The 233,805-nt window shown below is 39.7% G+C and overlaps 22 protein-coding genes, 1 long non-coding RNA gene and 1 other non-coding gene across 34 annotated transcripts; 16 read left to right on the top strand and 8 right to left on the bottom strand.

The window, feature by feature from the left end:
- Positions 1–6,019: 6,019 nt before the first annotated feature.
- sqor (sulfide quinone oxidoreductase) lies at positions 6,020–15,734 on the top strand. 2 transcript variants are annotated; one of them, XM_034204973.1, is made up of 10 exons: positions 6,020–6,195; positions 11,778–11,982; positions 12,161–12,261; positions 12,447–12,519; positions 12,722–12,916; positions 13,005–13,214; positions 13,320–13,503; positions 14,417–14,484; positions 14,590–14,768; positions 14,859–15,734. In XM_034204973.1, exons 2-10 carry the CDS (start codon positions 11,785–11,787, stop codon positions 14,914–14,916), a joined length of 1,266 nt encoding a protein of 421 aa, XP_034060864.1. In that variant the 5' UTR covers positions 6,020–6,195; positions 11,778–11,784; the 3' UTR covers positions 14,917–15,734. The 2 variants fall into 2 exon arrangements, with proteins under 2 accessions (XP_034060864.1, XP_034060863.1); XM_034204972.1 differs by having other exon boundaries at positions 12,161–12,331; positions 12,466–12,519.
- Positions 15,735–16,457: 723 nt separating this feature from the next.
- Positions 16,458–27,025, top strand: ctdspl2a (CTD (carboxy-terminal domain, RNA polymerase II, polypeptide A) small phosphatase like 2a). Of its 4 annotated transcripts, none has more exons than XM_034204935.1 (14): positions 16,459–16,756; positions 18,717–18,928; positions 19,619–19,754; positions 19,862–20,008; positions 20,098–20,310; positions 20,501–20,542; positions 21,292–21,385; positions 22,050–22,161; positions 22,248–22,334; positions 22,427–22,489; positions 22,585–22,664; positions 24,100–24,226; positions 24,322–24,417; positions 25,813–27,025. In XM_034204935.1, the coding sequence occupies exons 2-14, from the start codon at positions 18,740–18,742 to the stop codon at positions 25,876–25,878; spliced, it is 1,452 nt and encodes a 483-aa protein (XP_034060826.1). In that variant the 5' UTR covers positions 16,459–16,756; positions 18,717–18,739; the 3' UTR covers positions 25,879–27,025. The 4 variants fall into 4 exon arrangements, with proteins under 4 accessions (XP_034060829.1, XP_034060826.1, XP_034060828.1 ...); XM_034204934.1 differs by having other exon boundaries at positions 16,461–16,756; positions 20,083–20,310; XM_034204938.1 differs by lacking the exon at positions 20,501–20,542 and having other exon boundaries at positions 16,458–16,756.
- A 3,406-nt stretch (positions 27,026–30,431) lies between these two features.
- LOC117538863 lies at positions 30,432–31,668 on the top strand. Its single transcript, XR_004567913.1, has 3 exons — positions 30,432–30,561; positions 31,295–31,382; positions 31,473–31,668. It is a non-coding gene; the product is annotated as an uncharacterized LOC117538863 (long non-coding RNA).
- Positions 31,669–33,885: 2,217 nt separating this feature from the next.
- parp16 (poly (ADP-ribose) polymerase family, member 16) lies at positions 33,886–38,648 on the bottom strand. Its single transcript, XM_034204740.1, has 7 exons — positions 38,514–38,648; positions 37,119–37,315; positions 36,273–36,410; positions 35,985–36,191; positions 35,642–35,813; positions 35,393–35,537; positions 33,886–34,827 (listed from the first exon to the last, which is right to left on the bottom strand). The coding sequence occupies exons 2-7, from the start codon at positions 37,305–37,307 to the stop codon at positions 34,692–34,694; spliced, it is 987 nt and encodes a 328-aa protein (XP_034060631.1). The 5' UTR covers positions 37,308–37,315; positions 38,514–38,648; the 3' UTR covers positions 33,886–34,691.
- Positions 38,649–39,690: 1,042 nt separating this feature from the next.
- On the top strand, positions 39,691–47,911 carry scamp5a (secretory carrier membrane protein 5a). The gene is made up of 7 exons (XM_034204950.1): positions 39,691–39,963; positions 40,843–40,923; positions 41,010–41,129; positions 42,449–42,605; positions 42,700–42,801; positions 43,200–43,317; positions 45,271–47,911. The coding sequence occupies exons 2-7, from the start codon at positions 40,917–40,919 to the stop codon at positions 45,517–45,519; spliced, it is 753 nt and encodes a 250-aa protein (XP_034060841.1). The 5' UTR covers positions 39,691–39,963; positions 40,843–40,916; the 3' UTR covers positions 45,520–47,911.
- An 842-nt stretch (positions 47,912–48,753) lies between these two features.
- Positions 48,754–59,188, bottom strand: LOC117538895 (ubiquitin-conjugating enzyme E2 Q2-like). Of its 2 annotated transcripts, none has more exons than XM_034204851.1 (13): positions 58,877–59,188; positions 56,091–56,195; positions 55,841–55,963; positions 55,691–55,747; positions 55,439–55,588; positions 52,802–52,886; positions 52,656–52,716; positions 52,480–52,570; positions 52,334–52,392; positions 52,071–52,119; positions 51,890–51,985; positions 51,133–51,199; positions 48,754–51,042 (listed from the first exon to the last, which is right to left on the bottom strand). In XM_034204851.1, the coding sequence occupies exons 1-13, from the start codon at positions 59,033–59,035 to the stop codon at positions 51,011–51,013; spliced, it is 1,134 nt and encodes a 377-aa protein (XP_034060742.1). In that variant the 5' UTR covers positions 59,036–59,188; the 3' UTR covers positions 48,754–51,010. The 2 variants fall into 2 exon arrangements, with proteins under 2 accessions (XP_034060742.1, XP_034060741.1); XM_034204850.1 differs by having other exon boundaries at positions 55,439–55,591; positions 58,877–59,184.
- Positions 59,189–59,623: 435 nt separating this feature from the next.
- LOC117538897 lies at positions 59,624–63,225 on the bottom strand. Its single transcript, XM_034204854.1, has 2 exons — positions 62,801–63,225; positions 59,624–61,217 (listed from the first exon to the last, which is right to left on the bottom strand). Exon 2 carries the CDS (start codon positions 60,851–60,853, stop codon positions 60,227–60,229), a length of 627 nt encoding a protein of 208 aa, XP_034060745.1. The 5' UTR covers positions 60,854–61,217; positions 62,801–63,225; the 3' UTR covers positions 59,624–60,226.
- A 734-nt stretch (positions 63,226–63,959) lies between these two features.
- On the top strand, positions 63,960–67,277 carry LOC117538893 (UDP-glucuronosyltransferase 2C1-like). Its single transcript, XM_034204846.1, has 2 exons — positions 63,960–64,250; positions 65,055–67,277. Exon 2 carries the CDS (start codon positions 65,082–65,084, stop codon positions 66,681–66,683), a length of 1,602 nt encoding a protein of 533 aa, XP_034060737.1. The 5' UTR covers positions 63,960–64,250; positions 65,055–65,081; the 3' UTR covers positions 66,684–67,277.
- Positions 67,278–68,571: 1,294 nt separating this feature from the next.
- nptna (neuroplastin a) lies at positions 68,572–83,390 on the top strand. 2 transcript variants are annotated; one of them, XM_034204852.1, is made up of 8 exons: positions 68,572–68,876; positions 76,176–76,344; positions 76,431–76,525; positions 77,318–77,451; positions 78,327–78,600; positions 80,507–80,528; positions 82,208–82,284; positions 82,440–83,390. In XM_034204852.1, the coding sequence occupies exons 1-7, from the start codon at positions 68,786–68,788 to the stop codon at positions 82,266–82,268; spliced, it is 846 nt and encodes a 281-aa protein (XP_034060743.1). In that variant the 5' UTR covers positions 68,572–68,785; the 3' UTR covers positions 82,269–82,284; positions 82,440–83,390. The 2 variants fall into 2 exon arrangements, with proteins under 2 accessions (XP_034060743.1, XP_034060744.1); XM_034204853.1 differs by having other exon boundaries at positions 68,573–68,876; positions 80,522–80,528.
- Positions 83,391–85,778: 2,388 nt separating this feature from the next.
- trnap-agg lies at positions 85,779–85,850 on the bottom strand. The gene has a single exon. It is a non-coding gene; the product is annotated as a tRNA-Pro (tRNA).
- A 708-nt stretch (positions 85,851–86,558) lies between these two features.
- On the top strand, positions 86,559–103,411 carry LOC117538898 (potassium/sodium hyperpolarization-activated cyclic nucleotide-gated channel 3-like). The gene is given in 9 exon segments (XM_034204855.1): positions 86,559–87,516; positions 91,424–91,847; positions 92,722–92,883; positions 93,879–94,097; positions 95,239–95,385; positions 97,321–97,582; positions 98,525–98,689; positions 99,397–99,560; positions 99,562–103,411. Coding segments are annotated over 9 exon segments (3,573 nt in total). The 5' UTR covers positions 86,559–86,872; the 3' UTR covers positions 100,948–103,411.
- A 103-nt stretch (positions 103,412–103,514) lies between these two features.
- On the bottom strand, positions 103,515–111,220 carry pkmb (pyruvate kinase M1/2b). Of its 2 annotated transcripts, none has more exons than XM_034204847.1 (11): positions 111,193–111,220; positions 109,601–109,775; positions 109,385–109,476; positions 108,123–108,254; positions 107,808–107,994; positions 107,419–107,689; positions 107,181–107,331; positions 106,946–107,098; positions 105,113–105,279; positions 104,217–104,398; positions 103,515–104,096 (listed from the first exon to the last, which is right to left on the bottom strand). In XM_034204847.1, the coding sequence occupies exons 2-11, from the start codon at positions 109,749–109,751 to the stop codon at positions 103,990–103,992; spliced, it is 1,593 nt and encodes a 530-aa protein (XP_034060738.1). In that variant the 5' UTR covers positions 109,752–109,775; positions 111,193–111,220; the 3' UTR covers positions 103,515–103,989. The 2 variants fall into 2 exon arrangements, with proteins under 2 accessions (XP_034060738.1, XP_034060739.1); XM_034204848.1 differs by having other exon boundaries at positions 111,197–111,204.
- A 16,534-nt stretch (positions 111,221–127,754) lies between these two features.
- Positions 127,755–133,589, top strand: parp6b (poly (ADP-ribose) polymerase family, member 6b). Its single transcript, XM_034205003.1, has 22 exons — positions 127,755–127,787; positions 128,089–128,148; positions 128,930–129,024; positions 129,115–129,175; positions 129,280–129,370; positions 129,452–129,518; positions 130,007–130,156; positions 130,244–130,373; positions 130,519–130,650; positions 131,002–131,097; positions 131,196–131,288; positions 131,399–131,524; positions 131,637–131,702; positions 131,842–131,909; positions 132,017–132,065; positions 132,191–132,303; positions 132,412–132,484; positions 132,598–132,667; positions 132,797–132,876; positions 132,971–133,034; positions 133,124–133,208; positions 133,324–133,589. Exons 1-22 carry the CDS (start codon positions 127,755–127,757, stop codon positions 133,418–133,420), a joined length of 1,899 nt encoding a protein of 632 aa, XP_034060894.1. The 3' UTR covers positions 133,421–133,589.
- A 1,837-nt stretch (positions 133,590–135,426) lies between these two features.
- On the top strand, positions 135,427–136,086 carry rpp25a (ribonuclease P and MRP subunit p25, a). Its single transcript, XM_034205002.1, has one exon. The coding sequence runs from the start codon at positions 135,427–135,429 to the stop codon at positions 136,084–136,086; it is 660 nt and encodes a 219-aa protein (XP_034060893.1).
- A 1,364-nt stretch (positions 136,087–137,450) lies between these two features.
- Positions 137,451–139,524, top strand: LOC117538909 (cytochrome c oxidase subunit 5A, mitochondrial). 2 transcript variants are annotated; one of them, XM_034204879.1, is made up of 5 exons: positions 137,451–137,612; positions 138,365–138,481; positions 138,674–138,795; positions 138,907–139,024; positions 139,116–139,524. In XM_034204879.1, exons 1-4 carry the CDS (start codon positions 137,540–137,542, stop codon positions 139,018–139,020), a joined length of 426 nt encoding a protein of 141 aa, XP_034060770.1. In that variant the 5' UTR covers positions 137,451–137,539; the 3' UTR covers positions 139,021–139,024; positions 139,116–139,524. The 2 variants fall into 2 exon arrangements, with proteins under 2 accessions (XP_034060770.1, XP_034060771.1); XM_034204880.1 differs by having other exon boundaries at positions 138,907–139,028.
- A 2,076-nt stretch (positions 139,525–141,600) lies between these two features.
- Positions 141,601–154,523, top strand: arid3b (AT rich interactive domain 3B (BRIGHT-like)). The gene is made up of 9 exons (XM_034204949.1): positions 141,601–141,908; positions 142,590–143,195; positions 148,208–148,282; positions 148,367–148,439; positions 149,506–149,689; positions 150,171–150,409; positions 152,294–152,569; positions 152,677–152,766; positions 153,153–154,523. The coding sequence occupies exons 1-9, from the start codon at positions 141,882–141,884 to the stop codon at positions 153,290–153,292; spliced, it is 1,710 nt and encodes a 569-aa protein (XP_034060840.1). The 5' UTR covers positions 141,601–141,881; the 3' UTR covers positions 153,293–154,523.
- Positions 154,524–157,138: 2,615 nt separating this feature from the next.
- On the top strand, positions 157,139–159,920 carry LOC117538986. The gene is made up of 4 exons (XM_034205001.1): positions 157,139–157,507; positions 157,937–158,093; positions 158,935–159,095; positions 159,201–159,920. Exons 1-4 carry the CDS (start codon positions 157,139–157,141, stop codon positions 159,345–159,347), a joined length of 834 nt encoding a protein of 277 aa, XP_034060892.1. The 3' UTR covers positions 159,348–159,920.
- An 82-nt stretch (positions 159,921–160,002) lies between these two features.
- On the bottom strand, positions 160,003–164,971 carry LOC117538985 (myosin-14). Its single transcript, XM_034205000.1, has 14 exons — positions 164,897–164,971; positions 164,712–164,801; positions 164,408–164,631; positions 164,049–164,310; positions 163,815–163,911; positions 163,656–163,701; positions 163,474–163,543; positions 162,723–162,795; positions 162,538–162,620; positions 162,355–162,453; positions 161,683–161,805; positions 161,449–161,583; positions 160,558–160,618; positions 160,003–160,275 (listed from the first exon to the last, which is right to left on the bottom strand). Exons 1-14 carry the CDS (start codon positions 164,969–164,971, stop codon positions 160,088–160,090), a joined length of 1,626 nt encoding a protein of 541 aa, XP_034060891.1. The 3' UTR covers positions 160,003–160,087.
- A 2,921-nt stretch (positions 164,972–167,892) lies between these two features.
- On the top strand, positions 167,893–173,509 carry edc3 (enhancer of mRNA decapping 3 homolog (S. cerevisiae)). The gene is made up of 7 exons (XM_034205015.1): positions 167,893–168,051; positions 168,290–168,455; positions 169,075–169,301; positions 169,413–169,751; positions 169,852–170,005; positions 170,271–170,488; positions 170,809–173,509. Exons 2-7 carry the CDS (start codon positions 168,292–168,294, stop codon positions 171,141–171,143), a joined length of 1,437 nt encoding a protein of 478 aa, XP_034060906.1. The 5' UTR covers positions 167,893–168,051; positions 168,290–168,291; the 3' UTR covers positions 171,144–173,509.
- Positions 173,510–173,648: 139 nt separating this feature from the next.
- Positions 173,649–186,469, top strand: LOC117538832 (tyrosine-protein kinase CSK-like). The gene is made up of 13 exons (XM_034204746.1): positions 173,649–174,130; positions 179,510–179,609; positions 179,724–179,837; positions 179,935–180,047; positions 181,721–181,940; positions 183,213–183,306; positions 183,422–183,487; positions 183,890–183,989; positions 184,091–184,181; positions 184,266–184,339; positions 184,663–184,858; positions 184,970–185,056; positions 185,459–186,469. The coding sequence occupies exons 2-13, from the start codon at positions 179,595–179,597 to the stop codon at positions 185,642–185,644; spliced, it is 1,356 nt and encodes a 451-aa protein (XP_034060637.1). The 5' UTR covers positions 173,649–174,130; positions 179,510–179,594; the 3' UTR covers positions 185,645–186,469.
- Positions 186,470–187,350: 881 nt separating this feature from the next.
- On the top strand, positions 187,351–196,069 carry adal (adenosine deaminase-like). 2 transcript variants are annotated; one of them, XM_034204747.1, is made up of 10 exons: positions 187,351–187,492; positions 187,603–187,733; positions 189,433–189,493; positions 190,309–190,396; positions 190,809–190,890; positions 191,062–191,188; positions 191,874–191,954; positions 192,040–192,178; positions 192,259–192,359; positions 195,718–196,069. In XM_034204747.1, the coding sequence occupies exons 1-10, from the start codon at positions 187,445–187,447 to the stop codon at positions 195,928–195,930; spliced, it is 1,071 nt and encodes a 356-aa protein (XP_034060638.1). In that variant the 5' UTR covers positions 187,351–187,444; the 3' UTR covers positions 195,931–196,069. The 2 variants fall into 2 exon arrangements, with proteins under 2 accessions (XP_034060638.1, XP_034060639.1); XM_034204748.1 differs by lacking the exon at positions 192,259–192,359.
- On the bottom strand, positions 195,681–209,684 carry nat10 (N-acetyltransferase 10). The gene is made up of 29 exons (XM_034204745.1): positions 209,435–209,684; positions 208,556–208,676; positions 208,018–208,109; positions 207,760–207,931; positions 207,475–207,597; positions 207,328–207,389; positions 207,125–207,239; positions 206,786–206,893; positions 202,496–202,629; positions 202,311–202,404; positions 202,132–202,230; positions 201,903–202,039; positions 201,339–201,463; positions 201,100–201,250; positions 200,514–200,610; positions 200,314–200,430; positions 199,715–199,816; positions 199,560–199,634; positions 199,355–199,471; positions 199,122–199,255; positions 198,980–199,028; positions 198,801–198,897; positions 198,602–198,709; positions 198,009–198,181; positions 197,799–197,918; positions 196,956–197,054; positions 196,703–196,776; positions 196,509–196,589; positions 195,681–196,422 (listed from the first exon to the last, which is right to left on the bottom strand). Exons 2-29 carry the CDS (start codon positions 208,667–208,669, stop codon positions 196,278–196,280), a joined length of 3,114 nt encoding a protein of 1,037 aa, XP_034060636.1. The 5' UTR covers positions 208,670–208,676; positions 209,435–209,684; the 3' UTR covers positions 195,681–196,277.
- An 863-nt stretch (positions 209,685–210,547) lies between these two features.
- On the bottom strand, positions 210,548–219,218 carry caprin1b (cell cycle associated protein 1b). Of its 2 annotated transcripts, XM_034204910.1 has the most exons (18): positions 219,044–219,218; positions 217,863–218,021; positions 217,586–217,648; positions 217,411–217,497; positions 217,071–217,306; positions 216,893–216,975; positions 215,116–215,295; positions 214,950–215,002; positions 214,778–214,861; positions 214,063–214,242; positions 213,878–213,986; positions 213,703–213,764; positions 213,522–213,614; positions 212,936–213,082; positions 212,406–212,559; positions 211,844–212,008; positions 211,200–211,306; positions 210,548–211,105 (listed from the first exon to the last, which is right to left on the bottom strand). In XM_034204910.1, exons 2-18 carry the CDS (start codon positions 218,019–218,021, stop codon positions 211,019–211,021), a joined length of 2,049 nt encoding a protein of 682 aa, XP_034060801.1. In that variant the 5' UTR covers positions 219,044–219,218; the 3' UTR covers positions 210,548–211,018. The 2 variants fall into 2 exon arrangements, with proteins under 2 accessions (XP_034060801.1, XP_034060802.1); XM_034204911.1 differs by lacking the exons at positions 213,522–213,614; positions 219,044–219,218.
- Positions 219,219–224,473: 5,255 nt separating this feature from the next.
- Positions 224,474–228,871, top strand: lmo2 (LIM domain only 2 (rhombotin-like 1)). The gene is made up of 3 exons (XM_034204963.1): positions 224,474–225,015; positions 226,333–226,548; positions 227,201–228,871. The coding sequence occupies exons 1-3, from the start codon at positions 224,975–224,977 to the stop codon at positions 227,424–227,426; spliced, it is 483 nt and encodes a 160-aa protein (XP_034060854.1). The 5' UTR covers positions 224,474–224,974; the 3' UTR covers positions 227,427–228,871.
- Positions 228,872–233,805: the final 4,934 nt, after the last annotated feature.

The raw sequence follows: 233,805 nt of genomic DNA, 5'->3' as shown, positions 1-233,805 counted from the left end.
GATCGCTGTTGTCATTGAGGGTAACGGAGTTATGGAACTCCCCACACTGGCTGACGCATTCATCCTGCTTTTTGCACTGACCTTTGCCCTGCATCTGAGCTACACAAAAGACTTGGCCAACACTTTCGACTTCACCCAGAAAGTGTTGATGGGCCTGGATGAGGGGACCTTGAAGCCCAGGGTGTTGAGCCTGAAAAAGCTTTTGGCAGTTTAATCCTACCAACAAAGTTGCACTTTAAAAATCACACACACACTAGGGCTGCACGATTTTGGGAAAAAATCTAATTGCCATTTTTCTAACAAATATTGCGATTGCGATTTGCGATATTTGTTTTTAAGCGACCCAATGGAAGTGTATTGTAAAATGCGGCCATAACTCCGGCTAGGAAGGTCGTATCAACGTACTCCCGTCTCTAGCACCCCCGCAGCCCGAGCTACGAGTGAAAGAACTAAACTTACATGAAACTTCCGTTGGGTTGCTTTAAAGTCAAGCTTCAGTTTGAGATTCACCCTGTAATAGAAACATGTGATGGAGCATTACTAACCTGACTCAGATGGTTTGTTTCACCAAACCATCTAAAGCTCCATTGGAAGCCATTTGGAAAGGGCAGGCACTTTCAGAAGCACTTGGCAGGTGATTGGATCAATCTGTCCATCACCTTCTATCATGGGCTACTTCTGATTGATTAACAATGGCTGGTACATGTGGAGCACAGCACTTCTGATTGGTGTGGATGACTGACACACAAGAAAGAAAAAAAAAATTGTAAAAAAAATAAAAATGTTAACAAAAATCGCAGGCTTTGCGATTTGATAATCGCATCATTTCAAATCGCGATTTCGATTTAAAATCGATTAATCGTTCAGCCCTAACACACACACTGTTCTCCTCTGTTTACATCCTGCTGCTTTACATCTGTGTTCTGTTGTGTTCATTGACAGATTTGTTACTGTTCAGCTTCAAGTTGAAGGACTGTTCGTAGATGTTGTTTTATACTTTTATATGTATTGGGTCTTTATGGTCCATGTGTTAAATTAATATGCAGAACTGTTCCTGAAAATTGTGTTCACTCATAAGTGATGGTTAAAATACACACAGATATTTCTCAAGGCCCTCGCACTGTTTTTAAGGTGTTTTTTTATTTATTTAAGAGTTAAATATATTGAATTTGTATTGTGCTAAAATGCATTGTTCTTTTATAGTGGAAATGGAATGTTGACGATTTGCCAAAGCTGTTCAAATTATCAATAAATGCATTTTTTTATATATATATACGCGGTGTGTTTGGAGATAATTCATTACACTATTATACATTATTATTATTGTGAAGTAAAACTTCTTTGCAGCAATGTTGAGCCAATCATGAAATGAGGGAAACTGGATTCGCCTTAGTCAATACACTGATATTTATTGAGAGACAAAACGGCCGGAGGATTAACAAAGCAACTCGCACTGTTTAATGCAAGCTGCCAAATTAACTCTGCCCACACAAAGACGGAACCGCTCGAACCTGGTCTCTGAGAAGGGGCGGAGCCTAGAAACGCGGGCCTTTACCCCAATCGATTCCAGATGAACAAACAAAGATGCTCTGTCTGAGCGGGCAGTAAACCCTTCCCCCACACAGGAAAAGAGTAAGGCAAGGCAAGGCAAGGCAAGTTTATTTATATAGCACTTTTCAACACAAGGCAATTCAAAGTGCTTTACAAAAAATGAAAGAGATTAAGAAAATGGCATTTAAAATCAGTCATTAAAAAGAAAAGCTAATAAAATAAACATTAAAAGAAAAAATACATGGATAAAAGTTACAGTGCAATTAAACATTAAAAGAAAAAAAAAGAAAAAAAGTACATGGATAAAAGTTACAGTGCAGTCTAAGATATGAATAGTTCAATTAAAAGCAGCGACAAAAAGAAAAGTCTTCAGCCTGTATTTAAAAGTAGTCAGAGTTGCAGCGGACCTGCAGGTTTCTGGGAGTTTGTTCCAGAGATTTGGAGCATAATAACTGAACGCTGCTTTACCATGTTTAGTTCTGACTCTGGGGACAGAAAGCTGACCAGTCCCTGAAGACCTGAGAGATCTGGATGGTTCATAATTTAGCAGGAGGTCAGAAATGTATTTTGGGCCTAAACCATTCAGTGCTTTATAAACCAGCAGCAGTATTTTGAAATCTATTCTTTGACACACAGGAAGCCAGTGTAAAGACTTCAGAACAGGAGTGATGTGATCCACTTTCTTAGTGTTAGTGAGGACTCGAGCAGCAGCGTTCTGAATTAGCTGCAGCTTTCTAATAGATTTTTTAGTGAGACCTGTGAAGACACCATTACAGTAGTCCAGTCTACTGAAGATAAAAGCAGTCACTCATGTGAAGTTTCTCAGGACAGCTAAGCACACAAAGACATCAGACTAAAATATTCCTTTACAATTATATTCTATTTAGCCCAACAATATAGTTAATTTCAATCACTAGATTGGGTCAAATGAACAACCCAATGTATGGTTTATATTTAACCCAGTGATATAGTTAATTTCAATCACTAGCTTGGGTCAAATAAACAACTCAGCACATGGGTTACAATTATCCAGCCCAGCACATGGGTTAAGACAACCCAGCACGTGTTCTGTCCTATAGTGACTCAGCAGCTGGGTTATGATTGGGTTATTTTTTAACCCAGTAGTTTTAAGAGTGTACAGGCCTATTGCCCTGACATCTCATTTATGCAAAAATCATGGAGAGAATGGTTACAGAAAGGTTGACATATATCTTAGAAAGTAAAGCTCTTGTCCCCATATCAAAGTGGGTTCCGTAGGGGTCGGAATACAATGGATTCTATATTGTGCTTATAATCAGACATCAGGAAAGCACAGACCAATAAGGAAGTAGTGATTGCAGTCTTCTTTGATATTGAAAAGGCATGACATGCTCTGGAACGAAGGACTAATCAAGTTAAAATCATTGGGAATTGGTGGTAAAGCATATAATTGGGTTATGAATTTTTTACTGGACAGAAAAATACAAGTAGGTGCAGAATATTCAAGTGTTTATGCTGTGGAAAATGGTACTCGGTAGTGTATGTAGTCCGTTGCTGTTCAATATAATCAGGGTTGGGTTGTAACGGAATACATGTAACGGCGTTACGTAATCAGAATACAAAAATAAAGTAGCCTAACTGTATTCAGCTCGCGTTACATTTGAAAAACGAGTAATCTGATTACAGTTACTTTCGTAAACCTGAAGTGAATACATTTTGGATTACTTATTGGAATTATTGGTGGAAAGATTTCCTCACAACATTTAATATTCATTACTAAAGGTACAGCCGAATCATCACAGCGCAAACTTTTACCGCCGCAGATGGACCAAAAAAGGGAGCGTTTGAAAAAAAAAGGGGCGGGTCCGCTCAGTGAAACAATAACAACGAAACATGGAGGAACAAAAGTCTGCGTTTAAGTCGTGTGTGTGTGTAGAGGTGTGTGTGGTTAAAACACATCAGCCTGCGGTCGCTCTTTAGCCTTTCTAATTATTCTGAAGGTAAACACAGCGAAGGCGGTGCGTGAAAGGCACTGCGCGCTCGTCTTCTCAGAGGCTGAGTTAACCCTCCCGCTGCCTCCTGGCGCTGCAGAGATTTCATGAAGTGAAGGAGGTTTTCCTTCTATAAAACAGCTGTGGGCAGCAGATACTGTGAGTGTCACGGACATGAATTCATAGATCAAGACTGGTGCACAGTCTCCTGTTTTGCCAATCCGGTGCTTAAACAAGCTCTACACTCTTGGCCGAAATGTCCTTAAAATGAAGTCCGAGTTCGACATTTTAATTCATGTCCTGCCGTGTCCCTCACTCCTCACATCCCAAGCTGCATCCCCAGAAAGTGTATTATGTTGTCACATCGTTTCAGATGTTATGTTTCAGTTGTGCTCTTGATAAGCCATTAAAACAGTAAAAACACGTTCAGTTTCCTTTAGCTTTTTGTGTCTCCTGTTCACCAAAACATACCCATGTGATGGAAAAAGAAAGTAATCCAAAAGTAATCTGATTACGTTACTTTTTTTAAACACGTAACTGTAACTGTATTCGGATTACTTTCAGAGCCATGTATTCAGTAATCAGTAACTGATTACATTTACAAAGTAACCCTCCCAACCCTGAATATAATGATACATGACATCTTTAATCAAGTTCATCCAAGTATGGGAAAATCTTTGTATGCAGATGATGGGGCTTTGTGGGCAAAAGGCCGCAATGTAGCACATGTTGGAAAGAAAATACAAGCTGCAATAGTTGAAGTGGAGAAATGGACAAATAAATGGGGATTCAAACCGTCAGTAGCTAAGACGCAGGTCATTTGTTTTACAAAACGGCATAACATTGCTCCTATATCGTTAAAATTGTATGAGCAACCTCTTGAACAGGTTAATACAATAAGATTTCTTGGTGTTTGGTTTGACGGAAAGTTAACATGGAGCAATCATATAGGAAAAGTTCAAAATAAATGTAAAAAGGTCAACAATGTACTTCGGTGTTTGGCGGGACAGGAGTGGGGAGCGAGTAGGTCATCACTTCTGAATATATATTGGGCACTCATGAGACCTGTATTTGATTATGGGTGTATAGCGTTCATGGCAGCAGCAGCATCAAACCTTAAAAAGCTGGATGTCCTACAAGCTCAGGCCCTGAGAATATGTAGTGGAGCTTTTAAAACATCTCCAGTATCAGCAATACAGGTGGAAATGGGAGAAATGCCTTTAAGGATAAGAAGAGTGAAGTTAATGTTGGCCTACTGGGTAAACCTTCAGGGGCATAGTGATAGTCATCCTGCAAAAAGTATCTTGAAAGATTGCTGGGAGCACAATGAGTCACATTTAACAAGTTTTGGATGGATTGGCGATGTTAAAGCAGCAAGTATACTGTAGGTTTGAATTAAATACAGTATAGCCCCACAGTTCCAATCTCGTCCATTCCACCCTGGTTGTTCCCATTGCCAAGTGTAGACCTCAATATACGAGAGGAGTTAAAGGAAAAGAAAGAACTACCAGTATGGCGCATAGTCCAGAATTATTTTGCAAGATATCACTCAGACTCAACAATCATATTTACAGATGGTTCCAAAGATCCAGAGACAGGGCGTACATACACATAATAAAGAAAAGGGTAACAGACCATGTGTCAGTATACACCACAGAGTTGTTGGCATTGGTGTTGTCATTGAAATGGATAGAGGAGAAAGAAATACATAATAGTATAACTATAATTGCATCTGACAGCTTTTCTGCATTATCAAGTATACGATCAGGCAGATCTTCATTTAGAATGGACATAATAAATGAAATATTTCTAATTTTATATAAAATGCAAAACAAAGGCATAGCAACTCGTTTCATCTGGGTTCCTGCTCATGTTGGTGTGGAGGGTAATGAACAGGTGGATATTCTGGCCAAACAAACACTCAGAATTATGAACATAGACATATAAGTTCCACTCAGCAAAGCGGAAGTTAAAACATTCATACAGAAATATGCACAAACAACATGGCAAGAACATTGGGATCTTAGTGATACAGGAAGACATATTTATAAAATTCAAAGGTATGGAAGGATGGAAGGAAGGTAGGGTTTAAAAGAAGGGAGGAAAATGTCATTTCTCGGATGAGAATAGGTCATACAGGTCTCAATCATACATTAAGTATAATAGGAAAGCATCCAACTGGAAAGTGTATACACTGTAGCCAGCCAGAAACTGTTGAGCATGTTTTACTGCTTTGCAGGAAATATAGTACTCAGAGAAATGTGCTTTTCCAGACACTCAAGAAAGCTAAATTCGATGACTTGTCGCTATCAGGGCTGTTAGGGAAAAAATCAGGCAATATGAGATTATTACGTTTCTAAGAGAAATTGATACATTTAAAATAATCTAGAGTTTTGGTTCTTTGTTTTGTTTTTTGTTTATTGTTTTCTGCATAGTCTCTTGTCCACACTCCAGTCCAGTTGGTGGCGGTAATGCACCTAAAAGTTGTTTTGCCAACCGCCAATAAACACTAAAGAAGAAGAAGAGTTCACTTTGCTTCATTCAGGTTGAGTAAATCCTGCCTTATTTGCAGAGCTGAGAAAGGTCTAAGGATTTAATTCTCCCGGATTTTGTCCAGAATTGACGGTCAGACAGAGGACTAAACGGTCGGTGAACAGTGGTGCTGCTGTTAAAGGCAAGTCTCTTGAAAGAGTTGTATTTTTCGACGTTACAGTACTGACCCAATGATTACGCAGTATGCAGCAACGCTTAAACTCAGGTTAGGCTTCACTAAAGAGGATGTCAACACCCCAAATTAATGCAACCCATACCAGTTACTTTTTCTACTTTTATAAGGGTTTCTGCCTTCTGGTAAACCAAGGCATAGACTGGAAAGTACGTATCGAGGGGTGAGAACCAGAGGGGCGTAAGTGACATTTTGGTCAAAAATGAGTTTTATATATCAAATGAAAGCTCTCGATGAGCTCTTTCTACTGCCAAAAGGGTGCATGTGAAGTCTAAACCAATCCAGAGTTATTCATCAAAAACCAAAAGACCTAACACAGAACACACTGAACTATTTGGGGCCAAAAGGACGTAAGTGCACTTACGCCCTTTTGGCCCTGAGAAATTTATTATGGGTCAAGCCTTTGTATTGCACTTGAGTCAAAATGGCTGACACCATATGTAAGCACGCTAGGTCAACCATGAGAAGAAAGCTTTTCACTGCTGAAGAAGTGTTACTAATCTTATTTCAAGATGCAGAAGAGCTTGATGAAGAGAATGAAATAATCCAGGATTCAAAGTCAATGCTGAGTGACGAAGGAAACTTAGTTTCTACAGATCCATCTTCAACAGAGAATTCAACTCATCAGAGATCAGCACATGCGTGTTCCAGTATCTGTCAACTCTTTCAGGTACTGAGCATGTGGTGCTGTACTCTGACACATGTGGTGGGCAGAACAGGAATGCTGGTTTTAGTGCCATGTGTCTCCATGCAGTCAACACCTTGCCCATCTCCAGTGCTTGAATTGGAATGAAAAATGTGCCAGTACTCTAAAATCAGCAACTTTTTCAAGTCAATTTTATATATACAGCCCACAAACAAGAATTTGGCTACTATAATGCTGGTGGGTTTGTCTCTTTACTACTGTATATTTTAGAAAGGTTCACTGTACTTAACATTTTTTATGATAGGCAGCGGATATGGCTAAAGCTCAGTAAGGTCAATATTAACTGAAAATATAGCAATCAAAGTCTAGATCTTCTGCTGAAGACACATGAAGCAGAGACCTTTCAGGTGAGAGCCCCTCTGGTGGTGTTCAACATTAATGACAAGGAAACAAAGCTCTGGTCAGAAGCATTTTTTATAAAAAGCTTTAACAAAATTAAGTATTTCTGTACATTTTGAATGCAATCTAACTTTCCAACTCAGAAAATGAAAAACGAAAAAGTGCCAAAAGTCTTCTCACATGGCTGAGCTGCTTTGCAATATACTTCACCACTGAAGAATACAAATATGTATAAAGTAAACTATGATGCAATCTAACTTTCCAACTCAGAAAAATGATAAAGAGCATGAACAAAGAACATGTAAAAACAAATGCAACATTTGCACAATCTAAAATGAGAAACTGTAACTGCAAGTAACAAAGTCTGAGCCATGGTAAAGAGTTACATTGAACACCAAGCTGATCAGATAACTCCCTGGTTGGTCTGAAGTCCTTCTATCTCCAGGATCTGTACAAATCGGCACATTATGCCAAAAGTCTTCTCACTGGGTGAGCTGCTTTGCAATATACTTCACATTGTTAGAAAAGGCTCCAGAAGGCCTTGGGGACATCAGTATCAGGGGCTGGAGCTGGACAGGCTCTTTCATCAGCACTTCTCCTTCCCTTTGCCAGCCAGGACCTCACATACTGTTCCGGATTGAACTGTCCTAGTGATGGTCCATTACATTTAATGAAAACCAGGCTGGACAGTCGGCTGACAGAGAGAGCATTCCTTTTTGCAGTAAGGATATCGTTCATGCAGCTGAATGCCCGCTCACACTTACTAGTGGAGACAGCGATGGTTCGGACTGCTTTCAGTAGAGGCTCCATGGCAGCAGGTGTACGGGATGCCCTGGTTTCCTTGTATTCGCGAAAGCCCTGAACAGTCTCTCTTCTGTCCACTTTCAGCACTTCGCACAAACGTAGCACCTCTACGTCCCCATACTGTAGGTCTAACTCCTCTTCAGGCCAACTTCCAGGATGGATAACTTTCATGTCCTGGATTAGCTGATTGTCCCGGGCCTCCCGGCCATGTAATGGGATTTCTCTTGTGCTGACATGAGAGGAGGTTGTGGAAGTCATTCTGTGTCTCAGATTCTCTACCATACTGCGGAAAAACTGACCTGCATGAATCTGTACAAGCCTGCCATTCTCACGCAGGGCAACACCCTTGAAGGACTTCTCAGCTAGAGCTGTATGAACTGTAGTCATGTGTGGGCCAGGCATGGTGACCATGGATTCAAAAACTCGTATTTCTCGAGTTAAGAGCCTATCTGCTGTAGGCAGTGTCATCTCTCTTTTTTGGAGTTGCCGAGAGAGGTCGCTGAGCTCTGTGAGCGCATCGTACATCAGTCCCAGATTGCTGACAAACGTTGCAGATGTGAGCACATCATCCAGGCCCTTGTACTTTGCTCTGTCTCTGGAATCCCTGCTCGTGTCGTTTGCAGCATTTGTGAAGTGATCATGAAGCACTCGGTAGTTTTCCCAGACTGCTCTGACGCTCCTTTCACTTGAAGCCACCCAGCGGATGGACAAAACACGCCCTATCACCAGGAGACGCTGTCCGACTGCTTGCGCATACTGCGCTAACGGCCTCTGATTTTTGGGGGAGGCATGGAACAAGGAATAGAGTTTGTCAAAAAAGATCTGGAAATGATTGAGTCCAGTGTGTATTCCCAAAGATTTGACATCTCTGCATATCCGACATCCTAGCTTCTTATCTTTAAGAAGGAGCCATGCATTGGTCTTGCAAACATATTGCACCTGGTCCGTTGTCCAGCAGTCAGGTGCATCGCTTTGCCCGGTGTTGGTGGTGGCAGTTGCGCCAGCAGCAGCTAACGTTAGAGGCTCTGGAGGAGGCGGCGGAGCTAGTGCTAATGCTAATGCACTAGAACTTGGAGCAGGAGGATCAACCAAAGAAAGCTCCCCATCAGACACAATTTCCAACACAGGCACAGCATTCTCTGTATTTGAAGTTTCTTCCGGCGACAACCGCTGTCTTTTTGCACTTTTATTAATCCACGCTAACATTTTAGAAATGCTAATTTGTGACGTGACTTGCTTTCCTTCTCTCTGGGGCGTGCCTGCTCTGTTCTATCACTCTACATAGCCACCCACTGGGTGGGAGTTGCACTGCATAAACACAACACACGTGCATCTAGGTATGTAAATTGTAAAGCATTAAAACATGGTTTTACTAACAGTTTTCAGTATGTTGTTACTTCGGCATTATTATTATTATTATTATTTTGAAACGTGTATTACTATTAAATCACGGTCAAATAGGTTAATTTTGACATAGTCGTTTCCACCACAGTATTTACATGGAGAAGATAAGCCCCGCCCCCTCTCCAGCACGTTCTGTTTGAATGACAGGAGTAAACAGCTGACAGCCGCTGTGAAACTCCAGCGGTTAGAGCGATGAGAATGTCCGTTCGGCACCTCATGACGCATCTACTGAGTACCGGGCGGCTGTATATATATATATGGATGTATAATAAGAACGGCGGGAGAGTGTTGAGTACTGGCACGGTGCATGAGTACCGGAGTACCGCCAGCATGCCGGTACTGAGCAAGAAGTGCCGGTACTCCATGGGTCAGAACCAGAAGTGCCGGTACTGCGTACCGGTGAGTACCGGCCCAATTCCAGCACTGCCCATCTCCATTATTGACCATACATTCATGGAGTCTGGACAGAGCAAGATGGAATTTGACAGTGTTCATGCAGCCATTGAGACGACAGAAAAAAAGGGCCTTTGTACAGTTCGGAGGGGTACTACACTCTTGTGGGGATGGCAAGGAGGAACAGGCCACAGAAGGTGATTGAGCTTGGGCACAGTGACTTTCTGGATTTCAAGTCCTTCTCACAACACTAGGGCTGCTCGATTATGGCAAAAATCATAATCACGATTATTTTGGTCAATATCGATATCGATTATTCATTGACTTTGAAAACATTCATTTATTGAACTTAAAAAAAGAAATAATAATAATTTGAACAGTATCTTTTTAACAGTTGATTACCCTGAACTTTAAGTATAACTCAACTGCAAAGTATTCAGCTGAAGCCACATCTTTTTTAAATTCCCCACGGCATTTGTCATATAGGGCAGGCAGTGCAGATCTGGTGAAATGATGCCGAGATGGCATCGCTTAACGCTTGTCCATAGTGTTAGCCAGTTGCTTAAACCCCTGGTTGCTAACCGTGCTAACTGGGCACATGCCTTTAGCTATGTAGAATGTGATGGCATGTGTTGTATCTTGTGTCTTTGCGAGCTGGTTGAGTAGGCCTTTGCACTGTAAAGCACATCCTTAATTGATGACTGTGATGATGGATGAAGTCGAGGGGGCACGCTCGTGAACTGTCAACAGGGGGGCGGGGGGGGGGGGGGGGGGCTCGCTGCGGGGAAACTATGGACCTCGTTGCAAGCCAAAATCGTAATCGAGATTAAAATACGATTAATTGCACAGCCCTACAACACACGGTCCGAAACAGAACCAAAGACATAGAGGGACAAACAGTTCGTTGGCAGAAAATGAAATGGCTGCGCTACACAATACTCAAATATGAGCTGTCTGACCAAGCTGCAAGTTGGAAAGCAGGAGACCAGAGGTGCTCCTGCAATTGAACCAAAGAAGATGCACACAGGTCCACCTGGGATCACTGCTGTGAAAAAGAAAGACGTACTCACACAAATGGGAGTATCCCTCACTCCTACTTCTACCAGTCTTTGCAAGTCATTCAGGCAGAGTAGGCTAGTATGTCGTTTCAAATCAATCTGAAACGTACATGATCTGCATGAACTATGCTGTTGTCGTATATAATTATATTGCTATATTTGACATATGTATGGTTGTTTTTTTTGTTTTGGCTCTCCTGTAAAGTTGGTCAAATGTCACTTACGCCCCTCTGGTTCTCACCCCTCGGTATTATGTCAAAGTCAGAATATCTAATGAAACCAGGTGTTCAATTTATGCTGTATAACTTTTACACTAAAATGGGTCAAATCCTCTTAAAGATGTGCTGCGTAGTTTGCTGCTGCTGATTTTCTGTTGTGTGTGTTTTGTCAAGCTATGCTAATAGCTGGGATGGTCCCTTTTATGATTAGCTACAGTATGTCTATGAGTGGTTCAGTTCCAGTCTTATCTAATCACATGTTTGTCATTACTCTATGTATGTCAGAACATTCAATATTAAAGATATCTAAAATGTGCTCTCCAACCAACCTCAATTGGATTATTAACAGTACTTCTAATTACTCTTATAACAAGTATCGTTTATGTTTATATGTCTTGTCCTTGTATGTTTCTTTATAAAGCGACCTTGAGGTTATGAAAAGCGCTATATAAATTCAAGTTATTATTATTGATTTCTACCCTTCTATTTGTCAACATGTAAACATGAACCACCCAACTGAAGTGCAGGTTGTTCAAAGATACAGTTTGTTTGAGTTACAGATAGCATAACTGAATTGTTGCCAACTAAAATGACTTGTTGTTCTTTCAGAGACAGAATGGCTGCACTGCGTCGTCTGAGGCAGTGCCACCCCACAATCATTGCTCTCTCCCAATTTCACACGAGCAGCCATGCTTCTGCTAAACAGCATTACAAAATGCTTGTGCTCGGAGGAGGAAGTGGAGGCATTTCAATGAGTGCACGAATGAAGAGGATGTTTGGAGCTGGAAATGTGGCTGTTGTGGAGCCCAGTGAGGTAAGGATCCTGTACTAATAGGATTTGTATTAGCCTCACCTCTCTTTGTGTATCACTAAAAGACAATTCTACAGATCATGTGGTGTAGTGGCTTTCATTCATTCAGGTGTAAACTCATGATATCACTATTTTATTGTCTTTTAAAGCTGGTTGTCTAAGAACCTTTCTCTTTTTCCAGATGCACTACTATCAGCCTATATGGACCCTGGTTGGTGCTGGTGCAAAAACGTTGACCTCATCAGGTCGGTCCACTGCGAGTGTTATGCCGTCTGGTGTGAAGTGGGTGAAATCTAAAGTTCAGGAAATAAACCCAGACAAAAATACTGTCCTCACAGACGATGGGACTGAAGTATGTTTACTTAGTAAACTTTTATTTATATATAATAAAATAGTGTAATATAAAAATATAATTGCTTAATACTGTGCAAAATAAAGATTATTGATGTGCATCTAACCTTACATAGACTTTATTTCACATTTCAGATCTCTTATGAGTATTTGATTGTGGCGCTTGGCTTACAACTCCATTTTGAGAAGGTGAAGTATCCCTTTGTTCATTTATAGTAAACGTATGCCCTTTTATATAAATTAGATTAACATTAATTAGTCGCCTAATTGATTTGTTGACTGACAGAAAAATCTCAGCCAGTTTTTTGATAATGTATTAATCATTGAGGTATTTATTTTCATCTAAAAATACCTTAAAAAAACAATTTCAGCATTCTCTTCTTATATTTAGATCAAAGGACTGCCAGAAGGATTTGATCACCCAAAGATTGGATCAAACTACTCAGTCGAAACTGTGGGGAAAACTTGGAAAGCTCTGCAAGACTTCAAAGAGGGAAACGCTGTGTTCACTTTCCCAAACACTCCTGTGAAATGTGCAGGAGCCCCACAGAAGATAATGTATCTAACAGATGCCTATCTCAGAAAGGTATTTCAGAATGTAATGTTGTACATTTTGAAACTATCATGTTTGGTTCTCCAAATTAAATGAAGAAATGTTTTTGTTTCTTTCCAAGACGGGTAAAAGAGCAAAGGCCAACATCATATACAACACATCGCTCCCTGTGCTCTTTGGGATCAAGAAATATGCTGACTCATTGTGGGAAATTGTGAAACAGCGTGACCTACAAATTAATATGAGGCAAAACCTGATCGAAGTGAGGGCAGATAAGCAAGAAGCTGTGTTTGAAAATCTTGACAAACCAGGTGAAACCAAAGTGTTTCAGGTAACTATCACTGACTGTACCTCAACAGAAGCTTTTCCTTCCTCTTCATTTTAGTGGGAAAAGAAACTCCAGGGAATAACCCTTAAAACTGATTCTCTGTATTAGTATGAAATGCTTCATGTCACACCACCAATGGGACCCAATCTGGTGGTTAAAGGCAGTCAGCTGGCAGATGAAGTTGGCTGGTTGGACATCAGCAAAGATAACCTTCAACATAATAGATATCCAAATGTGTTTGGGATTGGAGACTGTACAAACCTTCCCACGGCCAAAACAGGAGCTGCTGTCGGTGAGTGATTATTGTGTCATTAGTTCAACATTGCATTAACGCAACTCTAGAATTCACTCAATATCGGCTTACAATTCATGCAGTCATATCCCTTTTGAACTGCTTGTGTTTTTTGTAATTTGAGAGGGACTTTCAGTTAGTGTATTGCACAATTGCCCATTGTATTTACTGGCGACTATAAAAACATAAACCACACCCTAAAAAGCTTGTAGTGAAGGGACACTTCTCAGTATCTGCTGGATTGTATCATTATCAGTTCATCTGTGCTTTAGCTCACTTTTACTATTACATTTTCCAAATAAATGTTTTGCACATGATACAAATGCATAGTAAAGTTTAACCCTTGGATCCTTGCCAGCTGAAACTGTCTGTGTTTATACCAGTTCCTGTCTGGTAACTGGATTAAATGATGGGAAGTTCTTGGCAACTGTAGATCACTGATGAGGACATTGGGGTTGTAAAACATTCCTTATCACTTCCTGTACAACTTCAACGTGACTACAGTAAAGAATTAGTCTAATCATGCCCACCATGTTTACATTCCAGGGTGAATTCACAAAGAAACGATTACAGCAACTTGCTATTCTACCTGGTCCAATTCACATAAGATATTTACATTGCAACTCACGATTACATGGCAAGTTTTGAACACACCTGACACTTCATGAAGGCTCAACAAAGAGAACATGTGGGAGGCCCAGATATTTGTGCTATGCCAGGCTGATGTTAAGTTTCCATGTCCTTATTCTGGGCCCACTATAATTAACCCCACATGCAAGTGGATTATTAGCATGCATAGATGGATGGTACAGGATGTATGTGTAGGAGGAATTTGGAAAACTTGTTAGTCTTTTCAATTCCTAATAAGAGAATACATAAAAATAAAATCTTACCCTTGTTTTCAAATATGCAGCTGCACAGTCTGCTATTTTGAACAGAACCATCAGCCGAGTAGTGAAAAATGAGAAGCCAGACAGAACGGTAAAACCTCCTTTCTTTTTGATTTTGAAACATGGTCTAACTTCTCTGAAGTACTTCTGTTGTAAAAATCTGCAAATACATAAACATTGGTCTCCTTGTTTACAGTATGATGGCTACACCTCGTGCCCATTGGTCACAAGCTACAACACAGTGATTCTGGCAGAGTTTGATTACAACGGACAACCACTGGAAACATTCCCTGTGAACCAAGCCAAAGAGAGCAGAATCATGTACCACATGAAAGCTGATGTGATGCCTCACCTCTACTGGCACGGGCTACTACGGTATGTATAACGTTGATTAACAAAATTGTAATAGTTGTTAGTATGAATCATACCAAATGTTATTATTTGTATTTATTTCTCTTATGTCAGGGGCCTGTGGGGTGGACCAGCACCATACAGGAAAATCCTTCATCTCGGGATGAAATGATACCATCCATTTGCAAGTTGATACTTACATTTCCACTTCTTTTAGGGAAAGAAGTAGCACATTATCTCCATTATCTGAAAGGGTGGACACTTGCAGGCTAATACAGTGGTGGCCTCGGCCTCGTGACTAATCATAACAAATGTTTGCATATTTTTGAACATGCAGCAAGTAACTTCCAGTAATAAGAATTGTATCTGAATCTATGTAGCTTTTAGCTGCTAATTGGTATTTGTTTGGTTCATTTGGCTGCACATTGAATGTAAGGATGGCTGCATTGATAACCCCAATTATCCAACCAACAATGGCGCGATATTGGAGGTATACTCAACTCTACAGCTGCAATCATTGTTGACCCGTTATAAGGACTGTTGTGTTGACAGCAATCAAATCTCACATCATGGATTGTTGAACAAAGTTTGCTGAAAAAAAATGTGTGTATTGGTGAAAGTCTGTTATTGTGTTTGTAGTGTCGCAATTTTTCCATTTCATACAGTCTTCAGGTTTGTTGCCAGTGTGTGCGGTTCTATATTTAGTTCGTTTTTTGTGCTTCCAACATCAGGGATTTTTTTTCTTGGGGAATGGCCATGAAAATGACTAGTGCTTTTCTTACACATGTCAGAAAAATATTGTAAATGATTATGCGAGTGCTTAAATAAATTGTAATCCAGTTGGTGGTTATACAGTCAGTGCTAACTTCATTATTGTATTATGATTTGTTCATCTATAATCATTCAAATGAATTTGTATACTTATAAACCCATTTTAATTGCTATAACAGAAAAAATAAAACCGTAAATATTTCGTTAGTAAAATTCCTACCCTGCTGTCTTTGTTATTTTTCATCCAAATAATGTGCATGAAATATTGGATGTTTTATTTGACTTACAGTAGTTTTAGTGTGATAGTTGTGTCTACTATTCTTGAGTCCCTGATTAATATTATCACTTAAGACTATAGACTTTATAGGTAAAGAAACAATCATCTCTGTCATATTCAAATGTAAGGTAGACTGTGCTAAATGTGCTGTACATGCAGACCATGTTTATTCTGATAGGTGTTGTAGCAGAAGTAGGCTACTTAAGTGATTTTCAAGTTTTGCCAATTTACTCATCAATTAGATGTTGTTGAAACAATAGATGAAAAAAAAGGTATTTTAATAATGAAAACTTTTGGAACTCCTTAAGGTAAAAGAACAAACATAACTCTGGTCCTATGTGGCCCCTACATGGAATAATGTAAAGAAGAACCTACAATTGTCATGGCTGAAATTAGTCAATTTGAAAGGATCGTGAGAATGTGGTTACTCTTAAAAATACACTGAAATCGTAAAAAATAAGATACCTGCTAATGCATTATAACTGTGTATTGCATATTAACAGGATATTAAGATCCTTTAACTGTAGTGTGGATCTGTATTTTTATGTAATTCAAGTCTATTTCAACCATGGCAGCCCGCGTCACTCTAGAAAAACGTTTTAAATCTCAATTTAACGCATTCTTCACATCTACTTGTAGTCGCACAGAAGCACCGGCAGGGATGAACATTGGTAGTGAGCCTCGGTCCAGCTGCACACACAACAACCATTTTTCTTCTGTTGACTCCGCTCTCCGCCACGTTGGTTCCCCGTTACGTATGTGTCGCATTCCGCTGCGCACCACCAGCGTTATGTTTGTGATGAGGCGGGAAATGGCGTCCGCAGACATGTTTGGTCTGTGAATACCGAGCGACAGGCACCGCTGGCAGCAACAACACGGCCCGACCTCTACCGGTGGCCCGCCACGGTCGCGGCCGATAGCTGCCAACACTGCGGCAAGTTTTGAAGAGCTTCCTCGATCATCTGTAAGTAAACAACAACGTCAACATGTAAACAAAAAGGTTTGTCCCTGATAGCCTGACTGCTAGCGGCTAGCGTTAGCCCGCGAAGGGGGCGTAGTCTAAAGGCTGAAAATAATAATTATGGACGCGTTAGCTAGAGCTTAGCTATGTGATAAATGGCTTTATTTAACCGATGAATTAAAGGGCATTTTGTATGTGAACGACACGCATGTTTACGGCGACAAGTGTGAGAAGTGCTGTGGGAACTGTCGTGAATAATGTCACGGCCTTGCTTTGCTGCCATTGGCGTTTTGTTAGCCTGAAAGCTAATTGTAGCTGCTTGTGTTAGCCAAGCACTCAGGAAGTGCGCCGGCCGTTGAAGCTGAATTAGGAATGGCCTTAGTGGCCAAACGGTGGCACTACAGCTTCCGTGATGTCATTTTGCCCAAAAATACTTTCCCCCATTGATTTACATTGGGAAAGACAGATGTCTAATTCAGCGTATATATATTTGAATAAGCTCAATAAACTAACCAGCACGAACACGTGTATAGCCCGTATTTAAATCACTAGGGGATAACAGTTGTAATAGGCGTTGAACCCCGTATCCAGAGTAATGTTCTCTCTCCATTCATTTGACACGAGGCGGGGCTTAAGGAAAACTGAATTGCGCATGCTCCATAATTAAAAGGCCCCGGATGATCCGGGTACTTTCTGAATCTTCAGTCGCTCTGTTTTGAGCTTCATGCGCCACTGAGCAAATCTCATAGGAATGAACGGGGTCCCGCCTCTGTATTCAGTTTTCTTTATACATTCACCTTGTTAACTAGCCCTATACCCACCGACAGCATATTTGTAAATACATTCTGATTGATGCAGATATATTCAGCTGACAAGTGGCAGTAGTGGCTAAATAAACCATTGGCTTGTCCTACCATAGAAGGCATTTTGGTTTATTAATCAAACCGGAATGTAATGCTAAAAACCAGCAGCTAGCTAACGTTAGCGCTAACTGACGTTGTTGGCGTTAACAGAGCCTGATGTTACATAACGACAGTGAGGGATGCAGTTATGCTATCTGATAAAGCAACAAGTAGGTTACAAAGCTGAGATACTGTCCACTAAATATGCGTTTGTACCACCCCCAGCTCGATATGAACATAATGAAGGCCTCGCATCCGTTTATGATTCAGTGTTTATCGGGTAGCGTTACACCGCCCACTCCACTGACATTTGTCGCTAAAATCAACCTCTGCTCTCAATTTAGTTTATAATCCCGTTACATGACTACACCACAACATCCGATGTGGTAATATGACTATAGTAAACCTCTGAAATCAACAGTTCAGTCTATCTACTAAATAATATTTGCTGTTGATTTATTTATTAGGTTTTGTCATTTGTACTCCTGTCTTAACACTGCAAACTCCCCCGCTGTAGCACTAATAAAGCATTATCTTACATCTTATCAGTATCTTCAGCTGACTTGCTCCATATTAGTTATTATTATGTAACAGTTTGAATAATTTGGTATCATCTAGCACACCTATGTGTATTGCTTGTATGTCATTTTTAAATTGTACACAAATATTTAGTTATATAAATTACATGAAATTGTATGTCGTTTTTCTTTTTTAATAAATACACAACCTTTTCAATAATCAATAGTTTAGCAAGAATACAAAAGTCACAATGTCTTTACAAGCATAGACATAAACAATGTTTATTATGCTGACAATATTTTTAATGTAATGTATAGGGCAGGATATCAAGGCTTGAACTCAAGTGTACGGTCAGATGCATGTTATTTACCAAATATCAATTTTTATCAAAGTTCTTGTAAAGCTGCGTGTGGTTTGACAAACTGTTACGTTGAACAACTTCGTTCTTATGATCATTTTGAAAAAACATTTTGATATTTAAGAGAAAGTTATTATCCTCATTTTTAAAGCAATATTTAAAACCCTTTTTTTTCTGTTGTCAGATTTTTCTATGTGACGGTGGAGCATGATGAAGCTGAGAGTGCGTAAAGCTCCTCAGCAGCCACCCTTAGGCCGTCGAACCCACCCGTCCCCGGCCAAACGGAAACACCGTGAAGTGGAGCCATCCCCCGTGAGAGGTCGAGGCAAAATGCAGAAGAATGAAACTGGCCTGTTCTCCACTATAAAGAAATTCATCCGTGGAAATGCTGTCAAGGTGAGCTTTCGTCTGGATTCACAGTTTTGTTTTTTCATTCTGTAACAAGAAATTCACAGTTTTGTTACGCTGGAGGCCTTGGCTGCATTTTGTGATGATAATTTTAACCGGTGACTCACACTTAATAGCTAGGAGTGTTTTTAGATGCTTGATATACATTCTAAACACACCCAACATTCTTTCGTACTTCTGGCTTTTGTAAGCTTGTTCTGGTAGTTCATATTATAATTATAAACGATCAGTTAATTGCCATCTGTAAAACCACGTACGTTTTGTTAACAGAGTAGGTCATGAGCATTTTTTCAACAAAGCATCTACACAATTTGCTTTGCTTTACCTTTAGCCCCTTTCAGACATGCAGCTTCATACTATTAGGAGTTTGAGAAAGGATCAAAGACACTAGATTCATATAAGATAGGATCTAGCTATATTTCTGAAACTCTACAGTCAACACAGTCTCAATTTAGTGTAGTCCCATTTAATGTAAAAGGTGAAGCAGCACAAGTTAAAAGATGCACAGTGAAATAAAATGCACTCTATACATTCTGAAAATAACTATAATAATCACTAATTGAGTCTCTTATTATAATAATTTGAAGTTTTTCTTATTTGCAAGAGAGAAAAAGCCGACAAAAGCTGAAATAATGTGAGCGATTAATAACTGTTCTGAATCCCTGTTTTTTCTCTTAGGTGGAGCAGGATATCCCCGCAAAGAGGAGTCGCATTGAATGTAATTCTGAGAGCGATCTCATTACTTCAACACCACAGACAAGAGGCCTTTCCAATAAAGCAGTCCCCAGAGTTTGCCGCAAAAGTCCAAATAAAGGTAAAGACAAAAGAAATGTCTCACTTTGACTACAGCCTAACGGAACATATAGCTCTTCCAAGTTTAACAACAAAAAAAGCAGTAATATTTTCTTTTTTTCTTTTTAGATACAATGACCTGCAATAGTAAACCCCTGAAACCTAACGGTAAACTAGAGGTCCCCGTGGAGGTGGTGAACAGCCCGCCCCGCACCACCCTGCTGGGAACCATCTTCTCTCCAGTCTTTAACTTTTTCTCACCAGCAACTAAAACTGGTAAGAATCCTTAGACATCACTGTAAAAAAAACGACTTGTGTTACCAAACTATGACCGCTCATTTCATGTTCAGCCACTCCTGGTTCAGACTCTCCTGGCCAAGCGATAGAGGCTGAGGAGATCATGAAGCAGCTGGACATCGAGCCGGCAGAAGAGATGCCCAGCAGCACCCTCACGTCCACAGAGGGCATCACTCCCTGTCACCCTGCACCCGTGTTACCGCAGAGGCTTCAGATGAACTCTGATACAACCATAGAACAAGGAGAAATAGTAACAGAAACGGACATGCCACCTTTAACAGGTAAAGACTTCATTCTCATCGTTTGTGAATGGCTAGACAGGTGGCTTTACAGTAGGATCTACTTTTGGCCACATAGATTTCCAAAGATGTCCCTGCTCTTTGGAAAGCTGTGTCGAGTCAGTTCTCAATGTCTGTGTCTTTAACAAACTGTTAACATGGTTGTAACCTCTGCTTTATGATTGGACGATAGAAAACCGATCTGAAACTGGAACTTTCAGGTTCTATGTCAGAAGTAAGAAAACTTCATTCAAAATCACATTGACAAACAAAAAACACAAAAGCTTTTGTCAACAATGTGTCATTTGTTTCACTCCATACATTTAGATAAGGGTGGTAATGGTTAAAAGATTGATAACATACTTAAGTTGTTTGCCAGCCTTTAACAAACAATATTTCCTAAGCCCTTGAACATTATGGGTAAAAAAGTAAAAACATTTTCTTTTATCTTTTGTTTTAAGTTCTGATATCATGAACTGTAGTGGATGAGGATTTGTGTAAGCATATAAACAGTAAACCTCAATTACAGCTTTAGGTTTAAGATTATAAATGTTAAATGAGTGATTGACTTACAGAAGATAGAGGAAGAGAGAGATCACAAACGTGACATCATGACTTTGGCTCTTCTCTTTTCTAGAACATTTAATTTAACAGCTTTCCCACCTCTCTCTCTGTCTCTCTCATTCTCTGTCTCTCTGTCTGTCTCTCTCTGTCTCTCTCTGTCTGTCTCTCTCTGTCTCTCTCTCTCTCTCTCTCTGTCTCTCTCTGTCTGTCTCTCTCTCTGTCTCTCTCATTCTCTGTCTCTCTCTCTGTCTGTCTGTCTGTCTCTCTCTCTCTCTCTCTCTGTCTCTCTCTGTCTGTCTCTCTCTCTGTCTCTCTCATTCTCTGTCTCTCTCTCTGTCTGTCTGTCTGTCTCTCTCATTCTCTGTCTCTCTCTCTCTGTCTGTCTGTCTGTCTCTCTCTCTCTCTCTCTGTCTCCATCAGCTCCTGGCTGTATGCCGGGCGGTGTTTACCCTCACACGTTACCTGCAGCTCCTCCCGAAACCTCATACGAAGAGGAATGGGAAGTTTTTGATCCGTAAGTTGATTGACATTGATTTTTCTTTACAACAGCCTTTACAAATAAGGAGATTTAAATTGACACTTATTAAAAAAACTTATTTAAGAACTTTTTTAAAAACATTCTGTGTTCAGATGTACAGTCTCACTCCCAAGGTGACATTGCCCGCTGCATGTATAATTTCAAACCTCTAGATGGCAGCAGAAACAAGACTTTTATCCTTTGTCTGACCACTGTGTTGATACATGATGCCATGTTGAAGACCAATGCTGTGCTTCATTTGAGCAAAGATTTATTTCTAACAGTTGATTCACGTAAACGTCATCTTTAAATCATTGCAGACCCCTGTAGTATTGAAGTTAAAGTAGACATTTTCTTTAAGTGGTGAAAAGACAAATGTGTTGCCAAAATATTGTAATTTTAAGAGTGTCTATTACCATCTGGCCGGGACAACAGCTGGAAATTAGCCATGTCGGCTAAAGCTGCACCATTTACTGTTTTTGTGACAGTTCATCGATGGGGACTGTCCACGACACTATAAATAAATAAACTAAACTAAATGACTTCCTTTTTTTCGTCACAATGCCCAACCCAATATTTAAAATGTTTCTTTTAAATGTAGTTCTTTGTTGACACATCCTGTGTTTGTTTTGTTACTGAGGGTCTTTTTATTTGCTTTAAGGTACTTCTTCATCAAACACGTGCCTCCGCTGACAGAAGAGCAGTTAACACGCAAACCAGCGCTACCTTTGAAAACACGCAGCACTCCAGAGTTCTCTCTCGTCTTGGATCTGGTAAACAGTCTCAAGTACCTTGTGGTGTATATTCAAATCAGAAATAATGTTTTTTGTACTGATTATTTCTTTGTTTCTGTTGTCAGGACGAGACTCTGGTCCACTGTAGTTTGAATGAGCTCGAAGACGCAGCCCTGACATTCCCTGTGCTCTTTCAAGATGTAATATACCAGGTAACAACTGTTAACTGTCATTCTTTAATCAAATGATTTACCTCATGTATCGGTTGCATTGTTAACATTTATTCTGCTCCTTTTATGTAAAGGTGTATGTTCGGTTGAGGCCCTTCTTCCGTGAGTTTCTTGAGCGCATGTCTCAAATGTATGAGGTCAGTTGCATCTTTTATTGCCAAAATAACAGTTCATATACCTGCTCTAAATGTACGTTTTATTCAATTATTGATGCCGACCATTACAATTTCAGATTATTCTCTTCACGGCTTCAAAGAAGGTGTACGCCGACAAGTTGCTCAACATCTTGGATCCGAAGAAACAGTTGGTCAGGTCAGTGACGACACAAGACTGACGCAGCTTTTAAAATAAATTATTAGCTTTTACTGAATTAAATCTAGAAGAAATGTTATCCAAGTTTCACCCAGGAAAGTAAACTAGCTTTATCTTAACTCGACCTTGAAAATTAATAAGGATATCAGGGTTCTTGCGGTCATTAAAAACCTGGAAAAGTCATGGAAATTCAAAATGCTAATTCCAGGCCCTGGAAAAGTTATGGAAAACAATATTTTTCTTAATGTTTTGTAAAAGTCATGGAAATGTAACTAAAGTTGCATCAAATATAATTTATATTTTATCAAATCGCCGAAATAGTAATACTATAATGATAATAAATACTGTATAGTAATGAAACGTAAAATGGCATTTAACTGACGAGGTTGCTTCATCCTGTAGAAGCTAGTAAGCCTACTATTTGATTTGTTTTAGATAGGCACAACTGTTTGCCATGTATATAAATGTTATGTTCATAAATGTTGTATGTGACGGGACTACGGATAGAAATCAGATCAAAGCTAAAATCCGGCTCATTTACATTTTAAAAGCATTATTTTGTTTAAAATGTTCATTAATGTGCACTGTCCCGGTTCAAATAAACGATTAAATGAAACATGTTTCATATGCAGACCTTATTTTCCTGTTCCATGTTAAAATAAACCATTTTCAGTGGTACGCTGAGAAAGAGTAATTTTTTTTGGTCATGGAAAGTTAGGTAAAGGTCATTGAAAATCATTGGTGAAAAAGTGTATGAACCCTGGGATATACATTCAGCTTTAAAAAAATCGCTATCTATTCAAATGTTTTTAACAGTCTCAACAATGAGTAATGCTGCGTAACACCAAAAGTACTTCCTCATTGGTGTTCTTTTTAATAGATGTCTGCATATTGCTGTTGCTGGTTTTCAAGTTGATCAAGTTTGCTTGTTGTAGACGGCTAGCAACATTTTAAACCAGCATCAATAGTTTGTTGACGTCCGTGTTTTCTGATGTGCTCCTCCACACCTCTGACTTGAATTCATATTTAGCCATGAATATGAAATGCCTGGATGGACGCTGCAGTAGCTTCCTCTTCCTTTGTCCGATGAACAAATGAGAAGAACTGGTTATGCAACGGAAAGCAAACAATCACTGTTCAAATAAGGCGCTAATCCTTTAGCTGCTTTATACTTTCTATGAAGTCTTGTCCCCGTAAGTAGAAGTGTACATTCTAGTCACTTAACTTTAAAGCAACAGGGCAAAATGATGATACTGTTTTTAAAACAAGTGAGGATAATCACCACATTTAATACGCAATGCTTTTATCCAGAATAGACTTTTTAAATATTCGACACCAAGGAGATCATGCTATCACTTCCTTTTTGTTTGATCTAAAGAACTTGTTGAAAATGTATTAACTGAGAATTGTGTTTATTTGTTTTTGTTGTTTTTAGACATAGGCTATTTCGTGAGCACTGTGTGTGTGTTCAAGGGAACTACATTAAAGACCTAAACATTCTGGGACGGGATCTTTCCAAGACGATAATAATCGACAACTCACCCCAAGCCTTCGCCTATCAGGTAACAAGTCTTTATTTACTTTGATTAAACCTTTTGAAATATAAGTTGACTTTTGACTCAGTGATGCTACAGCACAGATATTGTGTCTTTTGCAGCTTTCCAATGGAATCCCTATAGAGAGCTGGTTTGTGGATAGAAATGACAACGAGCTTCTGAAGCTGGTCCCTTTCCTGGAGAAGCTGGTGGAGCTGGTATGTATCTAGCCCTTTATCACCATAAGCTGACAAAAACACTATTAACCCCTTCAGGGCTCGACATTATAAATGGCCCGCTGGCCCGTCAGCACTGTTTAGACACCCCGGGCCAGCATAACGTACTTTCCACTTGCCCGCTCGGGCCACTAAAAATATTGCTTAAAACAAAAAAATGGTGCTGTGTTCTAGGTATTTTGACAAGCAATTTTGTTAAATTGTTTAGTTTATTAATGCGACAACATAGCGTTTTGCGGTTGTCGTTGTTGGGTGAAAAGCAAACAGCTGTTTTTGCTTCGGAGCAGTGCAGCGCGAGCAGGCTTCCGTGTGGGAGCGCGCTCCTTCACTACAGACTTTAGGGCCACCTAACCATTCACCAAAATGTTTTTAATACCACCGGTAACCGGCCAAGTGAAGAGTAGAACATATATAAAGGTATATTGGCTATAGGGAAATGTGCCAGAAGTTTAGGAGAATGAAGGTTCTAATCTAGGCTATTACATAGCCATTACATGTCTAACTCCTAATGACAGGAAGGCAGAAAGCACATTATACAAATAATAATACTCCCAATAATGATAACAATGACCACAATATAATTATTTTAATAAACCAAATATGAACAATTGAGGAAAATGAGGAAGAACTGATGATTCAAATGTTGTAGTACAAGTAGTAATGTAGTTTGTACATAAATTACTATTGCAACAAATGTGTTAATTTTCTTCATTATTAGTCGATTCTTTTGGACGAATGCTCTTGGGCCAGTGGTTACGATGGTGGGGCCAGTGATAATGTTACCCTTAATGTCTACCCCTGCCCTTGGTCGTGTGTTATGTTATATTTCATATTCCACAGAATCAGCCCCTTGTGGTTATTCCCACGATAGTATTTAATATATAATTTTACGCAGGAACTTAATTCCATTTACTTATTAGCCGCTTAATTAAATAAGTGCAAACTGGTATCCATGCCGTGTTGTGAGATAAAACATCTGACTTGGCACCCAAAATGCTGTCATGACTTTAGTGTATAAAGGCCATGCAACGTCCATTATTATGACCCGTAAAGGGGAGAAGGAAAAAAAGGCCCAGAGAAAACCAATAATCTTCCCTGGAGATCTGAGTTGGTGCCATACAAATATTATTCCAAGTCTTCTGGTTGGCCAATATGGCAGGTCATTTGTAGTTAGAATTTCTATGCGACAAATGAAAGACTTGACAGATTGGCACCTAATTCAGACCACAGGCGGCCCCTGCAGGGAGTTCATGTCATAATATAGGTCCTCTGCAAACCAGCATCTCTGTGACATCTGGTTTTATTTGTCTGCCTCTCCCGTTGAGAACCATAAAACTCATACGATATTTTTTTAATCCGTTTCCCTCTTTATCACAGAATGAAGATGTCAGGCCGCACATCCGAGAGCAGTTTCGTTTGCACAACCTCCTTCCTCCAGACTGATGACCTCATGTTCGTCTCTCAGTTCAACATGGTATCAACATTGGAAACAAACAAAAAACAGACTCCTAGAAGAATATATTAAATGGATTTCTCTTTGCAAACATTGCTATTATTATACATTTTTAAATCATGCAAACAATTGAAAGATTTGTTGAGTCAAAAAGAGCCCTGGATGTTTTTATACAAACACAATCAGACCAGATTCAGAACAAACTGCTCGCAGCGGCAGACTTTCCCTTTTCGCTTGCTTGTTTTTAGTGCACCTTTCTGGAAGGCGGCTTCCTGGAAGGTATTTTGTCTTTTAAGAACCATTTTGGATTGACTAAACTGAATGTCACGCAGTGTTGGATTTTATGGACCCTGGTGGCTTCGGCCTCACCTTGAACGGCCAGTCAAACCTGTAAAATATTCACTCTATTTACCTGTAAATATATGTACATATTTTTTTTTTCTTCAAGGTTTTTAAGTCCTTTTATTTTCACTTCGGATTTTAGTATGTATTCTACGATTCGGTTGCTTTTATAAACAAACAAAAGGTTAGTGTGTTTTGTTTGAAGTTGTTGATAAACGGCTGCATTTCTGTTGTATGCCTGCATTATTCCTGTGATGCTTTAGTCCATTACAAGCAGTTGTCTGTAATAAGGTGCAGTTTAAAAAAAAAAAAGTCTCTTTGGGAGGAAAGTGTTTCTGAAACAATATTGTAATGTAAGCTAGACTTGGGTCTCAACTGAATACAAAGCCATAATGGCAGAATGATAATTTTGGAGATTTGTATTTGACAGTCCATTTCTGATTTCGACACCTCGATCGTCCTCTTTAACGAGGGCTGGGGGGGGGGGGGGGGGGGGGGGGGGGGTTCAGGCATCTTGCACTTTGACATCCAGCCCTTTGTAAGTTGATGTAAAAATCTTGTCACTTTTCTATACAGGTGTGTATCACCTCAATTTGTTATGTGGGTGAGAGATAAAATTGTAGCACCAGCAAATTGCCAACATGTTTGCTTTGAAATCTTGTTTTCCAAGACGTCTTGTATGTGGGATCTTTACGATGTGGGAGTCACAAGTTTTATTCACTATTGAATGATCACTCCTGTTGTATTCAGTGTTACTCAATGGTTTCCTTGAAAATAAATAAATTTTTATACGACTGAGAGCCTCCTAGTAATTATTAAAATGCATGTTTTAATTTGGCAATGTGGATTTTTGCCCCAGGTAGATGGTATGTTATTGTAGTTTAGCAATACTGCAATAAAAGCATACATGATAATAGAGCTTGTCATGAACCTTGGAAACAAAATATCAACTAAAAGGATTCTTATTTGTTTTGTTACTGCATGGAAATACTCAAGTACATACAAGGACCTCAATATTGTACTGAAATACATTATTTAGTAAATCAAAGGTTTTTAATAATAACCCTAGTTATATTTCACCACTGCATTTGTGTTTTTAAAAGATCCTGCAATACTTTCACACTACAGAAGAGTGACTGCATAACTTCATTCATCAGATTACTTGGAATAGAGAAAGTGATATGCTGACAGAATACTTTAGAGACACTTAAATTGTTAAATGTGTTTTTGTGAAACATTTTTAATATAATGTAACCTGTGGGGTAAACACTGGCTCTTTTTTCATCAAGCTTTGAATACTAATTGGATGAGCTGAGATGGGGTAACTATTCCCACAAACTAATTATTTAAATGTCAAATGTGTTACATCATTTCAGAATGTTGGCTTAACTTAAAAATAAATGAAAAAAGATGATATGAATATAAGGTAATAGTAATACAATATTAATAATAATCATAACTTATCATAAAATCATCATGTCTTGTTATGTGAACATTGACTTGTAGGAATTTTTTTGTTTGCTTTATTTTCTTTTCACCCTGGAAATGGGTGTATCGTATATATGTACATTATGTTTGTGTATATATATATATGTTTAATTTGTATATATATATATGTTTAATTTGTATGTATTTAATTGTGTATTTCTCTTTTTCTCTTTATTCTGCAACTGGATGACTAACGGGTGGGCTACCTCTGTATAAGCTATGCTTTCTGCCCTCCCGCTATACTAATTTAGTTGGAATGCTGTTAACATTGCTGTTAACAGCATTCCAACTAACTGTTATTCTACGCACGAAAAGTTTATTATTATTATTCCGCCGACTTATTTTGCCGCGCTTCTTCTCCCGCATTGAACATCGCAGAAACTCCGTTCAAACATCAAAACGTTCAGCTCGGTCGGGAATCGATGGCTATTACTTTTCTCATTCATAACTTTCCTAATTCCACAGATACATCCCATAATACATCACATTTTTAACCATTGAAGTCAATGGAGAAATTCTTCAGACTTCAACAAATCTTCATGCGACTTCAACTGCTAACTGTTCATTCATACTTTCACTCAGAAACCTCATTCCAACTTTAAAATGTTACACATCTTTCTGACATTATTCGTGTAAAATAACTTTTAAATTAAATTAAACTTTTAAATTAAATTAAACATTGTTCAGACCTTGTTAAAGAGGTTTTCTTCGGATTTTAACATTAACTAGAGTGCGTGATGTCACAGAGGGTAGAACATCTTGAAATTTGCCTTCATATTTTTTTTTTAAACTGCCATAATTCCCAAACCCTACATTGCTGAGACATAATTGTTCATGACAAACTTAAGAAAACATCTCGTAGCTTGAAAAATGACATTAAGCAAAACAATAATTAAACAAAATGCCTCTTGAGGGCATAAAGTGACAAAAACTTTCAACATGCCTCCATTAAAGCCCATTGTAATTTCAGGCTGATATTTCCTCACAGCAGCAGCCACAAACCTTTAATTAAACTGCCAAAAAGGCCACATTATTAACCCGAAAGTACACAAAAATTATTACACTTCAGATACTCAACTTCCTTGACATGCTTCACGTTTTGAAATTTCACAGATATCTGTTACGGTTCTTCCACAAAACGTTCACATGTAAGAGGTTCATCTCTCATTCAGAACAATGGAAACCTGTGATCTCTGCACACCTCGTTAGCTCAAATATAAACACCTGTGTAATGGAACACGATGATGTCCTCACTCCAACTGACATGCTCAGAGCAGCAGACTTCAGATAGCAGTGTGCTAACAGTCCAACCGTGAAGACATCTACGGGACAGTTTTGAGATTTCTTCAAATGTCGTTGCCATGGCAACACAATGCTCGCCATGAACCACGGCTTTCTCATAACTTCAGTGAAAATACTCCAAACGCCCCAAAACTTCACAGGTTTGGTAACGATGCAGCCATCAACGCATCTAAGCGTATTATGGGGTGTCATCAAATGCCGTTGGCATGGCGACAGATCATTCGCCATCAAGTTAGTTCAGAAGTTTGCAGTTCAAATATTCTGCTGCTTTTCCAAGCCTTTTTACTTTCTTTTCTTCTCTCATCACACATTCAAGCCCCCAGTGTTCATGTATCATTTTTTCAATCTAAATTCTTCACTTTCTTCTTACACATTACATTTCAGCATAGCAGTTTAGCGTCAGCTTTTCAGCATAAAGCATTCATTTCCCACTAGTAATTTCTTCAGGAATTGCATTCTCTAGTTCTGTTTGTTGCTCGGGTGTATAAATTGTCAAATTGTTGAAATAATAGAATAAATAAATAATAATGGTAAATTAAGTATGAGGCAATTTGCAATACATTTAGTTTTAGCTTTTAAACTTCAAAAATTATTAAAAGCCCTTTTGAAGTTCAATAAGGTGGTAAATATTTGGCCATCTAACAATCCCCTTGTGTCTGAAATACTGAAGTGGGATTTATGAATGAACTTATTGTGTTCTGCAGCTTCTTGGCACCCTGTAAAAAGGAAGCCAGATAAAAAGAATAAGGCATTTATACTGACACATCCAGTGTAATTTAATAGATATCCAGTGACAGTAGTCTCCTTTTATTATTATGTACACACCTGTCTGAGTTTTTATTCAGAGATACGGCGCTGCGAGATGTCCTGATCAGATAACATGCTGATGTCTTGATCCTTTTGTTCTTTTAACAAATAGGTCATTACCTGATTGTAGGTGTGCACTGAATTGCCCCTTCCAGAGGTCATGTGACTCCAAACACAATGGGGGCCAGTCTTCATTAGACTTATCTAACAAAATCACACTGTTGATAAGATAAGACTGTGTATTTAGAGTGGAAACCCCTCTGCCCTCGTCTATTGGCTGCTGGGTGGGGGGTGGAGGTTGTGGCTCCTAAACTATGAAGCTAGTGTGTTATCCCGGGGGCCCACGTGTATATAAATGGTGCAGACAGGTGTTCTCCCCTCAGAATAATCAGGTTGATGAATAATGTGGATGCTCTTCTTTCTGAGTGCCTTGTTGGGGGTCGTGGGGTCACAGGAAACGCCCTCTGCTGCAGCTCAGCAGCTCCAGACCCTTCACTGCCCGCCCTGCGAGCGCATACACTGCTCCACCCGCCGGGCGCTGAAGCTCCAGTGTAAAGGGGGCATCACGACAGGTGTGTGTGGCTGCTGCCCCGTCTGTGCCCGGGCGGAGGGGGACACTTGCGGGGGGACGTGGGACTATCTGGGCAAGTGTGACGAGGGCCTGCTGTGTGTTTACCAGGAGTCAGGAGCAGAGGACAAACCAGACGCAGAGCGCAGAGGCGTCTGTAAAGCAGGTGAGATTAAAGTTTATAACCTCAATTAGTGTCAGGCAGGTAATGTGATGACATTTGAATGACTGATTATTTGGAATATGCCACGGTGGGCCAAATGTTTTCATACAGATTCATTCAAATATAAGCTGCATTTTGTCACATGACTTTATTGAAACAACTAATTCTTAAGGCTGTCGACTGGATGACCCTGTTATAGAAACTAAAATAAATATTAAAAAAGTAAAGAAGAAACAAATATATATAGTATTTGCTGCATATTTAAGTTGTTAATGGTTGAGGGAGAGATATTTCAATATGTATATACTGTTAGATGGTTCGACTTTAACCTAAGGTATCATATATATTTAAAAAAAAGTCATAATATTTATTTTAAATGTTAATTTAGCCATGAAATACATGTAAATAAAAAGGTTTTCCTCTAAAATCCAACATCAGTCACTATTGTGGTGGGAATGGCGCCAAAATGGTGGATGTAGTTTATGAGGTGTGATAGTGTGTCAAGGCTTCCTTTGATTCAAAGGGTTCTTCTATCAGTTAAACCATAATGACGCCTCTTATCGAAAAGAGTTGTCACCGTTATTGATACGATATCAGACGTAGCACAAGATAAGACTTTTTATATTTTGTTGCTGCACAGTAAAATATGTAAATATGAAAATGTATATATCTAATCGGCCATGTGAGTTGCAAGTCCTAGACTTTCTTATTCCGTTTTTAATGTTGTTTTGTGCAGTGATTGAATCATTGGATCCAGAGGGCTGTCACCCAGAGTGCACCAGGGAGTACTGTCAGGCAAACCGCACGGAAATCTGCTCTGCCAGGTAACAAAAAATAACCAAAGAAAGACGATTTCCCTATGATATCTTCCCCTTATGCATTGTTAACAGGAATCTAAATGTCCTGCACTGTAGGCTTGTCTCTCTGGAGAAGACAGCATGCCAGGGCTCCTGCCAACACACCTCCTGTTCAAGCTGTCTGCTCCTGAAACCCCCATCATGCACTCAGACCTGCACCCCCGCTGACTCATCCTGCCTGCGCCAGTTTGGGAAGTGTGTGCACAATCACCTGACAGCCACTCATAACACTGTATGCAACAACAACAACAACCTGCAGGTAAGAATACATCACATCAAAAAGCCTTCATTAAAAGTATTTCTGCATCATGTTGTGCACTTTACTCATTAATCAAACACTGTGTCTTTCTTGTGTTTCTTTGTAGAGTCATCCTGAGGGGCATTTTCTGTGTCTGGTCCCCAACTGTCCAAACACAGTGAAGGTGTAAAAAGAGTATTTTCATTGGTTGATGTAGCAAAATGGAAAAAGACAGCTATATATAAACTTTGTGTATAACTTCAATATTTTTTTATCAAACAATCCCATTTGTAAGCAATGTTAACTGAATAAAACCTGTGAAATGTATAAATGTATAAATCATTGAAAAATAAAATGATGTGTCCTGTCACTTGATATCATTCAATTCAAATTCAATTTATTATCGGTTTGCTTGTGTGCTTATGGTTTATATCATATATTCTTACATAGATTATTGTATGTAAGAAGAGTGACTGTGTATTATGTACAGTGTGTATTGAGTTTGAGATTGTGTGTGTGCTCCATGTTCTTACATTGCTGCACAACACATTTCATCTAGTGGACACAAAGTTGAAGATTCATAAGATTTAAGATCTTTAGTACAAAATCAACCTGCCTAGTTAATTTCTCTTTAAACAATTATTCTACTCCGTATATTTGGACTCGATTAATAGTACAGCGCAATAGTATTATTAGAGTTTTACAGCCTTTGGTACAGACCAAAATATCTCAACTTGGAAATATTAAAAAAGTAGTACTTTGGATAAAGTGCTAATTAGCGAATTTTAGCATGCTAATTGTGCTAAGCTAAGATAATGATAAGGTCAACAAAACCTGCTTAACTTCAGCATGTTAACGTTGTGAGCATGTTAGCATACTGATATTAGCATTTAAGTTTAGTATAAGAAGTTTGACAATCATGAACTAAGACATGTGCAATTGAATAAGTAGAAGCAATGCAGAAATATTTATATTTCAAAAGAAAGAAAAATAATCTTGAGGCAGAGAAATTAAGTGGAATAATTTGGTTTCAACAATTTAAATGGAACCATGAAATCAGTCTGGCACTGTTTCCATTTTGGGAGTTTTGTCTGGGTCACAGGGGAAATTAAGTGTCTGGAGTCCCCTCTGCCATCACTGGCCCCCTGACAGATGATGGTTATTGAATAACATACAGTTTATGAGGCAGCTATAATGAAGCTTGCACAGAAAGGGAATAACATTTGGACTAACAATGGACAGTGGTCTTCATCCTTCAAATGTGAGCCGATCCTGAAGAGGAGAAACGTGTCTGAAAGATTTTCCTACAAGAAATATATTTTTTATACCAAAACAAAGACCGGTATTTTCTGTCATCTCCGTTTAACTTTGTCAGTCAGGTGAATCGTTAAATAAATAATATGCAGCGTTAAATCAGACGGCGAGGAGTGGGCAGCTACTTGTCTTGTATGTACTTTCAGTATTATACAAGCAATTATGCACAAATGAAAAAGGTAGTCTAATTGTTAATAAGGCTGGCTTTATTAGCAAAAAATATTACATGTAATGCTTAAACTTCACAAACGTTTCTCTTTGTGAAGTATGCAAGTATTGTTAAACGAATAATTTCACTTTTTCAGTTATAAAATGGTCCACTTACATGTTTATGGCAAACTATAAAACACCACCAACGTTCTCTTCTTTTGTATATTTTCCTCTGCAAACACATTGTGACATCAGGTATTAGTAGGACTGTCTGTCACCAAAGCAGGCCGCCTGTGTTATCAATCCCATATAGCTGTCTCTTTTTTCTTTTACTGATAAAAACATTGGATAACAAAGGACTGTCTGCATGCCAGCGGTAATAAATGTGCCCCTGTCTGAGGAAACCCATGTTAAAGACACAAAACAATAGAAAAGTACAATAGATGATTATGAAAGAGTGACCTTCAAGTATGTTTTATGTACGGGAAGCAGCTCAAACACGATTATTCTCACCATGCCTGAATAATGAGTGGTACTCATTTTAAGTCAAGCCACCATTTTGAAGATGTATTTAAAAAGGTATAATAAGGAACTTCTCCGCATCAATAAGTATAATAACAAAATAAAAATAAATGTTCTCGAGTTGTGTGTACTTACATAATCCAACAAGTTTCCAAAAGTTTTAGAACTTAGAGAAATGTGTAATTTAAATCAGGTAAAGACCAACTAAGTCAACTTTGAAACAAAATAAAATCACTCAAACCTGTGAAACTTTAATCAAAAGTATAGCTTTATTAGTGTCCAAAATCGTAACAAAATTTCAGAACATTTAGGCTATAAGCCGATATACAGTTTACCTTCTTCACTATTATAAAGATATAGAAGAATATCTGAAGATTTGATAAATGAGGCTTTAGGTGGCCTTTCTGTGATCCGTCATTATAAATACAGCATGTCAGCACAACTACAATAGCTGTCTCATATAGCTTTAATAAACCTAACCATTCTATTTAATACCTTAAAATTAGACAAATCATGACAAATTAAAAAGGTACCCATAACTGAGCAATACAAAATTAAAAGAGAAAATGTGGACATTGTCATTAGTGCCGTATCATCGGATCCCAGACACCGATGAGTCAATGCAATCAGTAAATGTGCCAATAACTCTCAGTAGGTTTACTTAAGACTTAATCAATCAAAACGAGATGTTAACGCTTGGCTCTTTGCTGTGCAGTTATTTAAACAATATGTTTTTTTTGGTTAGTAAGACTAAAACCACACAGCAACATTTCTGCTCTAAGAACAATCAAACCAAACAAATTACAGATGGAAAATTGCATAACATTTTCAAAATGCAGAATGGTTTTGATTCCCTGTTTAAATTCGATTCAAACATAATGTGATCCCAACAGCTACACTGAAAAGATCATGGGAATACAGTTATTATGGTTTTGTGAACAATGGAGGGAATGATTGTAGAGAGAAAACAGTATAAAGGTGCATAAAACGTTATCTTTGCTCAGGCCTCCAGTCAGTCTGTGATCAGGAAGGCACTTCAGTCGGTTGTCTTGTCACCTGAACAGTCGGCTCCAAAAGGAAATGAAGGTGGTGGAGTTAAAGGCACCGATGAATATGAGAAGCAGGATGTAGAGACTCATCATGATGGCAAAATGGTGTCTAAGGAGCCAGGAGGTGCTGCGGGAACGCCTGGGGAGAGAAACAAAAAGGACATCCTGTTTACCATAAAACCAAAAACGATGTATTTCTTTTATTTTGTTTCCAGAAACACAAGGCAAATACTGCTCTGTTTTTTTTCAGCAATCAATTTCTCAAGTATATTCTTTTTTGTTGTTACTTTTTGTTTAGGCAATAACAAACATTGCAGAGGTTTTTTTTCTGCCAAACTGCTTTAAGGACAGTACCAAATAGTTATAAGCAAAGATGCATCATTCATTTTGTTTACAATCAACTTATAAAGCAACATTCTAATTAAGTTATAAAATTAGTGAATTATGAACCATACTGCCAAAAATAAGAAGCATTCCCCGTTTTTCTTATTTAATAACATATTCTTTGAATGACATTTGCGTTGTGGAGTGCAGTAGAAAGACAATGTTTCTGTTCAACGGGAATGATAACAAGGAGAGCGGTTTTCGATCCTGCTTGCTAAGAGGAAATGAATATTAAGTTAAACTTTTTTCCCACTTTCCCCATTGTGTGGCAGCACTAGCAATTTCAGCATTTACATCATACACCCACAAGGGACTCTTACCTGGACAGGTGTCTCCTCTGAGAGTAAACTAGCAGGTACTTGACTCGCAGAAGCTGGTTGTTAGTGACCACAAAGTACTTCTGCGGTACGTCCCCTCCTTCGCTGTTCTTCGCTCTTGAGCGCTGGCGGTCGATGATTTCAGAATCTGAAAAGAAAAATGTGCGGGGAAATGTAATATCAAGCAATTAAAAAGTCTGTCTCATTGGAATTCACATGTGTTTGATTCTGCGTGATACATGATTTACACACCTTTTTTCTTCACTTGGCACTTAACATCTGGGTGATCAATGACTTCACACAAAGCGACACAGCTGAGCAGCGGACCCAGCAGACTCTCTCTCCAGCCGCTGCTGTGTGGACTGTAGAGGACGGCCATGCTGAGGTCACTGGTGAGGTAGGTCCCCTCGCCAAACACCGAGTTCTGCACACAGCGGCCACAAAATAAAACAACAGAATATAAACCCTCCCTTATGTCATTTGTATTATATTGCATTATAACAGTCCAAAAAGGAACCATTTTAGTATATTCCTCCATAACAAAACAGACGATTTTTGGGCAGAGGAGAAATGAACCAGTGATGACTTCACCAACCTTGTTGAGGTGACAGTGCAGCCCATTGTGAATGATAGAGTGAAAGTTTTCCAGACGGCTCCCGTGGAATGCATAGAAGAGGTCTCTGCCCTCCCTCATCTTCTCAAACCTAGCGTTCACCTGATCACAGTACTCCAGCTCAAACAGGAAGTCAGGCACTGGCCCTGAAGTTCCTTCATTTTGTGTGAGGTCACACAGTTTGGCATACTGGAAGAGATTCAAGAAACACACTATGAACATAAAAGCCATAACAAAGAAATGTCTGTATTTGTACTACTAGAGGCGTACCTCGTCTTTTTGTAGGGTCTTCACAGCAAAGCTCTTTGAGGAGAGGATCCAGTGTGTCAGAGCCAGATGATGATCTCCCTCTCTGGGTCGCAGTCTCACCAACTCTCTCACACCAGGCAAAGACTGCACATCTGCCAACTAGAAAAGCCCATTTTTTTGATGAACTGTATGTTTGTGATGTTTTCATAAACATTTGTCTGAAATGAAATTTAATCCATTTTATATCATAACCATGCGCACAGAAACCAGTAAATAAATCTGTGATATACAGCATAAACTGTATATTTACCGTCACTCAAACTATTCTGAACGGTTTTGGCATTTTTGATCAAATGTTAGAGACCTGCTCATTCAAAATGCCCTAAAGTTGACACAGATACAGCCTTTCATTCCTGAGAGCAATAACAGCTTCCTTTTGATCAGTATGATATATGCATCACATAACAAAACTTAGGATGGCACACCTTTCACTAACCATTGTTTTTAAGTATTGCTTCACTGAAAGATCTCAGATCGTTATGACTCATATGCTTTATAAAAGAGTCCATACAGTTTTAATAGGAAATAAATATGGTTTTGTTTGACATACTTTCCTAGCAACATGCATTGTTTCTATCTAAGAAGAATCTGCAAATCCACTTAATTGTTTTGAATATGTGTCATTGTCATGTTCTTCCACTTCTTTACTGACACACTGCTGCCTCTAACAGCACATGACTGCCACCAGGAATGTGTATCACACCAACACTATACGCATTGGGTATAGGCAACTTGTGTTTTTAAGCATAAAGGTACAATAATGTTAATGTTTGTTCAAATGCTATTGAGTGGCACTATATATCTTACCAGCTCCTCAAAATCCTTATTGTCACTACTTATGTATCTCGGGGGGAACGGTCTGAGCAAAGAGTCTCTCTTGTAGTTCTGTGCAGAGGCAACAAACAGGCTGCAGCGGAGGTCGGCTGCGACGGGGTCTCTGTGCAGACAGGAGCGCACCAGCTCTCTGACGGCCTCCGGGGGGAGCGGCGGCTGCATTCCCAGCACTTCAGAGAGAGGCGATAAGACAGCACATAGGTCAGCACAGCCAAAACAAGTTAGGTGTTAACAGCACAGCTCATATGGCATGGCAGCATAAGCAAGAGTTACGAGAAATAGATCAGTATTTTCATTGATAATTTATCTTTAAACTTTTCTCAAATAATGTATTAATCGCTCAGTATTTATTAAATAGTGATAAATGTCAATTTAAATAACAATTTCCCAAACTGCCAAAGATATTCAGTTACATATCGTTATAGGCAAGTTAACACAAACAAACTTCAAACAAAGAAGCATGATATATGTGTTGCAATATATGACATCACAACTTATTGATTTTCTGTCAACCAAATAATCAATTATTTGTTTCAGCCCTTTCTTTAAAAAGCCCAACATGTGCGCAGGGGGGGGGGGGGGTGCATATTTGTCCTGAGGGAGGCATGTAAAGAATTGCAGTAACACGTAGCAATATTATAAGATTGTTTTACAAAATGCAAGTAAAACCGGTGCACATTATGGTGACACAGTATGACTAACTAGAAAACAACTGTATACACTGTTATAATAATATTAATTATGGCAAACTTAGTTCAATAAACCTATATTGCAGTATGGGTGGATATATCTATTATATATCGGTTAATGGTAATTTGATGAACATAGATAGATTTTCCAATCTTCTCTGACTTTGAAGAAAATACATTTTCTTGTAGTAAAACAACATGTTGGCATTGCACATACTGTAGCTTAGCTCGTTTCGAGGCTTTAGTGAACTGGCAAAGATAAGCTTATCTACTTATAACGGTTTAAAACCCATGTATATCACTTTTGTCAACATTTAACGTCTACTGTAACTTTTACGGTCAAAACCAACACGAAAACCGACACAAAAATTACAATGTATTATTTTACATATAGTTGTTTTCTGAGCTGACGACTCAGGAAAGAAAGAACACTAGTTCCGGTTTCAGTGCCTGTGTTGTGAATGCTCTTCCCTTTACTAGCTTGGGAGATGGAAGCTAACGTTAGCTAAAATTAGCTTACCTACAACAAGTGAACATCTGCTAATTTAAACTAACTCATGATAACGCAGCATTGTCCAAATACTTTGAGATTCCAAACATATCGAAAATACATTCCTGTTGAATACATACATATTTTACATGATACAAAAACTATTTTTATATCATTAAATGCCGTTACCTTCAGTGTGGCTCAACTCATAGCACTGCAGGAAGAGCTAACGTTAGCTTAAGGAAATGCTGCGTTCAAGTACCTCAGAAATGTCGAACATGGACGAAATGTGTTAACACAAACGTGGCAGAATGGACATGCTTGTGTCTCCACGTCAGTAAATGAATGCAGGGGAAACGCCCACAAATACTGTTGGAAAATAAATAAAAACACAATATAAATACCATCGATACATGTGTGTCATGTGTTTTTAATATCTATATATTATTTGATTACACTAATATATAATTTTACGAGGATACCTGAAAGCAGCATTTATGACAGTGGACTGATGTGCAGAGAGTCGCTTCCACAACAGAATTAAAGATCCTGCCCCAACAGCTGCTCAGAGCCATACATAAATAAATACTAACAGATATAAATACAGTTTATAATTATTATTATTATTATGAAAAGCAAAAAGCCTGACATTGTGATCTCTGGAAAAAAAACACAATCATGTTAAGACTTGCTTTCATAATGTATTTTAGGCTAAATCTGTAATACAGGTTTTGATGCCATTGGGTAAATACATGCAGTATGTTTGTGTGTCTTTTTTATTTTTCAGTCCTTTAAAAGCTACCTTGATACTTTCTCCTTCACAATGTTTTTGTAATAACCCTAACCCTGGATAAACCAAACTTATTCTTACATTTCAATTAACCTGCACAGACACATTTATTAAAACCTTCCAACGTGATTTGTCCAATATTTAATTGCGGATTAATTATATCCAGTCTTGAATTGGACATATCCATGCCACCATTTCTGTCAGGATGGATAACAACTTTCTATTCTCAGTTCTTGCTAAAGACTATATGGGCCTTACATTTGTTAAATTTGTATATTTGACTCTGTTTTATGTATGCAGCATATACACCATGGCCCATTTCTCGTATGTGTTAACCTACCTAGCAATACATCTGTTTCTGATTATAATATTGTTTGTAGATGTAGGACTGTCATGCATCTTCAAATTTTTTGTTGTGTTGTTTGTAAAGCACTTTATTTAATGATGTGATAACAGGCAGCCAACCAGATGAGACTGAGTAATACCTCCTCTGACTTTCAGCACTGTGGACAGCATCATGAAGGGGCGGGGCTTGATGAAACATTCCTGCTTTCTGATTGGTCGGTTGAGGCCAGCAACAAATCCCATTGTTTTGTGCCTGGGGCCCTGATGCTGTGAAGGCGGGTAAAGCAGCGGATAGGGGGGGTGTATATGCGTAAAGAAAAGACCTCGCGTCACGTGACCGCCTCTTACACCCTAACCCGTCATTTCAGGAATAACGTAACATCTTTCTATTTTAGCAGCGCCAGATGCAATCGTTTTCTTCAGTCTGGTTTCATGCAGATTAACAATAGCATGCTATTTAAACGAACGGAGGGAATTTAGCCACATTCTCGCACTGAGCTGGAGGTAAGGCGTTTTAATCAATGCATTTTCATTCATAACAGGAGGAGGAGATACGATGTATTAAAATTAATTGTAGCTTTTGTAACGCATATAAAATGTTTATCCATGGTGGTATATTGAGAGGACTTTGACCTGCTCGGTGTCCGGATGAAGAGGAAGCACCGATGCACCGTGTCGCACAGGCTGAAGGACGCTTCTCCATCGCCTGTGGTGGGATCACGATGCACTGTGCCCCTCTGCAGCATCACTGCCATCCGCCGACAGAAACACACATAGGACACCGTTTAAGCATCAAATGCATGAAAATAAACGATGATCAGTCTGTTTTTCTAGGCAGAGATTGCAATACTTTGTGGCAGAAAGATGCCCTTCAAAGCTCTACCTACATCCCCCATCATATGCATTGAAATATGGCTTACAAACACAGCCACATACAGTGGAAGTGGGTTGATTATAGCCTTTTGGAAGGTTTTAGAGCTAAACAAATACATATCCATCATCCTGTAGGTCTATAGTCCAATTTGTGAAGTGTGTAGGCCTGTAATGCCTGTTTTGCACACATAGGTTATGAATACATTTTGGGAATCACGACAAGGCCACCCTGTTTCACACGGCGCAGATTACACAGATGTAGTATGTGGGCCAGAAACATGTCTGTCATTGTCGATTGTAATGAATCGCGCAACAATAAGGGTGGATGCTCTATAAGGGATGGGGGTACCACATTTAATCAAATCATGTAAGGATTTAAGGTATTTTATTCGAGGGAAGTGTGTGCATGCATCCACAGGAAGGCCTATGGAGGACTGTGGCCCTGCTGTCTTCAAGGAGAGCAGTGAGTGATATTGCACTTAATAAAACAGCTCTGTTCCCTCTCTGCAGTTTGGTTTGCAAGGAAGCTGAGATTGAAGTTTTTTTGCCTGTTTGGAAGTGGAGGAAAATACTGAACGGTCATCATGGCAGGTAATCTCTCTGTTCAACTGCATAGTGTGCATGTGAGTCTAAAAACATCAGCCAACTTAATTTAATCTTTGAACTGTGTGTCCTAGAAAACAACTTCCCTCCCCTGCCTCGATTCATCCCTCTCAGGCCGTGTTTTTACCAAGACTTCAATGAGATCCCAGACCAGCATCGCACCATGTGCAAGCGGCTCTACTACCTATGGATCTGTGAGTGTACCTGCAGTATAAAATGGTGTATTGAGCTGCAGGACAGTATTACATGCACATTGTTTACTACAGCTCAAGTTTAAGTATGTTGTATGCATCATAGTACAAACTGTTAACCTGCCCACTGCTCCTGTGTTCTCATGCCGTGTCACTTTGTTTTACCCAAAACATCATGAGAACTAAACTAAACATCAGAGACACTCAAACGTGGCTGTGAGACCAGATGGACCGGTCTCATTGTCCGGCACAGAGCCATTTTAATATATTAACTAGGCTCTTTGGGGATTTTTGTGCCAAGTCTGAAAAATGGTGTCCAAGTTTGTTTGCTTAGGTTGATTTTAATCAGGTTGGTCAGCAGAAAATGACTGATTTAAAATGTTACGGGTTATTTTAAGCCAATTTCTCTGGCTCCAGCTCCTTAAATGTTACATTTCTTCGGATTTCTTTTGTTACAAATTATTAAAGATCAAATATATTGAGTCTTGGTTAAAAAACAAACAAGAAATGTTAGGACATCTCAGTCATACATAGACTCGTTACATATACCAAACTATGTATCTATTAAACAAGGAAATAACTGGTAGCTTAAAGGGACCCTATCATTTGCAGGTTTATAGCGCAGTCTGCTCTGATTGGTTAGCTGGCCGGCTCTGTTGTGATTGGCCAACCACTTAGAGATGTCCCGCCCCTTAGCCTAACACAAACGTGTTGGAGCACTAGCCATTAGAAGTCCAAGTGGTACATGGTGATGTCACTATGTTACAGAAGTAAACAAGGACTACTATTGAGGTGCTTCAGTCGGGGGGGTGTTTGGGGGTGGGGGTGTGTGGTAGAGAAACTCCCTCTGGCAGGACGTTTGGGATTATAGCCTTTGCAGACCATTTACTTTAACAAAAAACGATATAACACTACTACAGGAAAGGGAAAACACCAAAAAGCATAAAAGCTTGATCTTTTAAGAAAAAAGTTGCAGCCTTTAGTGGTCACATTACATAATAATAATAATGTGTCGATTTGTAATATTCACATGAGCCTCATGGTATCTCTTTCATTGCCACATAGGTTCTGCCATTTGAAAACAAGAATGTAAGTCTGCTGGAATAAGTAGATTAGTTTGGTACTTGTAGAAACTGTGTGCTGCTTCATTATAGCGTTAATATAGAACTGAAAGTGTGGTGTTTAGTATTTACTGAGATTGGTAGTGATTCACTCCTTCTGAATTATGAGTAATGCAGCCTGTGTGATATTCACTGAAGAGGCTTTTGTCTTCAGTCTGCCATGTTATGGTCATCATCGCTCCTTCTCTGTGATGTTGACAGTGAATAGCGCCACACTGGCTATTAATCTGATTGGCTGTCTGGCGTGGATGTGTGGAGGTGGCGGAGCAACCAATTTCGGGATGGCCATCCTGTGGCTCATCCTCTTCACCCCCTGCTCCTACGTGTGCTGGTTCAGGCCCATCTACAAGGCCTTCAAGTAAGCTATTCCCGCTCTGACCCTACTCATCACTCTGCACCTGCTGTTCTGCTGAATCACATCATTTCTGATGATCGTTATTCTCCCTGTGCAGAACCGACAGCTCCTTCAACTTTATGGCTTTCTTCTTCGTCTTCATGGCCCAGGTGGTGATCAGTATCATCCAGACTGTTGGCATACCAGGCTGGGGAGTGTGGTAAGAGCTTTGACTAATACAGATATGTAATGTGTTTGATATGAAGCGTAAATAAAGATGGGTTAACGAGTTAAAGAAAGTAAACACCCTTTTCTAGAGTTTATTCACCCATCTGCACGTTTGATTAACATTTTATAGTAACCATCATTCATTAATTGTAAATGATAGTTTATAAATGTTTAGTTAAAAGATCCTTACTTATATCAAACAATACAATTAGAATTAATGATATTTAAGTTTATTTAGGAATGGTATCATTTTGTTAATGTACTATTAAGTATTTCTTAAAGATTACTAAATTGATAATACATTTTATTTTTTAATCAGGTTTTAAATATTCCTAGTTTCATGAGTGCCTTGCCTTAACATTTTACTGACTCTTCTTTTGCTCCCATCAGTGGCTGGCTGGCTACCATCACGTTCTTCAGCACCAACGTAGGCTCAGCTGTGGTCATGCTGATTCCCACCATCATGTTCACTGCCGTGGCTGTTCTGTCCTTCATCGCCCTCACAAAGGTAACCTTTCCTACCTAACCTAAGTCATTTAACCTCCTGAGACCCGAGGAAAAAAGTGTCTTCCAATTTCCTTTTTTTGTGATTTCCTACCTATTTAGGGTTAAAAAAACATCTTGCAATTTAGACTTTTTTAATTTAATTTTTAAATGTTACAGTAGAGGACGTCGGGATCATTTTAGTTTGAAAAGACAGCCAAAATTAACAGATAGACTATGTAACGTATTATGGTTATAGAGTGATATTAATACAATAATACATTCACCTTTATTTAAAACATAAATAAGTAATTGATCTGAACATTGCTGTTTATTTGGTGACTAAAAAACTAGTTTGGTTTTTGGTGAATCTTTCCAGATCTTCAAAGACTTTGTAGTCAACGTAGTGGGAAAAGTACCTCATTGACTCCAGTCGGCACGGGCAGTAGGGTCATCTTGACTAGTTTTATGGATGTGGTCTCCATTTGACCATGCTCATAGAAACAAAGCTTGCATTCCTGAGGCAATTCTCATTTTTCATGGCTCCACTTAAAATAAAAACAACAATAAGACATACGTGCTACTCTTGGCCCACAGAGGGCCATGTCTTTCCAGCTCGTCCCTATCTGTCTCTCTGTCTGTGCGCTCATGGAGCCTCCTGCATCTTTCCCCCCCTTCTTCTTGACCCTCTTCTATCCCAGGTGTGAAATCCTCATCTCTCTCATCATCTGAGAGCTCAAAATCTGAATCTCCCTGAACTATCTGGTACAGAAAATGTCTGCTTCAGTTCCGTCTCCTGCAACAATATTGAGTCATAAAGTCCATGAAGATGGTCCTGACGTCCACTAGGATGGACATTTATAAAAGAGCTGTTATTTGAAAACTTGAATTATTTAATTGCTTTCAGAACTAATTATATAGTTCCTCACATGTTAATAAACAAGAACATATATGATTTTCATGGTAAACATTACAATTATTCAACAATATTTGACTTCTCCTCCTGCTTCTATACAATTTTGTTTTTGGTATGCCAGCCATTTTGGATGAAAAGAAAGAGGAACTTCCCAGCATGCAATTTTAATCAATGACATAATCACTGGAAAGACCAGGATGTCCTCTGTACAGTACATCAGGGATTGATAGAGTAGCTCAAAAGAGTAAAAGGAGATGCAAGTTAACAAAATGTCCACTACAGTGGACATTTTCAATGGGCTGGAGGTTTTAATCTTCTTCTTCTACTTTTCTAAAAACATAAATGCTTTCATTGGCTAAAAGTCTCTTTAATATATAATCATACTATTATTCTACATTTTTCAAAGAGGTTAAGACCGTTTTTGATGTTTGTGGAAACCGCTTCATGCCTAAGGGTGGGCTTGAAGAAATAGTTAACTTTTTAGGTCCAGTGTTGCGAGGAGACGTTATTCCACTTAGATTTAGCCAACTAGGCTACCTAGCTTTGAGTGGAAACTTTTTTATCTAGCTTGCTAGTTTTAGTACTGACTTTTCTTGTTTGTTATTTCAACACCTGCTCAATCATTGGAAGCTCCCACACACTCAGTCTGCAGTGCTGAGCCACATTCGGTGAAGCTAGTGATAGCTAATTCTATCTTTCATTGATCTGACTTTCTTATGGCAAATCTCAAAGTAAAATATTAAACTCTGATATACATATGACTTGCCAGTTAATGTTGCCAAAGTGCTTGTAAACCTGACCAATATTGAAGCCTCATATCAGCCAAATAGTTAGTTTAATTGCAATTAAACACAAAATGAATGGAGTGGTACCACCCTCTTAAATTATAATTGCCCCTAATAGGAGCCCCACCAACACATTGTGCTAGAGCACCAGCTGTGATTCCAGGTCTTGCTCAGTGCCATGTATCATGAAATAATACCAAGGTTTTTTCAAAACCAATTTTTAACACTGTTTTGTAAAGATGGTAAAATACCTTTTGAAACACAATTTTTCTTGCAGGTTCATAACCTCTATCGAGGCAGTGGCGGCAGCATGGGTAAGGCCCAGGAGGAGTGGGCCACTGGGGCCTGGAAGAACCCCCACGTCCAGGAAGCAGCTCAGCAGGCGGCTATGGGAGCTGCGCAGGGGGCCATGCAGCAGGGGGGCATGCAGCAGGGGGGCATGCAGCAGGGGGGCATGCAGCAGGGGGGCATGCAGCAGAACCAGTACTCAGCAGCTCCCACCTACAACTACGACGAACCGATGTAGGGCGGAGGAGGGGGCCATGCTGCCGAGTGGGAGAGATAAAAAGGGATCAATTAAGAACACAATTCAGAATTAGGTGCCCTTCATTATAACACTGTACAAGCTGAATTCAACCAGAACAAGGTAGAGAAAAGTCATGTTTTTAGTTGAAGTGTACTTTTATTAAATTCTGATAGACTTGGGATTTAATGAAATAAGTCAGTAAAACTATTCTCTGAGCTTCATCAGTTTATTGTGGTAGGTTCATCTGTTGTCATCACAGAGTGACCTCTCTTCCTCTGCCTGTGTCACACTTTTAAAACATCCTTTAATTCATTTTAATGTGTTTTTTTCAAATGTACTTAAGTAGCTATTAAAGTTAAGAGTGTTTAATTTCATTAGTCTTGAAAGACACCAAATGCTAAAAATTGGCCAATGTGATAACTATACGTAAATGTTTGTTGTTGAATTTGGCCTAAATCTGGACAATAGAATCAGAATTTCAAAATATAAAAAAATAAGAATTAATCGGAAGATGAATTAAAGCGATACCAACATTTTTCTCGATTTCCATCAGGAATATTTGCTGAAAAAAATATCTATTACCAAATGCATCAGGCAATTATTTTCCTAACTCAAGAACTTTCAAATCCCAGAATTTGTTTTTTTTTACATGTTTTGGTGTCCTGATTGTGTTTTTCTTTACTCTGTGTCAGCGAAGCTTTCATTTTAATTCTCAGGAAAGGTTTAATAGCTGGGTTTAAATTCTACCTGTAAAGCCCTAAGAAGGTGTCAGCTTTTAGTACCCATATGGTTATGTGTGGAGTGGATTTCAGTCAAATAAATGATTATTATACATGTTAAAGTGAAGCACATGCAGCATTTAGGATTGCGGTTCATTGGATAAAACATTCCAAATCAACAGTGTACAGATTAAAAGAGAAAGAAAACCAAAACACGAGCAGGTTGGACTTACACTAAATATTATATTGATAATCATTGTTGTAGGTGGTCATAGCATTGTATGAAGTGATGGATGTTTTCACCCCTTTGGCAAATTCTCCCACTTATCCCTTCATGTAAATGCTTCAATAACTACTTGTTTCTAAGCTCTGGATTTCAGGCCTTAGTGTGTCATTCCGTGGCTGTCGGTGTTATTCTATGAGTAGGTGTAATATGACATTTATATAAAAGAAAAAATGAAGACAATTATTTCTTTATGAGGTGAAACTGAAGGAGAGAATATTTATGTGTTGCTGTTTAGTCCGAAACTCAAGTCCAGACTCAGTAGTGGGTTATTACAGTAAAACAGTGTTAGAGTTGAAAACAGATGTGAAGATTTGTGACTGAATGCTCGTTATTTCAATCCAGTGAGTCGTCTCGTCTGATTGTGATGGTGTGGTATTCAATAGGCTGTTTGTTGTTTTACTTTTCAGTTGTTGTCTTTTTGTACCAACCTGTTATTATTTCATGCATTTTGGATGATTTGTGGATGAGTTTGAAGCACATGTTCTTTGTGTCTTTCCATGGCTGTGGGTAACAGATTTTGAGTTTTTTTTATTATGATTTTTTTAAACGCTAGACGTTTTGCACCTGTTGACATCAGTGCAACTTAAATACATAGTGGATCACAGTCGAGCAATACTAACAGGAATATAGTAAGCAGTAGAATGAATAAGATCAAGTGGCATCCTTTGCAGGCTTCAAATATAGACATTTAGAGTAACAACCATAACATAAACTGTTATGGATTGAAAATGGACCTGTTTTCAAGCTGGACACTACAAGTATAATTTTACACCTGCAAAACATTGTCACCAGCAGATGCACATACAGTAGTTATGAAGTGTAACCCTGTAGACAGTACCATCCACACGCTCATCTGTTAGCAACTGCACAACGTTTAGCTGATCAGTTCTATAAATTAAGTGTGAAGTCTGCACAAAGATGAACAAAACAAGTCCTTTTCCTTTGTGTAGTAAGTGGTCAAGGTGAATTTTGGATCTGCCATATGTACATACTGCACAGTTAATGTGAATATGGAAACGACAGCTGTATAGTTATTGTGCAGCAGGAACTGCAGTGCATTTGATATACTACTGATACTCTGCATTTTATGTATCAAAGCTTCTTTAAAGCCATTTCCCATTAAGTCCACCATGTTCCCACATGTACTGTATGTTGTTTGATATGTATTATCATGTACTATACCATAGCTAGATATAACTATATAATGACTGGGGTAAGTACTTGCCATGGATAAACACATTCAATAGAAATATGCTCTTATTAGCTGAATGAAACATTTGAGGAGGCTGTGTCTCCATGAGTGACGTAAATGAGGAATACATTTTTGTGTATTACTTTTTGTATTATTTGGTCTTACCCTAATAGATATTAAACAGTTATTGTTGCATCCGGTTTTGTTATTTCATGCATGCAATGTTGTAGATGAAACATGGATCTAATTGGGTTATTTGTTGGACAACACACACAATCTAAAAACCATTTACCACAAAACCTAAAACACATTTTTTATTTGATGAATTAAAGCAGGATGGAAGGGTGTTAAAAAAATAAAGGTTTCTTATACTCACCCATCCAACCACATGTGAATGAATCATTGTTCCATGGGTTAAAATCAACTTCAGTGTGAGCTCCTCTGAACAGTGCGACTCCTATTCTTGATGAATACTGATGTGTTGTTTAGTCACATCAACAAGAACAACAACTCTTCTCAGTAGGTTCAATGTATCCAGTTCATTTATTTCAAACAAGCTGTGGATAGACATGACTTCGGCTTCACAACATTTAGGTGTATATTGAACCAATGCTCCATAATGTTTTCAGGCGATTAATTGTAGCAAAGTACTTTACTTGAGTTAGTTGTTGCAGATTATTTTTCACAATTAAAAAAGGACAAGCTTTTAAGACACAATGAAGGAATTTTAGCCTGGACTTAAGTTCTAAATCTTAATTTCTTAAAGTAAAAAATGAACTAAATGCAACAACCCTCCTCGTCCTTGTCTCAATGAAGCAATGTTCAAGTGTTATGATACCATGTTGATTTGTTGGTTGAAAGGTAGGAATAAGGGTATAATGCCTTTTTATTTTCAAGTCACTCAACAGATTGAGTGTTTTCTTTTTTTGTTGTCAATGTTAATACCAAAGCTGAGTGAAAACCGAAGTTTTTGATGTGAATTTGCAGAGCGGCAAGACAGGAAACAACGCTTATACAAAATCATTATGAGAGTTGTGTCAGGAGTAAATCATTTTATTCATTTATTAAAATACCAGCCCAATACATCTGCAATCAATTGAGTACAGTGAAAATAATACACAGGGACCCCAGTAAAACAGCAATAATCTTAAAATTCTTTATTCATAAACTTGATGCAAGTTTACAAATGACTGTACATGGTCAAAATGTCTTCAAATGGAAAATGAAAAATAAAACCAAAGCGAGCCGACGGTGCCAGGCTTGATCAAGTTTAGTCCGTGCCAGAAAATGAATCGACAGCTGGGACAAAACTATCTTTTTAACACAGTCCAGTTAAAGAAGCGTGCAGGTCTATTTACCACGGCATGACTATCAAACTCCAGTCGTCTCTGAATCTCGACACAAGCCCTTCAGACGAGGTCGTAATGAGACCCGATGATGCCTCCCCTCAGCGATTTCAGACATGTAACAAGATGTGTGCTTTCTTTCTTCCTGATTTTTAAATATTTAGCTCGCAATGTGTTAGTTGTTATAATTGACCTCTCCAGGCACATTGTTGCCAGTTGTGCAAACATTTGTATCAGGAATATGTAAAGATCACACACCGAAATCAAATCTATTTCAGTATTAGTTTGGGATTTAAAAATAAGAACAAGATAGTAAAGTGTGTACTGATGAGCCATTACATGGGATGGTCATCATGCAACTGCAATCCTGTTAAAATGGCATCTTACTGCAAATGCCATTCATACATTGCTTTAATTAATAGAAACAAGCGGGACATATTATCGTTTACATTTCAGTTTTCAACATCAGATGTGCGAGTAAGCCTTAATGTGAGCTGTACAGAGCAATAATTAAACCAAGAAAATAACTCAAACCATGTACAGATTCCCCTCTTAAGTATTGTTTGTTACCTGAGTTGCCATTAAAATATACTTTTGCAGACAGTGTTAACAAATAAACTGCAAAAGAGCAGACCGATTGATAGATACAGTGTGTGTCCTGTAGTATGGGGAACAGCAGTAGTGATGACGTACTGCGGTATATTGCATGGTTAAAGTTTCATACAGAGTTTCAGGTCAGTTCAGAAGGATCCTTCTTGTTACAAATCAAAAGTGACATATTATGGTACATTGTTGTGGAAAATGGTGGATTTTAAGCTGCTGACAGCAGAGAGGAGATGTAACAAGGAAGCAAATCTAACCTGGGCAGGGGCAAACCTCTACAATCGATGTATGTCAGGAAGATGACACACAAGATGCTAAACTGGGCAGAATTATGGGAGAAAAAAAATCACATTCAAACACCCTTCATTTACACCCTATGTGAAGCTATCCCTGTGTGATTCTGCTCAACAAACTGATTGTATTTCCAGCATCAAACCAACCACACGGACCAGAGGCCAGACCGAGGGTTGCAGGGTCATTGTGTTAAAAAAACAAATGAGGCAAAAAGAAGAGCTCTTTAGCTTCAGTACTAGATCTGTCAAAAGTTCATATCATCTTCTAGTGGTAATATATCCTCTTCCAAAGGTATGCAAAGTGCAGACTTTTCATGTCCGCCTGCCTTGTTTTAAATCAACCACTGCTGGATTTGTTCGCAGACAACAGCTCATCTTAGTCGGACAACATTGCAGCATTTCATTCTGCTTTGTCAGACACTTAACATATTTGTGAAAGAGTTCAAATATACCGGGTGGTAGGTTGCCTCAATTGAAGATAACAAATGAAATGTATTTATTTATTTATTGTCTAGGATGCTCAAATAATAAAAACAATCGCTGAATAATATTTCTAAAATGTTTGCAGTTAGGTACCAGTAAACACCAAAGAAAGAGAAGGGGAAGAAGTTGTGACCAATAAAAACAGGTGCAGTGAGGGGCCGCATCCAGAGCTTCAGTTTCAATCTCCTGTTAAAGTTCCCAGTTGAAGGAAGGCTAACTGACTGATGGTGAAGCCCATTTTGTCAAAGCAGCTAAAGTAAAAGCATTTTCCCTCATCTAAAGGGAGAAAAGTTTTGTTTTTTAAAGACAAATGAGCATATTTAGAAAACAGGACTAGTGATACCCTCACATCCTCCTCACTCAAACAGAGAGGGGAGATGTGAGGTGATACCAGGATAAAGTCTTTACGGGAGCGAGGCGAAGGAATACATGTCAAATGAGCCAACGAGATGGTGTCCGCGAGAAAGATGATATATCCCCAGTAGAGTCAGAGAGGGGGGAAATATTCGGAAGAAAACAAGATACTTTGACCCAAAGACATGTTCCCAGTGCATAGCGGTCGTAGCTCCTTATCCATCCTCTTTAGGGGGTGTGTACCAGCCTGTGAAGACAGAGAGAAAAACCTCTTTGCAAATGGCACCAAACCACTGTGTGTCTACTGAGGCTCAGACATTTAGGAATAGTTACTCACCATTCTTTTCATGTATCTGCACAAGGGACTTGTACGACTGTTGTGCTCTGGCAAGATTGTACTGGTTCTGAAATAAACAAATAGTGTTCTGTAAGATTCACAGAAATTGTTCTCCATGCAGTAGGGAAAATGTAAATTGCCATCTTTCTTTCCCATAAGTCTTTCTCAGTTTGTTCTTACTAAAACACACTTCTTCTCTCTGGCCTTCTAGTCAGAGCGGAGCACGACTCCTGACATTTCCCTGTGTTTTTTATATTATTGTCTTTTATTGTCATTGTAGTAATGTGTTTTTATTACATGTACAGCACTTTGGCTCGACCAAAAATCGCTTTTAAATGTGCTATATAAATAAAACTTGATTTGATCAGCTCCAATAGAAGCATACAAGTTTTCCTTTGTCAGAAAACAATCTGAAGGAACAACTCATTTCTCTGAATGCAAGACACTTGAAATTAAGTGTAAATAGAACCTAGGATATAACTAGAGACACTTCTCTTGCATTCTCTACTGAAACCCAACTGCTTCATACAATAAGGCCTCTTAGGGCCCCAGTATGCTTCATAAGCATAGTTTAACCAATTATTGAAAAAGGTATTTATTTAACCCTCTCCCACTACTCTGTTGTCTGTTCTATCAACTAATCGTCATGTGAAGTGTGGGGCTACATCGCCTCTTTGACAGCAGTTTTTTGCAATGTGTTGCTTTTAGATATGGTCGGATGGTCTGACACTGAGACCAGATTAATGACATCATTTACCTTATTGGCTCCAAACTGCACCCTGGCTTTTCCTTTAACCAGTGTGGCATTTATCTGCATGATGACAGATTCTATGGAATAGGCACTGCTCCAGCCCTGAAAACACACACAAAATACACATTAACTGTGCTGTTCAAGGTGAGGGAAAACATGTCATACAAGGCATCACACTTTAACAAACCTGTTTTGTGAGAAGCTCCATGCACAAGGCCCCTCCTCCAAGAACATAACTGAAATCGAGAACAAAAAGAAATTCAGTATAAAATATGAAGAACTTCACAGTCTTGTTACTTCAATCATGAAGCGACAATTTTGTATTTTGAGTGAAATCTTTCATACAGAAGTCAAAATCCACTGATAAAATTGGGCACAACAATTGTGGACAAACTGAGTGAATACTGTCTTCAGAGGATTTTATATGACAACTTGGCACTTCACACTCACCCTCCGGAGAGCACGGGTGAAATAACCCGTACAAATGGGGGGTCAAAAGGAAAATTATCCTGAAAAAAACAAACAAAAAGCTTGAGTCTACAGAAAATTCTTTAAATCAAATAAAACAATTGACTAATATTATTAGGAGGACTCACTTTATAAGAGAAATTGAGGAAAATGTAGTCCATTCCTTCCTTTTCTTTTAGGACCTGCAGGTCACTATGTAAAGGACTATCTGGGTCTACCCTGTAATAAAGAACAAGTTAAATATAACCGAAAACACTACACAATATTTGAAAATGTTAAAAACAAACTGAATATGTGAACTTACGTCCTCAACTTGACATGCCAATCATAAAGGCTGTCGCCGAATAGCTCGACTGAATAAATACCTGTGAGAAACGTGACACAAACACAGAGCATTACTTCAATCTGCTGCTGACACTGTCACTGTGGGGAATGTGTCAATGCAGTCACCTGTCTTGTAACTCTGTGATCTGTAGATCTCCCTGAGTTCCTTCATTAGGCGGTCCGAGGCCTGCACGGAGCCAGACACTGCGCCCTGCAACACAAAGGTTAATCACACAGATGGTCGGACACCTGGGGGAACAGGAAGACGCTTCACCTCCACTGTAAGGTTGAGCAGGGGAACATCAGGGCCATCAGACTGTACAGCACTTTGGTCAACTGCCCTGTACATTAATATCAATCAATAGCAGCACAAATTGAGCGTTTTCTACACTTAACAGGACAACCAACTCTGAGTGATAAAAGGTACTAGGCCTTTTTACCATAAGCCCACAAAAAAAACATTTGATCATAAGCAGGCCCATGCAGTAATGATACAATCTCAATCTTTATTTATATAGCACATTTAAAACAACCTTCAGTTGACCATAGTGCTGTACAGGCAGTAACTACAATATTAAATAACACAATGGGAGAATTAAAAACATAATAAAAAGCACAATAACTAGAAACATATAAAAAATAAATAAATAAAAAACACATACAAATATAAAAATGTAATGTTCAACTAGTATTAAAAGCCAGTGCAAAGAGGTGAGTTTTTAGCTGAGATTTAAAAAGTTCAATAGACCCAGCAGTCCGGATATGTGCTGGGAGGCTGTTCCACAGTCTGGGAGCTGCAACACTGAAGGCCCTGTCACCTCGGGTTTTTTTCCTGCTCCGAGGAACCACCAACATATTCTGCTGAGCTGAGCGCAATGCTCTAGCTGGAGCATGGCGGTGCAACAACTCAGACAGGTAATGTGGTGCCAGTCCATGCAATGATTTAAAAACAACAAGTAAGTACTTGAACTGGATCCTGTAACTGTCAGGAAGCCAATGAAGGTCTGCCAAAACAGGTGTGATGTGGTCATAACGTCTCTTCCCAGTAAGAAGGCGTGCAGCCGCATTTTGGACCAGCTGCAGGCGACGGATCAAACACTTGTCAACACCAATATAGAGGGAGTTACAATAGTCTAAACTAGACATTATAAATAAGTGGATTAGCTTTTCAAATTCCTTACTAGGAAGATAGGCTTTTACCTTCCCCAGAAGCCGCAGCTGGAAGAAGCTTGTCTTGACAACTGAGCTTATCTGTTTATCAAATTTAAAACAGTTGTCAAAGATGACTCCAAGATTTCTGACAGAGGGACGGCTGTAGGAGGCTAAGGGGCCGAGTACACTATTAAAGCCATCCAGGAGTTCAGACTGTCCAAATATGATAATCTCTGTCTTGTTTTCGTTAAGAGTCAAGAAGTTAATTTCCATCCATGATTTTATGTTTTTCAGACAGCTAAGCAAGGCAATCCTAGATTCTTTATTTGCTTTTATCGGCAGGTATACCTGCAGATCATCTGCAAAGCAATGGTAAGAAATGTTATGCTTTTTAAAAATTGACCCCAGAGGTAGTAAATACAGACTGAACAAAATGGGGCCTAGGATAGAGCCTTGTGGGACCCCATATGCTAGTGGGGCTGCAGCTGAAGAATACTGGCCAAGATGCACAGAAAAGGTCCTTTCTGACAGATAGGATTGAAACCATTTTAGGACGTTACCTTTAATACCAACACACAGTTCAAGGCGTGATAAAATAATTTGGTGGTCAATGGTGTCAAAAGCAGCAGACAAATCTAAAAGCACAAGCACAGCAGAATTCCCAGAATCAGCAGTTAAAAGAAGATCATTCAAAACTCTTAGAAGAGCAGTTTCCGTGCTGTGGCATGATTTAAAACCAGACTGAAACTTCTCTGATATGCAGTTTAAAACAAGGTGTGACTGCAGTTGTGCTAAAACCACTTTCTCTAGGACTTTAGACAGGAAGGGAAGCTTAGAAATAGGTCTAAAGTTGGAGAGAACAGATTGATCAAGGTTCTGTTTTTTACAACTTATTTTAGGATATTTTACAATATTACCTTTTTGAAATCTGAATAAATTCAGCAATTTAATTCAGTTTAATTTAGGATAATCTCTCCTGCTACAGTGTGGTGTACTGTTCCTATTTTAAGCAGGAATCTTTTGTCCTCTGCATTGTTGGACGATGTTGGGACCCAACTGAACTGTCAGCACTGAGAGGAACGATGAGTCGGCATTTAGGACGCAGCGCTAATGCTGAACTAAACATGGTGAAACTGACAGAAGGACTAAGAAAACAAATTTAAAAGTATTTTTTATGGCTATGATACTGTGAAACTATCCAGGAGAAGTGGTAATCAATTTTATTTTTCCGAAAGCTTCCTGGTTGACAAAATATTGAGATTTGCTTAACTCCAGCGCTAACAAATGTTTCATTGAAAGTTTTACCTCATCGTATAAAAACATTTGATACAGAAAGCATGAATTTGACCAACATTCAATATTTTATTCTTCTTATCCCATTTCCATATCTAATAAGGTTGGTAAGGTATTTGAAAGGATTTAGATTCAGTACTTGATTAAGATTGAATGAAACACTTTCCAGGAGACTCCAGTGTCTTCGTGATGAGTGATTCGGAGGTGGCTGCCAAAAGTTAGCATCCAAAATATGATTTATAGGGGAAAAAAGCTCCTCTACTCAGTTAAAGTCACCAAAACGTAATAAAGAAAAACATGACCTGAATGAGAACTTACATTCAAGTGATCCTGTCTCTGGTTTTTACGGATCTTCTCCAAGACGGCCAGATTTTCTTTTTCTATCCCGTCATCTTCTGACTTCTTTCCATCAACTGGCTCCTCTTCCTTCATGTCGTAATGGTCCAGGTCTTGGTCCAGGTCAATGTCCTGCTGTAAGTGTATCAATTATATTCAGAAATATGGAACGAAATGGACAAGTAAGCTATAATACCATGAATGTACTAAGTTGTCATTAATACACATAGATACCTCTCCCATTTCTTCCTCCTCTTCCTCTTCAGAGGTCACCTCATCTGACGGCCCATGCTGCAATGTGGTAAAACATTGTGAGTTGACATGCAGTGAGTTTTCAAATGCAACAAAGAGACATTGAATTTAAATCTTGCTTTACGTGATTACCTTTCGCTCTTGGGTAATGGGGCCAGCAGGCAGAGGCTGGTCGAGCATTTCTACATCTGGATGCTGTGGCAGGTTGTACAGCCGACAGAGATCACAGATGAGGCGCTTCAACTGCTGAAGGAGCTGCGAGAACAATGAGCAAGATAAGATATCAATCATTGAAGAGACTCTGCAATTGAACAATACTATAAAGGTTGCAGTGTTATAGCAGTAAACAAACGTAAAGCTGGATCCACATCCTCAATCTTACCAATGTGCTTCCTTTTCTCACATCCTCTAATCGCTCCAACACTTCAGCCAGACTGGGATCATCAGAGTCAACAAACCATATTGGTGCCGTTGAGGGATAGGATTCCTGCAACAGAAGGATATGAAAATGAAGCTGGTCATGCTTGGATGATAATGGCTACAACGTATGTTAGGGTTGCACCAAATGTCTTTTTTTTGTATTCAAAGTTTCTAAAGAGGATGTTAAATGGAGCGAACCGCTTCAACACGTGTATTTCGGTTTACTCACAGCATTAATTTTGTTATTCTACAGTATTGTTGTTTTATAGTTATTTGTTAATGTATTTAACCCAATTTGTGTTCTTTGAAATTGAAAAGGATATTGCATTGTGTTTCTTTCGTTGCAGTTGTATGTCTTCAGTGTAATTTGGCTTGGCTTCCTATTTTGAAGGAGAGTTAGCGCTGTTGACAGGAAGTTGTTGTTTGCTATGGAAACAACGTGACGGAGATTAACGGAGAAAAGTCATATCTACATATAAAGATGGAGAAAGTAAACGATAAAGTGTATGGTTAAGTGTTAGCACCCCCCGAAGAGGCACAAGCTCTTACGTTGATATTGGAGATTTCAATAAATTCTATTTGGCAGCCGCAGTGCAGCTGCCAAAAAAACCGAATAACGAAATTGGAACCCGAATAGTACTCCAACGAACGAATATTCGGATACCGCCCTAGAAAAGTGTAACATTACTTTTAAGTCATGGCCCAGGAAACAACCCTGTCACATTCTGAATGACCATATACCCGTATATTTGCACATATTTATACAGCAAGGGTGATGACTTGATATTAAGTAACAGATGGGTATCATGACTCAGGGAGTGTATCATGTAATATAATGGGATGATGCCAAAGATGGGAAAGATTCCTGGCTTTAACAGACAGATATCATTGGACAAATCAAGCCTTAGAGTACTGTGCATTAGGAGTATGGGTCTATAAATCGCCAGTCAGGATATATCGGAGCTTGAATGTTTAAGTGAATGCTATTCAACACTTAAGCGAACTCTGGAGATTTAGCAATTAGTAAACCAAATTCAAAAGGAGACACTCGCATAATAATCTTGCCCAATACAACCTGTTCAAATAACGAAGGCAGTGGTTTTCAATGCAACTCCCAGGTATTAAAATCCCTGCATGTTTCCCATCTCATGCTCTTCTTATAACAGATGCATCAGGTGTGTCCTACCAATAAAGAGCAGGTGATCACATATAATCCAGCTAATCAGATGTGTTAAATGTGCATATTCTAGATTCAGATTTTGATGCTGAATGCACTCTTGAGATTCTGAGATCGAGCCGACACAAAGAGGGTGAATCAATTTGAGTCTCGACATGACATGGCTATTAATTTTTTTTTAACAAGCCATGCCTGTGTCACCCAGAATCAAGCAAAAGTGCAAGTGCGTGTGAGAGGAGGATGTGGTCGGGGTGCTGTTCGTAAGAGATCTGCACCACCGGAAAAATACAAATACAGGTGCCATGACAAGAGTGAGATGTTTGTGATATCGCCTAGTATATTTTCAGATTATTTACATTGCTCATAATGTATAAAGGAATTTGTATTGAACATTTATAAAAAATACCAGAACTATTTTGTTATCTAAGGTTGACAAAATATAGTTTCAGCCAACCTCACACATTTAGTTGGTAACAGTATAATTCAGACTCCTTCATATCGACATTTAATCTTTTGCTAAATCATTTGGTGTCCTGATAAAAGACAGTAATGTCAGTTTTATTATAAATTCGCCACAGGGATCCGTCTATTTACTGAAAAAGGAGTTCACTAAACCCCTGTATTTAAGATAAAATATATTAACATTACAATCAGTGGTATTGATATTCAGATAAATAAAATATGCCTTATTGATCCCAATTCGGGAATGTTTCGTCACAGACGCATGTAGATAAGCCTATCAAACTCAAAGAATGTAAGCATTGCATTTCTTTTACATTTGAGTTAGCAGAATAATTTGTTTTAAATTCAAATAAAATCCTCAAGGAACCACCTGAGAACCAAATATACAATCTTTCCTTTGATATATACATATATTTATTTTTAAATAAATGTTTTTATTGATTAAAGCTTTGGGACAGTGTCCAAACTTTCCTTTTAAAAGAACATATGGTTAAAATTGGTTTAGGATTACCCTATCTTTGTCCCGCATGTCATTGTTTTTATTGTCTTTTCGCTCCTACTCTATCTCTGTTCATTTGTATTATTTGTATTTGACATTTATCTTGTGTTTTTATTATTTTCATGTAATTGTATTTATCTTTTAGCACGGTCATTCATGTTTGTTGAGCTGTAAAGCCCACTGAGATATACGTGTTTTTGTAATATTGGGCTATAAGAATAATCTTTATTCGATGTGTGAAAGTCTAAGTAAGACTTAGCTAAATGCCGTGAAATGTAACTAAATACAGTTCAGTAGTTATAAAGTTAACGGCCGTAGTTGCTAGCAGTAACGCAGTTAATTTGGCTAACGAATCAACGACACAAGCTAGCACTACTTCCAGTGAGCAGCTAGCATTAAGCTACCGCAGCGTCGTTACTATACGATGGTTGATGGTTCACTCTTTCAAAGTGAATTAAACACTGGGTGCTGTGTTCTGTTTATCTTTTACCAACGGGACGACTAAAATCTTGGCGGATAAATAAACTAAAACACTTGAATCGTAGTTAGTAAACACGGATCGCTCCCTGGTTTCAGTCGGTAGTGGCTGGTTATCTTGGCCTGGACTCACCGTGATGTTGCAGTGGATGATCAGCAGCTTCTCTCCGGTAACGTTGAATTGGCAACTGAGTTCATCGGGTTTCCAGTCTATTATTCTAAATCGTTCGTGGTTTGGGTCAAAAATGGACTCCAAAAACTTCAATTCGGCCTTCAGACCCGACACCGACATCTTCTACTCATCTCAAACCACCAGGCCGCTGGCAGAGGGGGAAGTCTGGGCGGAATGTGACCGCGCAGTTGAGTCAGTTCTACGGATCTCGCACATTAGCGTGAGAACAACAACAAAGGGCTGGAGGGTGAGGGCTATGGTGCACACTGTCACCGGTTTCTGGCAGTTATGACCCTGCACGACCTCCATTTACTCTATCTCTTTATTATATTGTGTTTTAAGGTGTACTTTTTTTAAATATTATATAACATTATTTAATTTGGCAGTAGTGCTCACGACCAGCAGGAGCCTAGAAACACAAGATCCAAACATTCTCAAATGATATTTAATACAAATTAAATATATAATAGGCTATACAAGCAAACAAAAGCTTGGGCATTAATAAAAAAAGGTTAGCAACAAAGGAGCCCAAAAACTAGAAAGATACTACTACTAATAATAATAATGATAATAATAATACCTCTATTTGTATAGCACACCGGTTTCTGACAATTATGACACTGCACAACATTTAATATATTATGTTTTATTGTTTTAAAGTGTAATTTTGTTTATATTACATAACATGATTTTATTTGGCTGATAACCTGCAGGAGCCTCCAAAAAAACCTTTTCACTTTATACTTAATACAAATGCAATATATATAATAGGCTATACAAGCAAACAAAAGCATTGAAGTTTAAAAAAAGCAAGTCTGGGACACTAACATAGGAGTCCAAATACTATAATTAAACTAATTATAATAATAATAATGATAATAACAATACCTTTTATTTGTATAGTACTTTTCTCTCAATAGAGGTCCACTTTAGTATCTAAAGAATCCACAATAAAATATACAAAATAAGTTAGCAAACCAACGACTGTTTGTCAATTGCCTATCCTACATCACAATCAGAAACGGGTTTATTGCCAGGTACTGTAGGTTCACATATACGAGGAATTTGACTCGATGTCATGGTGCATACATAAAATACAAAACAAAAAATCTAATATAAAACAAAAAATCTGTAAGGACACTGTAATCAAATATAGTTAGATAGCAATAAAATAAAGCAGTAATTTACAGCTAAATAGAATGCAGTGAATTATAACATATGAAATAAGAAATATGTGCAGTAAGCAGTATTTGAACATTGTGTGCATTAATGTAATGCATATAGAGTCTACGTTGTGGCTGAGATAAAGCGTCAGTGGGGGGTCCGGGCCTTGTTTAAGAGGCCGGTAGCGGAGGGGAAGAAACTGTTCTGGTGGCGAGAGGTTTTGGTCCTGAAGGAGCGCAGCCTCCTGCCAGAGGGGAGGGGGCTGAACAGTTTGTGTCCAGGGTGGGAGGGGTCGGCCACTATCTTCCCTGCCCGCCTCAGGGTTCTGGAGGCGTGCAGGTCGTGGAGGGATGGCAGATTACAGCCGATCACCTTCTCTGCAGAGCGGATGACACGCTGCAGCCTGCCCTTTTCCTTGGCTGTGGTTGCAGTGTACCAGATGGTGATGGAGGAGGTGAGGATGGACTCCATGATGGAGGTGTAGAAGTTCACCATCGTCGTATTTGGCAGGTTGAATTTCTTCAGCTGCCTCAGGAAGAACATCCTCTGCTGTGCTTTTTTGATGAGGGAGCAGATGTTCTGCTCCCATTTGAGGTCCTGGGCGATGATGGTGCCCAGGAAGCGGAAAGACTTCACAGCAGTTACTGGGGAGTCACACAGAGTGATGGGGGCGGGTGGGGCTGCGTTCTTCCTGAAGTCCACAACCATCTCCACTGTCTTGAGAGCGTTGAGATCCAGGTGGTTGTCCCTACACCAGGTCACCAGATGGTCCATCTCCCACCTGTAGGCAGACTCGTCCCCACCAGAGATGAGTCCGATGAGGGTGGTGTCCTCTGCGAACTTCAGGAGCTTGACAGACTGGTGACTGGAGGTGCAGCTGTTGGTGTACTGTACAGGGAGAAGAGCAGAGGGGAGAAGAGCAGAGGGGAAAGAACGCAGCCTTGAGGGGAACCGGTGCTGATGGTCCGGGGGTCAGAGACGTGTTTCCCCAGCCTCACGTGCTGCTTCCTGTCAGACAGGAAGTCTGTGATCCACCTGCAGGTGGAGTCGGGCACGTGCAGCTGCATGGGAGAGTTTGTCCTGCAGCAGAGCCGGGATGATGGTATTGAAGGCAGAGCTGAAGTCCACAAACAGGATCCTGGCATAGGCAAGGCAAGGCAAGGCAATTTATTTGTATAGCACAATTCATACAGTAATGCAATTCAAAGTGCTTTACAGGATCAAACAGAGAAAACACAATACATTGAGAAGAAATACAAAACACACAAAATAATTAATTAAAATAAAGAAAACCATGTTTAACAGTTCGAAAATTTGAAAATTTAAATTTGAAAAGCCACATTAAAAATAAATGTTTTTAGACCTGATTTAAATTATTCTAAAGTGCTAGCCATTCTCAGATGTTCTGGGAGTTTGTTCCATGCAATAGGAGCATAGATGCAGAAGGCTGCTTTCCCACGCTTTGATCTCACAAATGGAACAGTGAGCTGGCCTGCGCCTGAAGACCTAAGGGGTCTGCTGGGTTCGTACCACTGAAGGAGGTCCTTGATATATTTGGGTCCTAGCCCGTTTAGTGCTTTATATGTGTGCATTAAAATCTTAAAATCAATTCTCTCACTAACTGGAAGCCAATGCAGCGATCTCAGCACTGGAGTGATGTGATCTGTTTTCTTTGTCCGGGTTAAGATTCTGGCAGCAGCATTTTGAATTAGTTGGAGTTTACGGAGTGATTTTTTTGTGAGGCCTGTGAAGATGCTGTTGCAGTAGTCAAGCTTGCTAAAAACAAATGCATGGACAAGTTTTTCAAGGTCTTGCTTGGACATAAGGTCTAATAAGCGAGATATTTTTTAGATGGTAGTAGGCTGATCTGTTGATTGCCCTGATGTGGCTGTTAAAATTGAGGTCAGAGTCTAAAATTATACCTAAGTTTCTTGCTTGACTTTTCGGTTCGAGTAATAGTGATTCCAGGTGTGCAGAGACTTTAATTCTTTCTTCTTTGGTTCCAAAAACAATTACTTCGTTTTTTTTTGTGTTGAGCTGTAAGAAATTACGGCACATCCAGTCATGTATTTGTTTTAGACATGTGATCAATAAATCAGTAGGACCGTATTCATCTATGGAAAGTGATATGTAGATTTGGGTGTCATCCACGTAATTATGATAAGAAATGTTGTTATTTCTAATTATTTGAGCAAGTGGCAGCATGTACACATTGAATAGAAGGGGCCCGAGGATCGACCCCTGGGGAACTCCACAAGTCATTTTGGTTCTGTCCGATGTACAGCTACCAATTGAAACAAAATACTCTCGGTTTTCAACATAGGATGTAAACCATTTTAGGACAGTGCCAGACAGACCCACCCATTTCTCTAGTCTTTCTATTAAAATGTTGTGATCTACGGTGTCAAACGCCGCACTGAGGTCTAATAGAACTAAAACTGTGGATTTCCCACAGTCGGTATTACAATGAATGTCATTTAAAATCTTTAATAAAACCGTCTCTGTGCTATGACGAGACCTAAAACCAGATTGGAAGGTGTCTAAAATGTTATTGGAGGTCAAAAACCTGTTAAGTTGAAGGTAGACAACCTTTTAAATTATTTTGCTTAAAAATGGTAAATTTGAAATTGGCCTGTAATTACTGATTGTCAGTGTATCGAGGGTGTTCTTTTTTTAGCAGTGGCTTAATAACTGCAGTTTTCAAGCACTTAGGGAAGTCACCTGAATGGAGCGACATGTTCACAATCTACATAGGTTCCTGCTGTGTCCAGGTGCTGGAGGAGAAAGTGAAGGGCCATGTTGACAGCGTTGTCCACAGACCTGTTGGCTCTGTAGGCGAACTGCAGGGGGTCCAGGAGGGGGTCTGTGATGGATTTTATGTGGGACAGGACAAGGCGCTCAAAGGACTTCATAACCACAGAGGTCAGGGCGTCTGTAGTCATTTAATCCTGTGATCCTTGTTTTCTTGGGAACCGGGATGATGGTGGAGGTTTTGAAGCATGCTGGAATGTGGCATGTCTCCAGCGAGGTGTTGAAGATGTCTGTAAACACTGGTGACAGCTGATCAGCACAGAGCTTCAGGGTGGAGGGGGAAACATGAAAAAAATCATCAATAAAATCCCAATTTACTTTTATTTTTTATGCAGATGCTGATTCTATAAACATGATAATCCTAAAATGATGGGGCCTTAAGGCTAATGGTGACTGCACCCAACGTTCCTGCAGTAGTGTACAGTTTGTTTGTCAATTATTTACAGTAGATTGTGGTTTTTCAACCTTGGGTTCATTACCCCAAGGTTAGTAACCCTGAACATATTAAATATGAAGGGTCATGAATTGATTAACATGACAATAAAGTACTAAATAATATTTTGCTTGTGCTTTCTAGTCTTTATTTTTTAGTTAGATTAATGTATAATTGTACATCTTCAAGTCTTTGAAAAGTATTCGGATAAAACAGTCGGGAGGGAAAAATCTCTCCTTGATCTGGCCACCGAATGTACCTGCATGCAACCTGTAACTAGGGGTAGAAAGTAACTTGGTCTTAAGGCGATAGAGGCAAAAAAGTTGGTAAACACTAGATGAGAGTATCATGTGAAAGCATAATGCTAAATATATAAAGTTTTCCATGAAAAAATTAAATAGTAACTTATATAATCAACAACCTTTATATCGCAGTGTTTCTTTACTCCCATCATTGTGTATTATTGAATATTTAACAATGCATGGCATGTATATATGTGACATGTCTTTATTAATCAAACTTCAAATATGGTTAAATGGCAGAATGCTTTCTAGCACATTTTTTGTTTAAGAACATGGGGGCAGCATCTGTGAAAAAATGGTCTGCTCTGTTCAGGTAAAAACAATATGAGTATTTGAAGTTAAATACAATGACTTGACACTAGATGGCACAGCAGATACATGTTGAACCTGTGTTCTTGCACAACTCTATGCACACTAAACAACAGGGCAATTATCGGCAGCAGAAACACACCTTCTTATACAACCTCACCGTTACATAGCATGTGACTACATGCCAGTCAGTCATAACTTTGAAAGACTGGACGTGCAGTCACACCAATCTTACCGTCACCATCTTATTGAACAACTAATACTGTTGAACTGACATTTTGAAGTTGGATTGTCTTTACTGTTGCTGTTGATTTCGGTAAGTGTTAAAATAAATCTCTTTTATGCAGTAAAAACAGCCATGGAATGTGTGCTTCGTGGAAATGTGGTCTGTACATGTCCTAGTAATGTACTGCATGTGTAAAGTTGAACAGAAGGTCATGCTGGTAAACAGTTACTGCTATCAACTTGTGTTTTAAAATATTTTGTATTAATGCCTCAAACTGGTAATTTAATTGAGACAATTGGGAGTGAAAACATTTCCCTATAAGATAATGTATCTTATCTCATGTATGTAAGGGGAAAAAAAACTATTAGTTTAAGACAAACATCTGATAAAAGCATTTGGACATTGAAAAGCATCCATGCTTACAAATACTAAATTGAGGTTCAAGTTCAAGTCTAACACACTAACTATAGTGTAACTATGTTATTTTGGAGCTTAAACATGTTATTGACTGTAAAACTTAGATCACAGCAATAGGAATGGAACCTGATAAACAGTTGCTGGTAAACAGTTACTGCTATCAACCATGCTATCAACTTGTGTTTATATATTTTGTGTTAATGCCTCAAACTGGTATTTAATTGAGACAATTGAGAGTGAAAACATTTCCCTCTAAAACGTAACAGAGAATAAGTGTAAAGTCAAATTTCAGACCTTGAAATTGTACTTAAGTTCCATAGTACTTGATTAATTTAGGCTTCTGAAGTACTTTAGTAGGCTACTTTAGTAATTTACTTATTTTCTGCTTCTGCTTTTCATATTAGTATGAATGTCAACACAAAATATGTTATATTGATGTATAGATGTCTATTGACTGGTTTTTGTGCCCTTTTATAGGTTTCAGTGGGACGTCGCGTCAATTGGATGTTGCCTCACTCGTCTCTGTTCACTTTTGCTCTACTGTTCATTCAACTATCCAGTGCATCTGGGGGTAAAATCCTGGTGTTCCCATTGGATGGAAGCCATTGGGTAAACATGAAAGTACTCATAGAGGAACTGCATGCCAAAGGCCACGAGGTCACTGTGGTTCGGGCGTCCGATAGCTGGTACATCACTGAAAACTCTCCTCTCTACACCAGTGTCACTGTTCCCAGCACTGGTGGATTTAATCAAAAACACTTTGAAGCCTTTTTTGTTCGACACCTTGAAATGCGGTTTCAGGGTAGGCATGCATCTTCATGGTATAAAACCTGGAATCGTATTAGGATGGAGCGGCAGTCTGTGGATCAGTTTTCTCAGCTTCATAAGGGGTTGAGTGAAATGGCTGATAAGATGTTTGGGGATAAAAACTTGATGCAGTCCTTCAAGGAAACCAAATTTGATTTGGTTTTGACAGACCCCGGCATCGGTGGAGGAACAATGCTTGGGCGTTGGCTTCAACTTCCTCTTGTTTTTAACGTCAGATGGACCATTCAAGGAGAAGCACATCTCCTTATTGCCCCTTCACCTCTGTCTTACGTTCCTTTCACTGCAACAGAGCTAACAGATAAGATGAGCTTCCCTCAAAGAATTAAGAATATGCTAAGTTATATTATTGGAATGTACACCATGTCACAAGTCACAGAACCTCATTACAAACCATTAGTTGAGAAGTATTTTGGCCCTGATGTGGATTACTCAACATTTTTCCTGGATGCAGACATATGGCTTATGAGGAATGATTTTGTCTTTGATTTTCCACGTCCAACAATGCCAAATGTAGTATACATGGCTGGATTTCAGTGCAAGCCCCCAAAACCGCTCCCTGTAGACCTGGAGGACTTTGTCCAGAGCTCTGGAGAACATGGGGTCATTATGATGACCTTAGGAACTTTGCTCTCGAATCTTCCTCAAGATGTCGCTGAGGAGATTGCTGCGGCCTTTGCCCAGCTGCCTCAAAAGGTTATATGGCGGTATATGGGACAAAGGCCTGCTAATCTCGGTAACAACACATTAATGGTCGACTGGATGCCACAGAATGACCTTTTAGGACATCCCAAAACTAGAGTCTTTGTGACCCACGGAGGCACTAACAGCGTTCAGGAGGCGATTTACCATGGAGTATCTGTAGTTGGACTTCCCTTAAGCTTTGATCAGCCTGATAACCTCAACCGACTCAGAGCAAAGGGGGGAGCTGTGATTATGGATATCGCCGAGCTTGACAGACACAACTTTGCAGATGCTCTAAAGACAACTATTTACGATCCCTCTTACAGGGAGAACATGCAGAGGCTGTCAAGGCTGCATAGAGATCAGCCCGTGAAACCACTCGACCTGGCAGTGTTTTGGATAGAATACGTCATCAGGCATAAAGGAGCCCGTCATCTGCAAACACACTCGTACAAAATGTCCTGGTTTGTTTACAACTCTATTGATGTTATGGCTGCTTTGTTGGCAGTTGTTTTACTTGTAGCTTTCAGCTGCATTGGAATTGTAAGGTTACTATGGAGAATTATTTTTGTTGGGAGAAAAATTAAACCTGAATGATGCAAAAATAAAATATTTTGTTTGTTTGTCAAAACCAACCAAACATTAGAATTTTTATTTATTTAAACATTTTAAATGAATAAAAGTCTGTCAACGTGAGGATCATAACCCCAATCTACGAGCAGTATTTTACATATCAAAACCCTAGAATGAAGATTGAATGTGTGCTGTAGCAAATATTCAAGTGCGATCAGTCATTGTTTGCAGGTCTGATTTATTGCACATCATGATGGTCTCATAAAACAAATACATTTGATAGTGTTCGGCAGTGATTAAAAATGCATTTGGAGTGCTACCTTTTACTACCCCATTTTGATTAAATATGTTTTCGGACTCAATAAATGTTATCACCAAGTGTTGTGGTATGAAAAAATATTCATAAAGCCTTTTTAAAATATAACTGACATAAAGTGCAACTATCAGCCTAACTTCAATGTCACTTCGTTTATAATTTGTATATGGCTTTCGGGTGTGGATATTAATCCAAACATTAGCTGAATATGATAATTAAGTATTTTAAAAATGTCTAAGGACCCCCGTTTATATAAATAAACATTGATTGATTGATGTCAATTGCTGGTGAGAACAAAATAAGATATTGGAGAAAAAAAATTCAGTTATTAAAGACAACTCAATATTTGTAACTTAACAGATGTTTTTTATATATATGATACAATAAATGCATGCATGACAATTAGCTTTGCACCCCTTTTTCAATTGTTGGAGTTAACTTCTGTGACCTTTTTTAACTTCACATCATAACTGTCCTCAAACTGATTCTATACCTTATGGTATTATCCAAATCCCTTTGAGATAATGTATCAAGGGAAAAAAAACTATTAGTTTAAGACAACAATCTGATAAAAGCATTTGGACATTGAAAAGCATCCATGCTTACAAATACTAAATTGAGGCTACATGGAGGTTAAAGTTAAAGTCTAACACACTAACTATAGTGTAACTATGTTATTTTGGAGCTTACACATGTTATTGACTGTAAAACGTAGACCACAGCAATAGGAATGGAACCTGATCCCCTAATCCAACTATGTTCCTACAATCATTGTTGGATTTATATTGCAGGTGAGCAATGCTCTATAGACTTTTGTTCATACTATAAACTATTAGACTAGTATGAGCAATTTAAGAGACAATATACCAGTAAAGTATGATAAGGCAACAAAGTTACACAGTGTGTTGAAGACATGAGGTTGCCACTACCCTTCATTAGTTCAAATAGAAATAGGATTAAAGGTCTACTTAAAGTCCCTGGTGCCATAGAGGTCAGGGCTTAGTCAGCCTGAGAGTATTCTTGACCCATGGCACAGTTTCAGGCCTTTAGCGATTTGTTAAGCACTACACTCAACCACTGACGTGAAAAAGGTAGAATATTAACTAAACTAATAGATATCGCCATGAAACTTTCCCACTGAATTTACATCAAAACAATCTAATTTAACTGTGCTAATTTGCATACATTTATATAACAATCTGAACATTGGATAAAGTCAGGTTAAAAAGTATTGTTTCATTTAGATGACATCGAGTCAAAGTAGGCTATTTAAAGAGGTAATTTATGATAACTTAACAACAACAAAATAAAAATGGCCATGTGTTTGGGATATTTTGGGAAATCAGCCATGCAAGCCAATAGTACAATTAAAGTAAAATGGGGCATGAAAACGTACATTCAAACCCTCAAATTGACCATTGCATGAAACATAAAAAAAACATTAAAGATTGGGTTTATATTGTGTATTTTTAAAACTTGCCTGAGAAACAAAAGCGTCCATCTTGTCTATTATGATCATATAATTGAATTCTGCTCTAATTTATAAGATTCCTCCAAGATCTCGCGGGATTTCAGATGAGACGGGTGGGTAAAAAAAGGTGGTTTCTTCCCTGCATCGGGCTGACACACAGCAGAGAGCCGCACAGGTAGCTAGCAGCAGTGCCGTAGTCTCCCGCTAGTCTACCTAGCAACACTTCCCATTACCCAGCTTTAGTGTGTGTGGAGCCTCGGTGAATCCAGCTCACATCCTCATATTCTGCTCAGGTCACCTTTAGCGCGCGCCTACCGGCATTTTCTCCTGTCTCCGAAGATGATACCTGGCAAACGAAGAGCTGCAGTCATGTCCTTCTCGCTGGCGATTATCGGAGCCCTGCTGCTGCAGACCGTGTCTTCTCAGAATGGTAAGAAAAACGAGAAAATGCGGGGGTTTTTTAGGGACGGATTTCGCATGCATTTCTGCAGTGGGACACTTTTTAATGAAGGATTTTCTGAAGAACACTGTCCATCATGGATATCTCACCACCACCAGCAGCAGTCAGGTTAATTACATAATCCCTCAACGGGAAAGAAACTAATATCAGTCGACGTTGTTTTGGTCTTTGGCGTTTGTAATGAAAGGGTCAATAAATCATTAATGGGATGCAATGTGTATTGGTTGGGCTGAAGTGGGCCATACGCAGGCCCGTGTCCCTAAAATGTCCTTTGAAGTGTGCAGCTGAATACATTCAACCTGCAAGGACAAGTTCTGCTCATTAAGAAGGTGGAAAAGGAAATGGTGTCACTCTGAAGTTCACAATCTGTCATGGCCTCCTTAGAGACACACACACACACACACACACACACACACACACACACACACACACACACACACACACACACACACACACACACACACACACACACACACACACACACACACACACACACACACACACACACACACACTCAACATGCTGTCACTATGGGTCTGCTCAGGTATGCTAGGATTCATTATCCAGCAGTGTATCACTCTCCTACAGGGTGAGAGCACCACTTGCATCAGCTCCTTGTAACAGAGCATAACACGCATGTAATTAGCTGCAGGACTTCAGAAGTGCTGTAAATAGCACCAGTTCATTTTGCTGCATGCTTCTATTTTTAGAGCAAAGATGCTGCACTGGGAAGCATGGCTTTAATGTCCTCTTGCAACAGTGGATCTGTTAACTCTTTGCTGAGATGTGCTGCACTGCAGAAAGGCATTGATTTCTCTGAGCGATTCTACTCGCTGAGAAATTGCCCCCTCCCTGGTCATAAATCTCACCCCCCACCAGCAAACAGTTTAGGGTAGTGTAAATCCGTCTCAGCTGAGTATTTGGAGGTGGATACTGTAATTATGCACAGTGTCGATTTGCCGGCATCGTGTGAGAAGGAGAGTGAGAATTTATTCAGCTCCGGCCTTCCCTGGAGTTGACCATGTAGGAATGCATCTCCTCCTATACTGCACACACCCACTCATTTAATCTCTTCTTTGATCAGCACACCAGCGGATAAAGATCTGCTCAAATGTAATGGGTTTTTATGAGGCAGACTGCTAGAAAGTGATATTTTCTCACCTTCTTCACCTGTTTTCATATAATCCACAGAAGCAATATGATACCGCAAATGACACAGTGCATTAATAATCGTATAAGTATATATCAGAGTATAAGGTGAGTCTGGTTCGACAAGATATTAAGGCGTACAGCAGCCAGCCTCATCACAGAAGCCATTTGTATCTGCTAATCGCTTCTGAAGCTATTCCTGCCGATGTTCCCTAAGGATGTGTGTTTCATCTGAAGTAGAGTAGCTTTTACCAAGGACGCTGTACTAGTATCAAACCATTTCCTTGTTGTAATTTATCATACAGAAGTAACAAAAACTGCTTGAAGTGTAGATCTCAGTTAAAGTTAACCACAATTGATAAATTGCTGGGCAATAACTAGTTATTGCCCAGCAATTTATCAATTGTGGTGATATTTTAGAGTTATATATACATTTTGGAGGTAATAAATATTGTCATATTGGATTTGATGCATATTGCTCACCATGCGATCAATGCAAGCATAGGATTTTGTTGCTCCAGTAATTAATAGATTGATAATCCCAAAAAATATTCATTGATTTCAGTTTTAGGTTTATATTATAAACTGAGGACATTTATCAGTACAAAGGCCAGAGTTCAGTTATCCTGACAAACTCCTTTTTTCAATTCAAACATTAAACACATATATAATTCAATCATAGAGAATGATAATAAATTGTAATGATTAGTCCCAGATTTGCCCTTTGTTAGTACAGTTTACCAAAATGTAGTTTTGTCAGCGGATTGGACACACTGTATAGTAGAGAATGTTTTAAGATGGACTGTGAGTGGAGTGTCTAAAATAAATGATCGTCTTTTGTACATTTTTAAATAACAAACATACAGCTCATCCACTGAAAAATATAACGTATCATTGGGCTGAAATGTAAAAGGTCCTATTTGTGTATTTTGCAGTAGGGCTACACATATGTATTACATCGGTTATTGATTAATCCAAATGATTGATCCAATTGACTTATTGTGTTGGTCATCACAATGTCAGAAAATAGTGAACAAATGACTTAAACAATGAATAGATTAACAAAATCGCAGCAGACCCTATTTATAATTTATGAACTAATCGATTAATTGACTGATTTTGTTTTCAATTCTTATTTGCATTTTTATGATTTTATTAACATGTTTAAATCATTTCAATATCTACAATATTATTGACCAGCATTTAAACAATGAATATGTAAGCCATCGCTTTCTGTTGCTTTTCTAATCCCAAGGTGTCTCTGTCCATCAGGGCTCAATGCTGTTCTCACATTTAGCATTCAATTAGCTACTAAATATGAGTTGCACACTTCTTGATGCATGAACTGGGACAGTGTCCGGAAATACTTCATATTACACTGTTTTTTAATGAATTCTTCGGGAGAAACAGAAAATATCTGACTCATTGCTGTTTGCTGGCAGGATGTGGCTCACAGGCTGATTTTGATTGGTCCAGGTGTTACATGAGAGTCTGATTGGATAGAAGTACATACGAGGTTATAAATGATAATACAATGGTTTCCTCTCTAGAGCTTTCTGAAAGGCTAAATACAGTATGTGACTATAAACAACTTGTATGAGATTAACCTTATTCTACAAACTTAATAACGTCATATAAAGAGCTGTTACCATTATACGAATAATTGATTAAACTAATTGAAAACTATTTTGAGAATTGGTTGATCATCAGTTAGTTATCAAGATCTTAATTCTTTGCTGTTTTTACCAATTTTTTATTCTTGTTAACTGAATTATTTTTGTCTTTCACACAAAATGAGACATTTCAAGATGTCACGTATGTCACTCTGGGGAATTGATTGTTATAGAAAACAAGGCAAAGACACATTTATTCTTATGTCAGAATTGACTAAACGCACACATTTCCATATGTTCACCTTTAATGTTCACCTTTAAAACAAACCTATGAACACACTTAAGCATTAGACACAAGAAGAGCATCAGATGAAACTAACAAGTTCTTAACACGTTTTGTTAACAATTGAAAATGAATTTGAAACAAAGTTCTGACCATGTGAACACATTTGGCAATACTGAACATGAGAATAATGAAAAGAAAAGAGAAATAACTTTAATAACTTTTAATTTTGGCACTGTTTTTTAAAGGCAGTCAGAGCTGTAGCAATAAGAATAATCATTAGCCGCAGAGCTAAAGCTAAATATATTTTGTCTGGAACAAATAATAGTTACAAATATAAATAACTAACAATTAAAATGATCAATTGGTTGCAAAACATTCAGGGGTTAAGAATATGTGGTCAATGCAAGATAAATGAAGGATTTAGAAAAAAAACACAAAGTAGCGCTCATATTTTATATATACACATAACCTCGTGCCAAAACTAATCCAACATCAACTCGACATGAGTGACGTCACTCATACATGTGCACGACTACTGGCTCAGCACTTTTACACATCCTCACTAGCTGTGGCAGGATCTGTCCCTCAGCAGTTCTGTGTTGACAGCTGAGGTGTTAGTTTTCAGTTTTCAAATAGTTTGTTGTTGTATTTTTATTGTTTACATAAACACTTTGAAGCCAGTTTATGAGCTATATCCATCAAAAATGAATGCATTGTAACACAATAAGCAATACATCCTCCCTATAACAAGGTGAACATCTTGAAACTGTTGGAGAGTTATTGATTCAACTGTATGTTTATTTTTGATGCCGCAGTTTGTGGTGTTATTAAATCTCTTCAGGTGCTTTTCTTATGTTGTCAACCCCATGTATTTCTATAACGGCAGTGTAATTAAGAAACCGAAACACCTATCACTGTAATGCAATTCATTTCAACATTATAAACCTTCGTGAATGTAGGACTTATTGCTAGACTGCACTCATTTTTAGCTAGGAGTACGTAATAAACCAACAGCCGAGTCCATTTTGGATACATTTTTATTAATATTGAGTCATGCATTAATAACTTGCCCAGCCTGAACACCATTCTTTTTTGGGAAAAAATGACCAGAAAACATGGAACCAACGTAATATCGTATAAAAAGCATTTAAAATGTACGTCAGTCATTGTCAGCAAAACAAAAAAATCTGGATTTAAAACAAAAATGTAATTTTATATATTTATTCTGAACTAATGATAATAATAAGGACACAGAGGAAAATGTGATTAATTTGAACTTCGCCTAATTCGCATAACCCATTCAACCTGTTGTCCTCTTTGAATATTACTTTTCTCAGATGGTCAACAAAAAACCTCTGATGCCATGATAACGTTACTATAACATAGATATAGTGGCATAACTGTGCTCCATTTGAATGTATTTGGCCTTGACAATATATCTTTTGTTAAGACATACATTTTTTCATTCAAATCTATCCATGCTACATGATGAATCTTTACTTTACATACATTGTTATTCAGCCCCTCCCCCCCAAAAAAATAATAGTTTGTCGGTATCCATTTGTGCCTACAGCAACTGTGCTGCTCTCGTGGGCTGTACAACAGGGTTATGATGTCAGCTGGAGGAAAAACAACATGTCTGTCTGTCTTGCGATGTCCTTGGTCTGGTTCGCCGTCTCTTCCTCTTCCTGCTTTGTTGCCGTAGAGTGCTTCTATGGAAACCGAGGGGGTCTATCACCATGCGCCCACACGCTCCCGTGAGACCCAGAGCCGCAGTTTCTATAAATCTCCTCTCAATGTGCTCTCCACGGTGCCATAGACCATGCTTATGATTACACCCCCCCCCCCTCCCCCCCCGCCTCCTCCTCCTCCTCCTCCAATCTGTGCAGCCATGATCAATTGTTGCACTTTTAATGCTTTCCGTGCAAATACCGAGACATCATATCAATCCAGTAAAATGAACAGTATACAGTCAGCCCGGCTGACAGACACCGTCTGTGTCCCATTATTGAAAATCCCCTTTAATTATGTTTTGATTAAACAGACTAGATTTACTAAAAAGGACAAGGTCACTTGGAGGACTTTCGGGTGTGAGCGCTGCTTGAGTCTGGAACAAATTAATATGATGGCATTAATTGGACAAATCAAGTGAGAGCAGCCTCACAAAGACGTCCCAGCAGAATAAAATGAAATCTTCCTTGAAATAGGCACAATAATCTCTCTCTCTCTCTCTCTCTCTCTCTCTCTCTCTCTCTCTCTCTCTCTCTCTCTCTCTCTCTCTCTCTCTCTCTCTCTCTCTCTCTACATTGTGATAGACATTTTCTAATGACCAAACAAAGAATAGGGATACTGTTTGAAAGATTAGGTAGCTGCACCTCTATTATTTTCTACATTTTATATTTCTTTTTTATTCATCAACCTTTCTTCCATTTTAAAATAATCTATCAGTGTCTTTCTTATTATTTCACATTATCTTTTTTTCAGTTTTTTCATTTATTTTCTGCTTCCACTTTAATTTACCCTGTTATTTTCTTGCCTCTCCATCCTCCACCTGTTCCCCTTTTTCTGTCCATGCTGCCCCTCCACCACCAGCGGGCTTTGTGAAATCACCTTTTTCTGAGACTAAGCTCACGGGCGACGCCTTTGAGCTGTACTGTGACGTGGTGGGAAACCCCACCCCCGAAATCCAGTGGTGGTACTCTGAGATCAACCGGGCCGATTCCTTCAGGCAGCTTTGGGACGGCGCCCGTAAGCGGCGAGTCTCCATCAACACGGCCTACGGCTCCAACGCCGTGAGCTTGTTGGGGGTCTCGCGTCTCACGGTGGACGATGTTGGGACCTATGAGTGCAGAGCCAGCAATGACCCGCGCCGTAATGACCTGCACCAAAATCCAGCCACCACCTGGATCCGTGCGCAGGCCTCTATAACGGTGCTGCAGAGTGAGTGGTCACTGTAGAGGAAACCCCCGCTCCCACCCCTCGCTATAGCCTCCCTCAGACCTCTAGCTGCCTCCATAGGTGCCATCCTCCCCTACAGACACCACCAACTAGTCTATATGTGCTCTTACCTGAGGAGTAGTGTTTTACATCGTGCTCATCCCTCGGTGACAGTAGATCCTTTAACCTGCAGCCACATCTCCTCCGTCTCTATTTTCTCTCTTCTTCGTTTTTCTCTCCCTATAGCTCTCATCTTCTCGTTTCCTTTTCTGACTATTATTTTAATAGTCTCAATCTGATTTGTCCGAATGTCCGGTCCTATATTCCTATCAGATTTACTTATTCTATGATCAGTTTATTGCAGAATTCTAGTAAAAATATGTGCAACATTTTAGATCAATGTATCTGGGCAGTAGTTTTACAGCTTAGAAACTGTATTGTGTTTAGTTGGAGACAACATTTACATCAAAACCATGCCAAGCTGTATTGTATATACAAGTGTTGTGATTACTCACCAGGGGCCTATACGTGCAAACATGCTTAACGTAATGTAGATCATCACGTTAAGCAGCATGCAACACAGTTTAAAGGTTATCTGAGCAACTATTTTCCACAAGTTGAATTTCAATCAGATGCAAATTTATGTTAGTGTGGACTTATGTTATTGGCCATTGTGTAATTGATATCGTATTCCTTCAAAGGTATTTAATCTCTTCATTTAAGATAAGAGAGTTCAATTCACCTTCACCATGTTCCCCAACATGGGTACTACTCATAAAAGGTCAATATGTTGTGGTAGAGCTGCAGACTGTAGAAGAAGCGCTTTACTTCTTGCTTATTGTTGCTTATGGTTAGTGGCATATTTAACAATAATTTAAGTTCGTTTTGGGATTATTTGAACAGAAATGCACCTTGGGAGCTGTAGTTTGCTTCATTACTTACGTTTATATGCAGACAGACTTGAACCTTACCTTTTTTACCTCAAGGAAAATACATTTTCAAATGCAGACATCTTTGTACTGATGATTCAACCGTGGGCCTTGGAAGAGCTCCCACTTCTCAGTCACCTAAGGATGCATTAAACTCTGCTTAAGGAACTCTGTATGCCTGAAATAATTCCTCCTACTTCACAACTCTATTCCTGTGCTATGTTGTGAATGTGTGGGTAAAGTGTCTTTAGCTGTGTGTCTTTCTGCGTTGTTGTTTATATCCTCCAACACACCCTCACCCACGAGTTCCATCAAGCTTCCCTTCTGTCGTAGCTGACCCTTGTCTTTCCTACAGAGCCGTCGATCGCCTCCTCTGATCACACCTCACTTCCTGTGGAAGGTGACTCTTACCTGCTGCAGTGTAACCTGACCAGCGCTCACAGCGTCCACCAGGAGAGCTACTGGATGAAGAACGGGGAGGAGATCGCAGAAACACGCAGCCCCAATAGGAACACTGAATATTTGTAAGGGAAAACGGTATACTACTGTTGTGTGTCAGAGTGTTAAACAGATAAGCAGGGTTCATGTGAGCTGTGTTTCTGATCTGCAGCCTGAAGAAGCCGAGAGGAGACGCCGCAGGAGTGTACATGTGTGTCTACACCTTCGAGACGGCTCCTCCAGCAAACGCCACCATAGAAGTAAAATGTAGGTGTTGATTTGTGATCTGCAGGCGTTTTTGTCAGTTTCAAGGCCAGCATTAGAGGTGTCACCATTAAAAATGGCCCGGATGGCCTTGAGCCTCAGCAGCTCGGTCATGTGAGGACCTGTGATTTCAAACGACCCTGCTGGCTGCTCGCGGGGCAGCAGGCGCCCTTGACACCTCCATCTAACCAGGGCCCGGCTCAGTGGCAGCAGATGGTGTCTTGTGTGTCCGATGGTGAGGGATTATGTCCCAACGTTAAAATCTGGTCAGCCTTTTCTGCTGTCACACGCATCGTTATAGAGGCAAATTGGATTTTTTAGTTTTCCTTTATTTTACAGAGAATTTATTTTCCTGTGGGCAGAAAAATGATGAACAGGCCAGGCTGATGACAAATAATAGGATTTCTCCGAATACAATTATGTTGCAATGGATCACTTGAATGGAATGCAGCAATACTGTTTGCTGCAAAGCTTCCCTCGTGCAGCTTTTTGCCAATGCCAAATACAATTTGTGTTATCTCTCTCTGAAGTGCTTTGTCTCTTGCTTGAATATTGCATAAAACATTTGGCAGTTTTCCATAATCATTATTTAGGTTACGAGTATTTAAAAAAAACTGAGGCAATTAAAATAACTTACTGTATTCAGTCTCTACTTTGAAAAAGGAAGTAGGAAATCCTAAATAAGTGACCCATTGACTGGATCCCTGCACCCACAGTAAGACTGTAACATTTATGTGAATTTATTTAATGTATTGTAACAATTAATCTATGTTTCTTTTGCTATTCTTGTTTTAGCTGCTCCTGACATTATAGGCCACAAGCGTAGTGAGAATAAGAACGAGGGCCAGGTCGCTGTGCTCTACTGTAAGTCTACCGGATATCCTTATCCTATCTGGAACTGGCGCAAATTCGACAATGGCTTTCCCAGGGTATGTGGTATACATAAACTCTTCCTAAACACCTGTTTACAATGTCAGTCCGATAGAAGTACCACATTTAAGAAGGTTATAATGTTCAGTTTATTTTGACACTGTCATTTAACTGAGTTTATAATTGAAGTGTTGTACTGTAATGCATTAGATGAAAGGAACACATAATGATACTATGTAATTGTTCAAAGGGTAGCGATTGGTTGGTACTGTATGTAATTGTTTTTTGTAGCATTTCATTCTAGTGTTTCTGTGTCTACACAATCCTGCATTAGAAGAAATCCTCTGCTAGCAACCCAAGCATAAGGGACACTGAGGTTAAAATGTTAAACCTGCTTATCTAATCTACTTTAGCTTAAGCTAACATTTTCTACAAATGCATTAATATCTGCTTGTTTCAAGGATTCTTTGCAAAGCTGTACTTATTAGGAGTTACTGTAAATATTCAGGCAATACACAATTCACAAAGTGATTTATTTATGCCAAGAAGATTACATCAAATAGAAAATCATGTATTGTACATCATTTTTTTATATTAACAAATATATAAAAAGTTGATGCCTTTTTTATATTGGATAAAATAAAATAAAATCAAGGCAAAAAAGTCGAGATTTAAATGAAATAGAATACTATCAATTATAACAAGATAATAATAGTTACATTAACAAATAAAACAAAAATAGTTAAAATAAGTCACATTTGGGAGCCAGTTAAAGAAAGTGGCACTTTTATAACATGGAGCTGTAATACAGTATATAATTCAATGTTGTGAAATCGTTTCAAAACCTGGACTTTACTTGAATATAAAAGCATGTAAAAGAATACAATTAAAAAAACACTCTAAACATTATTAAGTATTTATTTCTTCTTGACAGGAAATTGACAACTCAAGCGGGCGCTTCACCATCAGCAGCAGAGACAACTACACCGAGCTCCACATCGCCAACCTGGACATTAACTTGGATCCGGGCGAGTATCACTGCAACGCCACCAACATGCTGGGCACCCGCGACGAGAAGATCGTGCTGAGGGTCCGCAGCAACCTGGCCCCCTTATGGCCTCTCCTGGGGGTTTTGGCCGAGATCATCATCCTGATCGTCATCATCGTCGTTTATGAGAAGCGCAAGAAGCCCGATGATTTACAAGACGGTGAGTCACCCATGGTGGTGCTAAGGTGTTTTATAATTCCACTTTTTTTAATATATCTGAGGATAACTGGTTATAATGTCCATCGTTGACATCAATCTCTCTCCTGTGAGTTTTTTTTGCAAAGCCTTAATGCATCGCTAATGACGTGCCTAGGAAAGGAGGCATACTGTGTTTTGGTGTCTGGTGCTGAAGTTATCCCTTTGCCAGGGACTCCAACTTCTTCACCTGACACTGTGCTCTGCCTGCATTCAATAATTTAGTTTGCCGAGGCTGACCCGACAGGCAGACAATGTTAGAAGAGGTCGCACCTTGTCAGGACAATTTCATGTATTTAATATTCATGAGAAATATGATACTGCAGTGTTGCGGACAGTTTCAATTATTAACGGCTTTCCAGGGACCTTGGGCTGTCCCCAAGCTGCTGCAAGCTTCACCACGAGTCACTTCATTTAGGTATATAATCTACCAATGCCAGTGGGGAATCTTCTAATTGTACCGAGTACATCATTTATAATAGTCCGACTATATCATAAATAATGCAATATTGTTATTTGGGTGACTTTTTGTCTCAAATTAAAATGTTGACGTTAATTAGATGCACCGTTCAGCTCAAAGCTTTAACAGTCAGTCAGTGGCGCTGTGCAGGAACATTTTATCATTACATGATGTTTTAATCACCTTGAGAATCTGCACAAAATAGACGAGATCGTGTGAATCACAAAGCGAATTCTTGCTTGAAATCCTTAACTCCATATTTTATACAGGTAAGCTGTGGCTGTTGACTTTTTTTTAACAGATTGTTTAAATATTTCCCATCCTCCCCAAATTGCAAAACCTAAATCCTGTTTGTGGTAAGTGTGAGAGTTTGCATGCTTTATGAATATCAATAAGCATCAGGGCTGTACGGTATTGGAAAAAACTGACATTGCGATATGTTCTTATCGTTCACATGATATATGAAAAAATACAGGAATTAAAGAAAAGACAGTTTTTTTGGTCCGCAAACCATCCTTTCTTGAACTTTAATGCTATACAATTGGTATTTTCTTTAACAATATTTAACCGGATGAAGGATTTTAGTCACGGACTTCTGGATCTTAAGTTATCAGAGCAACAAGCTGAGCTAGCTCGGTTATCCTGCTGTGTTTGCTGTGCATGCAGAGCCTGCATGTCACTTACTCAAGTACCCCTGACATGAGAGCCGCGCGAGTTTTCCTTTTGTAGCAAGCAGCAAAATAATTGTAACATGACGTGTTTGAGTTCATTTGCCTACGTCATTATTTTTTTTAAATCGCACGTCGCACATAACACGATTATCGTCACGACATGATATATCGTGCAGCCCTAATAAGCATTCAGCCTCATCTTTTCCCAGCTCACAGCACAGTTCACCGTTCTGTTGAGCATCAACATTGAGTGCCGTGCAAATCTTAATTTTTAAAGATTTTATTTAAGTGGTAACTTAAGTTTTGCTTCAAACTGCAGCACTGAAATGGCAAAATATGAATACTGTTTTAGGCAGCTTCCATGACTTTATTGCCCTCAGTAGAGGGCTGATATTAATGGCTATGCTCCTCACTTATCTCTCTGAGTGAACATCTGTTCTCTGTGAGCTCTGCCTGTCTGCATGGCAACAGTATTGTTTTACTTTTTACGTTATAATTGTTTTAATGTGGTGTTGTGGATTTAAATGCATTCAGTCTGTTTGTGAGTGACCATAACAGTCTGCACATGCATTATAGTTGAAACATGAACATCTTAGAGTGTGTCATTCACAGCTGCTGTTTTTAATGCTTTATGGTTTTTGTAAAAAACTAAAAATGTCTCTTCATCAATGTGTGTAACTACTTTGCGATTATTTTATTTGATGGTTCTCATTTCTCCATATTTTCCCTTGTTGCTTCAGATGATGACCATGCAGGTCCAGTGTGAGTATAAACATTTTACCTTCAATACATGTATCTGTTTAGCTTGATGTGTGTTTTGTTGTAGCTATTATGATGCATCCAGAGTAGACTTCCTTTACAGTACACAGCAAAACTTAGAGCATCATGAAACGGTTGCTAAGCTGCCTATACATATATAAATCACAGGAAAATAAAACGAGTCAGTTAGGGACATGTGTTTTCTGTTGATAAGAACAAATTAGCATGAGAATAATCCTCATTAGGAAAGCCCTGCATGATGCTCTAGAGTCTAGAGTAAAAAAGGCCCCTGTTTTCAGTCGGAAGCAGTGTGCGAACATTTTAGACATGCAATGCCGTTGTAAGCAGTTATGGGTAGTAAATACTTTATTAATAAACAGCTTAACTCCTCCCCTGTAAACAATCATAGTGGGGTGGTGTATGCATTTAACATAATGAAAATAAAAACAACACAGTAATAAGTCTTTATAGAGTTTCTTTAGAAATACTTTAGATTAACAATCATTTAGAAATGTCATTATGGCTGCTTACAACTACATTAGAGTGTGTTTTAAACCATTTAATATATGTTTTCTTATAAGTGGGGATAGTTAATGTAAAGAGGTACTATTAAAGGATTAAAATAGTGTTATGAATTGTTTAAATCTGTAACTTGAGATAGGTCTGGTAGACTCAGTGAAAAGTATAGTTTGTGTTCATGACATTAGCTGTTTAGTACACACTAGAGCACATGTGTCAAACTCAAGGCCCGGGGGCCAAATCAGGCCCTTGGTGGATTTAATTTCGGCCCGCAGGATAATTTCTAATTACTGTTAGATCTGGCCCGCCGGTATATTGCACGCACACCTTCATTCAATCCTGAGGATTTCCTCAGCTCAGAGCCTAACCCCAAACATTTATGAACTTGCACCCAAGTTGAGATGCCAAGTATCTGCTTGAACTAGCATCACAGCAGCAAACTGAGTTTCAATGGATGTTTCCTTTTGCACTTTTTTCTTGCAACAACAGGGCATGTTTGGTTTTTTCTTTTAGGGAAATCGTTTTTTTGAAGCTGTTGTTGGCCTGTGGAAAAATGTAATCATAAGAAATGACTGAGGAAAAGCTGCAGATAGAGCCATAAGAAATGAATGCTGCTGATTATTTAATATTTAATGTTGTTTTTATAGGCAATAATTTAAGCTTTGTTAGTTCCAGGTTTAATATGTGCAATAAGTTCATTTCAATAAGTTTTACAATAAACATTGAACCAGTCCGGCCCTCGACTAGTAACGATTTTTTTTTTTGTTGGCCCACTGTGTATTTGAGTTTGACCCCCCTGCACTAGAGTAAGGACAAGCATACAGTGTACTCTGCTGTGAGTGTTGTTTTCATTATTGATTAAAGGGTCATTTTACCGATTTACTTTCTCACACTAAAAAAAGCTCTCTTCAGAGCCACAGAAGACATACAACTGAATAATTGTGTGTACAATTAATTTATTTTTAGTATAGTATTAGTTGTAAGTATTTCATCTGAGAAGCCATAAACAATGCAAATTGTCTATCATAAATTGGCAGAGCCCAAAAAGATGACATTTTGTATTTATATTAATTGAATGTGCATTAATTTCCCTTAATGTTTTTAGTAAACACGTTTGATCTGAGTTTTCACCGACTGATTTTTTTGTTTGCTTTCTCCTACAGGAAAACGAATTCGACCAACAACCACAAAGACAAGAATCTCCGCCAGAGGAATACAAACTGAGCAGCCTGTCTGCTGAGTAAGTATTACATTATTAAAAGCCTAGTGGTTAATATGTATTACAAGCCTGTGGTCACAAGTTACAAGATGATCCACCGTATGATTGTATCAATGAAGGCTCTTGTTAACCATGGGCAGACTGGGCTAATCGCTTTATTTTCTCTTTATTTGCAGGTTTCATTTCACAAATGTATTGACCATATGAAAGTAAACAAGAAGGGTATCCATACCAGTTGTTAATAAGATGTATCTGCCATTACAAGTATGGAGAGTTCAATGAGGCATGCCTTATGATTTTATTGTGTGAGGATGCGAAAATTGAATTATTAACAATATAACCATTGTTGCTGCATGCAGTTGTTGACGTTTATGATTTGTTTCCCCCTCCTATCCACTAATTTTACATTTTTAATACTTCTAAAATAATGCATGCAAGATGTTGACCTTCTGTTTGATACAGAAATGGCTTTTTTTTTTGCTCTTTTCTCTGAGAGTGGCTTCATTTAGATGATCTGTACTGTGTGTTGTAGAGGAAAACAAAACTTGACAATGTAAAAGAAAATGCCACCATATTCTGGTATGACAGTTGTGTACAGTTTTATCATTCCACTGCATACCGTTTTACCTGAAGATATCTATTGCATTTTAAGGGCTTTGCAATGTCCCTCTAAATGTTATTAAGAGTTACTTTACTGTACTGTATGTATTAAATCACTATAACTATGTATCAAAATACCATTTAATATATAAAGACTATTCATATGATATGATGCACTTAAATGTTGAGGATAATGAAAAACTGTATAAACAACCTTTAGGAAATCTGTACTAATCATCCTAACATTGTTTTATAATTATGTGTATTGTACAGCATGGCTATTATCCTATGCAATTATTATCCATATCAATACCTATTGAAAAATCATTGCAGCTTTTGATTTCTCTGTGACAAAGCTTTAAACTAGTAGGATCACCTTAGAGCGCTGAAGGCAAACCGCACAGCAGCATGAATACTTTACAGCTGACGTGGGAGGAGGCGGAGAAAGAAACATGCGTCAGCACCGACACGTGAAAAATCCCAAGGTCCCCAACTCATTTTTAAGAATAAATATCTCAAAAAACAAAGTGTGTCTGTTGAATCTCTTTCTTCTAAAAACACATTTAGATTCAGATTCAAAATACTTCATCATCCATTAAATGTATATATAATGGACATTTTTCAGTGCAAAAGTAGTAATGATTCGCACAGGCCGTCCTATAGAGATGCAGAAATATTAAAGCATGTTGAGAACAGCACCATCGTGTGGGGTTTTAAATGACTGAGCAATCATGTGTCATCAATATCAGAAACAAGGACAAACAAACATTTATTAAGAAATACTCACTTGTTGCACAAAAATCCCAAACCTGTCTAATACATGGTTAAAGACTACAATTCTGTCAACAATACATACTTCATATGTCGGTTTATTCTTCTTTTTCAGTTGTATTTTAGGCAGCATCAAAAGATGAAAACAGACTTTGGTCAAAGAATGTCTAGTACCCTCCTAAATAAAATCATAGGTGTGGTTGGAAATAAATGACTTGCATCTGACTATAGTTTAAGTCATTCCTACCTAACATTATGAGAACTTGAGTGTTTTTTTCTCCTGTGTTTGTCATGAATTGTTGTGAGCATGATGTTCAACACATTTAGTGTGAAGTGCAGCAGCCCAGCAGAGGGGGGCGCTGGTGGATCATGGCTGCTGCCTCCTGGTAGCACAGTTGGTCACAGGGCTGATTGTTAAGCTTTCTGCAGATTTTCTATTACCAGCTGGAGAGTAAACATTGTTATGTGTTTCAAAAGTATTTTAATTGTCTTGACTTGATTCCCAGGATCTTACCGCGTCCTGGATTATTATGTCAGTGGGATCAGACAGTAATATAAAGAATTGTACATCTGCAGAGTAGGCTACATGAGAGTAGCTACAGAGGACATGTGTGCATTTCTGAACCATGAAAAAAAACACGGAAGCAAAACCTTTGACAACAACTGATTTGTAGTTATGTCTGTGTGGGTTGACGTATCATTCAAGTAAAGAGATGTTAGGTAAAAAAAAAAAAAAGCCTTACGGATTTGTTCCTAAACATTGGTAGATTTAAAGTTTGGTGGCTTTGTTTATTGTTTTCTTTTTAATTCACACATAGCCTTTCTTTTAGACTTGCTATACTACTTGCGTTCTCTGAGAAACTTCAAAAATCATCCCTCTAGACACGATTTAGATCATAAAACATTGCACACACAAAATAATCTGCTTTGAATTGCATTTTCTATATGATATGGGTCCCCCCACATTTTTCTCTCTGTTCATAATGTGTTGGGCACAACATGTATCTCAGTGTACACTGGAGGCTAATAATCTGATGTTGACGGATCACATCTTTGCGACCTGCTACACAACATTGTGAGGACTACTGGTTCACCACCCAGGTGCAGCGACTCAATACAGTTTGTTTCCCATTTGAATTGTATGTAAATATTTAGAGAATGTGTGTGTCAAAGGGGCCCTATTATGCTCATTTCTGTATTTTGTGCCTCTACTGACATCTCTCCATGCTTTAATTTCATGAAGGTCTTTTCTCCTGTGATGCAGCTCCTCTTTCCCCCCTCTGTCTAAAACCAGAGCCCAGTCTGATTCGGTTCAAACGCAATACAAAATACACCCTCCAAAATGACTCAAAACACCTCTTCAAAACTAAACAAAAACGGAACGTGGGAATTGTGTTTCACTGCATTGCTTTTAGTTAGCAGTATAGGCTACATAAACTGGCTGTGCAAATCAGCCATGTGATATTGAGATGACCTCACGTGGTGATAATCGTGCCTGCAAACATTATGGAAGGTGATGAATGCAGTCTACTTAATACAGCATCAAGTGTGAACTTCTAATATGGGAAGTTTGAGATCAGGAGACTGCAATCTTACAGTGTTGAGGCCGAGGCACACTTGAGTTTGGTTGAATGATAACTGGAAAGAAGAGGAAGAAAACAGTACAGCCTGCAGACAGTAACATGCACTTTGTTGATAAAGAAATATCCATTCCTTCCATTTACATGTTATGAAACCACTGATGTGAAAAAAAGTGATGGGAAAGTAGCAGAGTCTTGAAATCTTATATTAAAGTATATCATTTAATATTGTAATCTTTATTTTATCTTTCTATATTCATAAATGTGCTTTCAAAAACCTTCTACCAGATTAATTTCCCATGTTGGACTTTGCTTTCAGAAAGCAAATCAGAAAATCTCATACATTTTTGTATGATTAAAATGTCTTCTTCAGAGAGTAAAACTGCAGCGTAAAGAGTAAATGCTTCATAGTTATAGCCAAACACCACCTCAATCTCAAGGTTGAAAGGAATTCCACCATTATAACTAGTCGTCCAAAGGCACTCCACTTACTTATTGTATGGATAGTTTCCGGCCTTAAGCGCATTGCGTTGTACACACATTACAACTTCTAACTAAACGGTAGGGCTCGTCCGGGATTTGAACCCGGGACCTCTCGCACCCTAAGCGAGAATCATACCCCTAGACCAACGAACCACACAACTATATATGTCAACTCAGAATTTTTGTTTGGCAGTTGTGAGCTGTTGCTTTTAAAACCATTTTGTTATAGGCTACATAGCCTACCTCTTAATGTATTTATATCATCATTTTGTTATGACGCCTCTAATGTAAAGTCATAGCCTTTGCAGCAAATGCACCTTAAGAATGAGGACAAAAACACTAGCACTGCTCTCTAACAGTGGTTATTACATGACCACGTGTCTCAAAAGCGGAAAACAACTCTTATAATCCATTATGATTTAATCCATTATAGCCTACAGGTAGGCATATATCTAAAACGGCTCAATTCATTTGGCTGGCAGAAATGATTTATTCCGTGTGCAGGGCAAACATAGACAAACATTTCTGACCATAAAGACTTGACTTTATTCCTTTGACCTCCCATGGTTTTCTCTCAACTATTGAACAAGCTTTAAACTCCCAGGCTGGATTCTCGAGTCCTGCTCTCAGCTGTCCTTGCTGGGTGGGGTGAGCACCAGTGCCATTCTGATAGATTAGCTCCATCGATATTCACGTTATTAGAAAGCGCTGATGGATCATGGGTCAGCGCTGTTTGGATGCCGGTGTTAGCTGCGTGCATGTGTGCATGCGTGTCGCCACCTTGCACTGACAGAGAGCTCAGATATTTTGGGGAGGTGGAGATCATGCTTTGTCATTGAGCAGCTCAGCACTGTGGCACGTCCGACGCTCAGCATGCTGCATCCAGATGCGCGCTCATCTGCACGCTGTGGGGTTACCTGGATTTACATGCATTTCCCGTACACCGCTTTTGCATGACCGTCGAACCGATTGAAGGGAGCAAGGTATTGCTGACGCATCTCAATGTTTGAACCGGGGGAGAGAGGCACGTCCCAAGTGTCAAATGAGATATAACCTGTCCTGCAGATGCGCCGTCACTGTTTTGCCTCCAGTGGCACCCCAAGTGAATGAGATTCATGATTCATTCCTCTGTTTTCACGGGCTATCCTTGATCACAGCTCCTCTTCTTGTTCAAAATGGAAAGATTTCAGTCTAACATGCGCAAACGGTTGTACAGCCTGCCGCAAAACATTGGGCAAAAACCCTTCGTGATTGACGAAGGAGACAACGGCGACAAGGACACTAAGAGGAAAAGTATTCGGCTAAAACATTTGCCCTCCCCGTCTCCTGCAAGCAGTTGCAAGAGCATTGAGGAGGCCAGGAGCGAAGACTTGGGAAGGGACGTTACTGTGAAGACTAACTTGAACGGGGACTGTCGCTTATTCCGGGGCAGCATCTCCTCCATCACCGGGCGGCATCATCCCGGGTCAGATCCCGCGGAGCAGCGGCGACTCATCCCTGGAGCCAGCGAGAGTTTCCCCGGTGAGCTGAGCCCCGGGGCCCAGCAGCGGGCAGCGGGAGGTCTGAGTGTCACGGCCGGGCAAGAATCAACGTTTGACCAGTCAAGTTTCATCAAGTTAGAAGGAACCGATCAAATCATACCTGAGGATGACCGGCTGTACCAAGCCGGCTTCATGCACCGGCAGTTTGGGGCGATGCTCCAACCAGGAGTCAACAAGTTCTCCCTGCGGATGTTGGGGAGTGAGAGGGCCGTGGAGCACGAGAGGGAGCGAGTGAAGTCTGCTGGCTTCTGGATAATCCACCCGTACAGTGATTTTAGGTAATGTGTGTGCAGAAAACCTTTCTTCTGTTCTTTCAAAACAGTGGTGTCTTTACAAAAAAGTGCAACAGTGATCCTGTCACACAGTTGTTTGGCATACAAATGTAAACATCATATTAGAATAGCATAATCTTGATTTAAAATGCCGTCAAAGTCACTGTAAACTTAATAGACACACTAATCCCCCATGTGCCAAGTGTTTTTTCTTTAATCACTGTGATGATGTTATGATAACATGATAATCAGGAGTGTGAGCCTGCGCAGAATAGAGGAATTAAAACGGAATGTGCCGCTGTAATCCTTACACATTGAAAAGGTAAATGGCTTCATTTCTGAAAATGATCCTTTATAACACTCAGACTGTACAGGCAATTTCTACAGGCAACCATTTGATCCATCTTGGATGAATTGACAGGCATTCAAAATCCTCTTAGAAGCACAATGACAGCCAAATTATATCATACATATAAGATATTAAGTCCCTTTTTTGTTTGGCATAGAGAAGTGTTGTGTGTATGGCTTTGTTTACACAAGAATATATCATATTGTATTCTAACTAACCTTTTATCCACCTTTTTCCCCTGTGTAAGCCAACCTGTAACTCCCTGATTTACCACCTACGTTTGCATGCATTCATGCACGCTCTACATTTCATTGCACAATGCATGCAAAGCAGCATTCTGTTCATCACCGCCATCAAGGGATTTTCACGACATTTAACCTTGAGGCTCACTGTCATCATACTTTCAGCGGCCAGTTGTGCCGATGTGTGTCAGAGCAGTTTTTTTCCACTCATCTGAATTACACTTTTTTTTATCATTCAGCCAGGGCAATGGATTACAGAGAGTGCAGCAGGGGCTTGGAAAAGGGGTAATCAAAATAGGGTAACATGACCATTGGAGATATTAGAAGCACACATCAGTGGAGATTATTACAGTACAATTAGTCTAATGGAGCAGAGATGGTGTGGTCAGGGAGGGGACACACCACAAAACAGAGAAAACAGAGAGGGACTGAGAGATTGAAATGAAAATGATGTTGTGAGGAATCAGGACTCCCAGCTGTTAACTCTGTGTATGAGGTACAAGGTGTCATTACTTTATACTGGGTTTGGATCACACTCTCGGCTCTTCAAGTGTACACTTTATCCTGCACATCCCATCCTAATTTACAGGTGTAAATCTCAACGATTTTCCGGGTCTTTTGGTTTACGAGAAACTGCTGAATCCAATTCTAAAACTGTCACTCACTTCAAATCCTATATGTTTCCACAACCACTGTTCTTCAGCACAGCATAGTATGTGTCCCCTTTATATATCTTTTATAAACATATGTGTGTGTTGGTTAGAGCATACATAACTGCTGTTTTTGTATTAAAGCTGCCGTGGTTACAGCAGCAGACATACTGAACTGGCACGGTTTCGTAAATATGTTTAATATGATTGCTGGTGGGCCTGAGCCACAGTACAGGTGTGTGTTAAGCCACTGAGCTGCATGCAGGCTGTTGTGCTTCAGCTGCGCTCTGGCAGCAAGAGATAAGTATCTCTAGTACAAATGTGATCCCTTTTTCAGCTGTCCTGATTGATCTAAGCTCCTTTCACAATTTTAAGCCTTTTTGTGTTCACTTTGCTCGTAACTCCGCTCTCTTTGTGCTGTCATGCTTTTTAACGCAGTTGCACTCTGACCTAAATAGCACAAGATTCCTTTCTGGACCGGGAGAGGTCCAGAGACCCCACCACTGTCAGCTTTATGTTGATGGTAGCAACAGATTACACCAGCAAGTTGTCTGATCTGTGTGGCCCTGAATGCTGCTTGCATGGTCAGCTGATGATCAAACTGGATGGTCTGCAGGGGCAGTAATGCACTGTCCCCTGTAGACCAGTTTTTCTTTGGTCCAGCTGTTCCAGGGTTCTGCAGCACAGTGCAGAGCAGTAATGCTAACTACTCAACATCTGGCTGATGGGAGCTGACTTCTGGAGATGACATGGATTCCCAGGAGAACGGTGGATTTAGCGAGAGAGGGGAAGTGCAATTAGGACCAGTGTGTCAGCGCAGAGACAAACAGGCAGATGAAGAGAGGAATGCAAATGCTTTGTTTGGCAGGGAACAACAGAAAGCTGATTAGAATGGACACCCTGTCCTTTACTGGTTCCCTATTTACATGATGTTCTCCTGTGAAGGTTGGGTGTGAGCAACTAGCATAGGTAAATTACGTGGGTCACATTCCCACTGTTATTGCCTCTTTCCTTGACCATCATTTGAGCACAGAACATGTCAAATGGAAGGAAAACAGTTTAGCTGCCTACTTGCAAAATCCAAAGACATATCACATCATGTCTACTTTTAATAAAATACTTCTATCTTGGTCAATCAGTGACTGAAGGTTTGAACTATACCTGATGACAAAATATAGAGGCATTTGTCAAATAAGCGCTTTTGAAAGCATTCCCTCTACATTTACTCTCCCTTCTCTTGAGTGTTTGGCTCATACATTGTGGTTACTGCATGCTGCCTCACATGTCACTTAAGTAACCTTAGTGGTGTAATGCATGCACCCTCGCAGGTCTGCCCCCCCCACACAGCATTCGGCTGGCCCTGCGGGTGTGTCAGGCTCCTGTTGGATCGATCAGTGGTTGATTAGGTCTCTGAAATGGATCCGACATGCAATCACATGCATGCATACTTTCTCATCTCATACACACTGAAGATGGACATTGGGGAATACATCTTGGCTGGTTGTTATGTGTTAGAGCTCTTCATTGCTGTGTGTTTCCTGTGATTGTTGGGTATTCTGATATCCATACAGGTCTGTACAATCAGGGGAAAAAACCCACTGACAATGTAAAATGTCAATATAGTAAACAGTTATTAAAAACAGCTTTTGGGTCAGATACATGACCATTTTATATTTAGCTGTTGGCTGCAACTTGCCAGATTTTTTAATTAAACTATGAATTTGTATGAAAATGTTTTGCCAACTTTGAAACTCAAATTGCCTTTTCAATGCAATTATAAATTGAGTTTATCACTCTGCTGTTGATACTTGAGGATTAAGTTAGTTGTGAAAAATCTATATTTCCTCATAAGCAATTCAGATGAGTTTCAATAACCCATTTTCCTCTCCATCCCTGTGAACAGAAGCCCACTTTTTGAAGATAATTAGTTTCTAAAGTAAATTAATGTCTTGCTTTGGTAATGTTTATGCTCAATCTGTTTGTTTTAATGATTTATTAGCCTTTGAACACAGATTTACTGGATTTGCAGTTCCAGTGTGAGACTGCAAATTGCACAGGGATTCATTTATTTTTGAAGTTCCTACATGTCCAGAATATATCTGAATATTATGAAGCATATATTCAGTATGCACGTAGACACAAACACTCTGGCTTAAAGTCTCCTGTGTAAACTGAACAGCAACCATTGTTAAACTTTCTTTTAAGTTTGTCCTGTGTCTCTCTAAATCTTTCTAAATAAAACCGTGCAAACAAATTAACAATATTCAACAAAAATATAACAATAAGTACTCTTAAATGCACTGCAATTATTTTCATTTTTTATCCATAATTGATTCTTACCTCAGATTGATTTTGTTGTCGGTAAAATACACAACAAATTTGAAAAATCCCAGAGACCAATGTTAGAGCAACAATATTAAGTTTAATATAAATATGACAAAGAAAATCTTCATGTTTAAGAAATTGGAACCAGCAAATGTTGCCCTAATAACTCATAAAGGAATAAAAAGCCCCTCTAAAAAAATCACTTACAGTATGTATCCTCAAATCAAACAATCATCTCAGTTATGGATACCATGTTAAAGATACATTTGTAGTTCCTGACGATTCATCTAAATACCTAAAAGACTCTGGCCCGCTGTTATCTACAACATGAGTTATGTGTGTTTCAGGTTTTACTGGGATCTGACCATGCTGCTGCTGATGGTGGGAAACCTCATCATCATCCCTGTGGGCATCACCTTCTTCAAGGACGAACACACGCCGCCCTGGATCGTCTTCAACGTGGTCTCGGACACCTTCTTCCTCATGGACCTGGTCCTCAACTTCCGCACAGGTATCGTGAAGGAGGACAACACGGAGATCATCCTGGACCCGCAGAAGATCAAGATCAAGTACCTGAAGACCTGGTTCGTGGTGGACTTCATCTCCTCCATACCCGTGGACTACATCTTTCTCATCGTGGAGACGCGCATTGACTCAGACTTTTACAAGACGGCCCGAGCCCTGAGGATCGTCCGCTTCACGAAGATCCTCAGTCTGCTGCGGCTGCTGCGCCTCTCCAGACTCATCCGCTACATCCACCAGTGGGAAGAGGTAGATCCTGCAGACACGACTCTTCGGATCTTCAGATCTGACTTCACATTAACTAATAAAGCTGCAACAATTTGTCAGTTACTTGCCAATTACTCAAGAGAAAATTAATCAGCTGCAATTGTATTAATCATTTTACTCATTTCAAAAACAAAAGACAGAAATCCTCCATTTCCGTCATTTGAAATTGTGAATATGTTATGTTTATTACAATATTTAATTGAATATCTTTGGGTTTTTAAACGCTGGTTGTGCAAAACAAGTGATTTAAAGACACTCTGCTCATGTTCAGAGAACAAGTGATGGCCATTTCTGAGATTTCACAGAACAAACAGATAATCATTTATGAAAGTAATCATTATTTGCAGCTTTAATCTCAAATGTTCCCCTGACAGAAGTGCTTTTCACGGGGAGATCCCCTCGCATTAGCAGATTTCTGCTAACTTGTAGCCTTGTCTGGATTACCACATATTTTTTCTGTCATGGAAAATCATGATACTGCGTATTTTAAAAACAAAAGTACACATTCTTAATGCTCTAGAGTACATTTGTTGGTTCCCCTCTAAGGCTCACACACAATCAAATGACGTAATCTATTTCCCTGCATTATTTTATTTTTATAATTCCAACTGAGGCTGCATTCCCCAGAGCCCATTAATGTTGCTTGCAGATGATTACGCAACAGGGAAACAGCCTAATGTGGAATATAGAAGATTAAGAACAGTGTGGCCTGGTAAAGGACCCCCGTGTCCATTGGCTCACAGAACATCTATTGTATATTTTAAATCCTCTGATTGCATGATGAGAGAATTGAAATTTCATAGATTTATCTGTTTCACTGTTTTAGTTTTATTAATGCTGATAATCTCTGTAACAGGTTTTCCATATGACCTATGACCTGGCCAGTGCCATGGTGCGCATCATGAACCTGATCGGTATGATGCTGCTGCTGTGCCACTGGGATGGCTGTCTGCAGTTCCTGGTCCCCATGCTGCAGGACTTCCCCCACGACTGCTGGGTCACCAGGAACAAGATGGTGGTAGGTGCATTATGACTGATGGGCTCCTGCATGAACACAGGCTCTTCTGACAAAGTTAGAACAGTTTTAGTTGATAATTTACAATATTTTTTACTTTTACCTTGGTCTTTTTCCTGATAGCAAGTCGGTGTGTTTCAGCTGAAAAAATATGATCTCAGATATTTCCATGCACCGATCAGGATTTATCAAGATTTAAATCTTTTGGAGGACAGTTATTGTGGTTATTTGGTCAGTGGCAATCGAATCCGTTCAACACCCACTTTGTGATGATGAAGCAGAATAACTGAGGTTTTGAACATTAAAATCCCCCCAAATTTCATTTTAACTTTCCAATTTAGTCATGGATATTTGATATATAGAAATGCTTAACCATTAAAGCCCCATTTGTATTGCCTTTAAAACCACACAATCATATTTAGGCTGCCACAGTTCGATCAACTGATAGACAACAAATTAAGTGGCAACAATTGTATAAATATTAATTATTATTTCTTAATGAAATTTGCCAACAGTCCTTGGTTTAAGGCTCTCAAAAGTACACATTTGAATATTTTCGTTAAATAAGATATTAGAAGAAACATTTTTCAGAATTGTCTGACACTTAGACCCAACAAATGAATACTAGAGTTAAAATTGGCAGAATAAACTATTTTGAAAATAATCTTCTGTTGCAGCCATAATTATTCATGGTTTCAAATATTTAGACATAAACTATATTAACATTCCCTCTGAGTACAGAATATAATAATAGATATACTGATAACTGAAGTAGGCATCAGAGAATAATCTAGGGCAGGTGTGCAAGTGGATAAATCAGCATGCATATTACAAGGTGATATTTTCTTAGCTCCTCAGCAGGCTTCACCGCCAACAAACCTGGAAAATAAATGAGTCATCACCGCTGGTCTTCATCTTAAACTGTGGATCGGTTCACAAAGTTGTGCTGCAGCGTTTATGTTGAGGTGATACACTTTCCTCCTCTTTGTCTCCTACAGAATGACACCTGGGGTCAGCAGTACTCCTACGCCCTGTTCAAGGCCATGAGCCACATGCTGTGCATCGGGTACGGCCTGTACCCCCCCATCGGCATGGCTGACGTGTGGCTCACCATCCTCAGCATGATCGTGGGCGCGACCTGCTTCGCCATGTTCGTGGGCCACGCCACTGCCCTCATCCAGTCCCTGGACTCCTCACGGAGGCAGTACCAGGAGAAGGTGGGTGTTTGTTCTCTGCATGGCTGATCCAATCTACTTTCTTCAGGTCTACAATGGTCAAATTAAGTAGTGGAAGGATATTTACAGAAATACCAAACTCAAGTACTTTGAGGTACTTACTTTTCAGGAGTATTTAGTAATGTAGTACATTTTTAAAATAGCTTACCTCACTTTTGAGATTGCATTTTTTATACAGAACATATCATACATTTATATAATCTGATAATCAGATTAAACTACTTACCAGTACACATTTGTGAAAATTGGCTCCTGCATCAGTACATTGCTGTACAGTACAGTACATTGTGTACTATTAGTACACATTATCAAATGAGTACTAATAGTACAATTGTATACATTACAACAGTCACATGGGCAATTGTTCTGCATAATTAGTACTTCTTATAGTATAATTAGCTGAAGTACTTTTTTACTTTGCCTTGAGTCACATTTTGAATGTAGGATTTTAACTCGAGTAACTCTACGTGTAAATGTACGTGCAGCTTGTAAAGCGTCTCAATACTTATTCCAGACTGATGAAAAAACTAATGTGATGAGGATGTCATTTGTGTGAACACTTGTTCTGCATCTTTAGACATTTAAGTGAGAAATGCCCCACAGAGGGAGATTACAAATAAATGAGAAGGGATACAACACATATGAGAGTGTTTAGGGAAGGATTTCTGAGCTGCCATTATGGATTCTTAACAGAGATAAAGGGGAAATATAGGGAGAGAGTTAAAGAGCTGGTTGATAAAAGCAAAACAGGGACTTACAGCAGGACACAGACTAGTGCTTTGCTGCTGGAGAACACGGCTGAAGGACACAGCAGTTAATGTTATTAGCTGCAGCCTGCAGAGCACCACTGTATTTGTCAGATGGGACAGAGGCACAGCATCGCTCTGTGGGCAGGTTTCACAGATGGCCTGACAGTTGACTGTTAACATAATTAGACACATTATACTCCTCCTCTGAGCCAACACATCAATCACTCTAATACCCTCATTTTGACATGATTTAGCGTTTTTTCTTGCACCTACATTACAGTTACGTGCATTTCTGGGAGGGTTGTTCACTTAAATACTTTGAATATACACTTATTATATTTCAATAACTGTGATAATCTGACTTGTTTTTGCAGTATAAGCAAGTGGAGCAGTACATGTCCTTCCACAAGCTCCCTGCCGACATGCGCCAGAGGATCCACGAGTATTACGAACACCGATACCAGGGCAAGATGTTTGACGAGGAGAGCATCATGGAGGAGCTGAACGAGCCACTAAGAGAGGTCAGAATCATCTGCCTGGTGGTTGTCTTGATGAAAAGACTGCTGAGTCTATGAAGGGGGAACAATAAGGGATTATATTGTTGATCTAAAAAAAAGGAATCCCTAATATTAGGATAATCATGAATATCCTCAGAGGGGTCTTACCCAAGCACACTTTACGGTAAGGGTACATGAATCATCATGAATTCATGCATTACTTAATGCATGAAAAAGCATGAATTCATTCATGTAGTACTCATGAACTATCAGTAATGTACAGGTATTAATGGTATCTCATGCATGACTTAATGCAGGAACAATACCTTAATGAATGCATCAACTAAGGTATCTCAATCATCATGACTTCTGAGTTATTAATGATGTTCATGTCTTTTTCATATAGATCTGCAATTAAAGTGTCAGGCCAAAAAACTTACCAGTCACAGCAATTCCAAGTGTTGTAATCATGATTAACTAAGCATGACTTTGTCATCACTTCATCATGTTTGTGCCCCTTCAAATAAAGTGGTGACCCGGTCGGTCGGTCATAGCAGTGCATGTATTCTGTTGAATTCAAAGTGTTGACCCCAACCCTGTTCAGTGTGTTGACGTTTATCAATGTAAACGATGGAACAGGTCACCACTTTATTTGAAGGGGCACAAACATGATGAAGTGATGACAAAGTCATGCTTAGTTAATCATGATTACAACACTTGGAATTGCTGTGACTGGTCAGTTTTTTGGCCTGACCCTTTAACTGCAGATCTATATGAAGAAGACATGAACATCATTAATAACTCAGAAGTCATGATGATTGAGATACCTTAGTTGATGCATTCATTAAGGTATTGTTCCTGCATTAAGTCATGCATGAGATACCATTAATACCTGTACATTACTGATAGTTCATGAAGTACTACATGAATGAATTCATGCTTTTTCATGCATGAAGTCATTCATGAATTCATGATGATTCATGTTCCCTTACCGTAAAGTGTTACCAAACAAGCTATGTAGCTCTCCATCATGGCGGAGAAAGAAATTATAATTTCTCATTCAAAACATACATGAATTAAACTGTAAAAAAGAACAAACTCACACAATGCTGCTATTTTGATTTATTCAGTAATTAATACTGGAAAACTTATATTTTTTATATTTGTCTTTATAAAATTGGAGGTAAAATGATGCAGTTACTGGATGATTCCAGTATGTTTTAGTGCAATTTTAAGGCCAAGATAATTATGACAACATTTGTTCATACAGTATATCCCATCACGCTAAGCTGAGTCATCATAACGTTGGCGTTAACACGTTTCACAACTAAAATAAAAATACGTGACAAATTATAAGCAATATATGTATATAAATGAATTGTTTATAACACACATTAGTGTAGATATCAGCAGATAAAAGTATTCATGAATGTTTTTCTTGACAAATAAAACTCCTGTGTGCAGCATTAAAAGTAGGCTAGTCTTTTAACAGATAGTTGTAATGGTACTGTATATGATTTTTTTTTTAAATCCTTATACTTGCTTACAACTACAATATCGTCCATTATAAACCATTTATTAAATGTTTCTACAATGCTACAATGTCTATTAAATAGAAGAGCCATTCCTCCTTTTTATTTTTTTATTTCTTCAGTTATTTTTTAAAGGTTTTCTCAACTGCAATTAATTGAATTAATGAAGTGAGCATCCTTGCTCTAAACGGTTTACAGTTAATTATTTATGCAACCTAATATGGCTCCCTTACTTAGCACGATAATGTTAGCAGTCATGTAATCTGATTAGTAATGGCTGGAGCCTTTTATGAGGACAGAGAACCTCATTAACGGAGCACTAAGCCGTAAACTGCTCTGCTTTTATAATGATTGAAACGTACACATGTAGTCACAATGACAGTTGTGTTATGAAAGCTGAAATCTTTAATTTTGTTGTCTTCTGCAGGAGATTATCAACTTCAACTGTCGTAAACTGGTGGCCTCCATGCCTCTGTTTGCCAACGCTGATCCTAATTTTGTCACCTCCATGCTGACAAAGCTGCACTTTGAGGTCTTCCAGCCGAGCGACTACATCATCAGAGAGGGAACCATCGGAAAGAAGATGTACTTCATCCAGCACGGCGTGGTCAGCGTCCTCACCACGAGCAGCATCATCTGCGGGGTCCAGCCCTCAGACACCAAGCTGTCCGACGGCTCCTATTTTGGAGGTAATGTCTGCACACTGTGTGGACTGCATGCTGATATGTTCTGCAGCTGGCACTGAGTCCGTTCAAATGTATGTGAGCGCTGATAGTATGATTTGTTTTGATTTATTTGGCTCTGGCACTCAGCAGATTAAGTTCTCTGACTATTACAGCTGGTAAAAATTGTCCACATCATCTCCTTAAAAGGGCTCTAAGAGGAGCAGAGCTTTAGGATCTTTGATTCCATCGGTGGGGGTTTCCCCTTTTTGTTTCCGCCATATTTAAAACTGAAATCCTGAATATCTAATTTATGAATGCCCTTGATACGACGTCTTGGAAATATGAATGTGTAACTCACTCTACCGCAATCTTATTGGGATTGAATGCAGTGTAATCTGACAATTATTTCTAAGAATTTTTTATTAAATGTTTATCCCAGAATACATTTTATATTTCGGCTTGAAGCTACTCCACAGAGCTGAACACAGACAGATGTGAAAATAATAAATTAAAGAGTGCAGGAAATGTGTTTAAGAGAGAGAGCATGTGAGTCTGTGTGTGTGTGTGTGTTTGTGTCTATATCCTCAATATGTCTGTCCTGAATAATATGTCTACTTTTTTTTTTTTTTAAATGTCGCATTATTTTATTTTTCTGATCTGGCACGACAGATAAGGTCAGGACAAACTGTAAGCTGCAGAAATTGCATTAAGTGCTCCATCTGTGGGGTTCAGAGACATCAGTCCTTTCATGTTTTATCATCTCACACTAATAATACAGATCGAGCCTTTCCTTTTTTTGATCTAAATAATATTCATTTGTTTTTAATGTTTCACACAACTTGTATAAGGATATTATCATACAACATTGATATGTATTATTAAATTGTTGATCTTTTTTTCTGACATGCATTTGAATGTGAGTGAAATTGTACAATTAATTAATCTTCTTTCCCCCCCTCCCTGCAGAGATCTGCCTGCTGACCCGAGGTCGGAGGACGGCCAGCGTGCGAGCGAATAACTACTGCCGGCTGTACTCTCTGTCGGTGGATAACTTCGACGAGGTGCTGGAGGAGTACCCCATGATGAGGAGGGCCTTCGAGACCGTGGCCCTCGACCGCCTGGACCGCATCGGTGAGTCAAGAGAGAAAAGCTGTGTATAGGAGCCAATTTAATGTTATACATTTAAATATTTTATATTAAATGTTGATATTTCACTTTATATTATTTGTAATGCTTATGTAGTTTTAACAATAATAAAATGTTTCTATACATTTGATTTGGGTTGTACAAAGCTGCAGTGATGGCGCTGGCATCTTCTGACAGAACATGTGATGTAGGGTCTTCAATTAAAAAACAGGATCCAACATTTATTAATAATAATAATCTTTATTTATCTAGCTCTTTTTTAGCATCTACATTACAAAGTGCTTTACTAAAGCAGCAAAATAAAACGGACAAGTTTCTACAAATATTAATATTTAAAAAACAATCTTAGTGGCCTGGTGTTACATAATTCTATAATTAATTAATAATTGGCCGATTCTGATTATCTGAAAATGGCATTATTTTAAACGACAGATTAATCCTCTGTACTAAGGATGGATTACACTGTCTTTACAGTTTCAGCTACATTGTTCTTTAATGTTGACATACGAACTGAACATCCATGTAAGATGGTTGCTGATATATAGATATGTCCCAAATTGTTCTTGAAAATACAGTAACGCAGTTTATCGTAATTATTTCTGGGACAAAATATCATCCAACAGAAGTAGGCTTAAATGTGTGCTTATCCATGAAATACAAATTGCATGACATTATTTATATTTTCTAAACAGGTAAGAGGAACTCTATTCTTCAGAGTAAAGTCCAGCATCACCAATCTGCTGGCGCACTAAACTTCCAGGAAACGGAGATCATCCAAAGAATCGTGCAGCACGACCGCGACATGGCCCAATGCACACAGCTGATCCAGGGCAGCCTACAGAGCCAACACACTCTGCCCGCCCCCCCCCTCGCCCACCCCGGTCATCTGGGCCCCGCTGATCCAGGCCCCGCTCCAGGCTGCTGCCACCACCACCCCTCTGGCCCTGGCCTTGGCCCACCACTCCCAGCTGCCCCCCATCCTCTTCCACCATCCTCTGACCCCCGCTCCCCTGAAGGACCCGTCGTTCCATCAGAAGATAGTCCACATCGGAGCCAACACGTCCAGTAGCTATGTCCCTGGTTCTCCTTCCAGCTCCATCAATTACAGATCTGGGATTGAGACTCCCCCTCTGGCGTCCCTCAGGCCGCAGCACCTCATCGCGGGGTCCGTGACCCCCACCCTGACGTCCCAGCCCATCTTCACCAGCAGCCTGCAGCCTCTGGCCCCCCCGCCCTCACACCAGCTCCCGCTCCATCCTCCCCACTCTGGCATAGCCTCAGTGTTCCCCATGAGCCAGACCACCGTCTCCTACACCTGCTCTGCTCAGCTCCACCCTCAGCCCTTCCACGGGGTCATGACCACCTCACCACACCCCATAGGTTTACTCCAGCAGGGGGCACCAGGGAGGTTTTCAGGGAGGTTCGCAGCCCCCTCTGCCTCCACCATAAGCCCTCTCATCTGCAGCTCAGTGGGCCCATTAATCAGCCAGCTGCAGCCGCCCTCACACGGCACGCAGCAGATGGGGTTCGCTCACGACAGAGCGTTCAGGATGTCCAGCGGTCCGTACCTCTCACATCTCCCTTTCATCCCCAGCACTCAGTCCTTCGCTGGATTTATGCATCCAGTGTCAGCAGTCGGAGGGGGGGCCGCAGCCTCCCTGGCGCATCAGAGCCTCGCAGGCCTGCAGTCTGTTTTCCTCCCCCAGTTTCTCCCCGAGCATTCGGCCCTGGCCTCCCTGGCTCAGTACGGCTCTGGTGAAGTCTCGCCCTGCTACACGCCTCCGGTCCACAGCCCCAGCATACAGAGCCCCGCCATGGGACGGACATTTTACAACATTGAGCTCCCCAGCGCTGTGGGGGCTCGCAGCCCTCTGACCCCTCAGACCTCCTGTCCTGCCCGGGTGGCCTACACCATCACAGACGGGGCCGAGTACTCGGGGAATGTCTTCACCCAGGAAATAAAGACTATCTCAGGCTCTCACAGCTCCACACACCAGGAAAGACCTTTGGCCATGAGCTGCTCCCCAGAGGCGGTGGTGGGGGTCTCCAGCCCCTTCTCCTCCCCCATGGCTGTCAGTAAACCATACAGCCCGATCCCGGGTCAAGCTGCTCCTGTCATTCGGACACATTCAGGGCCCGAACCTCAGATCCAGCCTCCTGCTGTTCTTTCTCCCCATGCTAGATCCCCTGCTAAAATGATGGAGACCGAACACAAACAGTCCACACTTCCATCCAACTTGTGAGGTTCGGACACACCCTCCTTTAATGCCCGGACACAATGAAGGTCACCTCCTTAAGGCATTGATTTATCCACTACTTTAAAGAAGGAGGGTGTGTTATTCTTATCAAATTGGAGGCCGGTGGTTACATTTGTAATCAGACTGAATGGACAATTATGGGTATTTTTTCTACAGGATATCTTTGAATATAGTAATAAAATACAAAACCTATTGATAGGTATATATAGCAGCTCATGAAAATATCAATTGTTATATGTATTGTATAATAACCACACTCTGTGTTTTAAGTATTTAGTTTTTAACCCACTGTCCAGAACATTTTGTGTTACCTTTTAGCAACACCTGTTTAGTTGGAAATTTGTCCAAAACTTTATCCTGTTATGGTTGAAAATCAAAAATGATTGTCCTTTTTTATGTCTTTTCCACCAACGAGTGTGTTGTGTGAATGCAAAGTTTCCAAGAGGTTCGAGGAGAGACAGACTGTGCACTTTGCTCGTTTCAGAGATCACCTAACGTGATGACAGCATGTCTTCCAAGATAGCGTTTCAGCAATATTGCACACCCAAAATGGGTCATAAACAAATCAGATCACACTCTCAAAAACTGAAGTAATGAATGCATGTAATGTTTGTCTGTCTGAGTGCAAGAAGCGGTTCACATTTTTGAATGTGTTGAACTCGAGGGCGATGATGGTTTTTCTGTACAGTCCTGGAAAGTGTCACCCGTTTTAGACAATTTCCAAATACACTGATGCCAACTCATTCCTGCCAGACAATAACTTCAGTAGAGAACAGTTGTTTGAGTGTCATCAGCATAGTATGCAATAATCTGTGTTTTTCTATGGGTATACAAAGGTACTGTGAATCGAAGCACTTGAGTGAGGTTCTGTTTTTAGTATGAAAACAGATTAAAAAAGGGAATTACATGGAATCAAAGCAATTGTGGATAATCAAACATCCTGAAACCAGCAATGCACTAAGACTGATCCGAGTGTTTCTTGCACCAGTCAAAGGGCTAAAAAGCAGTTACTTGGACACGTGGTTGACAAGAAACCCTGATGGGTCATATTGCTGCATATTTACCGCTTTCATTTTACTTTTAATTGATTGTAAGGTTTGTTGTTGAACAATTGCTCTGTGATGCTATGCTGCATCAACAAGACGTGTATCACTGACTGATTTTTTTTAAATCGGACTCTTGAATCCTTCTACTTGTTAATCATTTCATGTGTTTAGATGATACGTTCTCTTTCTCTGTGTGGAGCTGTGAGCAGGTCAAAGCATCAGAGGATCGTGCCGAGTGGCTTCAGCTGCCTGGTTACTGACCCTGAGGTTTGCAGTGACTCTGACCCCCCCACTCCTCGAGGGAGAAGAGATACTATCCGTCACTAACCACTCACTGCCAATGGGCTCGATCAATCCCTCATCACTATTCTCCTCCACGCCCACACCACCTGAGTGTAGGGTTGCAACCGACCTAAAGGTGTGTGTAGGAAAGAAGGTGTCAGTCATTCATCTATTTATATATTTATTTCTCATTTTGATGCCTTTTAACCAACAAATCTGAGGATTCCACCACCTATGTATGTTAGGTATATATTTTATTTTAGTTACTGAATTCAATGCAATAAAATACCATATGGTCAACGATGCTCGTCCTAGCTGTTGATTTATTTTTCAAGAGCAGAGCGTGGGATGTGAGGAGAATCTGATAAAACACTGGGGAAGTTTCAGACTTTAAGCCGGATTATAAATGGACAACTGCACGGTGTTGTTCAGTGCTAACAGTCAAAATAACCCGGATTGTAATCTGCCAGATATTTTTCTTGCCAGAACAAGGAAAAGTATCTGCCATGTTCATCAAGTTGGTAAATGCTGGATTAGTGATTAAATATAAATTTGACCCCATTCTTCTGGAGGTTTTATTAAAATGAGATCCAGACAAATGTTTTTTTTTTAATGACATTCAAGAAAAGGACAGACCCGATGTTAAATGTCCTGTTACAACTTCACAAGATGGCGTCATTTTGTAGTACGCAGTTAGTGTGCACATTTTGAGTTACTTTAATTTAGTATATTCATTTTCCGATTCTTTATACTTCTACTTCACTACTTCAGAGGGACATATTAACCTCACTACAAATAGTTGATAATGTTAATTACTGGTATTTTGCAGATTGAGATGTATTATACTAAATATAATCAACAAATAATTAATGATGATTTATAAAAGAAAGTATAATTTATAGCTTTACCCAATTTACTAGCTTCACCATTGCCAGTGTGATGCTTATTTAAAAATACAGTCCATATAGCACTGACTTGTCCTTTAGGTATTTATTTATGCTAATGTTCACTACAATAGAGTTTTTCTTGTATTCCTCCTTTTTATTCCTCTGAAATAATTTCCCTCGTTTTAGTATCCGTCCCGTGATTCCTGTCATCTCCCCACTGGCGCCATCTAATGTTTAAGGCATACAATTGCCCACCTTAGAAAAAGAAAAATCTTTATCACTGAAACATTTGTTTCAGTTTGGTGTGAGACCTATTATGAGAGGAAAACAAACACAGTTGACCCAATAATTCATTTTAATGGAAAGGAACCTGGTCATGCCTGATCACAATGGCACTTTTTACCAACAAGCATGATACACTGGAGAAGACAATAGCAGTACATAACCTTGGATAATTAAAGAATGAAAAACCAAGGAAATTACTAAAAGTTTAGCCTACTTTACAGTGCATGCAGAGGAACGCTTATTTCCACTCTGTTCAACATGCAGGCACACGCTTGACAGAAGAGTTTCCACTATAATGGTTTAGAGTTTGGTCTCCGGCAGCAGGGTTTGGACAATAAATTACACAAAAGGATGACTGGAATCTGGGAGTTAATGTCTGTAATCAAGAGTCCTTTTTTTTTGGAGCGGCCTTGTTTTGCATTTCTGTTAGTGATGAAGACCAACAGAAACGAAAAGTCCGACACAGGGGGGAGGCAGGTTACAGAAGAGGGGATGGGGAGCGGTTACTAATGTCTGTTGATGAAGTTTCAAGGCACCAGCACGATTCTCATGGTGTTGGTGTAACCGGTACCTGGGCGCCAGCCAGTCACAACAATGGCGACATCACCGGCCTTGAAGAACTTCTGGTGCTTGCCTACAGAAAGAGAAAAGAGGAGCATTAATGGAAAAATAAGGATTCAGTTGGTTAAATATAAAGCCCTGCTCTGCCCTTTTTAATCGTTTACCTAACTGCAAAATAAACATCACTACTCACCAACTTCCAGGGCAAAGTTCACACGCAGGTCAACATCCTCGGCCCAGACGTCGTTGGCGGGCTTGGTGTAGAGCAGGGGGTAGATACCGCGGTACAGGTGGGCCTGGCGGGCGGTTGTGCCACAGCGGGTCACGGCCAGGATGGGGGCACGGGGCCTGTACCTCGACAGCATTTGAGCGGACCTGAAAATAAATGAATACAAAATGTATAACTGCAGATTTAGACATTTCAACCCCAATAAGAAATGCGAAAAAACCTAGACCTGCAATATATTTTGCTCTGGCCACAAGGTGAGTGGAAACAAGAAAGAACTTCACCATTGACATATTTTAATGGTTTTGGTTGATATGGTGAACTTGAAACTAGAAAACTGTCGGCATTTCACATCCAGCAGCTTACTAGCTAACATTATTATTTGCTTATAGTATTTTTCCTCTCCTACTGTCCAAAAATAATTATCTTTCAGCTCCTGAGAAGCGAAGCAGAACAGGCTTGCTAAAAACAATAAGCTGAAATTAGTCCTGTGATCCATTGTTGTCATGGAAATATTAATTATAAACCCTTATAATGAATAAATCCACCCAGCTGTCAGTAATACGCCTTCTGCATCATGTGTTGGGGGGATGAACTCCCGTTTGGACAGGAATGTTGAGGGAGTTAAAATTAGCTTTATGAATGTCAGGGTTCGTAACTCAGAAGGTCAAAAGTGGAGCACAGATTGTGCATGCCGTGATATTTGGCACACTTCATATGAGCAGAGGGCTTCTGTTCGGGAGGGAGGCGGGAGATATGTTACAATGCACCTCTTCCTTTGCTCTCAGTGAGCGCCGTGTATGAATATGAGTCTGAGCCTTACAGAGGAGATTTACAGGAGGGACTTTTTCTTTGCGTCTCACCTGCCAGACTTGGTGAGCACGATGATGGCGCTGGCACAGCACTTGAAGGAGGCCTCGACGGCACCGATGGCGACGGTCTCTGTGGGGTCACGGGTCAGATGAGTGGTGCGACGCAGCTCCTCAAACATCTGTCTGTGGAACATGGCTGCCTCGGCTTCACGGGCAATCTTAACACGTGAAAATAAACTGTCAGGCTGCAGTCAAACAGCCGGTTTACGCTGCAGGAGTTAGTTTGTACTTTAAAGCAAAACAAAACAAAGGGGTATTCAACTACAGTGCAGAGGTATTCATACCTGAAAGCACACTGAGACATGAAGCTAAACAACAGCGACGGCCATGATGTCCAGGGACTGCTGTGCATTGCAGATCTTCAGACACATGCTAATTGAGTAATATGAACACACACAGAAAGCAGATGGACAGAGGGAGGGGAGGTGCAACAGGGAAACACAAAGCAAGTTGAACAAATACTAAACAAGCTGTTAGTCAAATCCAAGCTGGTGCCAATGATGTGCTCACAATCTGAAAGCTACTTGTCTCTTAATTCTTCATCTTTTAGAAAATAATACTCTCACCACAAAGAAAATGTTATCTTCACTTTCTTTACATTTACTGTTGCAAGAAGTACATTTCGTTAACAGTTTTTATCAATGTGTTGTTAAATTGTTACTTCTTCATGACTTTGATCATGCACATTTGGGGAACCTTGAGCAAATAAGACCAATTTGATATTACAATAGGCGCGTTCACACCGGAGTACTTTTCCCCGTACTTTTCCCGTTTAGTTCCGTTAGTACCCCTTATGTCGCGTTCACACCAAAAAGAGTACTTAGTGCCGGGAACTTTTACCCCCATTTTTAGTTCCTGCTGAGAGGTGGTACTCTCCTGGGGGGAAAAAGTGGCTCAGTTCTGATTGGCTGGGCGAATTACAAACCACGCCCCGTAAAACTCTGAAATGTTTTGGAGAGCCGCCATTTTATTATCCTCGCATTAGCATTATTAGCATTCGCCCAGCGCACAAACGCAGAGAGAATAACTTATGGCCCATTGTATTCGCTGGCATTAGCATTAGCATTAGCCCGCGCAAAAATGGAGAAAGAATAACTTATGGCAACACAACAAAAAAACATGGGAGCGGTGGAGTGATGAGGAGGTGTAGGTGTTCTGGCGATTTACTCGGAAGGCTTCAGTAGACCCAGCAGCTTCTGCTGAAGCCAGTCCCCAACTCTGGGGACTTCCGGCCGGGGACTTCGGGTGGCAGTATACGCCGTGAAGTTGTTTGCGGCCAGAAGAAGACGAAGTGACGTCAGCGGCTCATTTGCGTAATCTTCTCTCAGGGAAAAGTACTCCGGTGTGAACGCGATTGGTACTAAGTGCCGGCACTAAGTACGGCAAAGTACTTGGTGTGAAAGCGGCTAAGGGCAAAATTCCTCTTAAGAAGAATTCCTCATTGTTATATTTTCTCTGTTAAACACAAGAAGAAAACTTCAGGTCAAAGAGTGATAAGCTATACATTATTATATATTGCTTGATCTTGTGTATTTGGTAGTTTAGTCATTGTACTACATTATGGTTTGGCAGCTATACTCTCAACACCAAGATGTCAGAGTTTTCCCAATGAACCGTGATGTACCACATGCCACACAGTGAAGAGAGCTTTTAATGGAGGCCTTCTAACAGCCTCAATCACATGAACAGATCAACACTCTGCAAGTGCAGTTACAACAGCTGAACAAAACGTGCAGAAGCACTGTTAACAATACTATGACATATGCTGCTATTTAACACACAATACAACACTAACGAAATAGGACCAATCAATGGCTCTCTTACCCTGTGCTGCATGCGGACGGCATCCAGGGGATATTCTCCCTTGGCGGTCTCACCGCTCAGCATGATGCAGTCGTTGCCGTCCAGGACAGCATTGGCGACATCACTGGCCTCAGCGCGAGTGGGGCGGGGTTTCTTGGTCATGCTCTCCAGCATCTGATCAGAAAAAAGACTCATTGATACACTTTTCTTTTTAATTTGATTTCCAAAGAACAGTTGTCCTACTGATGTCACAGACCTGTGTGGCACAGGTGATGGGCTTTCCGACTCTCATGCACCTGCCAGTCATCATCTTCTGGGCGAGGAAGACTTTTTCTGTTGGGATTTCAATGCCCAGGTCACCACGGGCAACCATGATGCCATCGCTAGCCTCCAGGATCTCATCGAATCTATCAGACAAAAAGCAAAACAAATCAGCTTAAAAGTTCTCCAAAGTTTCAGATTGGGGAAATTGAGACTGCTTGCATCCTGCCCACCTGCGCACACCCTCGTGGTTCTCCAGCTTGCTGATGATCTTGATGTCCTTACCCTTCTCACCAAGAGCTTTCCTGACGGCTTGAACATCAGCAGCCTTGCGGATGAAAGAGGCGAACACCATGTCCACACCCTGCTCCACGCCAAACTGCAGGTCCTGAAGGTCCTTCTCAGACAGAGCAGGCAGGTCGACGGCAGCTCCAGGCAGGTTGATGCCCTTCTTGCTTCCAAGAGTACCGCCATTCTCAATGCTGCACATCAGGAAGTCGGCGCCTTAGGACACACAGAGTGAAGTGTATTTTATTTTCCACCATTAAGCAGAAAGGTGAATGCAAAATCTGCATAAAAGACAGACAATATGAACCAAAAAGATGGTTGTTTGTGTGCTTACCAACTTCCTTAACCATGAGGGAAATAAGACCATCATCAATGTAGATGTGGCATCCAGCCTGCACAACCTTGGTGATGTTCTTGTAGTCGATCCACAGAGTTTTCTCGTCACAATTCTCCATGAACTGGTCGTTCAGGGTGAGCTTGATCATTTCTCCCTTCTTGAGCTCAACCTCCTCAGTGCCGCTCTAAACAAGAGCAGGAAGGGAAAGCATGTTTGTTCTCTAGTGGAAAATTGCTGCATGAAACCTCATGATTATATGCAATAAATTGAAAATGGCCTCTTTGGAGCCTTTGTTATTTGACAAGAACTCACGCCCTTGATGAGGCCGGTCCTGATTTCTGGTCCCTTGGTGTCCAGAGCGATGGCCACTGGTCTGTAGTCAGCAGATCCAGGAACAAAGCTCTCGGTTGCCTCACGGACGTTCTTGATGGTCTCAGCATGGTACTGAATGACATAGAGTGTTTAACAAATGTTATGAAAAAAAATTAAAAAGGTGAACGAATCGACGAATTGTTTTATGAAGTTGTAGAAAGATTATCTCTAGATGATATTTGTTTAATGAATACAACAACTGGTCGACAAACTAGGTCACACAGTCGCAAGGACAGCACGGCACTAGTTGACATGACTGTGCCATAAATCTTGAATGAGAACTGGAACACTATGTTGCACATACCCGTTTCCCTATACATAAATAGCTGCTGACAGACTTTCTAGGTTGGCATAAATAGTTTCCAAAAATAGTTAGGCTGCATCCGTTAAACCTTGTGTTTAAATTAACAAATAATCACCAAATACTCCATGGGCTAATTATGAATAACTTGTAGCATGTCTGTCTACAGTAAATGCATTCTACTGTATGCTGTCATCAGTCAATAATGAACACTCCACTGTGGTATCACTACATGCCTTTAACTCACACTGTTACTACCAGACTAACATAAAAAACTATTTATAGCTGTGCTGACACCTGAGACCAAGGTCAGAATTATTTTTGCTTTCCTCATAACCAATCCTCTAAATGTTGATTTTCTGGAGTCAGATGTATCCTTTATATTATTTTACTATTGCTGCAAGCCTGGCTAAAACACAGACTGGACAAACCTCAAGAGTTGAGCAAGTTGAGAAAAAGCACTGCATTTAACCATTGAAGATCAAAATATAAACTGCAAGTGTTCCCATTACAGCTAAGGATAGATTTGAAGACTAATCCACTCAGGTGACAGGGAAAAAGGTAAGGAAGCATGACTTTTAAAGGTGAAGGGTGATAAGTATAAGGTTGGCCAAAGAGTTGGCCAAAGCTCAAGCTACAACCCGGTGGGGCGATTACTGGCTCATGGATCACATTACCGCCAGAGACAGCTACCAAGACACAGGATAAATGTCACAGTGATGGCTGCAGCTCTAAAGGACAAGTACACTTTGAATCATGACTGAAACTACAGCTGTACTGCTCAGGGTTTAAACCCTGCACACTTGAATCAGTGATGGCACCATGTAGGATTTTGTGTTGCTGCAGGCTGAAGTTTTGAAGATGCAAAAAGTTAATAATCGTTCTCTCCTCTTTGACTTACCTCATGTGTGCCATGAGAGAAGTTCATTCTTGCAATGTTCATCCCAGCCTTGATCATGTTCTTGGACATGTCCACAGAGCGGGAGGCAGGTCCTGCATCGAGACAGATGAATGAATACAAGGCTAAACATGATGTTTGTAAAATATAACGAAAACTGTTTGTTGCCAAGAGAATGTAACATGAGACAAATTAACAGGGTTTGTCAATGAATCTGACCGATTGTGCAGATGATGCCAGTGTTGCGAGACACAGCAGGCTCAGAGTCGATGTCCAGAAGGCACATGTGCTCAATGAAGGTGTCCGCCATCGCAGCGTGCATCTGCTGCGTGTGGATGACGGAAGAACCCATATCCTTTGTCTTCGACATGACTGGATCTGTGTCTGCAATTTCCTGTGGAGACAGATGAGGAAACAAGTGTGATAATTGATTAGTACTTAACAACTTGACCTTTGACATGTATTCAAATGATATTTGCAGGAGGTTTTTTCATAGGCTACAGACAGAAGATCATACAGGTGATTACACCAAGGTGTGATTTTAATGGTAAAACAATGGCTGCTGAAACAAAGATTTGAAATAAACGCTATCAAGGTGATATATTATTGCATGATTGTAAGAATATGCATATGAAAAGACTATGGGATATCAGAAACTACAGTTAGATCAATGAACTAAATGGAAAAGTACACACTTGTAGGGAAATTGTGACCTCAACAGAGTGACAGTGTGAGCTGACCGGCAGCCTGTGCAGAGTAACAACAACAGCAGTGCCTGCCTGACTGCACTCGCCACATTCCAGCGGGAGTTTATGTGCCGCTGAAGAAGAGGAGCCGGTCACTTGACAGAGGCTAAAGGTGATTCACATGCACAAACAATAAGTCCAGAAGGAAGTAGAAAAACCTAATTTGTGCTGCCTGAGGTGAAATTCTGTTTGAGAATCCAAACAATGCAAATTAAAAGGTCAAAGGAGCAGCTATCAGGATTCAGCTTACAGTCAGCTGTAATAGAGGTACGCAACATGCATGACAAATGTGTGCTGGCATGGGAACATAGTGTGTGTGTGTGTGTGTGTGTGTGTTGCGGGACACCATTCCTGCCCCCAGCATTCACCTAAAATAACACAGCAGCTGAGAGCATTATGGACTATAGAAACATATCAGGAAAAATGACTAAATACTTAAAAACTACAAGATGAAAAGCCGAGGTTTATATGTATATAATATAAACCATATAAGACCATTACAAAGCCACCATGCTAGTATTTATTATTAAGGAATGTCACCACAAAATATTGCATATTGTAACAGATAATTATTTACAAAAAGTTAGAAGAAATGTTTGAATCACGGACAAAACAATCATACTTTTAGCTGCTAATTATTTCATTAGGAAGATGTTTTCGTTTTTAAACATGCAGTTTAATTAAAGAATATGTAATGGAATGGATCAAATAAATGGACAAATACATAAGTAAAAACAAATCAAAGTTAGACAGCTCTGTGGGGCATTACCCTGTACAGTTTGCATAAAGTAAACTGTATACAGACCAGTGCACTCTCTCCATATTACAGGTCAAATACAGTTTAGGCTTATTCGTGAATTTAAAATACATAAATGCAATTGATGCATACTAATAAAGGTCCTGCATACTAACTTTAAATATATTCACAACAAGTGATGTGGAGATAGTTTAAGTAACAGTTTGATCAGTAATATAAATTATAAATTGATTTAAACAATCATTCAAAACTAACATATGCTATCCTCTCCTCTCTCTCTTATAGTTAGTCTACTTGCTGCTACTTACCTACTGGGTGAACTTTACAGGACCAAGACGCCCCTCTTTGGCTCGCGCGATAGGTTTTATCCCCCTCACTAACCGGAACTACTTTCCTGTGAGAACGATGTGCGGGGACACTCGATATAGTGCGCGAGATTTAACGGGCGGTTTACAGTTTTTGACAGTGAGTTGAACGTGCGTTTTTTACACGGAAGTAGTTCTTTTACGAAATGATATTTTACAATTTGCTATTTGCAGATAAAATCACACAAAGTGGATACACATGGCGCAGGTGTGAGTGTTGTTCGCCTGGCCAATCACAAACATGAGCCTGGGCAGGCCATACACAGGATGAGGAGCAACAGGAGGACCTGTCATTTAGACTGTGGTGCTTTACTCATACACAATAAAAAAACATAAATGTAAAATACATATACTACTCTCTACTAACCTACTATTCTGTTTATTGTGACTAATATGGTTTTATCTCAAGGAAAAGTCATTTGCATGTTTCAACATGAGATGCTTCTTTTTTTTAATGTTTTTATTTTATTTTTATAATTTAACAAATAGATTTTTAAATATTTGTTTAATTATCTTGGTAACTTGCCAGGATCAGCCTTTATTGACCCCATATCATACTTTAAACACAATTCTGCATTAACTAACCTTTTGTCTGATTTCTACTTAAACGCTAAGCAGTCTAAGTAGAAACCTAAAGTGTTTTGAAAATACATGAAAATTAAAAGATTTTTGTTCATTTTCAAGTTTCCCACTTTGCTTCAGAGGCTCATCTGACACAGTCATGCTCATATTGAAACTTTTCTCAGATGCCTTTGTTATTGTTTATGATTTACATTTGCATTTGGATCCTCAAATGACAATCCAAATGCATCCACTTAGAGCTTGATATTCAGTAATGATTTTTCAAAAGTTGAAGAAAGATGCAGCCAAGTTGAAGATGAGATGTAGTTAGGGGTATGACAGGTGATGAGTCAAAAGCAACAGTAAATACTCGCAGGGAATGAAACCTATTTTCAAACTACTGTAAGATGCACAAATGTGTGCAATACACTGACTCAAGTATAGCAACACATGACACACTTCCATTAAAGATAGTGTTCTGTAAATATATACTGTAATTGCAACCCCACCATATGTCTGGTTGTCGTTATCATGATATGTAGTTGAGCCATGCGTTATTGCCTGAGGAACAGCTGTTCCTAACATAAGATCCGCCCAGTGGCATGGTTAACATGTATATGCAGTCCCTTCAACGTTATTTATTTCAATGTGCTGTCTCAGCCCAAATATCTATGTCAAATGATAGGGGTGCTCTATTTATTTATTTATCATGTTTAAGATGCATGCTATTTTTACATTACTGCAGGTTATAGCCACTTTTATTAAAACATTTTAAGAATAAGATTCAGGTTTTCTCATCTGCAGGAAATGTTAAATAAAACAACAATAATAATAATAATAATAATTAAGTCAGATATCACATATCACGCTCACATTATTTAAACTAACCTTTTAAACTGCCCTTAACGGCATGGACCAGGAATATTTACTGGTTCCTAACAGCTAAAACAACAAATAGTGTTAAATAAATGTTCACAGGCAAAAAGGCTGTTTACAAAGTAATAATAATAATAATACATGGGACTTTTATAGCGCTTTTCATGAAACTCAAAGACGCTTTGACAGAGAGTTAAGAAAAATAAAGACAAGAGAAAACAAACAACAACAAAAAAATAGATAAAGTATTAATAAACATATTTTAAAGTGTGTAATGATCCTCGAAGAGGTGGAAATCTGAACTGACTTTTCACCCCTCATCCATGTACGGCGTTAAAGATACAAACCAAAGATGGACGGAGAGCGGGGGAGCAACCGGCTGCAGAGACGTTCCTCAGTCCTCAGTCCTCAGTCCTCAGCCCTCAGCCCTCAGTCCTCAGTCCACTTCAGCTGCATCTGTTTGGTTTTGACACATTTACAACATCAAAGCAGGAACACTATGAAGGTAGATATGGTGCAAAATGCGAGAGCGTGAAAACCTGATGTGAGCACTTGTAGAAAAAAAATCTGAGTTTGTGTACATACATTTACACTTGTATAAAATATCCACGTAACTGTGAACCAAATGTACACTTGTATAACATATCCACGTAACTGTGAACCAAATTTACACTTGTAAAAAATATCCACGTAACTGTGAACCAAATTTGAAGTCACAGAAGAAAAAAAAAAGTTTTGTAGCTTGTATAAAAAAAATGAACTTAGTGATGAAATGTTCACTTGCAGAAAGATACATATTTTTAAAATATATTTTCCATTACAACTGCAACTTTATTTATTACAACCTCTCAAATCAGTCATTACAACTTGACGAATCTGCTCTGTGGCAGTATAAATCGACGAATCTGCGGTCTTGACTTTTGCTACACTTCTTGTGATAAATGTGTCGCAAAAGTAATTTTCACCTGTAGATGTGGGGGAGGGAGGGGGGTTGGAGCGAAGGGGCGGAGCTATCAGAACGACGAGGCTCGGGTGACTGGAGACTGTGTATGGAAGCAAACAAGAGACAGAAGTATTTGAATTTTATTAGACACCGAATTTATAGCATTGAAAATAATTACTTTGAAAATCATGAATCTGAATTTTTTTTGCTCCGAATTTATCTATGTGAAATACAATTGTAAAAATTCAAGTTAAAAAAATTCGAATGTTCAAATTCAGATCCCAAAAATTCAAGTGAAAAAAATTCGACGTCAAATATTTCGGTGTTTAAAATTCGATGTAAAAAAATTCGGTGTGTAAAATTCGACGTCAAAAATTGCGATGCAGCCTCATCCGGGCTACTCAGACAGGATAAGCAATCGAGCCCTAATGCAATCAAACCGACTTCTGGCCTATCAGAGCCAAGCGGCAAACCCCGGGACAGTGCGGTGAAGCCCAATGCTGCAAACTGTAGGCGATGGATGCAGATGGGAGCAATTCCCGTAGACCCTTTGTTAAAATGTCCAACTTAACATCAGAAAATGAACATGTTTCTAGCCTGGATCTACAAAAACATATTCTGTATATAGTTAGATTCCCCCTTCATGACAACGGGGCTGCTGCTCCTAGCTCCTCTCTGCTAGCTCCGTTAGCTCCGTGATGCTACAGCGGCTCAGCTCATGAGGAGAACACTACTTGAACTCGGCCATGTTTGTTGTGTTGGTTCCTGGTGGACTATTCGTCCTGCAAATATAGGATTTATCTGCCGTTGAAACAGACCGTCCATGAATGCAGTTTCTTCGGTAAGTCAACCCTGCGTACTTTATGTTATGTTACTGGTGTTTTTATTAAGCTAACGTTAATGAATGTTTAGAGTTGGGGTAGCATTTGAGCAATCGTAGCTCCATCTGTGCTAACGATGCTATGCGTAGCATCCAAGAGTGTAAAACATTAAGTGGGATGCTACTGTATACCAAAAGGCTTCTGTGCGAGGTTGCTAAAATAAGGTCATCTTTGTACGTTAGATAGTTAGTTTGCTATTTAGGTTACTGTATGCATTGTTAAGGTTCATTTAAATTCGCTATGCTCTACTATAGCATAAAATAGACTAGCTAACGTCAACGTATTGTTGAAGAGAGGCTTAGTGTATATTAAATCAACCTCACAATGAAATATGTGTATCTTTAAAATATGAACGTCACATTTCAAGATAATAACGCTCCCTTAGATATTGTAATATGGTTTGTTGAACTGGAGTTATTTATTGCAGCTAACCGCCTATCCGACGAACGACCCAAACATTGTTGTTTTTAATATTATTACCAATGCCTCTTTTAATTGTATTATCCTCACACTTGAGAAACAGCCTCATCGTGGCTGTAGAACAGAACATGTAACTTAATTCCTGCATTTAAGGACGATGAATAGCGTAGTCAATGCTTTAGTGACAAGGAAATGATTTGTTTAAATATGATATATGACGTTATCTGTGACTTCAGTGGAAATTAAGCTTATCCATTGCATTGCATTTGTTCAATAGGTTTGTGTCTTACCCTTACGCGTGTGATGCATATGAATATGGCATATGAAAACAAATTAATTTGACTGACTCATGAAAACCTCATCCAAAGTAACAGTAAAATAAAAAGGACCTACACAATAATACTCAATCAAACTGATACAGTATAAGGACTGTGATATCCAGCCATTTCTTAAGTATAACAATAAGATTATGACCTGTTTTTAAAAGAAGATAAAAAGTTGTTTGCATGGAAAGAAGTCTGTAACCCATGCATGTAACTTTACATCTGTTTGTTCAAAGTGTCCTTAAGGTGATCCAGACAGGCTGGACCAGAGGAGGAGAAACAGACCTGGACCAGAGGAGGAGAGACAGACCTGGACCAGAGGAGGAGAGACAGACCTGGACCAGAGGAGGAGAGACAGATCTGGACCAGAGGAGGAGAGACAGACCTGGACCAGAGGAGGAGAGACAGACCTGAACCAGAGGAGGAGAGACAGATGTGGACCAGAGGAGGAGAGACAGACCTGGACCAGAGGAGGAGAGACAGACCTGGACCAGAGGAGGAGAGACAGATCTGGACCAGAGGAGGAGAGACAGACCTGGACCAGAGGAGGAGAGACAGACCTGAACCAGAGGAGGAGAGACAGATATGGACCAGAGGAGGAGAGACAGACCTGGACCAGAGGAGGAGAGACAGACCTGGACCAGAGGAGGAGAGACAGACCTGGACCAGAGGAGGAGAGACAGACCTGGACCAGAGGAGGAGAGACAGATCTGGACTCCTAGCAGCAGAGAACTTCAGCACGGATTCCAAGGTACACCTTTTTCATGCTTTACAAAGAATGCATAAAGTAATGACTCCAATACACTGATAGACATGCCATTAAACATGACTGAATACTAGATCACCTACACATCAGTGATGTTGAGTGTACTTTCTTAGCAAAAGGTTACATTTTACCAAGCAACATCACATAGTGAGAGCTGCGACCCTTTGTCTTTCAGTGAGACAACCGAACAGAGCAAGCTTCCACAGTTGCACTAAGTTTTGATAACAGTTAAATATTATTTTAATAATACATTTATTTCAATGTTGATGAATTTAGAATGGTTTATTCATAATCTGATTATCTTTGTAGTACACTGTTGGATTTAAAAAACACATTCAAATAAAAAATCATTATATTTATGAACAAACAAACACACCTCTTTCTTAAATAACACACTTGCTCAGCAATAATATGTTTTTTGATATTTCTGTTAGGAAAGGACACGCCTGAGAGACAGGACTGCTTCACCATGTTCTCTTTCTCTGAGGGTCCAGAAGAACATCCAAGAGGGAAAGGAAAAGCTGATGTGATGAGATTTAAGAGCAGTACAGGACATTCACTAAGAGACACTTGTATTGTAACACAAAGACCTGCACACTGACTAGTTTTGTAGTCTAACAGGAACTTCATTTGTGTTGTTTTGTGTTTTACGTTGCACAGAGACAGTGTGATTACTGTCAGGCCTATAAAGTTTGGCAAAAAAAAAGTCAGCTGATCAAATGCATTTGCACTTTGAGCTTCACATCACTTGTGCCTTGTGCCGCCGAGTTTGGAACGTCATAAATAAATGGTACCAATCTTCAGTCAGATGTGAATGTGTAATTTAACATTTTCAGTAAGGATAACGGACAAAAGGAGTGCAAATACAATTTATTGAAATGTGAACTAAAAGTTATCAAGCATGAACCATCACCATTTAAAAAATAAATAAAAACGAAATAATATACATAAGTACACTAAATGTTAATCTGTTAATTGACAGGCTAGGCCTGTGCAGGTGGTAACAGCTATGCCCAGCATGGGCTAAGTTCTGTAGGTGGTGCAGGTCCTCCTCCATCAGGTCTGGTCCTCCTCCCTCAGGTCTGCAGGGTCTTTCCCTGCGAGGAGGACTCCTCGCAGGGAAAGACCCTCAGCCCTCTCCGGCCAAAGCAACAGACAGGACAGGACGTTCATAAAGCTGAGGTCTCCCCCAAAGTCTCTAATCATCCATCCTGTGAATATGAGAGGGGAACAAATAGTGTAATAGATGCTTTGGACAATAAGAAATATAAAGTTAACTGTTGAGTTGCTCAGTTTTTTAGATTGACAGGGTTTAATAACACAAACAAAAGGAGAGAAATAAAGATTGGTCTTTCAATACATTGTGTTGATTTTGTCTTTTGAATTGTTTGTCTGAAGTCAAGTAGCTAGAACTGTTACTTATAGTTTGAATGATACAGTCTGGTTATAATGTGTGGAGGAGGCATCACAGGTAAGAGCACCATTTGTTGTGTTCCATCCACAACACATTGATGTGTGTGTATTTATTTATCTACTATTTCTTGAATCATTACTGTCAGTCCAAAACAAGAGATTTTGTTTTGGTAACATTTTAAAAAAAAAAACATTATCTCTTTTCCACTACACTATCTTGAATACTTTAGTTTTTACGTCACTACATTTATCTAACAGCTTTAACATTGTAAAGGTGTCACTTCGGACTCTGGGTAATTATGACAGCATGTCCTACTCAGAGCCCTAGAGTCTCTCGGGCTCTGGTCCTACTAGTTTGAGACTTTGAACAAACCAGACCTTCATCTATTAATGTAGAAAATAGTCGGCACATTACACCATTATGAAAGTAATAATTAGTTAGCTCATTGTTCAAATGAGCTCCAACTACAACAGTTAAGTCAACTCGTGCATCGGTAATAACAATAAATCAAATGATATAATATAATAGAATAACTTGTGTCTACTTTAAATACTCTAACAACATTTGTTGCTAATTATACTAGCATACTTTTACTAAAGTAACATTAACATGTTTAAATGCAGGGCTTTTGTAAGAGAGTATTTCGTATAGTGTAGCATGGTCTACTTGACTTATCTAACCGAAGTGATCGTTACGTTACTTTGCAAACCGTCCCCCCCCCCCCACACACACACAAAAGGACACGGTAACGTTGTGATTCACTTCAATTAATGATAACTACGGAGCTTGCTAACAGCAAGGCACAAGGCTACTTCACTCATTTAGCTAATGTAAGATACAAATGCTGTCGAGCCCTCACTGCTTGTAAGATAAAGAGCACAAACTGACTACTTACCCGAGCGGCGAGCCCCGCTGTTCTCCGTCATTTTTCTCCCGGGTTGTTGTGATCACATGACTGACAAAGCCGTGCTCTGATAGGCCAAGTCAGTTTGATTGCATTAGGGCTCGATTGCTTATCCTGTCTGAGTAGCCCGGATGATGCTGCATCGCAATTTTTGACATCGAATTTTATACACCGAATTTTTTGACATCGAATTTTTTGACGTCGAATTTTTGGGATCTGAATTTGAACATTCGAATTTTTTTCACTTGAATTTTTACATTTTTATTTCACATAGGTAAATTCGGAGCAAAAACATTCAGATACATGATTTTCAAAGTAATTATTTTCAATGCTATAAATTCGGTGTCTAATACAATTCGAATACTTCTGTCTCTTGTTTGCTTCCATAACTGCGGGGCTAACGGTTCGTGTCGCTACCAGTCCGCTGACATGGCGCATCAATCAACGGTACATTTTGCCCATTACTTGCCCAGTATTACTTTGAATATTATTATTGTGATTGAGGATTAAATCCGCTTTGAAGACCACCGTTTTATATCGTGCAGTTTAGCGGCAAAATAACGTCAGTCAGCCAGCTAACGCTAGCTTTGTTGAGTTTATGCTAGCTAAACAAGTAGTGGTTGTAGTCTACAGCAGTAATTAATATATTATAGCCTACTGCTTTGGCACTAACGGTTGATAACCGTTTCTGAAAATAAAACCAATTGAACTGCACTGAAATAATGACAAGTTTTATAATTGTCTTGGGCTCCTGCTGTGTTTTTAAAGCCTTTGTAAATTATCCATGCTATTTTCTATTTAGCTAACGTCGAAGTAGTGTATGTGAAATCAGCCTCACAATAAGATGTGTGTATATTACAATTATTGTCATATTTCAAGATGATTACTTAGATATTACAATATGGTTGGTTGAGCTGGAGTTCATTATTGAGCTTACACGTTAACGTCACAGTCATCTGAAGAACGAACCCAAACCTTGTTGTTTTTATTAATTGTATTACCAAATGGGTATCAAATAAACAGTAAGCATTGGTAACACAATTTCCAGTTACACTAAAATAAAAAGGACCCTGACTCGGACAATACACAATCCAACATGTTCAACAGAAGAGAATCAGTTATATTGTTTGTACACATGGTACTTTACATATATATATATATATATATATATATATATATATATATATCTGTTTGTTTAAGGAGTCCAGGTGATGCAGACAGGCTGGACCAGAGAGTGAGAGACAGAACTGGACTCCTCACAGCAGTGAACTTCAGCTCAGGTACAAAGACTCTTTTTTCATACTGTACAAAGAATCAAGAAAGATATTGGTTTAAATGAATGAAGTATTGACTTGAATACACTGATATACATTCCATTAAACAATACTAAATACTAGATCACCTACACATCAGTGAAGTTGAGGTTTTTTCAATGCAAAAGGTTACATTTAGATGTTAACAAGCAATATGACTTTGTCAGCTTTCTAATTTAATGTATTGAAGGCAAATATATTTAACACATAGTGAGAACTACTACTATTTATCTCTCAATATTGTCTGTAAAAAAACGTGGTAAAAGTTATTCATTCAGTGAGACAACAGAGCAAGCTTCTACAGTTGCACTACGTTTTGTAACAGTTCAATATTATTTTGATAACATATATTTCAATGTTGATGAACTTCATACTGTTCATTCATAATCTGATTACAATTAAAAAATAATTATATCAACAGCCCCTAAACACAAACACACCTCTTTCATAAATAACACACTTGTTCTGCAATAATGTTTTATGTTTCCTGTAATTTTTGTTAGGGAAGGACAAGCCTGAAAGACACGACATCTTCTCCTTCTCTGAGGGTCAAGAAGAACATCCAAGAGGAACATTAAAAGCTGATGTTATGAGATTTTAAGACCAGTACAGGACATTCACCAAGAAACTACTTTTATTGTGAAAAAAAAGATCTGCACACCGAATATTTTTGTAGTCTATCAGGACCATCATTTGTTTGTGACGCTGCCTGCACCTCAGAGAAGGGGTGGTTATAGTCAGACTTATAAAGTGTGGCGAAAAACATAGTCAGCTGATGGGATGCATCTATTTCCACATCTACACTCCATCAGCTGATTATTTCTAGTTGCCTCACTTTATGAGCTTCATATCACTTGTGCCTTGTACCGCAGAGTTTGCAACGTCACAAATAAATGGGGCCAATCTTCAGTCAGATGTGAATGTGTAATCTAACATTTTCAGTAAGAATAATGGACAAAAGGAGTGCAAATACAAATACAATTTATTGAAATGTGAACCAAAAGTTAATCAAACATGTTTTAAATAAAAAGCACATATGGACAGAAGGTGTAAACCTATTAAATGTATAAGTAAACACATTTAGTCAAATAAAGTGACCGACTAGGCCTGTGCAGTTGGTATCAGCTATGCCCAGCATGGGCTCCTCCATCAGGCCTGGTCCTCCTCGCTGAGGAAAGACCCCCAGTCCTCTCCAAACCAACAGACAGGACGTCCATCACACGGAGGTTTCTCCCTGAAGTCTCTGCTGCTCTCTGGACACCATGCTGTCTCAATCCGTCCACACTGAATATGAGAGGGGGAAAATGAAAATAATAAATGCTTTAGACAATAAGAAATATAAAGTTGACTGTTGAGTTGTTCAGTTTTTTTAGATTGTCAATACTATTACTGTATAACTAATATCTCAGGTTAAGAGGCACCTTCAAATAAAGATTGGTCTTTAAATACATGTTGTCTTTTGAATTGTTTGTCTAAAGTCAAGGATCTAGAACTGGTACTTGTAGTTTTAATGATACAGTCTGGTTATTATGCTGTTTGGAGGAGGCATCACAGGTAAGAGCACTAACTAGCTTCCATCACATGTACCTTAGCTTGACTTAAATGTATTAAACGTATAGTTCAGTGATGGCAAAATATAAATAACTAATGTCATGCAAACATATTAATATTTACTTGATTCCAGAGTTGAATTTAGCACAATTGCATACAAACGTTAAGGGATTTTAAGATTCTGAAGTCTTCGTTCTAAATAGAAAATAGCATGGATAATTTACAAAGGCTTTAAAAACACAGCAGGAGCCCAAGACAATTATAAAACTTGTCATTATTTCAGTGCAGTTCAATTGGTTTTATTTTCATAAACGATTATCAACCGTTAGTGCCAAAGCAGTAGGCTATACAATATATTAATTACTGCTGTAGACTGCAACCACTACTTGTTTAGCTCGCATAAACTCAACAAAGCTAGCGTTAGCTGGCTGACTGACGTTATTTGCCGCTAAACTGCACGATATAAAACGGTGGTCTTCAAAGCGGATTTAATCCTCAATCACAATAATAATATTCAAAGTAATACTGGGCAAGTAATGGGCAACATTTACCGTTGATTGATGCGCCATGTCAGCGGACTGGTAGCGACACGAACCGTTAGCCCCGCAGTCATCCGGTTCTATAGGCCCTGGCTGCGGAACGCGGAATGGGGCGGGGTCGGATGTGGGCGGGGCTGGACGTCCGATGGGCGGGGTGTATGGATATCCTAATGACACAAACAGCATCATCTGCTGGACAACTACAATAAGTACAAACAAATCTGCACTCGACTAAATATAATTAAAAAACTTCATACTAATTAAATGCATGAATGTATTTAAATATGTGGTATAAAAAGTCATATTTTCTATTAGTGTATTTAAGTTCATTATTTAATATTTGTTTTAATTGATATATTAGTGTATTTAAGTATATTATTTAATATTTGTTTTAATTGATTATTCATTTAGTTAGTTCTGTGCATACTCATATCTAGTCCATATATTTCAAATGATACATTGCACTGCATTTCATAGAATGATAGAAAAAGCATTTATTATTTACAACATTTATCATATAACAGAACAATCATTAAGATAACAGAACCGAAAAAGCAAATACAGTAAATATAAAAACCAAACCAAGTATACAAAAAAAAAATCTATACAACAGTGAAAGGCTTTGCTGATGCAAACATTCAACCGCGCTCTTCAAAACAGGCATGAACCTTAAGGTTTTCTTTGTCAATGCACTGCTCAAAAAACATTAAATAGTCCGACTTAAATTTGAACCTGAACATAAATGGGTCCATCCTGTCTTCCCAGCTGTCTTCGTCCCACAGGTTGCTGGCTTCACCAAGGTTATGGAGAGCTGCTTCTCTGTCCAGTGGGGCCATGGAAAGAATTTGTAGCAGGATGACTTTATCTCCCATATTCTTTGCAGAGCACCACTGAGATGCCGCCATAGCACTACTTATAAAGGGGTGCTTCTCCTACAGCAGTGGTTCTCAAACTTTTTCTGTCATTCCCCACTTTGAACAGGTGGGCCTTTTCAAGCCCCACCTGTTCCTCTTAAGCTTAATTTTTCAAGCTTAAAATTGTCAAATGTATTGTTCTATAACAGTCTCCAACCTTTTTTAGGATGAGAGCTACTTTCAAAAACTAAAACGAAAAAAAGAGCTACTTTTACTCCTCTTTTTTGTTGCACATTTTAACATTATGCTACCTTTAACCTTTGTGTGCTGCAACTGACAGTGGCTGACAGTTAACAATAGTTTGCAGCTCTTTTTGGTAGCAATACATGTATGTATGTATGTATGTATGTATGTATGTATGTATGTATGTATGTATGTATGTAGTGCTTATATGCTTATAGATGCAGTATATTTACAGTGCATATTTAAGGCTATTTCTGCTGTACACCAGTATAAAGGTAATACGTTAGTTTTCTACTTGTTTACTTTTACCCTTTACTAGTATTTTAAATATGTATCTTTCTACCTTGCTTGTGCATCACTTTCCTTTGGGATAAATATAGTACCTATATATACATATGTATGTTGTCTGTTCACATGCATTTTGTTTGTTGTTCAAGTTATGCCCTAACATTGGCTTTTACCTTTATGTTTCACCGTTGCATGATTTTGTATGTGGTTAATCACCAAATGCCTTTCTGCAGTCTTATAAGAGCAGAATGGGCACTGATAAAAAGGTGAACCGGCGGACTGTAGGGGCACAGGTTCTTCTCCCTCAGTAAGAATGCTATGGTGTCTGAGGAAGAACACAAAATGGAATACATTCAAATCAGAGTCTACATGTATCAAATGTTGTTATTTCTTTAAGCAGATCGATTCAGTTGGTTTGTAAGAATTTAAAAACACATCAAGATGAACAATGTAGATATTCTACATCTATGGATTCTTACGAACATTTCAAGACCAAGCATGCTGCGCTAACTTATTGGTACGGCCATACAGACAACTTACAAGGTAGGAACTTGGCAGCGAATGTCTACTGGGTTGCATAATACATAATGTATTACCTTCGGTCGTTCCCTTCCATGATAATGATGATGTATAATCGTCTTCAAATGTAATAACGCGGACAAACAGACCAACTAGGTGATCACATGGTTCTTCTTCTTCTTCTTCTTCTTCTTCTTCTTCTTCTTCTTCTTCTTCTTCTTCTTCTTCTTCTTCTTCTTCTTCTTCTTCTTCTTCTTCTTCTTCTTCTTCTTCTTCTTCTTCTTCTTCTTCTTCTTCTTCTTCTTCTTCTTCTTCTTCTTCTTCTTCTTCTTCTTCTTCTTCTTCTTCTTGGCGGTAGGGAAACAGCTGATGTGTAATGTGGACTCACAAGGCGGGGTCGCGGGGGCGGAGGAGGGGTCGGACGTCCGACCCCGCCTTTTATCCGACCCCGCCCCATTCCGCGTTCCGCAGCGAGGACCTTCTCATCCGGTTCGACGTGACTGACCCGAGCCTCGTTGTTCTGATAGCTCCGCCCCTTCGCTCCAACCCCCCTCCCTCCCCCCACATCTACAGGTGAAAATTACTTTTGCAACACATTTATCGCAAGAAGTGTAGCAAAAGTCAAGACCGCAGATTCGTCGATTTATACTACCACAGAGCAGATTCGTCAAGTTGTAATGACTGATTTGAGAGGTTGTAATAAATAAAGTTGCAGTTGTAATGGAAAATATATTTTAAAAATATGTATTTTTCTGCAAGTGAACAAGCTACAAAACTTTTTTTTTCTTCTGTGACTTCAAATTTGGTTCACAGTTACGTGGATATTTTATACAAGTGTAAATGTATGCACACAAGCTCAGATTTTTTTCTGCAAGTGCTCACATCAGGTTTTACACACTCTCGCATTTTGCACCATATCTACCTTCATATAACACACAAGTAATTGTGTTCATTTGTCTTCGGAATTTGAGCCAAATTTACTTATTACACTTTTGAATAATCAATTAGATTAATATAGTCACATTTATTGTCCTTATTATTTCACAACATTTTAACAATTTATCTTGTTTTTAAAAATATATGTATTTTCAGCTCTTTTTGAATAATACACGTCCTATCAAATCAAATCAAATCAAGTTTTATTTATATAGCACATTTATAAACGATTTTTGGTCGAGCCAAAGTGCTGTACATATAATAAAAATAGCCTACAGTGGAGACACTTTACAGCTAATACAATAGCACAGATTGTTCAGAATATCAGTATGAGAAAAAACGACACCCTCTATCAATGTCTTTAATCCATGCAACGTACTCATAATGCATTCAAGTACAATCAGTGCAGTATGTAAACATACTCCGTTTTTTTATTTGCCAGTGATTCTCCCAATGCATTGCACAAAGGAAAAGACAACATAACTCTGAGTTGCAAAACATTAAAAATAATTATAAATGTTAAATAAAAAACACTGTTGGGAGAAAACAAAAAAATGGTGCATTCGTCAGTGACATTCATTGATTCATTGTTCCATTTATTTATTCAATCAAAATCATCATTCAATTGTCCCTCTTCTGAAATAATGTTGATGTACAGAGGTGAGAAAGACACAGAAATACAAATGAGTTTGTTTTGTTCAATCAATTGCACACTGATGTACAATCACTTACTCTTGTTTTAGTAAATAGTCTGCATGCCATATAGTGCAGGACATACTGTCCATCTGCCTCCCCCCCTCTCTCTCTCCCTCTCCCTCTCAGCAACAGCTCTCTCTTGTGGATGACTGATTGGAGTGTCTTCTTAGTGACTGTCAGGATTCTCATGTTTTGTCACGTTTGTAGTTTTGTATGTCTGGTTATGGGTGTTTTCCTCCTTGTATATTGTCTGGTTCTTCTTCCTGTGTTTTTCCCCTGTCGTTAGTTTCCCTGGTGTGTCTAGTTGTCTGATTGTGTTCACCTGTGGCCCTTGTGTTTCTCCTCCCCTGCCCGGCTGTTTCTCGTCTTGTGATTACCCCTCCCAGTATTTAGTCTGTTCTCTTCCTGTGTTCAGTGTTGGTTCGTCTTGTGATTTGGCTTGTCCTCGGTGAGAGTTCTGTTCTGTCTTTGTTAGAATAGCCTTGAAATAAAGGAATTTTCACGTTAATCTGCATTTGGGTCCTACCTGCTTCACACACCGTAACAGTGACAGTGTGATCCTGCAGGATATGTGCTGAATGGTGGGAGGATATTAGGTTGTTCTATACAGTAACTGCAATGTCAGGTCAAAAGGCTTTCTTCCTTAACTACAGTTGCAATGATTGCAATGCGCAAATAGTAAACCAATTAAATGAGTTAAACATAGATTAAAATGTCTTGTCTGTGTGTTTAAAATCTGTATGCGTGTCTATATGATTTTATCCTGTATATGTAAAGAGGTCTAGCTTTCTGGTGTTGTCGGGTGGAAGACCCTAATAACTGGTTTCAAATCCAGCTTGGGACATTAGTTCCTTGTTATACCCCTATTTCCCTCGCTTAATATATATTGTGGCTGTTAATTTAAATTAAACAAAAGAGATATAGAGATATCTTAATCTCAGTAGAATATTTTTTTATTTATTTTTACAGTTTATTTATAATGCTCAATCTTGACCACTTGGTTTCTATACAACAGATGCATCATTACATAGTTATAGATGTATACAAGCTGGTTGCTGTGGAAATCTGATCCCTACACAATTCACTGTGAAACTGTTGTTAATTTATCTTCTGATGCCTGACAGTTAAGGCCTAACACGATGACATAACATGAGGTGTATCAAATGTGTGGATACAAAGACAACACAATATAATATTAAAGTGTCTGAGGCGTTGGCAGAGTGTTGGCTCTTCGCAGTAGAAATGCAATCTGCTTGATGTTCTCAATGTTCATGCACAGCTTTTAAAGTGGCAGTATTCTGTAAAGTATAGGGTTCATGCTATAGTGTCTACCCACTATAAATAAACACAGCCACATAACCATCACCTACTCCAGTCTAAGTGGATTACTCTGGGAAAAGCACTTGTTGAGAGAAGACCTGCACAGATGTATGCAGTCGTAGCAGCGTCTAATCTGTCCAGACTGCAGAGCAGCAGGTAACGGCCAACAAGGGTAACTGCCAATTAAGGTCAGACTGAGGCCCACTGACAGGTATAATAAATAAAAATAACCTCACCCATATTACCATCCTTCAAACATGCATCAGGGCCCTTTTTCTTTTCACAGTCTTTAAACTGATTCATGAATCAGACTTTTGAAGAGTCTGGAGGATAGCATGAGGATTATGTTTGTTTTTCTCCTCCTAATAGTCTGAAAGAGGATAGCAATAATATTAGGGCTGCAAAATTAATCACATTTATTCAGAAAAAGCAATACAGAGTAGCAATATTTAAATTGCAGGAAGCACAATATTGGTTAAATGCTATAAATATTCGATGTGATAAATAACAATCAATTATTGTGGTCCTGCAGAGATATCCCGGCCTGCAAATGGTCTTATAAAGACTTTAAAAACATATTTGTTTGGTACAGATCCTTTAAAAAAAGTAAGTCTGTAAAAGTATCAGTAAGTGTGCATCAGAGCAAAGTCTTGGCTTGACAGAGCTGCAGGTCTTGTCCTCAGCCTCTCCCCTCTCTGGACCAGGTTCAGCTGATCAGGTGGTCGGTATCATCGGCCAATCACGTGACTCTGAAGTCTGAGACTGAACATGTGAGACTTCCTGCTGTCCAAAGGCAGGAGGAGAGCCAAACACTCACAGCAAACACTGCAGAGCACTCAAACAGCAATATTCATTGTTTTTGTCGTTTGATCTTCACACATGGACGTGAGAATTTATTTTGTACATCATCACTTTGTTTCTTTGATTGGAATATGTGGACAATCCATGGTTTTTTTTCAGGAATGAAAGGTAAACACTTAACTTGTTTTAGTCTTTTGAATGATTGTATTATTTTTTTTACAATAGATTCTCACACAAAGGGAGGTAAATACAAATATTTGTATTCAAAGGTATAATGTGTTCATTTTGGTAAATAGTATCTGAAGTCACATGTGTTTTCCAGCATTAGTCACAGTTGGGGAAGCATACTGTTGGTTGATGCTGGAGAAGTGCCAAAGAGCTGAACACATGGTGAGTCTTTAACAACCCTCTACTACTCATATTTATAATATCACACTGAATCTGTTGAATCTGTTTCAGGGTAGAAAAGTATTTGCATTGACACGCATACTTTTTTACATCTGAAATCATCCGCCAATTAATTGCATTTGGTCAGAATTTTTACTTTGGATCGATAGTTTTATCTGCATACACTTTTTAATCGGTGAGAGTCTCAGCAGCATGGCTATAGTTGACTTGTTTTAGGAAGACAGGAGGAAGTAATTAGCAGAGAAGATCTTTTGATTGACAGATTTTCCCATTAACCCGACAGGAGACCGAGAGCCAGACTGATGAGGACAGTGACTCGGAGGAAATCCTGTGTGGAGTCCATGTAAGCTTTGTATTGAATGTTATTCAAGCACTGACACAATTATCATCTCACACCTAAATTAAGACAACTACCTACAATGGTTGCACAAAAACACAAATTATCATCACTGGATGTTCGGAGCAAAATCACTACCTTTATATATTATGAAACCTTTCTTGACATGCAAACAAGAGTATAAAGATGTGATCAATCATTTATAACACTGGGATGTAGTTTTAAGCAGATTTAAGGACAAATCATTTTTGAAGCAACTACAACTGAAAAATAAATAACAAACAGGTATAAATACTTGATTAAACTACATATGACATCACATACAACATTCCTTATCTTGTGTAATGAAACACTGATGAGCTCTTTATACAGCAGGTTTCAAATATATGGTTTTAACTAAATATTGAAAAGCTTAAACTTAAAAATCTTTACCCTAACTTTCTAACTCAAGGTTACCACTTACTAGACTTTCAGCAGTATCTTGTGTATCAACGGCCTATGGAGTTTATCACATAACATATATTAATACAAACTCAAACAGTTCCATTTACTTGATTACATCTCGTAAAGTGCTACAGTAAACCGTTTTTAAGTGTTTATCGTGGGCTAAAAATGATACAAGGAATGAAGAGGTCCATGAAAATAAAGTGTGACCAACATTTAATATCTTAAGGAGGCGTAAAATCCCTTTTCTAAGCCATTATTCGATGTGACTCGTTAATCCCTCGCCCCCCGCGGTGCTGAGCTGTTTGGGCCATGAGGAAAGTGTTAGTGTTTGTCTCGGCAGGAGAGCTGTGCCACCGACCTGACTCACCACCCTCAGCTGGATACTGACATAGAGGCAGTCATGACTTTGTATTCAGACTCTGCAGTCTCCATCAGGTCAGGACCTTTTTCTTATTCATGATCTTTAAGGATCTCGGCTGCTTTCCTACGTTGTCAACTCTCCATCTACTTTTCTTCTTCTTTTAGGGATTATGTGTCAATTGAAGAAGTGGATGTTGACTTAAAGATAAATACCAACGTTTTGGATGTACGTGAATTACAACACACTCAATTCAAGTTCAGTATATTGACATGTTTGTTGTTGTGGCATGTTGGTGTGTTTAATATGCTTGTGCTGTGTGGTGTCCGAAGGAGGAAGTAGCCGAGGCCTGGAGGATTAACCTCTCGGATCCCATTGTTATCCGTCTGCACTTCTCTTCGTCTCAGTATCTCGACGGACCTGGTGAGCATCAACAACACTGCTGCAAACTACATTTACTATAAATCAATGTAACATCTGATTAAGTGTTCATTCTCGAAACAGCTCCTTCAGTTGAAGTCTTTCAACCGTCCAACAGAGATCATTTCAGCCTGAGGAAGCAACTACAGAAGTGAGTGTTTGGGCAAATATTGTAAAGGGTTTTAAGTTCCTGTTACGAAAGAGATCAGATCATTTAACTCAGTCGTTATGCATTCTATTTGAATGGTATAGACAGGGCAAAATAGGTAAATTTCACTTACCTGCACTTGGTGAAAGTAAATATGGTTGTAGTTATAAGCAGCCTTTTTTAGGTTAAGGCTACAAAACTACTTGAATACATTTAGAAATACACCATGGTCTGGGTTTTTACAAGTTGGTTAGTTGCGTAATGTAGCAAGCATTATGTGCAACATCGATGTTGTCTTATGGTTGAATTAATGATCTACCATGGATAAAGATGATAAGGGCTTTTTAAATCTTCTAGTAGGTGGAGCGAGCCCCTTGTAATCCATATAGGAGGCTGACAAACACACATCAAATAGTCTGGAAACATCCAAAGCCGTCTATGGTAAGCTTTTCCACAATGGCTCAAACTAACTCTTAATTTCTGCTCCCCAGTATTCTCACAGTCTTCTTATCTCAGGAGTGGAAACATCTGACATGTGAGAGCGTTGTATTCCGACAGAAGAGAGGACACAGCTGGTTCAGGTCAAGTGGAACTATCAAGAAATTCCGTGCAAGACTCCGCATCTGGCTCACAAAAGCAAAGTATGTGACCGTCTGATGAATCCAGCGGTTCTATTGCTGAGTCGGTCTGATTTGAAGTCAACGTTCACTGTTCCTCACTGTGAGCAGGTCCGGTGAGCTCCAGGAACGTCCTGCGAGAGGGAGGATCATTTCACCAGCGATGAAAATAAATCGTGCACATTCTTACACCATCAATAACCTCCCAGGGGACCTCTTCACCTACACACCCAGTGGAAAGGTGAATTTAAAGCACTCATCTGAGAGATTCTCCTGGATATTTTATGGTTACGGCCATATTTGAAACATCCTTTCAATGTTTTTGTTACTCCTAAATATGGGTTCTGTAGGTTTTAACCACAGTGCTTGTGTTTCTTCTCTCACAGAGGGTGGTGGTGTCTGCGGTAAAGTCGTCAGCACAGCTCAGCACCAAACAGCTGATAGAGCTGCTTTTCTCCACCCAGGCCATCAAGCACTGTAAGACCACCCCAACTCTGCAGCATGGCTTCTTGGTGCAGGTAAAGCAAGACATCAAATACTACTATGTTTTGTCAGAGAGGGAAATTAAAGATAAGCTGTCTGAGAGTCAAACTCACCACATGCTTTTTCTGCCAGTGCAGCAATCACTGCTGGGTCAGATCACTTTGAAATGTAATTAGTTACTTAATATACTAATTGCAGGGCACATGTTGTAATGGGTCAAATAATCCATTGGTTTGCTGTGCAGACAATACAGAAATATTGCACTGAGTTTCTGATTGAAAAAAGTGTGACATCACAATTGTAATTGAAGTTTAAGCTCATATAAAGCAGATAGTAAAAGGAAATGCAATAAAAACCTATAATGTTGTTTTCCATTGTGTTGACAGGTAATGAGGTATGTGGAGCAGAGACTCCCGACGCTGAATGAATACTGTGTTGTCTGTGATGAGCGACATGTGCTACAGAACGGCCCTTTGTTACAGGTACACTCACACAATAAGCTGAAGATTTAGTGGCCTATCTGCTGATTAAGAAAAAACGGTTGAAACTCAATTGATTTTTACTTTTTGTGTGTTTTTAGCCAGCCGTTTGCACCAGAGAGCTCTGTGTTTTTTCCTTTTATACATTTGGGGTTATGTCTGGAGCTACAGAGGAGGTTGCCACTGGTGCAGAGGTATAGGAGAAACCAACATACACAAATAGGTAGTTTCATGGGTAGTTTAATAGTTGGTTTGGGCAATCATAATGTAAGATTGATGCATTGCAGTAATGGCTGATCTACAGGTGGCTGACCTGCTGGTGGCCATGTGCAGTGCCGCCCTTCAGTCTTCACGCAAGACCATCGTATTTGAACCATACCCTTCTGTGGTTGATCCCTGCAACCCACAAACCCTGGCCTTTAATCCTAAGGTTTCAGCTAAATGTATCTAATGATATATATATGTTTGATTACTTACTTGATTTATAATTATTGAGTCTGACATTGCTTTTATTCTGAAGGAATAATGTTTTGTCATTGCAGAGAAAGAGCTACGACAGGCTGCAAAAAGCGTTGGATAATGTCTTGTTAATCAGGAGGATGTCACAGGTGACTGATCCTAAAATAAATCCAACACTTATCACCCAATCTTTTAAATTCATATGGGGTTCAAGGCCTCTCAGAATAATCTGAAAGCTGGTGAATTTGGCAGTCGCATTAATACAAAAGGATATTTTATCCTATCCAGGGTCCATATTCTGAAATAAAGAAGCAGATGGACATGATAGACCCTCTCGCTCATCCCTTACTACAATGGTGAGTGATACAATCTAAACATACTTTTATTCTATTTCATTAATGTGAGATGTAGTCAAATCCAAATGTTTCTTATATCCATACCAATGTGTTTTGTTTTACAATAGGATTTTAGCAAGCAACACATCACACATTGTCAAGCTCCCGCTGGACAGGGTAACATAGAGCAGTTCACAGTTAGACAATGACATCTACCCAAAATGTCAGTTAGCCAAAAATGACGTGGTATATTGTTTTTATAATTTTTGTAAATTGTAAGCTTTCCTGTTTGTGCACAATAGCAACTTAAGTTCATGCACACGCCCCATCAGTTCCTGTTGATCAGCAGCCCTCCGTCTAGAGAGGCTCGCTTTCAAACAGCCAGGGAACTTTATGGAAGCACCTTTGCTTTTCAGTGAGTAAATACAAAGCTGTGCCACTAATATCAAACCTTCATATCCACCGCACATACATAATGTGATCCCTGCTCCATTCGCTTAGATGCTATTTTCTCTTCTTGCAGTGGTTCCCACATTGAAAACTGGCACTCTATTTTGAGAAAGGGGCTGATTAATGCCTCTTATACAAAATTACAGGTAGAGTATCAACATATGAAAGGGTCTTGGATTCCTTATTCGATTATCTTTTGAGAGTTAAATCTATAAAACCATACAGATTTGAACTTAAGTCACATTGTTTCTTATTCAAGCTTCATGGAGCTGCATATGGGAAAGGCATCTATCTGAGTCCTATCTCGAGCATATCATTTGGGTATTCTGGTATGAATGCACACTTTCGTACTGTTTTTTAAATAATACTTTGCAAACAAAATTACATTTTGTACAAAAATGACCATCATCTTTTGATTTTAGCATGTTGTTTAAAACTGACCCTCCCTCTTTGTGCAGAGATGGGTAAAGGGCGACACCAAATGGACACCAAAGAAGAACTCATAAAGAAATACAACCAAATAAACAGAATCAATCAGGTACAGTCATGTTTGTCCAAAAGGTGACCGGTTGCATGGATATCTTCTTATTTTTTTGTATTTACTGTATTTATTTTGTCTTTCCTTGTATTAGGAACCACTGGGTCAAGCCAGGTTTCTGCAAAACAGGAATCTAAACTGCATTGCTCTCTGTGAAGGTACATTTCAGATCATAACCTTGATTTGATTATTGTGGGAATTATTTTGGGACAGTTGTTTTGTAAATGTTGTCTGCATATCTTGCCAGTCATAACTTCCAAGGACCTTCAAAAACATGGGAACATTTGGGTTTGTCCGATCCCCGACCATGTGTGCACACGCTTCCTCTTTGTGTGAGTCTTGCAGCAGAAACAGAAATACCTTCACATCTTCTCGGCCTCCCAGAGTTATGATTCATTTCAAATGATATTGCAGGTTTGCACAACATTCTGCTTTTGTCTGTTTCAGATATGAGAACGGTCAGGTGGGAGATGTTCACATCGACACCGAGGAGGACAAGATCCACAGGGACATTTTACAAGTAATTGCTTCAAAGCCGTGCTGAGAAAACAAATGCTTTATCATAAGAGTGTAGACTTCATATTTATTTATTTTTCACACTGACTGAAATAGGTTTTGCTTTCTTTGATTGTCAGCTTTTATTTAAATGAAAAACGCTAACTCAAAGTAAAGAAAAAAACACCACAAAGGTGAAGAGCTCTCTTTCTTTTATCAACTGCAATAATACGAGATGAAATGGGTGTGTTGTTTCAGGCATCTGTAAAGATTTGTTTGCTTTACATCTCATTTTGTCTTATCTGACACACCCAAATAGTCTTGTGTAAATATGTATTATAAATATGTGTTATACGTTTGTACTGTAAACACATATTTTGTACCTTTTTATAACCACACATTTTTCAATTAAACATAATTTTCTTCTTTCAAATTATCAAATGTTTTCCTTTTAATGAAATGTTTGAAGAGCGACAAAAACAGATATGTGTAATATCTGTTTTGTACCACAAGATGGAAGTGTTACAATAACAACTGCTGAGGGCTTTACTTCACAAAGCCAACGAAACCTCATCATGTCATGTTATAGCAGCTCTTAATGTCTTCAAGTAGAGACTGCTACACTTTTTAAAATTAGAATTGTTTAGATCTTATTGTGAGAACATTAAAACATGAGCCTGTGTAGTATTCTACCTCAGGGAAAAGAACACTGCATAACTACATAACACAGATGTGTCACAGGATTCACACACACAAAAGAAAGTCTCAAACTAAGAAAAGGATTTGGGATTTTTGTGGCACATGCAGTGACTAAACCACAGACATTATCAGAGTGTTTTTTTTTACCACTATTGTCATAATGAGAAATCACTGATGGACAGTTAAAATGCATTAAATTGACATTCATGGCCAGTGGGTTACTCTCATGGAACCAATAGCATTTTGTTCTGGGATATATCAACACCACGAGAACCACATCTTTGTGCTCACTGTTCGAGTCAGTGGATATTATGGGGTGCATACCATCCTGTGAGGCAGAATGCACCATTATAACAGTGTACTGGTTCCACATGAGCCCCACAGCTGCCTCCCTGGGCTCTGCTCCTGCAGAGAACGCCTCTTGGAAAACTCATCTGTTTGCATCTGGATACAGATATTTTCTTTCAAGTTCTGGTTTTATGCAAATGTAGCAAACAAATAAATGGGCACGCTCCGAGGTACAATTGTCCTCATGAATGTCAGGAGGTAGCACACACTTTCTGGGTCAGGCCAGCAGTCAATGGAGGAGAACTGAAGTCGCTGTAATAGCCCAAAGGAAGAGATTTCTGAAGGACCATATGGCTCTCTGATGATAGTGCAAAGGGAACGCTGCCTTGAAAACCATGATATGTTGCCATAGTTGTTATTTTATTTCTCTATATCTTTACGTGAGACTGGTGCAATATCTGCAAAAAGCCACATTAAAAACGTTGACAATCGAAACCAAATCAGTTGAAACAGGGGATTGTTTCAACTGCACGCCTTGTTTAATCTAATTAACTCATGTTTATTCATCCATGTAATTCAAGCATCCACATGGACAAAAAAACCTCTGAGCCCTTCAGGGTTCAACAAAAGCTTCCTTCAAATACCAACAACTACATTGTGACAGACATTATTAAATGATGTGTGTGCCTTTAAGAGCCCTATGTCCCACTCTACATGTCTCTCTCTGAGCCTCATATGTTTGTTGGCATCAGCTGTCCTCAGTGCTGAAAAGAGCAAGGACATCTTTTCCTTCACTTCAATGGGATTAGAGGAAGAAATACCCTCTTCACACTGCTGGCTGTCATCGCAGTGCTCAGAAGACAAAGAGGAGAAGATGCTGTATGTACAGAGGACAGAAAGAAGAACAGGAGAAGACTGAAGTTTGGATTACAAGGCTGACCAGTTTTACATTTCTTATGCAAAATGGACAGAAAACATGTTTCTGACCTTAGGAGAGGTATGCAACTAATCCGAGGCTGCAGGCTCAGAAACAGCATTCTGATCTGTTATTTAACTGCTTTTTAAACCATGAGTGAACCCAGAGGTCAGATGCAGAGTTCAAACGCTACAAGCAGCTCCTTAATGGAACAACAGTCTGCTTCCCCCGACCCTGATGTCCCACCTTCATCTTCGTCTTCAAAGCTTGGCCAGAGCAAGTTCAGGAGAGTCAGCCGCACAGAGGACAGCAGTCCATATCCGATCCCTGGCCTAGCAGCTGACATCCTGCACATGCGAGTGAAAGAAGGAAGCAAGATCCGTAATTTACTGCGGTTTGCAACAGCTCGCATGGAAGGGGAAGGGGAAGGGAAAGACAGCAATGGGACATCGCTGAGACAGGTGGTCTTCACTGGCTCAGGAAGAGGAGTCACCAAGACCATCACTTGTGTGGAGATTCTGAAACGAAAAGTTGGAGAACTCCACCAGGTGTCAAAGCTCTACTACAAGACGGTGAATGAGGTCTGGGAGAGTCCCCAGCAGGGAGCCCCAGGTATAACCATGCAGAGGACTGTCCCTGCCATCTGTATCCTGCTCTCTAAAGACCCTCTGGATCCCCAGGAGCCTGGATACCAACCCCCCCAAACCAAGAGTGTCCCCACAGAGGACGCAGAGAGACTCAGAGGTCTGATCAGGCCGGCTCACAGTCCCTCCTCACAGCACACAGCCAAGAGAGTCTGTCTGGGTGACTGAGTGTAGGTCCCTCGTGAACGTCTGTCAAGTCCAACTTATACAGAGGAGCAACGGAAAGCATCCTAACTGGAAACATACAAAGAGGAAAAGTACACCCATCCACTGAGCATCAGTGATATTGGTATGACAGTGTGCCGGCAAGTGGCCTGAAAGCCTGTTCACCTGATACAAAAATATCCTCTGAGGAGGAGCCACCGGACTACAGAGCAGCTTCTTTTCTCAGGCTGTATGGCTCTCAATCATAAAAACATTTCTGTGTTTTTCTTATGTAGTATAATAAGACTACAAATGGATTACCTTGTATGGTACATTGACAATAAATTAAGATTTACCAAATGGACAAACTGTATTTTGTACTTTTACATTGTTCTTTAAACCTGAATGACTTTGAATTTCAATTTCGATGTTGAACTACAGCCTGTGGAATATCTGATAATTTACATATTAAGCTTGATCAGGGGTTTATTTCATTATGTCTCTGCACGTTAAGTTTGCCTATAATATGGAATAATCATATTATATTATAATACTATAATATTTCTCATCCAGATGATCAACATTAAGGACATTCTCCTCATCATAATCTACAATATTGCATCAGTATGCAACTTCACTGACAATGAAAGAAGTGTACTGAATGATACAATGATATGTAGAAATCAGAATCAGAATACCTTTATTAGTCCCACAGGGAGGAAATGTACTTTGTTACAGCAGAAAAAGAGCCAAAGACAGCTTAATGTTACGTAGAAGCATGCATAAAAAAGTTTTTAAAAAAAAAAAGTTAGAATATAATAAAGAAATGGGTTTGCATGTTAAAATGCGTTTTGAATTTTAGCATTGTACATGTTCACATGATGATAACAGCAATATAAAATAGTTACTAGATATCAGAGATCCTCTCATACAAAAGGTAAAATACAAACATTGTTGTTTGCGTCAAAATTCTCTATTCTGGTTTTTACTTTTGTGAAATTATGTATATTTTCATGGATCAACCACAATGTTTTGCTTGAGGATTAACTTTCATAATGATGATGTTCCTTCCCAGGGATGTCCCCTTTTTATTATGTTATGGAGTGTATATATCTTGTATTGTTTGATAAAAATCCTGTCATGGAAAAACACTTCATAGTAGAGAATATGACCTAGAGGTTTCACTTATTTACATATGGAAACTTAACATAACAGCTGAATTGTATGTTTAAGGGCTTGACATTTCAAATATTTTAATTAGAATACAACTGAAAAACCATGAAAAGGCTGTGTACTTTAGAACATATTTTAGGGTCAATGTCATGGTCAAAGTAGGTCAACAAAAAAGGACAATATACCATGTATGAGCTCTGCAGTCTGCACATGCGCAGAAGGGGGACAGCGTACGTGCCGAGCTAAAGCCATTAGCTTCCTCCTTCAGACTCTCCCCGGTGTGTGTAGCTGGCTGTCCCGCATCATGTTCAGAGCAGCCGTCCGTCTCTCGGTCTCCGGTGTCCGGAGTATCACCCGTACACAGCCGGGATGTCAAGGTATTTGCTCATTTTTAAATGTAATTTTGTAACTCTTAAAATGATCCGGGCTGAGCCTGAAATCATGTGTGTCCTCACGGCTGAAATCGCCGCTGGCTGTAGCTAACCGGTGCATCTAACAAAAAAACACGCCGCGATGTCAAATGTGACCATGTTTTACTTAGGTTAATTAATCTTTCGTTCAATACTAGCAGTACCCAAACACTCTGAGTAAAAGCTGCTGTGAAAATGTCCCAGTGTTGGGCTTGGTGGTGTCTGTGTCCTTGCTTTGACCCAGTCGGTGAGGCTCAGCCCGGGCCTGTGGTTCTTCTGCTGATGCTAGCTGCTAACTTGCTAACTTCTTGTTAAGCCTTCCATTCACCACAGCGTTATTGATATAAATGTACGATGATTTCAGAGGTGTGAGAAGTACTCGGATCTTGTGCTTGAGTAAAAGTAGAAATATCAGAATGTAGGAATACTCTGTTACAAGTAAAAGTCCTGCAATCAAAAACAATAGCGGAAACATAAAAGTCCTGCCTTCCTGCTGGTAGGTGTAGCAGCCAGGTCATATAAGGACGCTGGAAGAGAGCCAGCTGCATAACATTGCTATACAAAAATGGTCCTTATTCCACTTCACGTAGTGTAGATACATGCCCTTGAGTGTATTTGCCCTTCTACGCTACCTTACACAAGCTGTCATTGTGAATGCTTTGAAAGGAGATCACTATTTCCATATTTGTTCACATTATGTGTGTGTTTACATCACACAGCTCTTTTGGCCTCGAGGGGTTACTCGCATGGGAAGCAGGAGACGGACGAGGAGTTTGATGCCCGCTGGGTCACCTATTTCAACAAGTCAGACATTGATGCATGGGAACTGAGAAAAGGTAGGTTTGATAGTTTGAAAATAAATCTGTGAGGATGACTGCATTTATTTTTGGTTTTGGTCTTTAAACAGGATTTCCTCAAATATGCAAAATATGGAGTATGGCTGGCCTCAGGAAAGAAATGCAGCGTATAGTAAAAGTGTTAATTTCCTCACTGTTCTCCAATTTACCAGTTATAATTCCTTGTTTCAGGGATGAACACACTGATTGGTTATGATCTGGTACCCGAGCCAAAGATAGTTGAGGCAGCTCTGAAAGCCTGTCGGAGGCTAAACGACTTGGCGAGCGCTATCCGAATTTTGGAAGCTGTGAAGGTGAGAGATAAAGGGCACCTTCTGTGTTTAATTCAGGGACTATTGCCAACCAGCATCTTTGCAGCTGGAGGACTTGAGTTAATGATTAATGACCGTTTGACATTTCCTCAGGATAAAGCCGGCCCTCATAAAGATATCTACCCGTATCTGATCCAAGAGCTGAAGCCAACATTAGAGGAGCTTGGCATCTCTACACCTGAGGAGCTTGGCATTGACAAAGTGTAGGTGAGTAGGTATTCAAATCCTCTATTACGTCATGTTTTTCCCTACCCATTTTGTCATACAAGTGCAATCTAACATAAATGTTTGTTTTATTTCAGATCTAATGACGGTGGATATCCCCAGGACACAGAACCCTTGACCTAACTGTTTGCCCTACATGATACCTGTGATATTTAATTGGGCCTTTATTAAGTTATTTTGCTTGTAATATATTCATGAATCTAATAATAAATTAGAGTGAGGGTTAGTGAATACTTTGGGATATTTTAAACGGTTTGAGTACTTGAAGCATTACACTATATTCATTACAAGTTGCTTTAATGGGCAGCAGAGCGTCACTTCTCTGGTGGAGTGTGTCCGGACATCGTGTGACAGTCACCGTTTGCCACCAGGGAGCAGCGTTTTCACATGAATGTCAAAATCATTCTACTGTATCAATCTGCATTGCATCTGTTTTCATTTCAGGGAAGATTTAATTGCTTGTAAAATAAAGGTGTTAACATGTCAGATGCTCTTGTTATGTTATTATTCACACAACTGAAATATCACACTAAGGGAGCCTAAACATCTAAAAATGATTTTGAAGTTTTTATTTTATTTTATTGAAGATCAGGCAATTCTAACACTCAATGGACCCTGATAGATTATATGCGTATTGGCGAGTTGTGTTTGAGATGAAAGGTACCTTTGTATAAGGTTAAGCAAAACATACTTACAAGGTGTATTGGTTAAACTGAATAATAGGCTTCTGCTAAAGAAAGAAAGTAGTTGGACAATTTTAAATGTTGCCAATGTTTCTCTTTCTTTTTGAGCAAAGTTTTAACCTGCATCTATGGCAATTCTTCGTTTTAGCAAAACTAGTGCAAGACAATTCAAATGTTTTAAACAAGTCAAAGGTTTTAAGACTAGTGCTCCTAGTGTTGTGGAGTAAAGCCACAAACTTGGTTAAAAAAAATAGTCATTTTTGCCATTTTCTTCATCTCTGAGACTAGAGATTTATAAACGAGTGCAATTAAAACGTGTGATTAACTGGATAAAACAGGAATATATCCTGTGTTAATAGATATTGTTCATGCATTTTTTTTGCATTTATTCCTGTCAAAAAGACACTCAAATGTTGGGTAACATTGTACCTAAACAAAATATCAAAGGCATGATTTGTAGTCGATTTCAGAACATACACACTATACAATTTGTTAGATTAGAGTGTATTATTTGAACTATTTTAGCTTTATTGAAGTTAAACCTTTGGTTAAAAATAATGGACAGCAGATTCACTCTGTTATTTGCTGTTTGAATAAATTATGTGATTTGTTTTTAAATTGAAGCGTCTAAAACTCTCTGTCATTGAGCTTAATGACAGACTGAAATTAATTTTTTGACTTTAGTTTTTGCTCTTATCCTGTAATCAATCCTGTCATGTCACCCCCATCTGCTCAGTCTTTTTATAGAGTGGGTGGGAGTCACTTTAACCAAGATTTCCAGAACTGTCACATGTGGTATTTGGCTGTTTAAAATAGAAGCAGATGTAGATGCTTGCATTTAGAATCAGTTTTCTTGCCAAGCAAAAGCTCCCTATGTATACTGTTTAAGCTCCAATAAACCAACTATTACTGATTAAATTAATCTTACTGCAATATATATTATTTAATGTCAGTTATTTTGAAGATAGACCAAATTGTGGAAATGTAGAATATTACATCTGCAGTCCCTGAAGCAGATTACATTTGACAGCCTCTGTTAATCCTGCCTCAAAGAAAAAGCAGAGTAACTAATTAACCATGACTTTACAGCCAGACTTAATTTCCATGCATGTGTTCTGCTGTGAAATGTAACCAAACAGACAGCCGTGAAAAACAAACACTGTCTGTGGTGTAGAGGTCAGCCCCAGTTTGCAATGTTAATGAATGAGCTCCACATTCAGAGGTGGAATAAGTATTTAGATATTGTACTTAATTAGAAGTACCAGAGTGTAGGAATACTCCTATAGTCATGCAATACAAATTGTACTCAAGTAAAAGTAGAAAGTATCAAAGTATACTTAAAGTACGAAACGTAAAATAAGTAATTATGCAAATTGTCCCATTTCAGAATAATATATCATGTTTTGATTATAATTATTGATGCATTAAAGGGTTTATCAAAGCTGTTAAGGTGCAGATCATTTAAATTACTTTTATACTGCAGGTTAGCTTGTGAATTTTAACCCCAGGTGTAACTGAAGTCTTATTTAAGCGTTGATTATATTTCACATCAATAATCCAAATCTGAGTAATTCAATGTAGTGGAGTAAATGTACACGATTTACCTCTGAATTGTAGTTGAGTAGAAGTAGAAAGCAAAAAATGGTAGTACAAATACCTCAAAATTGTACTTAAGTACAGTACTTGAGTAAATGTACTAAATGTAGTTCCCTTACCACTGTCCAGATTACATTTCGTATTTTTTTCTTTCTGAATAGAGGTCGTGTTGCCTCAATAAAATCACACAAGTGTATAAAGGATAATAGCAGTGGGTGGGATTTCCGTGTGAAGTGGGAGTGTAGCTCCACAGAAATGCAGGAAAGAAACCCCTCTTTACGAGCTTTACACACGGGGCGGGACTTTCATTCATGTGAGTTGGGGGTGTAGGCCACTCAGTCAAAGACAATCAGAGATGTTTGAGTTTCCATGCGCAGTGACCAGGGAGGTAAAGCGCACAGCAGTTTACCCCTCCTCCAGCTTCGACCTTTTTTTCGGCCTCCACAACCACTAAATCACACTTGATCCTAGCAAGCTTTTTCTGATTAAAAAGAAAACTGGTCATGCGACGCGATTTATTCCTGCCCGAGGGAAGAAGGAAAAACTAGATACGACCTGTTGGCGATGATGGATTACTCGAAGGCGCAAATGGTGAGTGTCGACGACTGCTGGGCTGCGACCCGTGTTTCGTGTTTGTTACAGTAACAAAGCAAATGGCGATTAATGTAATCGTTTTAGGAACATTTGCACGCTTTCAAAAGCCCTTTCGCTTTGGTTATTAGGAGTGTTTTTGTGATTATCAGTGTAGTCCGTGTGTTCGCGTTGATCTGCACTGGGAAATTGTTGTTTTCCCATTAATAAAATCGACTTGTGAAAAAAATCCCGAGTTCTTGCATATTTAAGTAGCTTTTAACAAACTGAGGATACAGGGATCTAAGTGAGGAGCATTTTGTATCCTGCTACTAATTTATTCTTAGTTTAATTCATGATTTTTCCTGTACATTTTCTGTTCATTATGGTCTCAAACCATCAAGCTTTGTTTCACTTTAATCCACATATGCTGGGCTTGCTGGGCCCGAGACCGCCCCCCTCTTTCGAAAAGTTTCAATTTACCATGTCAATTTGTTTTTATCAGAAGATAAATATACATAGGTTTGTTCAGACAATATAGTGTTTAAACAACAATCTGGGAAACAAATAATTAGCCTTTTTTATTTGTTTAATACATTTTGCCATTAACATTGGATACATTTCTGCAGCATTTATTGCAAAGCACCCAATCAAACATTTCCCCAATTAATTTTGAGATTTTATTTGTTTTTCTGTGCATAGTCAAGCTTCACTGAGGAGGGGAATTCAGCTGGGTTTCCTCCGCCTGGTAATGCTGGGGTGAAGCTGGAGGCGGTGATGGAGCAGTTGCAGAGACAACAAGAGGCCAAACTGGGGATGAATCTGCAGGAGAAACATCTTCTTCACGCCCAGCTCCTCTTTGCCCAACACGCTGCTGCAGCCAGGGCCTCTGGCTCCAGACTAGACCCCGCATTATTTGGCAAACCAGATGGACAGACTTATCTGGCAGCTCAACAGGCTTACAACAGCAGAATAGATCCAGATGAGGAAGATGAAGACTCAGATGAGGAGGAGCAGGAAATGGTGGGGCCTGAAGGGAATGATGACATGGAGGAAGATGAAGAGGAGATGGGGGACGGGCCTCATCCACAGGCGAAGAAGCCGTGTCTCCAGCAGGTTCCTGGCTTCCCCTTCGCTCCTTATCCCACACCTCAGGCGTCCGCTGTGAAGCAAATGTCCCAATCTCCTCCTCCAGCAGCAATAAAAGAGGAGCAGGAGGAGACGGAGCTGCTGTCTCCTGCAGGACAACAGGCCTTCACCTCGCCCAATGGCTTCGCTGACTGGGGCTTTGATGAGTCGTTCAAACAAGTAAGTTACCTTTGATTTAACTGCATGAATAAAGGCCATATTGTTGTTCTACGCTGTATTGTTTGCTATATTTGGTAGTGAGGGGTTTCTCTTTAAAAGATACAGATATATCCAAAATAAAAACTCTGTCCACTGTTGGATATATTATAGTGATTATAACTCCATTCTGATGTAGTCTCAACAAGAGAAAACTGTATCTGTTCAGAGAGTCAATTAACTTCTGTGTCTCATGATACTTGTGTGTTCTCATTCCTATTAATAATTCTTGACTTCTTCCTGCTGTGTATGCACTCTCACACATGTGGGGGGGGGGGGGGGGGGGGGCGTTTCCTATTGGCACAATGCCTGAGTTTGATAGTGTTTAATTACTCGGCAGAGATCTCTCCCTCTGCTATAGCTCGTCTCACACTTTAGAAAACACACCCTCGCCACCGACTGAGCTAATTGGTCTTGGCTGTGGTCCAATCCTAACTGCTCAAAGCAGGCCTGACAGATGAAGTTAAAATGAGAGCAGGGGATTAATGAAATCGCCTCAAGCGTGTATTTATGGCTTCAAAGGTTAACTACTGTAAGGAATTGCAGGGTAGGGGGTGGACTTTTCTCTCACTGTATCAGACAGATCTCCTCTAGATGAGGCCCAAAGCTAGTATTTACGAGTATGTTTTCAACAGATATGTTATAGGAAACAGAGGCTCCCGTCAGAGACTTTTTCTACAAACAGCCTATGTGATTGGTTGTTCTGTGTGTGTGTTCCCTTAAAAGGCCCCACTTCAATACAATACATTATGATTTGGCCAGAGGACAGCTGGGTTAGTGCCTCACAGCATACCAGCAAGCAACTACCCATAAAGTTGACTTACAGTAGTTTCAGTGGAGCAGAATGGGATTTTTGATATTTGTTTTGAGTTTTACGCATCATTTTCTTTGTGATATCTCACATTTACTTGTGTGCCCTCCTTGTTGCCTGAGTTGTGGTAAATCTTCTCTATGATTTAAAAAGGTTATGTGTACATAAGGCCCTTCTAAAACCTCACAGGCTCACAAACCTTGCTGCTGACATAACTCAGTGGATAGCTCTGCATAATTTAACCGTTGCCTGGCAACACTTAATGGCAGCTTAATTCAGCTGCAAGTAATCAATACATTATATGGCCACTGTAGTGAGAATTGCATTTCCTTTTGTCAGGCCAGCACACAACACCTGGGGCAATGAAGAGCATTTGTCCCGTTTTAATTAAAGCACAACAACAAGTTGTGAAAATAACTTAATTGTGTGTGTGTGTGTGAAATGGTTAAGGTTATGTGTTTAGACGCTTAAAGCACAAAAACCTCTCTGGAATATATATTAGAATAAAGGTATTTGAGAAGTAGTAGTTTGACATTAAATGAACTTAGCAAGCTGATTTAAAATGGTATGAAGCCCATTACCACAGGTTTGTTTGTTTTTTAAATGCTGGGTTTTTTTGTACAGTTGATTTTAAAGCAGGACTCCTTCAGTGGTTGAATTGAGGCGGTTTTATGTGACGTGATTATAAATAAGTTCTGTTTGTTAGTTTGAAGTAGGACCTTGCGCAAGTTAATTGGTGGCTGGTTGAAATGGTTGTAATTATTTACTCTTGTTAACCTCTTTTTACTTTTAAATCAGTACCATCTCCATAATCCTTTGTTTTTCTTTCCTTCACTACCATTATTAATCAAACATCTTTGTAGTGTTGGGCATGCTGTACAATCCTCCCCATGCTGGGCAGCCATTGTTCACTCCTGGTGTGCGGTCTTCACTGTACGCCATTAAATGTGGAAAGGGCGGGGATGAATGGCCCCCGTTTGCTCTCATTCCCAGTCCACAGCCCAGCAAGGGGCTAGATAAATGATCCTGACCTGTTCGGGTCACTAATTTGATTTGGATTAAACATTTGGTCCCCCTGTGGTTACATGACATTAGGAGAGGGATCCGTTTTCACTCTTGCTCTGCAGGAGCAGCTCAATGATTTTAATGAGGCTCATTATAAGAGGAAGTTACCGCCGGGTGTTTTGATAGGACTAGATTTTAAATCAAGTGTCATTTATTTATTTTTTCATCTTGACTGGTTGAACAGACATACTTAACATTACTACGTTGTGTATAGTTTTATGCATAAACCTGATTATTTACATTTTATTTAAATACAAAAACACAGCTTAAACCCTAATAAAATCTGGCCTTTTTTAACAAAACAAAAGAAACCTTTTCCTGACCTACATACTGAATACTATCAGGATTCCCAGGGCTGGATGTGTGAAAACTCTGTGAGCAATTAACTGAGAGCTCTTTGTTAATAGAGCCACAGTAGGTCTCCCTTGCTCATCAATAAGGGGGGGGAAGGGTTTTATTTCCATCTCCTGGTGAAAAGACTGGGATGTTTATCTACCTTCACATCAATAAGCTTTGGCTGGGGGAGTAGAAGTCCTTTATTAGAAACTCTAAGCTGAAGCCATTAGATGTGTCAACAGCTCTTCCACCACAGGGGCAGTTTTATCTGTTTTATCTGACATACAGATATACTGTTTAACTAGAACAACAACTAACAACAGCAACAGAAAAGAAAGAAACATTGGTATTTACAGGAGTCCATTACAACAGAGATTTTCAACCAGAGGGTATACTTAATTCTGCAAATGTTCTTCTGGAAAATGTTTTAATTGAAAATAAATGACAATTTGTTGAGATAATGTCATCAATTAGCTGTATCGCCTATGCTTTATGGTTCATGGTTTAAAGGGTAAGCTAAAGTAACAAATACTTTGGTAAATAATTAGCAAAAATAAATGTAAAACTGGTTTAAAGGTCAGCTACAAGTAATATTTACGTTTTTCAAATGGTTAGCTAAAATAACATTTATTCTGTTGGGTTAAATAGTAAGTAACCAATACATGGTTGAAATAGTAAGCTAAAGAAATGGATAAATGGTTTAAAACTCAGCTCAAAGAAATGTATATATATTTAAAGTAGTTTTATAATAAAGGATAAATGGTTAAAATACTGAGCTAATACCTCAACAAATGTATACATTATTGAAATAGTAAGCTAAAGGGCGACTGTAGCTGCGAGGGAATGCGGTCGTCTTTCAAGCAGAAGGTTGTGGGTTCGATCCCATCCCATGCATCAACATGTAAGGTGCACTCTGTATGAATGGGTGAAGGACATATGTAAAGCGCATTGAGGGGTCTTAAAGACTGGATAAAGCGCTATATAAGTACAGTCCATTTACCATTTAACAGTAATGAATAAACTATTCAGATAGTAAGCTAAAATTGATATATAGGATTTAAAATAGTTAGACATAGTAATGTATAAAAGAATAGTTAAAGTGGTGGTTTCAAATACATTTAAATGACCTCTGGTTGGGCTGTGGGTGTACATGTGAGGTGTGAACTTCTGCTTTACAATGTCCTGCAGCTGTCTGCGTGTCAGCATTAATATATGTATATAATATTGTTTTTACTGTAAGAGAGATTATTGCATCATGTTTCTTTGTAGCTCAAACGGTAAATTGTTATGGGTTTTAAACCTCAATCAGATCGGGTCACCACACTTCAGATTTAGTGAATTCAATAATGTGCTTTATAGTAAAAAGTAATACATTTGTATCCAAGCATTACGTGACATTTTAACAAGGCAAGACAATTAAAGACAAAAATGGTACTTTAATAAACTAGGGTGACAATTGAAGTTTATCAAATACAAAAACGTGGGATGTTGTTGAAAACACACAAGCTTGTTTTAATTTAAAACATTTTCACATAAGACATCAAATGAATGATGTGTGGGCCCCTGATTGATATCCAACTGTGACATTTCATAACATGAAACAAGGTCCACTATAGTCCCTAAATGAATGTACTGCAATGTCAGTTTTGAATGAAGATCGAAGGAATAATAGGAAAAAAAGTGTCATCTACTTAATGTAATTGTAACAACAGAGCGTTCTTGAGACTGTTCTGCTAACCATGTTTGATTTTCATACTTGCATCATCTTGCAGTTCTCGTGGGCATTGGCAGAACAATAACATCTCAGCAGGCCTTTCCACACAGTTGCACACGCACTGCCCTTTTCTCAAATTTGTAACCTTTAACTGTCTTAAGGAGGGGGCCGATGGACGAATAACATGTCTCATTAAACTACCTAATGAGCCCTTCCATTAATCCCCCTTTTACTGTGCCCAGCTCTGAATGGACCCCCATTTGTGAAATATCAGACAAAATAAGCCTTTTTATTGATTACCATAGGTTTGTATTATGTGTTGTAGCAGCAATAGGACATCAAAGAAATACAGATACATAAATAAGTGGAAAAAAACATTGTAAAGTATCTAAAATAAAAATATAAACCAGACAAATGTTAACTCTTTATTACGAGGTAGTAAAAGTGAAGTGCAATAATGGTGTGATTGTGGCATAACCTAAAATTAAGAATATTATGATAACACCTACTATACATTAGAGTGATGTATATGATTTATTTTGATACTTACAGTTTGTCTATTCATTTAGCAATGTGATATCATACTAACAGTACATGATGTAAACAGTATGACCGATTACCATTATAAACTACAGGACTGTTAGTATATTTAAAAAAAAAGATATATAAAATGTATGTACAGTGTAAAACAATATGTGTAGTAGTGAAATATAAATATTATATGTAGTCTTTGTACACAACACCAGCAGTTAACCCTCTTTTATGCATAGAGCTGTGGTTTCAGGGCTGGGAAAAAATCAGGCTTGAACATGAGGTGTGTAGCACGAAGTCCAGAGTCCATGAGGGTACAGGACAAATAAAGAAAACCTTCAAAAAGAAATGGTATCTCTCCGAGGATACACCTTGCCAGTGTTTCTTTGATTTACATAATCTTGTGTGTCTATTGCATGTCTTGTGGGCAGTATTCGAACCATAAATAGTAAAACACAGGTCTCAGGACAGTCTGGAAGACAAACTGTTCACTGATGTGTGTGTTTTTTTTTTTTACAGAGAGGAAGTGCCATCTGGGCTGAGGAGAGTGACGGAGCAAAAGTAAAAGCTGAACCATCAAGGGACTTCGCCAAGGTCAGTACATTTTGTAGATGTGTTTTCAACAAGGCTGACATTATCACACACTAACATTTGCCATTGTTTGTTTTTAACTTACAGCTTTATGAACTTGATAATGACCCACAACGGAAGGAGTTTCTTGATGACCTCTTCATCTTTATGCAGAAACGAGGTAAGGTTTTACAAAATGTTGTTGTTTTACCTAGGGGAAATCTTTGTGATCATTCGAACATTAAATAGACATAGTGGTGGTGTGACATTACACTGCAAGTGAACACAGCAGACCCTTAGTTTAACTAAGATGGAAAGTTAATGAGTTACTTCAAAGCGGCGGATGGCACAGTCTGTATTATGAATTGGTGATAGGAATAGTTTTTTCTTGTGTCCATAATAGCATGAAAAAACCCTCTAAAGGTTGAATCCTGCAGGTCTTACTATTCATATCAAGTAAAGACTGTCAAATAAGTGTTAGGTTGCTAAATAATAAAACATATCATTATAATTTCTACGTTTTTTTATGGAGGTTAAAATAGCTTGAAATATTCTTAGTAGCTTTTCATATGTTACAGAAATCTAGGAATGTTTTAATCATTTGAAAACAGCCTTTTTACTCAACATTATCTACAATTAGCTATAGAAATGCGTCTGTTATACCTTGATGATTTGCTGTATACTTTTTGTTTACATTTCCTGTCTATTTGTCTACCAGCGTTAAGTACTTTATGTTAAAGACAGTTATGCAGAATAATTTGGCCCAATTAAAACTTTGAAGTAGATGTAGGAATCTTTACTCGTTTGTGCAGGTCAGGGTCCCTGCAGTGTGTGCGTGCATGCGTGTGTCTTCAACCAAATAAATCTTGTTTCTACAACAGTTTTTTAGCCCCCTCGCTTAATTGGCTTTAGTCCAAATGGGGATTGAAAGAGTTAGCCATCAACCCTGTGATTGGCAGGCACTGCTGGCTCTAAAATCCCCCTTCCCCCCTACACTCAAATCAATGCAGCTACAGAGTTGTGGAATTACCCACACCCCCATCCATCTGAAATAAGCTTCATTAGAAAAGTCTATCCACACAGATTACACATGCTTAACCGTTTCACCAAACATTTAGGGCAGACCCTTACCTGCTTTAATCTGCTATTGCCCTCCTCCTGCTTGTGCTTTCCCTACTTTTACAAGGTCACTCATGTTTCGTGCGAACTTTTCAGGATTTAATTTAGTTATCCTCTCGTTCATCCAGGAACTCCTGTGAACCGCATTCCCATCATGGCGAAGCAGGTGCTGGACCTGTACCGGCTTTATGCTCTGGTGACAGAGAAGGGAGGCCTGGTGGAGGTTATCAACAAGAAGATCTGGAGGGAGATCACTAAGGGTCTCAACCTCCCCACATCCATCACCAGCGCAGCCTTTACGCTCCGCACCCAGTAGGTGTCGCTTTCATTTGCAACAGAAAAGCTGAAAAGGTTGTTGACTGCTGTTCTCTTCAGGAGCAATCGAGGAATAAATGGGCTAGAAAATTAGTTAATGTTTTTTTGTTTTAGGTTTGCTGTACTTGAACTAGAAGAAATGATTTACTGTTATTCCTGAAAGAAAAACAAATTAGTTTAAATAGTTTTGTGCATGTCTACATGGTAAAGTAATCAAAGTATGTCAATGTTTTTTGTTGATTTAAACGCTGACATTTCAGTTATAGTTTCCCCATTTCTCAGTATTTTGTACACTTGGTGAAATTCAAAGAAAGTGTAAAACATTGATATTTTGAGTTAATGGTCTTTCAAGTTAAATAGTTTTTTAATAAAAAAAAGTAAGTGTATCAAATATAATTTCTTTAATACCCAGGTTATTTTACAATTTTAAATAGTTCTGCTATAAATCATATGACTAATCTGAAACATTTCCTTGCAGGTATATGAAGTACCTGTACCCATTTGAGTGTGAGAAGAAGGGCCTGAGTTCTCCAGGTGAGCTGCAGGCTGCCATCGACAGTAACCGGAGAGAGGGCCGACGCCCGAGCTACACCAACAGCTTGTACCGCTACTCCCCCTCCCCGAGCTCCGCTCAACACCGCCTCTCTTCACCCACCATGCAGACTACCCCGAACGGCCTGAATTCATCCGCCAGCCCAGTTCTGAAGAGAAACCCAGGTAGGACATATGAGAGTGCAGGAAAACAACAATTGTTCTCATCACAAAGAGAACCTGCTGGTAATTGGATGATCCAGCTTCCACCAAACTTCCATTTAAAAAAACAAAAACGAAATCATTAGAGGTCTTATACTTGATTTTTGAAGCATGTTTTAACAATTTTAACATGTTTTCTATTGTTTAACACATTACAAATCATCCTGGTGTTGAACCAGGTGGATCCTCCTGCACATTTAGGAGATCATTTTTTTCCCAGTATTTATCGAGGTAACCTAGACAGGATTATTTATCAGGCATATTATAAACTGCTACCGTTTCTTGTAGGCCGACCCAGCGTCAGCCTTGCAAGGGCTTTCTTGATAAAAAAGCATTGTGATATTTCCATTGGATTTGTCGAATGTTGCAGAAAATGGGATCTGTGGTAGACGCACCTTAATGTTTGAATCAGCTGGATAAACACATGTTAACACTACTTTTATTAAGTGTTACTTGTTAGACGCTTTTATCCAAAGCAACTTACATACTCAATACTGTGGACAATCCCCACAGGAGCAATTTGGGGTGAAGTGTCTTGCCCAGGGACACAACGACATGCTGACTGCAGTGTGGTTTGAACCTGTGCTCACCTGATCCGAACACCAACGCACTACCCACTGCGCCACACGCCTCCCCGCCCGCCCTTTATAATAATTAAAGCGTTAATGCAATTTGTAGAAGTGAATAGCTAATATAATCCTATAAACAAAATACCTGATGGTTGCATTGTACCCAGCTAAAATAAAGGTGGACTCATGTTCAGGTGTTATCCACAGACCATTTTTGTGCATCCAAGCAATAACTCATTAACACTAGAACCGCCAACGGGTAAATTTTACCCGCAGCTGTTTTTTGATTGTATGTAACTTTTTTTCAATAACATATTAAAGTCTCCCAGTCCGTGACTTTTCCTGAAAGTGTGTTATGTAGCACCCTCTGTTGTTAGCAATTGTCAATAGGAAGTCAGATTGAAAAAATCGGCAAAAAAAATGCCATTTATACCCATATCCGCCAGCGGGTAATATTTACCTCATAGAAAATGCAGCGTAAACATGACGTGTTGCTATAGCAACGCCTTTTGTCTACTGCGGTTCCTTATAGATAGAGAGATAGATTGAGAGATAGATAGATAGATATATATATATATTGATAGATGGATAGAGAGAGATATAGACAGATAGATAGTTATAGATAGTGTAACATCTTGGAGAATACAAGATCTTGGATGACTGAGCTCACGTTGAGGACGTAATGCATGTGTGCAGGTTACGTGCAAGTTGAATAAAGATGAACACTCGGAATGAGAGAAGTAGTCCGGGTCGTCTGTTTATGTAGACAATTATATGAACATAGAACAGAACATTACGGATAGATCGATAGATAGTTATAGAGAGATAGAGAGAGAGAGATTTGTACCTAAACAAAACACAAGTCTAACACCAAGTGTTTAAATCAGCACTCTTAGCGATATTTTATACTTCATGCTATCTGCACAAACTATATCATATGAAAAGCTGAGAGTCCACAGATTCTATTGGTATAGGTTTCATCCCTGTGCGATCAAAACTCACTGTTCTGTATGATAAATAAAAGAACATTGTACCTTGCAAATCAATAGCGGGTACATTTTACCCGTTGGCGGTTTTAGGTATACAGCGACCTCTGGCGGTTCTAGTGTTAAAGAAACGATTCATTTCAAGGTAGCCCGGAAGCGCTCAAATGCGAACTCATTTCAAAGTTAAAGACTCATTCCTATACATTCCATTGCCTTTTTCCTTTGCCTTCTTTAAACACTTATTCTAATTTCATGACATGTTTAAAACTATTCCCACTGTGATTCCCAATCAGATGAGATGCCTACCCCTGTGATGCCCGGCAGGCTGCCCATGGCTCTGGCCCTGGGGCAGCAGCAGCAGCAACAGCTGGCACAAGCTGCCGCGCTGGAGAGTTTCAGAGAGAGGCTGGAGCGCAGCGCTGGAGGAGCCGCAGCCGACGGGCCAGAGAAGAAGATGATGAGGATGGCCGAGGAGCAGCAGCGCCTCATGCAGCAGGCCATCCAACAAAACCTACTGGCCTTCGCTTCTCACTTCAACCCCATGAATCTCAAACTTAACAATGGACATGGTGAGTTGTCTAGGCTGTGATTGTTGTACTGGCTCTTTCATTACTTAACATGATTTAAGGAAAGTTTATTAAATGGAGTATTTTATTTCCCCCCCCCCCCCCCACAGAGAACAAACAGGATATGTCTCTGAGCATCTCCACTAATGGAGCAGCCAGTATCAGTGTGTCTGTGGAGGTCAATGGCACAGTTTACTCAGGTGAGCGATACCATTTAAACGGGGTGTATGCCTTTTTTAGTGCTTTTTAAATTGCCCCCAAAAAACTGCACCAAAAGAGCTACACCTCTGTCAGAAGATAAACAATGTACGCCTACAGGCTCCTGTACACCTCAGTCAATAAAATATCCTATTATGTGTCTTTTAATCCGTACAAAAGCAGGAGATAAACTACAAATTGTGGTTGAATAGGCGAGAATAGAATACAATTTAATTTAACTATTTCATGCCTTGGAGCAGTGATTTCCTCACAAAACATGTACTTTTTCACTTTTGTCAGCACTAAATTCTTCCTCAAACTTGACTGAATTTCCTAATTTGTATGTTTTTTTTATGGTTTTCATTGTAATCTGATCTCTGCATTGCAGGAAAGCTGTTCGCCCAGAAGTCGGCTGCTCCTGCGGCGTCGCAGGCTGTAAATCTGGCAGGAACGAATGGTTTCAGTGCCATGTCCTCCTCGCATAGTCCCTCCTCTTCGTCTTCCACTTCCTCTAAGGGACCAAATTAAGCCTCACTTGACCTTAAATGTGTCCTCAGCAAAATTATTTAGCACCATGCAAACACTGTGTGAACTCTTAACTAAACTGCTGTCTCCTAGGACCCCTCTAGTTGTGCTAGTTGACTTCCTGTTTGTCTACTCGAGCAGTGCAGAAAGTCAGCCGTACCACTTCAGGAAATCTATAACTTTTACATTATTTTTACAATATAATGTGCTTTAAATAGGTTTTGTCAAGAGGACAGAGATGTTTAACCTCAAAGGCTTTAAAACTGACCATAATATAGATTCAGATCAGAGTTTACCTTTGTGCCTGTTAGATGTTTTTTCTTTTAAATGGCTTTACAAGGTTTGTTCAGAAGTGTGTTTTGACTTTTCTTTGGTTTGTCAACTGCATTTATGTCTAATTATCCAACAGTTCTGTAGCTGCCTTTTTCCATAGCCATAGTAGAACAGTATGGTTGCCAAAATGCAGCTAATGAAGACCAAAAAGCCTTAGCTCAATGTCATAGCTCCTGTCTGTAACTGTTTTACTGGAGCCATTTCGTACCCCTTTTAGTTAAAATTTGGTTTAACCCGACCGAAAGCTCATAGTTTAAAAGCAGCTTTCCAGGTTTATGTATAAAAACAAAAAAAATTAGAGAAATGTTTTGCAGGTTGGATTTTTGTATGTTTTGTATTGTTTCATTTTGTCTTTTTTTATATTTAATCATTTGGCTCAGCCTCAAATTAATTTCAAAACAATGATTTCATGTCAGCTTTGAATCAAAGGCAAAACCAGAGAGACGGTTTTGCTGAGAATTATATGTAGGGTGGAAGTGGTTCAACATTTACCTCAATTAACTTTCCATGTTGGTAAGTTTCTCGGAAATTTCTTCTGGACTCAGGAATGTCCTTTTGGACTCATCACTGTTATACTGTATCTTATAATATATATTGTTGTGTTTGCATTAATGCAGAGAATGTATCACTAATGACCTCAAGCTTTTGACAAGTGCACACTGAAACAGTGCTACCTCACTCTTCTAGAGAAATATGCAATGCTTAATGCAGTGTGTTGGTTTAGACATCTGCTGAAATGGACTGTATGTGGACAATCAAGTAGACATATCAATCATGCAAACAAATGTCACTGTGAACATCAGAAAGCAAGGTGTATGCTGAACTCTTTTTTGATCTTTGCTGAACGTATTTCTTGGACATATGGCCATAAGGAATAAAACCATCTTGTGTGCTGTAGAAAGACTGTTTTTTTTTTCTTCAGCCAAGTCATTGTTACCTTTGGAAAACCCCTGCATTTATGGGCTTGTTTTATCATGTTCCAATAGAAGTTAGCCTTGCGGTTGATGATGTTCGTTTAAGATGATAAAATTGTCTAGTAGTCTTTTAATAGACGTGTGTCAGCTTGAAACAATCCTAATAAGTAGGTAAGCATTTAATACCTCGTCAAAAATCTCAACACAAGGTCCACTTATTGGCTGTTGACTGATCTTTAAACTGCATCTCACAATCTTCACCAGTGACTGAAATGATTGTTGATGTCACACACATTGATGTCCAGAAATGAATTCCATGTTTAGATGTATGTAGGACATTCTAAAACCTGGTTTGCCACCAAAAACCCAAATGGTAGAATATAAATGTGTCTTTATTCAACTGATTGTACTTGAGTACTTTCCATTTAATTTTACTTCACACTTACAATCCAAAATGCACTATTTACCCTGCATATAAATCAAGGGTTTACATAGAAAACACATCGATCATTTTACAAATGTAATGCATTGTCGTAAATTAAACACATTATCAAATTACTTTTGATATTTTAAGTATATTTTGCTAAAAATAAGTATGCACTTTAAATACTTTTTCCGCACTATAATAGAGTATTTTGAATTGCAGTTTTACTCCAGTAAATGATCTGAATACCTGCGCCTTTGCTGGACAGTACATAATATAATATAAATAATACACGAGTGAGTGGCCAGATGGGGGTAGTATTTACTCTGCTATAAAAAAACGAGACCACCAGTTCAGGGGTCTTATTTATCTGTAAACATGCACATTTATCCGTATTCAATGCATCATCTCTGCTTTTAATCTCTTTAGCCGAGAGCATGGACCAGTAAACATGCAGTATTTTTTTACCCTGTTTTTAATCTTAAAAGTCATTTATATTTTCTTCCTAATTGAGACCTTGGTGTTTTTCCCACATAAGTCTATCAGAAGTCTACTTAATTCCTACATGGAAGAGGAAGAACGGAAAGAGTCTAACTAATGGAGATGAGAGCTCACGGGTCAGATTGAACAGGTTGTAGGATTTAATGTGGGGAGGGTTATTCTATAACACTGCTGGATGGCATCTGGAATACTGTAGAAGAAAGATGCACGGGCACAATTCAGAGGTATTATCAGATGATATCTCCGCCCACTGCCCCGCCAACCAGGGCGGAATAATACTCGTCAAGTCACTCTGCAGATGAAGGGATCACTGTCCTCGGACGATGACTGGAATATATTGTCAATGTGCAGGTTTTATTACTCAAAACTGAAACGTGTGTTTTAAATAGTGTGATTTTGTTGTGCCTTTGTGTTTCTGGCACACCCAAATAATGGCATAGATTGCCTCAAACAAAATCATGTGAGGGAGATCTCCAGGACTGAAAGCCAGAATGTGGTTTAATAAGCCAAACAAATTATCCTCTTCACCGGGACCTCTTGGCTTCTACTTGTGGATGTTTTAAAATAGGTTCTGACAAACCTTCAGCACTCTGTTGGCACCATGCCTTACCACGATGAGGAGTATCCGGGTCAGCCTCTGTGGCAGTCGGTGCTGCTCTTCTGCTGTAAGGGTATGATCGAGGGCATCATGGTCATACTCTTCTTCTGGCTCCTGGTGCAGGTCCTTTTCACCAAACAACTGGAAGGTATGGCCCTAAAGGATAAGTTCACAGTTTTTATGATTCTAAATTAACATCCGCATGGTCATATTTGTACCAATACAAGTATGCGGTACAACGTTTTTAGGCATGTGAATATTGTTTTAAAACAGGTTTGAAAATAATGAACTACTCCTTTATCAGTTAGTGTGAAATCTTGTTTCTGTGCTTTAAGGCACATCATGGGGTAAAATAGAATGTCCTATAACATGTAATTCAGGGTGAGTTTCTGAACAGTTTCTGAACCATCTGATTTAAGTTATTATTCTCTCTTTTGTCTGCAGTTCACCTCCAAATCCTTCTTTTGGTCGGACTGATAGCTTTTTGTCTCAGTTTGTGCCTGGGATGTGTCCTGTGCTGGAGAAGTCATATGAGTGAAGTGAAAGACAAAGATGCTATGACTTCAGTACCGGCTCCTGCTGAACCTTTGACCTTTGTCCAGAGCCCGCCTCCCTCATTGCCAAGGCAGCAATACGAGGAGCTGGACGGAAACATAGTGGAGTACCCCTCCACTTTCACCAGCCCTGCCCCTTCGGTGTCTGAATTGTCCACTCTGCCATTCTCTAAACCAGCTAGAGCTGCCTCTGAACAGACGCACCAGCCAAAGTCTTATTTCTCCCTGCGTCGCCTCAACACAACACCACAAACAGCCCCCCTTTACAAAGCCATTGATCCCAGCCATGATTCCCTGCCTGCATTTCCCAAACTGGGACAGTTGTCCAAAAAATGTAAGACTCTGCAGAGACGCTGCATGGTGACTGGAGATAAAATATCTTACAATGAACACAGCCGGCTCACTGGCCCCAGTGCTGTCTCTCCTTCAATGCCTGAAGAACGAATCCCACTGGCTCAACTGAGCTATGGCTCCAGTGCCAGCTGCCAACAGCCAATATCACCAAATCCCTGCCTCAATTTCAATATGGCTTTCTCTCCAGATCAACAAACCCTGGCAGTGACTGTGCTCTGCCTCACTGGGACGCCCCACAGGCTCCAGGATGTGTCTGTGCTGGGCAGCCTGCCGCCTCTCTACCCCTGTCCCATACAGGCCTCTGCTCAGAGCAGCCTCAGCCCAGAGACCCACAGCCTGGTGCTGCTTTTGAAGGTGAGCTCTGTGAAGGAGCTTATGAGGTGTGTCCTGAGAATAGCCATATACACACGGGAACCTCCCAGCATGAGAGGCACCACGCTGGCTGAACTGGAGGCTGATTGTGGAGGGAGAGACTGGGGATCAGAGCAACAATTTCACTTCACAAAAGAGCTCGATCTAAACAAGTGGAGGACAAAAAAGGTACTGGTGTGTTGAACTAAAATATGTGAGTAGGTGTAGACTTCATTTTTAAGATATAGAGCAGAATAACCTGTAAGGACAACTGTATCAAAAACATGTTGCTGGGCCCCTTTCGAGCATGTTTACGATGCATGTTTAAGATTAAAGGTCAAGACCTTTAGGGGCCCATGTGGGTCTCGGGGCCCAAGGCAAAGTGTTGCCTGTTGTGCCCAGTTGGTAATCCAGTAGAAAGGTCACAGTTAAATGATCTGCTGAAACGTGCAACAAGCGGAAAACATGGAGACAAACACAAATCTGTATTTGTCAGTATATAAAAAGACGATGTTTCCTATGGTGATTTATCTGAATGTTGTACTCTACAAAGCTACTGCACTACACATGCTGCATGTCCTGCGGATCAATGTTTCTCTTTCTGCTCTTTGACGGCAGAGTCTGATATCACACGATGCACCGCCCTGTAAAGTGCTAAGCTGTCCTCCACAGATCTACATTTTGCTTCAGTATCAGACTACGGACCACCGCATCAAAGCCACGGTCCTCAGAGCAGAACACATAGAAAACCTCGTCCACTCGCTGGCAGCAGCAGGTAAAGCCGGCGTTTAATGTCACTAGAATTTGACAAAATGTGTATTTCATTCGGTGATCCTGTAAAGACAACCTGCATAGGGATTATGTAAGCGTGCAGGGCGGAACCAACTTTTGCTTTTTAAGGGCTGAGGTAAAGTAATTCCCTATGTTTGCTTGTAATGCTTAGGGGATTAAATCATGTCTTACATGACTCAAATGCAGCAGGAGATCATCCCTTTTTTTTTAATGACATTGTAGTTTAATCCCTCACTACTCACTAAATGTTCCAATCTCCTCTGGATCTGACATATCTAATCTTTGTTTGCATTAGCCTGTCTAGGCATTACTTTTATTGCAGACAAGCACATCCTGTATAAAGAGCCATTAGATGATATCTGTCTCAGTGCCGTTATGTCACATGAATTTTACTAGGATAATCTGCTTGTTTTATATCAGATTTGTTCATGCGAGTAGACAAAATGGCATTACAATGGATAAAGATAGGGGGATAAAATGTATGTTATGCTTTCTAGAGAGAGTGAGAACAGTAGAAAATGTTGTCAGTTTGATAAACCTACTAGTGTGATGTGCTTTTTCAACATTTCTACCTTTTAGGTTTAGGTTTTACATCTGACTCATCTATAAGAACATGCCTGCTCGGCTGCATTTTAGTTTGGTAGCTGTTGCAAGAAAAGATTTTACACCAAAAACATTGTGGCATGCGAACTCTACTCCACTGCTTCCATTTGCTGTAGTTGGAAAGCCACTTCTTTCCTGCATGCATTTGAATATTAGCTGTCATGTTTAATGTTTGTTCTACAGTAGACTTTCTTTCACACTTATAATCTTTGTGTGCACAGAATACCAGGTGGTGATCAATCTGCATATTAAAGGAGTCATGATCAGCAGCAGAGAAACTGAAGGAAGCTCCTGTGCTCTGTGGGATTCTTCTTTCCTGTTAGACCTGCCTCCAGGAGAGATCACTCAGCTGCCCCTCCTGCTTGAGTTTGTTATCATGCAGGTAAACATCACAGAGTAAAATGCATTTATGCCAATTTATACATGTTTTCTTAACATAACCCTCTGAATTCCACTTTCTATTTCCTCTCTACTGGGACACATGTAGATCCTTCCTGAAGGAAAAGTTGTCGGTCGAGTGCTTATCGGAGCAGAGGCTGCAGGTGCAGGACTCGCTCACTGGAGGGATATGTGCAGCCTGCAGGTGGAGCAGGCACGCTGGCACATTGTACAACCAGTGTCTATAGAGTGCTGACACTCAGTGGGTATCCGAAGTTAAACATATCATGTCACCTTTGCCATGAAGGGCACACAGCTGGTGTTTACATTGTATATCAAATTGTTTGATTACTGAGTTCATTTGTGTGTGTATATATATGTATATGGGAAATCAGCAATAGCCTTAGTAATGGCCTTATTTCAATGGAACAACCTGTTAATACTCAGTTGGGAAGGTACTGTAAGTGCACAAAACAACCTTTGTAGAGTTCAGAATGCATGGTCTTCTAACAGAACAATGTATGTCGTCTTTCTAAATGGATCTTTTACATTTTTTGAAGAACTTAATAATATCTTATAACCATTCAGTCACTCGACATGTAAATAAAAGGAAAAACATAAAGCTACTTGAAGTAATCGTTTGTAAAAGTCCTGCTTAACATCAGTCCTTGTTACTAAAATCCATGCAATACATTTATTTTTTCATGTGCACATGGAATTGTATTGTTACTCTAAGATAATTTTTTTAAATATCTTGTTGGCTGTTGGACTTTCTGAATGATGTGAAGAACGGTAGTTTGTCATATGAATAAAAGACAAGTTTTGCTTGCTTGGTGACTTTTATTAACAGTGTCATCTGAGGTAAAAGCATCTATCAAGTATAACCTTAATATCATTGTGTCTTTAAATTGCTGAAGTAAGTTAGTCCTTACATTTATTTTGAGTAAAACATTTAAAGCTATAAGGCACAAAGTTAGCTGGTTCAGCACAAACACCTCATTTGTCTCCTTCTTCCTCTTCATCTTCATCTGGGCTACAGATATCTACCAGCTCAACCAGGAATAATCCATCAGGACAGAGCAAAGCGGGCTTGGTCTGCTGCAGGTCGGTCACATCTGAACCGAGAGCAGTCTTGTTTTTTGCAGTAAGAGGGCAGTCCTGGATTGGTTTGCACCTTAGTGTTGCTGAATCAGGAAAAAAAAGACACAAGTCACACAAAACATACACATTTTAAAATGTCATATCTTGCAAATACAGAAGATAGAAAATCAAGCAAGAACAGAAGAAGAAAATAAAAATCAATTAAGATTAAAGTAAACAAATACAAATTAGAAAAGTAGTTTGTTATTGTATTAATAATGTATGAATCCCATAGATTTCCCAAAAGCTCGAAACTATAAACATTGCACATATCAAAGCAAATGTCTACACTACTGATTATTACATTAATTCATGCACAACTTCACCTGGCAGCAGATTTTCATTGTTTGCCTTCAGTTTGCAGATAACTGCAGTCATAGTTGACATCTGGCAGGGGAAAGAGCAGTTTTTAATCTCTAATTTAATCTTTATTTTGGGTGCAGAGACCTCTTTTGCAGATGTGTCTGTAGAATGCTATTTAAGTAAATTGTTGTTGCTATATGTTTTTCAAACGGAAGCTTAAAAAGTGCAGAAGAGGGCAACTTCTTGTTTATCAAATAAGATCTGCATCTGTTGTCACAAAGTCTAAAGTTTTAAGAAGATAAAATGTGCAGTTTCTTATTTATCAGCACTGCAAACCATTAAGATCTTTTAAAGACTTTGATAAAGACTTGTTGTATTTTATCTGAATGTTTTTCAGGACAAGACACTGACGTACTGTAACTCTTTCCTATCCTCTTATCATTGAGTCAGATGTGTTCAGTTTCAATCCGATTATTTACCCAGTAGAAAGAGTCATATGTGAGATTATAGCTGAAAGACATTTCACATTGCGTTTAAGTGGGTATGCAGCCAGGCTGACACTCCTCCCTGTGTGCTGTATGTTCTTTGATTAAAGCATAAACTGGGATGTGTGTGTGTGTGTATATGCAATGAATGAATGTGTGGGTAGTTCTGCTCATTTTAATATATAATCTATCAACAATTAAGCCATCAATGATATTAATTTCCACCGGTTGCAGATGCTAATACATTATATATCAAACATGCTTGCATGCAGACAGGCAGATGCAGATGGTCTTTGAGCTGTGTTGTGGCTGGAGGTTTAAAACTGATGTTTTAGTCATTTAGCAGTTGCATAGAACCTGTTTAGACTGTTTGTTTATGTTTTTCTACTTCAAAAACGTTACATTTGATGTAATCTAAGTCTGTGCAACCTGTTGGCTTTGGTTGTGCCAGTTTTCCTCAACATGAGCCTCCTCCCCTCCTGGACAGTCACACTCCTCTTCATCCTCCTCAAACACTGGCATTAAACCTGAACCATGCTGCCAGATCCTCCTGTCCACTGAATTCTGAATGGAGGAAAAAATGAACATATTTAAGTTAAATGTAAAAACTCTAGCTGTAGCTATATGTTATATAGTTTATATAGTTTCTGAAAGGTTCCTCACCCTTACACCCTTAGATGTTTGGGACCAGTCTTCTGGTGAGGAGGGTGCATTTTGACCTGCAGCTAATCTGTTGTCAACCGTTTCCACCTCTTTTCCTTCTCGCTCCTTAAACAGATTCTTTAACTACAACCATGGTAAGATACAGTATATTCATCATGTGATGCTTTGTCATTTACAAAAGGTAAAAACAAGGCTTACAGCCCTACATGGCTCGAGCTAAATGCTAATGTAATGAATATAACAATGCTAACGTGAGGATGTAGCACCTTTCACAAGTTGTTACACTATTAGTTTAGCATGTTAGCATGCTAACACTAGCTAATTAGCAGTGGTGGAAAGAAAGAGGCTACTTTTGCTTAGGCCTACAAGTGAAAGTTATATGAAAAGTCAAACTAATCAATTATTCAGAATTGACAATTCAAGTATTATTCATATTATATTATTGGATTATAATGAACATCGCAACTGGTGTAGCTACTTTATTCTCTTCTGGTAGCTTGTGTATTTCAGCTAAATACTCTCGGGAAAGTATGTCTATATAAAATGCTTGACCTATTCATCAAATAGTTGTTGAGATATTTCGGTCTTAAAAATGTATCAGACCAACATCACCAACCCTAGATCCTTGCATTAGAACAAACTGAAATGGTGTTAGCATCAGGCATTGTGTACCTGCTCAGTGACCATCCTCCTCTGCTGGTCTGTCTCTGCATCTAAAGGAGAGACAGTTTTATCCTTCCTGCCTTCAGCAGATGGTATCTCATCTTGAACCTGTAGATAAGAAATATGTCATTCATTATGTTCACTACCATTATAGAAGGCAATCCTTAGAGGTGTTGTTTTTATGAACTTTACCGGATAAAGCTGCCTCAGTGTTTGGAGCCTCTGGTCTGACAATGTTTCTTCTTCCTGCAGCTGCCTCGTTCTCCTCCTGCTCTCTGAAATCATATGATGGAAGAAGATGTTTTACATCTGAGCCAGTGAGGAAAAGCATTGCATGAGCCTACCAAATGTGTTTTTCTTTTAAAACAGGCTCTTACCTTCCAGCTGGGACCTCAGTGAGTTACTGGTCCAGATAGTTGCTTGGTTTCCATCATCCTGATCTTCAGAGGACTTTAAAGTGAGTGTTCATGAGAAACAGATGATACAGGAAGAAGAGATGCTGGTTATTTCAACCGTTCAAGCGCAGATATATTGTGTTTTTAATTAATAGCTTGATGAGGCTGCATGTTTAGATTGAGAGTAAGTAAGTGAGACATCTTTAGTTGAACCTGTTGTTTTCCTTTTCTCTCAGCCTTTCCAGACTCTTAAAATCTTCTTGATTATCACATTTAGATTTTCAACCGGTTACAGAATCACTTCCCAGTCTTTAAGACAACTCAGCATTTGTTATATTTTTTTAAAGAAAGCTTACTTTTCCTTTTGTTCCCTTACTCTGACAGTTTTTGCTTCTGCCTTAACCTCGCTGCGTTGTATACACACACCTATCAACACACACACACACACACACACACACACACACACACACACACACACACACACACACACACACACACACACACACACACACACACACACACACACACACACACACACACACACACACACACACACACACACACACACACACACACACACACACACACACACACACACCTATATATCAAGTCAACTGTAAGTATCCTACACACTAAATATTTATCCTACATACATGTTTACATACAAATACACTGTAGCCCCCCACCCCCACCCTAAATTCAAAAGTTCAGTGAGAGAGGAGCATGTCGTTACCTTGGGGGCTTTGTTTTGGCTGCTGTGAGAGGCTGATGACGGCTCCCATAACAAAGAGGATTCTGATAATCTGATGAACAGATAGTCAGAGTACACGATAAAGACTCAGATAACAGAATTTCATTTTGAGCGTTTGCTGATCATGCATTTTGAAAATGACAATCTCATCAAAATCCACCCACTCTGTCTGTGTCCCTCTGTCCTCAGTCTGTGCCAAGGCATCAGTGCCTGCAAATACAAGGTCACAGCACTTTAACGCCCCCTTGTGTTAACACAATAAAACAACACTTGTTGATAACATTTGCAGGTGCCACAGACTGCTGAAAGAGAAGTACATTCACCTTTATCTTCACATCTGTGAAGCAGAGTCCTGCTCCTCTCCAGCTCCAGCTGTTGTTTGCATGCACCAAGCTCAGCCTTCAGCAGCAAGTCCGATTCCTTCAGATAAAATGCATATTGGTAAAAAGTGACTCTCTTGTCTTTCTGGCCCTCTATCTTAAGTCTTTTAATCTCTGAGATTTACAGCTTGCATCTAAATGCACTGAAAGCCATTTGTGTGGGATCCCCATACATACATTTCTAGAGTTGCTCTTTTTGACTTCCTCTAGCTCCTCTTGTGTAGACTGCAGGGTCAAAGCCACCCTTTGCCATTTCTGTGCCCAGTGTGAGGCCACAGCCTTCAGTTCCTCGTTGCTCTGGAGTCTCCCTGCGCCTTGTTTCCGGTGCTCTACCTCTTGCAGTTGTAGCTTTTCCTCCCTCTCAAGGACCCCGGCCTCCAAATACATGCAGCGATCCTGCAGTTTCTGCTTTTCTAATTCCAAAACCTCCACAGATTCCCTGCATAAATAGTTTGAGGAATTCATGTAAAAGTACCCTACTTTTTCACAAGTTTATCTCCAGAATTGAAGGATTTGTTACTTGATTAACATCTCACCTGAGCAGGTGGCACTTTTCTTTCATCGCTGTTATCTCTTCATGTCCACTTTCACTAACTTTACTCAGCTCTCTTTCTGTGGTCATCTGAGCGCGGTCTGCCTCCAGATCTGTGATCATTTTAGACATGGTTAACCTCTCCAAGGTTTCTTCCTGTAGCTGAGACTGTGATGTTTTCAGTTTCTGCTTAATCTTTTCAAGCTCCCCTGTCAGCTTTTCATGTACCTGTTGTAAAGACACAAAATGTTATAAAGAATTCAGTAAATGTGAAATAAAAAAAATGATGTTTAGTTTAAGCTTTCCACCTCTTTTAGCGACTTTAAATCTTCCTTCGTTTGAACAGTTTCCTGATTGCTTTGGGATTGGCAACCCTCTGAACCTTGTTGGGTCCTCTCCTTAACAACACACAACAGAAGAAAACAAATCTTGTTGTAATTCACACATTATATTGTTATCTTAAATACCTTAGACACAGTTAAACATGTAATACCTGGATCAGGTGATCTTTGTCAAACCCTGTCAGTTTGGCCTTCAGCTCTTTTATATTTTCCTCCAGTTTTAGCATTTGAGTTGACAAGATGGCTTTTTCCTGAGAAGAATTAAAGACACATTTCAAGATGTAATTGTTCTGATGATTGTGAAACAAAGGGCCCCTTGGCACAGACATGCAAAAAACACCACATGTCCTACATAATAGCAAGGCCTACATACTTTATAGTTCTCTTTGTGTTAATCATGCATTTCTTTGCGGTTATTTAATCAGCGGCAGACTTACCAGGCATGCTTGGCTGATCTTGTTGTTAGCCTCACTCAGCTCTTCTTGCAATGTAGAGAGATTCTGTCTCCTTTGATTAGTGTCCTCTATTTGATTCAACAGAGTCTGCTGTGTCTAGAAACGTAGAAACAAAATGCACAGAGCCTAAAGATGTGTACATTGAACAAAAACTAAATAGCAGCACAACAAACAACTACAGTGTGATTTTGTTCACAAATATTTTTTACAGTATATTTTAAGATTTACGATATATCATTTATACCTCTGGAGAAATCTGGAGTTTCTTGAGCGCCTGGTTGAGTTCATCTTCTTTTGTCTTTGCCCTCGCCTCAGCATCTCTTAGTGCATCTCTCAGTTTGCACAGCTCTAAGTCAACATTCTGCGTAACCTGAATAAAATCCAAGTCAGAGATTGGCAAACAAAACTATGGAAGAATACATCATTTAGAAAACATATCTGTTTTTATAATACAAAAAGCTTACCTGTCTGTTAAAGTTGTCTTGACTCTTCGGTAATGTTCCGCCAAGCGAGTCAAGATTTCTCTCCGTTGGCTGATCATGGCTCCTTCTGTCCAAAGTTGATCTCAGATGCAACAACTCTTTCTCCAGCTGTAGCACCCTTATGAGTGAATTTCACATCAGTACTTTTAATCTTATCTAAGGTCTTTTCACTTTTCCTTTCTATGTGTTTTGCTTCACTTACTTTTCTTGAAGCGCTCTGCGTTGGTGACTCTTTTCAAACTGTATTAATTCAGCTGCCTCTTTCTCCTGCTCCAAAGTGGCCAGTGTTTCTGACAGCTGCTGTGAAACATGTCAGTGCAAAACAGGATGCTGTGTGCATATGAAACAAGATGAAACTTTTACCATAGTGTCTATAATGTTTTCGCTTACCTTATGTTTCATGTCAAGCATTTGTGAAGCAGTTATGTTGTGGCTCAGCGGTGAATTTCTCATCCTCAGCCGGTCCAGTTGAGTGTCTAAACGCTTGTGAGCATCCTGCAGCCAATGGGCTCCTTCTGCTTGTCTAAAGCTACTTTCACCTCGGGCAAACCTTAATCCTGGAGATGGAGGAAAGGGCTGTGTCGCACATTCAGGTGCTAGGTGGGACAACGACTGCCACTTCCTCAGACCTGGGTCACTCTGTCTGAAGCCACCAGTGCTCCCAGATGTGCTGGAATACATACAAATATATCAACCAAACCTTATTACTACGCATCACTGACGTTAAAATTGCCAAAAGCATTTCTGACACTTAACTCATTTCAGTATTTCCTCACCTGGAGCTGACATCTGACAGAAACCCAGTCCCAGAGACAGTTGCGGTACCACACCATGCTGAGCTCTAAGAAAGAAAAAAACATATTTCTTAAAACAACTACTCTCTGGTCAACCTGCTATACCAGATACACATATTTGGGTCTTACTTGAGCTGTAAAACGAGATTTGGTGTCCCACATGTCAAGGTCACTGAGAGAAAATGGACTTGAGCTTCTGTACGACGGTCTGAACATTTTGGAGAGTCTTCCTCGATCCAAGTCATGTCTTCTCTTTTTAGCCTACGGCTGAGGCTGCAGTCTTCCTCTCCCCACGTATGACAGGGTTAGATTTTCGCACAAAGGTGGCAGCTTGAGGTGTGTGGCTATTCTTGGACCATGTGTCTAGATATTTCCATTGCTTGCGTGATGGTCAACAACTAGTTTTAACACTGCATGATTATTACAGGGTTTTTGTGATTCACATAATTATTTTGTCTCATTTTACATTTGTTTAATCACATATTTTTCTATTTTAAAGACAATTATGTCTGTATAAAAATGTGATAAACAATACATCTTTTGATCTAATACCTGGAGTACACAATTGCTTCCTCTTACAGTACCTTGCTGCAGAAACCCCCTCCTCGCCACTGACAATGCTCACTTGCTTTGCTTGTAAAGCATCACACAGCTTTGATTGCGAGCTTTTCAGTGTACAGTCTTTGAACTGAGTATCCATGGTAACTTATGTACACAGGACGCAGTGAGATGGGTGTGTCATGTGCTAACACTTCTGGGATAGATATGATCTCACTGCTGCTGAGTGGCTGTTTGTTGACATGAGTCGTTAGGAACATCTCCCCAACACTGACAATAATGCACATAGCTAACCTCTGATTAATGATGTACGACAGTGAATGTGTAATGATTGATGATGGGTGCCTTAAGGGACACACACAAATAATGATTTATAATTATGCTGTTAGAGGGTTTTTTGACTTCAGTTTCAGTAACTAATGCAAGTTATATAAAAAGTGCCTATTGTAGTTATTTTCTATTCCCCCTTATTGCCGTATCTATATGGTTTATTGTTCAATTACATGTGTTGTTATTAAATACAATATAGTAGTAGAGGATATCATTTTACCGCCAGGGATGATGAATGTCAGATAGTAACATGGCTTTACCAAGTATGCTGATACTCTCCAGCTCAGTGTGAAATATTGCATGCAACTAATTAAATAGTGGTTTCTTTGCATAGTCCAGTCCAGCTCTATGCTTCAAAAATATTGCACATCCCAATTAATTATGGTCATTAGCGCTACATGTGACTCAGACTTTCAAACAAAACAAAAACACAAGCTTAAAAGGGAAAATCAGCAGCATGTCAGATTGTGCGTAAAAATGTCAGGGTTAAACTCTTATTTCGAAAAACGCCTTATACCGGAAGCAGGATGTTGTCATTCAGCAGCTAGCACCAGCAGCATCTTTTGACCATTCAATGAGCTAAGACCTAACAGTTTAAAGGAGCTACAATTGTCCTTACAGCTCCTAACTTTACACTGTATTCATTGGTTTTCTTGAAAAGGCTGTGTTTCGTATCGATTTCAAAAAGGTACAAAACTTAAACAACACGTGTTTAACCAAATATGGTGTTTGCGTCTTTAAATTAACGCTAGAAAACAGGCCGAAGCTAACGCTACTCATTTAGCATAACTTCGCTAACCTCATGTAATCCGTGTTTGTAATGTCCTGCATTCAGAAAGTTACTGAATCATTTAAAATCATGTTTGAAGTTATTACAAATATTATCCGACAACTAGCTAAATATTCTGTTCTTTATCCTTGTGCAGTCATGGCAGCCGATTGGTTGGGTAGTTTGGTGTCAATTAACTGTGGTCCAACGCTGGGAGTGTATCAAGGAGAGGTGGTGTCTGTGGACCAGTCCAGCCAAACCATCTCCTTAAGACAACCTTTCCACAATGGAGTCAAGTGCCCTGTTCCCGAGGTCACTTTCAGGTAAAGCTGTACTTTATTTCAATTCTTGGCTCTTCTTCCTTGGTTGCACCCAAAATACAACACATTAACAACAAAACAAAAGGAGATACGATACGAGAAAGTAAAGTAAGCACCACAAATATAATCAGCCACCAGTATCATATGTAGCCTTAAATAATTGCTGTTATTATTTTCTTTATAAAATTGATCATACTGGTAATCTAGGATCGATGTAGTTTATCATAACAGTTTATTTGAAGCATTGGTTTTAGGTAAAGATAATGTAAAGTGTCACATGAAGGTATGACTGGTGTGTCATCATTGTGTCTGTCTGATATGTAGGTTAAGCACACATTGCTCTTATCTACTGTATGTACCAATCACAATTGGTATAAAACGCTGTTGCTCATTGGGTAACAAGGTGAACAGCTCTGTTTTGAGTGAACTGGATCTTATGAAGATTGAAAGCATCTTTTGAAGCACTAAACCAGATTGCTAGACAGTTATCGAGGTGGAATGAAAATGACATTACTATTATAATTGTAATCTCTTTTATAAAGTTAGTGGTCTTCCAATGACAAAAATGCCTGCCGCTGTTTCTTTCTGTCACTAAATATAAAATTGTCCCTTTCGTCTGCAGCGCCATTGACATAAAGGAGCTCAAGATTTTAGATATCACAATTGGCAATGCTAGAAACAGCTCTTCTGCATCTACAAAAGTAAGCAGTGCTCCAGTCGCAGTCCCAAAGGGCGACCCCAGGTCTGCGGCCAATCTCAACTCTCCTCAGCACTGCTCCAAAAGCCAAGGAGAACGTCACGTGGACATACCTGGCCAGCCAAAAGGATTTCGTCGAAGACACAACTCCTGTAAGTCCCGGAACTTAAACGTTTGAGCTTTCATTTGACGAACACACACACACCGTTGCAGTCCTATTGTTGATTGTTGCTCTGTTGAGATGATTGTAATTTTCCCATCAGGGTCATCTAGCAGTAAAGGGGCAAACCAAGCAACACCGAAAAAGAATGGTGTGAAGAACGGCCAGATGAAGCCCAGAGACGACGAGTGTTTTGGGGAGGCCACCGACGACGGGGTGGATACTGATTTTGATTTTGAAGGAAACTTGGCTCTTTTTGACAAAGCAGCAGTTTTCTCAGAAATCGACATTTCGGAGCGCCGTAACGGTGCAAGATCACGTGGGACGCCTCTAGACCAAACGCCCACACGGTACCGCCATGATGAAAACATCCTGGAGGCCAAACCTGTTGTGTACAGACAGATTACTGTGCCGCAGCCTGGGGCCAAAGAGTACTGCACTGGTAAGTTGTTTCTCATTGTAAAGAAATAAAGGTAAATATCTAAAGTAGACTGTTATATATATTTTTTTTACCTTTTAAATATTTCTTTCCACCAATACAGACTCTGGGCTTGTTGTACCCAGTATATCCTACGAACTACATCAGCGTCTGTTGTCAATCGCTGAGCGCCACGGTCTCTCACTGGAGCGAAGACTTGAGATGACCGGAGTGTGTGCGACTCAGATGGCGCTCACGTTGCTGGGTGGACCCAACAGGTGAGCATGTACTGATGGCTTGTTAGTGCAGATGAGAACAGCTTGAGGTAAAAAATTATAGTTAGGTCTTACTATTTTTGTTTCGCCTTCTGAGCTAGTATCCTGCAAAAAGAAATCTGCCAAGAATAACATATCAAACCAGTATAGTGTTCAAGTTCCATAGAAATGAATTGGTAACGCCAAACATAAGTTTACTTCTATGCAGTGCTTGGAGAGTGCGAACTTCAGGAAATTCAACTTAGTCTCTTTTCCTTGTTTCCTCTAGATTCACTCCGAAGAACTTACACCAGCGTCCCACAGTGGCTCTGCTGTGTGGCCCTCATGTTCAGGGAGCCCAGGGCATCAGCTGTGGTCGTCACCTGGCCAATCATGAAGTGGAGGTCGTCATGTATCTGCCCAATTTTGTCAAGATGCTCGACTGCGTCACCAGCGAGGTCACCCTCTTCAACAAGACCAGTGGCAAACAGGTGTCAAGTATCAAAGGTATGCATTCTTTTCTACTTTTGGTTAGATTTTTTCATCTCAGCCTAACTGGGGAGATTTTTGGCTGTGTGCATATTGAATATATTCATAATGTCTATTTGTGCTCTTATACGACTGTATGGTTAACGATTTCTCGTGCTGTCAAGATGCATATTTTGTTTTATGTTAACTGTATGAAGCCTGGAGGGACAATTAAGTGACATACAAGTCCTCATTGTTTGGGAAAGGAGAGGGAGACCAACTTGGTAGAGATCTGCACTCTGACTACATTTTGCATTCTAAGTGGTCAGATATTCAAATGTTGCTCTTTGATTTTTCAGACCTCCCAGACACGCCGGTGGACTTAATCATAAACTGCCTTGACTGCCACGAGAACACATTCCTGATGGACCAGCCTTGGTACCGGGCAGCTGCAGACTGGGCGAACCAGAACCGAGCGCCCGTGCTCAGCTTAGACCCTCCTGGTAGTGGACAGGGTCAGGCGGTGGAGGCCAAGTGGTCCCTCTCTCTCTGTCTCCCCTTCTCCCTTGCCGAGGGGGCCGGCAGAGTTTACCTGTGTGACATAGGTATTCCTCGACAGGTGTTCAAGGAAGTGGGAATCAAGTACATTTGTCCCTTTGGCTGCAAATTCGTCATCCCTTTGCACTCTGCGTAATGGGACTAATAGTCAACATGAGTCCCTCACCCTCCATGACCATTGGGGTTTTGGCGCCTTATGTTCCAGAGTTCATCCATTACATTACTAACTCATCGACTTGAGAAAGGGACCACTGTTTGGTCAATTAGGACTAAGTCCATGTGGGTGGGATAGGAAAGAGCTTTATTGAAAAAGTAAATGTGTTGACCATCAGAGGCTTCAGCCATAATGTAGATACTATTGTATTTACATGATACGTTCAGATTGACAATCTCTGACTTAAAAAGAAAATATTTCTGGATGTCACTGCAATCTAAACTCATTCTTGAGCCTATCTGGTGAATAAACACCATTCAAACATATATTTTGTTTAAATGTGATGATATTACCACAGAAAACCAACAGATTGGTGTCACCATTGCTAATGGCCTTACAGCCTGCCATACTCTGCAGAACTTTATTACTCTTACTTCCCATTTAAGCAAATGTGGAAAATTGTCATTTATGCGAGTAGTTTTCTATTTTCTTAACCAGTGTTGAATGGAGCAGCTGATGGAGAGAATCCAGATATCAGCAGTTTTGTTTGTTAAAGCTAAAGAAGGCCTTCATATGGGCTCTGATAAGATGCAATTTAAAACCTCTTATAGGCAAAAAGATTTGCTTACAGAAATGTGTTACTGAAGTCATGATGTTCCACTAGCTTCTGTGCAATCTCCTCTCAGTCAAGCCAATGTGTCATCCACTATAGTAGTTATGAGAAATATCAACCTTACATTGAACAGGGATTAGTTGTTTAGCATAAAATAAGTACAAGCTGGGAACCTTTGTCATTGTGTCTTGGTTTTCATTTCTATCAGTTCGCTTTGGCTCTCTATTGTATGTTAAAGGACCACAGCAGAGTGTTTACACGTTTTAGTTCCTTAACTACCAATCATTTATGTAATCTGATCTTTTTTAAATGCAGAACACAGATTACAGATCTTTGGGAATTCATCAGAGCGATCATAAAGTCTGTGGTAGTTAAATTGTTTTGTCGTAATGTAGTTGATTTAAAAAAAAAAAGTCTCCATGCATTCTAGACATAGTCTGTTATGGACTAAAATGTCAAGAATGTCCAAGTAGATTTTCATGTTTTATGAAAGCCAATGGATGCCTGGTAGACAAAATGGTCTTAAGTTTCGACCTCCAGGCAGGTGAGAATGTCGACAGGTGTTTTCGGTTGACAAGTTGTGTTTTAAAACGTAAAAAGGCTCTTTATATTTCAGATATGAATGCATTTCCAGGTGAATCATCTGTTATGAGAAATGTAACCGTTTCTTTTTTATATTCCCTCTCCTGGTATTGTGAAGTATGGCTGTTGTGTGTACTCCACCATTAGTGGTATTTACCATGAGAGCTGCTTGTTTTGTGCTGCTTTACGAGGCCTTGACAGAGGGGGTTGTAGGCATTTCTACTGCCAAAAAATGTGACAATGAAAGTCAAACCCTTAGCTTGTTCTTTTAAAAAATCACATTCTTTTTAAATGTGTCCAGAGACAAAGACTGTTGTATTAGGTAATGGACATGGACATTGTATACAACATGTCCCTAAATTGTGTATCATTGCGGTCAGTTTAGTCTATACAAAGCTGCACTAAAGCAGTTAAAGAAATGATAAAGGAAGTCATCTGGGAAAAGGTTTACAGTGGTTTTGTATCCACACAATAACATCTCAGGAGGATTAAAAATACTTCCATTATATGTTTGTTTTTTCTCTGTGCACATTATCCTGCACAGGGTTCATACACTGATTCTGTGAAAATGACTTCTCATGCACAAAGGGTTTGTCCTTTCTCCAACATTCCTCCGGCCTGATGTGTTATGTCACATCTGTTGAGACAAGTCTAGCTGGGAAGCATCAGCCAGCGCTACTGATTGTGAAGAGCTGTTTCCTCTTTGGCCGCCAGGGGGCCATTACACCACACTTTTGGTGTCTCTTCCTTATTCCTTTGTAATGGCAGCTTAATATATCTTTCCCCCGAAAATATGGGTATTTCTCTACGAAATGTGAACAGTCAGAAACCATGTGGTGATCTGGCTTTGGCAGGAAAGCATTTTCAAAGTGTATTTGTTTAAATGCAGGCTCTGCTTCTTGATATGCATTACATTAGTTTACATGTTTCACATTCTCACATCTGCGCTGGGTGTTTAGTACATGCAAGGTTAGTTTGCAGTTCAGGAATAAAATTCGTTTTTGTACAGCCAGTGGGAGGTTTTGTCTAGACAGTACAACAGTTTCATTTTTGGTGCGAAGTTCAGTATCAAGGTTCAAGTGCAAAAGTACTGTGCAGTCCTCTTGTGTCATGTCTGCAGATTGAAACAATAAAAACTTTCAACGTTGCTTTATATGTGAGTACATTGTGTCCACATTAATGATCTAACACCTTCACCAAATCGCCTGAAATGAATTTAATGATACATTTTTAGCCGTACTAGTTTCTCACTAACGCGCATGTGCACTGCAAAAACAAGGTGGGGCAAAGAAAACTTGAATGTGTGTGACGGGGAAAAGGAGTGGGACAGGCTGAAGTACACTCAAATTAATCAGAAAGCAGTCGTTTAATGGCTGCAATATTTAACAAGTTGGGTTATCGCGTTTTCTCCTCACTCATTTGGACTTTTCCCACAAAATCACCGTCGAGACTGCAGTGAGAAGTTCGTAGCAAAGTTGTTTTTTCTTCATATAAAGGGGCTTTTTCAGGTGATGTTGACAGGAGGCGCACCAACTAAAGTCTCGGCTGGTTTTATCGAGATACTTTTGGACTGCTGAAGGTTTCGTGTCACCTGAGGCAGATTTCACTTCCTCATCGGGGCTTTGGTTTGTTTTTTCGCCTCGATATCAACTGTCGGTATTTGTTTGGGGTGAATGGGAATTTGTGTGCTGTCGCTCAGATGAGAAGGCTCTTCGGACAGTAAACAAGTCACCTGTTATTACCCGAAACGTCTCGGTTTTTGCCTGAAAAAAAGGTAAGAGTTCTATTTTGAAATTGAGCCTTTGCTTGCAGATAAAGTGACGTTGCTGTGTTGTGGTTGAAGTAGGCTACATAACAACCCTGAAGTTAATTTGACTTCCTTGTACATACAGGACAGTACAGGATAACAAAATGTGTCATATCCTGCCAATGTGGGGTGCAGCAGTTGCATCACGCAGCTCTAACTCTGTTCCAACATGGTAGATAATAGTATTGATAATAGGCAATGTATCCTGCTGACTCAAAACTGTCACATAGCCTGCCATCTTTGAACGTTTCTTTGTGTCTTATATTGTAAAACATAATGCACAAGTAGAGGGTTAATAATGTCTTTCAGTTTGCTATTGCTTTTTGTCACTTATCTCTCATTCTAATGAAACAATTGACCAACCAGAACCAGCATTTGTGAGAGTGAGGAGCCATTGGGTCTGTTTCAGGGTGATGCCCCTTTTGCAAGTTTCTGAAAAAGACTGAAGCTAGTCTGATGATATGGCAGTAGATGGAGGGTGACACATCTGAAAGAAGCATGAAGCTTGTGAAACAGGCTCTTGAAACCACAGCAAAGCATACTCTGTGTTGCATGCACGGCTGCATCAGCAGAGCATGTTGAGCACAGCTCTCAGCCAGGAAGTGTCCGTCTGCTGCTCAGGCATTCAAGCGTTGCCTTACATGGTGTTTTTGACGTGTAGACTAGTTTAAATCACCAATTACCCACACATGTCTGAACTTTGGATAGAAGTAAAATGCAAAGTTTGTTGTAATGCCTGGGTGCCAACTTGAGGGGGGGTTTCCCCTGCCACTCTGACGACCGTCTTGCTTTTCAATGTGACGTTTTGTATTTTATTATGATAAGCAAGGTGCTATTTTACATGTATACCCTGTCAATGGCTTGTATGCCTTATATCAGCCTCAGAGGCAATACTGACAGTCATTAAAGTGACACAATGAAGGCTTGTGCAGCAGGGCCTGCCACTGGACTCGAACTTCCTGTCTTACTTCCTGTAGACAGTTGATACAGTGAGCTCCACAGTCCAGCTGCTGTCCTGGAGGCAGAGGTGATTTCCTCCTCTGAGCTTTCTGAAAAACATCTGCAGGCTCTCAGACTCGCATGGCTGAACATTGGCAGGAACTCTTTCTGTTTCGGTACCATTGTCTCCTTCTCGGTGCACTTGGCCCTGCCACCCTGCTGCTGTAATGGTGATGATAACAGGGCAGCAGCATCAAAGCAGTCAAAAGAGCCTCCTGAGGCAGGAGGGTCAGGATCATACATGTATGAGGGGCAGATTACCCAGGACCCCCTGCTGCACATAGAGATGCAGGAGCACACAGTCAATAACACAGACATACTGCTCATTTTAAAAGTATTGCTTCAAATCACACTTAAAGCACAGAGGTTTTATCAACAAAATACACCAAGAGTACTCCTTACATCATTAAATGGCCGCTGTGTCTGATTGATTGCATACTATATTATTAGATTGTTAATATTGGTGTATCGATATGTAAGCAGTATTTTACTTTTGTAGCTGATCAAGTCGTTTTACATGTCAGGTGTAACTGAGTAACTCTAGCTGTCAGAGAAATGCTGTGGAGTGAAAGGTAGAATATTTCCTTCTGAAAGGTATAGTGGAGCTTAAGTACCCTCAAATAGAAATATTAAAGTGAAGTGCACGTCCCTCAAAAATCTACTTACAGTGATGGAGTAAATGTACTTTGAAGAAACATTTAAAAGACCAGTGAATAATGTTGTTTTTCAGTGACAAATGTCCGCATAGACGTCACTGTATCACAGCAGTTTTTCTACACCTTACATGATCAGCATTTTCACGTCTGCAGATAGTCGAGGGAGTGGCAGATTTAAACAAGACCAAAGAAGATATTTCTACATTCCTGTCCTGTCTTGCTTGGTGCAGTCAGGCTAACTCTCATCTGTAAAGTTCAGACTGCGACTGGCTTGCAAAAGACAAGAGCCAAATGTTGATCAACCAGTTTGGTTTGAACAATTAGATTGTTATGGATGTCAAGAATATTCTAAATGGGACTATTGTATCTACAGTAGCTCTCTATCTACAGGTATGGCACCTTTATTTGAGTTACTTGTTACATTTAGAGTGTTTTGTGCTCTCTGGGCTTCTTTCTGACTCATTTCATGTTAAGTCTGCTACTGGGTTTGCTGGTTTCCTGTTGTTCTCAGTAGCTTATGCCATGAGTCGTTTCTTCTGTAACAGACAATTTCCACAGTCTGATATAAAACATATCATTGTATTTATGTGTGCCTGTTTGAAATAATTTACTTCATAATACCAGAGCAGCTGACACTTGAACTCGCTGCATAAAATATGAAGGGCAACTGATAAATACTGAACTGAATCTTTACTGAACCTAAAGCCAGTTACTGGGCTGACTGATTTATGATGATACACTTCTCAATGAGACAGAGGTCAGTAGAAGCTCAGGGGTCAGTAGAAACTCACAATGATTGCCTTGTCCCCTTACTGAATCGAACAAGCTGTGGTTCCATGTGGAGCTCTCTGGAAATGGCAATGTGACACCATGACAGACCGAGTTCTGTCCCTTTCAGTCAGCCGCTGCTGGCCTGCTGTTGCGATGTGTGCACTCTCCCAAAAGAGAGGAATTAAAGAAATGCTTGGCCCCACTCATCTATTCCTCAGTCGGTGAAATCATGTTGCTTCTTCAATGAAGACAGACAGATTCTGTTGCAATCAACAAATTCTGTTTTAGAGCATAGTGAGCATTTGTACTCTACGTAGATTTTATTAAGATTGTATTTGTAACCACACTAGTAGCATTGCTCTTGGGATGGCATTGTTGGTCAGTCCTCTTTGGTCAAGGCTGTAATATCTCAACAACTATTAGATGGATTGGCTTAAAATGTAATGTAATGTAATGCCTTGAGAACTGCTGGAGGGATCACAATGACATTTAGTCCAAACACGAATAGTTTTTGTTCCACTTTCGTGATCCGCTGCCTTTTTTTTGGTGCTATTTAAAACATGTGTTCCAATCTTTCATTTTCACGTAAAACAGACAGCCCTATTAAAAAACATTCACTAAAACAACACAAATTGTATTAATAAAATATACTTCAATCTATAAAAGTAAGACTATGCAGCTAAAATTAGTTCCTTATGCGTAGACTTTTAAACCGTTAATAGGGGTCACCTGGAGGGATTTGAGTTAGGATTCTTTACAATGAGAATAATGCTCTACTAACATAGTTTCAGACTTATAGTTTGTGTGTTTCCTGTTAGAACATTCCCCCAGAGTAAAATGTCAAAGTGTCACATAGAAAAGATGCGTTTGGGACGAGCAGATGCAAAGTGGGGGTGTCCTTGCTTGGTTGCTGGGTGTGGGAAATATGTCCAGATAGACAGCTGCGGGTCTCCACGGGGGACAACATCCGCGTCATCCTCATCATACTGGGTGATGACAGTCCTCTCTGGGACACATGAACGTTTTAAGTCTCACATTTAGTGTCTTTGAAGAGGCTTTATTTAAATGTATGACATAGAAGAAATGCCAGTTTATGTATTCAATGTAAGGAATATGCTTTTAAAAGGAAGAGCTTAAAGAGAACCCCACCCAAATACTGGTGTTTTCTAAATCTGGGCTCTCTCACAGGAAGTTCATTGCACAGTAATGGAGACGTCGGAGGATGTGACCTCATGTAAAGTGACAGATCTATCAGCCAGGATTTTCCCTTAGCACTGACCATTAATCCCCCCCACTTCTCCATGGGAACTGATACAGGAAGAGAGGAAGTGGTGTTTCTCGGGGAAGGATTGAGAGAGGGGATGTTAAGCATGACTTAATCCAGAGGTCATCATTTGGTTATGCCGGCTCTGATGTGTTGTGCATGTATCATGGAAACACGGCCCCTGGGTGACTCAGGTCTAAGGTTAGAGTTGCAGTGGCTGCTTTATTGACGCAAAGAAACACTGGGCTGGATGAGTCCCTCTGGCCTGGTTAGATCTCACCACAAGTTTGCATTCCTGCGCTGAAGAGAGCTATCTTAACTCCTTCAACGGCCAGTCATTGGTGCTTAGCTGGAGAGTGGAGTGTCCATTTTTGGTCAAAATGAACCGAGCACCATATGGAGTGCATACTACATAATAAATTAAGTTTACCGCCTTTTCTTAATAGGCTAGAATATTTTCAGAAATCTTCTTTAGAGCATATTTCTAAGTTCGCTGAAGCCTTGTCTTTAGGTACAAACTGTACTGTTATTCTGCATCATGGAAACATTCTGCCCCAGTTGTGAAAGTGTGATTTCAAAAAAAGAAGACTTGTAAGTTCTGCTTTCTGAACCAGTGAGTTATTTTTACTCACACGGTCTGATCTGACGCTATTCTAGTGCATTATGATAATAGCTGAATTGTTGACTATTGAACAAATTATACATGACATTACACCGCGTTCATGCCACTCAAGGTCACCTTACATCACACCTGTACCTGTAGCCAGAGGTGTGAGAAGTACTCAGATCTCGTACCTGAGTAAAAGTAGAAGTACCAGAGTTTTGGAATACTCTGTTAGAAGTAAAAGTCCTTCATTAAAAATGTTACTCAAGTAAAAGTAGAAAAGTATTCGCATCAAAATATACTTAAAGTACTTATTATCCAAATTGGTCCATTTCAGAATAATGTATTATATATATATATATATATATGTATATGCATTTAATTATTGATGCATTAAAGTGTTATCAAAGCTGGTAAAGGTGCAGCTAGTTTTAATGACTTAGTATGCTCCATGGTAGCTTTTTAATTTACTCCAGGTGTAACTAAAGTCTTATTTAAGTGTTGATTATATTTCACATCATTAATCCAAATATAAGTAACTAAAGCTATAAAATAAATGTAGTGAAGTAACAGTACACACGATTTACCTCTGAATTGTAGTGGAGGAGAAGTACAAAGTAGCATAACATGGAAATACTTGTCCTAAAATTGTACCAAATTACAGTACTTGAGTAAATGTACTTAGTTACTTCCCACCTCTGCCTGTTCGAACACAAAACGTACAATTAGCAAAAGAAGCACCAGTACGTGACCATCAATGAAATCCTCATAAGATATACAATGGGCAACTGAAAATAACTCAGATTCAAGATCGGTGTAAAATAAGACATATGCTGTTAAAGTAAGTAAGATGGGTTCAAATTATGGTTTTGAAGAGCGTTTTTAAATGTTGTAATGGGTTCCAGTTTACGATGTGAGGGGAAAGTGTATTTCTCATACTATTAATATGCACTTACACACCAAGAAACCATACATGAATTGTCTTGCTGATACTTTGTGTGTAGATATAGTAAGGCAGGGGCATACTGACTTAATTCTGTTTCTTTTTTTAGGTACTGCATGTTTGTGTGTGTTACCAGCTCTAATGTTAGCAGCTAGAAAACATCATCACCTGTGAGAGGATTGAACCGCCTCACCATGACGGAGGTGCAGGTAAGACAGGCCTCCCTGCGTGCAAGTCAAAACGTAGATACACAACAAGATATGTCTGATGAGAAATGTGTGTGACATTTGTTTAATAATTAGTGATGTGCCCATTTCCCGTAGACTCCATGGCCGCAGGGCACAGAGTGTGTGGCCAGGTACAATTTCAAAGGCACATCAGAACAGGACCTGCCCTTCAACAAAGGAGACGTGTTGAGTATTATTATCGTCACCAAGGTAAAGTTACAGTGCCTATAACTTGTAGTTTTTTAACATGCAATATTTAATCCACACCACTATTTTAATTATTAATTTCTGACATTTTGTTTTTCAGGATCCAAACTGGTACAAAGCTAAAAATGTTGCCGGTCGCGAGGGAACGATTCCTGCAAACTATGTTACGAAAAGAGAAGGTGTGAAATCTGGAGGGAAGCTGAGTTTGATGCCGTGAGTACACAGTTTATCATGTTTGACTTCTGATGCCCAATATTATCTTTCACTCTGAATAGCAAACATGATTAGACTTATGTGTGTTCTCTATATAGAAAGACACAGGTAAACTTAGCTAAAGTACTTTTAAATGGTTTGTGGGTCAAACTAGAGGCCAGTTTTATTAGTTCCGAAAAAACTAAAGGATCTTATAGTTCGAGGGTGGACTATAGGGTACATTTTCTTAGTTTTACTAAAACTATTGTGAGCTTTATAGTAGGATACAAGGTACGATTATTTTATAGTGGGTTACTAGGTACGACTGGGTATTTTCTTAGTTTAGGGGAAAACTTTGACAGTCTTTTAATGTTTCTTTTATTATCTTTTCTTTTTAATGACTGTTTTTAAATGCCTTTGTCTGAATGTCTCTCATTTTTCTAAAGCACCTTGAATTGCCTTGAATTGAATTGAAATTGAAAGGTGCTATATAAATAAACTTGCCTTGCCTTGCCTATATTTCAAAAGTTGCCACCACACTAGCTCTGGTTTGCTTCTGCAGCGATGGCTAAAATAGCTTGACGTTGCCCTCGCTCTGTGGCTGTGTGGTTGCTGTAGGCAGATGAGCTATTTGTCGTGGCAGTGGCGCTGCAGTTATGTGAATGGCGACCACAGATGGGTCGGGCTGTTGTGTAATTGCAGTGCACTTGTGTCTGTTTCCAGCTCAGCCCTGCGTAGCTTCCTGTTGTTTCTCGTCTATTTCAGACTGAAGTTATCTAAAAAATCTCTCTGTTTGTCCACATGATTGGATTCCATGTGCATGCATGCAAGCATGTGAATGAATAAGAGTTTTTTTTTAGAGCTCTTAATCACAAAATAATGTCTTAATAAGGGCAAACCAAGCTACAAAACAACAACCCTTGCCTTAAACACACCCACAGAAAGGTACTTTAAAACATAACATGGCAAAATACAGCCATTAAAAAGGAATAACTGCTACCCTAAACTTTATCTAATTAAAACCTCACTTTAAAGATGTATAATGTCCTACAGAACCGTGTTTCTGAGCATCCATTCTGCTTGTACAGCAGCACCTTTTTACTGTTGCAGTATCAAAGGACTCCAGCTGATGTTATCATAGGAAATGCTACTCTTACTGAATTATTGTAAATATAACCTGACATGAATGGTAAAAGGGGATGTCGATCTTTTGAGTGAAAGCAGTATCATTTTTATGTGAATATAAAAATAAGAACTCCCTAACTAAAGGGAAAATCCCTGTTGTCATACCTCAGAGGGAAGCTGCTTCTGTTTCTGTCAGAAGAGAGGCTTTTCCTCACTTTCCAATAAGGTTTTCTGTGTGATAGTGGAATGTAAATTTTTCATGGAGGCATGCAAATGGATTTACTGTACATACTGTGGCTCTGTATATGCAAATGAGTGTAATCTATACCTTTTATCTCCAGAACAGTATTGTTTTTTTTTTGGTTTGGCCTGCACCTGTAATATGTTTTAAAATGACTGATGCAAACAGTAGGAAGTTGGCTGAAACAATTAAAATAGATTTCAATCATTTCGTTTCTAGAATGCATACATTATCCTCATTTTAAAGATTGTTGTGATTAGATTAGTTTTGGTCACATTGTTGTAGTGGCCACTATTCATTTGTTGCTTCTCTGTTTCTTGTCTCCCAGATGGTTTCATGGGAAGATAACTCGGGAACAGGCAGAGCAGTTGCTCGTCCCTCATGAAACCGGCCTGTTCTTGGTGCGAGAGAGCACCAACTTCCCCGGCGACTATACCCTGTGTGTGAGCTGCGAAAGCAAGGTGGAGCACTATCGCATCGTCTACTCCAACGGCAAGCTCACCATCGATGACGAGGGGTACTTTGAAAACCTCATGCAGCTGGTTGAGGTAAGACATTAGATCTCTGTTTAGTTTTTTTAAATAAAACGGGATGTTTCGAGTGCTCGCCCTGGTGCTATATAGAGCTCTGTCTACTGTATGTTTGTTGTGTTTTCCTGTTCTGAGCCCCCACGTCTCTGTGCTACCTCATAGACCACATACAGTTCCTGGAACAAATAATGAACAGGAAGTGTCAAAGAGGAAGAGTGAACAAGCTGGGGTGCAAAGTTCTAACCTCAAAAAGACGCGGAGCCTTTTACTCTCAAAATGAGTCCCTTTCCTGTTTAACATGCTTATTTTTAACTGAAGCCTTCTAAATTGTCATGAGTATTTTTAGTCCGCCCTATTTAAGGGGAAACCTTTTTCCGTTGTCCATTATATATTTAGCTAATTTGACTTTACAGCCCTCTATTGGTCATTCTGAAGCACTGCTGAGTTTAAATGCCTAAGAACTTTAATGCTGGTTGATGCTCTGTTATCGAAAGGTGGTACAGTTATATGCCTATATAAGAATCAAAACCGCAGATACAATATTATGAATCAAGAACAAACAGTTAACATGATAAGATAAGATAAGATAGAGCTTTATTGTCTCCCTTAGGAGAAATTTGTCTTGGGCATCGAGATAATACACATAAAACATTCAGGTCAATCAGTCATAGATACAGAACAGAGATCACATATCACATGGCAAAGAAACAAACAAGAAACATACAGGTACAGCACTTTCCCTTTTGTATTCATACATAATCAAATTGCACTTTCCCTTTTGTATTCATACATAATCAAATATTGTACTTTCCCTTTTGTATTCATACATAATCAAATATTGTACTTTCCCTATTGCACCTATGCATAGTGTCCGTCAAATTGCATATATCCCTATTGTGTCCATACCTATTTACACATAATGCACTTCCCCTATTTAACCTTAAGGAATATTCAAACGGACAAAACACAGCTAAATCTATGAATTACAAAAAAATGTAAGTCATTTTTATTTAAAGTGAGACTTCATTATTCAAATTGGTATGGACCTCTTCCAGAAAACGCAGTACATTTACAATAATCCGTCAACATTTTCATTCTTTAAAGGCAAAAGGATTTTGTCCAGGTGGAGTATTACCTGATAAATAATTGAGCTAATGACCAAAGGTTGTTCTGTTTTCTAGAAACAATAAGGCTATATGCAATAAGCAACTTTTGGAGACCCCTTAAAGTGCTGTAATGCTAGTGTGTCCATTTTCCTTCATCATTTGTTTGTTTTTGCTCTGTATGTAGCACTACACCAAAGATGCTGATGGTCTGTGCACCAAACTAATAAAGCCAAAGCTGGAGGAAGGCACGGTGGCCGCTCAGGACGAGTTCTCCAGGGGTGAGTCTCCGTTTGTTGGTCAATTACAATTTATGCATCCACATTATTTACGAGAAGCATGTATGGGCCTGTTATGTTTCAGCTTCATGTTGTTTCCTCTTTAAACGGCCAACAGGTGGCTGGTCGATGAGCAGAAAAGACCTCAAGCTGCAGCAGGTTATTGGAAAAGGAGAATTTGGAGGCAAGTTGCTTCAAGTTTACTTTGAATAGTAGAAAAGTGACCTAATTGTATTGCTTACATATGGCAACGTTCTGATATGTATACTGAACATGTAGATAGGACTAAACTGATTTTACAAACACTAACAGTATACTATGAACAGGTATAGGTACAAATTCAGCATTAAATCTTGTGTATAGAATTTGTACAAAGGTTTTGATAAAAGTCGAGTAAAACCTTGGACATGCAAACTTTCTTATGTAAACTAAATATCAGGTAGAAAACCTTTAACAATGAAACACATTCCCTCTCATGATTTAAGAGAAGGCTTTTGTTTTTCATATTTGTTTGTTTTGTATCAAAGGGATGACACTTTAAAATGTGAGTTAACCATTGATTTTCTATTGTTTGTATTCACCTCAGATGTCATGGTGGGAGACTACAGAGGGACTAAAGTAGCTGTGAAGTGCATAAAGAACGATGTTACAGCACAGGCCTTTATTGAAGAGGCTTCTGTCATGACGTAAGAAAGATTAGATATTTTGCCACTCTGGTTTTAGAAACACAAATGCACAAGTAGCATGTAAACAAATAACATGTCTGTGTGCTCTTCTCCTCTCTCAGGCAACTACGGCATGATAACCTAGTGGGGCTGCTTGGAGTGATCGTCGAGGAGAACGGGAGTCTGTTTATAGTTACTGAGTACATGGCCAAAGTGAGTGGCAGACTGTCCGTCTGAAAATGTGTCAACCTCCAGTGACATTAAAAATATATAACATTTCTGTTTTGTTTTTTTCAGGGCTGTTTGGTTGACTACTTGCGTTCCAGAGGCCGGACAGTACTTGATGGAGAAGCTCTCCTTAATTTTGTTCTGTGCGTATGACTAACGCTTTATCTACAATTACACTATATTAAAGTCAGGGAAGCTTGTTTTTGATGGACAGGTTACTGGATTACATGAAACTAGCTTCATAATGTTGGAGATATAATTAGGGTAAATATATCGTAAGCGAGGCTCACTAGATTTAAACTAAACCATGTTGAACTGCAAGAACATTCTACTGTGTATACTTTAGGATTGCCCATGTTTGATTGGATCATCAGGAAATGTATACTGCATGTTTTTGATCCCACAATTGAATGTGGAAAGACAAAAGTTCTGAGGTTTTGAACTTTGTTTTCCTGTGCTTTCACAGAGACGTCTGTGAAGCCATGGCCTACCTGGAAAATAACAACTTTGTCCACCGAGATTTAGCAGCCCGCAACGTTCTTGTGTCAGAAGACAACATGGCCAAAGTCAGTGACTTTGGTCTGACCAAAGAGGCCTCCTCCACTCAGGACACTGCCAAGCTGCCGGTGAAGTGGACCGCCCCGGAGGCTCTCAGGGAAAAGGTATGCTGTTGTTTTCATGGACTGTTGTTGATGTCAAGTAGCGTGCTTTGCCTTGTGTAGCTCCCAAGATGTGAGATAAACTCTACATGTGTTTTTTTTCCTAATCAATAGAAATTCTCCACCAAATCGGATGTTTGGAGCTACGGCATTCTGCTTTGGGAGATTTACTCTTTCGGCCGAGTGCCTTACCCAAGAATTGTAAGTACCAATATATTTTCGGGAAGAGGCATAAAGAAAATATTAAGGAAAAATAAGGGTTTTGATTTAAGAGTGAAACTATCAGAAACAGCCTAGACTCTTTCCTTTTGCTGTAATACCTGAGAGTATCATACTAAAGTGTACAATTATGATGTGGTATTGCAACCTTTCTACATAATATAACACTACTTATAATGTATGTACCAAAAGTTCATTCATTAGATATAAAAGAGACAATAAACCACATTGCTCTTTAATGAAAATAAGAACAGTATATGCAGTGAATTTTAATGTGTTGACTGTATTTTAACGAGTTACATAGTTTGCCTCAAATCGTCCTTAAGCTGTAAGCTGTTTTCTGTCAACACTGTCTTTCTCACAACTACTTATTCCATCCTGTAGCCATTAAAAGACGTCGTGCCTCGAGTGGAGAAGGGATACAAAATGGACAGTCCAGATGGCTGTCCTGAAGTGGTGTATAACATCATGAAACAGTGCTGGAACCTGGACCCTGCTGCTCGGCCAAGCTTTCAGATGTTGAAGGAGTGGCTACAACATATCAGCCAAGGGAAAGGGAAAAAACCTTAAGACATCTGACAGAACGGATACAAAAAGTGACTTTCCTCTCCCTTCATTTTGACCACTTGGACCACAACATAGGAGGAAGAAATATTTTGCAGACAATGCTAGATTTGTCCGTGAACCGATATAACTGTCAACGTTTATGTTCCTTAGCAGCATCCATGTCTCAGGGTGTTCATATTGCAGTTACTCTTAATATCTGATTCGGTCGCTCTTTCTGCGCTAGGTTTTCAAGAGTGAATGATTAACTGTCATATCAACGAGTCTTTCTTTAATACACAGTGCCTTGACCTGTTTTGTGTATTTTATGACCTTTATGTTGATAACCTTGGTCATATTGGGGACTGCATTATTTTTTATGAACATTTACAGTGGACCGTGATATAATTTGACTAAATTGACTGAATCCATTGTATCGGTTTAAAGAGGAGAGACACGTCAAAAGTAGGAAGATGGTTTTGATACATCATTACACACTCTATTCTTTTTTTACAGTTTCATGGTACATCTTACTGCATGATCGTATAATTATTTTGTTAAGAGGACTAAGTTAAAAATAACTTTAATTATGCAGCTTTACATTTTTTTATTGTTGTCTATTTCAAATGCCCTATAAAAGGAAGCACAAGCATGGACAAATGTAAACTTGACTACTGATATAGAACACCATTCAGCTGATTCATGTAGAAACCATTCCCATGTACAGAATTGTCCATCCAACATCATGAAATGTTTCTATTTTTCTGATTCTTCAGATTGAACCAAATATTCTGGATTTTGTATGTAAAGAGAAAAAAGAATGTTAATAAATTACATATTGAAAAAGAAAAATTATTTTCCTTTTTTTCAAAGTCAAGTATTAGGTATTTAATATGGAATTATTCATTTACACTTTTAAACCAATCAAAATCAATCACAATCAAATACAAATGGTACCTAAACAATTTGGACATATTTATATGTTACTAAGTATTTCAATTTTTTGCTGCTTTCTACTTCCACCACTAACCTTTCCTCAACTTTTATAATATGTTTTGCATTTTTTAAAAACCTGGATAACAAGATAATAGCAGCCATTAGATTAATAAAGTACAGTATTAAAAAAAAGAGTACAAATATATGTACTTGTTTTATAATATTTAATATTATATCAAGACCAGGCTCAAAAACCCGAGGGGACCCAGCCTTCGCAGCTGCTGGCCCTAGGCTCTGGAAAAGTCTGCCCCTCCATGTGAGGTCGGCCCAGACCCTAGGGGTTTTTAAATCCTCACTGAAGACTCACGTCTTCTCTCAGGCCTTCTAGTCAGAGTATGACTCCTGACATTTCCCTGTGTTTTGTTTTTATATTTGCTGTTGTAAATTGTTGTCTTTTGTTGTTAAGTGTTTTTATTACATGTACAGCGCTTTGGCTCGACCAAAAATCGTTTTTAAATGTGCTCTATAAATAAAACCTGATTTGATTTGATATATTCTAATAAAGGTTATTCCTTTGTCATTGCAGTTTAAGTTAACAGTGCTATCAAGAGGTTCAGTTTCTTATTAATAGTGGTTATGTAATGTTCCCTTTCTTCAAACCGCAATCAAATAATACATGAACTAATAAGTAAATATAAGTCGCCTCATGGGGTTTCAACGATTTAAGAAGCGGAACCTTGAGGAGGAGAATCCCCTAAAAGATGGGGGCTTATTACTGTGTTGCACTTGGTGTCACAATGAAATACAGACTGAAAACAGTGTCAGCGTTAAGTGACAGCCTGCAGCTCTGAGTCACAGCTCAGGATTACACAGGCTTTGATTTACTTTGTGATGATGGACAATGAGGTCGATGTCTTCTATCGGGAGCTGCCAAAAGTGGTAAGTCGCAAAAGCATTGATTTTAAAGGAGTTTAAACACGGTTAAAAGTATGTTTGTGTACATTTATAGTTACATAGATGCTAACATCAGCGTTTCAAACCGTCACCAGGAGCTCCATGCTCACCTCAACGGCTCCGTCAGCTGCCCGACCATCGAGAAGCTCATCAGCCGGAAACCGCACCTCAACATCGGACACGGCATGACGGCCATCGGCAAGGGCCAGCGGAGGACCCTGGATGAGTGCGTATAACTTTATATGAAAGTTTAATAAAGGACCAATTTTGTATCAATTAGAGCTATATTTGATGATGACATCGTCGTTATTTCACAAGTAGAAATATAACAATGGGTGGGTATTAAAGTGTTACTTTTTTTAGATTAGAATAAAACAAAAACTGTCAATTATCAAAGACGTATTTCTCTCCAGGGTGATAGCAGCACACCCCAACTAGTCACTTGAGAATAACAGGATAATTTGTTTTCGATTTATTCTTTTCTAAAAACAGAGGGATGATAGCTCATATATGAGACTTCAAAGGTATTTTATTCTAAAACTGTACATCAGATTGTCCTGAAATTCTCTGAGTCACTAGATGGGGTGTCCTGCCATCACCCTGAAGTGAAATACGTATGTGATAGCCTACTGGAGAGTTTTTGTTTTATTCTTATCTAAAAACAGCGGGACGATAGCTCATATATGAGACTTCAAAGGTATTTTATTTTGAAACTGTACATCAGATTGTCCTGATATTCTCCAAGTGACTAGTTGGGATGTGCTGCTATCACCCTGGAGTGAAATAAGTATTTGATAATTGACAGTTTTTGTTTTATTCTTATCTAAAAACAGATGGACGATAGCCCATATGAGATTTCAAAAGTATTTTATTTTGAAACTCCTTTTTAGTTTTACATTCACTCAGTAGTAGTTATACGTAGTTTGTTTTAAATAATTATTGATCACATTATATAGACCATATTTCTTAATTTAAGCTGCAGTATTTATGAATATGTTTGGTATGTTTTTTAGGTATATTTGTTATTGACCGAGTAAGCGATTTTATTTTGAAGGCAGTTTTTCCAGGCCTCTACCGTAATGCATACGATATTCGCGCACCACAATACAAGGTGCAGGCTGGCTTCTTGACTATGTTTTCCGAAGTGGAGACTGGCTTGACCGCAGAAGAGGGTTTTTTTTCTTTTTTAAAGGGGTCAAATCTATAAGAAAATGGCGCGCATATCTGCAGGTGTAAATTGCATTTTTATCATAATAATATTATAATGAATTGTAGGCATAGATATATGTATATATTGTTTAATTAATCATATTGAAAAATTGAATAGTTATACATGAAACATCAACGAATAGAATAGAATACAAAATAATGACCTGCCCATGCAGGAACATTATCTATGAATGTAGTTTTATGTTGGTTATTGGACAGACATGCACGTGATTGGACAGACATTCACTTGATGTGTAATTAATTGATCTTGAATAAATATTTAAAAAGAAGATTATTTCAGATTTTGAATAATCATCATGTGTCTTGGATCCCTCCAAATCAATGCCGCATTTTATTACTACAATGCAAAATAGGACACATTGAATTGAATTTATTTTAATTTTAATAGTGATATAACAAGTCAGCAGTTTCCTTTTTAAAAAATCAGAACACATTTCAATAGCTTCCATGTCATGTAGTCTGAACAAGTACGACATGTTGCTTTTTATTGGATTTTAGTCCACCTTATGTTATGACATTTTTTATGACTTTCATTTGTATTGCTTCACTGCTGTAAATTATAATACATCTTTCCATAGAAAAAAACTGTAGTCCTATGCTTGATGTTTACAGCCTGTTGACCAAAGAAATAGCAAAACAGACAACATTGATTTGCACGAGGAAGATGTAAACTTAAGCATATTTGATGTCTGCAGGTGTTTCCAAGTCTTCAAGGTCATCCATCAGCTGGTGGACACGGAGGAAGATATCCTGATGGTGAGGACTGACTGTTTGAAAAAAAAGCAGTTGTTGACTTAAATATATACACTGAACAAAAATATAAACGCAACACTTTTGTTTTTGCTCCCATTTGTCATGAGATGAACTCAAAGATCTAAAACATTTTCTATATACACAAAATAACCATTTCTCTCAAATATTGTTCACAAATCTGAAAAAATCTGTGATAGTGAGCACTTCTCCTTTGCCGAGATAATCCATCCCACCTCACAGGTGTGGCATATCAAGATGCTGATTAGACAGCATGATTATTGCACAGGTGTGCCTTAGGCTGGCCACAATAAAAGGCCACTCTGAAACGTGCAGTTTTGCTTTATTGGGGGGGTCTGAAAACCAGTCATTATCTGGTGTGAGGGGTAGGGGTAGGGTTAGGGTTAGGGTTAGGGTAATGTTGTGAATCACACCAGATACTGACTGGTTTTCGGACCCCCCCCGGCCCCCCCCATAAAGCAAAAATGCACGTTTCAGAGTGGCCTTTTATTGTGGCCAGCCTAAGGCACATCTGTGCAATAATCATGCTGTCTAATCAGCATCTTGATATGCCACACCTGTGAGGTGGGATGGATTATCTCGGCAAAGGAGAAGTGCTCACTATCACAGATTTTTTCAGATTTGTGAACAATATTTGAGAGAAATGGTTATTTTGTGTATATAGAAAATGTTTTAGATCTTTGAGTTCATCTCATGAAAAATGGGAGCAAAAACAAAAGTGTTGCGTTTATATTTTTGTTCAGTGTATATATGTTTTGCACAGAATGTTACCGACAGCTGTTTATTTTCTCTCTTCACAGGTTGCTACAGATGTGATCAAAGAGTTTGCAGCAGATGGTGTCAAATATTTAGAGCTGAGAAGTACACCAAGGGAGGAGAAACACACAGGTGGAGAAGCAGCCTTATATCTGAGAAGTGATTTACTGTCAAGGTTGTTTTATTAAATTATTAGGCTCTCAAATTAGACAGTTTACACAGATATTTTTTATTCCCATGGCACGTCTTTGTCAGTATTACCATTGAAGAAAACATGATTCCAAAAAAATCACATTTTATTTGTCTTGTGGGTTGATACAAATGTGTAAAATATTTATATTGTATCGTGGCAGACTTTGTGATTTCTTCAAACATGCCATCATTGTCCACACAATAGAAATAGTGTTGTATTGTGATGAAATGTGTCGTTTACATCCCTAATGTGTATACATTTACAGTATGTGTGTCTTTGGGAAACACTTTGGTGCAAAACATAAAACAAACTTGAAGAATTTGAAACAAGTTTAATACCTTTTCCCTATAGGATTGACAAAGAAGAGTTACATTGAAACCGTCATCAAAGCCATTAAACAATGCAAAAGCGAAGGAGTGGACATTGATGTCAGGTAGGCAACAGTTTTATTTGTGTGTGCAAGTCGGGAAATGTTTATTTTTGTATGTGTGAGAAGTGCCTGTGTTGAACACACAGTCTGCATAATGTTTTACTATGATGATCTGGGAACGTGAGTGCTGGCCACAGTAGTGAATGGTTGTAAATGTGTTCATTTGTTCTCAAGGTTTCTGGTGGCGATTGACCGCAGGAATGGAACTGAAGTTGCCATGGAGACGGTGAAGCTTGCTGAGGACTTCATGCTGTCGTCTGATGGTTTGGTGTTGGGACTCGACCTCAGTGGAGATCCAACGGTTAGTACAAATTGAGCATCATTGGAATTAAAACATTCACTATTTAATTTCTCTGTGTTACCAGTTTCTGCCTTTCACATGTGCTGGCTGTATTTCTCAGACGGATCAAAAAGACAGTTTTACTCCTAATATTACGTACCATTAGAGTTACAATACCCACTAGTTGGGGACCAGTTAGACTAGCGTTTTTTTGCAGGTTATGGAATGTTCAGAAATAGTACTTTTGCTTCTGATACTTGTGCTTTTAAGTGCAAGCTACAAATACGTTTACTTATACATTTATGAAGGTAATGTAAAGACAAAAGCATAAAAAAACAATGGTTAATGTTATCTCTTACAGAAAGTGTAGTCTTTCATAATGGTAGCTGTTCAACAATTTGCTCAGGTTTTTTTTGGTAGACCCTGGTCCATGGTGTTAGCAGTCACTATAGTTTGTGGGAGTATTCCAATGACTGATCCCAACGTGGTTTCTTGTTTATTTTGCATTTTGACAGATGCATTGTTATATTGAAATGATGCAATTTGCAAAAAGAATAGTTGCAAATTAAAGGGAATGTACAGTACAATCATTTCATTAAAAATCAAATCCATGTAAATGAAATATTCAGTGAGATTTAAAAGGAATCCACGAGTCTGACATTTACTCACAACACTTCCTGTTAATGAATGTAGTTTTCCCTCTCAGGTTGGCCATGGCAAAGACCTACTTCCTGCTCTGCAGAAGGCAAAGAACTGTGGACTGAAGTTGTCCCTGCACCTCTCAGAAGTATGACCACAACATTAAATGTAATCCGTTATCGGTGAGCACATTATCTGAGAGAGATCTGATGTTCCAACATGAACGGTTGCAGGTCCCGTCCCAGCTGGAGGAGTCCGACCTGCTGCTGGATCTTCCTCCGGACAGGATCGGTCACGGCACCTTCCTGCACCCGGCCATGGGGGGATCTCAAGGAATTGTTGACAAAGTGGTGAAGCACAACATACCACTGGGTAAGAGTGAGATTCAAATATTAATTTTCTGAGGTGTGCACCAGTGGATTTGCTTATGGATTTTTTTTTTTTTATCTCAGAGCTTTGCCTGACATCAAACGTCAAAGGACAAACGGTAGCACGTTACTCCGATCATCATTTCAAACACTGGTACCAGATGGGACATCCCAGTGTGATTTGTGTAAGTTTCGTTCACATACGATACTATGACCAGTTTTTAAATTGCATTTTGAGGCATACGGAACTGACGGTTTTATGTTTAATGACATACTTAACTTGGACTCTATTCTTCTCCGGAGTTGCTCAAGGTGTGAGGCGCCGGGCGGGTGTGGGGATACTCACAAGTCCCCGGTTGGGTGCTTCGTTGTTGGAGTTTACCCCAGTGGACGAGAGGGTCGCCTCCCTACGCCTGCGGGTTATGGGGGGGAAAACTCTGACTGTTGTCTGTGCTTATGCACCCAACAGCAGTTCAGAGTATACGGCCTTCTTGGAGACCCTGGAAAGAGTCCTGTATGGGGCTCCTGAAGGGGACTCTTTAATCTTGCTGGGAGACTTCAACGCACATGTGGGCAATGATGGAGACACTTGGAGGGGCGTGATTGGGAGGAACGGCCCCCCTGATCTGAACCGGAGTGGTGGTTTGTTACTGGACTTCTGTGCTAGTCATGGATTGGCCATAACAAACACCATGTTCGAACATAAGGATGCTCATCAGTGTACGTGGTACCAGAGCACCCTAGGCAGAAGGTCCATGATCGATTTTGTTATCGTATCATCGGACCTGAGGCCGTATGTTTTGGACACTCGGGTAAAGAGAGGGGCGGAGTTGTCAACTGATCACCATCTGGTGGTGAGTTGGGTCGAGTGGTGGGGGAAGCCTCTGGATAGACCTGGTAAGCCCAAACGTGTAGTTCGGGTGAACTGGGAACGTCTGGAGGAGGCCCAAGTTCAGGAGGCCTTCAACTCACACCTCCGGCGGAGCTTTTCGGGCATTCCTGTGGAGGTTGGGGACATTGAACCAGAGTGGTCGGTGTTCAAAGCCTCTATTGCCGAAGCCGCGGCGGGGAGCTGTGGTCTCAAGGTCCTAGGTGCCTCAAGGGGCGGTAACCCTAGAACCTCCTGGTGGACACCGGTGGTCAGGGAAGCCGTCCGACTGAAGAAGGAGGCCTTCAGGGATTTGTTATCCCGGGGGACTCCCGAGGCAGTTGCAAGGTACCGACAGGCCCGAAGGGCAGCAGCCTCATCCGTGGCCGAGGCAAAGCAGCGGGTGTGGGAGAAGTTCGGAGAAGACATGGAGAAGGACTTTCGGGCGGCACCAAAGTTGTTCTGGAACACTGTCCGACACCTCAGGAGGGGGAAGCAGGGAACCATTCAAGCTGTGTACAGTAAGGATGGGACGTTGTTGACCTCAACTGATGGAGTGTTAGGGCGTTGGAAGGAACACTTTGAGGAACTCCTGAACCCGACAACTCCGCCCTCTATGTTAGAGGCAGAGCTGGAGTATGACAGGGGATCAACACCAATCTCCCGGGGGGAGGTCATTGAGGTCGTCAAACAACTCCACAGTGGCAAAGCCCCGGGGGTGGATGAGATCCGCCTGGAAATGCTGAAGGCTCTGGGTGTTGAGGGACTGTCATGGTTGACACGTCTCATCAACGTTGCGTGGAAGTCGGAAACAGTACCGAAGGAGTGGCAGACCGGGGTGGTGGTTCCCCTTTTCAAAAAGGGGGATCAGAGGGTGTGTGCCAATTACAGAGGCATCACACTACTCAGCCTCCCCGGGAAAGTTTACTCTAAGGTACTCGAAAGGAGGGTCAGGCCGATTGTCGAACCTCAGATTGAGGAGGAACAATGCGGATTCCGTCCTGGTCGTGGAACGACGGATCAGCTTTTTACTCTCGCAAGGATCCTGGAGGGGGCCTGGGAGTACGCTTATCCGGTCTACATGTGTTTTGTAGACTTGGAGAAGGCGTATGACCGAGTTCCCAGGGAGTTACTGTGGGAGGTGCTGCGGGAGTATGGGGTGAGGGGGTCTCTACTCAGGGCCATCCAATCTCTGTACTCCCAAAGCGAGAGCTGTGTCCGGGTCCTCTGCAGTAAGTCGGACCCATTTCCGGTGAGGGTTGGCCTCCGCCAGGGCTGCGCTTTGTCACCAATCCTGTTTGTAATATACATGGATCGGATTTCGAGGCGTAGTCATGGGGGAGGGGGTCTGCAGTTCGGTGGACTAAAGATTGCACCACTGCTTTTTGCAGATGATGTGGTTCTAATGGCTTCATCGGTCTGCGACCTTCAGCACTCACTGGATCGGTTCGCAACCGAGTGTGAAGCGGCTGGGATGAGGATCAGCACCTCCAAATCTGAGGCCATGGTTCTCAGCAGGAAACCGATGGACTGTCCACTCCAAGTAGGGAATGAGTCCTTACCCCAAGTGAAGGAGTTCAAGTATCTCGGGGTCTTGTTCTCGAGTGAGGGAACAATGGAGCGTGAGATGGGCCAGAGAATCGGAGCAGCGGGAGCGGTACTGCAGTCGCTTTACCGCACCGTTGTGACGAAAAGGGAGCTGAGCCAGAAGGCAAAGCTCTCTGTCTACCGGGCCATTTTCGTTCCTACCCTCACCTATGGTCATGAAGGATGGGTCATGACCGAAAGAACGAGATCGCGGATACAAGCGGCCGAGATGGGTTTTCTCCGCAGGGTGGCTGGTGTCTCCCTTAGGGATAAGGTGAGAAGTTCGGTCATCAGGGAGGGACTCGGAGTTGAGCCGCTCCTCCTTCGCGTCGAAAGGAGCCAGTTGAGGTGGTTCGGGCACCTAGTTAGGATGCCACCTGGGCGCCTCCCTAGGGAGGTGTTCCAGGCACGTCCAGCTGGGAAGAGACCAAGGGGTAGACCTAGGACCAGGTGGAGGGATTATATCTCTTCGCTGGCCTGAGAGCGCCTTGGGATCCCCCAGTCAGAGCTGGTTGATGTCGCCAGGGAAAATAAAGTTTGGGGCTCTCTGCTGGAACTGCTACCCGACCACGGATAAGCGGGAGAAGATGGATGGATGGACATACTTAACGGTCTTTACAAAGACTTCCAAAGTCAGAATAATGTATTTCAAAACAAAAAATATTATTTTGTTTGCTAAATTCTAATTCTTTAGTCAAGGTATAGTATGCCATATCAAGTCTATTTTTATGACACTATGAATGGACATTTTTGTATTAGTTTATATTTATTGGAATATGCCTGCTTCCTAAATTGCTACTAAGTCATCATTACTTCAACCCTTAATTGGGCAATCACATAAATATTTTGGAAAATAATTGATTGCTTGATTTCACCTGATGTACACGGTTATAACAGCCAATATAATCACTTCTCACACCCAGCTAATACCAATATTACACTTATGTTACATATGGACACAGACTGTCAAATGACACTAAAGTATGCACCATGAAACTGTAACCATCTAAGAGTTAGGGACACCTGATATAGAACCTGAATTGACACCATGTTGACCATGAATGATTTTATTCTTTGTCACATTACAGACTGATGATAAAGGAGTCTTCAGTACGGACTTGTCTCAGGAATATCAGCTGGCAGCTTCCACGTTTGATCTCAGTCGTGAAGCTGTGTGGAAACTTTCCCATGATGCCATAGACTGTATCTTTGCCCCGGACACCGTGAAACAGCAGCTCAAACAGAAGTGGATTTATTTAAAGCCTCAAGTGTTCCATTACAGGGAAACTGACAGCCTTTAATTTACCTCACAAATCATTTTACAGAACGTATTCATTAACATTTTACATTGTAGAAATCATGTCTTCAACTAAAAGGGAAACTCTAAACATACTGTGAAAATGTTTAAAATAACTGAAAGTAAATCCTTCCTATTTAGTAGAACGTGTGTTATTTACTGCCGATATACAGGGTCTCTGCAATGTTGCACACACCATAAAACAAAGCAACAAACTTGTTATAACGTACTGTAGAAATAAGAATATATCTCAGAGGATATCCAGTCTTTTAGGTGCTCTTCAGTATCTGCATTATCATGTTGATACCGCTTGGTTCCCACACACTTTCCTGTCAACGCAGCAGTTTACGGTCACGCCCTCTTTCCAAATTTGCCCTGCTTGTCCTTGTTCTTCTTGAATTTTCCGTGTTGTGTCTCTTTCTTTTTCAGTTTTCCATGCTCTGGAGCCCCATTGCTTGCTTTTGTGTTTTCCCCTTCATACTTCCTCTTCTTTTCACTGTTGGGAGAAGGACATTGTTACAAACATGTTTCTACAACATTCCAAACAACCACAGTCTGCCAACAATCCTGATGTCACTGCACCTTTTGATGCTGACGACCGCTGTGGTCCCTGCTTTCTTCAGCACCTGGTCCCATTCCTCATTATCTCCACGGATCGTGTACCTGTAAATACAAAAAGGAAATTATTAAAACCACAACAGTAAATATTGCCCTGCACATTTTCAAGATGCTACACGAATGACCAAAATCATCCCTCCTGAAAACCTTATACTCACTCTTCCATGTCCATTTCCTTGACTTTCTCCACATCCTGCTTGTGTTTCTCATCAAACTCCTTAGCCGCTTCGTTCTGTGAGTGACAGATTCATTTTTAAACCTTTTTCCCCCAAACAAACGCAATTTTTCTTATATTCATTATTTTCCCTGATAGGTGACTTTACATAGAGGAAAAAAGAAAAGCAACACTTTCCACATGAGCATTTCAAACCAGCAAAGGTTTTAAAATCATCAGAGTTGTTAAACACATACCAGATCATCATTGAGGCTTCTGACAGTGGGCTCCATGGAAACGTCTATAGAAGTCGCCATCTCTGCCTCAATGGCTTTTTCTTGGATACTGGTGAAGACCTAAGATTGTTTCAAGGCTTTATTGTCATGTGCACATTAGCTACAGTGTAGATATGGCAATACACAACTTCAGTCACAGGCTCCTCCAACAGTGCAACACATATTTTCATTTGCTCGCGAGTTTGTGTAATTTTGCGTTTGTGTGTATTGTGTTTGTTTCCCGGGGAAAACACTCACGAGAAACACTGGCTGTTGTTATGCCTGCTGTGACGTTAAGTTACTCCGCTTGTAATTATTCCGTTACAAGCTTCAAAGTTGTATTTATCATCTGAATTTGCCGAAACAAGTTTAATATTCTGAAAGCCAAGACTTTGTTTAATTGAAATCAGATGAAAACAAACTGTAACGGACCCTGCCGTGTTATCTATGATTACTATACTCTTTCATAATGTCAGCCGGAGGGAGGGGGGGCGGCGCTGCGGAAGAGCAGATTGCGAGTGACAGGTGCCTGTCTTCGTCCCTTTACAAGCTTCAAAAATGTATTTATCGTGTGATTTTGGAAATAAAAGTTTCATATTCTGAAAGCCAAGACTTTGTTTGTTTAAAATCAAACAAAACACCCGAACCCCGAAAAAATAGTTTTTTACGTAAATCCACGTTTATTTTGAAATGAGCCGTTGAGACTTCCGACTGATTTCGATATAGCGGGTCACATATTATATACAAAGATTAATGTTGTTGCAGAAGTATTGCATTAGAGGGCATCTTCCTCACAGCATGTACGGCTTTTAGGAGTAAACTTACTTGGACAAATTTCCGGATCAGACGGTTGAAGAGGGCCATGAGCTGCGAGCTTGGGAGTTCAATTTCCTTTTCCAGCTGGTCTACTGATTTGTGCTGTAAACCTATGCCGAGCAGTAGAGCCTAGAGAAAAAAGGGAAAAGCAACAGGTTCAAATAAAACTGAATTCACGACAAAGAAACAACTGACACCATGAGCTCAAGGGAAACGTACACACTGTGCTGCGGAGAGAGACACGTCCCCGAGCTGCTTGAGGAAGAACATGCGAGCCACTGTTGGGACCAGGTCCATGATGAGGTGGTAGTCCACCATGCTCCTCGAATACAGCTCCAGGCGCTTGAGGTCGTAGGGGCTGAAATTGGAGGCCAGCTCGGATCTGCTGAGAACTGTGGAGGTCAAAGGCAGGTCAGAAAGTGTGTGAGGTGGAGAGGAACTCCGTAGGGTTAGAACTGCTACAATACAGATCAACATATTCAAATGAATAAAGATGGAGCAACCATTTTTATTTTTTATAAAAAGGACCACACAGTTGCCGTTTCCATTGGCAGTTACAGAGAAATTATTCAAGGGACTTAGGATCTCAATGAAACTCGTTTGATCACACACGTCTTCATAAAATAACAAATATGGCGTTTGCACGAGCTGGAATAAAGTGTTCACAATCTCAGAGAGCATGATACGTTTACTTTGGATGGTTACAACCTTTTGGCTAATAATAATAATAATAGGTTTTTCACTTCTGGAACCTCACTGTTGAGCTCTGTCTCCCTCTAGTGTGACAGCATCAGTTATTAAAGGAGTCTTACCGGTGGTCTCGTCCTTGGACTTCTTGTTCTGCAGGATGCTGAGTGACATGCTGGGATGGAAGCTGCTGAACTGGTAGGAGAGGAGAGACAGGAAGCGCCGGCGGAAATCTGAGGGAAACAATAACTTTGTAGTCAGACTATCATGAGTTCAAACAAACCAGATCTCCAGGGGCAGTGCAGGAAAGTTGTTGAAGTTCACCTTTCCAGAAGGCAGAGAGCCACTGGCTCTGCTCCGGGGAGTCATCTGTGTTCAGCTCCTTCAGCATCACGCAGGAGTGCTCTCCTGTCAGGTCGTTCTACAGACACACACAATAATTACAGCCTGTGACGACAGCAAAATGCACAGACAAATATATAACAATCTCTTTTTATACTTACAGGGGTTTGTCTTAAGTAGACTGGAGTATAACCAGCTTTCCTCCAGAACCTGTCAGGTTGCAAAAAGAGTTTTTTTAAAAAAATGAAATAAAAAATCTGCAAAAATAGAACAACCCTCATCTCCATATTCAAGGACACTCACTTGAGCAGCCTTGTAGTAAGGCCATAGGAGACTCCCAGATAGTCCAGTCTCTCCGCTCTCCTCTCACTCAGCTTCAGCAGCAGAGGGGGGAGCTCTTTCCTCGGAGTGATCACCTCCTCCAGCAGACTGACAGCCTGCACACGAGAGACGACAACACGATGAGTTTCTACCCTAGTTACAATGCATGTAATCGATGTCTTCTAAATATTGCTGAATATATGTCATTTCATTACCTCGCTGCTGACGGATGTGATCTCATTTGGATTTGAGTTTGTGCTCTCATCCATGGTGGGGAACTTGCCCTCGTAGTACATCTGCAGCAGTTGGAGAGCTCTGGAGCCGTAGCCCATCTGGAGGACAGGTGGAGAACCAGTTAGATACAGAACATGCAGATTCAAATGAAACTGGGAACATGCTGAGACTTGTGCAGGCTCTTACCCCCTGGTAGTCTGGGTTGACAGCGATCCGCACCACTCTGCCTCCGGAGAGGCCGCCAAAGTCTGGGTCTTGGAACTACAAAGAGAAAAAGTAGAGGATCAAATATTTGCACGTTGATAATGTGAGTTCAAAAAGCGCTTGTATCGAGTGTGTACCTGCTCTGACACCGTCCAGGGAATCAGGTCCCCAGAGGCCTTCTTTCCTCTGGACAGACTGTTCAAGATGGACTGCCGAGATATTTCTCCCTCCAGACACACCTGAGAAAAACAAATGTACATTTACCAAGAGTCAATTCAATTCATACATTTAAAAGATAGAAGCATACACAAATGCTAATTTTGTTAATAAAAGCTGTAACTGAGCCCATTTGTGTCTCCTGTGCTGCATAACAGGACAACAGCGGCAGCACACAATGAGCATAGTCAGGGTTTGGAGTAAGTTACTTATTTAAGTTAACTATAGCAACAACATGGCTTGGAAGAAATAAACAAAGTCATGTTTTGGCTGGACTGACTGACATCAAATGTTCAAAAATAATCTGGTGACTAAAAACTCAAGAGTTTTTCATTGACTAAAACTAAGATAAGTTAGGGTTTTCTCTGACAACGATAAGACAACATGCCCAGACCTTTAGTCAACAACAAAAAAAGAAACAACCTACGAAACCTCAAAATGAACAAGTCAAATTGACACAGGTCTAACACTTAATGAAACAAATATCTGATCAAATGGCTGGCAGTCAGCTGTGTTTTACCTGCACCACAGCGAGGACCTCGGGCAGAGCGTTCTGAGTGGGGGGGACAGGAGGGAGGAGGCAGAAGAGGTGATGGGCCGGAGCATCGGACAACATCTGCAGGTCGTTGGGGGAATTCTGGATCCAGAGAAGACATTTGAGACGGCGAATAAACAAACTGTGTGTAGGATGCAATGTGATCCTCAGACTAAGATTCTCACCTTGTAGTGCGAGGCCACGTAGAGGGCCATCAGCCTCTGCAGGAAGGCCTCAGACGCCTTGTGGTAACAGAACAGGGTGTCTCTGTTCACATAGTACCTGCACAGTGGAGGTTAAGGACAAACGCAGAACAAACTGGTTTGTAGGAGTGTGTCACTCAGACAGTTGCATGCGAGTGATACAACATTTCACATTTTTCGTTGTCTGATTTGATTAACATAAGATTATGATTAGCTACAAAACAGTTTATTTCTTGTTTCATGCATTAAATGTTATGGTCCTGAATGGTAATATCAAAAAAGAGATGAGCAGTGATAAAATGTTCTCTGTAAGCCCCAAGCTTTGTTATATCTTTAGAAATATTTGAAGTGGATATTGGAAAACTTAAGAAGAGGGTTGAAACATACCAGTTGATATTAACTGGAAGGCAATAATTGATTTTATTTTAAGTGTCTTCCCCTTTTCTTAATGATATGTAAAACATGTTTTGCTTCCACTACATGCTGTATGTAACCAGTATGTGGCAGAGGATAATAGCTCAGTAATGTAATGTAACCCGGACTGACCAGGTCAGTGCATAAAGGATACAGGTCACAGGTCTGTGGGAGGGGGCAGCCGGAGATGAGTCTGGGTATGTTCATACAGTCGAGACACAGCAGGTCGTTCAGCCACTTCTCCACAGCGTCTCCCGGGGCGTACCGGATCGACTCGTGAAGAGTGACCTCGTGGAGAGAGCGAGCTGTGTGCAGAGACAGAGAAGCAGTCAGTCCGTTTGCTGACTCACATTGGTCACTAAACAACCACAGACAGATCCATGATGTCTGTACCTGCTGCCAGCCTCTCTGTGTTGGAGCTCCTGTTCTCTGCAGACATGTTCTGCTGACTGTCGGCACTCTGTTGCCGCAGCTGCTGGATCAGTTTGAGGGAAAGAGAGCGCCCGGTGCCTTCATATCTACAGAGAGAGGAACACAGCGGTGAGAAAATGATCGATCAACTGAAATATCAACCATTTCACAACTCTAATCAGAATTACTGGTTGAAGGATTCTCGAGGTGTGAATATTGTTTAAAATACAAATATTCTATTATACAAAACTGAATAATATCAGGGTTTTTGACTATTGTTCAAAATGTAACCTAGGCTTTACAAACATCATATTGCGTATTTGACTATTTTTAAACAAAACAATCAAAAAATGCATTAAATATTTGTTTTCCTGCCTTTCAATGGCTTTATTGGTATTCATGTTTTTGCCAAAGCATCAAAGAACAAACTGACTTTTAATTAAACCCATAATAATGAAAATACCACCTCTAAATGTCTTAGCATGTTTAGTTATTTGGACAAAAGTAGTGTGATATTGGATCATGTATGTCATCCAGCATACTGACCCGTTGATGGTGGAGGCCATGAACACCAGGTAAGGCCCCAGCAGTTTCTTCACCAGAGGCAGAGGGATGGCTGCAGCCTCGTCTATCACCAGCAGCTCAGCCTGACCCAGCTTCACTGCGTCTCCTGGGTGGATGTACTGCGGTCACATGGACAGGAAGGTTAGAGGCGAGTCATTCACTAAATATGATATATAAATAACTTTGAGAAGAGTGGCCTGGTCTTGTTTACCTGGATTGTCTGCCGGTGCTCTTTGAAGATGTTCACCCTCACCACAGCTTTGTTGAAGTCTGGATTTAAAGACTGGATGATCTCATAGTCAAGATGCTCCTACAAAATGCAAAAGGGGACGTGAGCTTAGTGTATTAACGTACAGTCCTTGATACAGAGAAGACTCTCAGGCTGCATACCTGATACTGCAGAGAATCAAAGCCTTTGAAGATGAATTCAAACATGGTGTGCAGGTTGTCCGGGCTCGGGGAGGTCACAAAGATATTGGAATAGCTGTGGACAATACCAGGAAATCAATGTCAAATTAAGTCAGCATAATATACCGAACTGGTTTATTTGTAAGACATTATCAAACCAATCTTACCCAAATGCAACAGCTCCAGCGACAGCCAGCCCCAGAGCTGCAGACTTGCCTCGACCACGGGCAGCCGTCAGAGTCACGGTGGTTCGCAGGGTCTTCTCTGAGATCGCCTCGATGAACTTCAGCACTCCTTTAGCCTAGAGGACAATTCAAACCTTAAGATTTACATTTATTATGACTTGGACAATTATTGAGGTGTAATTCCTTTGTGTTGGTAACTTGAAATACGATCAGTACATTGATGAGTTACTCAACTTCCTGGCGGTTAAAATTAAAACTATGACCGAGGACGAGCTAGTCCTTGTAGCCTCTAACACCTTCGATTCCGAATGGATCGAGACTTCTAAAAAGACGTTGTTTGAACTCTGTCCTGAAACCAAGCAGCGGTGTGTGGCCTTTAAAGGCAACCAGAAGGATGCAAACAATATTAAAAGCTGCCTAAAAGTGCTAAATGAATGCGGTGAAAACATCCCCCGTTTTGTCTCCCACTACCTGGATGAGCTGCCGCCTGTTACGTTTAACAACCTGGATGTGTCCAACCTGCTGAGCAAGATGGAGCGACTGCACAGCGAGGTTTGCGCATTAAGACACGTAGTGGAAGTTCAGGCAGATATCGGTGAGGACCTGCGTGCTGTGGCTGCGACCATGGACAGCAGAGTTGCTGCCGTAGAACGCCAGTTGGAGCCGAGTCATGGTGGAGGACTGGCTGTACCAAGTGACGCTGAAACTACCTGTGGGAGCGCTCAGGGTGATGGTGCGGTGTTGGTGAAGGATGCGAGCCCCCCGGCTCTTCTACTGATGTAGTACATCCCAACTGTGTTGACCCGCTCGCTGCGTCAGGGACCGTGAGTGCCTGTGTGAGCCCTGGAGGAACTGCGGTAAATTCGCAGGTATGGAGTCAAGTTGTGAAACAGGGCCGAGGTCGGAGGAATAGGGCCGAGGGCCAGTCTGCCTATTCTAAACAGCTTGTTGGGAAACCTGAACGGAGGATGCCTAAGCCTATTGTTGGCACTGCTGCACAAGGGAATATCAAAGTGATCCGTACGAAGTTGGTGAGTGTTTTTGCTACCAAATTCTCGCCAGACCTTGATGCTGAGACACTGTCCGAATATCTAACTGAACAACTCGGCCGTGATGTTAACTGTCACCGTATTGACACTGCAAGCAGCAGATATAGCTCGTTTAAAGTGTGTGCTGAGTGCAATGAAGTTGCGGAGATGTTTAACCCAGAACTCTGGCCTGAAGGCTCAGTTGTGAGAAGATACTATGAACCACGTAAAGCGGAGGTGATAGGGGCTAGCAGAGCTAGACCTTTTGCTGGTGCGAGGGTACTGAATGGGGCTACGGCTGAGCTGCTTAGCTAAACGTTATGCGGGTTGGATCATTTAACTGTCGCGGGCTGCGCCTGGGCAACAGCGCTGCTGATAGGATCCGACGTGTAGTGGTGGACAACTTGCTACAAAAATGTGACATTTTATGCTTGCAAGAAACTTTCTTACCAAAGCAGGACTTGGGAAAGTTGAACTCTCTTAATGACAATTTTCACGGGGCTGGTGAGTCCACTACGGACCTATCTCTGGGAATAGTGAGAGGAAGGATAGCAGGGGGCGTGGCTATCCTGTGGCACAAAAAGCTGGACACTGTCATTAATGTCATCAGGCTTGAAGTTGACTGGTGTATTGCTGTACAGATCAAAATGAATAACAAGGAGTTTAGCATTCTCAATGTATATACACCATATGAGTCACAGCATAATGAAGATGAATACCTGAACAGACTTGCTTTTATACATTCTTTTATTGCTGATAATCATTCCACCAGTGTTTTTGTAGTGGGTGATATGAATGCTGACATATCAGACAAAAGGTCCTTGTTTGCTAAGCATATGCTACAGTTTTGTGATGATAACAATCTTATATTATCAAGCCAAATACTTCTGCCTACAGATAGCTATTCATATATAAGCGAGGCCTGGCATACAACTTCATGGCTTGACCATTGCATAAGCACTGCTAATGCCCATGACACTGTAAGATCAATCGAGATTGTGTATGAGGCATCAATGTCAGATCACATTCCTTTTATAATGTCACTAGATTATGATAGTCTCCCTGAGATGTCTCAGGAGGTTAAAAATGCCTGTACCACTAAAGTGGATTGGTCCAAGCTCACAAATGAGGATAGGCTATTGTACTATGGGAGAACTGATGTCCTATTGAGTGATGTATATCTACCCAAAGTGGCAACTCTGTGTGTTGATGTGGGTTGTAATGAAAACTCTCACCGTGAAGACCTCTGTAACATGTATGATTGTATTGTGGGAGCTGTATGGGAGGCCAGTAGACCGTGCTGTACCTACTCTAGGAAGAGACACAACGTCAAGCCAGGGTGGAATAAACATGTGGCTGATCAATATGCTGAAGCCAAGAATGCTTTTGGGGCCTGGGTCCAGGCAGGTAGGCCCAGAGAGGGGCCTGTCCTGGATCTCAAAAAGCGTACAAATGCTAGATATAAATATGCAGTTCGTTATGTCAACAAACACACAGAAACATTGAGAGCGGACTCTATGGCTGAAAAGCTGCTTCATAATGATGTGACTGGCTTCTGGAAGGAGGTGAGAGCTCTGAACAGGGCCAGTACGTCATTACCGTGTACCATAGAGGGAGTATCTGGAGCCGATAACATAGCTGAGTTGTGGAGGCAACATTACTCTAATATACTTAATTGTGTTAAAAGTGACCCCTACAAAGTTGGTAATGTTGTGAAGAGTGACACAGTGGGAATTACAGCTAAAGAGGTTTATCGAGCAATTGCACAGCTAGCTGATAATAAAGCATGCGGCTCTGACCGAATCACTGCAGAGCACCTTAAACTGGCAAGCCCGAAGGTTGCCGTTCTTCTTGCCATTTGTTTTACCGGTCTCATGACTCATGGTATGTTGCCAGACTCCATGTTGACTGTTACTTTGGTGCCTGTCATTAAGGACAAAGCGGGCAAGGTAGGGAGCTTGGATAACTATAGACCAATTGCTCTAGCCAGTGTGTTATCCAAAGTCCTGGAAAGAATTTTGTTAGATAGACTATGTTCCTATTTATGTACCTCAGATAACCAGTTTGGCTTCAAGGCTAAGCATGGTACTGAGCTATGCATCTATGCTTTGAAGGAAATGGTAGAAACATATAGAAGACAGAATTCCACTATTCTGATTGGTTTCATTGATGCCTCTAAGGCTTTTGACCGAGTTAACCACCATAAACTGTTTTTAAAATTGAGACAAAGGGGTGTGCCCAACAGTATAATTAGGATCCTGGCTTATTGGTATGCCAACCAGAGCATGCGGATCAAATGGGGGAATGCAGTCTCTGCGCCATTTGGTGTTGGTAATGGAGTCCGCCAGGGGGGGCTCCTCTCACCATGCCTTTTTAATATCTATATGAATGATCTATCAGATGATTTAAGTGTCTGTAAAACAGGGTGTGTGATTGGTAATGTGATTGTAAACCATCTTATGTATGCCGATGATCTATTGTTTCTCCTAGCAGTGCTGGTTTTCAACAGTTGCTAAATGTTTGTTCTGATTACGGAGTCAAATTTGACGTTAAATACAATGCTAAGAAGAGCGCTGTAATGATCTGCAGAGCAAAAGGGGATAAGAACCTTTGTTTTCCAACATTCTATCTATCAGGGCAGGTGCTGTCTGTTTGCTGTAACACTAAGTATCTGGGACACATCATCACAGATGAAATGGCTGATGATGATGACATGTATAGACAGCGGCGTGTCTTATATATGCAAGCCAACATGTTGGCTAGAAAATTCTCTTGGTGTTCAGATAAGGTTAAGGTGAACCTCTTTAGAGCTTATTGCACTCCTCTCTATACTGCCCCCTTGTGGGTCAAGTATAAGAAGGCGAGCCGCAAGAAGCTCCAGGTTGCATATAATGACTGTTTGCGTATACTGCTTAGAAAACCAAGGCGGTGCAGTGCAAGTGAAATGTTCTGTAACGCACGAGTCAACACGTTCCATGCTCTTTTGAGAAATCGAATGTACAAATTCATCTGTCGATTGAATGTTTCTCATAACTCTGTCATTATGCTGCTTTCAAATCCGTGTTTCAGTGCTGTACGATACCAGTCACCTCTGTGGAAACATTGGTATAACTGCCTTTTTTTAATTTATATTTGAGTGTTGTATGTTTTTTGTAATAATGGACCAAGAGTCTCTTTAAATAAAAGAAGATGATAATTCATTGAAAATGGTACTTTGTATTGTTGAGAGGTGAGAGGTACTGACCTGGTCCATGGTCTTGCAGCAGTCCACCAACACTCCCACAGGCTGAGTGTCATGCAGAGATTCCTTTAGGTCCTTCAGCTCCTGTTCTCGTGGAGTCAGACCGTCCTCCTGAAGAAACGAGACAACAGGTCAGAAATCAGGAAGCAACGAGCCAACAAGCAAGCAAACTTCATTTATGTAGCACTTTTTAAAAACAGTTGCAAAGTAGTTTATAGAAGTGAACAAAAAGACTGACAAGTCCCAAGTTACTTAGAAAGTCAAGCAACTTTTAAGATGCCTCAGGAGGATGTTCCGTAGTCAATGAGCAACAACAAATAATGTCTCCTATAATAAAGTTACCTGAGTCTTTGGAGGAATGGGCTTGATGTTCGCCATGTGGCTGGAGATTGGCAGGATGTTGAGTTGGTCGTCAATGACAACACAGTTCTTGCAGGATGCAAGTGACAGAATGAATCTGAAAACAGTTGAACAAAATAAATGAATACCATTTAACTTTTGGCTCCAAATGCTCCAAATGTTATGAAATCCATAAGAGCCCTTGCCTCTCATTGAAGCGTCCCACCACATCCTGATGAGCCTCGGTCCGGTACCGAGAGTGCACATCCTGGGAGAAAAAAAGACCACAATGATCCCAAGTCGAGCTAACAGAGTCTTGACATGTGTGGAGATGTAACAAGTTAAAGACTTACCATAGTCATTGTGTAGAGCTGCTTGAGAGAGTTCACGGTCCTCAGCAGAATCACCACTATACCTCCTCCTTCGACGGTCTCAACCGTTCTCGCTAACAGGTTGGGAGTGAGAGCTTCAAAGTCCTGGGCGACACAGAAAACAAAACCTCAAATGAGTCAAGTAAATCTGCTACATCAAAATCTGACTACAGCCTAAACGTTTGTGGGTTGAGCCAATTAAATTAACCATATTCCATGTTCTTTGATAGAGGCACTCTGGTGTGCAGCGGACGAGGAGACACTCACCTGCAGGACGCACATCCCGTATGTGTTTCCCAGGATCTTGTGGGTCTCGTTGTAGTAACAGTAGCGGATGTTGGTTGCAGCGATGAAGAGTTCAAACGGGTCATCCTGATTCAGATTCAACGTGCCAGTATTTATTTTCTTCTGCAGGTGTCTCATGCGCTTCTTCCGATTGCTGTTTCAAGCATTTTAGACAAGTTTAATACCCTTCTCCTTTATAATACAACACATGTCAAACAGCTTATTCTCTGAGGAGTTTACCTGCTGAAGCCCAGCTCTTTTTTGTAGCACCAGAGTACAGAGGGCCGTGCTTTCACACTAGCTTTAGACAGCATGTGATGCAGAATGACAACCTGGATCAAAGGCAGATTTAAATATAAAAAAAAAAAAACAGAAACAAAACTTTAAAGGACTGTAGTTTGAACTACAGACAGCATTTCCATAAATACATCATTTACTAAACAGCAAAAGATGCATAGCTCATTCACGGTCACCATACATCATGGAAAAGGAAGATGCAGTGACACATAGCAAATAGCAGAAAAACAACAAAAACAAGGGCTACCTTTGGGCAGAATAGTTGAGTATCTGGAAATCAACATATGAAGGATGTTGAGGATCCAAGCAAAATCACTATCAGTTTTTCAATAGTCTTTACCATTAAGGTAACCCTCACTTCTTACACATGCTGAATGTCATAAAGTGCAGCACCATTGACATTTTTCTTGGAAAAAGTGCAAAAGGATGTGTGTTGAATTCAATTGAAACTGATATACACACAGCTATAGATTAAGATTACCTGATCTCTCCCACGATCTCCCACCACCACATATATCGTCCGGTGCCGTAGAGCGACTCCATTCTCAATCTGGACTCGAATCCGGTTGTCTATCTTCTTGCGGACTGTTGCCATTGTTTCACTAAGAGGAGTCAGAACACACAAAGAAGCAAACGGTTAGAGATACAGTGTGACAAATGGTGCAGTAACACCCACACAGTGCTGTCAAACTGAGTTGTTCTTCACAAACATAAATGGTGATGTACAACATTTAACATCAGATATCTACCAATAAACAGTCACATTAAGTGAAAAATAAATAAATGCAGGAAGCATTCCTAATAAATTATTATCAGTAAAAGGAAATAATGATGTTAAAATGTTTAAGTTGCTTAAAACAGTAGAAATAAGGCTGTGTTTTCAGGAATATATTCTTATTTAATGGATAATCTTGCAATAATAATAATTATGCATCCTGTTTACATCTTTCAGAAACATAATAAAAAACACTTTTTTTAAATAAACAATGCATTTTTTGTATACAAAAGGCACAACCACATTTACATTCATAAAAGGGCTAAATGTTATGTCGTTTTAATGTTTTCGCCAATTGAGACGTTATTATCTATTCTAGAGCAAATCGGCGTTTTAAAAAAAATCCACGGAAAAACACATTTCATTACTAATTTTAAAATAGGAACTTATTAGATAATATAGAAGTTGAACAATTCCAAAGTAATGCTGTCAAACTGAGTTAAGAGGAATGCTAGACTGAAGCTAACTTGCAGCCAAAACAAATGAGAGTTCATGGCAGCAGGGAAACTCAAATCAGCCACACAGCGAAGAAGAAACACAATGAAAGTCTCATATAAAGAAAATACACTTAATGTTTCCACTTACCTTCAGTTATCGGAACGATTGGTTGTTTAATCTTTATACAATTCCAACAAGTCAAGGGCTGATTTTACATGCTAGACATCATGCTGTTGATACACTCACGTGGAGACATCCGTTCATGGAGGACCCCCGGTATGACGTCAGAACAGTGCGACGGCATCGTGAAAACATTTGAAAGTAAGTCCCCGAGTTCTGTATGCCAGGTGGAAAACTTAAACTCTTATTACTTCATTTGCACGTGCGTGTTTATTGGTTTGATTGATGTAATACTATATCCAGTTTTCACGTTTCAAAGTAGGGACTGGTGTTACAAGAAGGAGGAGCAAAGATCCTTTTGAATTCTGCCTGTCAGCATTAGTTGAGGGGGGAAAAGCCCATTAACCATGTGCACCAAATGAGCACGCGCCTCTCTGTGGTAACATACCTAGCAACCACAGCATGGACAATAGACTAGATTGATTTGGCTTTTTAATAAAACAGTTTGTCAGGGATTTGTTAGCATTACAAATAACATTTAGCCTAACAGTCAAAATACTAAAAAAACAACACAAGTTCTTATTGTTGCTGTAAACAAATTACAGGTGATACGACATTTGAAAGGCAGCATATGAGATATAGTAATTAAAATAGAAATGTATGCACTCGTCACGTACGGTGTTACACTAATCATTCACTTCAGCATATTGCAGTCTATTATCATTGGACTATAATTTGCAGTCACATTTTAAAACATTGTATGTTATTGTTAATTGTTACTTAATAAATGTATCTTCTTTCACCTATTTTTAGGAACATAATAGCTAAATGTTTAAGTGCATTCACCTTTGAAAACTTAACCGCAGAGCTTAGTTTGGTTTGTTTCTCTATGTCTATAGGACTAAGGAAAACATTACTGGTTCAATTTTCATGATACTTGGTGCAAGTGTGTATCATGGGCCAAGGAAGAACACCTTACATTGTGGAAGATTGGGCTGCGCTCTATGGCCTTCCTAGTGGTCCTTTATGTTTAGCTGCATGTCTACATGTGTGCATTAACAACAATCTCCTTCTATGTGTAGTGTCCACACATCTGGCAAATTAAACTGATTCAGATTGAGTAACTGTACAGTGGAAAACTAAGGCTGAAGCATGGGTATGCAACACAACTTTATTGAAGCTCTTGAAGCAACATCAATTTACAAACAAGGAAACGGGAGCTCATTGAACATAAAAACGTTTTTTTAGAAACCAAAATGACAGTAAAGAACCAAGAAGGGGAACAAACTCCCAAGGGTTGGACCAGCAGTGGCAGGTGCATTTTTTTATACAAAAAATAACTTATGAAATCTTTCAAGTTTACAGGAATATTGTAGCTCATGGCATGTGTAAATCGATGATTGGATTTACAGCTCAGCTTGTGTTTCAGACTTTAAACAATTTAATATTTCCAAATACCAAAGCAGAGTTTACTTTGATTTAAGAGACAGGAAAAATACCACTGATAAAGAACAAAAAAAAAAAAAGAACATGAGTGAGCTGGGGCGAATGCGTTATGGAATTTTCAGTGTGGTGCAAGTTAGTCAGTCACAGTCATTATGAAAGGCCTTTTCAGGATCGTATCGCCTGAGTGCTGCCTCTCGACACTCCTCTGGGTCCCTGACCCGCGCCGCGCTTGTAGTTCGGTTGGTAACCCTCCTGGAGCAACAGAGGGAAAAAAACCACATGTTAGAAACTACTCCCACAGAAAGCAAAGCCAACAGAGTGTGAGGACTGAAAGCTTCTTTCATACCCTCTGATAATTCCCGTTTGAGTAATCCCGAGGTGTGTTGAACTGAGTCTGTCCATAACCAGAGTTTTGAGTATTGGCGAAAGGAGGACGATATCCATCATAGCCACCTGAAAGAATGAAGACTTGAAACTTCAAAAGCTTCTCCTGAAATGTATACCAAGTAAGCTCTGAACATTTTGACCCTTCAGACATGCATGCAATTCTAAATGTCTACAAGAATCTGGGTTACTTTGACTGGTACTATGTTAAAAAGACAGTTAAATTAATCTGAATGTAATCAAAATGCCTAAACTGAAAAGCAACACCAGTATGAAGTTACATAATTCAAGAAAAAAAGTGTTTAATAATTGTAAATTCTTGTCATTTTAAATGACAAAAAGGCAAAATATTTCGAATGAATAATAATATCGATAGGGACATTTGATCTCACTGTGAGAAGGAGTACCATGCTAACAAAGATCATTAACTGAGGCTTCAACATTTATTTAAAAAATCTAAGTCAGCAATGCCATTTTTCTGTAACGGTTCTGTTAAGTCTGACTTAAGCCATAATGTAATTGACACCTATGTCTGAATGACAAAAAGCCCTATCTTTAACAGATGAGGTGATGTCACTTAAGTGAAAATAAAGGATATGTTCCTACCTCTGAATCCGTTCGAGGAGCCTCTGTATCCGTTGATCATCCCCCTGGCGTTGCGAGGTCCGCCGCGGGACATGCCTCTGCTGTTGTAGAAGGACTGGCCCTGCCTGGTGAAGCCCGGGCCCTGCTGCTGGCCTGCTGACTGGTCCTGGGAATGGAAGGCACCAACTACCAGAAAACACAGTGGGTGCCCCAAAACGGATGCAAGTCAATCTCCAGTATAATTTGAACACAATATTTATTAATAAAAATAGAGTTAATTGTACCGACTACCCAGGGAAAGGTCAGAGAATTTAAATTAATGTCTGTATTTATGTATAATTTGCCAAGACTTGGAAGGAAAGGGGTAATGTATGTATGTGTATGTGAGCAGTAACATCCAGATTTGAGTGGACTGTAAACTGAGGCGGGGGTGACTTTTATGTACATCTCCATGTATGTTATATATTTGTGGAATAAATAAAAAGTTCTAAAAAAAAAGAATAGAGTTATTGGTAACTTTATGTCAGGAAGACAAATCTTGCACTATCAATCCTGTAAGTACAAAATGAAAACATGTGCCCACCAGTCTGCAGCTGCTCTGCCTGCATCTCTGTTGGCTCCGCAGGATGCTGCGGCGGGCTGCTGAAGGCTGGGTTGTAGCTGTTCTGGTATTGGCTGGCCTGGTTCAAAGCCTCTGTCTCATTAGCTGGCGGGACTGGGGCATTGAGGTTGAACACCTGAGGGGAGAACAAGGGCCACATTGTAGTGAAGCCAAAACCAGAGGAAAGGTCACAGGCTCATTAGGAGTAAAGTCCATTACTCATTACTTCCTGGATTCAGCGGCTTCACTTAAAACCCATACAACTGCAATATGATGAGAGCACACTTAAGGACTGCACTAACAATCCCTAATGACAGTCATTAGTGATATATTTTATTCCACTGGCAGTGATGCACAAAGTCCTGGAAATGCATTTCTACCTGCTTGACAGGACACATTCTATTTGAGTACACTAAAAACACAAAATGCTTTAAATAGCAGTATTTCTGGATACCATGAACAACTATTGAGTACGTTTGATGTTTCAGTAAGTGTCATCACAAGGGCCTTACTGTCTGCATTGACTGGAATGGTGCTGCGTTCACGTTGATGCCACTGCTGTGCGGAGCTTTGGAGACCGGCTGGAAAACTTGTGTTTGAGAGGCAGACGGGAGAGCTGTGGGGGGCGGAGGCTGCTCCGACGACAACGACATGGAGGTCTGACGAAGAGGAAAACAAGTTCAGAGGGTCACAACATTGTTCAAAGTCGTATATCATTTAAGTGCAGGTATTACAATGCAAATTCCAAGTTACATTCTCTTGGCAGGATCAAAAGAGAAAATGAAGATGTGATATTTGACAACAAAAGTCATGTCCTTCATTTTTCCCCTGGCTCTTATTTAAATAATACAGCTACCTACCATCACAGCCTTGCAAACAGGATATTTTACAGGCTTTTAGTTCATTAAGACTATTATTTTTTAGTCAACTGAATTCAGGACTGGTGCTGGTTCTCGGTTTGTATACTTATACAGTACTTAAAGGACTATAAAAAACGTTTTAAACTTAAAATGTTGCAATTGTTGTTAAACAAAATAGTCTAAAGTAAGAAACGTTTCCTGATTGACAATCGGCTCAAATCTGATGAGCATGGTTTACCTGGATGGGGTCGATGGTATCTGTTGGGGTTCGAGGGTCTGGCGTGTGTGAACTCTGATACATGGGGGGCGGAGTTGGGGAAACAATAGGAACCTGGACACAGATATTAAACATTAAAACATATCCTCTTTCAAAGCATATTTAGCATGGCTACACAGTCAGTGTTCCAGGGTTGACTTACTTGTGTGGGCTCAGGCTGGACAGGAAAGGAGTTGGGTTGCGATAGCCGGGACTCTGGGTGAACTAAGAAGATTTGAGCATTGCACCTTTAGTAAACCAGAAAAGTAATTTCAAGCTTTCAAATGTCATGTTTTTATACAAGATCACCAGAACTGGATTTCTCTTTATAACCATACCTGGAGGACACACCATCTGTGGTAAGTCCATGTTCTGAGCGGGTTTCATGGGCTGTGCTGAGACAATGGCGGGGTCAATGGGCTGTCCGTCAAACTCCAGCATGGAGTCCTGAGAGCAGAGGAGTGATGAGCACCGTGCTTAATGTCTAATGTCTACAGTCAATCGTGTTGAACAAAGTTCCCACCTGCATGAAGTTGTACGTTCCCTGCATCTGTGCCATTAGGTCCTTTACCACCTGCTTCCTGACCAAGGGGTCGTTTGGCGGCACAGGAGACGCTAAATTCAAGGGGTGGGTCTCCATAGCAACAGGTGAAACGGCAGGCTGCATAGGCGGCGGCTGTTGCTGCTGCAGTGCAGCGGCTGCCTGAGGGTTTTGGAGACAGAACAGATGAATTAGAAACATACAGCAAAAACAGACAACTTGTATAGTTAGTGCTTAATAGATATTACCTGTGGGTTTAAAGTCAGATCATTAAATAAGATTCAACTTGACTAATATCATAGTTTGTTCATTTAAACTTCAAAGCTGATAATGACATGTAATTGTTATTGCTGCAGATTTATAACGACGATTAATGATTGGTCAATATTGACAGTAATGTAAATGTTGACATTACAAATATATACATGAATAGTCATTGAAGTTGGAAAACCTCGCATTTATTGAACTTTAAAAGGGATTTCTTTAAACTTTAATCAACTAAAAAGCAAACAAAAGTAGGTGAAAATAAATAGTTAACACAAACCACAAAGTAACACAAAATAATAATATATATTTATATATTAAAGAATGCAATCATAGCTAAAATCAGAAAGAAAAAGAAAATAATTTAAAAAATCAGCAACACAAGATGAATAAATAAATGTAAATCCCAGAAAGAACCATCCCTGCAGCATACCTCTGTTTCCGTGGTCCACTCGTCCCCCTGCTCCTTCTCACTGCTGCTGTATGTGCCATCGGGAATGAACTGTCTGTTTATGAACTACAGGGGGAAGAAGAAACTATCAGCACAACGCTAGGAAAGAGTAGTAGCCCCGAGACCTGACTGGAAAGGGGGAAATGTATCTCACCTCTGTTGTCTCCACAGCAATGGGCTCTGTGAACTCCTCAATTATTTCTGTTTCTGTAAAGAGAAAAACTATTTAGAGAATGCAGTGCTGATTTTATTATTGCTTTATTACATTAGCATTTCAAAATAGAGTTTAATGCAGCATGACTTCAGAGACTGGTTAGTACTTGGATCAGCAGTCTGCTCTTCTGCTTCTGACGATTCAGCTACGGCTGCTGCCACCGCTGAAGCTGCTGCTGAGGCTACCACTTCCTCCTCCTCTTCACACATGCCGTTTTGGTGAGATGGAACCCGGTCAAAGTACCCACTGAGCAGAACCTGGTCCAAAGTCTCTCTCAGAGCCTTGTCTATTAGAGGAATTACATCGTAAGCACATTGTTGGAAAGAAATCCACACAACAATAAAACATCAATTAAAGTAAGGTCCACATGGTATTGGGGGGAGGCGAGGTGAAAGAGGCTGCTGTGTGTGTAGTTCAGCTAGCTAGACTACACACACAGCACACTGTAGCAATCAAACTAAATACAGTGCTTTTAATTGGTCTGAAACGTTATCATTGTATGCATGACACACAACAAAATTAAATACCCAGTTTAACGACCCACAATCAAAGACAAACTTTATCAGGACAGTGTGGGTATGGTTTGATCAGATTTAATTGCGAGTGATCCAACAACAAAAGCAAGCAACCCTGTGACTGCTTGCTTAATCTTGATGGATGCACGAATGTTAAGGGAAATCACTTTTCCCCCAAAACAACAATATTGAATGTGAAAGCACCAAAACATTTAAATACATGCAAGACATATTGAAACATATTTTTCAGGGCCAGATCTCCACACTGGAAGAGTCAAAAGATGAACCAAAAACGAATTTATGATCAAAGAAATCCAGGGCCTAAATGTCCTTAATGGCTGACTAAATCGATAAGAAATATGCTACTTTAACAATCAATACCAAGTCATTCGACAACCATTACTTCATTCACTAGAAAACCCATCAAGCCTTTAAGCTAGCTCAGGCATTTCCACGTTTAGCTGTTCAGGAAGAGCAGGTCAGTGTTACTTCCTCCACTGCCTCATGCTTCAGGCCAAGCTGTCTGTTGCTGCCTTAAAAAGAATCAGCCTGAGTCACAGAGTAAGACCTCCTCCTCACTGAGGGGAAAGCCTTGGCTGGTGTCACTACAGTGAACTGGGTCACAAGCATCCTAATGTGGCTCCGGAGATCTGACCAGTGGAACCACAGGCCACTGGCACCCTGCCCTCCCGCTGCTGAGTCAGGAGCAGCCCTCAGGCTTGGCCCACAGCAGAATGCAGCAGCCCTGAGGCCAGAGCGCTGAGAATGCAGAACATCAATTTCCCCAAGGCCTGATTACTCACATCAGAACACTGCACACATGCTGCATTCACAAAATACAATATATACTGGGCTACATTAACATTAACATAGAGCCTACAGTACTTTATAACAAGAATGTCTTGTTCAGAGCGTTTGACCATTTTAGCTTACTTATCTTGGGGTTACTTGAACGTTTCCAAGAAATTACTTACGGTCAGTTTCATCACAAGGACTGCTGTGTCACCAACCATCTGACTAAATGTTCTGCCAACAATTGTCATCACCAGCTGGGAATCTTAATAAAGCAAGTATTACTTAAATAATGCATCCCTTTTTATGCTAACTTAATATTTTACCTTTCAGTAGGGCTGCTACTTGTTATTACTTTGAATGAATGTCTTCAGATTGCTTGTTTTTGCCGCGATCGTAAAATATAGTTAATGATTAACAGATTATCAATGAAGTTCCTTTTCAGTTTGAAGATACAGAACATTTGAGCTGGTAAATTGGGTGTGCTCGAAATAGTTACCCTGAGCAATCATTAACCAAAATATCAAGGTCTTCTGCTCGCAAACAATCATAGGCTCCAAGTTAAATGTCACTTACACGTTGTTCCAACCACAGCCTTGTCTCTCCCGTCCAGCAGATCCCAGAGGTGCACCGATGCTTCTTCGTACTGGTCAACCAACCTGCAAGGGATAAGATACAGATTCTCTTGTTTACAACAACCAAAAAAAGCTTTTTTCAAATTAAATCTATCTAGATATCAATGCCTCAGTTCTACCTGATGCTTTGGTCACGGTCTGGCCCCACCAGTTTATAGAACTCATCAAAAGATGCGAGGTCTGCATCCGTCAGCAGAGATCCGCTGACGCCCTGCTTCAGGTCCTGCCGCACCGCGTCCTCTCCCAGCCGGTCCAGCAGGAACTGCAGCTCCAGAATCGTCTTCAGCCGCTTCTGCTCGGCCTCCTCCCGCTGAAGCTGTTCCCTCCGCGCAGTCTTTTTCACCGCCTTCTGGATCTAATGATAATGTACATGAGCCACAAAAAGTCAAGTTACTATAAGTCAGGTCCAACATCACTCTTGAGGTGAAATTGAACAAAAACTAAAAATGTCATACTTACATCTTGTCCCAGTGTCATGAACGCCTTCTGCAAATCTCGGCCGAATTCTAAGTTATGCATGATTTCCTGGAATTTGGAGAGGGCCTCCTAATAAAACGCAAAGGAAAAAGTACTTGTAAGAATGACAGGATTATTCGTGCTAATGTACAGAATGATAAGGCTTCAGTGCACCCACCAGCTGGTCCTGATTCAGATTTTCCCCTTTATCTTTCCTGACTTGATAGTCGTCCAGTTTACTCTGTAACAGAAGATCCAAAATGCAGCAAATTCTTAATATGTTAGTACATATTAAAAGTAAAGATAATCTTCTCGTCAGTGATTTAGTTTTTCAAGGGCACTTCAGATATCAGTTACAGATTGCTTCTGAGTGAGACACATGTCATGCCACAACATTAAACACAACAGCATGTCCACATGTTGTTATGAGAAAGCGTCTGGAACAAAAGCTTCACCTTTTTCTTCTCCATGTTGCGGACCTTCTTGTCGAGTACACAAAGCACTTGCTTCATGACTTCAGGCTGTCCAGCAAAATTACCCATTGACCCTGGAGCGGATCCCACATCTGGGCTGGCAGACTGCATGGTCCCGTTTGCATTCATCGCTGAGGGCATCTATAGATGAAAATGTGAAAAATTAACTTATGGCGATAGCATAGATATGATATGCCTACATCTATTTAGAAATAACTTAAATTCATGGACAAAGGATTCATTTGACATAAGTGTAATCAGCATGATATGTAAAATGTCAACACTGTAGATACAATTGTTAAAAATCACAAACTCATAAACAGTCCAAAATCTAAAGGGAACAGTTTGAAATGAAAACAAAAATAAAGAAAAGCCCAATTGATTGTGATTGTTTATCAAAAGTGTCCTGATTAATCAATGAGTTAACTAACGGTAAGTGTTACATCCATGCAGTAATGTTAGATTGCATGATACAGTGGGCCTAGATAAAGTGAATGACAAAGAACCCACGACTCAAATATCACAGAGATTTCCTGTGTATTAACTTAAGAATAGCAAACATTTTAACGAATGGAATAACGAAAGTGATACAAGTGATTGAGGTGAGATTTAATAGCACGAACAAAACAGTAACGTTACAGTAAAGTATGACTGGTAGAACATTACATTAATAGTTTTTACAGAACAATTAAGGTCGATGTTGCCAGTGTTTCAGATTTGGAGGCACAATCACATATGTATTTCTGACGCTGGTTATACATATGAAATTAAGCTTCCGAATAAAAAACTATACAAGTTCCAGTATATCCCTCACCCTCAGAAACCCATTCATCACAGCAACTGGCTAACTTTAGTCTTACTCTTTGAACCCCACATTTCTCCTTAGTTAACCTAATTATGTCCCCTATAGCTGCAGCTACACAGCTGTATCTTCGGCTCCCAGCTCCTTGGACTAGTCAGCCCCGACATACGGTCAGGTCGCCGGTGTTATCTGAGGTCTGGTAAAATGGCCCTCCACACCACCGTTAGCACAGACCGTTGACTTAACGTTAGCATCTTCACGCATTGCTAGCTCGGTTTTCTTGTAGCTTCGGCGACGCGTGCTAACCAGCAGCCGGCCGGGAGCCGCGTTCCCCAGGCAACAGGACTGAAGATATACCCACCTTTATGGTATGTATCCAGAGGGGAGCTTGCTAGTGAAATATAGGAAACGGCCAAGTTGTTATTATTGTTGTTGTGTTGCTTTATTTTCTCTTTTACTCTAGTGTGGGATCCGCCCCGCCGGCCTCACCGACAACTGAGACGGTGCGAAAGACGGAGAAACTCTTTATAAAGGCGAAGCTCCGTTTTTAGGCGTCGAAGACATGCCTGCATATATAAACCATAAATACTAAATCCCGAAAGAAGGTAGGATTAATAATAACCTCACTTTCAAATATAACATACAAATATCAATTTGAATGTTTAATAAATAATCAACCTTGTCACATTTAAACATAAGGATGTGATATTTGTAGTCAGGCAAAAATAGTCAACAGCCTCTTGGCAGGAAACATGCACAATCATTAGCTTTGATTAGGCATCTCTATACTATGCCATAAACTGTACATTATAAAAAATGTACATTGTAAAGGCCCTATCCATGTGCCATATACACATATACAGTGTTTCTTTCTGCAGCTATACATGGCAATACAAGACTTTGCCATCTTTTGCACGTCATTTTGAAGTTCAAGTTCAGTGGCTGGTTTTTTTCTGAAGATGCTTGTCATTTACACTTATTGGTTAAGGTTTAATAACTTATTTGAGAAATTAGATTGCTGGTTGTAAAACAATCAGATCCAAAGTACACATCCAGAATGATACTATAATCCAACTATATATATTGTAAAATGATATTCCATGAATAATAAAGGTACATTAAATGCATTTGTAAGCTGGTCAAAAGGTTGTTTTGGATAGATAGGCAGGGGCCCTAGGACCACACAAATGAACGGAAAGTGAGAGTCAGAAAGATGTAGGGCCGTTTGAGTTCTGCCCCTACTGGAGAAATGCATTCATGTAGTAAAAGGAAAAATGAAGGCAACATTTACCACAAAAAGACTGCTTGCAAAGTTGCCAGTGTGAAATCCCACACCATGCGGGGAAAATAAGAGCCCAACTTGTAACACTTTATGTATACAATATACATTACAGTGTTACACCTTACACTGACAGAACCTGCAATAGTAAACATATAATTGTATATTGAAGAGCTGCAGTTGACAGGGCTGTCCTAATTTGACTTAAGCATGTTAAGAGGTGTCAAATTAACAAGTAGACCAAATATCAGTAGATATTACATTTTGCATTGCATTTTCAAGAACTAAGATTAGCTCCAAATATATGTTATGAAGTCTTGATGTGCAGTATGTATTCCCTAATCCATTGTTCAAGTTTAGAACATAACAAACAAATTTCAATCTGCATGTTTTACAAGCACAAATCCATCGACATCTCTGTTGTCTTGACTTCAAGTTAATAAACTCTGATGTAAACTTTAATGAAAGAAAAACCATTCAATTCTGATGTGAAATAATATTGTATAAGGGGTTTTGTCAGCACTTGAATAAATGGAAGAACCAAACTGATTCTGGTAGATTGCCCCCTTACACCAGTAGGTGGCAGTGAAGCTCAGCAATATGACAAACACTGAAAGAGTGGAACTGTACTCACAGATTAGGTTTAGTTTATGCACATCCCCTAGCCCTGATATGTGTGGAAATTCTGCAAATGTTTTATAAACTAATTTACAAATGTACCATTATAAGGTACAATTAATTGCTTACACACACAGCACACACACATGTATGTTGAAACCAAGTGAACGCATATTTGATTATCTTACTTTTCTAATATATGTGGTGCTGCTTATATGCTTTTCAGTTTTTTTTCTTCATTTCTGAGCACAGACTTTCCATCAGTATTTAAAAAGGGAGCAAGAAGAATGTGAGACCAGCTTTCTTTTGTTTTACCGAATACAGGAAGCAGTTAACATGGCTGCGCAGTGTTTTGATTGCACTGTTCCACTGAAAGTGTTTTCTTTTAGGGATAATACTGATTATGGGAGGATCCCAAGGGTAAGTGAAGCTCCCTTTCAATGAGTGACTAATTTCCGCAGCCTGCTGTATTTCAATCAAACAACAACACTGAACACAGTCCACCAGCCATTTTATAAAGAATTCCAGGGTGTTTCCTCGTCTGACCTCTGACCTTTACACCTTGGCATTTTAGAATGTACAATGAATCCCACAGTTTGAGACTCTTATTGAAACCCATATGGTCACATTTCCACCTTTGAAGATCCGTGGGAGAAGAGCAAACCAGTTGCCAGTTATCACTTCACTTCAGATTAAGCAGGAAGTGGTCAGCTTTGCTATTGCTGTTACAGCCTTATGCTATCAAATTGTCAACAATACGTCCAGAGTCCCCGTAAACCAGGAAATGGCCTGCAAATTTGGGCCAAATAGTCCATGTATAGATGTATTGATTACCATCTTTGTTCCACTAATATTTAGGAGATCTTTTAAGATCTCTAATGAGTCAGCAAGATGGTAGATATTGGTTGTACATCCTTCAAAAGCCTTATTATACTTAGTAGACAAACTTGTAACATATCCACAATATTTGTTGAATGATGAGGAATAGCTCTTTAGTATGAATCTGTTGCTTAGTGCTGACGCTCACTTTCCAGCTGCCCTCAAATTCCACACTGCTTTCAACTCCATAATGCTCTGGGTACCAAACAGGCAAAACAGGAAGCTGGACATGAGTGACTCCACTTCCCAAAAGGTTGTCTACACTCTTAACCGTTTGCTCCCCAAATTCTACCTTAGATATACATAATAGATATAGTAGATGATCAACACGGAAAAACTGATCGTGTGCACGTGTGGCCCATGACATAACATTACATATTAAATATGTAGACATTTTAGAATTGAGACATGACGCTTGCACCAGCTTTCCGGTGACATTTAGGAAGCCTAAAAACAGAGATAAGGGTTTTACCGCTTAATGACAACAAGCGTGTTTTTATGGTGCGCTGCAAGCCGTGTGACTCGTATCATACTGAACCATCTGGAGCCGACCCGTCTATCTGAGAGGCATTGAGAGGGGTGCCATCATGCATGGGAGGGAGTGGGTAGGAAGTGAAGGCAGTGTGCACCAACCCCCCAGGAAAGCTCCATCTCTGCTGCCAGTTGCACATCCTCTGGGCCTTCTCAGTCAACTCCACAGGAAGTAGTGGATGACTTGGGTGTCTTATCAGAACTGACTTTCTCTTTTCTTGTTTCTCATCTATCATAAATGTGTTCTTCAGCCTTGCAATCACATGACACTGTGGAGGTTCATGGTACCAATGTGTACTTTTGAATAAGCTTTTCAAACACCACAGTTGTGTTACGTGTACGAAGACTTCTGTGCAAACAAACACTGTTAATTAAGATGCCAACAATTCTAGGCCTACTTAATATGTCAAGCTGAATTTCAACAAGGAATTATGCAAAAATTATTTAATGCAATCGTACAGAATACTGTTGATAATGATGAAGGGTGGTATAGCTCCAGTGCTGGCAAAAGCACATATGCCATGTGATCAAAATGTTGCTGTTTTATCTTCTTTTATTTAGGACATTTACATTGAAAGTTCATTATTAATTTAGAAACAGCAGTACAAAAAAACTCTCTACAAGATCCATTCCTTAGCTAATTTTCCTTAGTGGATGTATAATAATTATGAAATATCTTGTAGACATTCATATTAGCCTTTTTATGAGCATGTTGGGGCTTGGCTAACAATTGAAACAGTAAAACAGTGTGATACCACTTAAAGCTCCAGAAGACCATGTAGGGAAAAAATGAACTTCAAATATACATTTGTAAGCCAATATGTACAAGAGGTCCTTAAAAAGCTAATACAAAAATTGGTATTTGAGCATATCCATGAAAAATGGGCAATTTGCTTCCACTAAGGGAGGTTTTGTGACCTAAGGAAAAGCTTAAGATCAGAAGAAGAAGAGTGGACATTGTGTTGAGTTCTCTATTGGAGAAGTTAGGGTTAAAGATTGTGGCATTTTTATTTAGTTAGGACTATAAGCAACCAGAGCTCTTGCACTGTGCTGTTGTGTTGAGACAGTACGAGAAAACCTTGAAAGGTTTTTCATTTGGAGGGTATGTATTCAGAGTTGTATCTCTAAGCTGCTCTGCTTTCTGTGTGTTGGCGCAGCACAGCATGCTCACCTTGCTCCTGGGCCCTCTCTGCTTGGTACCTGTCCAGAGAGCCCACACCGCTCAACCACTGTCTAGCCCAGGGATGCACGTTAGAGTTTTCCTGCAATCTTCCTCAGTTGCATCTGGTCGAGTGTCTGACTGTGGCTGCTGGAGGTGCTTTATCTCTCTGCCCAGTCCAACTGCTGCCTGTGTCCCTCCCTCCTGAGGCCTTGGCAGCAGATAAGAGGAAGAGCCCACAGCAGCTCTGGTTTGAAAAGGAAAGGCTGTGAGAACAAAAACGATGTAGAAATATCATTTCATTTCTTTCTTACAGAGACAACATACAAATCTTATTTTGGGGTTGTTTAATGTATCTTCTCTCCTCCATCAGTTTACCTGTTTGTAGGCCGACCCTGTAATACAAGAGTTCTGAAAAATAAGTTAAACTCATAGAGGCGGAATAATTATATATTTAGAAACTGATCTTAACAGTGGTAGAATGTAACTAATGAACTAAAAAAAACTGATTAAACTGTATACATACAGTATATACGTTATTGTACCTTTTTATTTCTCTCTCTCTCAAGGACATTTCAGGTTAAAATAGCACCTGTGTGAAAACTGTGTGGTCGTGCTTAAAATTCAAGTTTCAAGGCTCTTATTTTCATGTGTGAACAGCTATAGTGTAGTTATGACAATGAAAATCTTAGGTCACAGGCTCCTCCAACAGTGCAACACAATAAAACAGATAAATACAAGTAAATAAAAATAAAATAGAATATAATAGAAACAGAATATGATAGAAACTGTGCAGAATAGTCTATACAGTAATTAGAATATTGATATTAGGCCAATATGAAATATGTGAGTTGCAAACAGATGAATGTTATACGTTCTTTCAAGAGTTCAGGTGTTTAACAGTTTTATGGCCTATGGGATTAAACTGTCCCTTAGTCTGGTGGTTTTAGACCTGATGCTGCAGTAAATAAAGTTAATCACGTGTTTTGTATTTAAAATCAAAGTTACTAATGATTTTAACTTTCAAATATAAGTGTGAAGTAATACGTTTCCTAGTAAATTACCTATATTGAGACATTGTTTGCAACACAATGAATATGTATTAGAAAGTGGGCCATACTAAAAGTCTATCATCTGAATTGCTGTTTTTCTAAGGAAAGTAATGAGTGGCACTGTAATTACCGAGAAAATACACGAGTGGCATGTAGCCTACTAATCATGCCACTCGTTATCTTTTGACCCATCGGCACGTTGCATTAGCAATAATGAACTCACATTAGTCTCAGTCACGACTCACGACTCAACCCCCCTCCGGACAGACCAGCCGGGTTTAGCTGTCGCTTTAAGACTGATTTCCCCCCATTGTCAAACAGTCGTGAGCAGGAAGAGGGAAACGAAAGCAGAGAGCGAGGGGCCCGACGTATTTAAACACGATGCTGCTGCTGCCTCTCAGTAACGGGGACCAGAGGAGGAGCGTCTCTGCAGCCCGATCACTTAAAAACACGCACCCACACGGAGATCATCACAAGTGACATTTTTGATCCGATTGTTGCCGTCTTATTGACAGTGTGAGAAGTCGCTGCAGGATGAGACTTGAGAGTCATGCAAGTGTCACCGCGGGTGATCGCCTCAGGAAATGATGACAGTGTCCTCCATCATCGCTTAGCTGCTCAGAGCGAAATTGTTTAGTCTTCGGCCATTTCTGCAGGACTGTGTGTTCATTTAACAAAATAAAGGGCTGAACCGGCGTCTTGGAGACTGTAGGAGCAAGTGTCTTTGATTCAGCTGCACAGGTGTGGACCCCAGCTGGACATCATATCTGAGACATGTCCTCTGCTATAGAGAGGAAGACCATGGAAGCTAATGAGTAAGTAGATTATGTATAATTTAGCATTGATAATGTTTGTGATGCAGCCTATATATTTTAGGAGGCATCATTGTTGTGACAGCCTGTCTCACAGCATTATCAGCAGATGGCTGACAGCATGTGTTCAGGATTCTCCAGCTGGGGCAAGATACAATTATCCAGAACATGTCCAAGGGCAGATTGTGAAATGTTTGTATAATGGGAGTATTGGCAACAAAAAGTTAACTGTTAACCAGAACAACTGATACAGTATTTAAACCCAGCTTATTTTATATAGACTTGTTTGAGGCAAAAGGCATTTAGAGGTCTACTCCCATAAAAGCAGCTGCCTGTCAGTGGGTAAGTACTTATACAATGTTTATTGAAACAATCAAACACACAGACATTAATTCTAATTTATACTGTATTGATTGACTACGTTGTCAACTTTTGAGATTATGCACAAGTCATGTTGATTATTAGCATTTGATTAATTGAAGGGTTCTTGGGTTGGATTATTTCTCTAACCATCATATATTTATCAAGAGTTGGAACAAACCGATACAGAACATATCTATATATAGAATAAGACGATTTTAACAAACGTAATGCCTTAAAGGGTAGGTAAGAATGGAGAAACCAGCTCGAGTGCACTAGAATTTGAAAGTAGCTACGCAGCCGAAAAAAATCTGCCCCTTCCTTCAGACTTCCTTACAGAGCCCCTCCTCCAACACACACAAACGCGCACATGACCAATGAGGGCACGAGATAAGTGTGTTCACCAGATGGAAGGCTGACAGGCAGGCAGGCCATCCAGTTCTTTTAGCCGGGCCGGTTCAGATGATTGGTCGTGCTTTTTACAGCGCCATGGCTTCGCAGATGAATTTTATGTATTTATTGTCTAGCATTTAATGTATTCATTGCTATCGGGATGTTAAGAGCATTCCATGGAATATAACAAGTGTTTCTGAAGTGATTTATACCCCACCTTTAAGGAGTACAAAAATAAAATGGACATTTTAGTTTTGAGGGGTTATTATTAACGTACAATTTGTTATTTGGCTATATTACTTAATAATATCCAATGGTTCTCTCAGGTGGATGGCATCAAACTGCAATTGAATACGGATGTAATGGACAGATTAGAATTAGTGGACCGATAAATGGAAGTGCAGGATCATTTTGTCCTCAATGGGCTGCTCTTAAAATCTGAACAAATTAACAATAATCTCCCAATCAGTTTCTATTGTAGTTAACAAAGTAATTACATACATTGAGTATTTAAGAAAACAATCATTTGGTGCATCCCTACAATGTTATATTTGTCTTTATCTGTAGCGAGCCGGTGGATGAAGTCCTCCAGATGCCCCCCTCTCAGCTGACGTGTGGTGGGTGTCAGCAGAGCATCGGGGACAGGTTCTTCCTGAAAGCCATCGAGCAGTACTGGCATGAAGACTGCCTGAGCTGCGACCTGTGTGGCTGTCGACTGGGGGAGGTGGGCCGCCGCCTCTACTTCAAGCTGGGGAGAAAACTTTGTCGGAGAGACTACCTCAGGTTGGTCCAATAATGTCGTAGGATCCTGATTTTAAAATGCAGGTTGTTTGTAGCAGGCATTTATTCACATTTAATCCAATGAAAAGCCAACAAGGAAATGCATAATATCAAAAGTCTGATATTCCTCTCTGTGCCATTTTAGACCTCCATTGTTGTCTACTCAACTAAACTATTTAAAAAACATCAATAAGCCACATTGTTACAACACGTGACATGTTTCCTTACTAGGTTGAACATAGGCTCTTATTATATATAATATTGCCAAGCTCACCCTTTAACAAAATGTGGGAAACACTCTCCATTTTATACAAACATGTTGATATGATTCAGGGAACAGCTGGATTACTAACCAGGCTAAGTTTGCAACACATATTTGCGGTTTGGTAGTTTTCAGGAACATTTTTGCATTATGCAGGATCACCTCATCCTGTGGGCCTGTCTTATAAAAGGTGCAGGCAGCCCAAGCATTCAAGACATTTATAATTATTATAATGATTTTCTTTTATTCTGTCTTTTATGTAATGAAGTAATTTAAAACCATGTATTATAAAGTCAGGCTAAAAGCAGTAAAATGGAGACTCATGGACTCCTTAAAGTATCCAGTTTTCCATCTTTTTCTCAGTATAATCTTTATGTCTCATCATCCATTCAGGCTGTTTGGTCAGGACGGTCTCTGTGCGTCCTGTGAGAAGAGGATTCGAGCGTTTGAGATGACGATGCGGGTGCGGGACAAGGTTTACCATCTGGAGTGCTTCAAGTGTGCCGCCTGCCAAAAGCACTTCTGCGTGGGTGACCGCTACCTGCTCATCAACTCAGACATTGTGTGCGAGCAGGACATCTTCGAGTGGACCAAACTCAGCAATAGCAACATGATTTAGCAGAGTGGTTTGGTCAACATGAGGGAGCAGCACCCTGCCTTTCCCACTTGCTTTAAAGTGGAGGAACTGACATTTTGCAGCCTGTGCAGGCTGTATCATGCATCATTCATAGTCAGAGTCAGCAGCTTTGCATTGCTCTCTACTGGAGACTGATGAAGACTGCACCAGCAATAACAAAAAAGGTTGATCCTTAAATGCAAAACCAGGCTTATATACTGGAAATACTTAAACATGCAATAATGATTGTTTGTTATACACACTGGAGTCTTATAACCTTAGCAATGAACACAAATAAAATGTTGAGTTCAAAATTCAAGTTTCTATGGTCTTACACTGTTTGAACACCTCAGTCTCTGAAGTGATCAATAGTAATTTATAAAGGTTTTATTTAATAAATTGCAATTTCCTGAAACCTTCCTGAAAATAACTGTGTAATTTGATTGTAATCACAGGAAAAACACCAATTTAATTTAAGAAAAAAATGTGAAGCTTAATTCTTCATAGATGTTGCATTTAATGTGTTCCTGTGGACAAGCTAACAGCTAACCTGATGCAATGACTGACTTTACTTTAAACCAGTGGTTCTCAAACTTTTTCTGCCAGGCCCCCCCTTTGGAGAAAAAAAAAAAGTCGGGCCCCCCCAACACAAATAGTCACGTAATGGGCCAAGTTAACATTTATTAAAATACATCAATGTGAACGTGAGCATTCCTTTAAAAAAAAAAAAAAAAAATCACTTTGGTAGAACAGTGATAATAAAACAATGCTCCATAAGTCTGTGTGCTCAAAAAAATAAATACATAATACAACTGTGCAATCCCTTTGCTCGAACAATAAGTTATATTACTTTGCAATCTGTGCAAAAAAATGAAAAGAAAGAAAAGGCTGATATTTGGCAAAAAAGTGTGTCTTATCACAGTGGCTGCATGAGCCTGTTTTGCACTGCACATTTCTTCAAAACGGGGTTGCAGGCTCAGTGGCGGCGCCAGAGATTTATTTTGGGGGTGCTGTGGGGTAGCTTGACGTTTCATAGAGGGTGCTCAAACATTTAGGGTTTCCCATTAATGTACCGGTCGCTAGTCGAATTTTCTACTGCAACAAAATTATATGAAGAAATGTAAGACTTGTAAAATGAAGTGTTTACAGATTTTCCCGATGTAGATGAAACACAAAGTCTGTATTGAAATAATAATGGTTGCACTGTTAAGCCGGGTTGAACTGGTGGCGCCCTCTAGTGATCGAGGGATTCCATGTAATACTAATTTTACTGACAGGAGCTGTTTCCAGTTTGGCTTTTGTATTTGTTTCCCCTCTCTGGACATGCAACTGCAGCTTTTTGGGTTTTCACTTTTAAATACATTTCAATTTAGAAAAACAATTGGAGTGAATTTATTTCTGTGAGTTACAACTATACTTACACATTAAAATAAATGATTTACTCACAAGCTTTTTGATCCCAACTGCACATCTGTTCTGTGACTGCACCTCGTAGCAGTAATGCAATCATCAGACAGAAACATTCAAAAAGATAAATTACTCAAAACCTCCTCTGTGGTTTTTCCCCAATTAAAAACTCTCCAGAACCACATTTTGCCATGATAATGCACACATGCATGCACATACTCACAAGAGGAAACAATTCCAGCATGGCCTACTCTTAATACCGGTTTAAGCCACTAGAGGTCACTAAAAGATAACAATTCAAACCATCCAGTGATTTACAGTTCGATCAGCTCTCAGTTCTGGCCAGGTTAGGGAGAGCTGCTGAGTATTAGACTGTTAATTATTGCAAAAATATATTATGGAATGCAGCTTTATCTTATAATGAACTCTCCAGGCAGGGCAAGAAAAGAGAATGAATCTTAGGGAGAGAAACAGGAGAAATGTATGTCAATGAAGTCATGATGTTTGGGGCTTTAACATTTACTGTTTCTGGATTCTCCCTTCTTTCTGTCTGTCTTCAAAGCTGGTACCCCCACAGTGTTTGTGCTCCCTTCTACATGTCTGCCAGCTGTCAACTCACTCTGAACCGACCACAACGCATGCTCCTCCAGTGCCATCCCACAGCCCCCTGCCATCCCCAGTTATCTTTACAGGCATAACACCAATAATTGAACCCATGAGTTTCTCTTGCGTGGGAGGTTGGGAACAAAGACGCCTTACCACACCAGATAAGTGGGTGAGAGCTGCAGCCTTAACTGACATTAAAACGTGAGAAATGTGATCGGGAAACAATTTGCAACAAAGAAAAAGGGTAGGGAAGAAATGAAAGGATAGTATAGGCAGAGAACAGAAGCTCCAGGGAAGTATCTTTAGTGTGGCCTGACAGCAGTTAATTCATAGACAAGTGAGGGGTAAAGGAACAGATAGAGTTAAAAAAAAACACCCAGGCTGAGATGACGCTTTTGCTGAAAGAGAAACTTATGGTGAAACTAACAAGGTTTCCCACAATAGAGATGGGAATATACTCTATACACACACAGCGGGATAGGCCTTCGCTCATTTGGAGGTCTGCAGAAAGAGGTGGCAGTGTGGCATTAAGCAATGCTTCAGGAATGGCTGCAAGAAAAAACGACTACACTGCGGTCTCAACAACAAATCAGCTCCATAATGAACACCAGGCGTGAGATATGTGTGGATAAATAACATTAACTATATAAACTACTAGTATTATAGGTATCTCAGTATAACATCTACAACGCTGGTGACAGGACTGTTGACCCTGGTGAAACTCCTACTTTTTCCCTTCCATCTTATTTTATTTGCTTCCGATTACATTAAAACTAAAATATTTAGAAAGGTGCTTTTCTTCTCTTTGACATAAACTGGGTTTATACATCTAGTGAAAGTGACAAAATAACAAAAAACATGTTACTAAACTGAAAAATGAATAGTTCCGGTATTATATGTTATTTAGGCAAAGCCTGAACATGTTTTCCTTTCGTTTGCAGGAAAGTAATTTACCAACAAAGTTTACAAGCATTATCCTACAAAGTTATGTTGTTTGAGGTCAACTAACTCTTGTTTCCAAATGTCCTGACCTTTTATTAATAAAACAGAATAACAGTGCTAGACAGACATTTATAAAACTCACAGGAGGATACATTCTTACAACTTCAGTGTTTCAACAACTTTTTGTTTACAACCATCATCTGGGTACACTTTTAATTTGTCCAATCCTTTGGTTTACCACCAAACACATGACAAGTAATTACATTCCTAAAGTCTCAGCTGTAGTTTCTCTTTAATGCTAATTAGCAAATGCCGCATGATAACATGGTAAACTGTATATGTTAGCATTTACCTCAAATCACTACAGTGCCTCAGCACAGCCGTGGGATCAGCTAGCATGACTGTAGGTCTTTTGTAAAGCCTTATTTTCTGTAGCTCACCTGTGCAACGTATAAGCGATTCTCCTACAATTAGGAAAAATGATTAACTACGCTAATATAATAAAGGTTAAGAATCTGTTTTGAGTTGTCAAGAAAAGCTGGGAGTCCCAAACAGAAGTTGAAGGAGGGTGTTACTCTTTATCTGCAGCTCCTTTATTACAAATAGTTCACCAAGTTTAATGAGACTTGAGCTGAGGGAAGGCCAGGTCTCATCTATAGTCTGTATAAGATCATCGCACGACATTCACACACACAACTCTACGGCCTACAGAGACCCTCAGCGTCGGCCAAGCGGCCTGCGATCCATCGGCCAGCTCTCCTGTGTTGCCCTGCAGGCTGAGCTTTGCCAGAGCACTACGCTGCCTTTCACAGCAGCCTCAGCAGGACTCAATAAAGCCCTGTGCCTCTTGTGTCATCCCTACCAGCTGTACACAAGGCCGGGAGTGTAGTGCTGTGTTTGTGTGCCGAGGGAGGCCTGTTTCATCTCTAGTGCCCGTGTCACAGCCGTCCCGTACGGGTAAACCTAAAAACATCCAGCTGTGGGCATGGAAACCAAAGAGACTTTCTGAGGATGAAACCGCAACGGCTGGCAGCTTGTTTTTATCAAACTGCTCACCCCACTGAAACAACCAGCACACATTCACCTCACTCTGCTGCAGTGTGCAGTGTGAACAGTAGATGGCGGTTCTGGTCCAGGTACATGTTGTTAGGAAAGACTAAAAAGGCCCAATGGGTACATGGGTTAAATAACTGACAGGGAGATTAAGGGAAAGCTGTCTTTTGTAAGGATGCCAGTTCAAGAAAAGATTAATTAGACCTGAACTGAAAGTGACGAGCATTATTCAAAGCACTACAGACATGACAGTGAGGGTTCAGCGACACCTACAAAGGAAGATGTGGTTTGACAATTATCTGCAGCACTGCGGTGATTAATCACAGCGCGGCCTGTCAATGTCAAACCCATCTGACAAAATGAGTCAAGTGCTATTGATCATGCCCGCCTTGAGTTTCACTTGCACTCACACTTTATCAGATGGAGCTAATTTGGAACATATTCAGTCTGTGGTCCTGAGAGATGTGTCTGTCAGGAGTAACATTCCTGCTTCGATTCTCTGATAGCCCGTAGCGCCTGCAGTCTGGGTGGGGGACAGGCTGTGGAGGGAGAGATTTGGGGGGTGGGGATTGGGGTAACGGCAGCACATTTAAAGGTGGATAGGTGAGTAATAAGCGGGCATCCTTTAACTTTCGCCAGGCTTGTCATCCGACTGGATTAAATATGTGCTGAAGATTTATTGTACAGGAGACCTCTGGGGCCCCAGAAGGACAGAACCGAGCTGCCTCCGCCTCCACTTTTCTGCAACCATACTTTTTCTCTCTCTCTCTACCTTGACAATCTCTCTCACCTATTTTCACCAGCCTTGTGTACATACGTGTGATGTGATGGATTCTGTGATTATTATAATGTTTACTACTTCAGCCTGGATGCCTGCATGATTTATGTCAAACAGAGAGGATATATTCAGTTCTTCTACTAAAACTAAAAAGCAAATACTCAACAAGTTAAGGTCCTTCATTAAAAAAAAAAAAAAAGTATAAAAGTATGTAGAAATGTAAGTATTAAAATAAAAGTATGCCTATAAAAGACTAAAAAAGTCCCATCCTAGTGACAATCTAACACATTACAGATATTATTTTCTGATGCAGTGAAAGCAGCATTTTACTAGATGCAATTATTTGTTACATTTTATAAAATTACTTTGTCATATTTGCTGAAACTGTCACTATATCCAGCAGTGCATGAGACAGATACTGTGTGAACAAAATATTCTTCCTCTGCCTCCCCCCCAGTGCTCCTAATGGCATTTACAAGACTTCACTGTGCAAGTTATTTGTATTTGATAAATGTACTGTTATGAGAATTATCATATTACTTCGCCATCTGTATTGGTGTGAAAGTGTTGTTGGTTGCCTGGACACAAAATCGTCCGAGGCAAGTGACATTGAACAGAGCTGTTTACCTCTGATTCAAGTCTTTATGCTAATCTGAGTTCACTGTTGGCCTTATATTTATATATTTAACAAACAAACAGAAGTATGATATCTTCTCATACCTCTAATAAAAGAAAACAAATGAGCAAATTTCCCTTTGTTTCCTTTTAAGTACAATACTTAAGTAATTGGACTGTTCCATACCAATGCTGTCCGAGAGGTTTGTCTGAACACATGCATATGCTGACACACTAATGCCTAATCATAACTCAGTCTTTAGATCTGCAAAGTTATGTGATGCAAGTGTAGTAAATCTGTTTTGAGCCAATCTTCCATATGATTTTTACATATGTTTTTTTGGCCATAAGTCATATTCCCTCCCCAAAATGATCCCCATGTGCTGAGCAGTGTTCCTGGCTTCTGATGAATAACTGCACACGAGGCTCTGGCCCAAGACCTGCATCAAACACACATCCCTTATGGGACGGGTGGGGTGTTAGGTGATACATTTTTTTCCTTAACACTGACTGACACTGGCAAGCAGCAATATTGCCAAATAATAAATGTAGCTCGATGTCGGGACCACAGAGTTTGGATTAGAAACTACAATCATGGGTATTATGTGTTTTATAACTCCAAAACCACCGACTTGTACTTTCATGGGTGAGTAGTCAAGAAAATGAACCAACATGACACATGAAAACATTCTTGAGGGTTTGGTATGACCATGAGTGAGTGGATACGGTGTTATAGGTCAAAGGTGAACTTTGTCTGCGCTGCAAGCAGAAAGCAGCTCATTATAAATAGGAAACCTGTCCAATAACGTAGAAAAATGATTTTCATAAGTGAGAATCTTACATCATGTTTGTGATTTATTCTCCTCTACATGCGAATACGTACGCTATTTCAGTTATTAACAATTCCGTGATTGATTCCTGTGGTTATTTTTCATTCAGCAATCAACAGTCGCCATTTGTTCATTAAAAAGCAACACTATC

The sequence above is a fragment of the Gymnodraco acuticeps genome, unplaced genomic scaffold (genome assembly GCF_902827175.1).
Source record: "Gymnodraco acuticeps unplaced genomic scaffold, fGymAcu1.1, whole genome shotgun sequence".
Classification (NCBI taxonomy): domain Eukaryota; kingdom Metazoa; phylum Chordata; class Actinopteri; order Perciformes; family Bathydraconidae; genus Gymnodraco; species Gymnodraco acuticeps.
Note: the sequence above shows the minus strand (reverse complement) of the source record. Positions and strands in the feature narration are given on the sequence as shown.

Bases quoted from the DNA above. Each gene is read 5' to 3' on its own strand.
- nat10 (XM_034204745.1), bottom strand. From the start codon at position 208,669: ATGGCAACAGTCCGCAAGAAGATAGACAACCGGATTCGAGTCCAGATT. The intron at 202,630-206,785 runs GTCAGTACCTCT...ATTGTCCTCTAG, and splicing joins GCTGCAAGACCATGGACCAG to GCTAAAGGAGTGCTGAAGTT. The intron at 196,590-196,702 runs GTGAGTATAAGG...TTGTATTTACAG, and splicing joins AAGGAAATGGACATGGAAGA to GTACACGATCCGTGGAGATA.
- rpp25a (XM_034205002.1), top strand. From the start codon at position 135,427: ATGAGTGAACCCAGAGGTCAGATGCAGAGTTCAAACGCTACAAGCAGC.
- pkmb (XM_034204847.1), bottom strand. From the start codon at position 109,751: ATGTCGAAGACAAAGGATATGGGTTCTTCCGTCATCCACACGCAGCAG. The intron at 107,690-107,807 runs GTAAGCACACAA...GTGTGTCCTAAG, and splicing joins CCTCATGGTTAAGGAAGTTG to GCGCCGACTTCCTGATGTGC. The intron at 107,099-107,180 runs GTCTGTGACATC...TTTTCTGATCAG, and splicing joins CCATCACCTGTGCCACACAG to ATGCTGGAGAGCATGACCAA.
- LOC117538895 (XM_034204850.1), bottom strand. From the start codon at position 59,035: ATGTCGGTGTCGGGTCTGAAGGCCGAATTGAAGTTTTTGGAGTCCATT. The intron at 52,717-52,801 runs GTGACTGCATTG...CGTTTCTCACAG, and splicing joins ATCACAGAGTTACAAGACAG to GTATTTATTCAGTCGAGCTA. The intron at 51,200-51,889 runs GTAAATGATGTC...TGTTTATTTCAG, and splicing joins TGCAGTTTGGAGCCAATAAG to AACCAGTACAATCTTGCCAG.
- edc3 (XM_034205015.1), top strand. From the start codon at position 168,292: ATGGCAGCCGATTGGTTGGGTAGTTTGGTGTCAATTAACTGTGGTCCA. The intron at 168,456-169,074 runs GTAAAGCTGTAC...TTTCGTCTGCAG, and splicing joins GTTCCCGAGGTCACTTTCAG to CGCCATTGACATAAAGGAGC. The intron at 170,489-170,808 runs GTATGCATTCTT...TTGATTTTTCAG, and splicing joins ACAGGTGTCAAGTATCAAAG to ACCTCCCAGACACGCCGGTG.
- LOC117538909 (XM_034204879.1), top strand. From the start codon at position 137,540: ATGTTCAGAGCAGCCGTCCGTCTCTCGGTCTCCGGTGTCCGGAGTATC. The intron at 138,482-138,673 runs GTAGGTTTGATA...TCCTTGTTTCAG, and splicing joins TGCATGGGAACTGAGAAAAG to GGATGAACACACTGATTGGT. The intron at 138,796-138,906 runs GTGAGAGATAAA...ACATTTCCTCAG, and splicing joins GAATTTTGGAAGCTGTGAAG to GATAAAGCCGGCCCTCATAA.
- arid3b (XM_034204949.1), top strand. From the start codon at position 141,882: ATGATGGATTACTCGAAGGCGCAAATG. The intron at 141,909-142,589 runs GTGAGTGTCGAC...TTCTGTGCATAG, and splicing joins ATTACTCGAAGGCGCAAATG to TCAAGCTTCACTGAGGAGGG. The intron at 152,570-152,676 runs GTGAGTTGTCTA...CCCCCCCCACAG, and splicing joins CAAACTTAACAATGGACATG to AGAACAAACAGGATATGTCT.
- LOC117538832 (XM_034204746.1), top strand. The intron at 179,838-179,934 runs GTAAAGTTACAG...TTTGTTTTTCAG, and splicing joins GTATTATTATCGTCACCAAG to GATCCAAACTGGTACAAAGC. The intron at 185,057-185,458 runs GTAAGTACCAAT...TCCATCCTGTAG, and splicing joins GAGTGCCTTACCCAAGAATT to CCATTAAAAGACGTCGTGCC.
- caprin1b (XM_034204910.1), bottom strand. From the start codon at position 218,021: ATGCCCTCAGCGATGAATGCAAACGGGACCATGCAGTCTGCCAGCCCA. The intron at 213,083-213,521 runs GTAAACCATGCT...CCTCTTCGTCAG, and splicing joins ATACCATCGACCCCATCCAG to ACCTCCATGTCGTTGTCGTC. The intron at 211,307-211,843 runs GTAGGAACATAT...TCATTCTTTCAG, and splicing joins CTCCTCGAACGGATTCAGAG to GTGGCTATGATGGATATCGT.
- lmo2 (XM_034204963.1), top strand. From the start codon at position 224,975: ATGTCCTCTGCTATAGAGAGGAAGACCATGGAAGCTAATGA. The intron at 225,016-226,332 runs GTAAGTAGATTA...CTTTATCTGTAG, and splicing joins AAGACCATGGAAGCTAATGA to CGAGCCGGTGGATGAAGTCC. The intron at 226,549-227,200 runs GTTGGTCCAATA...TCATCCATTCAG, and splicing joins TGTCGGAGAGACTACCTCAG to GCTGTTTGGTCAGGACGGTC.
- adal (XM_034204747.1), top strand. From the start codon at position 187,445: ATGATGGACAATGAGGTCGATGTCTTCTATCGGGAGCTGCCAAAAGTG. The intron at 187,493-187,602 runs GTAAGTCGCAAA...AACCGTCACCAG, and splicing joins ATCGGGAGCTGCCAAAAGTG to GAGCTCCATGCTCACCTCAA. The intron at 192,179-192,258 runs GTAAGAGTGAGA...TTTTTATCTCAG, and splicing joins GAAGCACAACATACCACTGG to AGCTTTGCCTGACATCAAAC.
- LOC117538893 (XM_034204846.1), top strand. From the start codon at position 65,082: ATGTTGCCTCACTCGTCTCTGTTCACTTTTGCTCTACTGTTCATTCAA.
- parp16 (XM_034204740.1), bottom strand. From the start codon at position 37,307: ATGCAGCCGCCGCTCCCCCCGGAGGCCGTCAGAGAGCTGGTGCGCTCC. The intron at 36,192-36,272 runs GTACGCCTCTAG...AATCTCTTCCAG, and splicing joins AGACCCTACAAAAAGACGAG to TATGCCAAACTGTGTGACCT. The intron at 35,538-35,641 runs GTGTGTAAATCA...TTTTCTTTTCAG, and splicing joins GTGCCAAGTGAAGAAAAAAG to ATTCTGAAATCATCGACCGC.
- nptna (XM_034204852.1), top strand. From the start codon at position 68,786: ATGATACCTGGCAAACGAAGAGCTGCAGTCATGTCCTTCTCGCTGGCG. The intron at 76,526-77,317 runs GTAGGTGTTGAT...TTCTTGTTTTAG, and splicing joins CGCCACCATAGAAGTAAAAT to CTGCTCCTGACATTATAGGC. The intron at 77,452-78,326 runs GTATGTGGTATA...TCTTCTTGACAG, and splicing joins TCGACAATGGCTTTCCCAGG to GAAATTGACAACTCAAGCGG.
- LOC117538986 (XM_034205001.1), top strand. From the start codon at position 157,139: ATGGCTTTCTCTCCAGATCAACAAACCCTGGCAGTGACTGTGCTCTGC. The intron at 157,508-157,936 runs GTACTGGTGTGT...CTTTGACGGCAG, and splicing joins ACAAGTGGAGGACAAAAAAG to AGTCTGATATCACACGATGC. The intron at 158,094-158,934 runs GTAAAGCCGGCG...TTGTGTGCACAG, and splicing joins CCACTCGCTGGCAGCAGCAG to AATACCAGGTGGTGATCAAT.
- scamp5a (XM_034204950.1), top strand. The intron at 42,606-42,699 runs GTAAGCTATTCC...CTCCCTGTGCAG, and splicing joins CCCATCTACAAGGCCTTCAA to AACCGACAGCTCCTTCAACT. The intron at 42,802-43,199 runs GTAAGAGCTTTG...TGCTCCCATCAG, and splicing joins ATACCAGGCTGGGGAGTGTG to TGGCTGGCTGGCTACCATCA.
- parp6b (XM_034205003.1), top strand. From the start codon at position 127,755: ATGCTGGAGAAGTGCCAAAGAGCTGAACACATG. The intron at 127,788-128,088 runs GTGAGTCTTTAA...TTAACCCGACAG, and splicing joins GCCAAAGAGCTGAACACATG to GAGACCGAGAGCCAGACTGA. The intron at 132,066-132,190 runs GTAACATAGAGC...TGTGCACAATAG, and splicing joins TCAAGCTCCCGCTGGACAGG to CAACTTAAGTTCATGCACAC.
- LOC117538985 (XM_034205000.1), bottom strand. From the start codon at position 164,971: ATGCTAAAACTGGAGGAAAATATAAAAGAGCTGAAGGCCAAACTGACA. The intron at 164,802-164,896 runs GTATTACATGTT...TGTGTTGTTAAG, and splicing joins ACAAAGATCACCTGATCCAG to GAGAGGACCCAACAAGGTTC. The intron at 163,912-164,048 runs GTATGTATGGGG...TTTTATCTGAAG, and splicing joins AAAAGAGCAACTCTAGAAAT to GAATCGGACTTGCTGCTGAA.
- sqor (XM_034204972.1), top strand. From the start codon at position 11,785: ATGGCTGCACTGCGTCGTCTGAGGCAGTGCCACCCCACAATCATTGCT. The intron at 12,917-13,004 runs GTATTTCAGAAT...TTTCTTTCCAAG, and splicing joins CAGATGCCTATCTCAGAAAG to ACGGGTAAAAGAGCAAAGGC. The intron at 13,215-13,319 runs GTAACTATCACT...TCTCTGTATTAG, and splicing joins GTGAAACCAAAGTGTTTCAG to TATGAAATGCTTCATGTCAC.
- LOC117538897 (XM_034204854.1), bottom strand. From the start codon at position 60,853: ATGGACCATCTGGTGACCTGGTGTAGGGACAACCACCTGGATCTCAAC.
- ctdspl2a (XM_034204934.1), top strand. From the start codon at position 18,740: ATGATGAAGCTGAGAGTGCGTAAAGCTCCTCAGCAGCCACCCTTAGGC. The intron at 18,929-19,618 runs GTGAGCTTTCGT...TTTTTCTCTTAG, and splicing joins TCCGTGGAAATGCTGTCAAG to GTGGAGCAGGATATCCCCGC. The intron at 22,162-22,247 runs GTAAACAGTCTC...TTCTGTTGTCAG, and splicing joins TCTCTCTCGTCTTGGATCTG to GACGAGACTCTGGTCCACTG.